At 37.2% G+C, this 280,823-nt stretch overlaps 21 protein-coding genes and 1 long non-coding RNA gene across 32 annotated transcripts in view; 11 read left to right on the forward strand and 11 right to left on the reverse strand.

The window, feature by feature from the left end:
* The window catches only part of LOC148072247 (pre-mRNA-processing factor 39), an 8,558-nt gene extending 1,525 nt beyond the window's left edge, over positions 1-7,033 (forward strand). The window contains exons 2-15 of the mRNA XM_087798803.1: positions 136-407; positions 527-652; positions 1,675-1,793; positions 1,872-2,039; positions 2,112-2,292; positions 2,345-2,449; positions 3,467-3,581; positions 3,645-3,784; positions 3,868-3,994; positions 4,998-5,269; positions 5,333-5,517; positions 5,580-5,654; positions 6,513-6,651; positions 6,726-7,033. Coding sequence (XP_087654929.1) covers positions 136-407; positions 527-652; positions 1,675-1,793; positions 1,872-2,039; positions 2,112-2,292; positions 2,345-2,449; positions 3,467-3,581; positions 3,645-3,784; positions 3,868-3,994; positions 4,998-5,269; positions 5,333-5,517; positions 5,580-5,654; positions 6,513-6,651; positions 6,726-6,803 — 2,102 coding nt within the window. The 3' untranslated portion in view covers positions 6,804-7,033. The remainder of the gene's footprint in view (positions 1-135; positions 408-526; positions 653-1,674; positions 1,794-1,871; positions 2,040-2,111; positions 2,293-2,344; positions 2,450-3,466; positions 3,582-3,644; positions 3,785-3,867; positions 3,995-4,997; positions 5,270-5,332; positions 5,518-5,579; positions 5,655-6,512; positions 6,652-6,725) is intronic.
* Positions 7,034-8,852: 1,819 nt separating this feature from the next.
* ubxn1 (UBX domain protein 1) lies at positions 8,853-12,058 on the reverse strand. Its single transcript, XM_087799511.1, has 9 exons — positions 12,036-12,058; positions 11,575-11,636; positions 11,443-11,496; positions 11,226-11,353; positions 11,075-11,153; positions 9,848-10,091; positions 9,671-9,781; positions 9,411-9,594; positions 8,853-9,336 (listed from the first exon to the last, which is right to left on the reverse strand). The coding sequence occupies exons 2-9, from the start codon at positions 11,631-11,633 to the stop codon at positions 9,296-9,298; spliced, it is 900 nt and encodes a 299-aa protein (XP_087655637.1). The 5' UTR covers positions 11,634-11,636; positions 12,036-12,058; the 3' UTR covers positions 8,853-9,295.
* A 7,996-nt stretch (positions 12,059-20,054) lies between these two features.
* ehd1a (EH-domain containing 1a) lies at positions 20,055-37,111 on the forward strand. The gene is made up of 6 exons (XM_087798518.1): positions 20,055-20,692; positions 26,907-27,004; positions 33,839-34,080; positions 35,241-35,411; positions 36,029-36,193; positions 36,458-37,111. Exons 1-6 carry the CDS (start codon positions 20,304-20,306, stop codon positions 36,992-36,994), a joined length of 1,602 nt encoding a protein of 533 aa, XP_087654644.1. The 5' UTR covers positions 20,055-20,303; the 3' UTR covers positions 36,995-37,111.
* A 3,915-nt stretch (positions 37,112-41,026) lies between these two features.
* map1lc3cl (microtubule-associated protein 1 light chain 3 gamma, like) lies at positions 41,027-41,703 on the reverse strand. Its single transcript, XM_087798657.1, has 4 exons — positions 41,646-41,703; positions 41,528-41,583; positions 41,355-41,461; positions 41,027-41,222 (listed from the first exon to the last, which is right to left on the reverse strand). The coding sequence occupies exons 1-4, from the start codon at positions 41,701-41,703 to the stop codon at positions 41,027-41,029; spliced, it is 417 nt and encodes a 138-aa protein (XP_087654783.1).
* A 4,026-nt stretch (positions 41,704-45,729) lies between these two features.
* On the forward strand, positions 45,730-59,468 carry LOC148072251 (uncharacterized). Its single transcript, XM_087798517.1, has 4 exons — positions 45,730-46,440; positions 54,723-54,900; positions 55,837-56,043; positions 56,131-59,468. The coding sequence occupies exons 1-4, from the start codon at positions 46,231-46,233 to the stop codon at positions 58,566-58,568; spliced, it is 3,033 nt and encodes a 1,010-aa protein (XP_087654643.1). The 5' UTR covers positions 45,730-46,230; the 3' UTR covers positions 58,569-59,468.
* Positions 59,469-59,581: 113 nt separating this feature from the next.
* Positions 59,582-62,566, reverse strand: ttc9c (tetratricopeptide repeat domain 9C). The gene is made up of 4 exons (XM_087799163.1): positions 62,495-62,566; positions 61,710-62,018; positions 60,699-60,881; positions 59,582-59,766 (listed from the first exon to the last, which is right to left on the reverse strand). The coding sequence occupies exons 2-4, from the start codon at positions 62,014-62,016 to the stop codon at positions 59,666-59,668; spliced, it is 591 nt and encodes a 196-aa protein (XP_087655289.1). The 5' UTR covers positions 62,017-62,018; positions 62,495-62,566; the 3' UTR covers positions 59,582-59,665.
* Positions 62,567-64,716: 2,150 nt separating this feature from the next.
* dpf2l (D4, zinc and double PHD fingers family 2, like) lies at positions 64,717-73,116 on the forward strand. Of its 3 annotated transcripts, none has more exons than XM_087798442.1 (11): positions 64,717-64,813; positions 66,161-66,321; positions 67,534-67,641; positions 67,756-67,952; positions 68,038-68,130; positions 69,322-69,406; positions 69,646-69,780; positions 70,064-70,195; positions 70,268-70,380; positions 71,085-71,166; positions 72,154-73,116. In XM_087798442.1, exons 1-11 carry the CDS (start codon positions 64,782-64,784, stop codon positions 72,234-72,236), a joined length of 1,221 nt encoding a protein of 406 aa, XP_087654568.1. In that variant the 5' UTR covers positions 64,717-64,781; the 3' UTR covers positions 72,237-73,116. The 3 variants fall into 3 exon arrangements, with proteins under 3 accessions (XP_087654568.1, XP_087654569.1, XP_087654570.1); XM_087798443.1 differs by having other exon boundaries at positions 67,759-67,952; XM_087798444.1 differs by lacking the exon at positions 69,646-69,780.
* Positions 73,117-78,029: 4,913 nt separating this feature from the next.
* zdhhc24 (zDHHC palmitoyltransferase 24) lies at positions 78,030-81,314 on the forward strand. Its single transcript, XM_087798929.1, has 3 exons — positions 78,030-78,520; positions 78,624-78,901; positions 80,352-81,314. Exons 1-3 carry the CDS (start codon positions 78,216-78,218, stop codon positions 80,642-80,644), a joined length of 876 nt encoding a protein of 291 aa, XP_087655055.1. The 5' UTR covers positions 78,030-78,215; the 3' UTR covers positions 80,645-81,314.
* Positions 81,315-81,513: 199 nt separating this feature from the next.
* Positions 81,514-85,194, forward strand: LOC148072255 (uncharacterized). Of its 2 annotated transcripts, none has more exons than XM_087798447.1 (11): positions 81,514-81,588; positions 82,451-82,609; positions 82,767-82,878; positions 83,067-83,117; positions 83,895-83,972; positions 84,049-84,105; positions 84,178-84,237; positions 84,302-84,366; positions 84,431-84,542; positions 84,611-84,669; positions 84,732-85,194. In XM_087798447.1, the coding sequence occupies exons 1-11, from the start codon at positions 81,584-81,586 to the stop codon at positions 84,919-84,921; spliced, it is 948 nt and encodes a 315-aa protein (XP_087654573.1). In that variant the 5' UTR covers positions 81,514-81,583; the 3' UTR covers positions 84,922-85,194. The 2 variants fall into 2 exon arrangements, with proteins under 2 accessions (XP_087654573.1, XP_087654572.1); XM_087798446.1 differs by lacking the exon at positions 81,514-81,588 and adding an exon at positions 82,293-82,363.
* A 103-nt stretch (positions 85,195-85,297) lies between these two features.
* slc24a6a (solute carrier family 24 member 6a) lies at positions 85,298-98,509 on the forward strand. 2 transcript variants are annotated; one of them, XM_087798439.1, is made up of 17 exons: positions 85,298-86,197; positions 88,287-88,382; positions 89,479-89,555; positions 89,614-89,688; positions 89,775-89,859; positions 91,011-91,114; positions 91,312-91,386; positions 91,537-91,562; positions 92,756-92,809; positions 92,873-93,009; positions 93,076-93,245; positions 95,453-95,681; positions 95,741-95,907; positions 96,463-96,577; positions 96,646-96,758; positions 97,794-97,859; positions 97,977-98,509. In XM_087798439.1, the coding sequence occupies exons 1-17, from the start codon at positions 86,092-86,094 to the stop codon at positions 98,085-98,087; spliced, it is 1,806 nt and encodes a 601-aa protein (XP_087654565.1). In that variant the 5' UTR covers positions 85,298-86,091; the 3' UTR covers positions 98,088-98,509. The 2 variants fall into 2 exon arrangements, with proteins under 2 accessions (XP_087654565.1, XP_087654567.1); XM_087798441.1 differs by having other exon boundaries at positions 93,076-93,164.
* A 3,056-nt stretch (positions 98,510-101,565) lies between these two features.
* LOC148072257 (thiosulfate:glutathione sulfurtransferase-like) lies at positions 101,566-104,231 on the forward strand. The gene is made up of 4 exons (XM_087799103.1): positions 101,566-101,654; positions 102,430-102,558; positions 102,648-102,810; positions 104,108-104,231. Exons 1-4 carry the CDS (start codon positions 101,585-101,587, stop codon positions 104,160-104,162), a joined length of 417 nt encoding a protein of 138 aa, XP_087655229.1. The 5' UTR covers positions 101,566-101,584; the 3' UTR covers positions 104,163-104,231.
* A 783-nt stretch (positions 104,232-105,014) lies between these two features.
* On the forward strand, positions 105,015-109,023 carry LOC148072258 (type 2 DNA topoisomerase 6 subunit B-like). Its single transcript, XM_087799531.1, has 14 exons — positions 105,015-105,067; positions 105,208-105,325; positions 105,631-105,684; positions 105,763-105,884; positions 105,946-106,029; positions 106,095-106,150; positions 106,523-106,585; positions 106,682-106,866; positions 106,947-107,075; positions 107,621-107,779; positions 107,867-108,005; positions 108,074-108,167; positions 108,587-108,685; positions 108,761-109,023. The coding sequence occupies exons 1-14, from the start codon at positions 105,047-105,049 to the stop codon at positions 108,806-108,808; spliced, it is 1,371 nt and encodes a 456-aa protein (XP_087655657.1). The 5' UTR covers positions 105,015-105,046; the 3' UTR covers positions 108,809-109,023.
* Positions 108,769-114,842, forward strand: LOC148072259 (uncharacterized). Of its 3 annotated transcripts, none has more exons than XM_087799530.1 (11): positions 108,769-108,827; positions 111,190-111,225; positions 111,292-111,445; positions 111,573-111,656; positions 112,033-112,105; positions 113,114-113,398; positions 113,472-113,556; positions 113,631-114,188; positions 114,249-114,410; positions 114,476-114,504; positions 114,571-114,842. In XM_087799530.1, the coding sequence occupies exons 3-11, from the start codon at positions 111,410-111,412 to the stop codon at positions 114,645-114,647; spliced, it is 1,389 nt and encodes a 462-aa protein (XP_087655656.1). In that variant the 5' UTR covers positions 108,769-108,827; positions 111,190-111,225; positions 111,292-111,409; the 3' UTR covers positions 114,648-114,842. The 3 variants fall into 3 exon arrangements, with proteins under 3 accessions (XP_087655656.1, XP_087655655.1, XP_087655654.1); XM_087799529.1 differs by having other exon boundaries at positions 108,787-108,841; XM_087799528.1 differs by lacking the exon at positions 108,769-108,827 and adding an exon at positions 110,792-111,126.
* A 332-nt stretch (positions 114,843-115,174) lies between these two features.
* On the reverse strand, positions 115,175-123,052 carry pola2 (polymerase (DNA directed), alpha 2). Its single transcript, XM_087798819.1, has 18 exons — positions 122,789-123,052; positions 122,286-122,410; positions 122,122-122,210; positions 121,958-122,015; positions 121,774-121,883; positions 119,904-120,103; positions 119,178-119,266; positions 118,948-119,100; positions 117,366-117,428; positions 117,232-117,283; positions 117,039-117,157; positions 116,920-116,958; positions 116,771-116,844; positions 116,587-116,695; positions 116,264-116,370; positions 115,758-115,814; positions 115,543-115,669; positions 115,175-115,469 (listed from the first exon to the last, which is right to left on the reverse strand). Exons 1-18 carry the CDS (start codon positions 122,871-122,873, stop codon positions 115,317-115,319), a joined length of 1,809 nt encoding a protein of 602 aa, XP_087654945.1. The 5' UTR covers positions 122,874-123,052; the 3' UTR covers positions 115,175-115,316.
* A 1,387-nt stretch (positions 123,053-124,439) lies between these two features.
* On the reverse strand, positions 124,440-129,738 carry LOC148072261 (type 2 DNA topoisomerase 6 subunit B-like). Its single transcript, XM_087798659.1, has 10 exons — positions 129,669-129,738; positions 129,549-129,604; positions 129,110-129,172; positions 128,775-129,015; positions 128,622-128,742; positions 125,730-125,888; positions 125,504-125,642; positions 125,342-125,435; positions 124,838-124,936; positions 124,440-124,762 (listed from the first exon to the last, which is right to left on the reverse strand). Exons 1-10 carry the CDS (start codon positions 129,690-129,692, stop codon positions 124,715-124,717), a joined length of 1,044 nt encoding a protein of 347 aa, XP_087654785.1. The 5' UTR covers positions 129,693-129,738; the 3' UTR covers positions 124,440-124,714.
* Positions 129,739-129,858: 120 nt separating this feature from the next.
* On the reverse strand, positions 129,859-130,698 carry LOC148072262 (uncharacterized). Its single transcript, XR_015712839.1, has 4 exons — positions 130,639-130,698; positions 130,381-130,498; positions 130,020-130,073; positions 129,859-129,941 (listed from the first exon to the last, which is right to left on the reverse strand). It is a non-coding gene; the product is annotated as an uncharacterized LOC148072262 (long non-coding RNA).
* Positions 130,699-131,530: 832 nt separating this feature from the next.
* On the reverse strand, positions 131,531-134,099 carry LOC148072263 (thiosulfate:glutathione sulfurtransferase-like). Its single transcript, XM_087799448.1, has 4 exons — positions 133,991-134,099; positions 133,089-133,217; positions 132,819-132,981; positions 131,531-131,731 (listed from the first exon to the last, which is right to left on the reverse strand). Exons 1-4 carry the CDS (start codon positions 134,058-134,060, stop codon positions 131,677-131,679), a joined length of 417 nt encoding a protein of 138 aa, XP_087655574.1. The 5' UTR covers positions 134,061-134,099; the 3' UTR covers positions 131,531-131,676.
* A 288-nt stretch (positions 134,100-134,387) lies between these two features.
* On the reverse strand, positions 134,388-137,610 carry LOC148072264 (LRRN4 C-terminal-like protein). The gene is made up of 2 exons (XM_087799447.1): positions 137,517-137,610; positions 134,388-136,216 (listed from the first exon to the last, which is right to left on the reverse strand). Exon 2 carries the CDS (start codon positions 136,212-136,214, stop codon positions 135,459-135,461), a length of 756 nt encoding a protein of 251 aa, XP_087655573.1. The 5' UTR covers positions 136,215-136,216; positions 137,517-137,610; the 3' UTR covers positions 134,388-135,458.
* An 11,784-nt stretch (positions 137,611-149,394) lies between these two features.
* Positions 149,395-181,247, forward strand: slc16a2 (solute carrier family 16 member 2). Its single transcript, XM_087798748.1, has 7 exons — positions 149,395-150,239; positions 163,433-163,577; positions 163,707-164,199; positions 167,688-167,831; positions 172,718-172,946; positions 175,483-175,748; positions 180,829-181,247. The coding sequence occupies exons 1-6, from the start codon at positions 149,840-149,842 to the stop codon at positions 175,716-175,718; spliced, it is 1,647 nt and encodes a 548-aa protein (XP_087654874.1). The 5' UTR covers positions 149,395-149,839; the 3' UTR covers positions 175,719-175,748; positions 180,829-181,247.
* Positions 181,248-189,164: 7,917 nt separating this feature from the next.
* f8 (coagulation factor VIII, procoagulant component) lies at positions 189,165-209,739 on the reverse strand. Its single transcript, XM_087799610.1, has 28 exons — positions 209,649-209,739; positions 207,348-207,648; positions 206,554-206,652; positions 206,349-206,470; positions 204,684-204,896; positions 204,375-204,557; positions 204,177-204,280; positions 203,490-203,610; positions 203,147-203,417; positions 202,097-202,262; positions 201,903-201,990; positions 201,087-201,304; positions 200,864-201,008; positions 200,577-200,786; positions 198,410-199,125; positions 198,200-198,342; positions 197,733-197,898; positions 197,420-197,659; positions 196,422-196,644; positions 196,166-196,348; positions 195,304-195,420; positions 195,162-195,233; positions 193,743-193,828; positions 193,514-193,669; positions 193,311-193,455; positions 191,643-191,791; positions 189,483-189,665; positions 189,165-189,418 (listed from the first exon to the last, which is right to left on the reverse strand). The coding sequence occupies exons 2-28, from the start codon at positions 207,530-207,532 to the stop codon at positions 189,263-189,265; spliced, it is 4,860 nt and encodes a 1,619-aa protein (XP_087655736.1). The 5' UTR covers positions 207,533-207,648; positions 209,649-209,739; the 3' UTR covers positions 189,165-189,262.
* Positions 209,740-209,835: 96 nt separating this feature from the next.
* Positions 209,836-223,005, reverse strand: pmt (phosphoethanolamine methyltransferase). 2 transcript variants are annotated; one of them, XM_087799614.1, is made up of 12 exons: positions 222,594-222,666; positions 221,584-221,755; positions 221,108-221,263; positions 217,614-217,750; positions 217,404-217,552; positions 216,400-216,588; positions 215,118-215,207; positions 214,946-215,035; positions 211,724-211,846; positions 211,532-211,663; positions 211,352-211,468; positions 209,836-209,983 (listed from the first exon to the last, which is right to left on the reverse strand). In XM_087799614.1, exons 1-12 carry the CDS (start codon positions 222,601-222,603, stop codon positions 209,873-209,875), a joined length of 1,476 nt encoding a protein of 491 aa, XP_087655740.1. In that variant the 5' UTR covers positions 222,604-222,666; the 3' UTR covers positions 209,836-209,872. The 2 variants fall into 2 exon arrangements, with proteins under 2 accessions (XP_087655740.1, XP_087655742.1); XM_087799616.1 differs by lacking the exon at positions 222,594-222,666 and adding an exon at positions 222,897-223,005 and having other exon boundaries at positions 209,837-209,983.
* A 33,341-nt stretch (positions 223,006-256,346) lies between these two features.
* mid2 (midline 2) overlaps positions 256,347-280,823 on the reverse strand; it is a 179,594-nt gene continuing 155,117 nt past the window's right edge. For 3 of the 4 annotated variants that reach the window (XM_087799612.1, XM_087799613.1, XM_087799611.1), the window contains 3 exons: positions 278,647-278,808; positions 262,967-263,174; positions 256,347-261,353 (listed from right to left, as the gene is read on the reverse strand). In XM_087799612.1, the coding sequence (XP_087655738.1) occupies positions 260,945-261,353; positions 262,967-263,174; positions 278,647-278,808 (779 nt within the window). In that variant the 3' untranslated portion in view covers positions 256,347-260,944. The remainder of the gene's footprint in view (positions 261,354-262,966; positions 263,175-278,646; positions 278,809-280,823) is intronic. The other variant, XR_015712870.1, reaches the window with a different exon arrangement.

Raw genomic sequence — 280,823 nt, forward strand, 5'->3', positions numbered from 1 at the left:
GTTTTAAGGATCGGAGAAATGTGAGTTCTTCTAGTGGAGCAAGTCGGTCTTTATTTCGATGTGTGAGCAAAATTTCAACAGGATATAAGTTAAATTTCACTACAGACTCTAATCTCTTGTTTTTTTTTTCTATAGCAATGGAGGTTTCAGACTCTCCTGATCCGCCCCCTGCTGAGGTCACCGGAATGTCTGAGGAAAATGGCGGCACCACCACCACCGCCGCCGTCGTCGTCGCTACAGATCCCCCTCCCGCGCCGATTGCCGACACTTCTTCCATCCCTGAACCTCCTGCTGCTGACGAAGAAGGTTCACTGCCAGCTGCCTTTCAGCGCCTGTGGACGGCTGCGCATGACAACAGTCAAGACTTCAACAGCTGGACCAATCTGTTGCAGTACTGCGAGCAAGAGGTGAGTCACAAATGTTTTTCTATTAGTTTATAAAGGTTTTTTGTATTAATTCTTCACTACAAAAGTACATATATTATGTATGATGATTTTAATCATGTTTGTTTTTTTCTAATTCTAAGGGAAACTACACCCTCTCCTCCAAAGCTCTGGCTGCCTTCCTCGATCACTACCCGCTGTGCTATGGCTACTGGAAGAAGTTCACAGATCTGCAGTGTCGGGCCGGTGACAACAAGAAGGCCGAGGAGGTAAAGTTGGAGAAATTATATTAAAAAAAACAACAAAAAAAAAACGGCTGTAATGTGAAAATGTATTGCTGCAAATGTCGTTCCTGTAACTCTAGAAAGGGTCATAAAGGATATTTAGGGTCTGTTTACTTCTGTGCACCTTAAAAGTTCAACTAATGTTATAATTGAAGTGTGTCTTAAATAGATGTGTGACTCTATTGTGTCATCGGTGTCTGTTTGTTGAAATACTGACATTAGAAAATGATCTTAAGCCCCGCCCACTGAAAACTCTTTGCCACATCTGCTGTGATTGGTCAAACATGGAGGTGCGTCACTGCGCGCCATCAATCCAGGAAGTCTCCACCTCCAAGGGACTCATTGTATAAACAAAGCGGGCGTGATTACTCAGCTGGCTGGAGGAGGAGTGAAGCCATTATTATGTCATAATGGGACTCGTAACCTCTCGCTCGCCCAGATTTTAAGACAGATTTTTAGAACAATTAGTGTCTTTTTGCAGTCGTGACCATTTTTGTTGTTAAAAACATTTTAATAGCAACACAATTGAAGTACAAAAAAAATAAAGAAATACAAAGAAGTGTTTAATGTTAAAACTTAAATACATTTAAACTATAATGTATATAAAATATAAAGAAAGCTATGTTGGGTTTTTTTTTTATATTTCTTTTAGTGTTTTCCAATTGTTTTGAGGAAAATAAATGCTCAAAAAGAGGGGAAAAATGGAAAGAAAGAAAAAGGTATTGAATTAAAAAAAAGTGGTTGCTGTATGTTAAAATAATGTAATGAATACAAAATAAAAACGTTAGTTCAGTTCAAAGTTAAACTGATGCTTAAACATTTCTGCAGCCGTCAAACTATATTATTTTGTACATATTATTCACCACTAGTTCAACTTCTCTTTTTTTTATTTTAAAATGTGAGTATTTCTTGTTAACGTTTTATTTAGTTTTGACTAACATTGTTATGCTGGTGGTCATAATATTTGATATGTATTTAATTTAAAAATTGTTGTTTATTTGTTCCAGGTTTGTCTAAAAGGTCTGCAGTCGATCCCTCTCAGCGTGGATTTGTGGATCCACTACATAAATCTGCTCCTGGGCACGTTAGAGATGAGTCTGCCGGAGTCATGCCAGCGAATCCGTAGGTAAAAAAAACAACCAAAAGAAGTTATCGTCTTTATATTGTCACTCGTCTCACCGATTGTTTGAACTGAACCCGCCAGTGTCTTCGAGGAGGCGGTCTCCGCAGCCGGTCTGGACTTCCGATCGGACCGGCTCTGGGATCTGTACGTGGAGTGGGAGAAGGAGCAGGGGAACGCCAGGAGCGCCATAGCTGTCCTTGAGCGAGTCCTTAAAGTGCCGACACACATGTACAACACGCACTACGTCAAGTAAGAGACGTTTGATCTTCTAAGATTACGTAGAAGACGGTTAAGAGAACCTGTTGTGTGTTTGTGTCGTAGGTACAAGACCCACCTGAGCGGCCATGAACCCAGAGAGCTGCTTTCCCCAGAGGAGTACTCCGAGTTGAGGACGTTGTGTCGCCAGAGTCAGCGAGCGGAGAAGGCCGAGCAGATGCAGGAGGCGGACGTGGACCGACCGCCGGGGGAAGAGGAGCCGGCGACGCCCGAGGGGGCCGACACGGTGAGGAACACTAGTCCGAGGGGGAACCAGCTTCTGATCAGAGTGTCTGCAGGAGGAGCTGATCAAGAAGATCAGAGAACAAGTGTTGATCCAAAGAGACAAAGTCTACAAGGAGAACGAAGCAGAAGTTCGTAAGAGATGGAACTTTGAAGAAGCAGTGAGTCGTGATTTCTTTTTAAGCCACGTGGGTTTACTCCGGGCACTCCGGTTTCCTCCCACAGTCCAAAAACATACAGAGGTTGACTGAGAACAACCATGTGAATGGTCTGTCTTTGTGCGCCCTGTGATGGACTGGCGTCCTGTCCAGGGTGTCCCCTGCCTCTCGCCCAATGCCCCGATAAGGGATAAAGCGTTAGAAAATGAATGAATGAATGAATGAATGAATGAATGAATGAATGAATGAATGAACTAACCTGCCCCCTAGTGTCGCTTTGTATAGTTACAAGATGCAACGTGTTGAACCCTTAACAAACTTTATTCATTTCTACGTTCAATTAAAGTGATCGTTCACCCAAAATTCTATCTTCTGTCGATTAATGTAACGACTGGAGCTCAGTTCTGTCTTCAACACTTAAAAACATCCAAATACCTCCATACTGCTGGTCTGTCCATCTTCTATTGAAGCCTTTAACATGAAAAAATGTTCAGAAAAACCTAAATAAATCTGTATATTTTAGGATTGTTTATAGAAAAAGCTCCACGTCTCTCAACACCACTTACAAGTGTATTCTCATTGCAAATGTCTGAACATTTTAAACTGAAACCAAGTTTAAAATATAGATTTATTTAAGTATTTTCTGAACCATTTCTTATGTCTTGGCGTTAATACAAGATGGACGTTACAGACGAGAAGTATGGAGGTATTTGGATTTTTTTAAGTGTCTTTTTGGACGAAGATGAAGACGAATGAGCTCCAGTCGCTACATTAAAATGAACAAACATTTTTATCTATAATTTAAAAAAAAAACAGATTACTGTTTGGTCGACGTACGGGGGAGGGGGGTAAAAAATGAGGGAAATCTTAATTTTAAGTAAACTATTCATTTAAGTAAAAAATAAAATAAACACTTTGATTTGAATATCACCAAAATTTCTTGATTTTTCTCAATGTTAATTAAGATAAAATCCCTTATAATTTGCCTGAAAATCTACTTTTCCTCTCCACGACTTAAAGATCAAGCGTCCGTACTTCCACGTCAAACCACTGGACCGTCCTCAACTCCAGTCGTGGCATTCTTACCTGGACTGGGAGGTGGAGCAGCTGACAGTCGCTCCTCAATCAAACACGGGTACGAACGTCGACGTGTGAATAATACTTTGGCGTGACTTCATGAACCATTTCATCGAAGCAGAAGCTGAAGCCGCAGGAGAGACGCCGGAGCCCGAAGAAGCCAACGGAGAAGCTTCGGCCGCACGCGACGACACGAGAGTCCGGACGCTGTTCGAGAGATGCCTGATCGCCTGCGCGCTGTACGATGAGTTCTGGATCAGAGTAAGATCGAGCTACTGACGGACGTGTCGTCATGTGTTTGTTGTTGTGACGCCTGTTTTTTTTTTTTCTTTCCTACCTCTCAGTACCTGCAGTACCTGGAGCCCCGGGACGAGGACGCGACGCGTGTCGTGTACAGACGAGTGTGTGAGATCCATCTGCCTCGCAAACCCAACCTCCACATCCAGTGGGCGACGTTCGAGGAGAAACACGGTACCGAGACCAGAGCCTCGCGTCGTCACCCTCGTCGCACCCGTGTCTGGTAGAGACCTGGAAGACATTAGGACGAGAAAACATCTTTACGCTTAAATATTGCTATGATTTCTTTTCAAGATACCCTATTACTATTTTATTATTATTATTATTCAACAACACTGAGTCGAAAAATAAATATATATTTCAAATTATATTCAACTTCATTACATTTCAATTTAAATAAGTCTACACTTGCAACATTTAACCTTCAAATATTTGCGGCGTTTTGTTCATTTTGGTGTTGCAATTAAGCCTCTGGCCACTAGATGGCAGCAGACATGGAATCCTCCGCCACTATAGGAACAATGAAATCCGGCGATGACTGAGGACGAGAGGATACACTCGACTCCAGCAGCTTTTAAAGCTGATGTTTTGACATATTTTGGTTTGAAAACAAATGAAAACAGTTACGACTTCATCAAGAGTCATGTGGTCTGAAAATACCACAACACCAGAGTCAAATACTTGACAATACTACAAATATATCCTTGTTCCTACAGTATCACAATATATCGCAATACAACATATTTTTTTTCCCTGTATTGTGATATTGTATCGTTAGATTTTTGAAAATACACACTCCTACTTGGATATACTAAAACATTTCCAATAGAGGTTGAACTAAAAACTGAGGACAAGAGGATGCAGGACTCCAGTAGCTTTTAAAACCGATGTTTGGCAAGAATTGAAATGAAAGCAATTACAACTTCGTCAAGAGTCATGTGGTCTGTAAATTCTGCAACACCAGAGTCAAGTACTGGCAATACTACAAATATATCCTTGTTACTACAGTATCGCAATATATCTCTGTATCTGCACCGTACCCCCATATTCTTATTAATTCACACAAGTTGTTAAGTCTAAACCAAGTCCTTGTCTTCGTTCTGAACCTAAATCTATGAAGTCAAACGTGTTCTCGTGAGGCTGGACCTCCTCAAGGTTTTCTCCTCGTCACGACCAGGCAACTTCACTGAGGCGCGGAGGATCCTGGAGGCGCTGGAGAGACGCGTTCCGGGGTTGGTGGTGGTCCGACTTCGCAGGGCGGCTTTGGAAAGACGGGCGGGTCAGCTGGACCAATCGGAAGCCTTGCTCCTGGAGGCCGTGGGCGAGTCCAAAGAGAAGCCTGCCCTGCATGCCTTCTACTCCATCAAGCTCGCGCGACTTCTACAGAAACTGGGCCGAAACCCGAGCAAGGCTCGGCTGATCCTCCGGGAGGCGCTGGAGATCAGTCCGGTGGGTGCTTAGCTTCATTTCAAAAGTCAAGGTCCAAATCTTCTGACGAGTCTTGTTCTCCAGGACAACGATAAGCTGCACCTGAACCTGCTGGAGCTGGAGTCTGCCGAGGAAAACCAGGTCTCGGCAGAAGCGGTCCAGGAGTGCGTGACGACGGCGCTGGCCGCTTCGCTGACCCCGCGGACCAAGATCCTGCTGTCCCAGAGGGGTCTTCAGTTCGCCGAAGAAAACGGCAGCTCCATTAAGAGGTGCCGTCGTTATCCGTGGAGTCGTCAGGACGGTTTTATATTCTGAGACTTTCTCTTCACAGAGTTCTGAGCATCTACGACCAGCACCAGCAGCTTCTCACTGAACTGAGAGGCAAGAAGAGAGCAGCAGAGAAAGTGTAAGAGGGTTATTGTGTAGTTTTATTTTCTTTAATTCCTACATGATTATTATTATTATTGCTATAAGGTTTTATCATTAAAAACTCAAAGCAGCAAAAAATGTAACATTTAGTTCATCCTAAAATCATATATATTAACTATTAAGTTGTAGAGTTTTAATGAGCCTTGTTTATTTGTGTTTGACAAAGTATTTGATTGGTACAAAAGTTACATTTAAACAAAGTTTTGATTCTGACAAATTAAAATTAAAATATTCCGATGTAATTGGATTTCGCCAAGTTACGAACTCTATACCTCCCTCTGCTGGCCCAAAAAGGTTTATTTTTTAAGGAGATTTCTAGAAAGTATATCAGCGAATGGTTTAATTGGTGAAACATTTATTATTTTTATTATTATTATTGAACTCAATAATTTGTGTATTTAAAGGTTGAATTAGTATTATTTTTCTAGTTACTGAATTAAAGGGTGTAATATTTAAAGAATAAAAAATATTTTTTTACATATGAAAATCAATTTTCTAATTTCAATATGTTTTACATTTAATTTTAAAATGTTTGTATAAAAGTGCTACCCGACAAAACTGTTACTTTTGAATCCACCAATATATATATATATATATATATATATATATATATAGAATTAAGACATTTTGTCTTTCAAAGTTAGTGGAATTAGAATATTCAACTTTGTGAACAAAGGAACAAATTATTTTAATTCAGTTGTTTAAAAAAAAAAAAACGAATTCAATCTTTCAATAAAAAAACATTAAATTAAATTAATTCAAAAGAATACAAAAAAACATTGAAATGAAATAAATTTCAACACTTACAATGTTAAACGTTCTTCTGGTCGTGTAGAGAAGACGACTCTGAGAAAGTGGAAAAGACCGAAGAGGCCTCAGCGGATCCGGCGCCGGACCAGCAGCCCGAAAACACCACGAGTCCCGCGGAGAACACAGACCCGAGCGGCTACTCTGCGTACGGCAGCTGGTACCAGGTACGGACCGCACACCAGAGCTTGTTCTTAAGAGAATTGAGACGTTGAAGTAACGGACGATCTGGTTTCCGCAGCAACCACAGTACGGCGGCTACGGCTACGGCTACCAGAACGCCTGGAACTACAACCAGAGCTACTATCCCCCCCGCTGAAGCCAGCCCTCTGGAAAAAACAACAACTGACTGTCAATCAAAAAGGAGAAATGGACCCCCGGGTCTCTCAGAAGACGGAGCTGTGACATGTGACTGAGCTTGTGGAACGACTTCAGATCAGCGCCGTCTTCCTGTTTTTAAAAACAAAAAGTATTTTTTTATTTGTGTTCTCAAAGCGTCGGGTGATGCTTGCTTTGGTTTTTCTTGTATATAAATATTGTCACGTTGTTGCTTGTGCTTTTTTTTTTTGTCCAAAGATTTGTTTAACAAAACCGTCTGTTACTGTGAGGATGTTTTCCGTCTTAATCCATCACGTTTGTGTTTTTTCTCCCATCAAATTCCTTCATCAACTTGTGGATTATCTCTGTTCCTTATCTGGTATCTTAAGTAGTGATGTGTTGATGAAGCTTCATGAAACAGTGTCATTATCTTCAGAGTCCACTAGATGGTAGTGATGTGTTGATGAAGCTTCATGAAACGGTGTCATTATTTGTAGAGTCCACTAGATGGTAGTGATGTGTTGATGAAGCTTCATGAATCAGTGTCATTATCTTCAGAGTCCACTAGATGGTAGTGATGTGTTGATGAAGCTTCATGAAGCAGTGTCATTATCATCAGAGTCCACTAGATGGTAGTGATGTGTTGATGAAGCTTCATGAAGCAGTGTCATTATTTGCAGAGTCCACTAGATGGTAGTGATGTGTTGATGAAGCTTCATGAAGCAGCGTCATTATTTTCAGAGTCCACTAGATGGTAGTGATGTGTTGATGAAGCTTCGTGAAGCAGTGTCATTATCTTCAGAGTCCACTAGATGGTAGTGATGTGTTGATGAAGCTTCATGAAGCAGTGTCATTATCTTCAGAGTCCACTAGATGGTAGTGATGTGTTGATGAAGCTTCATGAAGCAGCGTCATTATTTTCAGAGTCCACTAGATGGTAGTGATGTGTTGATGAAGCTTCATGAAGCAGTGTCATTATTTGCAGAGTCCACTAGATGGTAGTGATGTGTTGATGAAGGTTCATGAAGCATTGTCATTATTTTCAGAGTCCACTAGATGGTAGTGATGTGTTGATGAAGCTTCTTGAAGCAGTGTCATTATCTTCAGAGTCCACTAGATGGTAGTGATGTGTTGATGAAGCTTCATGAAACAGTGTCATTATTTTCAGAGTCCGCTAGATGTTAGTGATGTGTTGATGAAGCTTCATGAAGCATTGTCATTATTTTCAGAGTCCACTAGATGGTAGTGATGTGTTGATGAAGCTTCATGAAGCAGTGTCATTATCTTCAGAGTCCACTAGATGGTAGTGATGTGTTGATGAAGCTTCATGAAACAGTGTCATTATTTTCAGAGTCCACTAGATGGTAGTGATGTGTTGATGAAGCTTCATGAAACAGTGTCATTATTTTCAGAGTCCACTAGATGGTAGTGATGTGTTGATGAAGCTTCATGAAACTGTCATTATTTTCAGAATCCACTAGATGGTAGTGATCTGTTGATGAAGCTTCATGAAACAGTGTCATTATCTTCAGAGTCCACTAGATGGTAGTGATGTGTTGATGAAGCTTCATGAAGCAGTGTCATTATCTTCAGAGTCCACTAGATGGTAGTGATGTGTTGATGAAGCTTCATGAAACAGTGTCATTATCTTCAGAGTCCACTAGATGGTAGTGATGTGTTGATGAAGCTTCATGAAACAGTGTCATTATCTTCAGAGTCCACTAGATGGTAGTGATGTGTTGATGAAGCTTCATGAAGCAGTGTCATTACCTTCAGAGTCCACTAGATGGCGTCTCTGCACCATTTTCATTTGTTTTGACTGTTCTAATGAGACATCATTTTTAAACTGATGGCGCCACCTACTGACCTCTGAACAACATGACACTGTTTCATGAAGCTTCATCAACAGATCACTAGTTAAAAGGTCAAATTATCAACATGAGTCTACTTTGATTTTAAACCAACCGTCAGGTGAAATTTTGGCCCCGAATTTGACACGTGATAAATCATCAAAAACTTCTATGACCCATGAATATAATCGTAGACGAGACGTTTCTCAGTGTTCTTTATTTGAACCAGTATTTGGCGAACATTTCAATCGTCTTTATACTTAAACTTATAATAAAAAAAAACTGGTAGCAGAACATCCCAGAATTAGGAAGATCGTCGTGGAAATAAGGCCTGTTAAACTTTTTTTTTTCTTCTTTTTAAATCGCGACCGTCTTTAGGAGAGGAAGTAGCATCAGTCAGCAGCCGTGGGGGGGGGGGGAATCCTCGCCAGAACTCAGGTTTGGTTCTGGCTGACGGTCCGCTCATGTCGTGGTGGAAAGTGGGGGGCTGGGGGCAGAAACCAGGGTCTGTGTGAAAGTGGGGCTCGCTGGTTCCTGAATGAGGCTGAAGATGTAGAGCTCCGGGTCGGTCGGTCGCTCTCTTGTGGTGATGCAGTGAGGTAGACTCACAGGAAGAAAAAAAAAAGAAAAATGACTCCTCAGTTCACTTTTTGGCAACTACCAGCACAGCTGACGGTACCAGACCTGCACAGAAGAAACCGTTACACCGGGTCAGACTATCGTTGGTTTGAAAGTACTTTTTTTTTAAAAACACTTACCAAGTTCTTTAAGAGGCTTCTCCATGTCCAGTTCAGTGTAGACGTGACGGGGGTACGGGGACAGCAGCGTGAAGTCCTGACCCTCGGGTGTGTTGCCGTTCACTTGCACGTAGACCCGCACCGCCGCCAGCGGCTCCTGGGCCTTGAAGACGGCGTTGATGGTGGACCCGTCCAGAAGGCGAACCTTTTAAAAAATATATATATATTAAAAAAGGTCTGGATCCAAATGGAAGGAGTGTGATTTCTTTTTTTGTTGCTACCTGTATCCTGGACTCGTCGTACTCCTTCTTACTGGGCGGCGGGCCCTGACTGGTGGGTGACGTGGGACTGGGCTGAGTGGGTTGGGATGTGCTGGAGCATCCGCCGCCAAACTAATCGTAAAAAAAACAACAACAATCGGTTACTATAGCGACGGGTCAACAAGAGGAGTCGCGTACCTTCTGTGCTCGCTCCTCCCGATCCCTGGCGATCTTGTCTTTAACTCTCTGTCTGGCCATTTTGTCCTCCATCTTTTCCTTCCGGCGCAGATCCGCCATCTTTTTCATCTCGTCGTCCTGGAGTTTCTGTTTGATCTGCTGCAGCTCCTGGCCGTGCTTCCTCCGGCTCTTCTCCCGGTCCAGCTCCTCGGCTCGCTCGCGCTCCCTCCTCTCCGCCTGCTTCACCCGCATCAGCTCCTCCAGTCTGAGGAGCACATGTCGGGGGGGAAAGACGACGACAATCGAGCAATTATTAGGGAAACAAAACAAACAACAAAATCTACTTTTCTCTTCAATCAAAGTGGTTTTCTTTTCGCTGACTTTATTTAAATAAAAATGTTTCAGATCAGAACTCGGCTGAATTAGTACCAAGAATTAGGGGTGTGAGAAAATATTGATACACTTAAATATCACAATATTTTCTCTCTATATTCTATGTCAATATTCAACAGCACTGTATTCATTTTAAGAAGGGATTTCAGATCCTATTTAATGTTTTGATCATAGTCTTTTATGGTTTATATTTCAATAAAGTGGGTGTTAAATAAAAAGATTTCTTTATTTTAAATTGAAATGTTATTATTCAGAGCGTTTGTTAATTTTTGTGTTGCACTTTAACTTAACCGGTTCAAAGTAACAACTAAATCCTAGCGATGACTGAGGACGAGAGGATACAGTCGACTCCAGCAGCTTTTAAAGTTGACGTTTGGACATATTTTGGTGTCAAAACAAATGAAACGGTTACGACTTCGTCAAGAGTCAAATATTTGCGGCATTTCTTCATTTTGGTGTTGCAATTAAGCCTCTGGCAACTAGATGGCAGCAGTCATCGAATCCTCTGCCACTAAAGGAACAATGAAATCCGGCGATGACTGAGGACGAGAGGATACAGTCGACTCCAGCGGCTTTTAAAGCTGATATTTGGACATATTTTGTTTTTGAAACAAATGAAAGCAGTTATGACTTTGTCAAGAGTCAGTTTGTCTGTAAATTCTGCAACACCAGAGTCAAGTACTCGACAATACTACACATATGTCCTTGTTACTACAGCATCACAATGTATCGTATATCATTGCCTGTGTATTTTGATACACTTTGTCAAATCCTTGCCCCACACACACACACACACACATCTACCCAGAATCCTTCAATTCTGCTTCAAAACACCAGGTATTGTTGAGTTCTGACCGTTTAACTTGCTCCTGTTTCTCCTCCTCCGTCATCAGCTTCTTTGAGGCGTCGTCGACGTCGCCGTCGGCTTGCAAGTCTGAGCAGGAACATATACATATATATTTAATATACAGTTAATAGTGTCAAGTCCCGATGGTGATCACGCTACCCTCGTCTGCGCCCGGTAGCGTCGGTTCTTGGCCGCCGGGCTGAGAGTCGCCGTGTCCCCCCAAGACGTCGCCCACCGGAGCTACGTAGGGTTCGTCGATGTCGGGGTCGTCCTCGTGCGCGGCTATCCTACAAGGACACGCCGGGCATAATAACACGTTAATAACCAACTGTATTGTATATATGCAGGTTATTGAAGTTATTAAAAAGGTTATTACCAGTCCATTGCTTGTTCTATCCCCTGGTTCCCAGTGTTAGCCACCGCCTTCTCCCTACAAGTATCAACAATGTGCAGTTTTTATTTTATATTATCCAACAACTTGGGTTAAGAAGAATGAAACTGGACTCACGCTCTGTTCCTGCCGAAGCCCATTTCCAGCAGAGTCTCTAGAGTCGTCATCTCTGCCATTTTCTACAGGAAAAAAAGAGAAAGAAAGACATTAATCCAAGATTAAACTGTAACATTACACATTTATAATAGTGTAGGATTAAAACACAGCAGCTATTATGATACAAGACCACCAGATCTACTCAAAATGTACATTTTTTTCCAAGTATTGACTAAAAGCAGTATTTTATTTAACTATAAACTAATCGTCATGTCTAAGCTAAAACTAGCATAAATGTGGCTAACATCCATAAAGCTTGAGCTAGCTTAGCAACAGCGCTGTTTTAAAACATGTGATGCACATATTTATCATCACCACCACACCATGGCTTGTTGTGTCTTAAAAACATAACATATATATCCGTGTTATTGGATTAATTTACTCGGTTTTCGCAGTAATATTCAAACAAACATGCTACTCACTCATCAGCCTCTCTGTGACGCACTCACGCTACGGAAAGTAAAAAGGTTTAAAAAAGGGAAAAGAGAACAAAGTGAATTGAACCAAAATATAAACGCAACACCTTTGTTTTTGCTCCCATTTTTTATGACATAATGATTTATAACATTTTCTACATACACAAAATAACCATTTATAGATAAATAATTAAATATTATTATTATTATAATTATTATTATTATTTATTATTTCTCTCAAATGTTGTTTACAAATCCGTCTTGTGTCGTCAAACCAGGAAGTGATGGTCTATTAGTTAACATACATGTTCTATGTGACAGTTTGATTTGTGTTCACTCATAAAAAAAGTTTTTTTTTAAATACTTTTGCTTTCACGCTGTGTGACATCATCACGTATATGGAACTTACACATCACTACATCTTAATGCCACATGCTAGTTTTGAGGGGGCGTGCAATTGTGTTTCAGAGTATTTGGCAGTACATCCACCAGTTCGTCATCGTAACCGACTTGACTGGGAAAATATTCACATTCTCATTCTGACCTGCTCTAGTAGAAGAACTCACATTTCCCCCGATCCTTAAAACTCTTCACTTTAAAACTTTAAAATTCTGGTTCTTACTTTCAGATCTATTCATGGTCAGACCTTCCATCAGTGATCTCATCCAGACTTACACCCCAGCTCGGGCTCTGAGGTCTGTGGATCAGAATCTACTGATGGTTCCTGAACACACTTCCGGACCAGAGGAGAGAAATCCTTCCAGACTGTTGCTCCTAAGCTTTGGAACCATCTCTGTGTTTGATGATCTACTGACTCCTTCAAGAAACATCTTAAGACGTTCTTATTTGTGCTTTTCCCTGATTTTTTGAGACTCCTGTGTTTTTTCCGGCGGTATCTTGTCCTTTTTTAAGCATATATTTTATCTGGTATTGTTTTAATTGTTTAAGCGCTTTGTGACCCTGGTCTAGAAAAGTGCTTTACAAATATTACTTACTTGTATGCACAGAGATACCATGACGAGACCCTGAAGCCCATTGTTGTGCCATAAATCCGAGGACATCACATCTCAGGTTGCATGATAATGCACGGCCCCATGTTCAAGGATCTGTACACAAGGAGCTGAAAACTATGGCGTTTTATTGGTGCCTATTTGTTGAGCGTGCAGTTCGAAATTTTGAGCACCTGAGAATATGTTTTGCACGCAATTTTTATTCCCTGGTTTGAGCAAACAATAATCTATTTTACATTCAAAATAAATCTCACTTTGCGCACGCTATGCGACTGCTTTACGATCGCTCAACTTCATCTCCCTGCTTTTTACGATCGTCGACTTCTACACTTCATTTGTGCCAATGAGCCAACCAATCACAGAGACCGGGGAGAAAGCTTGTTTCTGATTGGCTGTTTGGTTTCATGAACAACGGGCAGAAGCAACCGTGCAAAACTATTGTTCATTCGACATTTTTTTTAACTTTTTCTTGCTGGCTGAAGTGAGCGGTTTAATGTTCAGAAACACTTGAATGCAACACTTTTCTTCCCGGCACGTTGCTGCTGTTGGAAACCAAACAGCCAATCAGAAATAAGCTTTCTCCCCGGTCTCTGTGATTGGTTGGCTCGTTGGCACAAATGCAGTGCTGTGTAGAAGATGCACAAAGGTAGATTTATTGAACGTAAAAGAGATTTTTGTTTCTTCAAACCACTTTATTTTTTAGTAAAAGTAGAACTGACATGCGTGCGCGCAAAACATATTCTCAGGTGCACAAAATTTCGAACTGCGCCCTCAACAAATAGGCACAAATAAGACGCCATAGAAAACATCCCAGTTCTTGCACAGCCAGCAAACTCACCTGCACATATCAGCCATCGAACACGTTTGGGATGCTCTGGATCGGCGAGTACGACAGTGTGTTCCAGTTCCACGACCAACAACCTGATCAACTCCATGCGAAAGAGGACGTGTTGCACTGAATAAAAATGGTGGTCACATCAAATACTGACTGGTTTTCTGAGTCCCCAGAATAAAACTAAAACTGCACGTTTCAGAGCGACCTTTTATTGTGGTCAGTCAAGGCACACCTGTGCTATAATCCTGCCGTCCAATGTGAGTGGAGGCGGATGTTCTCGGTAAAGGAGAAGTGCTCACTACCACAGGATTTAGACAGAATTGTGAACTATATTTGAGAGAAATGGTTATTTTGTGTATTAAGAAAAGCACCACGAAATAAGCATACAAACAGCTTATGTTAAAATGTAGTGAAATGTTGATGTATTATGGCATATTTTAAAATAATAATAAAAACGATTTTATTTGTATTACTTTTGTTTTATTAGAATGTTTCGTTTTTTTTGTGTGTGAGTCAAACCTGTGCAAAGAGTTTGATCCTCATTGTTGAAGGCAAACCATCCAACAGGTACGACCGGTTGTTGATCATTCATTGTTAAGGAAAATGAAAAAAAAGAAACAGTTTCTCTCTGTTAATGACAATTAAAAAATTAAAGACTTGGACCAATACTTATGTTTTTATACTATCAATGCGGGTTAAATATATACAACTACCATCACTAGTACTACCTATGTATTACTATTGTAGTAGGTATTGCGCAACGTTTCACAACAGCATTTCGAGGGTTGCTGAGTCATCAGATTCCACCACAGCTTCCTCTTCCCATGTCGCTTCACGTTTAGACAAGTGGGCGAGTATTTGTTATGGGCCCTCTATGATTAATACATGGTTAAAATTGCGACAAATATTGAAGTATAACATAAGTTCAAGCGGGAAATACAGGACTGAAAGTATCTGGATGTTCTGTTCTATGTTAGTCTTTGTAACCTTTGTCTTTGTTGTTTTTCTTTGATCTATGTTCTTTATCTTTAGACTTAGATTGTGTAATCTTGTTCTTTCTCTTTATGTTCTTGTTCATATTTTATTTTGATTTATTTTTTATGAAAAATTGCTGTATTTTCTGTGTCTATTGGGGATCAATAAAGTTTTACCTTACCTTACCTTACTATAGGGGGGGGACCATCCTACCTTTGACACCATTTGTGAAGGCGAGTTGCCTCTTTACACTCAACCATTTTGTTCATTTTTATTTTTTCTCGGCTCTAAAATAAACCGTCAAACGTCCCTTGACTCGCGTCAGCAACGGTCTTCGCATCAAAGGTGACCCTACGCTCGTTCCTTATCAGCATTACGAGCTGAGATCAGCTCAATTGAACTTTGACCTCAATTTAACTACCAACCTTTTCACAATCAGATCACAGCTACGTCGCCCGGCTACAGTGAACCGAACAAACCTATGTCCGTCCAACTATCGAGTCAATAAAGTTAATTTATTACTCGCTCTTGAGAGACACACCTCTTGTCTGTGGATGGACCTGCTCTGTTTAAACTTCTCAATTAGATCTTTTCTCCTTATTTTTTAATAACTTTTCAATTTAATTTCATAGTCATGGAGGATTATGGGCTCTGTGTATCAAAATAATCAAATAATTGGATGAATAAATCCCCAGAATTACGCCGGATTCAACACTTGAATCAGTTTTTATTGGATCATCATTATGTCTCGATGGACTATATCTGTCATATACGGAGGATAAATGTTCAAATTCCACTGCTTGTCAGTGTCATTTGATGATTTCGCGACAAGGTTGGGTCGGTTACATATTTACAGTAACTATAATGATTAATTTGGTCGCCCCCCCCCCCCCCACACACACACACACACACGTCTTAAGACGGCTGGGCTCGTCTCACGGTTTCACCATTGAGCAGAAGAAGACGCTTCAACCACCTCTTCACCTCTTCTCTCTGCTGTCGGTTTTTTCTTAACGTCATTTTGATTTTTTTTTTTATTTTTTCTCAGTTTCTCCAAGATAGAACGTTCCATGGGTGAGTATTAAGTGATTTAAGATCATATTTTTTCTTAATTTTTTTATTTTCTGGAACGCACTCATAAATGTATAGATATTCTTTTTAAAATATCTCAGTATTTTATGTTTTAATGACATTTAGTAAATTGAGATTATAGTCAACAACTTGTATTAACTCTTCTTAAAAATAAGTTATTTAAAAAATACTTTTAATCATCTAGTAAATGTTGTGTATATTCATGACATATCTTGCTACTTTTACATACAGTTATAAGCAATTTCGTGTTCAAATCTTTCTTTACAAATGAGTATTTTAAGAGAGTAAAGTTATTTATCAGGATGGGAAACTATCGGAGGAATCCAACGGGAATCAGTTCACTCACTTAAATTGCTTTATGGCGGTGTTGTTTCAAACGAGAGGAGTCAAAGGTCAGCCAAGTTTCATCAAAGGCAGGTAAAAAACAAACAAACGTATCTTCTTACCAGAGTCCTCAACATTTCTTTCAAACATGCCTAGTATCTGAAGAAAGTGTGTGAGATTAAAATAATTATATTAAACAAAATAGTTAAGTAGGTTTGTAGAGATAGTTTTTTTTAACTTAATTAAAGTTTTAAAACTTAGACAATCACTTCGGAAGTACCAGAAGTTGGAATTCCTATCTCAATATTCCGACTGAAATCTCTAGCTCTATGTTGGGGGGCAAAGGTCACTTCGTCAGCACTTATTCCGCTTTTATTGCGGCGACAACAGGGTAAAGAATCACCCGACGATTATTAAGTCAAAAAGTAGGACACCTTCATGAACAACGACAGCCTTTCTTTGAGTCAAATATTCATTGTAAAAGTTATAAAAAAAATTAAAGCGATTCCCTTTGAGGGCGGTTTCAAAGTGACTGACCCTGATTTTTTTTTTTTTTTACTGCAGCCACATCTAATCTGAGAGGTTGTAAAAACCTGTGAGGTGGTTGATACTTTCAAGTGGGTGTTTATGGCTTGTGGGTGGTGGAATCACATGAGGTTCCGCCTGTAAAAGCTCAAATAAAACGAGGTTAAGACAGGAGAGGGCAGCATTGATCGTGTTCTTTCTACAGTCTTCTTCCTTTTACACAAATCTAGGGTGTAAATGTTGTTTGAATGAAGCCACACTTGCTGTTTGCGTGGGTCTCACCAGCTGTAACAGCATCTCCATATGGAAAATCTTGAGGCTTCCAGTGGAGCTGCTGTTATCTGTGGAGGGACGCCTCTTGTCACCGGCCACTCTCTGAACACAAACTGTAACGCTTGTCTAACACCTGGTAATGAACTCCAATAAAGATGAATATTGTTCAAATAAACTGCACATTTTAACATACTGTGTCTGATTTTTGTCTTTAAAAAACGTTTTTTTTGTTGTGATTCTTTGTCTGATTACAATTGAAGAAAATAACTAATATCCAACGTGAACAACACAATCATGTGGCTATGAATTATGGCTGTAGTTTATTAATTTAAAACAGAATTAGAATTGGAAAAATTGTATTGTCTGTGCTGGAAATGCAATACTTTATTTGTTTGTGGTGGCAACATAAAATAAAATAATAAGATGTAAATAATTAAAATAGTAATAATAGATAAATAGATGAAAATAAAAATAAAGCAAAATACGTTTGATTTAATCAAATCAATTTAATGTCTTTTTTATTCAATATTTATTATTCAAAAAAGCGATTTTTTTTTTATGGTTAAACCAGTGGTAGCAAAAAGGAAGTCCTTACTAATTAAAAGTATCTTGTACTAAGAATATTTTCATTTAAGTAACTGTTTCTTACTAGATTATCTATCTATCTATCTATCTATCTATCTATCTATCTATCGATGAATATGATGCCCACACCAATAATATCGAAACAAAAATATAAATTAAAAGATACTTTATGATCCCGAAGGAGAAATTCTTTCAATCGATTGAAAAATATATAACAAGGGTATAATACTACCATGTAATAACTCAGGGGGGGACAAAAGACTGATTCAATCTCAGACCTAGAACTACAACAACACAGATCTATTTCACCTTTAATACACTTTTAGGTTTTCATGTTATCAGCACATTTTTAATGTGTTATAGTGATATAAACTGTAGGTAAGTAAGTGATAGTTATTTGTAAAGCGCCTTTCTAGACAGACAGACAGATAGACAGATAGATAGATAGATAGATAGATAGATAGATAGATAGATAGATAGATAGATAGATAGATAGATAGATAGATAGATAGATAGATAGATAGATAGATAGATAGATAGATAGATGGATAGATGGATAGATGGATAGATGGATAGATGGATAGATGGATAGATGGATAGATGGATAGATGGATAGACGGATAGATAGATAGATAGATAGATAGATAGATAGATAGATAGATAGATAGATAGATAGATAGATAGATAGATAGATAGATAGATAGATAGATAGATAGATAGATAGATAGATAGATAGATAGAGATAGATAGATACATACATAATATGTGAGTTCTTCTACTAGAGCGAGTCAGAATTCTTGCTGCAGAGTTTTGTATTAACTGCAGGCGAGACAGCTCCTTCTTGTTTACCTTTTAGATCTATATCTTCTTTAAGTTGTGTACATAACATAGTTGTCAGCTTTCCATAAACATGAGCATTAATGTTATTTCAAAGTGTCATTAATGTTGGTGACACGTCGCATCATGTCATGTTAACGAAAAAAGTCATACCACAAATGTTCCTGAAGTCACAAAGGTCTGTTTGTATAAAAAGTAATTTATTGCTCTGGAGTTACATCACTTTACACACAGTGTTATGACTTTACCAACAGCATCCTTTGTTACATCCTTTTTGAGTGAAATGCTCAATAAATGTCGGGTTGTGCAAAGGTAGGCTCCATCTTGGAAAACTAATAAAAGGTCCCAAGTCACATTTTACTTTCACGCATAATACATTTAATTTCACTCCTTTTCTACTCGTCTTAATGTCGACTTATGGGAGAGTTTTTTTTTTGTTACAGGGGGTCTATATGTCCATATCACTAACAGGGTTCACTTTTCTTCATCCAAAAAGACACTCAAAATCATCCCAAAATCTCCATACTGCTCATCTGTAACATCCCTCTTGTATTGAAGCCTCAACATTAGAAATTGGTACGAAAAAGACAAAAAAGTTAAATAAATCTATATTTTAGTTTGATTAAAGTGGGAGTTTCTAGTTTTTTCCAAAACAATTTCTCTGGTCAAGGCTTCAATATAAGAGGAATGTTAAAGACTTGGAGTATAAAGGAATTTGGATGTTTTATGTGAGTGTTTTCGGAGACAACTGAGCTCCATTTGTGACCTTCACATGGACTTACATTTATGTCTGTAACTTCAAAAACAAACTGATTTCCCTGAAAATAATCCTAACCCTTAGTCGACATAAGGGCGAGCAGAGAGTGTGAATTTTTCTGTGTTTAATAGTTATTCACCAAATTGACTTTGACTTGTGTTTGACTTACAAGTAAGAGATGTCATGATAATAATTTTTTTAAATGGCTTTATCTTGTATATTTCATTGTCTTCGTTAATAATTGCAAATTGACTTTGAAATTACTTTTTTCTTTCCCTTTGATATTTACGTTTGACTTTAAACTACATGTAGTGATCCACCTTGCGTTTGTTAAGAAATACGGAGTAAGAATTAAGAGTTGAGAACATAATAAGCGATTTTAAATAACGTTTTAAAAAAAAGAAAATGGCTTTATCTTGTATATTTTATTGTCTTCGTTAATAATTGCAAAATTACTTTTTCTTTCCCTTTGATACTTATGTTTGACTTCAAACTACATGTAGTGATCCATCCTCTGTTGAGAAATACAGAAACAATTAAGAGATGTCATGATAATAAGCGATTTTAAATAACTTTTTTTTTTAAATGGCTTTATCTTTTGTATTTCATTGTCTTCGTTAATAATTGCAAATGGTTGACGGTTCAAAAGTAATGGACCCGTCTTTTATTTTGAAGTATATCCGGTTACGCCGCTCAGCTTTCTGGGTTCAGCAGGTCACTGACAGCCGGTTGCTAATGCTAGTTAGCTCACCAGTGTCGAACGTAAAAAAAAATGATAGGTATTTTATGTTAAAAAAAAACACAGTTAATAGAAGCGATATATGAACCGTCTGAGTCGGTGGGTGGTGTAAGGTTTTGAGTCAACTGTGAAGGGAGTCCTTCCCCGGTGTGTGTGGCTAGCTAACCAGAGGAGGGTGGGGACTAAAAAGTTCCGAGACCTCGCCCCAGCCGGAGAGTCATTCTAGCGGGCAGCAGCTACCTCCCCCAGCGGTGTGACACCAGAACCGACGGCCACAGGGAACTTTTTGACACGGTCGTGTCGTCTCACTTAACTCGACAGTATGTTTAGGAAAACCATGAAGAAAGACCCGGAGCTGTTCCAGAACGTGGCGGACGGGCTGCGGCGGTTGTACCGGACCAAGCTGTTCCCCCTGGAGGACGCGTATCGGTTCCACGACTTCCACTCCCCGGCCCTCGAAGATGCCGACTTCGACAACAAGCCCATGGTGCTGCTGGTGGGCCAGTACTCCACCGGCAAGACCACGTTCATTCGCCACCTCATGGAGAAGGACTTCCCCGGTATGCGGATTGGACCCGAGCCCACCACCGACTCGTTCATCGCGGTGATGCACGGCGACCAGGAAGGGGTGATCCCGGGTAATGCCCTGGTGGTGGACCCCAAGAAGCCCTTCCGCAAACTCAACGCCTTCGGCAACGCCTTTCTGAACAGGTAGGTCACTGAAAAAAAACAAGACCCTGGAGGACTCTGGAGTCTCCTCGAGTTTTCATGAAACTACTTTTTTAAGTGTCATTTATTGACCCACACCCGGAACAAGATCAGATGTAGATGGATCTACAAACTCTTGAAACACATTTTCAAACTCTTAAAACACATTTAGAACCTCTTTAAACACATTTAGAATCTCTTAGAACACATTTACAAACTCTTGATACACGTTTTTCAAACTCTTAAAAAACATTTACAAACTCTTGAAACACATTTAGAATCCCATGGAACACATTAACAAACTCTTGATACACGTTTACAAACTCTTGAAACGCATCTAAAGACACTTGAAACGCATCTAAAAACTCTTGAAACGCATCTAAAAACTCTTGAAACACATCTAAAGACTCTTGAAACACATCTAAAAACTCTTGAAACGCATCTAAAGACTCTTGAAACGTATCTAAAAACTCTTGAAACGCATCTAAAAACTCTTGAAACGCATCTAAAAACTCTTGAAACACATCTAAAGACTCTTGAAACACGTATAAAGACTCTTGAAACACATCTGAAAACTATTGAAACACATATAAAGACTCTTAAAACACATTTACAAACTCTTGAAACGCTTCTAAAAACTATTTTAACCTATTTATAGTTCAAGGAAATTGTAATTTGGTTTCAGAATAAGTACATTTTCTTTTTCAATTCCAGGCCACCGTAATACGATAATGATAAAGCCAAAAAATAATGAAATATTATCAACATAAATTCACTTAAATATGCCCATTCATATTTGTAAAATCTATATAATAACTTTTTGAAAATAGGATCTTCGCCAAAACTATTTAAGGGACAAGAAATATTCACAAAAAGGACAAAGAAATTGTCCTTACTCAAGAAAGTTGTAACTTGAGTTCATGCATTAATAAAAAGAAAGGTTAGTTGTCAAGCACTTTCCACTCAGATCTGTTCTACTCTAAAGGGCCACATAACTCAAATAGCTGTGTCTGGCCCCCGGGCTACACTTTACCATGAACCTTCTTCCATCAATACTAGCCGTAGTTTTACCTAATTTCTCTGGAAAGCCAAGTTGATTTGATTCTGTCGCCAACATAGGTGTGTTGAGCACAACTGTCACAACATACCTGCTCATCACTGAAATAACACATGTCACGACACGTGTTATTTAAATCCCTCGCATGCAGTGGAACAAACTCATCGGATGTGTCAGACCCGAGTATGTCTGTCATCATCCTGCGGGAATGCGGGTTTTCAGCGTCAACAAACGGGTGGGAGATCCATTCTTTGTACATGAAAGCCAAAAGGCCGACAGGTACTTCAACTCGTCGACTTCCTTTGGAGACGTTGTGCGTTACCAGGCAACCAAACACGGACCTTGGTCCGACCGCAAGGTCAGAACTTCTGCACCTTCCCGACCGTACAAAAGTGTTGACGCATCGTGAGCGCCAGGCAACCTCCCTCCCTCCCTCAGGTCCTTTGTGCAATCTTTAAATGAGGTTGAAGGTCTGCGTCTATCTCGTATATTATAACATAGTAGTAGCAAGACTGTGTGGCGATCGCCTAGTCAGCGTTCGTCATCCTTCCAGGCGACGTGTCATTCATTTTCGCTCGACTTTTAATCGCTGTGTAATCTTCCGTTGGAACTTGTGAATGAGTTGCTTTGAAATCTCTCCACATGACTATACCGGGCGTGTCCTCCACCAGCTTATGACGTTTCTTTTATTTAACCAAAATTAGGATACACAAAGAAAACAAAATCCGCCTCCACTCTACATTTTTTGTTCCTTTTATTCTCCCGGGACTTTTGAAGTCATTGCACAACTGTCCGTGTCACTTCCTGTATGACAAGTGAAAGCATTTCTCCACGTTTACTTCCACATATAAACTTCAAAAAGCAACAAAATTTACAAACCAGATGTTGTTTATCTGCGCAAATGTTACCCTCACTTTTATGTAGTATCATTTTTTTTTTTTAATATTTGTCTAAGGCTGAGCCAGATGTATCAAGAAGTCTTTCTAAGACCTTTTTTCTAAACGTAATTACTATAATCTTAAACAAAAACCTTCAGACTGGACAATCGCTTCTTTTTTTCTTTTTGTGCAATTCTTGGTATTAATCCAAGACTCTCTACTGATGAACAATATTCTTCAAAACATAGTGGTTAATGCCTTAGAAACTTTTAAATAGTTTCTAGTCTTCTCTCCCTCACTGTCCTTTAAACATCTTTCTAATATATATTTTAAATTTGGATTCATTTGGGCCCAATCCAGCCCGTCTTCCTTCATATAATATTCATCTAAACGCTTCCACAATGTATTTCCCTTTACCCAATGGCTTCGTTTTAATTCTGATGAATGTTCTATTCCTGTAAAAGGAGCGCCCTGGTTCTGATCCGGATAACCCACCTGTCACCTTTATAGAGCTCTGAGCAGCATTTGGAGGAAATGGGATAAGATTGTGAGTCGACAAAGACCATTGTGCGCCGTGCATCGTTCGACAAACTGTTGGATTTAGTCCCATTTTATCACAAGATATAAAGGATTGTTCTTTTCCTGGATGTCCGTAGTACTTCCTGAGAGGCGGTCGGTGAAGTGAATTGAGAAGGATAAATAAGCAGCGAGCACACAATACTTTTTTCTAAATGGCACAATAACTATTTAATTTTGCTCGTTATTTACTGCTTGCAAGTATGTGACCATTGTGTTTGTTGGTTTGTGTTAAAGAGTCCATTGAGTTTTTACAATATACTGTATAAGTAAAAGTTTTTAAGAATCTTCCATTGCTACACATGGCTAATTCCCATTTTCTCCCTAAAATATATTTACACATCTCTAATCTTGAACTTTGATATTACTTTATAGTGAAGTGTATTAGCAAGAAACAGACGATACAACGTGTATAATGATACTGGGGCAATGATATTGTAATATATTGCGATACAGTAGGAACAAGGATATATTTATAATTTTGTCGAGTATTTGACTTGACAAAGTCGTAAATGCTTTCATTTGTTTTGAAACCAAAATATGTCCAAACGTCAGCTTTAAAAACGGCTCGAGTTGACGGTATCCCCTTGTCCTCAGTCATCACCGGGACTGGCTGGACTTCATTGTTCCTTTAGCTGCGGAGGACACAATGACTGCTGCCATCTACTGGATACAAGTTTTATTGCGACACAAAAAACGAAATCCTTGAATATTTACATGTTATTGTATTGTTATATAAACCATAAATAACTATGATAAAAATAAAATATGATTTAATATTAATTGACGTAGTGTTGTTGAATATAGGTATATAGATTTATTTCTTACACCACTACTTTACCTGATGACAAAAGTTGGTTTGAAATGAAAGAAACGTACACATAAGTTAGACCATCAATCTTATTTTCTTGTTTCATTTTACTTCTTCATTCCACTAAAGGTCTTTCAAAAACATAGTTAATATATCGGGGGTCCCAGCCAATGATGAGAAACCACTTCGATGAATCTAACTCACTTATCATCTGCCATGTTTTGCCCGTTGCAAACACAAATTGCGTTTTGTTTTATCTTTCGTTTTTGCAGAGCGGAAAATGATCCAGAACTCTGATTTGTAATCAGTCATTTGGGCGTCGCTTCAATCCCAGCCCGCAGACCTGCGTATAAGTCTCTAACTACCCGTCTCGTATCAGACCCGCTCTCGGCGTAAACAGTTATTTGTGAGAGTTTTTTATCTCCGAACTTGCAAACTCGACAGAAGCCGGTTAGACCGACATTTATTCCAACCAGTCACTGAATCGTTCTCCCTCCAAATAAGGGCTTTTTTTTTTTCCTCTTGAGCAGAAACACCAGTCAGGGGCCCCAGTGTGCTTCGTGTCCCCGCCGTGAGCCATCGCTCGGTGAAATCTGACTCAGCGGAATCTAGTTCCGCACCCGGCCCATCCTGACCGACGCTGTCCTGTCCCGCTGCTGTCCTTTTTTTAATCCAGGAACTGAGTTGAAATCTCCCACATACACAAGAACTGTTGACATAAAACACATTTGTGCTGATGTAGACACTTTCGTGTTGACCCAAAAACGTTAAGCAAAACTCTAACTAATAACTCCATTCAACATTCGCGGCAGTTTCCTCCGCTGGATGTCGAGATAACAATGTGACTTGAGGTCGGAGGTCAAGCGCTAGGACAGGCCTCTTCCAGTCACAGGACCCGAGTGAAAAACTCAAGGATGATTTCACCTTCCTGAGTTGATCCTGGACACGAATCATCTCTTGGTGGTGTCATATTGTTTTCCTGGAATCCAACATCATCCTTTTTTTTCCCCCTTCAAGCTCTCTGTGGAAAATGTGGGACGAGGGAGTTTATTGGAAAACCCTGAGCCAAAATTCCAGCGCTCCGTGCCAGAGGAGGGATGGAAAACTCCTGCGTGTTTCTTATCTCTGCAGCCAGTGTTTTTGAAAATGTAACTTCAGACACCGACGCTTCTCTGTTGTCTTTCACTAGCCTGTCAGATTTTTTTTCCACTTTTCACCCTACATGTGATGCGGCTCCTCCGGTTCAGTTTCCAGTGTGGTTGGGCTAGGAATGTAAAAGCAAGCCGCCCCCCCTAGCCCCCCCAGTCTTATGACTCGCTGCCTCTAAGCCCATGTTGTGAGTATTGGTTCTGACTCGGGGGGGCAGGAATGAGTTCTCAGTGTTTCTGGTCATCTTAACAATCCCTGACTCTGTGTTGTGTTGTTATATGTTAAACTCACTCGTCCCACACGCGACGTTGCGTGTCGTCTTCCACCCGACGTCGACGTTAATAAGAGGCCATTGTGTTGCGGGAGCGAGTCGAGACCACGGTTAATAAATCATTCTGTATTGTTTCACCGTTTCCTTCGAACTCTCCCGTCTTGCCGGGAAATATGGACCGAGTGGATGGAAAGTTGACTATGATTTCATTGTTAAACAAACCGTTGGGGGAAGGAATTTTTCTTTGTTTGTTTTGACAACATGTTCATAAACTCTAGAATGAATGAATGAATGAATGAATTAGAAGTAGAAATTAACTTGTTATTACGTGAGAAAAAATGTCTGTAATTTACTTTGGTAATCTCTATCATAGGAGGCTTAGTTGTCGCTGCCATTGTCGTGTAAATATTGGTTCACTGACTAACTATATGTGTTGTGTACGGCTGTGTGTGTGTGTGTTTGCAAGGTCAGAAAAGGACTTCTGACGAATCCGCCGTGAGTTTCCTCAGATATACTGTAGTTCAATGAGGAACGCTGAATTAATAATCCTGTTCATATTTTTCGTTGCGTAATGATGGTTTGATTTTGAACTCTCATGACTCATGTAGTTGAACTCTTTAGCGGGTATTTTAACAATGAGGTTTTCCACGTGACTCTGCCTGGGCGACCTGCCCGAGAGTATCCACGTGACCACGAAACTACGAACAGTGAGTCATGGACATATTTTCATGTGAAGTACTGACAGACATGTTTCAATTTGCTAGGAGATAAAACAAGAAACCAAATCTACAAGAGCATTTTATCTTATTTTGTGGACAAATGTATATGCACAGAACGAAAGACTTTACAACATTAGAATCTGTACTCCATTCCAACACTAGTGGGAGCTCTAAACACTATTTTAAAACCTACGGATTAGGCCTTTAATGCATGTCCTTGTTCCTTGTCCTAAATCAATTATTTGATTTTAGTTGGTGTCGAATTAGTTTTACGAGTTGAGTTAACTTTTACTTACTTTATCACAGTGGTGCCATTATCAGCCCATAAGGCATGGACCGATAATACTTTTGATAATTACCATTGTATTACCCAATACTATCTGAAAGGTTTTCTTCAATGTGACATTAGTGAACGCGCTTGTTTTGTTTACCCGAAAAATAAGCCACGAGTTGTTTCACTTCTGCTGATACGCGGTCAATGAAAATAAGTGAGTAGGTTCGTTTTTTGTAAAGTGCCCTTCACAGACCAGGGTCTCAAGGCACTTAAAATTCACTGATGTTCACTTCTACAGCTTTTCTACAATGTGTATCCAGACAAAGACACGTATTTGCAATTCAAATTAAATGACAAAGTTTCTGTCCTTCATCTTATGTTTCAAGGACTTTGTATGTACAAGATGTCCCCCGACTGGTTTTGTCATTTAACCTAAATCCACACCCTCATCCTCATCGTCATGTCTCTTGTTTCCCCACCAGGTTCATGTGCGCCCAGATGCCGAACCCCGTCCTGGAGAGCATCAGCATCATCGATACTCCCGGAATCCTTTCAGGAGAGAAACAGAGGATCAGCAGAGGTCGGTACTAAAAACATGCTCTCTTCTGACCACACTGAGCCGCACCCTAAAAGTCCGACACGGACTAACACACTTGGCAGCTTTTTTATGAAGTCATCTGTGAAGATTGAAACATTTAACAGTCTGCCGCGACATCTGTTTCTTTATTTTCCTCTGGTGCACGATTGGTTTTGTTTGTTTTCTCTCAAAGTCCCAACCATATTCAACTTCTCGCTCAAACTCATGTTTGCCTGTCGGAAGCCTCGGGCCCGTCATGCAAATCGGACTGACGTAGCGTCACGTGCCGCCATCTCTTTAACCCTCCTCCGGCTGTATCTTTTAAGATCCTGCCGGTGACTCTGTTAAAAAGCTACCGGCAAGTTTTTTTTTTCTTTCCTCTCACCATCACTTTAATAACCCAAAGGTCACTCTGAATTTGCAACACCCGCAAGTTTTACTTAAAATTGAAGAAGAAAATGAAAACGTGACGGAGCACTACTTCTGCTTTTTGTACCTGGATTTACCCCCCCCCCCCCCCCCCGAGAGGAAGCGCGCACACACACACACACACACACACACACACACACACACACACACACCAGTGTTTTTTGTGTTCTCAAGGGAAAGGAAGTCGAACGAAATGTCAAACATTGCAGAGTTTCCCAAGACTTGTTCCACGCCCGTCCACAACCTCACAAGCCCCCAATCTGTTTTTTATTGAGTTCAGTGTCCCGCCATCTGCCGAGAATGACGTAGCAAGTTTTGAAACCCTGTTCAAGTGATGATTAATTCCATCTGACGACCCGAGTAGACACGTGGAGGTCTGGGTGTGTGACTTGGTCGATCTTGTGCAACAATCTTCAAATTTAAGGCAGTGAATGTGTGAAAAAGGGACTGACTGCACAAAAACTATTTCGCTGTTTGTGTTATAATTTTGAGTTTTGGGAATTTTAAAATGCATCTTGGAGGTCCCTTTCCCCGGTGCCTCTTTCAGGCAAAAGTGTAGAGTTCATCTCGTCCTGGTATTAAAAGTACATCAGTGATTGATAACAGAATATTGAATGGTTGAATTTAACATTTTAGATGTTGACATTTTTTATTTTATATTTAAATGTTGACCTTTAAGCATTAGATTCGTTTTTATTGAGTAATTGAATTCCTTCATGTTTATATTGAAAGGCCGAGTTCTATATATATATATATATATATATTTATATATTATATGTATGTATATGTATAATTTACAGTAATTCAAAAATGGAATATTTTCAAAATATTTTCTTTTTATACAGAGGTTAATGGTTAATTAAAACAATGCTTTTGTGTATTCTATATTATTTCTAATCTAATGAATTTAATTTAATTCTTATCCTTTTAAATTCAATATCCTATTTCATTTGGGTTTTGGAACCAGGAAGAATTACGCCTCTTCATTTTATGAATATTCTTTTACATTAATATTAATTAACCTTTAGCATATGAAAGTGAAAAATAATGCATATTTTTTGGTATTTCAACCTCAACTTGATATTTACATACAAACAAGAATATCAACAACCGTACTACAAATATTTGCCGTTAGACACGAGAGCGTACAATGAACATTTGTTTAATCGTTAGAACAGTGTTGATCACATGTTTTAAACTCAAGGACCCCGGGGCCAAATCGAGTTTGCTCAAAATCAGGGTACATACATTTAAATCGTGACTTGTTTTACAATAAGCTAGATAAAAGATCAGTAGTGCGTGTAAGTACACAGAGACTTCCCGAAGGAGACCTCCTGAGGGATCAATAAAGTTTTACCTTACCTTACCTAATGGTAAAACTGAATGATTTGATGGGAGCAAACCACACAGAGATATTTAGGCCGGATAGAGCATCAAAGAATGAGAAGACAGTACTGTAATCAGACATGTACTTCTTGTAAAAGACAGATAGGTAAACATACATTTTGTTCTGCTAACAACATCTGATTTAAATTCTATCCCAGAAATTGCCATCGTAATACGTGGAGCAGATCATTCTTGGGTTCAGAAAAAATAAATATTGCCTTTTTCACAATAATGTATCGATATTCAACCGCACACCGGCACATTTTTTTGTCCAATTAACATGCAAGTATCAAGATGGTAGTTCATTTTTGTGGTTCCATTAAATACTAAAATACTTTGAGATCCTGGCAACGGCTGGGGACGAGAGGATACAGTCGACTCCAGTAGCCTTTAAAGCTGATTTATTTTGGACATATTTTGGTTTGAAAACAAATGAAAGCAGTTACGACTTCGTCAAGAGTCATGTGGTCTGTCAAGTACTCGACAATACTACACATATATCCGTGTTACTACAGTATCACAATATATCATATCCTTGTCACTGCATCGTGATACGTATTGTATCACCAGATACACACCGGTGACAAATAAATGAATTCATCTGAACTATTTACCGTCACTCAGGAGATGCCGCCCTGACCTTTGTCTTGACATTCGCAGCAGTTATTATCATCAACACTAGAACCTGTAGTTGATCCTGATCCCTCTTGAACCGACGTTCATGATCCGAGACGATGCTCCGTCGTTGCAGCTGTTCGCCTCATTTTTTAAATTCTTCTTTCTCTATCGTACACTTATCTTGAAGATAACGTTGTCATACTTCACGTCAAGATAGCATCTTGTACCTGTAATTTTCCAGAAGGGAGGAAACGTAAGAGTGAAGGTTTCCATACGTTCACCAGACCCCGACTTATCGGCAGGTCTGCTTCTGCATAAACACAGACGCGGTGCGTTATAGTTGTGTCATATTTAAACATGTTCTGTTTTGATAGAGCAGCTGAGGCGTGACAGGCGTGCGTAAGGTGTGTAGATGAAGACAAAAGTCATCAGCACACACATCGGGTCGGGAACGAGGACAGCTTTTGTTTTACTTGGCCCCGTTCATCGCCGCCATCACCGCCGAGTGTCAGATGTCGCGGCTCGGGATCCCAGCGGGTGATTGTTTATCGAAGTTGTTGCTGCTCGGTGCACTCTTGATTTTAGTTTAGTTTATAGGTCGGCTTTGTTGCCAAACAGGATTTTTTTTTCTCCTGAAATTTGATGGTTTCCAACCTTTTCTTGGGACCAGTTTCATGTCAACATATTATATTCATGGACCGACCTTTAAATGAAAAAGGGAAAAATACCTCCAAAAACTTTCCTTAAGTACATGAAAAATAAATCTCACCATAAAGTTGAATAAGCAAAAAAGCTCTGGTCCGTTTTACAACAAGATCATCCCCAAGAGTTCTTGTTTTACTCTTTTTTCTTTCACTAGTTTACAGGCATTTTATTTTTAAAGAAAATTAGTTTCATCCAGTGCTTTTTTTGCATAATAAAACCAAATCTTAAAACCTTCCTGATGATACAAATCAATAGAACAGAAATGATATGAAAGGATTTTTCTTCTCACACCCATATTTGGGAACCACTGACTTAAACACTATAAAGACATTAAGTTGTCGTCTGAGCTGCAGCGATTCAAACAGGATTACTTAACGGATATAGTTAATTTAGTGTAATAATCGTTTATGAAACTACCTTTTTTAAAAGCTTAAATTTCTTATTTGAACTATTTATTTTTTATTTTTTGTAAGATTTTCTTTTTAATGAAGTTATTCCTTTGAATAGTGTAGTTAATTATAAAAAAGTTGTTGTTGTTTATTGACCTGAAAGAAAGAACTAAAACGAATGGTCGTCTCATTCTTACTTGATATCTCTTTCTCTCAAACCAGTAGAGGCCCATGTCATCCGCTTTGTCACCATCTTCCTCTATTCCATATGTCCTGTGTGAAATGATGTGGTACTGACACAAATACAACATTAACAATAAAGTTTTCATCAAAGTATCTATTGAAATGGAAGCAGTAAATCCCTGATTTAATTTCACCACAACAGCCTCGCAATATATATACGAACGATAAACGTAAAATAGAGGTTTGCCATTTGAAATGCAGAGCTTCTCACATCCTGTAAGTGACTCATGTGAAACACTTACAATCACAATTGCATTATGCTTTTATTACACAACTTTTTTTTGTAGTGTCAGCAGTAAAATGCTCTCAGCACTTGGTTGAATGAAAAGGAAAAAAAAAAATCAGCAGATTGTCTTTTCCGGTGAAAAAAAAAAAAAGACACTTTGATGATACATTTATTATGATTATATGTTTAAATGTAAATGCTGGTGATTTTCCCTAATATAATAGTATATAAACAACGATTAGATTGAATCATTGGGATGTTCATTACGTTCATAGATCCGTCACCAAACAAGTCCTGAATAAACGGTTGGTAAATATTTTCTTCAAACTTTGTCTGAACATGTTGGTGACGGTGACGAGCTCATCGACCTGCTGGCTGCATAAGAACCTTCTACGTCACGTTTATGTTATTTATTCACTCAAAATCAAATGTTTTCGTATTCTTGTTGATACGGTGACCTAGAAGGTCAGGTCTTAAGATATGGAACATGGATTATTGGCGTCAAAAATTATACAGAGACTTCCGATAAGGGTAAAAGTGACGTTGAATAAAATGAATATGAAGGGATTGTTTGAGGTAGAGAAACGCATGGCTAACTTAAATACTGTAGAACGAGGGTTGAGTCAGTACTTGGGTGACTTAGGTCAGTCTGTCAAACTGAGCCTGAGAAACCTGGGTGTTGTATTCGACAAAGACATGTCTCTAGTTCAACACTGCGAATAAAACTGACCAAAAACTGTTTCCTTCAACTGAGAAAAGCTCTAAACGTAGGAAAATGATGTCACAACACGATCTGGAGCTTATAATCCATGTGTTTGTGTCTTCTTGTTCAGACTATTGTAACAAATTATTTTGGTGTCTAAACAAGAAGGATCTGTCTCGCCTGCAGTTGATTCAGAACTCTGCAGCGACGATTCTGACCCGCTCTAGTAGAAGAACTTACATTTTCCCGATCCTTAAAACTGCATTGGCTGTCAGTTTCGTTTCATTCATTCATTCATTCATTCATTCATTCATGGTCATGCTCCTTCTTAGATCAATGATCTGATCCAGACTTACACCCGAGCTTTGGCTCTGGTCTAAAAAAAGGCTCTTTACAAATAAGTTACATCTATTACTTACTTACTTACTGTAGATCAATCCTTCCAGAATGAAAATACAATATCCTAATCAGACTTCCTGTTTAAATTATTTATTTATTTTTGACTGCTGAAAGGTTTTGGCCTCTTGGTCTACATCTTACAACCATCTTTCAGCGAATAAACCGTTCATTTATTGGAAAGATAATTATCATCTTGAACATGTAGGTAAAATATTTGATATATTTAATTCCCAAGATGGTCTTTGTTGCCGGCTGTGAGTGACAGCATGTCTGTGCATGTTTGCATGTATGGAGGCGTCATAGCAGTTGTCGGGCTATAAGTGAACTCAAGCAGCTGCTTTCTGACACTTCAATCGACTCAAAGGTCTCTTACCGAGAAATCTGGCTTAAAATATTCTCCGTACATCCCCTTCAGAAAAAACCCCGGATATCGTAATTGTGGGTGCAGTCGCTTCTTTTACTTTCACTTCGTTTTGACATCGCCTTTTCACATGTTTACTCTTCCCCGGGCCTTTTTTTTTTTTTTCCACTCATCACTCTGCCTTCTTTTTCACGCCCACTTTTTAGAGAGCGAGCTCAGTGACATGTCAGGCCTGCCGGAATGTGAGCGTGGCAGATCTGTAGATGATTGTAAAGTTTCTTTTTTTTTCTTCCGACTGCATTCTTCTCCGACCAGATGAGTCACATGCACATTCATAAAAGCACAACTCATCTTCCTCCTGAAGTTTCCCCCTGACATAGAATTCTTTTGTTTCGTTTGAGCTTCCCCCTTTGTTTTGTCAGTAGTTTCGAGAAGTTGTTGTTGCTTTACAATTTCCAAATTTACTTTATTTGTCAACTATACCACAAATAAGTGTTGGTGTCAAACTGCTTTATTTTATAATGAGGTAATGGTTTGTAACCTTAAACTTTTTGGGGTTATGATTTTACACTGACATTAATATAAAATCATTATTGTTTAACCTGTTTAATATAAGTTTAGTTGATTGTTTATTTTATGTCTTGTTGACTGTTTTATTTAATGTTCTTTCTACCTATAGAACTCATTTTCTTTACTGCCTGTTTTTCACCGTGGGACTGAAATTTCATCTGCGCTGTATGTCATGAATATAGTATAGTAAATAGTGTATAGTATATAGTTTGACAAATAAAATCTTGAACTTGATTTAATAAAAAAACAAATAAAAAATAAAAAACCCTTTTTTTTTAATGCAAATTGTTTTATATTACCACAATATTTACCAATATAATGGAATGTTTTCATTTTCATACATGTGTTCCCGGAAATATGTTTATTTTATCTTTGTTTTACTAATAATTAAGTTTTAATTTTCCATTTATGTTGTTGAACAACGTACACATGTTAAGTGGTTGTTCACCTTTATTTAGCTGTTGATCCTGAAAAGGGTTTTCAAACTTTCACACAAGGGCTCAACATCTTTTTAGCGGTTCTTCACGAAAAAACTATACAATTTCTCTCCTTCAACATTAGTTTTAATCTGTTTAATGGTTGACTTGCATAATCTATTCTCCTTATCTTATCTTAAACACTGGTTTCATTGGGTCACGTTATCAAAATGAAAATAATCTACGATCCTGCGGGCCACGTAAAGAGAGTTTGATATCTGGATCCCACGCCTTTTAAGTTTGACACATGTGCTGTAAAACCAGGATTTATAACAAACAAAAATGTTCGCCATTTTGTCGGCGGTTCTCAAGCAGAAATCTTTGATCCGCAGGCTACGACTTCGCGGCGGTGCTGGAGTGGTTCGCCGAGCGCGTGGACCGCATCATCCTCCTGTTCGACGCCCACAAACTGGACATTTCCGACGAGTTCTCCGAGGTGATCCGGGCCCTGAAGAACCACGAGGACAAGATGCGCGTGGTCCTGAACAAGGCCGACCAGATCAGCACTCAGCAGCTGATGAGGGTCTACGGCGCTCTCATGTGGTCTTTGGGCAAAATCATCAACACGCCCGAGGTAAAGTTCCAAAAACCAAACATTTAGTCTCGTGATCTTGGAACATGATTTCTGACTCGGAAGAGGCTGGAATTCTACTTTCTAATAGACGAATAAATGTCATGTGAGCTGCATTTGTCGAGTTAATGTTTGATCCAAGGCTGTATTCATAAACCGAGCAGGAACCTTTGGCTCTTGTAGAAAATTATTAATTGACACCTTGAAAGTCCACTTTTCTTTTCTTGTGATGAGGTTAATCAACGACTAGTCATTTGAGCTTGAAATATTGTTCCGCCGGTTATCCATTGATGGGCGTCGCAGTTTTAGACTCCTGTGACATTACAATGCCAGAGTAGGAATGGGGGGGGGGGGGGCAGAGTAGGCAACAGCAAGACCCTTTTATTAAGACAAGGGTGCTGTAGAAAAAAACACCACCACAACCAAATACTATATTACAGACGGTCGAGTGCGAAGCTTACTTTAACAATAAAAATATATTGTAGTTAATAGAAAATTACTAAATGTTTTAGAAAGTCCAATGACAAATATTAGTATAATTCAAATATATTTTTGAAAACACAAATAAAAAAAAAAAACACTGTTGCACACACTTGGCAGTGAACGGTGTAACATTAGGATCTTTTCTATTTTACATTATAGATCGAAATGACTCGTTCTTTAGAACTCTTATTATTATTTAAAATGTGCTCAACATGAAATAATTTTGTCTGGACGGACAAGAAGGCATGGTTGCTAGTCACATGACCGCCAAACTGCTTATGGCAGTGGGTCAAAGATGGCGATTGCATTTATTGTCAATATGGCTTCAAAGTACTTTTTGAAGTTTTCAGTAAGAGAAAACCAACCCAAGAGTCTTTTTTTCCCACCATTTCCTGAAGCCGAATGCACATGGGAGCAGGAGATGCTTCACAACGGTTTAAACTGTTGCAATGACACTGTTCCAGCAGTAGGGGGAGCCAGAAACGAATGTGTTCAATCTTCAGTCGAATATACTCAATCGAAGCCTTCAATTCTTTTGCATGGCCTGACATACCTTTGACCCAAGCAACACCCGCTGTAAAAAAAACTTCATTCAGGCAGAAACCTGGCGTTAACCAGACTGAACGAGTTGTAACGCAAAAGAAGTTTCATCGTATCTTCCAAACCTTCTCTCTCTCCAGGTGGTCCGGGTCTACATCGGATCCTTCTGGGCTCAACCGCTGCTGGTCCCGGACAACAGGAAATTGTTCGAGGCGGAGGAGCAGGATCTCTTCGCCGACATCCAGTCGTTGCCTCGTAACGCCGCCTTGCGAAAACTCAACGACCTCATCAAGCGCGCTCGCCTCGCCAAGGTCAGCAGTTCAACCCTTTTGAAACACTGTTACCCATTAGTCGGCCATCTTTAGTTCAGAAAACTATGAAAGTACATCGGTGCCATTAGAATATTTTTAACAATTAAATTCAATGATTTAAATATTAAAAGATTTGTTTTTATCGAATAATTAAATTAAAAACACTGGCAAATCAATTCAACATGGCCGACTCTCTGGTGGCCATTTCATTACATTACATTTTTTTATGCTGGCTTTAAGGGTCGAATTAAAATGTATCATTTAGAAAATGTATTTTAAAAATTATTTGAAATAAGAATACCAAACTCTGTGTCGAAAAAATACTTTTGAAATGGTTCATTAATAAAATAATAATAATTTAATCTTTCGTATAGAAATTTGTTATTTTATTTATAGTTCAATAATTTAGAAAATATATCTCAATGCTAAACAAAAGGAATTTTAACCCTTAAGGTAACCCACAATTGATAAAACAAACACATTTGTTTTCGGGCTTCTGGGTCACCTTGACCCTGAGACAACACGAGGGTCAAGTGAAAAGCAAGATGGCCGACAGAGGTGTCGGTCGCACAGTGACTAGTGTGCGAAGCGACTAACGCTAGAGTTCTGTCCGGCAGGTGCAGGCCTACATCATCAGCTCCCTGAAAAAAGAGATGCCATCCGTGTTTGGAAAGGAGTCCAAGAAGAAGGAGCTGATCGCCAACCTCGGGGAGATCTACCTGAGGATCGAGAAGGAGCACCAGATCTCCCCCGGAGACTTCCCCAAGCTGGCCAAAATGCAGGTGAGCTCCACTAGGGGCGTCTGGGGAAGTTCCCGGAGCGAGACGTAGGAGTTGTCGAAGAGTAGAATGACCTTCCGACCTTTTCCACCCTTCACATTCTCGCCCTCGTTCTTCCCGTCAGGATGGGCCCGGACGACGGCGAGATTTATTTTTCCTGGTTCGCCAGGAAATCCTGCTCCTTGTGTGCGCGACTCCCGTTTGGAAGCGGCCCGAAAGAGACTGATCTATTTCCATCGCCGATTCCTGTTTTTTTTCCCCTTCCAGGAGCTGCTCAACGGTCAGGACTTCACCAAGTTCGCGGTGCTGAAGCCCAAGCTGCTGGAGGCGGTGGAGGACATGCTGGCCAACGACATCGCCCGGCTCATGGCGCTGGTGCGGCAGGAGGAGGCGTCCATGCCGAGCCAGAGCGTGAAGGGCGGCGCCTTCGACGGCACCATGAGCGGACCCTTCGGCCACGGCTACGGCGAGGGGGCGAGCGAGGGCATCGACGAGCTGGAGTGGATCGTGGCGCGGGACCTGCCCACCTACAGCGAGATCTTCTACACGCTGTCGCCCATCGACGGTAAAGTATCGGGGGCGTCGGCCAAGAAGGAGATGGTGAAGTCCAAGCTCCCCAACACCGTGCTGGGCAAGATCTGGAAGCTGGCCGACGTGGATAAAGACGGCTACCTGGACGAGGAGGAGTTCGCTCTGGCCAACCATCTCATCAAGGTCAAACTGGAGGGCCACGAGCTGCCCGCCGACCTGCCCTTGCACCTGGTGCCGCCGGCCAAGCGGGACCTGGTGACGAACGGGCAGTAGACGGCACGCCGAAGCTACATGAACTTCCTCCTCTCATGAGCTGCTCAGACACACCACGAGGGGGCGCTACTGTGACCGACTTCACCAGAGAGAGACTGGGGGTTTTTTCGGGGGGGAGAGAGGGGGGAGGAAGATTCAATTTGGGGGGGGCGGGGGGGCGGGGGGGCGTGATTGAATCAACAAATGAAAGGACATCATGAATGATTTGATTGTGTAGCAGATATCTATTAAAAAAAAAAGTTCATATTATCTGTCCATCCAAAGAAGTTCGGAGAGAAGGGGAGTGAAGGAGAGCAACTGTTCATCTATATTTTTCTATTTCTGGACTGTTTCCAAATCCTCCCCTTTTTATTATTTTCCCAGATAAATAAAAATGAACATCTGCCATCAGTTTCCTGCTCAAGTGGTAAAGCTTTTATTTTGAAGGGCACATTCACACACTTGTGGGCTGAACAAACTACATCAAATTTCTCTACTTTCTTTTTTCTTTCTTCTTTAATTTTCAGTTGAAAACAGTTGACATCATATGGATGTCGTTAACAAAACATCAAAACCAAACTTGTCGATAAAGAAACGAAATAAAGAGTGATAAATCACTTTAAAGGTCGTCTTTAATAATCGAATACCTTTTTTTATTTGCAGCTTCCTGTTGGTAATGATATCCTTATGCCCTCAGGAACACGTGACACTCAACTGTTGAGGCCGATGATGAAACGAAATGGCGCCGCCTAGTGTCTTGATATGACGTTGCATTTAAACGGTAAAACGATGGATAAAATTGAATTAAAACGTAAGAAAATTAGTTGCGTCGACTTAATTTTTCAACACTTGTTTTAGTTTAACTATGATGATCTATCGGTGAGCATTTACTGATACCATAGCTGTAGTGTTTGTATTGTAGTTTAAAATAAACTTAATGTACCATATTTAAAAAAAAACTTGAATGAAAAAGGTTGGAATGAATGTAAAATATAATGTATAAAGTAAATTATAAAGTGCAGGAAAACAAACGTTTAATGCACCGTGTTTAGTTGTTCGAGTGTAAAAATAATAATATAAAGTAAATATATATGAATTGTATTGGACTCAAATAAATTAAAACGTTTATATACTATTATGTATTTTTTAGAACGATAAAAACAATACCAAAAACGTTTTGTACCCTTTAAAACATTTTATTTATATGAACATGAGGGATGAAGTAGTTTTTTAAAAAACACATCTAATCATGTACTCGTATACTATATTATTTAAAGAAAATTAAAAAGGCGTGTAAAAAGTACACATGTGAAGGGAACTTAATTATACAAATAATGTTAAGACTTTGCAAATCATTGTGTTTGTCTAGTTAATTGATAAAATTATATAAATGATATCTTAAAACATTGCATTACACTCAAATAACTGAACATTTTATTTATCCGGTGTACTTGGGGAAATAAATAATACCAAAAAGGCTCTCAAATGTAAAAAATAGTTTATTGAAATCAATATGAGGAATAGAGGAGTATTAAAAAAAGCATCTAAACATTTTTATATCTACGCAAATGTGTTAAAAATATAACGTATTATAATGAAATGCTAAATAAAAGAGCAGAAATGATTAACAGCCAATGAACATTTTCACCTACCTATCTGTCCAGGGTGTGTTTTTTTGGTTTGGACCTGTTTTAGTGGTTTAAAATGACCTTTAGTGTAGTTTTATATAACTTATTATGTACGTGCTCCAAATATAATCACACAAAACCAGAAGAAAAATTATAAACTCCAATCTTCGGTGAGAGGTAGGGGTCTAGAGATAATCTAAAGCTTCTGAAAAATAAATAAAAAGTAAGTAAGTAAGTAATTTATATTTATAGAGCGCTTTTCCAGACCAGGGTCACAAAGCGCTTAAAACAATCAAAACAATACTCAATAAAATAAAAACTTAAAAGGTCAAGATAACACTGAGAACAACACAGGAGTTCCAGAAAATGGAAGGAAAAAAGGATAAACCTGAACAAATAAAAAAGTATTGTAGTTTTAGTCACATCCAGTCAATTGTCAATTATAATTGTGTAACAGTTGTTTAGTGTACGTCCTAAAAGTACTGCAGTCAACGAGGTCAGTCCAGATCATATACTGACAGAAAGCTGCTGAAATGTTCACAGCAGTGTGAAGAGACTTTGTGTTCCAGTCGATGTACATTGTGTAGATCAGCTTCCTTTTTCCTGTCTTTCTCTCTGCTACCCCTTCTATTTTTAGTCCTTCTAAAAACTCTTGTTTTTCCACCTGTACTCCTGTCACGCTCTCTTCCACCTGCATGATGGCGTCCCAGAAATAACCCAGGAGGGAGGACGTGTGACACACTGACCTCTGAGGGTAGTTGACTGGGTCAACTTTACGTAACACCGCCGTGATGAGGGAGTGTTGCGTCTCTGAGGAGGGTGAGGAATGGACACCTTTGTGTGTTTGCCATCGATCATCGAAAAAGCATCTCTTGAGTTTAAAATCTCCTCCACGTCTGTTACGGAACATTTGTTTAATTTGTGAAATCTTCACGTTATTGATGGTGTCGTTGTTTTGTAACAGGACGGATGGTGTCTAGAGCAAATAATATCACCCTAAATAAATGTGTAAATATCCCTGATAATTACTACATTAACTAATAGTTTTTCAAATCATTTCTCTCATTTTATATATTGAGGAAAAAAATATTAAACGGATATTTGTTTATTTATTTATTCATTTATTTTTCAGGGACAATGCAGTCAACATAGTTTTTATTTGTTCAGGCTTTTCCTTGATTTTCTGGAACTCCTGTTGTGCTATCAGTTTTATCTTGATCTTTAAAATATATACTTTATTGAATATTGTTTTGATTGTTTAAGCGCTTTGTGACCCTGGTCTAGAAAAGCGCTATACAAATAAAAATGACTTACTTACTTACTTAATACAAGTTCCCAGTTAATGCGAATCATAAAGAATTTATAGCTTGTGCTAATTTTCAACTCCTGTACCTGGTTGAGCATTTTTACAATATACACAATAAAAGTCTATTATACAAAACTATTGTAAAACGTTTATGCTTCATTTATTTGTACGATGACGTGCACATTGGTGGTGAGTTGTTAAAAATACACATCACGGGTTATCAGGATTGAGCTTGTGAATTGAAGCTAAATAATCAATTAAAAATTATTATTAAACTAAATGTGTATTTGATGTCAATAATCTTGAGAAATGGTGTCAATAAAGTTTTGACCAACGTTAGCAGTTAGCAAGGTTAGCGCTTGGCGAGCTTAGCATTTAGCTAAGTTAGCATATGCTTCGAGCATTTTTCCCCTTAACCTTGTTTAACCTTTACCAGCGATAAACAAATATTCTTTAAAAGTATATATTTATGCTGTATATGTACTGTAGCTATGTTTTTGTATTTGATACCTGCATAAAACCACACACCCTTTTTTTGTTATGCTAAAGGTAGCATAGCATCGTTTTTGAAAGAAAAGTTAATATTGTATCTAAAAATGGAACCTATGAAATGTAAGTAATTACCTTTAACAACTTGAGAATATGTCCTGACCAGATTTATATATTTATTCAACGTAAAATAGTCTTTTTTTCAGGTTAATATAGCGTTAGCAACATTAGCTTTGGTCTAGACCAGAAAAAAACAACACATCTTTGAAACGACTCACATTTATTTCTCTTCAACATTCAGTTACACACCAAAAGTGGCAGAACAACGCATTACAAATTCACCCAACGAGTCGTAGAAGTTGTTGACATTTTTTCTTTTTTCCGGAGCGAGGTTTCACATTTATTTTCCGAGGGAAGAACGAGGCGAGGAAGAGGGAGAAAAGACATAAGTGCTACGAAGATCTCAACCATCGGCTCCTGGAGGGGGGCCCCTGCGGCTCCATCGGTGAGTGACATTGACGGATCCATCAGAGTGCAATCACAGCTGATCTTTTAGCTTTGTTTACAGAGACAGTGGAGACTTGGTGAGGTAGGTTCGGAGTGCAGGACTGATCACGTCTTATTGTGTCGTCAGGCTCGGCTCGCGTCCGACGGCGTTTCCGACGTCGCTCCGAACACCTCCTGCGAGGCGTAGGTGAGGTACAGGAAGCCGTCCAGATCCCTGTGCTGGGAATAAACCTCCCCCATGCTGGACGACATGCAGGACATGCTCTTCTCCGCCACCAGCAGGAACAGGGCCTGAGTCGCCTCCAGGGCGATCTTGTATCTTGAGAAGAAAGTCAAGAAGTGAGTCATATTTAACTGTTTTAAATTCCTAAAATACAGTGTCACGTGATGCTTTACGATGGTCATAACTAACAGACGAAATACTATCTGTTCGTGAAATGACGAGTCGTACCTCAGTAGACAAAGGAATTGACCGAGCGTGAGCTCGAAGGGGACGAGGAACTTGGTCTTGTCCAGCAGCGGCAACGACTTCTCTCGGACGTAACGCTCGACGATCACCTAAAGACGAAGTCGAAACGATGAGTCAAAAACTCACAAATGCAAAGAAAACGGGGGGAAACTCACGGGCAACTTGTTGGGGAATTTGGAGCGAATGCTGCACACTTCGTCTTTTCTTGTTTCTGAAAGAAAAGACATTTTTAAAAACGTTAATTGATATTTTTTTTTAATGATAAAGACTCACCCAGACATTTCCTTTGCTTGAAAGGCATCATCTCCATTGATTTCTCAAAAGGTGCCATGTCTGCTTGGGGGTTGGTTTGCGGGTGTCGATGGAGGTCGGTGAAGCTGTTGGTACCGGCGCTGGTCCTAACCCAGGCTGACACTTAAGTCCCCTCGGGTGGAAGGTTTTTTGCAAACTCCGAGTTGCCGCCGGGGGCCACGGGAGCTTTATAGGAGCTCCTGGAAAGGGAGGAGTCGCCGAGCAACAACAGACACAAGTCTCACTTGGGTGATAATGCCCAGACGGTGTGTGTGTGTGTCTTTGTGCGAGTGTTGTGTATCGACTAATCTGGTTCACACTTACTGGTTATCGGTCGGAGCATTCTCACGTCCACGTGTGACACTGATGTCACGAACAGACTCGCAACAGGGGCCCAAAGAGAGTGGACTGATGAGGACCCTGGACTCGTGTGGAGGTAGATTCGTCTCTTTATTATTCAATAAAAAAGATGCTTTAATCAAAAATATATAAATTTAATTTAAATAAAAAAGAAGATTCAATCCATTAAAAAGTGCATTAATCAAAAGAAAGATATTTTTGATTAAAAAAAAGGTTGATTTAATCACAATAAAAAGATTGCGTCAATCAAAAAAAGTTAAATAAAAAAAGATGTTGCTTCAATCAAAAAAATATTCTCAAATAAAATACAAGCTGCTTCAATAAAATAAAAAAATTAAAAGTAAAAATAAGTGATAGTATATATATATATATATATATATATATATATATATACAGTATATATATATATATAGAGTATATTTTCAATAAAGAAATGTCTAAAGAAAATAAATAATAAAAAGGTCAAAATTGAAACTGTTTCTTTTGGTTAAGGTAATTATTATAAATGTATATAAATATATAAATGTTTGAAATATATATATATATATATATGTTTTTCTGTCTCAGCCATATTATGGAAAGGATCTGGGTGGAATTTATCATACGCAAATAATAGATTTATTTTTAATAATAAAGAAACAAATCTGCCGTCTATAAACTTGAGATCATTGTCCTACATTTCACTACAATTAAAAACCTATTTTGAACATTTGGAATGTGATTACATTCAGAGACGCTCAACAGGCCTGCAGGGTCGCTCCACGACCTATTTACACAACACACCAATCCTTCCAAAGATTGATGGATCCAGATGGTAATCTAGAACGCCCGCAAGATTCAATCATCCATCCCTTTTTGCGATCGTACACATCTGAGAAATAAAAAGTTATTTTTAACAGAAATACAGATGATTTGAGGCGATAACAAAAACATAAAGGCGGAGCTAAAAGTTAACCTAGTTATACCTCATCAACTTTCACACTATTTCTTCCTAAGATAAGATAAGATACTGCTTTTTAGGCTCAGTCTGAGTTGTCACAGCAGCAAGAAGTAAAAAGAAAAGTGGTAGAGAAAGAAACAATAAAAAGAACAAATTGTACATACACTACACATATTCTGAAATAATAACACAAATAGTATTTAATATAATAATAATAATAATAAACGATAATTCAAAATGTATAGAACTAGTGCAAAATACAACGTTAAACAGTAGTACAAGTGCAATGCCGTACATAAGTGAGACAAGGGAGGAGTTTAAAAATACAAATGAAAACATAACGTTGTTGTTTTATGTACTGACAGTTGTGCCAAACAAATGCCAACATGATATAATATGCTGTTTTAAATATTCCAACACACTTCCATAAAGAATAATCTATTTATGTCTTGAGTCAAAGGCCTATGTTATGGTACTAATACTGCTGATGTGAGTGTTTTGTTTAAAGATATCGTTGTTGGTGTTAACTTTATACCCAATATTATAGACCTATATGTATTTTATCAATTTTTATTTATCTGTATATATTCAAAACATGTTTGTGCATCTGGAATATTATTGAGCGTACTGAGCTCAATTGGCCAGCAGGTGGCGTCCTGGCACTCCTAGAACACAGAGTTCTTGTAAAGAATACCTATTATAAAGGTAAACTAATGTGTAACCCCAACTCCACTGACTCACATGTTTCAAATGTCTTCCTCTCCAAGAGGCAGTAAGTTCCTCATCGTGACCATGTTTTTAACTTATTACTTTATAAAGTTCGTCTGAAATCTGGGCGAACGAGAGGTTTCGAGAGTCCATTATGACTTAATAATGGCTTCACTTCCCGATTTGTTTATACAACGAGTCCCTTGGAGGTGGAGACTTCCAGGATTGATGACGCACGGTGACAAACATCGATGCTTGACCAATCACAGCAGAGTGGGTGTAGTTATGATAAACAAGCGTTCATCGCCAGAAAAACGTGTTTTCAGTGGGCGGGTTTAAGATAATTTTTCTAATGTCAATATTTCAATGAAAAGAGAGTTTTGTACAAACAGACACTGATGATACAATAGAGTCAACATCTGTTTAAGACACACTTAAATCAACACATTAGTAAATACCTAATAACTTTGATACATATTTAGCAAATCTTTAAGAATCATGGGTCCAGATGGTCATTCAGAATACTTAATTTAACATCATTAACATATTTAATTATTAACAGACAAAACATAAATAAAGAAGTTCGAGCTTTAAACGTCCCATGATTATGACGTGATAAGTAAAATATTTCAATCTAAGAATTGCCTCAGTAAAAAACAAAAGATTTTCAATCACAACATTTTTTCGAGTTTTGTGTTTTTATTCAAGCTTATTTTTATGTAAGCAACTACGTTCGTATTTATTAAATAAAAAATAAACAAATCCACATCTTGACGAGTTCAAAGATCGCGTTCCTTAATGACACGTGACAATGTCTCCATCTGCTGGTAAAACGTCGGTAGTGTTTTTGGTTGTTTTTATTTACTTCCAGCTCTTACACGATCTTGAAAAACAAAAGAGAATTCCATGTTACATAGTGTCTAATTTTAGGGTAACATTGCTGAAATAACAGACCATTTATTTGCATAAAAGTGTTTTACTTCAGGAAACTATTTCCTAATCTCATGGTCGAGTTGGGAAAAGCACACAGTGGAAGGAATGTGTCCAGAGATACGTCAGTGAAGGTCAGTGTTTCGACACAGAGCTGACACATGTTGTTGAAGAACTAATATAAAATAGTGTTTTAGATGCAGGAAGTTTTGTTTCATTATTTTTTAAACAAAAAAAGTTCTTAAATATATTATTATGTATATTATATTATATTAAACATTTTGTTTTGTTAGAAGCAGCTCCTTTTTTGGATTAAAGGCACGTTTTATTTAAAAAAAACATATATTTGTTTGGGTTGAAGAAGCAACTTTTTTATTTCAAAGGACTTTGTTGTTTTATTTAGCTTTTGTTTTTTTCAAAGCAATTTTTTTTTAAATTTAAATTATGATTTGGGATTGAATGAACGCTGTGTTATATTGAAAATGTGTATTTGTTAATAAAGCATTGTTTTTGTATTAAAGGAACTTTGTATTATTTTGATGAAGCAACTTTTTTTATTTAAAATATTATTTGGGATTTAATAATAATCTATTGAAAACGTTTCTTTGTTGTTAACGCATTTTTTTGGATGTGATTTTTTTGTATTAAATGAAATGTATTTTATTGAAAATGTTTTATTTTCTTGAAGCAACTTTTTTTTTTTTTAAATATTATTATTGGTTTAAGGAACTTTGTGTTTTATTGAAAAATGTTTTCTTCTGTTATTGAAGCAACTTTCTTTTTTTTAATTGAGATATTTTTATTGGTTTAAGGAACTTTGTATTTTATTGAAAATGTTTTATTTTCTTGAAGCAACTTTTCTTTTTTTTTTAAATTGAAGCAACTTTTATTTTTGATTGAATAATAAACCAAAAATTACAACAAATGACCTCATATAAATACAAATTTAAATGTATAAATGAAAAGTGTTTGTTGTTGTGGAGTATTTTGAAATTAAAAATTAATAATAATAAAAAAGTTATAACAACCAATAGTTGCAGAAAGACGCGCGAGCCATGAAGATAAAAGCAGGACAACAATAAGTTTGATGAGGTCACTCGTTTGTTCTTCTCCCTGCAGACACACTATCTCCATGGGAACAACACTCCATGGAATGCGATTGTCCTGCAGGCTTTCCAGAAGCTGGACTCATCCGAACCATGTGGCCTGTTCGAAAAAGTTCTCTGACCAATCCCTGGTTCTGGTTTGGCTCCTCCTCGGCGCGGCTGCTCCCACATGGACCTTCCTCCTCCTCCTCCTCCTCCTCCTCCTCCTCCTCCTCCTCTTCCTCCTCCTCCGTCCGTCTGTTGCATTGTCTCACTGGGGACGAGAGGCTCAGTGTTCCCGGCACCATGGTTACCCAGGACCGGGAAGCGCATTAAAAGCCACATAAATAAAAGACCCCCCAAAAAAGAGGAGTTCTAGTTGCTGATCCTGATCCTGATCCTGGTCACCGCGAGGACCCGGATCACCGGCTGGTGGTTCCGACCCGATCACATGGCTCCTCGTTCCATGGACGTGTTTTATTCTACGGATCATCGGTTCCAGTCCTGAAGAGAGACCCCCCCCGCCCCCTGCAGGTTCCGAACCATGGCCGCCAGCCGCAGCGTCAACTCGCTGTGGTCCGGAGCGGAGCGGGTCCGCATCGGGGAGCGACTGAAGGCGACGCTGGCCGGAGTCCTGGAGCTGGAGCTGCTCAGGTGCAAGCAGCTGGAGGTGGTGGACGCTGCCCTGGAGCGCCGGGACACACCTGCGGCGGAGGAGCCCGGGCAGAGCGCAGCGACATCCCGCAGGCAACAGGTCAGTGTCAGACCCCCCTCCTCAACCCTCCTAACCCCCCTGGAGCTCGACATGAGTCGCTCATGAAATATGGATCAGGAGGATCTGGAGGCGCAGACTTCAGATCCTCCATAGTTGTTCTGGTGTCATCGAGGACAGGTGGAGCTGTCAAGGTTATTTGAGATGGACTGATGATGATGATGATGATGATGATGAGGATTTTTCTTTGGGCCAGAACGTCAGCTGGAAAAAGGTCACATTGACTCTGGATCAGTATTCCTGGCAGTCCATCATTTATCCATCACAGTTAGAGTCACATTATCCTGTCAGCTGATGTTCACTGTCATCCAGTGGATGTTCATGAGCGATGAAGGCTCTTTAGTGAAGAAACATTCAGAATACACTGCTTTCTTTTGGTTTAAAAGTACAGCTGCCATGTTAATTAATCCAATATAGACAGAAGAATAATACATTTAATCCAAAATACTTCTTGAATTCGAGAAGATTCAATTTAATGCAAACCTCAAACAAACTGAATCAGCTTTCTTTTATACAAAATAATACATATACAAAAATTAACTAGTTATTTAACTGGTATATTAGGTTAGGTTAGGTTAGGTAGAACTTTATTGATTATATATAAATTCTTTTTTTTCCATATTATCCATAGCAAATACAGCAATTTTTCATAAAAACTAATCAAAATAAAATAAGAACAAGAACAGATAGAAATAAAGAGAAAGAACAAGATGATACAATCTTAGTCTAAAGATAAAGAACATAGATCAAATATTACATAGATAAATAGAACATAATAATAAATAATAATGATAAATAGAATATAGATAAATATTATGAATAATTAAGATTCTCAATGAGAGTTTGCAAGAATACATTCCTGAGCTTTAACTCGCCTCAGTATAGCTTTTAAAATTCATCATATCCAGTCATTTAAATGGATAATTTCATTATATAAATGTATTTATATTCACGTATAAATTCAGGTCATTCAAATATATTAGATCATGATTCTAAAAAATAGCTTTGAAAAGTTGTAGTTTAAAAAACAAGCAAGTTATTATTATTGAGTTACTTTATTTTATCCTAAATAACTGGCCCTGAATCAAGTGTTTAAAGATTTGTTGGAATATTATATTCATAAGAAAATAATACAATTGTTTTCTGTTTAGTCAACTTGAAAAAAAAAAAAATAATTAAGATGTTTTTCAGCATTATTTTAAAAAAGAAAGTTTCATGTTTATTTCCGGCCTGTTTAACATATTTTAGACGTATATAAATTCTGTTTTTAGTTAACAAGACAACTTCAAGCAAATGTTCCCACTGCAGCAGTGACTCATCTCCCTGTGGTGTGCGAGTGTTTCTGTAAAAAAAACTTTCCAAGTGTTCCTTTGTGATCATTTTTGTTCTCAGTGTCACAAAAACAAACCGATCCCAAACCTGTCCTGAAATTGATACGCAGGGTTTTGTGGTGAGAATGTAAGGAATGTGGGCTGAAAGAGAATCACAGACAAACAGGAAGTGAAGTCTCTTTATCCTGCTCTGCGGTCTGATGCCTCTGTTCACACGTCGGATCACAATATCTTTTTTTAAGTATGTTTTTGGCACATGTTGTTAGTATTTGGTAACTTAAAAAACGTAAAACATTGCTTCAGATTCAATAGAAGCTGACTCATTTATATATATATCATGTGTTGGACTTTTTATTCATTATTTATTACTAGTACAATTAATATATTATACTTTTTAAACTTTTCTTTATTTTCTATTGTTTTTGCATTCACAGAAAACTTAAATAAATACTACATAAAATCACATGTGTTTGTTTTTAACCATAATTCTAATTCATTAATGAATCATATTTAAATGAAATTAAATACAACAAAATAACAATTTAAGCAAATTATTATGGTGTAGCGTAATATCACTTTGTAATGTGTTTTTTGGGGTTTTTTCTATTTTGTCTTTTCCCAATTATATCAAAGAAAAATTGTCTTCATCCCTTCTTTTTTGACTGACTAAAGTCACAGTATATAATGATTTTAAGTAAGTTATTTGTATTTATATAGAGCTTTTAATATATAAAGTCTCAAAGGAATGAAAAAGCCAAAGAAAACATCAGAAAATAAATAGAAAGCAGTGTAAAACCAGTCTTTATCTTTCATTTGCTGAAAATGTTTTTGATTTGATTTACTACCCAAATATTATTCAATCTTATCTAAGCAGTTGCAGCAGACGACCAACTGTGAAGGCGGATTAAGAGAAGCGCCTTCTTGGATTATAGGTAAAACTTCTGAGGGGGATTAACCTGATTTAAGTCCCCTTATTTAAATCCTTTAATTTCCTACACTGACATCGAGAAATCTTCTCAGATTCTCAGTCTCACATTAAGTGGAAGAACTAGAGAGAGATATCGAGTACCCAAGAATACACAAGCATTTACTATCTAGGGAGAATTCTCCGGTACTTTCTTCTTCGAATTCTCCTATTAGTCCGACTGTCACTTGCGAACAAAATCCAAGATTCTTGGAGAGATTCTGCTGTCGGCTGATCCGTGGATTCCCCTCCGAAGAGTCTCAGTTGGGGAACCAATGATATATTTACAGGCGACACTAGTCTAATCTAGTTGATTGGTTGCCCAAGGGACAGATGTTGGGTCAACCTGAGGGAAAAACTCACTCAGTATTTGAAGACATCTTGAAAACATTGCAAAAGTCAGTGAAGCATCTTCACCTTTAGAGAAAGTCTACCTGAAAACTAGTGTCTAGATCAAGGGGGTCTCAAACTTGCGTGAGATCATGAGCTTTGATTGTATTTTAAAGATGCTAATGGCACAGATGTATAAAGGAAATTTGATAAAACTGTCCGAAATTCACAGTGAAACTACACAAAAACGCACAAAACGATTAACATCAAAATATAAATCAATTGCGACCCAGTTTTGACCAAAAATGACCTTCTTTGGCTCCACGGCCAGTTGAGTTTGAAACCCTTGGTCGAGATATTCTTCGGAGGAAACTCATTTCTGACGCTAGTTTGTTGTTCCTTTTCTGCTCCTGGTCTATCTCAGTATCTAGTTTGTGAGTGAAGGGACCAGTGTGTCTGGTCTATAATATCTGCTCTCAAATCTAACTTTTACCATAAGAAAAAAAATGGTGTTTTAATGTCGTCTCCGCGCTGGAAGACGTACTAGTATGTGATCGCGTTGTAGAAAAAAAAAACAACGGTCCTCTGTTGAAGGGCATCTTCCTTCCTCGCCCGCCCACCATCGTCTCTGGTGTGACTTCCTGTGGAGCCTGCATCGCTCGTCCTCACCTCTGAAGGTAGCTGGACCTCCTCCAGCAGACGTTTTGCATCGGAGATTTAACTTTTAATGCGACGGAAACAAACTGACATTTTTTTCGTCCCCGTCGGTCCGTGAGCAGCTGGAGCTGAAAATAAATCTCAGGGAAGTTATTTTGACAACACCGAGATGGCGTGACTCAACCATGAGTTTCCACCAGCAGTGAGTTTGCTGGCTCATTGTGGAGATAAATCCAGATCTCACCTCCTCCCTCTCTCTCTCTCTCTCCCTCCGGCAGCAGCAGCGACAGAGGGCAGGAGTGATTACTGAGCAAATCCATATTTGGCAGGTCGGGATTATGTCTGTGCAGAGTCATCTGTGATGGAAAAAAGCAATTTAAAATGAGGCTTCATCTCATTTAGCCGCTCCACCAAAATAGATTTCACTACTGCTGCGGTAACTGACTAATTTCTGTGAGACAAAAGCACCGTTAAATGATGTTTTAACGATGAAAAACTTTAGATTTTTACCTTGTGGCGAAAGGTTCTTTGTTCACGTTGGGAAAATTCAAGACATTTTAAGCGGCTTGAAACAAACAAATTTTCATATCGTGACCTGTAAAGATGTTTAATATGTGTGTGTAACACTGCAAATAAATGTAAAACTCACTTTTTAGTAATGATATTTTAATAGGAGGACGAACAGAGAGGAATTTTGATCCATTAAGCCTCCAAGATTTAAAAAATATCATAATCAGACTCATATAATCAGACAGTTAGGGAAAAACTGACTGTGAAAAGATTGTTGCTGTTTGTATTATTGAGTTTGAGAACCTTGTCTTTGATGTATAAAGATGGATTAAATCCCTCAAAAGTCTAGATTTGCTTTAAAAAAAATCTAGTTGATTGGTTGCCTAAGGGACAGATGTTGGGTCGACCTGAGGGAAAAACTCACTCGGTATTTGAAGACATCTTGAAAACATTGCAAATGTCAGTTTAAGTGAAAGTCTACCTGAAAACTAGTGTCTAGATCAGGGGGGTCTCAGACTTGTGTGAGATCATGAGTTTTGATTTTATGTTTAAGATGTTAATGGAACAGATGTATAAAGGAAATTTGATAAAACTGTCCGAAATTCAAAGTGAAACTACACAAAAACGCACAATACGTTTAACATCAAAATATAAATCAATTGCGACCCAGTTTTGACCAAAAATGACCTTCTTTGGCTCCACGGCCGGTTGAGTTTGAAGCCCTTGGTCTAGATATTCTTCAGAGGAAACTCATTTCTGACGCTAGTTTGTTGTTCCTTTTCTGCTCCTGGTCTATCTCAGTATTTAGTTTGTGAGTGAAGGGACCAGTGAGCACGATGTAAGTCTGGTCTGAGAAATAATAGCTTTTCTTAAGTTGTTTTTCTAAATTGACAGAAAATGAAGCAGCTGCTTCAAATTTCAAGTGAGAATGTTTGTCAAAGAGTTGTTTGCTAAATGATTTTTGTGTATAAATGTGTTATTTAAATGTGTGTTTAAATGTTTGCAGAATTAATGAAAGGATGGCTGAAGTTACTGTGAAATTAAGGAAAGTAATTTTAAATTATAATATATCAGATTAATAATATTTAATAGAATCTATTTTTATGTATTGGCAAGAATCTGTCGATAAGATACGTTTAACGATACTTGGTAAACATGCGATATATATTAAGGTACTGTAGTGACAATTATATATTTGTAGTATTGTCGAATACTTGACTCTGGTGTTGTAGTATTTACAGACAACATGACTCTTGACGAAGTCGTAACTGCTTTCATTTTGTTTTGAAACCAAAATATGTCCAAACATCAGCTTTAAAAGCTGCTGGAGTTGACTGTATCCTCTCGTCCTCAGTCATCCCAGGATTTCATTGTTACTTTAGCTGCGTACTTACTACTACTGACTACTTCGATCTAGCGGCCAGGAGTTTAATCGCAACACAAACACAGTGACTATTTCCGTGTTAATTGTAGGTAAAAACATAATATTATTCAAATTTATACCAACTTTATTGAAATATAAACCATAAAAGAACAGTCATCAAAATAAAGTATGTTTTGAAAGCAGCTGAAAACAGTTCTGTTAATTATTGATGGAATATTTTGAAAAAAAACATGGCCATAAAAGGGTGTTTTGATAGTTTCCTCACATACTTTCTAATACAATTTAGAGGTTTGAACTCAGATTTAAGATAATTCAAAGTAGACAAAAGCCATTTCTTAAGTCAGCGTTCTAACTGGCCTCATATGTATGTTCGGCTGGATTCCTATCTGAGGCGTTAGGAGTCAAAAGATGAGAAACAAAATATCTCTTTGAGCTCATAAAAAAAACACAAAAGAAAGCGGAGGATAATCTCCAAAGCCTGCCAGACCTCACTTACACCAGTGATCCGTGTCCTCCTGCAGGCCTTAAACAAGGTTTGCGAGGCATCGTCTTACACAAGGCCATTAGCCGGACCCTCTGTGAGGACCTGGTCCTGGCCTCTGGATCTCTCAACTCGCTCCGAACTGCGAAAACATCTCATCGGCGTCAACTTTTGAAAAAAAGAGACTCATATAGCGTGGGTTTGTTTTGTCGAAATTAATAATGCATGAAGAATAAATATTGTTCTGCGGAGAGAGAGCGAGGATGAGTTCGGCGTCTCTCAACGGTGTAGTTTGTACGGATGACAAAAAAAAAAGGCTCTTATCGAGCATCCGATCGAAACTCCTCGCCACGGTGTTGCTCAAGGGGGGGCTGCAACCGAGGGGTGTCGAGTTACATATCTCTCAACGGACCCCCGCACACGTCCGGCTATAATGTCATCAGTGCGTTTTTAGTGGACTTTCAGGTTCCTGGAGTGCACCGAGTTGAACGTATTTTTATGAGTCAGAGCGGCTGGAGGTTCAGGATGAGTTTAATATTTGTGTGTAGGAGGGGAAAGCGCTGTAGCTATGGTGAGTGGGGGGCGTCGTGCTAAGAGGATATGGCGGATGAGAGAGTGTGTGTGGGGGGATTATTTGACAAGGGGAGTTAGAGGGCAGTGTAAGCATGGCAGGGGGGCACGGGGTTGGGGGTTGGGGGGGGGGGTCTTTCTGGGATGCCCTTTCTCTCTCGCCCGGCAACTGCTCGACATTCTCCCCGACTCACCCTCTTTCCGGGACCCCCTCCGTGATATTTGCTGGGCCCGTGACTCACTGCGGCAGAAAAAGAAAAAACAGGTGACACAATAATTGGAAGCCGCTAATCTTTTCGTCTCCAACCTTCCAAGCCCCCCCCCCCGTTCTATCCTCACTCTCTGACTGCTCTTTGTTACGTCATCTGTCTCCCCTCATTATCCTCAGAGCCCCCCACCCGCCCCCCGACCCTCCCGTCAGACCCGCAGTGACTCACTACCTTGTATTGTTTCGCTGAGTAACAAGAGGATTGATCAGTGCCACTCACAGAGTCCCTGTTGTCTGGCCTCCATCAGTTAATGCGAGGCTACTTGGCTTGTGTTCTGGAGGGTGAGTCGGGGGGGGAGTAATTGAATGTTGAGGGGTGGTGGTGGTGAGGCTGGGGGGGGGAGTTACTGCATCGAGGCCTCACTCATCTAGGAAATGAAGGCACTTTGCTAACTTGATGAGGTGATTGTTATTCTTGTGTGCGTGTCCACACTGTTTCCATCCTGAAGCTGGCAGAGGTTCAAGTAGTTCTGCTCGGAACACTTGAAATCTTCAGTACAATCTGATGTGTCGATGGTTAACTACAGCCTTGTTTATCGTATAATATGACCTTTGTTTAGCGGCTCTTGCTTCCTCCTCCTGATGTCATAAACATTCCAACTTTTTTTTTGTTTTGAAGGCGAATGTATTATTTATTACTTATTATTAGGTGTATTTATTAGAATCTGGCGGTTTGATACTCATCAAATACAGATACAAATACAAATACTCATCATAATACAGAGGCAACAACAAGATATATTGTGATACTGTAGTTACAAGGATATATTTGTAGTATTGTCCGAGTACTTGACTCTGGTGTTTACAGACCACATGACTCTTGAAAAAGTCGTAACTGCTTTTATGTGTTTTGAAACCAAAGGATGTCCAAACATAAGCTTTAAAAGCTGCTGGAGTCGACTGTATCCTCTCGTCCTCAGTCATCGCTGGGATCCTATTTCATTTTTCTTTTACCTAACAGAGGACGTAATGGTTGCTAGTGAACTAAAAAAATAAGAACTAAAACGCTGAGAATAATATTTTGAATAATATTTGGAAATTAAAAATTAACACACAATTCATTGAAATACAAACCATTAAAAAACTGACGGGAAATGAAAAATTAAATATGAAAAACCTGATACAGTGCCGTTAAATAGTGATCCAGTATCATGAAAAACATATTGCGATATACAAGTGTATCGCTACTGTCATACTCTCCTATAATAAGTCACAATATTACTACTTTTAAAATCGAATGCATTACACTACTTTTATATGATTTAACTTAATTAAATCTTAGTAATTCAGTATTTTGACAGACTTAAAACAACAGTAACAGATGTAGCATGCTAGGCTAACAAGGTTGCTAAACCTCTACAGTGTCTGTCAGTACACTGTAACTCCTTAAAACACTTAACAAAGTTACTTTGTAGTCATTTTCTCGATAGAATGTCCCGAACCTCAGTAGCAACTTTATTTAATGTATGAAAAGTTGACAACTTTTACACCAAGTAAACTTTTGCATGTTTTTTTCCTCCTTAGCTACACTGTATGAAAGAAAAAAAGTAGTGTTTTCACCAAGGGATAAATAAAGTTCTTTATGTCTATCTTTTATTTATATTAAAAACTACTTTTCTTATGCCTTGTACTACTGCGTTACATCGAAAACTAACGTATTACGGTAATACATGTCTTTACATGCTTTCCCAACACTGCTGATAACTGTTTCAAAATCACTTTAATATCAATATTTGGAGTTATTTCTCAAGTTCTCTTTGTCTTTCCAGGCCGTGTGCTCTTCAGAAACCATGGTCTCGACCTGCCAGAGCAGCCCGGACGACAACTGCAGGGGGGGCGACCCGAGGTGGTCCACCCTGTCCTGGGACGCTCAGTCCGACCTGCTGTCTCCGCCGACCCCTGACCCCGGCGGGACCCACCTGGACAGTGATTCCAGACCCAGTTCAGGTGAAGTCCGATTGCGACACCTCCACAGATAACACGTGTTCGTTCTCCTGTCGAACATTAACCAGGACTTGTTGACTCGTGACTGGGATCTGACCTCGTTCTCTTGTTCGACACGTTTGGAAAATGTTACAAATAAATCATGATTCTGATAACAGACATTAGAAAAAAACATATTGAAAAATGTTTTTATAAACCGTTGTTTTGATGAAAAGCTGCTAAGATTGTTTTTGTAGTATAACGCTACTTTTTAAATTAAAAAAATAAAGACAAAACATATATCAGCACTTTAAAATAAATTCAAAATTCAGACTATCATATATTTATTTTACTCTGAAGCGTTAACTAGTAATGAAAAACAAGGTTAGTTTAGCGACACAGTGTTGTCGCTAAGCTAACTAGTGCTACACTAGCAGTAAAAGCATTTATAAACAATGTGGAAATGTTGCGATAAAATAATTAGTATTTTTAAATCAAAAATACATTTGACTTTTGTCTGAAAGCATAAACTAGAGAAGTAGAATTAAAAATAAAAATGTTAGTGTGTATTAACTGTAGAGTTAAAAGACACTATTGTTTTGTTACCAAAGGTTGCGAGGTTAGTTAACTCTCCATCCAATTGTGATTAATTTAAAACATGGGGTTAAAAAAAACAGCTTTATTTATTTTTTAAACTGTTTTTCAGGAAAAATTTGATTAGAATAGACAACTTAAGATGTGCTTTTATTCTTCCTACTTTTGGAAAATGTAGGTTGTTACAGCAGCTCTCAAAATAATGAGTAGTATAGAATATAGTATAATATAGTTACATATTTTTCTTTTCTCTTCGGGTTTTTATCATTTTGGACAATAATTCTTCACAAATTAAACACTTTTTATGTGACACAAATGTCAGTGTCTAAGTTGGTAACTGAGTTTTTAAAAAATATATATTTCCAGGGTTCTACTCCGTGAGTGGGAGTTCTCTGTCAGACTCCTCCTACTCGGTATCCAGTGAAGCTGCTCTGGGGGGTTCTGCTGCCCAAACCAAAGGGCCAAAGGACCACGTGGCCATGTTGGCTGACAACAGTGACATCGTGTGGTCGGACGGTGCAGTGCAAGAGCAGCAGACGACACTCGACGTTGATCATGAGACAACGGTTTCTGGTGAGTGTCGCGAACAAGTCAAAAACACAGAGATTTATTAAAGTCAATAATAATTTATTTGACTAATTCTGCTTCTTTCTTCAACAGTTTCCGCTGACAACGAGGTGACTGGTCTCAGCTTCTTGTCTGAGATTTGTTCAGACTTCAGTCAGGCCTTGATCTCCTCCCTCGTACCGATACTTGACCCCAACGCTCCCACACCCGTTCCTTCCAAAGAAAAACGCCCCCTGCTGGACCCTCGATACTGCAATGACCTGGTGTCCCGCCGAACTAAAGAGGTGTATTCCTACCCCAGCCCGCTGCACGCCGTGGCTCTCCAGAGTCCTCTTTTCACCCCTCAGAGCCAGGAGCAGTCCCAAAGTCCCGAGGAAGCTTCGACCGACGACGGCCGAGACTCCCGTCTCGATCCAGGACCGGAGCCGAAGCAGTCCAAGGTCGCCCCTTCTTCCGCTCAGCTGGAGACGTACATCCATCGATTGGCTCGCCAGCACAAAAAACGGGCGCATTCTTCCAGTTCTGACCTCACTTTAGCGAGCGCGATCACGCAAAGAGGACTTTCAACGCCTGGGAAAAGTCACGGATCGACACAGTCTCTCTCGACCGTCCCCGGCGGGAGCATCACACCCTGCAAATCCCTGATGGGGAACTCTGCTCGAGTGAGCCTCAGCGCCGCTGGGAAAAAGGCCATCAGAAACTCCATCAACCTGGGGAACCTTCCTTCTGCGACCGGAGAGGACGTGAGCATCAACCTGCACCTCAACCTGAATTTGAATCTCGCTCCTGGTCCGAAGTCCGGTCGGGAACTGGCGGACAATCCAAATACCGAAAGCGGTGGAACATTAGGAAGCGACAGCACGTCCATGCCCTCCATCGTACCTGCTCCAGCTCTTCGTACGCGCCCGCGGATCTCCACCTGTCCGTCCAGCCTGAGTCACCGCAGCTCTCTGGAGGTCTCGTCCGGTCACGCAGTCGGTCCGGGATTCGGGTCGACCGGCTTCTGCCGCTCCTTGGACTGGAGCGCCGGGGGGGCGTCGCCGGAGCCCGGACTGTCGGTGTTCGGCGCGAACTGCGGCTCGGCTCCCGGATCCCAGCGTAGCAGTTTGATCCACGAGTCCGGTTTGAGTCCCAGGCTCAGCGAGGACTGCCACATGGTGGGCGAGATCTCCCGACTCTCCGGCCTGTCCCGGGCGGTGGTCGTGGGGCTGATGGAGCAGGGGGTGGAGCTGGACGTCGAATGCTTCCAAGCGGACCCACAAAGTGAGTCGAAGATCCAGAGAAAAAGTCACCCAACGGCTCAGACCGAGTCATCCAATTACGGCAAGCACATGGATCTGAGCCCCCAGAGGCCAATCCAGCTGTCCCTCAGCGTCACCCACAGTCCGCAGTCCCAGACCAGCCTGACCCCTCCACGCTCTCACTCAAATAGCCCCATACATCCCTACCAGTCCATCCAAGTTCAATCTCCCTACTATCCCTCGCACGGTCAGTACCATCAGATCCCTTCCGAGCCTCCATCGTCCACGGCGTCCTCCCCCGCTTCGCGGCCCACCCAGAGGGGGCGCTCTCCACCACGCCCGCTCCAACAGTCCCCGATGAGCGCCACCCCTCTGACCGTTTTCCGAAGAGACGCCCCCTTCCAGTGCTCCTTGCCACGCACGATCACCAGGACCCCGACTCTGGAGCACGGATCCGGCATTCAGCCCAGAGGTGGATCCCTTCGCCAGAGTGTGGGAGGGTGGAGTCGAGCGGAGGGGGAGGGTCTTTACAAGGGCAAGCACGCCTCGCACAAGCTGATCCGAGCCGCGACCGTCAGCAGCTACGCCAAGAGCGACGACTACGGCGAGGGGTGGGCGGCGGACAGACGAGAACAAGCGGCGACGCCGAAAAAGAGCAGCAACAAGTTCTGCAGGGGCTTCGACCGGAACGTTCCGGGCAAAGGGTCGGGAACGGAGAGGCAGGAAGCGGACAGGTTCGAGTGTGGCTATGGCTGGAGGAGGGACAGCGGGAGCTGGGGCAAGGACTACAGGCGAGGGAGGGCGGCGTCCGGCTGTAAGGACAGGAAACCGAAAGCGGAAAATTCTCCCACTTTGGTGAAGACGGGGAGGGAAGAGGGCGAGAGACGGAGCTCCAGCCTGAGACTGTCCAGAAGGGCCCTCTTCAGGAGCGAGTCCCAGGGCCTGCTGGTGCCTCAGAACTACACCGAGGAGCCTAAGAAGAGGCCGCACTGGGTCTCGTCCTTCGACGTGGCCCACGGGGACATGGGTGCCGGTAGAAACGAAAGGGGCCGATTGAGGAGAGCCAAAGAAGAAGAGAAGCGTCTCTCCTCCACCGCCAGTCTTTTCAACCTCTCCCGCTCCCAGAGCCTGGAAGGAAGCAGCCACTCCCTCTCTTCTCCTCTTTCCTCCCCTTCATTATCACCCTCCCCTCCTCCGAGTCTGCCCCTGCAACGCTCCCGGTCCCTGAGGGACCTGGGAAGGAAAGTCTTCGGCTCCATGAGGTCCCTGAGTCTCAAACGCAAGAAGTGACTTTTGTGCACTACTTTCCTTCACTCCGGCTGATTGTGTGGCATTATTTTGCATTGTACAGTGACTTCTCTAAACCTTCGGTAATTTATGTCCGATGCCAGCGTCGGCTGGTGGAAGCGACTACGGAGCAGGATTGAAGTGAAAGACTTGGGGTCAAGTCTACTTGTTTGGTGGCTCAAGGAGGACAGATGGTGGAACCAAATATGAAGTGAAAGTTTAAAAAAAAAAGTCGATACAATTAAAGCTGTCAAACTTCCTGTTACAGAAAGTTGAGTAAATATACATGACTTTCATCGTCAAAATACTTTTGACACCCGTGCTGTAGAGGAGTAAAAGATGAGGAATAATTCAACATCGGAGCAGGAATGAAGCTAAATTAAGAAGGTCCGATTCTAAATGATCTTCAAATGAACGACGTTTGTAAATCACCTGCTGGAACCGCTCTGACTTGGGAATGTCTTAAACCCATGCCATTAAACGAGAAAAGAGACTTTTTCTAAGCTGTACTTGGCCGACATCGGTCGAACATAACGTGCTTCTGACAACCAACGACAAAATATCAATGCATGACTTTTCTCACTGACCAAGATGTTCGGTGGACACTACTGACTGTCGGCAGCTGCTACTTACAAGCTCCACACGGATGTGAATACTCGTCTAATGCATGCTGCTCAGTGTTCGGTGACAAATGTGATCCTTCCATTTTTTTTCGGGCGGTGACGCCTCTGAAGTACAATCATCTTGGCCAGACGATGACCAAAACTTAAGCAGATACTCTTTAACTTGATATTGTGCTCAGGATTTTAAAAATGGTAACGATTTATTATAAAAGTGTTTGAGACGCGTGCGGCTCCTCGTGGCAGATGACGAATAAAAAGATTGTTCTAACTTAAACAAAATGTCTGAAATTCTTTTGTCGATCCAATGTGGGGATTTAAAAGAAACGCGTTTAAAATTAATGAAAACATTATTTTATTTAAAAAAAACAATATAAATCAGTAATTACAGGCAGCTTTATTTTTTTAAGAACTGGAAGGGAAAAAAACCACTTGAAATGTAGAAAGAGTTTGTCGTGATTTAGAGTCTCTTGTTCGGCTTCAGCTGGAAGGAAACATGCTTCTGTACATGGCTTTCTCCTTCTGCAGCTCGCAGTTCAGCTTCTCTTCAGCCCTCTGGAGGTGCTTCAGGACTTTCAGATCTGACACAGAAATGAACACAAGGGCATTCAACCATTTAGTATTCATTTGCTGACATCGTTGGGAGAGAGGGATCGTTAGAATTCCTGTTAAAATAAATGAACGCAGGATCTCTTATTGGCTCGTAAATGCGTTTTTGTAATTAGCATCATGAGAGAATATCATGAAATCATTGTTCTTAACTTCCCACGAAGGATCTCTGCTGCTCGGCCCCCAAACATTTGCTATAATATCTATTTAAAGACGTATTTCCACAAGAAGTTCAGACTTCTTTGTGGGTCTTATTATCTTATATACTGGGAGTGTGTATTGGCAAAAGTCTGATACCATATGCATCAGGATACAGGGGCACATACTGTGCTATTGTGATACTGTAGTAACAATATATTTGTAGTATTGTCGAGTACTTGATTCTGGTGTTGCAGAATTTACAGACTACATGACTCTGCATTCATTTGTTTTGAAACCAAAATATGTCCAAATATCAGCTTTAAAAACTGCTGGAGTCCACTGTATCCTCTCGTCCTCAGTAATTGCCGGGATTTCATTGTTCCTTAAGGATGCAATGACTGCTAGAGGCCAAAGGTTTAATTGCAACACAAAAATAAACGAACGCCGTGAATACTAACATTCATTCATTCATTCATTCATTGTCTACCGCTTTATCCTGGGGTTGTAGGGAGACTGGAGCCTATCCCAGTATCATAGGGCGAGAGGCAGGGGACACCCTGGACAGGACGCCAGTCTGTCGCAGGGCTATAGCATGTTAATAGTAAGTAAAAGTCAAATTATATTACAGACTTTTTGAAATATAAACCATAAAATCCGATTTAAAAAGTCAAACAATAAATATATATATATATACACGTACACATATGTTAGTTTCAAACTTCTAATTGTATCACTATTTGATTGTAAAACGAAGATCACTCACCATTAGGATGCACCATGCTGGCCTGCACCAGGTACTGTTTAGCCGTCTGTGCGTCGCCCACCTCCAGAGTGGCCACTCCTGCTCGGTACAGAGCCTTGACGTCGTCCGGTCTCCTCTGGAGGACCCGTAGACTGTAGTCCTGGACACGAGCGTAGTCTACTTCCTGCTTCTGCAGCAAACAGGCTAGAGGCGACAAAAGTGTGTGTGAGTAGATCCATTAAACTTTTGTTGTCGTCGTCGTCAACGTCAACAATTTCATCCATTTTTCCACTTTAATATGTGTGATATATAGATATTTATTTGCTATATCCAGGTATGTTTTTCAGTTCTCTGTTGCTTAATTTTTTTAAAAGGTCTTATTTCTTCTCTCTTTCATCTTATTTCATCATAATATGCAAACCTGGCCTACGGGGAGAGAAATTAACATGTTCTGTTGGTAACACTATATAATGACTTGTATAGTATGACCCAGAAAGTATCAATGGGAACATTTGTAAAATAAAAATCACAATTTTGCCCCCAAAACAATCAGCCCAACAACTAGGGGTGTGTAAAAAACATTAATTATATATTTATATATTTTTCATGTAAGATTCAATTCCTTTTTTATAATAGTTCTTTTATGATTTATTAAATGTTGTAAAATAAATAAAGTGATTCTATTAAAAATAGAATTTAAAATAACATGCCTTGCATTAATATACTCCACAGCTAAAAGAAAACTAAAATCCTGCGAGATCTCTGCGATGACTGAGGACGAGAGGATACAGTCGACTCCAGCAGCTTTTAATGATGATGTTTGGACATATTTTGGCTTTCAGTTCTATTAACTCAACCAAAAGGGAGTCCAAAAATCAGAAGATGTCAATGGCTTACCGACTTAAATTCAGTTAAACCGAAAATCGTGTATTGAAATAGATCGAATCGGACACAAGCAAAAGTTATATAGTGAAGATCATGGTTTCAATAACAGCAAGAGAATTAAACTAAAAAGACACTTCACACACATACCTGCGAGATTGTTGTAGCAGTCCACTTGAATGTTTCGAAGCAGCGATTCGTGTTCAGGTTCAAGGACCGGCCCGTCAGGTGTGAAACCTTTCACCGCGGCCAAGACGTCTGGATCCATGGACCGGAGAACCAACAGGGCGCGGTGGTAACGGCCGATGGCCAAACGCAAGTCTTTCCCTTTGTAGAAAGTGTTTCCCTCTTTCTTCAGTCGGCTCGCATTTTCCAGTAGAGCCTGGTGAGAGTTGACCGGTGTTCCTGGGGAGGACGGCGACCACTGAGAGTCCAGACTCTCTGCTGCAGACCCCATATCTATAACAAAAACATATTAAGAAACATATGAGCTATGAGAGCACTTGAACATCTCTACTAGTAGAGAAAAGATTAAAGAGTCAGATCTTCTTCAGAACTTTTAAAAAAAACAGGTCAAATAAAGTACAATATTAAAGCTCCAGGTCAAATAAAGTACAATATTAAAGCTGCAGGAAAATGTTAAGTAAATCATTATTGCAGCATAAATTAATGACATTTCAGAATACATGTCAACTAAGAAATAGCTTAACCTTCTTAAGTGTTTAACATTAAAAAAAACCTTGTTATTAAACTCTATTAACAGGTAAATGTCAGTCGGTTTAGGCTAACGTCGCTACTCTTAGATATAACGCTATTAAATTATTGAAATTAAGGTTTAAAAAGAAATGCAGAGCAAATTCGGAATACAGAACGACGTGGAGGCGTGAAGAATTTAAATATAAAAGCAAACTTTAATATTTAAAAAGCTGACTCACTTTATCGCTCAACGTTTGGTTCGCTGCATTCGCTTCTTCACGTGTTCTTCAGCGGCGTTAACATATTGGCGTGATGTCACATTACCGCCACCTTATGGCGGAGGTTAAAATTACAATAACATTAGAGATGTGCAGTATATTCTGTAATTTATTCTGGCAGGTTTTCAGATTGATAGTGGATATCAGAGGCGTCTTTTTTTTTTAATTAAATGTTATATTGTAGTAAAAATCCTACAAGAAACATCTTAAGACCTTTTTGTTTGTGCTTTTTTTCTAATTTTCTGGGACTCCTGTGTTTGTCTCTATGTTGTCTTGGCCATTTAGAGTTTTAAAATGTGTATGTATCGTTAAATTGCTTTTGATTGTTCAAGTGCTTTGTGACCCTGGTCTAGAAAGGCGCTTTACAAATAACTATTTCTTACTACTTACTTACTTACAATGAGGAATTAGGAACTTTACTCTTTCCAAAACTAACTGAAGCAAAGTTGAATCATACAAAAAACGCTGCAGGTTGATATATGCTATATTTATAGGTTTTTAATTAAACACTTATTGACACACTACAGTGTAAAATGCCACTTTATTTTTTTTTAAAGTAAATAGAATTGTCAAAACTCAAAACAAAACTAAAACTAAAGTAATGCTCTAAAAACGGTCTGTAAGGGGGTTTAGAAACGGTCAAAGTATGATTTTAAAACTAACGCAGGGAGGAATAGCTTATGATAAATGTATAAAAGAAATTATATAGATGGATAAACTTTATTGATTGTTTAATGTTATTGCATATGTTAGAACTATGACAACATTAGTCCCAGTCACAAGTATAACAGTCACCGCTAATGAGGTTTTACTACCTGACAGAAAGGTTAGCTATATAAACATAAACATTTACTGTTAAAGACCTGATGTCTTCTGCAACACTGTTTTTTATCATGTGCTCAGTGTCTGCCTCAAGTATTCTCCTCCCCGTTCACATCTTTGCAGTTGCTGGTGGCTGTGGTTCCTTTATAGTTAAGCAGATTTTCAAAATGAGAATCAGGATTTCTTTATTCCCAGTGTTTAAACACAACACTGGAATTTAATGTGGTGGCATTACAGAGAAAAATAGGATAATAATGGTGAAGGCTGCTGAGAGAAGACCAGAGTCTATATACATCAAAGCAGCAGCTAGAGCTCCATTTCCAGTAACTAACATATAGTTTGAATATGAACACTGGCCTGATGTCGCTTGTAAGGAGATGGATAAACGTATGAGATCTTCCAATCCATCGTAAAAAATAGAGACTCAAACATCAACAGCTCGATAAAGACACATACAGTACACTCTAGTGAGAGGGAGAATGAAACAAGAGAGCTGGGTTGTGCCAGTGGCATATGTAGAGCAGAGGTAAGCTCATCCTCAGCCTTCAGGAAATTGCCAAATATTTGATACAGAACCAGAGACGGCTTTATTGGCCAAGTTTATAGCAACACTATACGTGTCTTTTTCTCTTTTTTTATTAGACTGATCTTCTTTAGTGATAAGGAGATAAAATTGGATAAAAAAAAGAACAATACACTATTATATTTACCAAAAACATTAAAAAATAGTGCAAGAAGTCAGTGCAAAACAGTAAGTTGACTATTTATAGTCCATTTTGACGTAATAATTAAATTCAATTTTATTTAAAGTGTCTTATCATAACAAAGTTATCTCAATACACTTTACAGTTGAAGTAAGACTAAAGTGGAGAAAGGAAAAACAGATCCCAGCAATTCAACAATAAGTAAATCACACTGTGGCGTTGGCGAGGAAAAACTTCCTTTTAGAAGGCAGAAACCTCAAGCAGAACCAGACTCATTGTTGTCGGCCTCCTGCTGTGACCGGCTGGGATGAAGGATGGACGGAGAGAAGAATGAGGGAGGATAGAGTGAGAGAAAAATAAATTAATAATAATAATAATTATAATTGCTTCACTCCTCCCGCTTTGTTTATACAATGAGTCACTCGGAGGCGGAGATTTCCTGGATTCCTGGAAGTGCCTATAGAGGTCCAAGATGAATTTAAAACTTAAATCAAAACATTAATTGCAACCGTTTTTCAGATAATCTTTGTCAATAAATGTTTGGAATCCCATTTTGGCAATTGTTGGTAACAACACACCTGTTTTAATCACGTTCTGTCACGGCAAACGTCACGTCAACATGACGTCACTACATTTGCTGCATTGATCGTGGATGGCGGTAAACGGCAGCAAGGCCGCGTGCGCATGCGCCGCCCCACGCCACACAACCGCAGTAAGCAAACATGGCGGCGGCCGTCGACAATGTTGTGAAAGTGTAAGTTTAATTCCGTGATTTCAATCGATAATGCTGGACTCTCGCGTCGCAGTCGGCGTCCGGTGGACTCGGCACATCTTTGCCGTAACATTCCCGACACAACACGCTCCGGAACCGCCGTGTTTTGAACGGAATAGTCCAGAAGAATAACAAGATCCAGAGGAGCTAAGATTAGCTTGTTAGCTCGTTTAATTAGCCAGTGACGGACAGAAGTTCAGTCCAACTTCTGCCTCTCGACGTCACTCACAGTGTGGCTTTAGCTCGACTCGTGAACGGATGGAGTCGAATAGAAAAGGGTTTTTTTGGTCGTTTTCTCGGGACGGTATCTTCGTAATGACGAGCAGTTTCGCTAACAATCATCCTTTTGTTCCGACGTGTAGCCTTTGTTATTCTGTTGGATGAGCCCACGAGTAAGTCCCGGGACAGATGGTGCTCGGAACCAACAACCCACGTCAAAGTTCTTTGAAAAAAAACATTAGCCAAGTAGAAAGTTGATGTTTCAATCCAAGATAAACTCAACATAGAAACTTTTATAAATGACTGACTCTTTTAAATATCATAAACTGTGGAGGAAGTGAGTCATAGTACATTAGAAGCTGCAGATAATAATACGTTTCCTATTAAATGATGATGATTTAGTTTAATGTAATGGTCTGTTAAACTGAGTTTGAATAGGTTTCAGTGTTTGTTTATATACTCGTGATACTATAAACTTCTCATATTCTTATTTCAATCAAAAACAGTGGAAAATTAAACAGCAGTGTTGTCGACACATTGACTCTAATTTAGCGCTTATGGTAATCCTTCAATGTTTTATTACATTTATCTTTAACAACTGATATCAAGTACTTGACCACATGACTCTTGACGAAGTCGTAACTGCTTTCATATGTTTTCAAACCAAAATATGTCCAAACATCAGCTTTAAAAGCTGCTGGAGTCGACTGTATCCTCTCATCCTCAGTCATCAATATCCTTATTTCTTTAGTGGCGGGGACATAATGACTGCTGCCATCTTGGCCGTTAGCCAAATTGCAACACAAAAATGAATATTTTTAAGTTTTAAAGTTTAAAATAACAAATAAATAAAAGAACTACACAGTATCGTTAAACATTTTTTTGGTGTGTTAATATTTTCTCACACCAATGAAAGGGAGTGAAGCTAATAAAGCTAAAGAAATATAATTACAATTAGTTTGCTTCGCCTCTTGTACCACTTGCTTTAAAAGTGTACAATGGCGTCAACCATCAGCCCAGATTCCTCAAAAATCACCTTTTTTAAAAAAAAAATCATGTGAATGGTTTGAAAAAGTGTATTTTTTTTAAATCTCTCCACTTGATCCTCAGGCTCGGGGAGCAGTACTACAAGGATGCCATGGAGCAGTGTCACAGCTACAACGCTCGACTCTGCGCAGAGCGCAGCATCCTCATGCCCTTCCTGGACTCTCAGACAGGCGTGGCTCAGTCCAACTGCTACATCTGGATGGAGAAGAGGGATCGAAGTGCAGGTACACGATTAACACACTCGATGCACACTTGAACAGTGAAGCCAAATATCTCGCTTGGTTTGGAGAAATATTAGTGCGGAAACACTGCTGCCTGAGTGAAATAATTAAAACAATGGAACAAAAGGAAAATGATTGCGAGACGGTCGTGGTCGTGATAAGTCACAAATAAAGTCGTAAAATACTAAAATACACTTGTAAAAGTGAATTCGAAAAATAAGCTCCATTATTTCAAACACAAGTGTCAACATTGAGAAACGGGTCCGTACATGTTATGACGTAATGCCTTTCTTTGGTTTATAACACGCCTCAGGTCAGTGACTGAGTGAGTCGTCAACGGCCTTTTTATTACGAGTGTTTGAATATTAGTAATTAACAAAAATGCAAAATGAGTAGATACTTTGGTTTCCACACTTTCAATGATTTTTCAGTATGGTAACATTTTGACTAAAACCTGTAAAAGACTTTATTATGTCCTAAAAGGGTTAGTAGAATCAATATTTACTTCAGTTATAATCACCTTAATATGACAAATTGAAAAAATGGTACAGGTTTACGCATCGTTTAAAGTATTCACCTGAAAGAAAAATATTTATTTGGGAATTGAAAACTAAAATGTATTGATGAACAAATCACGGTTTTAAATAAAACACAAATAAATGCAAGTGTATGTTTGTTATTTGGGTTTTGGTTTAGAAAACTTTTTTTTGTGTTCTTTATTTTACTTAATGGGTTAGTTTTTGAATATATACATTTTAAATATACATATTAAGATATTTTATTCTAATGCTATTAAGCTATATTTTCTAAAGCAATAAAAATACAGAAGTTTTCCCTTAAAAATGAATCCTTACAATTGCATTCAAGGTTATTAATATCAAATGTTGATCAAAATAATTATAATTTTGTCCACAAAGTAAAAGCAAGTCTGAAAACAAGATTAATTTTGAATTAATGATTTATTGTACAGATATAACCATTCAAGGTGATCGCTTTTTATTTTCTCTCCATTACGGCCAGATTTCTAATGACTTTAAACAGACTTTCATGTTTTTCATAATGTGACCCTTGTTCTCATTTCAATTCCATTTTTTAAAGTGTGAAATAATCTAACTTTCGTCCAAAATGTACTGCAAAGGTTGAATGTTTTTAACGGTTAACATCACGACCCAATATCTCTTAAACTGTCCTGCTCCGCCTCTGTACCTTAAACAGGTGCGGCGCCTGGACAGCTGTACACGTACCCCGCTCGGCGCTGGAGAAAGAAGCGGCGCTCCCACCCGCCCGAGGACCCTCGGTTGGCTTTCCCGCCTCTGAAAACGGGTAAACAATCGCTCTCATGTCACCAGTCATAAATTCTGAGCGAAGACTCCAGTGACTAACGTGGGTTTGGTGTCACTTGCTGTTCTGTGTGTGCTCATGTGCTGGTGTGTGCAGCAGATGTAGACCTGGGGCTGAAGCGTGAGACTCCAGGGGTACCGGACGGCAGCAGCCTGGAGGCTCTGCTGAAGGGAGAACCCCTGGAGAGGAGGAGCGGAGCGGCGGAACTTCGCGCCAACGAGGACGAGCCGGTGACCGTGGAGACCCCCGCCAGCTCGGCCGCGACCCACACCTCCTCTGGACGAGTTCGCAAGGTGAGCTGTGGGAACCGGGCTTGAGGCGGTTTTTAAAATACCCTCTCGAGTCAAGAGTTCACCGACGACCTGATGTTCCCTGCAGAGAATTCTGGATCACGACGACTACTTGGACGACCTAGACGATGAAGACTTTGAGGACGAGACTCCCAGGCGGCGAGGCAAGAACAAGTCCAAGGTGAGTCAAGGTTTTCCTTTACACGTGTAATTAAATATTCTGATCCTTCTTAAGATATTTATCTTTATATCACAATTGCAGTAGTAATTATCAGTCAAATACTCTATTATATATATTCTTGTATATATCCACGTTAGATAGTTACTCGATTATAGCCAATATAACAGCTTCCTAAACCGTATTTTTCAGCTCTTAATATCCTTGATTGTTTTTTTAATCAACCGTGTACCTTGTATAACTTTTATGTATTATTTGTGTTTTACTTACTGACCTCAAAACAATTTTAAGTGGGAAATGGTGTTAAAAAACCTTTCAAAATGTTAAACCCTGAAGCTGCCCCGTCCCCGATTCTCTTTAGTATTACTACGAAGCTGCTACATATTTATTTTGTAGTTTATGAACATTTTAAACACTGTATAAATACAATAAACACTCCTTTATAAATGCAGATTGTCAGTGTTGTTGTCAAGGGTTTTAACAGTCTGTAAAACGTATTACACCGAGTTGCGCTATACAACCACTAGAGGGTTCTGTCTTCATTCAAACTTTTTTTTCCCATTACAGCAAAGCCCTTCCAGTAGTTATCAGACCAAAAAAAAAAACGTTATTCTTTTAAAGCAGCTTCAAATATGTACTGTTACAGCTAACATATCAGATAAATAAATTTGTTGATTTAAGGCGCACCTTTATTCTGTTTAATTGTATAAAAAGTTCACCTTATAAGGCTTAATGTAGAACTTGAATCGAAATTTTGTAGAATATTGCCGCAACCGCAAGTCTTCGTTGTATTACTTCGTGTGACTCCACAGTAACGCTTCAGGTAGTAATGATATGAAGCTGCAATATATTTATTTTGTCATTTAGGAACATTAAACTCTGTATAAGTACAATAAACGCATCATCATTCATAAAATCTCATGAGTTGTCACAGTTAAAGTCTCAAAACTTAATTGAATCTACTACTGTCCCCTGTTCCACATCACATGACCAAAATACACACACCTCATTGGTCAACAGCAGCTCCGAGTCACTTGCAAAGATGCTGTTGAGAAATGAACACGGTGGAGAGAAAAAAAACGTTTTTTTTTTTTATTTCTGAAGGTTTTAGATCTGATATCCGTGTAGACGTCGACAACACTAGTTTGTGCAGTGTTGTCGACATGAGTTGATTTGTCTCGTCCCGTCTATCAGAGCCGCAGTGACAAGAACGGCAAGAAGAAGTCGGAGGCTGCGGCCGCTGCACTGGAGGAGCGAGACAAGCCGTACGCCTGCGACAGTGAGTAGAATGTTTTATTCCTGGAGTCAAACCAGGAGCTCTCGCTCACGCTCGGCTGCCTGAGATAATTCTGCTCAAGAAATCTTGCTTCCTGGCTAACACTCAAGACGACCTGCTCAATAATAGTGTGTGTGTGTGTGTGTCGGGTGTGAGACGATGCTCCTGCTGCTGCTTTTCTGACGTTTTCATTTGTGGAAACGAGATGAGTAACTTGTGAACTTTTAACTTTGTGTATTAAGTTTGTGGGAAGCGCTACAAGAATCGACCAGGCCTGAGTTACCACTATACACACTCTCACCTGGCGGAGGAGGAGGGCGAGGACCGCGAGGAGCTCGAGGCACCACCCACTCCTCGCCAGCCTGAGGGGCCCAAGAGTGAGTCACTCTTGAGAGAGACACACATGTTGTTGTGGGGAGAGGGGTGCATGTAACCTGGCATGCATTTGTGATCGTCTTCAGATAGTTTTGATTATGATATTATCTTTGAAACATCCCACAGGCGTGTCTTTTGATCGATTATATCGATGCATGAATCATTTCACGCCATTAAGTTAAAACATCTGCAGTGGATTGTGATCATGAAAAAAACACATGGTTTTGCGGAGCTCAGTTTTGTTTAAAAAGAAAGAGTTAATTTTCGTCTGGTTCTCTTGCTCAGCAACGAAGAAAGGTCCCAACGGTTTGGCGCTGCCCAACGACTACTGCGACTTCTGCCTCGGAGACTCCACCATGAACCAGAAGACGGGCCAGTCCGAGGGGCTGGTGTCCTGCTCCGACTGCGGCCGATCAGGTACGAAGAACACGCCGACGGTCGTCCCGACGGTTCTGGGTCTGACTCTTTTGAAACGCTTTTCTGTTGCAGGACATCCCACGTGCCTGCAGTTCACGCCCGTCATGATGGCGGCGGTGAAAACATATCGCTGGCAGTGCATCGAGTGCAAGTGCTGCAACGTCTGCGGCACCTCGGAGAACGACGTGAGTCTTTCTTGCCTTTTGCTTTTCAACGAAAGTTACAATTTTGATTCAGATCTTTTGAGTTCCTGATAAACAAGTCATTGTGGAGACATTTGACAGAATCGACGTATAACATTATTTACATTAAAGGATCAAATGAAATACATGGATTTATACATTCAGTGATTTTAATGAAATATACTGATAAAAACGTTAAATAAAGCTTTAAACAACACACCAAGAATGGCAAAAAAATTACACAATTTGTGGTGAAAAAATCCAAATAAAAAATCTCACTCCAGTCAAATTTGTGAAAATGTGGATATCAAGTCATGAATAGGAAAACAAGAACACATTTTTGGCTTCACTAATGAAACATCATCTTTTTTTTTACACTTTTCAATACAAGCAAGGTAGGGAAAAAACGTTTTGAAATGCTACTGATCTCAAGTGAGTTTGACAGCTTCTTCTTCTGTTGGTGAGTGGGAAACATGACTTTTCATGTATACTTTATACTGCCACCTACTGGAGATTTAGCGTAAGCTCTCCTTTTCTTTTTAATCTCGGCCTTAGTGATTTAGGAATTCAATTAAATCGCAATGTGGATTTGAATTCGAAGTCTCGAATATCCTTCAGTTCTTCCTCCTTCTCCCAGGGTTCCGCATGAATGTTCAAATATCGCAAAGAAGTGACTCAAACGTTTTCTTCCCGCCTGTGTTTCTCAGGACCAGCTGCTGTTTTGTGACGACTGCGACCGAGGATACCACATGTACTGTCTGTCGCCGCCCATGACCGAACCACCCGAGGGTGAGTCTGAACACCAGAGTTCATGTCGACCAAAGACGTGTTTGTTTAGGTTTTACAGGGATCTTTGGATCAAAATCAAGTATTTGTGTTGATCCTCAGATGTCAGTGTTTAATATAAGATAAGGGACAGAGATTGTTGATGTCAACAATATAAGTTGGAATTTGTTTGGTGAGGAAGAACAAACACAGAGATACTTAAGATAATTTCACAGAATGAAAAGACAATATGAAAATCTGAAAAAGTGTTTGGTAAATACACATTTTATTTGGTGAATTTTGCCCCTTGAGTTATTTAACACACCAGGCCTGAACTGGACTTTTGGAACTGGAATGTTGCTTGAAGAATTAAAAAAAGTACTTTTTGGGCTGTGTATTGGCAAGACGATACAAAAGACACACTAATATAAATTGCGATACTGTTGGAAAAAGTATATATTTGTAGTATTATCGAGTACTTGACTCTGGTGTTGTAGAATTTACAGACCACATGACTCTTAACAAAGTCGTTTAAAAGCTGCTGGAGTCGACTGTATCCTCTTGTCCTCAGTTACACCGATCTCACACGATTGTCCCTTAAGCTGCAGAGGACGTAGTTACCGTTGCCCTCTAGCGGCTGGATGTTAAATTGCACCACTAAAGGGCTCTGAAGATTTGCTTGTTAATTGTAAAAAGTAATATAATTATTTTAATTAAAACACACGTGATTGAGATGTAAACCAATGAAGTTCTATTGAACTATTGTACAAATAAATATTATTTGAAAGAAAAATAAAATCAGTGCTGCCACATATCGATACTATATGATTTATAAAAGAAAAATGACCGTATCAGGTCTAAAACTTTTTCAAATAAGTTTGTTTTTTGGGGGCAAAATCAATTCCTATAGTTGTACTTGATGCACGTTTCTCGTGAAACATGAAGCCGTTTTCTCTGAAATAAGTGATCAAAACATGACAACGGTTTTTAAACCCTGTGTTGTGTCTACAGGGAGCTGGAGCTGCCACCTGTGCCTGGTCTTGCTCAAGGACAAAGCCTCCATATACCAGCAGAACCAGGGCGGCCCCGAGTGACCTCGCTCCTCGGGCCCCCTCTCGCCACAGGACCCCCCCCTCCGGAGCGAAACCACACAACTCGTGTTCGACCCGACGGCCTCCGGTGCTGATCCCAGATCGGCTTCAAAAAAAAGCAGACCCCGGATCAGTCGGAGGATCCAGCATCACCACTGATATCTTTTGCACACAAGCTCTCCCTCTCTCTCTCTCTCTCTCTCTCCTCGACTGTTACACTCGGATGTTAAGTAACACAGAGCCTGACGTAACCATAGCGACCGCAGTCTCCACGGAAACCCCTCAAACGGAGCAGATTAGCATCACAGTGGACGGTCTGTGCTGCCAAATTATCTATTTTTACAGACCAGCTGAGTTAAGATCCTGAAAACCTGGTTTTCAAAACATCTTTTCTTGTAGTTTTTTTTCCAAACGTCTTTTCACCACATGCTTAGTGTGAAACTGAAAAAACACTATAAATAACGTGTCTTAAGAATTCGTCTTAAATTCAAAGTAAACTAGTTTTGATTTATTTTTTTTGCCTCGTATTCATTTGGTGTACATCTCACTGTGACCTCAAGGGGGCGTCATGGTTTGAAGAGCTGTTGCTGGCAGATTTGCATGATGGTTGCACCTGAACGAATGAACACACATCAGTCTTTCTTTCTTATTCTGGTTTTGGGAGTTTTTTTTTTTTTTTTTTTCTTTGTAGTCCAATTTTGTAAACTATAGCTCCTGTATGTGCTGTATTTCTATTTTTGTTATGACTATGTTATGACTATATATCTGACCTCCATCATGAGTATTTGTAAAATGATGTACTTTGTTGTACTATTTTAATTTTTTTACATTTTTTGTATCGAACTTCAACTAGTCTGAATGAAATAAACGAGTTCCATTTAAAGATGTCGTAAACATTACGAGTCATTGTGTTCACGCACACGTCACAGAACACAACTTTTAATTTCTTGGTGGTTTTCTTTAAGGCGTCACCATGGCGACCGAGGAGGGGTGAGCCATGCTGAGGAGTGAAGGAGCTGCACAAGTGAAGATTAAAATTTGAGGCTACAAATCAATATCCACATAAATAACCAACAGCAGGATCAAGGAATAAACCAAACCTTTGCTGTTGATCTTCCCCTGGAGTCAATAAATACAAATGTTACTGCAGTTCGCGATCTGAACGCAGAGAGGCGCTGCTGCTGCGTAAACTGTCAGAATACGAGTTGACGTCAATTTTGCCAAATGAATCGTTCACTCAAAATTCAAACGTCAGTCATTTACAATATGGACGTTACATACGAGCGGTATTTAGATGTTTTTAAGTGTCTTTTTGGACGAAGATGAGGACGAAGACACCTGAGCTCCAGTCACTACATTAAAATGAACAAACATTTTGTCTATAACTAACTATAAAAAGAACACATTACTCTGAAAATAATTCGACATGAGGGTGAGTGAACTTTACATTTAAAGTGAACTATCTGACCTGAAAGTGATGCTCATGACGACCTCTGGGTTTCCCAGTGTGTCGCTGACGATGGTCACCTGGTCAGGCAGGAAGTTGTTTATGTGGCCCTTCAAACACACCGAAAGGATCTCTTGTCAATCTGTATAAAATGGCATCTCTGACACTGAGTCTTTCCCACTGTTTGAATAACTTCAGAAGACGTAGAATCACAGACAGATCTCTCCATTCCTAGATGTACATTTTTCAGCAATAACGAAAGGGTAACAACTCCCACAATGCAAGAGTCCTCCTGCTGGCCTGACTGTAATTCCTGAACTGAGAGAGCTGGTAGCTACTCGTGACCACCTGATAGTTGTTGAACTTGCATGAGTTAAACAAAGTGCTCTAGATTCCGCGGTTACTTCCCGATCAGAACAAACCTGACCTCGGCGGCATGAAGGGATGATGGTCCATATTTAGGTTAGGTTAAGTTAGGTAGAACTTTATTGAGCCCTCAGGAGGTCTTCTTAGGGAAATAGTTTTTTTTCCAATTAGCCACAGCAATACAGCAATTATTCATAAAAATAAAAATAAGATCAAGAACAAAGAGAAATGAAGAGAAATAATTATAATAATAAGAGAACATTTCTGTAGGTTCTCAATTTTAATCTGACAACTGACTCTGAACACGTCTTGGACAGAATCCTCTGTGACTCCATTAGCCTCTTGTACCAGAACAGAAATATGGTTCACTTAAAAAGTCTCTTCCCGAAGGTTTTTGCGAATGGATCACGGCTCAGTGCGTCTGCAACCACGTTGACCTTACCAGGAAAATGTTTCAACTCAAAGCAGTAATTAAACCTCGCATGCGTCTATTTTAGGCTTTGTTACAAGGAAGGTAATTGGATTATTATCAGTCCATACTGTGAAACTTCTGCCTTTCAGTCAGTGGCTGAACTTCTCACAAACACGTCACTTCAAAACCATAAACTCCAACCTATGAGTTGGATACTTTCTTTGGGACCGACTCAGTGTTTTACTAGCGAACGCTTCAGGTCTGGCTCTGGATTCCCCCTTTCGGCACTTGAGAGAGAACAGCACCTAAGACATCAAGCGATGACAAGATGAAAGGCTCGTCGAAGTCTGGATGGACAAGAACAATACACTCCCAACAACATGACTTTCAGCTTTTCAAACGCTTTTACACACTCAATGGACCAATCTGCAGTAAGTAAGTAAGTAATATTTATTTATATAGCGCTTTTCCAAGACCAGGGTCACAAAGCGCTCAAACAATCAACACAATACTCACTAAAATATATACTTTAAAGGTCAAGATAACACTGAGAACAACACAGGAGTTCCAGAAAATCAAGGAAAAGCCTGAACAAATAAAAATGTCTTAAGATGTTTCATGAAGGATTCAGTAGATCATCAAAGTAGTCAGCTTTTGAAATGTACTCTGTAGTTCACGGTCTTTAACTAACTTTCCTTGTGTCTTATGCTCAGCTGTAAACAATGGTTTTCGCGACGTAAGAACGGTTTGGTATGAAATGTTGGTAATAGAATACCATTCCCAAAAATGACTTCAGCCTCTAAACCGAGGGTGTACATCCATCATCCTCCATCAAATCTCCAACCTTCATCTTCGTGATGACCTCCACCTTTTCCGGGGTTCGACTGAAACACCCTCAGCGTTAATATCAGGGATTGACAAGTGTTAGAATAACAAACAGAGTCAGAATCCAGTTTTTAACACCAGCATGGAGTGGAGAGGCTCTTCTCACAGCTCATCCCAAACCACTGAAGTTCCTCTCTCCTTGCTGTGCTTTTTATTCCATAGCTCAGAGGATGACACACTTGAATACAAACAGTTTGTTCATTTGTTGCTGGACGCAGCCAGCAAAGACCGGGTTTTCTGTATGAGTGAGTGAGCGCAGCGTCATAGCCTGCATGCTGAGTTCAGCTCCCTTATCTTGGTGAGGTCACTGCATTTTAACGCACAAACTGTAATTTCTCCAGAAACAAAACTCTAACCGGGCACATTCCTTCCAGCTCATTGTGAGCCGCAGCAAGCATGACTACATGTTTATTGTGATAAAACTATAAGTAACATAAATTCTTTAACAGTTAACCACATGTCCAAAAAAACCAACTTGTCTTTGCAGGAAGTGACACTTATTTGGTGCAAGTTTCAAGTCATTCTCCCTCAGTCTTTGGAACACCATTTCTAACCCGGCCAAAGCCTCATCTTCTGAAGAAGCAAAGATAGCACAAGATCTTTGTAAAATTAATATCCCCAAAAATTCCAATCATCCTCCTCATGGAGGAAGCTGGGCTGTTACAGAGGCCTTGAGGCGTGCGATGATATTCATACAGCCCAAGCGTGGTTGTGAAAGCTGTGAATTTTTTTGTCTTCTTCATGCATATTGTAAAACCCTGAGGTAAGGTCCATGGTACTGAAAAAGCAGTTACTTCCAAGGGCGGCCAAGCAATCAGACTGGTGTGGTAATGGATGAGCATCTTTTAAAGTTAAGCGATACAATCAACATATGTAAAACGAACCCACACAAAATGAAAAGTAAAGGACAATACAAATAAACTAAAATACAATGGATTTGGTGTAATTTCACCTGGTAATTTAATACCTGGTTATAGAAGCAAGAAGTGAAAGAATGAAACAAACCTTTTGATGCATGTTTTTGCTTGACTTGTTCCTCAGTATTCCTCGGACACATTTTCAAACAGTCCTCCGTCATCTGCCAAGAAAGGTACGAAGTTGTTGAAGCATTTATAAATCTCAAATATCAATAAAGTTAGATAGATAGATTATTGATCCCTCTGGAGATTCTCCTTCGTGAAATTGCTTTTCCAGTTAACACAGAGCAACACAGACGATAAATTCATTCAAGATGACACAATCTAAGTCAAAAGATAAAGAAAAATAACAAAGACAAAGGATACAAAGATACAAAGATAGATCAGTTCAATGTGATATAAAACATGAAAAAAGATTTTGAAATCGTCTTAAAATTTAAGAAAAAACAAATAACTCAGGTTACTAAAATGATGTTATGAATCATTTCATTCTCGGTCACGCATGTTGTCAAACCTTTCTTTGAGCAGTTTCTGTTTTCACTTGGAGTTCCTGCTGCCAGCGAGGATAGTTCTCCTCCATCAAACTGCTGCAGCAGTTGTCGCTTCTGATGTTGACACGACTTCTCTCTGTCTCTGAGCTTCTGAAAAACTCGCTCACTGGAGATTAAAAGAACAGTCAGCATAACATACAATGAATAAATAAATAAAGAGACTAGTACATCTTGCAGTGACCGGTTGAGTTACGACAGTAGATTATAATCCATATTAATTAAAAAATATATATATATTTATAAATATTACCTATTTGATGGTTCTCTTGTGTCACTTGAATGCCCCCAATTCAGCAGCCCTTGGTCTGTCAGTATAGACTCAGATTAACCAGTATTACCAGTGAGTTTAGGGGGACAGGACAGACTTTCACATGCTATTAGACTGTATAATTTGGGCGCAGGAGTGGAGTGAAAAGATGATTCTATTCTGTTATTCTTTGTATCCGTTGTCTTTGACCTAAGTTCTTTATCTTTAGTCTTAGATTGTGTCATTTTGTACTTTCTTTTTATACAAACTTTTTCTTGTTCTTGTTTTTTATGAATCCGTGTTGCTGTGTGCTGACTAGAAAAACAATTTCCCGAAGCGGACCTCCAGAGGGATCAATAAAGTTTTATCAATATATCTAAATCTGTGATGTGTCAACTGGTTGTCTACGACACAAACAGTTTTTATATTGAAATCAATTTAAAAAAAGGATCGGCTGAATTAATACCTCCGAAATAAATAAATGTAAAACAACAATTTGCCTCCTGTAGTAGATTCAGACAAAAATAGCGATAGTAATAATAACAAAATCTTAAATATAATATCAGAAATATTTTTATTATGACGTAATACTACATACACAGACCGTATACTATACGGAAGAGTTCGCCACATTTAAATACTTTAGCGTCAATCATTTTTAAATTAAAGATGGAAGATGGAGCGTTTTATTATTGAATTACAAAAATGTTATTTATACATTCTTTCAGAGAATAATCGAAACTATTTATTTTTAAATGAAAACGATACACGTATATAAAATCAACTAAATGTTCCCAAACGTATATATACATATTTTTTTTATAACTAGGAATATTTTTAATTTAAACTCAATAATATATTAAATGTTAATAAAAAAAACGTTTATCCAGAGAAATATTTTACTCACTTCCGGGGCACGCGATTGTAACCGGATGTGACGTCCTTCTGTTTTGCTTCTGGTTTCCCACAGAATGAAAGAAAGGCAGGTTCGACAGGTTTTTGTAAATACATAGAATTTTTATCTCCTCTGTCATTTTATTTGCTTGTCGATTAAATATAACAAACGTAGTAACAATGAATTTGATCGCCTTATAACTCTGACATCCGGTGGTTTCTACTGAAGAACGAGTAGTTTTTGTTTACCAGTCTTAAGGAAGATGACGAGTTATGCCAGAGACATCTTCTGTAAGGTGGAGGGCTTCTGTGTCCACCTGCCCGTCATCCTCAACACCTTCCTGGTCTTCTCTATCACCGGGGAGGTGAGTTATCTGGTGCTGGTGGAAGCCCCCCTTGACCTGGACCAGAGGAAGGCGGAGTGGTCCAGCAGGTGGAAGACCGGGCACCTGCTCTCCCAGTACTTCATGCTGGCCAACATCTGCTGGAACGCCTTGCTTTTCGTCAGAACCAGTCCCAGCATTAAAGGGGTGTTTCTCGGGGGAGAGGGCATGGGTCAGGGCTGGAGGTAAGAAAATGAATAGTTGGATCATTTTACTGTATAAAAAAACCACATGTCACTCAAATATACGATCCAAAGAAAGTTCTTGTCATTTCTGGCTCTCTCACAGGTACTGTTACACATGCGAGACCCACACGCCTCCTCGCTGCTCGCACTGCTACGACTGCAAAGTGTGCGTTCTACGGCGAGACCACCACTGTGTGTTTTTCGGACAGTGCGTGGGCTTCCGTAACTATCGCTACTTCCTGAGCTGCCTGCTGTTCATGTGGTCCGGGCTCCTCTACGCCACCTTGATGAACGCGGAGGTCTTTATAGTCATTCTGAGTGAAGGCTTGACGGTGCACAGCGTGCTTCTGTTGCTCCTCCCTTGGATCATGTTAGTTTCGGGTACGTTTTTAGCCATTTTTAAACAAAGTTTATTGACAAAATGTCTTTTTTTGTGTAGTGTTTATGGGCAACAATATGATGAGGCAGTACATCATTATACAGGGTTTATGGTCCGATAAACTGTGATCTCTTTGCTCTTGATGGAGTCGACTGAGTCCTTTAAGAAACATCTTAAGACATTTTTATTTGTTCAGGCTTTTTTTTTTATTTTCTTGATTTTGATTTTGTGTTATCAGTTTTATCTTGCCCTTTAAATACTTGATTGAATATTGTTTTGATAATTTAAGCGCTTTGTGACCCTGGTCTAGAAAAGCGCTATATAAATAAAAATTACTTACTTACTTACTTACTTATACTATAAGAACAAGTAAATATTGTAGTGTTTACGAGTATTTGACTCTGGTGTTAAACAATTATAATAATTATTTAATATAAAAAGTAAGTCTAGGGATTTGTATTGGCAAGAATCTGGCCATATGCTTTGTATTAGGATACAGTGGAAACAATGTGATAAATTGCGATACTGTAGTAACAAGGATATATGTGTAGTATTGTCGAGTACTTGACTCTGGTGTTGTAGTATTTACAGACCACATGACTCTTGACGAAGTCGTAACCGCTTTCATTTGTTTTCAAACCAAAATATTTCCAAACATCAGCTTTAAAAGCTGCTGGAGTCACTGTATCCTCTCGTCCTCAGTTGTAACTGCTTTCATTTGTTTTCAAACCAAAATATATCCAAACATCAGCTTTAAAAGCTGCTGGAGTCACTGTATCCTCTTGTCCTCAGTTGTAACTGCTTTCCTTTGTTTTCAAACCAAAATATATCCAAACATCAGCTTTAAAAGCTGCTGGAGTCACTGTATCCTCTCGTCCTCAGTTGTAACTGCTTTCATTTGTTTTCAAACCAAAATATATCCAAACATCAGCTTTAAAAGCTGCTGGAGTCACTGTATCCTCTCGTCCTCAGTTGTAATTGCTTTCATTTGTTTTCAAACCAAAATATATCCAAACATCAGCTTTAAAAGCTGCTGGAGTCACTGTATCCTCTTGTCCTCAGTTGTAACTGCTTTCCTTTGTTTTCAAACCAAAATATATCCAAACATCAGCTTTAAAAGCTGCTGGAGTCACTGTATCCTCTCGTCCTCAGTCAACGCCAAGAGGTTAAATTTAAATTATTTTAATTTACTCACACTTTATTGAAATATAGACTGTAAAATAATTATGGTCAAATATGATTTGAAAGCAAAGCCATTTTTGTAAAGAAAATAATAATAAAGTTTCATCTTTCTATCTATCTATCTATCTAACTGAATATCGATAATATCAACAGCAACAAAAAAAGCTTGTGATATATCGGTTTTCTACTTTTCTTACCTTTAGAGACCACTTACCGACTTTCTAAAGCGATCCTCCTCTAACCAGTGATATTGTCCTTGCTGTGTCCTAGGTCAAGTCTCGGCTCGCGCCTTCACATTTGCCTTCATCGCCGACACTTGCGTCGTCGGGTTCCTTCTCGTCTCCGCCTTCTTTTTCTTCCACCTCTTCCTGCTGTTCCGAGGGCAGACCACCAGGGAGTGGTACTCCACCCGTAGACCCTACAACCTCGGGGTCCTGGGTAACTTGAAGCACACCTTAGGACTGCGTTGGTACATCTGTTGGCTCTGTCCTCTCATACCATCACCTTACCCCGGGGACGGCATCAACTTCACGGTAACAGGATCTCTGGATCCCTCGCAGTAGGTAGTCTCTGTGACTTCGGTGATTAATTGTCATGAAATACTTTATCAATTAAAACAGGGACACTGGGTGTGGTTTTAAGGCTGATGCGAGGTATCTACAAAGGAAAAAAAGTGTGTTTTTACTGCGTGCAATTGCCAAGGTTGGTTATTGTTTGCTCACCAGAATAGTGTTCCTTTTGGGAACACTTGCACTGAAATGTTTATTTAAAGTCAAAAAGAATGTTCTTATGGCCAGCATTCACGTCATTACACTGTGATTGATTTAAACAATACGACAAGAATCTCAAATGCTTTATTGTTGCTTATAAACAAGTCAAGTCGGAGAATTATAAAAGGTGTCATGTTACACTTTTAATTCAATGTTTTGCTTGATTTGTGTAAAGTACCTTATCATGAAAAAGGTTTATATCCCTTGATCACAATTTTCAACTTCTGACGTATACATAGTTTACCATTAAATACGCTCTTAGCTAACATCAAGTCTTGATGTTATGTCCATGGTTTTCTTTCATTTGCCCGATTTAAAAGCACTTTTTGTTGGATGCCCCCTTGATTTCTCTGTGTGCTCTGAAATTATTTTTTTTGCCTTACTTATGTAATTTGCAATCTTTTAATATTGCACAGGGAAAATGTAAAAAAAAAAACTTTTTGGTGAAAAATAAAGTGTTTTCAAAAAAGTCTAGTTACTTGTGTTTTATCTCATTTGTAATTGTGTTAGTATAATATTTTCTGTTTGAAATATTTTAAGTTTGATGATGATGATGATAAAAACATCTTCACTTATTAAAAAAAAAAAAAAAATCTTAACAATTCTGTCTTTGCTTTAATGAAGTTCCATGTGTCTTTAATCTATTTCATTGATCAACATGTATTTTATTGAGGCTACAAATGCAACTGAACCTGACAGCGAAACCGGATCAAAATGTCTTTGTGACAAATAATGCAGTAAGTATGAGCACCATTATTATACTTTCTTGATATATTTTAAATGCACAGTTTAAACACTTCATGTAAGAGGTGGTTTCCATAAGTATGTCATATATTTGCTAGTAGTAGCGATTAGCTTAGCATCTGTATGTAGTGTTTCCTATGCCTAGTGAAATATCTGCGTATTGAGTTTGTTTTGGATTCTTATAAATGTTTACTCCTTGTATTTGTAACCTGAAAATTATATTCAAGTTAAAATTATTTAGTTTAAATCGTTAATTGGTGACAATTTTGAGCCGTTAGCCATGCTAGCTAGCTGCTAGGTTGCTAACTTGCAGTTGGGCAGCAGGTTGCTAACCAAACAAACGTTAGTTTTAGAATTAAAAAGTTGTTTTTATCTCTGCACTTTATTATTTAAACGTTTGGTTCGTTTTAATACAGCTTTATTGGTGTATATGCGGTTGACTGACGCAGATTCAATTGGTAGCTTATGTACTCTGATTATATATATATATATATTTTTAAATAACAATACTGAATGTTTACAAAAAAGCCTGAAGTTCTTTCCTGACAAAATTATAATCAACTTTTGATGTTGTTATTTGTTTTTAGGTCAATATAAAGAAACAAATAAATCAACTTTACCACAAACTAATCCCTATGTTGTGTTGACAACAATGGCAATACAAGTTTCTAATTCTGAAATGTATTTAAAAAACCATTATACTATTTATGTCTGCAGCGGTTCCAGTGTGAAGTAAACCACAAAGATGGAGGCGTCCCTACAACACATGTATGTCAAAAAAAACAACCGCAAAATCGGGATGTTTAATCACATGTGTGGCAAACATTGTTCACCTGCATGTCTGCTTGAACATAGAAGTCCCAAAGAGATGCTGGAAAGGATCGCAGAGCTGGACTTCAGCCACAGTCACCTCAGGGACTCCAACGACCAGATGAGACTCTGGCTGGATTCGGCGGACGAGGAGATGAACGTGTTGCGCTCGGAGAACCTCAGCCTCAGGAAACAAGTGAAAACGTAACATTTTTATTATTATAAATATAATATTTAACTCTAAATGTTTTGCTTAATTATAACAAATGAATAATTATTCCTCATATTTTCTTTAAATATCTCTTGACTGTCATCATGCATGGATGTGATGAGACCGGTGATGATTTTTGTCGACTGATAGCTTGGAGCAGATGATCAGAGATGCGCAGCAGGATGACGCTGAAGCCTGCAGGTCACCAGCGATGGATGACACTGACGTAAATAGACGGCACAAAGAAAGAATACAGAAACTGGTGAGTTTGAATTGAGACTGAAACCTGTGAGTGTTATAACAAAATGTAAGATAACAAAGGAGTTCTGTTTAAAAAGCTTAGTTACAAAATATAGACACATACTCTAAAGTGTTTGTTATTTTGAAACAATTTAGAACTAACGTAGCATTTCCCTCCTACTATCAATATTTCTTTCTTTTTTTTCGTAGAAGAAGGATTTTAATGAGATGAAAGAGGAAAACGAGAAGCTAGCTGAAGAGGTGAGACGTATTTAAGATCAGAAAATGAACAGAGGTAAGTAAGTATTCATTATTTGTAAGTGCCTCTCTCAGACTGGGGTCACAAAACGCTTAATAACCAAAACAATACACGGTTAAAATATATACTTTTAAAAAAAGGCCAAGACAACATAGAGACGAATGCAGGAGTCGCAGAAAATCAGGGAAAAGCACTGGAAGGATTTCTCTCCTCTGGTCCAGAAGCGTCTTAAGGAACCATCAGTAGATTCTGATCCACAGACCTCAGAGCCCGAGCTGGGGTGTAAGTCTGGATCAGATCACTGATGGAAGGTCTGAACATGAATAGATCTGAAAGTAAGAACCAGAATTTTAAAACTGATCCTGAAAGAAACTGGTGAAAGTTTTAAGGATCGGGGAAATGTGAGTTCTTCTACTAGAGCGGCTCAGAATTCTCGCTGCAGAGTTTTGTATTTACTGCAGGCGAGACAGATCCTTCTTGTTTAGACACAAAATTAAATTGTTACAATAAACTAAACGAGAAGACACAAACGCATGGATTATAAACTCCAGATCGTGTTGTGACATATTTTTCTTAAGTTTAGAGATTTTCCTCAGTTAAGGGGAAACAGTTTTTGGCCAGTTCTTGCAGGTGGTGAAGATGCTGAGGTTTTAATATCAAGGGTTACAAATGGAGAGAAGTTTAAAGATGGATGTGCTAAATCAAAAGGTGTGACTCAGAAGGATGAGCAAGATGGAGGGAGATGAAGAAAAGAGTTTGTCGGCTTTGCTTCCATTCAGGTTCGAACTCTGCAGGAGCAGGAGTCGCAGAACAAGATCACGTTGAACCAGTTGACTGTAGCGTTTAACACTGTAGAGGTGAGTTTATTCCACCTCGGTGTTTCGTCTCATGAGATGTCTTTGTGTAAATATCATCCCTTTGTTTCCGGTTCAGCTCGGGAGAGTCGAGAGTCAAGCGGAGGTGCAACACAGAGATGAACTAATAGAACAAGTATTTAATTTTTTTTAAAGAAACGCTTCAAACGGTTGTTTATTACAACATTTTTCCTTTTCACGATTCTAGACCAAGTCACACTTGATGGAAGCAGAGGTGACGGTGACAGAGTGTTTCAACATCATAGAGGTGAAAAGAAAGTAGCTCTGAAAATGTAACGGTGATTAAAACCATATTCTCTGACACGTTGAAGGATCTGAGAGAGAAAAACCAGCAGCTGAGACTTCAACTGGAGGAGAAACAAGAAGAGATTTCCCTGTCAGTGAGACAGTACTTCATCAGATGGCGATGACTCATGTATCGTTGTTACGTTGTTCTACAGCGCTCATTTTAGCGACATCATGAGCGAGTCCGAGGGTCCGAAATCCTCTCCTCTGTCGTTTGCTGAGGAAATCAAGCTCCTCCTTTCTACAACTCCAGGAAATCAAGAAGAGGTTTCACTTTTTTGAGTGTAAAATAATAATATATATTGAATTAATTTTGAATTTATGACCGTGAACAGCTGCAAACTGAACCCATCTTGGAATTTCATCCCGAACCTGTCCCGGAATCTACCGAGAGGTTTGTTTTATATTTAAAGATACATTTTACGCTCCTCTTGATGATTTGTTTTTTTTTCAAAGGTGCAAACCACCGGTTGCCAAGAAAGAAGGACTACATGTGTGGTGGACTTTCTTCCTGGTGGTTTCGGGCATTTTGATTTTACTTCTTGGCCCCGGAATGTCGAGTTCAATGAAGACCCTTTGGAACAGAACGCAGATGCTGCTGCATCCCTACTGTGCTCTTTACCATCACGTCTTACCCCCCATTTAAAGACCTCACCTCATGACATAGTTTTATTTTTGGAATATTTATCAGACTTAATTAGCAGTTAATAATTGGTTGTTCCGTTTAAAAATATACAAATTTAAGAAAAAGCATGAATAACAGGTTGTAATAAACCTGAATATATGAATGTATTATCCTTGGGTGTTTCGCCATATAATAATATAACTTGTTAAGTTAAATTGAGAAACTAATTGTCTTTTTTTTATTGCATATCAGCTTAAAATAGTTTGACCCAAAATAAATCTGATTATTATTGAATTCCAAGTTGCACTTTAGTTAAACTTCTTTAAATGTGTTGCAATATTTTTTAATATTTATTTTATCAATCCGTCTTTTATTATTATTTTAGTTTTATAGTTGATTATAATTATTTTTATATTAATTGTTATTGTCAGAGTCATTTTCTTAGGGCAGAAGGTTTTTGCGTAAGTTTTCTGCCATCCATACGATTATTAATATGAAGATTAAAAACACAAGGTGTGTAAATCCAAGTTTTTTTTAACAGGAATATGAATTTCTGTTTGATTTCCTGCATGTACATGGTTTTGTAAATTGATTTTACAATATATTTCTTTTAAATATCCTTGTGTTTTTAACATGCTTGTGGAAAACTTCAGATCAGTAGTAAAAGGTGGGTGAAATTGATTTTATATTTCTTCTGTTTATTCATTGATGTGTGTTTCAGTTTAAAGGGATTCAAACCTGATGCTTCCCTTGAAAAGGATGGGAAAAAAAACCTCTTCAACTTTGACATGTCTCTGGATCTGTCAGTCCTGGTCGCCCCTCCCAGCCCTGGACTCACACCCTGGTGGTCGTGATCGTCTCCAGCTCCACATCTCAAGTACTTTCGACACCGAATGTTGAAGGTTTTTTTTTCTGGTTTTTTTTTTAAATAAACACAGCAGCGACTGGAATCATCCGTCCTACTTTCCAGTTCCGGTTCTTGGTTCTTTTTTCCCGCAGATGCTGATGGAGACCATCGTGGCCCGATCCACCTCTCGTCCGCCTCCATGATCGCGGATGGATCTATTATATGTCAACACGACGACGACAGCCAGGCCGGGATCTGAGCGACACACGCCGGGGATAAAAAGCATCGACACAAGCGGTGACATGTTCTGAGAGGAGACCCGGCGAGGAGACGCTGCTGGCGGCATGAAGGCGCCGAGGAGACCGAGGCAGACGCTGCTGCTCCCGCGGTTGTTCTGCGGGGTCGGTCTGGTGGCAGTTGTGTGTTTCTTCCACCTCACACACGTTACAGGTGATCACAACCCAACACACTGTTATTACGCAACAATTATTCCTTTTTTGTGTACGTCATGTCCCGTTAACTATATTTCATGTACATGTTTTTCTCCTTGTTTTCTGATGATTCTCCCTTAAAATGATCTTTCATTTAATGACTTCTTTAAATCATCAAGTGTCTCACAAGGGATTCATTCACTTCCCCCTTTTTTTTTTTAACAGAAATTCATCCATATAAATGAAAACCAGATAATATTTTTTAAACTTAAATTAGAAAATGCTGCAGCTCTACTTTGAGTCTCGGTAAAATGATCCACCTCGGGTCCCAGTGCAGGGGTGTCAACCTTAGGTGAGGTTAGGTAGAACTTCATTGATCCCTCAGGAGGTCTCGTTCGGGAAATTATTTAGGGGATTATATGAATCCTTTAAGAAACATCTTAAGACGTTTCTATTTGTTCAGGCTTTTCCTTGATTTTCTGTAACTCCTGTTGTGCTATCAGTTTCATCTTGATCTTTAAAGTATATACTTTATTGAATATTGTTTTGATTGTTTAAGCGCTTTGTGACCCTGGTCTGGAAAAGCGCTATACAAATAAAAATGACTTACTTACTTACTTACTTATAGCCCCTCAGTCTCTCGGGGGGCCATAATCCCTAAACTCTTTTCTTTTCAGGCCAAAAAGAAAAGTATTATATTTTACTAGGACATATGAGCCAGAATGTGATTTTGTCTTTTATTGTCATATAACTTCATGTTTGTCCTGCTTTATCAAACATATCTAGCGAATTCCTTTACTTTAACATCACATTTCTTTTTTTCATCGTACGTCCCTGTATATTTGTTGACATGGATAACCTGCTGTCCTTATCTTATCTTGAGCACTGGCATCTTTATAGTAAGTAAGTTAGTAAGTAATTTGTATTTATATAGCGCTTTTCCAGACCAGGTTCACAAAGCGCTTAAAACAACCAAAACAATACTCACTAAAATATATACTTTAAAGATCAAGATAATACTGAGAACAACACAGGAGTTCCAGAAAATCAAGGACAAGCCTGAACAAATAAAAATGTTTTGAGATGTTGGGGGGGTTTAGCCTATGAGTTTGACACTAAGTGACAGCTAGCAGCCATATGTGAACACAGAAACACAATTGTTGAAAAAAAAATCTCCTCTGCTGCGGATTTCAAAGGTGAATAAGATCTTGTTGTACTTTAAGGTGCCGCTTGTCTTGCTTCACACTTGCATGCTGAATGATTCAGCGAGTGCTAAATGTCACAGGACAATGATAGTTTTATTGATATTCCTTTTATAGTCATTATGGCATTAGAATTTAGTGTAACATACAAAAAGGTTACATTTCCTTTCCAAGTCCTGCATGTTTTCTGCCCCGTTTTTTTTTCCATTGACCAAAACCGAAGGAATTTGTCGGATCAAGAGTCAGTGACCAAATTTATAGTTCGATTGTGGAGTAAATTATTTCTGCGGTTAGAGTAAAAATACAAAAATATATATATATCCTCAAAGTTGAACTCATAATGAACACAAGAGATGATTGTTTTTTTTTCTACAAACAAACATTTGTCTTAAAAATAAATCCTTAAATCTCTCTGATTATTTGTTTACATTTCTTATCTCTGCTTTTTTAAACAATGTACCGTGACTTGAATGGAACTTGTATAGTTGATCTTTTTTAATTTAAATGTCTTTACTGCAGGTAGTGGAGGTTTGCACATGTGACTTCATTGGTTTAACACTAATAATGATGTTCTGAAGTGAAAACATGTTTAATAAAAAGAAAGAGTGATTTTACTTTTGTTTAGGTTTTTAATTCGTCTCATGATTTGCACACAAACTCTTCCTTCTGGTAACAAGCTGCAATCATCCAGAGAAGAACCACCATTATTAATATTGTTGTTTGTTTATGTGTTTCCTTGATCAATGCATCATATTGATGTTTATAAGTAAGAAGAAATTAAATAATCAATATACAATTCCAAAGAAATCCACAAGAAACAACTGAATACGATTAGAAATAAAAAATATAAACTCTGTAAAAATGTAATATTTAATGTCAAATGTTAACGGTATTTTCATTTCAAAGGAGGACCAGGCGATAATCAGCTCTCCTTGTCCAAAAAGGAAGTGACTCCACAGAAAGAAAACAACAACCAGACTGGATCAAGCATCTCCAGAACAGGTCAGATGAGCTTCCTGTGTTCAATTCTTTCTGTCCACAAACATTCCCTCATGTCTTTAACTATCACTTCAGCTTTCATCCTTTCAACCCACACATGTTTGAAACAGATTCCGATCCTATGGTTGCTAGGCAACCCACAGATGTATCTGTGGCCGAGTCCAGTACGTCTGCACTGTAACGACCTGCTGATTAGGATCCTTTCATCAGCAGCTCCATCGTTTCTCTCCTAGCTTAGATCTCGCTTCTCCAAGAGAGCGATGATGGCACCAATCTTCTCCTCCGATACCGTTTGTCCGAGACAATTAAGAGGAAGTAGACCGATGGTAGGAGAGTACCGTGATTATCACTTTTTATCTGCCACTCTTCGAGCACTTTGTCAGATTATTTCATGGCTTTAATCTGCTCTATTTCATGAACGTGCTCTGAAGTTGAAACACACTTGGATGGACTTGTTTTCAGTTCGCTGAAGAATTACGTCGAATCGTCATTTAATCGCGTAGATTTCGCGGGTGACTGGTGAAGAAGATCCACTCGGTTCCATCAGAAGTATCCGGAAAACAGTCTTGTGAGATTTTTACAGATTATCATTTTATTCGCAGAAACAGAATATAATTTATTTATTGTCAAACGTTTACATTGTTGTAACAGTGCCGCACAAATGTACAAAATAAAAAGAAAGTAATTAAATAATTATACTAAATAAATAAATACTTAAATAGTAATTAAATAACAATACAAAAATAAATAAAAAATATAAATAAATGACTACAACCAGTACAGCAATATTATTTGTATAAAGAATTATATGATAGTATTAATTAATTCACAGTGCACATTTTAAGACATCATGTTTGCTCATTTTTGGTGTGAGCTGTAATTGTCTTGTATCTCCTTTCAGAATGGAAATCCATCTTTGTAGAAGCAGTAGTCAATAATAATGGTGTAAACACAACACAGATGTATAAGAAAAACAGAGAAAATGGGAGGAAATTCCACTTTAAAAGAGAGAAATACAACCAAAAGCGCTTGTCTCTTTTTGAGCGTCCCATGATTTCCAGGATAATGATGAGACTTTCTGTCGTCCGACTCTTCGCAGCTGTCAGTGAGTTTCCTGAGGACGTTTTCACGCAGGAGCAGAGGAGACAAGGAGCTGTTCTCCTTCACGTCCTCTGTGTGAGTAGCTGCAGCTTCCCCTCGCACGGTTCTTGCATTAAAACCGCTCGTCTCTCAGGCCGTCTACATGTTCCACGCTCTGGCCATCGTGTGCGACGTGTACTTCGTGCCCTCACTCGAGAAAGTTTCCGAAGTACGACGACAAATTGAATTCTTTACATAAAATATTCTTGGTATCTCAAGTTATTTTTGTTTCAATCCTCTGACTTTGCTCATCAGAACCTGCAGCTGAGCCAGGACGTTGCCGGGGCAACTTTCATGGCGGCGGGCAGCTCCGCCCCCGAGCTCTTCACCTCCTTGATTGGTCAGTTTAATTATTCGCACTCGTGACCGTTGTCACGGCGATTTTGTTCCATCATCGGCTGCCGCCGCGGCCAGATTCGAAGCAGATGTTGGTTCACTTCCAGCGAGTAGACGCTGCTTAATTCTCGAGTCGCCCGCCGAGGGCTTAATGGACGCCGGGGGCAGAGGCGGCGAAAGTCTTGAGGATTGTTAAATACGAGAGATTAGTGAAGAGCTTTGGAGCAACAATCAGCTTTTTTTTTTCAATCACACACTTGTGGAGAGAAATCACTGAGAAGAGACAAGTGTATAAATGCAGCAATTACTATTAAGTCTTTTTTTTAGGCTCTCCAGTCTAAAATGATGCTTCTTAGATCATCTTCCAGACAAAGAAGCAGATCTGAAACAGCCGGGAGGAGCTTCTTAAATAATAATCTTACCTCGGGATTGTTAAACTTAATCACTTAAGGGAAAACAATGTAAGATAAAGTACACGTTTCTGGCTAATGAAAGCTAATTTTAGCCTGAAGCATCCCAGTGATAGATACTTTTTTGATCCATTGTCCATTAACAATAACGCATCCATACACACATCCATAAAAACATGTAAAAGCAATCAAATAAATACATGAATACAACCAAAATAAATCCAATAAATGCATACAAAACATTTAATAAAACATATAAAAAGACAGAAATAAATGTTTGTTTCACAATAATTAAAGTTATTTTCTCTTCTCCCCTCAAAGATAATCTGCTTTCCCATCTTTCTTCACATTCATCGTGGACATATACATCCTCACTTTCTAAAAGACTCAAATAAGATATTTTGTGGGCCACACAAAATAGCTGATGGGACAAAAATTGGGCCCCCAGGCCTTTTTGTTTGACTTGTGTTGTGAGTGAAACAATCTTTATGAGTTTCCTTATTATCGTGATTTATATATGTGTTGCAGCTTCACTTTAAATCGTCCTTTTAGTTTTAAACTTAAAAAAAACCCACATGATTAATCAATATTTGTATTTAAAAAACACCCTAAACAAGTTTTATTGAAAATAAAACAACTATAATTTCCAATCTACTGTAACTCTAGTTAAATACAGCTTTTGTTGTCGTGTCTGGTTTCACAGCATGTTTGAGGTTTGATTCCTCATTTATTGTTCTCGATTCAGGGGTTTTCATCACGAAGGGTGACGTGGGAGTTGGAACTATCGTTGGCTCTGCAGTCTTCAACGTCCTGGTCATCATCGGCTTGTGCGGCATCTTCTCCGGACAGGTACACGCGTCACAAGACCACTTTATCCATCATTTTAACGTGAAATTTAAACTAATCAGTACATTTATATAACTTTTGTGGAAGCACTATGATACAATAAGTGGTTCTAGTGAGCATTAGTTGTACTTTAAGGTTTAAAACGTGTTGTTGAATAGATGTATTTCCAGATCCATCCACATGTTTCTCTCTCTCTCCAGCCGATCTCTCTCAGCTGGTGGCCTCTGTTCCGGGATTCTGTTTTCTACATCCTGTCCGTCATTGTGCTTATTCTGGTGGGACTCGAGTATTTCTGATCAATTATAAATTCTTCTTGTACCCTAAGAGTTGCACATAAAATATAACCAGTAAATATATATATATATATATATATATATATATATATTTTCTTGCTTTTTGTTCCAACTTATTTCTTCTTCTTGCAGGTTATATACGATGAAAAAGTCCTGTGGTAAGAATTTTAACTTTTGGAAGTTTGTGTATTTTTAATTTTATGATAAGATGTATTTCCCTGATTTTATTTCATGATGCTGTGTAGATAACTTTCATCCATGGAACACTAACGCTGGGTGTTAAAAAAAACAAAACTATTAAGATTATTGGTAACTTAACTTAATAACTTCGATACGTTTTGCTCACTAATAGGCAATAATTGCTGACATCAGCAAATATAAAGAAGCGTAAACTGTTTCTCAGCTTATCTTAAACATTTGCGTCTTCATGGGTCACTATATCAACGTAAAAACGTTTGTCCACTAGAGTTTGATGCATTAAAGAAACTCTATGTAACAACATTACATTTTTTCTTTATATTTCCTGCGATTAAATTATTTATTGCTCTTATTTTGACGCTGATGTTTTTCACAACTTGACAAGTGACTGTTATGCAGTAATCACAGCACTAGTGTTATGCATTGGCAATAATCTGACAATGTGATACGTATCGTGATACAGAGACAACAATACGATATTTAGTGATACTGTAGTAACAAGGATATAATTGTAGTATTGTCGAGTACTTGACTCTGGTGTTACAGAATCTACAGACCACATGACTGGTAATGAAGTCGTAACTGATTTCATTTGTTTTCAAACCAAAATATGTCCAAACATCAGCTTTAAAAGCTGCTGGAGTCACTGTATCCTCTCGTCCTCAGTCATCCCCAGAATCAGTTTCATTGTTGCGTAAGATGCAGAGGATGTAACGAATGCTGCCATCTAGGGGAATTACAAAAAAACTCAACAAATGCTGTGAATGTTTGCATGTTAATTGTAAATTATAAACATTGAATTATTTAATTTTATACACACTTGATTAAAATATAAACCATTAAAAAAAACTACGATGACAATAAATAACTATCAGTACAGTATCCTGATATTTTCTTACACTTTTACACGACACTACTTTAATTACATTGCTCTAACAGCAGGTGGCGACAGAAAACGTTTTGTTCAATCTTCGTTCTTCTTCAGACACTGATGTTGTAAGACGAACATCTATCAGTTGAACAAAAAAGATGCAAAACTACCTTCATTGATAAAGTCTTGTTTGTTGTCCCGACTGAGACCGAGTTCCTTTTTTTTAAATGGGATTATATGTAATTATACGTAAAAGTCTCATGTGTGACATTTTCTGTCCAGGTGGGAGACGATCATCCTGATGTCCATGTACGGAATCTACATCATCATAATGAAGTGAGTGTGTCGTGAGTGTGTTGTGAGTCGTTGTAAGACTTTGACTCGTGTGTGTGTTCGAAGGTTCAACAGGTGCCTGAACAGGTTGGCGGAGCGACACTTCAGCCGGGCGGGGCAGCCATGCCTGAGCAGCCTCCGGCGCACGACCGCCGTCGGAACCGTGGCCGACTGCGACAACGACACGGTGCCGCTGAAGCCAGGTGAGCGTCAGTCGTCGGCCACGTTTGATCGACACGTTTGTCTGACGCTCCTCCTCCTCCGGTCAGACTCGTGTGTGGTGGCAGGTCAGGACTCGGGTGTAGTGATGGTGGACGAGCTGATGAACTCGCACCCTCACCAGCTCTCCTTCTCTGAGGCAAGCCTTCGCCTTCTCATCACCCCGCATTTCCCCCCCTACACCCGCCTGCGCATGGCGGGACGCATGATCATCAACGAGGTACACTGCACGCACCCCCCAAACATGGCCCCCTGGTTACTGGCTGCTGCCCGGGTGGGCGACAGATACTTTATAAACAAGTTTCTTCTCATGAAACATGTCGTTAAGCTATCAATAGATAGAGGTTTATTGATGGATGTATCATTATTCTTATAGTATAGTTATAATATAGTTATATATAAGTATTTAAGTAGTCACAGAAGTTCACTGAAGAAAACATACATACAATTTATATTAAGACACATGTTAAAAATTACAATATATAAAATAACCATTAAAACTATGATTCAATTGAAAAAAATGTAATAAAACAAATCAAATAATAATTTATAATAATGATAATAGAATAATAATTAAAAAGCATACAATTAAGACAACAACTACAAAAATAAACAGTAGTACAAGTGCACTACTAAAGTAAAGTAAAGCATTAGGGGAGGTTTGAGTCCTAACTTAAAGTTACTTGGTTGTATTATATTTAATATCAATATATTGCACATCGTATTGTAAGCATCATTTAGCACAGTGCAGCTTCTTGGTATCACCAATGTTACTGACAGATTGTTGAGCGCCGTGTGTCACATATAATCTGATCGAGGTCCGCCAGTACAACCTGAATTAATAAACAAGTCTCACCGGATTATAAAGTGCATTGTTGATTTTTCAGAAAAAGGGATTTTTAAGTACATCTTGTAGGGTAAAGGGTAAACATTGATTAAAGTGCATCAAAATCATAGATTACCGTGTTCAAGCTGTGTAGTTTTAGATGTTTTTTTTAGTGAGTAAAGAACTTGAAGCAGCACTATGTAATATTTTGAACATTTGTTCCATAATTTTTCACTGACAAACTGTTGCTATTATTTTACATCTGCACTCAAATGCATGACTTTCTCTGGACGACTTTCTACGTGTGTTTGAACTGCTTTGTGGCATCAGGTCGAAGATAGCATTAATTCTCATAATAGCTAAAGTACAAAGAGGTTTTTTTAGGTCTAGAAGTACAACAAAATAAACCCAACAATTTTTTTAAATATAATTTTGTAACCAAAACACAGACAGACTGTGGCAACTGAGCTGGAGTCTCACATGTAATTACACTGTTATAACACTGGGGGGCCAAACACAAATCTCTAGTCTTACTTAGTGCTGCTTCAAATGACCACGATTACTCTGCAAAAGTGAAACATTAAAGCAGACGGAGAAGATTAAAAAGAAATATTAGAACCCAGAAGAAAGTAGAGATGGTGTTGAAGATGCCAAAATTAAGAATTCAAGAATTAAAACGTCCATTAATAACGTTTAAAGTCTTTAAAAGCCGTTTGAAATATTTGTCGATCTATAAGCGGCGACTCCACTGGTGACTGACCCAGTTGAGCAGATGAGTCAGTGATGAGTTTGACTGACCCACTGATCATTCCTGCTGCCTTGATTGAACATGCGTCTTCTCCGGCAGAAAACAAGAACGAAAAGATCATCAGAGTTCATTTCATCTTCGATGTGATCACTGCTTCACTGACCCAACATAATCAGAGGAACATTATTGGAGCGGAACATCCAGGATTAGGCAGGATAGGAATAGAGAGATAAAGAAGATATAAAGAAGGTTCTGATACTGTAGTAACATTGATATATATTCGTAGTATTGTCGAGTACTTGACTCTGGTGTTGCAGCATTTTCAGATCCACATGACTCTTGACGAAGTCGTAACTGCTTTCATTTGTTTTGAAAACCAAAATATGTCCAAACATCAGCTTCAAAAGCTGCTGGAGTCGACTGTATCCTCTCGTCCTCAGTCATCTGTCGCAGGATTTCATTGTTTCTCTAGCTGCGGAGGACGTAACAACTGCTGCCATCCAGTGGCTGGAAGTTTTAATTGCAACTTAAAAAAATGAACTAACGCTGTCAATATTCACATGATATTTGTAAATAAAAATGAAGAAAAAAAAACTAAAACACACTTAAAAGAACTATGATTAAAAAAAAATAAAAAAGCAGAGTAGAAAATTACAGAATCGTGAAGACAAATATCAATTTCTTACTGACGCTGCTAACATCCTACATTTTATTTTATTTTACTTTATTTTCTTTGATGTTATTTTAAAGACCCGCTCCTTCAGGCTCTGCTGCCGCATGCGTTGCCGTCCTCTCCTGCTCTGATCCTCCCTTCGTTCCTCACGGAAGCCTCACGACTTGACTCTCCTCACAGAGGCAGAGGCTGATCCAGGCTCGGCTGGGACTGGAGGACGGGAGGCCGGCCGGGGACGAGGCGTCGGCGGGGACGTGGGGCCGGGAGAACGGGACCAGCGACGGTCAGACGTTCGAAGAAGAGAAAGAGACGAGCGCGGAGGATGAAGCTCAGCCGAAGGAGGAGGAGGACGAGGAGCAGGCGGAAGGAGAGGAGGACGACACTCCCTACAAGCCGTTCCTTCTTCCAGGTATTTTTTAGTTTGAGTGGCGGTCGGCGGGCGGACGTCAAGGATCTTGTGACCCTCAGGCGGCTGGTGCTCTCGCGTCAAGTGGCTGCTGTCGTGGCCGCTCAGCTTCCTGCTTCACTGCAGCATCCCCGACTGCAGCTCGCCGCGCTGGGAGAGCTGGTACCTCGTCACCTTCCTGTCCTCCACGCTCTGGATCGCCCTCTTCTCCTACCTCATGGTCTGGATGGTACGAACACATGACATCAAATGCACTCAAATGCATGTCTTTCTCTGGACGACTTTCTACGTGTGTTTGAACTGCTTTGTGGCATCAGGTCGAAGATAGCATTAATTCTCATAATAGCTAAACTATAGAACTCTAGAACTACAACAAAATAAACCCAACATTTTTTTTAAATATAATTTTGTAACCAAAACACAGACAGACTGTGGAAACTGAGCTGGAGTTTCACATGTAATTACACTGTTATTACACTGGGGGGAGCCAAACACAAATCTCTAGTCTTACTTAGTGCTGCTTCAAATGACCACGATTAATCTGCAAAAGTGAAACATTAAAGCAGATGGAGAAGATTAAAACGAAATATTAGAACCCAGAAGAAAGTAGAGATGGTGTTGAAGATGCCAAATTTGAGGGTCAATAAATACTTGAAACTCCTAAAACTAAAACCCTATATTGATATACAGAGACTCTTAATGAATAATACGAGTAAATACAGTCAATTTCCACATGACCTTTGACCTCACGAGGGGCCACATAAACAACTTCCCGTCCGACCAGGTGACCATCATCAGCTACACGCTGGGAATCCCCGAGGTCGTCATGGGCATCACTTTCCTGGCGGCGGGAACCAGCGTCCCCGACTGCATGGCCAGTCTCATCGTGGCTCGACAAGGTTCGTGCGTCACCTTTTCTGTGAGCGTCATGTCCTGTTTGTTGAACGTCTGACGGCGCCCCCTGCAGGCATGGGTGATATGGCGGTGTCCAACTCCATCGGCAGTAACATATTCGACGTCCTGCTGGGTCTGGGCTTCCCCTGGGCGCTCCGGACCATCGTCGTCAGCTACGGCTCAGAGGTCAGATTATTCGCGGGATTTAATCCGACACGACATTAGTGCTGTGTCACAAATCGCATACTTGCGTACTCAAAGTTAGTATTTTTAGTGCATAAGTGCGTCTCAATTCTTAGAATGCGAAATTTAGTGCGCCATGCACACTAAATCAGCGTACTAAAATGCCCACAAAACTGAGTATGGTTTGATAGACACTATCTACCCTAAACGGCCGCCATCTTAGTGACGTTTTAAACGGAAGTTACGTCATATATATATATATATATATATTTATATGCATATACTTACAGGTGCATTTTCCGCAGCAGTAGAAGGATGACACGTCTTCGGTGCTGATACCAGCTTAAATATCTCGCGAATATTTCGATTCTCATAATTTTTCTTTATTTCTTTTTCCAAACTTGCAAAACTTGCTGCCAGCAGGTGGCGATAGCGTTCAAAAAGCTGGTTGCAACCATCGTTAAATAGTAGTAGAAGAAGAAGCTGTCACCTCAATTCCGGTTAGTGCGTAGCAGCAGTGTTTGATTTGAGACATACTATCTGTGGAGAATTTGCGTACTAGTTAGTATGTACACTATCCTGATGCATACTAACTTATAGTATACTAACAGAAGTATGTGATTTGAGACATTCCTGTGTTTGTTTATTTTGAAGAAGAAATTAAGTAAATATTTCTAGATTAAAGTGATAGTTCACTCATGTTCTACTCACCCTCATGTCGATTTATGTTGGATTATTTTCAGAGTAATTTTTTCTTTTTAGAGTTATAGACAAAAAATGTTTGTTCATTTTAATGTAGCGACTGGATCTCAGTTGTCTTCGTCTTCATCTTTGTCCAAAAAGACACTTAAAAACATCTAAATACTGCTCGTCTGTAACGTCCTTATTGTAAATGACTGACATTTGAATTTTGAGTGAACGATCCATTCAGTAAAAAGAAAATTGACGTCAACTCGTATTCTGACAGTTTACGCAGCAGCAGCGCCTCTCTGCGTTCGGATCGTGAACTGTAGTAACATTTGTATTTGTTGACTCCAGGTGAAGATCAACAGCAAAGGTTTGGTTTATTCCGTGGTCCTGCTGTTGGCTTCAGTCACTCTGACGGTGAGGTTTATATTTTACTAACGTTACCATTCTTTTAAATATGAAGCCAAATAGATATTTTGCGCTGGACTGTGGGATTGTGGGTAATCTTGAAACTGTATCACCTCCATGTCCCAGGTCTTGTGCGTGCACCTGAACCGGTGGAAGCTGGACCGTCGGCTGGGACTGTGTCTGCTGCTGCTGTACGTGGTCTTCCTGCTGTGCTCGGTGGGCTTCGAGCGTCTGTAGAGGATCAAGGTTTACAGTGTTTCGACGCACCAACGTCTTATTGACACGTTTGTACACTCGGTTATTTATGTGGATGTTGATTTGTAGCCTCGGATTTTAATCTTCACTTGTGCGTAGCGACTCCTCAGCATGGCTCACCCACTCCTCGGTCGTCATGGTGACGCCTAAAAGAAAATAAAAAAAAAAAAACGCTTCTCCGTCACAGAATCACCGAGAATGTTTTGGAAAGTGTCGTCGTCGAGTGAAATTAAAAGTTCTGTTCTGTGATGTGTGACAATGACTCGTAACGTCACGACATCTTCAAATGGAATTCGTTTATTTCATTTAGACTAGTTGAAGTTCGATACAAATAATTAAATAGTACAACAAAGTATAGCATTTTACAAATACTCAAGATGGAGGTCAGATATATAGTCATAACATAGTCATAACAAAAATAGAAATACAGCACATACAGGAGCTATAGTTTACAAAATTGGACTACAAAGAAAAAAAAACAGAATAAGAAAGAAAGACTGATGTGTGTTCATTCGTTCAGGTGCAACCATCATGCAAATCTCATAAATACACAGTCTTGCATTCTCAACCCCCGCACACATGAACACACACTGCTCTTATTTGCTTTGTCTTGCACAACAACACGTCCAGCATGAGTGTTTAAACATCACTTTTTTAAATTATTTTATTGTGTAAATACCTACAGATTGTAGTGACACAACAACAACAAGCACAAACCTGTAACTTCCCAGAGCTGTAAAGCATCTTAGAATGCTGGGCAGCACACATGGCAGCACTCGTATCTGTGGGACAAGTACACACAACTTCCATGAAAAGAACCGGGATAGCTGGGAGCCCTGTTGAGAAAGATAGGGAAGCAAATGGATAGATAGATAGAAAGATAGAACTTTATTGATCCCTCAGGATGGGTGAGGAAAAACAGGAGTATAGGGGATTGGAAAAGAAAGTGGGTGGGGGCTCTTGGGGGAGGAAAGTGGGGGTGTTGGGAGGAGAGTCTGGAACCAGGACTGCAGACGCTCAGAAGAGAGAAGCCGGAGAAGAAGCAGGACGAGAACCAGCAGAACTTCTTGGCACCATCACTCAGGTACAGTGGCTGTTTAACTACTATCAACTTGAACACTTGTGTTCTTTTTTAAGAAGTAATTTTCAAGTTAGTTACCAAGTTATGTGCACTGGAGTTCCCACACTTACACCGTGGCCGCCTGCCAACCACACAATGGAGGTGTTGATGTGGCCCCTGATAGTGGATCGACCCGCACGCTCCAGCTTTTATTTATCTTTAAACAGTTTACAGATCAGAAACTTCTGCAACTGAAAAAGGTTTTGAGTTTACACAGAGTCGCTTCCCCGACGTAAACAGAACGTTCGTCTGAGTTTCCCCTCATCTGTCAGTCCAAAGATAATATAAGATAAGATAGGCAGTTATTGGTCTGATGGGCGAGAAATTCCAGATAACAGCAAAGTGGACGATTAAGATTAAGAACTGATTTTTCTCAAGAAGAACTTCTTATTTACTTGTATTTTTCATAATAACAAAGCCTTTATGTGATCATTACTTGGGATTATAGCATTAAAATCAGTTAGTTAAACAAAATACATTGTGTTAAATATAAAAAAACAACAATGAGCTAATGGATGGTTTATTTATTTTTGAAATGTATATTCATTTAATTTGTATAAATATATTATTATTATGTTGTTTATTAAATCGGATTAACTTATTTTTCTCTTTTTTTTATTATAACACACCCAAACATGCTGCTTTGAGTTTTTTTCCAAATAGGATTAATTGTTTAAAACAAAATGGACTATGGTGCCAATTATATACATTTTTTAAATAGCATAGATTTTGCTTTGTTTATACAATTAAAAGGTTTTTTAAATGCGCTTTATTCTTACAAAGAATGTATTTACAATTTAAAATCTACTAAAAAGAAAATAGAGATTTAAAAAATATATTTTTTCTGATGTAAACTCACTTTTTCCATTTTACTGTGACTGTTGGTTCAATTCTAATAATATTCCTGGTAATAACTTTGTCACTCATACTTTATTTCCGGTGTTTCTATCCACAGAGATGACGTCACCCTCCAGAAGGTCCGTTGGTGTGCTCCGTCGTCCGTGGTGACAGGATACAGCGTCGCAGTGGACGGTAAAGACGAGAGTTTTCAGTTCCCGGCAGCTTCAAGAAAAGGTGTGGTGGGGAATCTGGAATCAGGAACCAAGGTTTGCGTGATGGCAGTGAATGATGCCGGGCAGAGTGTTGCGTCAAAGTTCTTGTGCAAGCGTTACGACATCCCTGATACTTCAGACCTGCTGCAGTGGTGGAGAAACCAAGCTCCCCCATGTCTTAACATTTCACTAAACTCTACAAGAAAAACATGTAATTACTGGTCCCAATATTACCCCTACCCCTTGATCTTAGCCCTACCACTCCGACAGAGGGGTGTCCCAATTATTTAGTGCGGGGTTTAGGGGTAAGGCAGGGGGTTAGTTTATTCCTCGAAAACAAAGTAGGTCTGAAGCACACTTGAAACTGAGGGGTTTGATGGATAGGACAATTTCTACCCATAGCCCCTGAAACCCTTTTTTAAGGAGTATACGGAATGGCTGAGGGATAGAATTGAGAAATAGTCTAAATGAATACAATTGAATTTTAAGTTGAAAAAAAAGAGATCCATGTCACAAAAAGTATTTTTTATGAAAAACAAGGAATGGATCATAAATAATGGCTTTCCTAGAAAACATTCCCTTTGACCTTGGCACCAGGTACACTGACCCAACAGCTTTAGATGACCTTAACTGTGCATTAACCTACTATTCCAGATGGAAATGTGGACTTCTGGTCTCACTCCCAGAACTAATAGTTACGAGTGAACAGAGATGCTGGAGATTTTAAACCATGAAGTCTTGACTGATGTCATATTACTAGTGAACTTACATGTTGAAAGAAATGTGTATAAATAGACGAAGAGTGAGCTGTGATTAGAAATTACATTTATTTTTTTGCTGTAAAAACTACAGGTTTGTTTGCTGGCAAATTAACTCTAGTAGATTACTTCTGGGTAGTTTTCTGGTAATATATTTTTGTACTATATTCGTAAATAACATTTTTTAATAAAAAATATTTAAAGAACATGAGAATGTAATGTGTTGCTTGTTTTCTCCTGGATTCTTCTATTCTGCCGTATATGTGTGGAGTCAACACTTTAGTACAACTACTTGAAAAGTTAAATTGTTGTTTATCGGTTTAAATCATCTAAATACCTGTTTTCTTATTCAATATGTTCTCAGAAATGTGTTGAAAACGAAGAGTATTCAATCCTCGTGTCGCAAATGATTTTAATTTGAAGGACGTGAAGCGTGTTTGCCAAGAAATAGAGGTTATTGGTCGAATGTTACGTCAATCAAACACTAGTCCCGCCTTACAAATTCATCTTCAGCCAATCGCGTTCATCCTGCGTGTTCCGCCACAGGGGATGTTGGCTCGTATTTTAAGTCCTTCCGCCCGTTTGTTATTTCTTCAAACATCCAGGATGACGTGTACAGGTGAGAGAAGACCATGTTTTTATTACCTTTAATATTAAATATGTCCACTTTTTCTGTAAGCGACGAGTTTAAACACCTTCCTGACTTTTTTCATTATCACGATGACAACTACAGCACAGTCGCATAAAGACCAACTAGTATTTTTTTAAGTGTTTTTATGACACTTTAAACCTTGAAAAGTAACAACTCTTAACGCATAAAAATATAAAAAAAATCTCGGTGTTCTATTTAAAAAAACAGAACCACCGGTGCATTTCTTAGCATGACTCAGCAAATTTGACTGAACGTGTTCTTTCCGGGTTTCTTGTCTTATTATTGACGTGGTTTCTGTCGCCAAATGGTTTCACAATAGAACCTGAAAGGTACAAATATAAGGATAATAACGCTATTTTTCTTTATAAAAACTATATATTTTTTAACCCAAGTGGTTATAACTTCAAAATGAACATGCAAGAGAACTAAATAAAAGGTATATAATAAATAAACCTTATTTTTCCTACAATTTATCAATTTTCTATTCTCACGTTTGTATTTTTCCTCTAAAGTCTAAATAAGTTTATTTACAACATTAAAAGGTCAGAATGAATCCTATGTTTAGGGGATAGATAAACATATGTGATATTTGACTTAAGTTTGTTTATATTTGTGATCCGACATTATTTGTTTATACAATGCAGTTGTTTATTATTACAGTTTATTGCATTAAACGGTGATCGGGACACAATAATTATAACCATGAAGTGAGGCTGTTGTCATGGTGTTGTTCCTTCACCAGGCAACAAAGATGTCTCCTATGAAGACCTGAAAGATCTTCTGGGGAAAAGCAAGGATCTGCTTCTAGTCGATGTCCGCTCAGAGGAGGAGGTTAATAACGGACGTATTCCAGGATCTATTCACATTCCAGGTTCATAAAAAATATATATATATATATATATATATATATATATAATCCTGAGAGTGTTGCGACTTATATTTTTCTACTTTTCTCATCAGTTGCCACAGTGGAGGAAGCGTTTAAACTGACAGGTGAAGAGTTCAAGGCTAAGTTTGGAGTGACCAAGCCAGCGTTGGAAGCTCCAAACCTGGTGTTTCATTGCCACATGGGCAAGAGAGGAGCGACTGCAACCAGCGCCGCCGTCGCCCAGGGATACGCAAAGTAAATGAACCGTCACTCTGCTCTGCTGAACACAAAGAAGACGATTAGCATGAGCTTAAGATTGTGCTGTAAAAAAAAGTACTGAGCAATTTATCAAGAGAGCAAATGTTTCACATTTTAAAGCAGAAATACACCAGATATTTGATTCAATGATATTCAGTTTGGTTTATTCATATTATATAAATTCAGCGTCAGGATTGAACAGCAACTGATCTATGTTGTGTGTGACATTTGCTTGCTAAGTAATTGCTAATATAAAATATACAAAACGTGTTCCTCAATTGCAGGAGCTTAAACTGATTTAAATCTTGTCTACATCATGAAAAATAATAATAATACCTCAATTCTGAAACCAAAGGATACTACAACGACATCAAATGGTGACGAACATTGAGTCATCAATAAACCTTGTGTAGTTGAGTTACATTTCATGTTGCATCTCATAAAAAAAAGACTCAGTCTTCAGAGCTGGGGTGTAAGTCTGGATCAGATCACTGATGGAAGGCCTGACCATGAATAGCTCTGAAAGTAAGAACCAGAATTTTAAAGTTGATCCTGAAAGAAACTGGCAGCCAGTGAAGAGTTTTAAGGATCAGAGAAATGTGAGTTCTTCTACTAGAGCGGCTCAGAATTCTCGCTGCAGAGTTTTGTATTTACTGCAGGCGAGACAGATCCTTCTTGTTTAGACACCAAAATAAATTGTTACAATAGTCTAAACAAGAAGACACAAACGAGTGGCGTATAAGCACCAGACCGTGTTGTGACATCATTTTTTTTATTTTTTTTTTTTTTTTTAGAATCCCTTATTTGTCCCACGAGGGGAAATTCGGTAGTGCTTTTGACAGCCATTCACACGTACTGATGGGAGTAGGCTGCACACCTGCGCCAAGTCTACCATCAGGAGCAATCAGGGTAAAGTGTCTTGCTCAGGGACACAACGACACAAGCTTGTCTGGAGCTGGGATTGAACCAGATTGGATTGAATTTTCTTAAGTTTAGAGATTTTCCTCAGTTATAGGAAACAGTTTTTGGCCAGTTCTTGCAGGTGGTGAAGATGCTGAGGTTTTAATATGCGGGTATATCAAGGGTTACACATGGAGAGAAATGAAAGACACTGGTAACCAGTGAAGAGTTTTAATGATCAGGGAAAGTTTTGTATTAACTGCAGTTGAGTCACACAGTCCAAAGATCACATATGATAATATTACTGTATTTAGAAAAGAAAGGCACATTTTGAACGAGCATGTATTAGTTGTAACATTCGTATTAAACTGTTTTTTCCTGTTTTATTTTTCAGTGCCCGCAACTATGCCGGAGGATACAGAGAGTGGTCAGAGAAAGAAGCAAAATAACATTTGCATGAAGAATTTCTTTTTACACGTCCCTGCTTTTTAAACTCAAATAAAAGTGTATATTACTTATGTCTGAGTGATTTAATTAGATTTTCTTCTGTGTTGATTGTGTGTCGTGTCATTTGTAGTTGCATATATTGACTGTGTTGTGTTTGAATAATCATAGCTAAGTAGGTCCAAAAGGAAGGAGACAACAACTAGAATAACATTGTCTAAATGAAATTCTAAAACAAATACAGCTTCAGGCTGTTTTTAAAACAATATTAGGTTCCACAATGTTGGAAAAAAAGATTATAAAAACAAGGCTAACACGTTATTTAGAGATTGTTTAGTCTGTTGTGTAAGGAAACAAAAACACAAGATTACATAATATTTCTAGAAATAATTATTTTTGACTGACTACAGTTGCCATTTAGTGATATAATCGTTAAATTAAAGAGCTGATGCCTGTAATAAGGCATTCATTTATTGTAACTATTATTGTTTTTAAATAATATGAAAAAACCATACATCTATTGTATTTTCAGTCTTGTAAAAGTAACATAAGTACTTAAAAGGGTTTTAGTTGATGACTAAAAGTATCTTCCATTTATTTTTATCGTAATATATAGATAAAAGAAAGACAAATCAATAAAAGTAAAGAAATTAATTAGGGTATATACAAAAATAAATTTGTGTTGCAGTTTTTAACTAAACAATAACTATGCAATTTTCAATGAAAACTATCTTGTTTTTAAATATCATGATAATACACATTTATTTTTTAAATATTGATATTAAAAATCATTGTAAGCATTAAAACCAATGACTCATTCAGGTTATGTGAGAAAGCAATTGTAGTTTAGTGTGTTCTCTTGTTATCAGTTGTTAAACATCCGTAGAAAATGTGTCAAGAAATACACCAGGTATTTGTATGATGTCTCAACTTTAAAATACTAAAATATTGACGTATCTGACGTTTAAAAAAAATGCTAACAACTAGCTTTCTGATGATACTTACTTCGCTAGCATGCTAAGCTAACGAGTATTTCTTTCAAATGTGAAGGTTCTCCGAGTTTGTATGTTTTTGGTTCGACAACAGCCACGTGTGAAGAATTGTGCAGGACTTCTGGTGGTTATCTGGCCTCAGACCCAAGTTCAGTCCCAGACATTTTACTGTACAGGTGAGTTTCTGGGATAGAATCATGCTAACTATGATAGCATCATGCTAATGTTATGTTAGCATTAGCTTTAGCTTTGTTTGAACTTCCCTTCATGTGTTTCTCTTTGACAACTGAGACGTCTTATGAAGGGATCCGTTAAATGTTATGTTATAAGTACTACTAACAAAAAGATTAAAGTGGAAATGTGTATTAAATGTGGGAAATGGTGGTAATTAATAACATTGTCTATGCTTCTGAATTACTTATCATCCATCTGTACATATACTACAAATTGTAATTTCGAAACTATTTGCAAAACTATTAAGTTGCAGCTGCTGGTCCCAGACATAGGAAGACAAACGAAGAAAATCTACAAGCTGGTACTGACACAAAGCAATAACAAACACTAGTTGTGGTAATAAAATATAATTTTTTTATGATGTACATGTTTGTATAAGTTCTCACAGATGTAGATGAAGGAACACTTCCCCGCCTGCTGTGGTCGATAACACCAGATCCAGAAGAAATCCGCACATTCTGTGATGCTTTTGGCTCTTTGAAGTTAACGCTTACCTTTCAGGTACTTTAATGGTTGTTATTTAAGATATTTTATTGCCTCTGATAACTTCTGCCATCACCAGTTGAAAGATAATAGGTGTGTATCTCCGGCGTGGCAAGCTGGGTTGGAATCTTTCCTGCACATGTTCAGTCTGGCAAATGCAGCAGTAAGTTCTATTTCCTGTTGAGCATTTTTCAATATATTGAGCAGTTTCCACTTCTCTTTTTTCAGATAGCAGTCAGGCTTGTAATAAACCTCAGTCCTCACAGGTTAGAGAGAAATTTCAGGTGTGGTTTCATTCTTATTTTAGCATCTATTAAACTCTGTTGCATCAGTGGTTCGTCTGTTAAGCCCGTTGGTCTAGTTATGAGAATAAAGATTCCACCATCTGCATGTAATTATGTCTCTCCCTTCTCTGTCACCCAACCTCGTCCTTTCTCCCAATATGAACCATGAATCATCTCTTTTCATGCCCTAATCATCTACATTTACAACTATTCTTCTCACTTATAAAGTAACTATTGTCTGGATCACACGAGATAACACTTGACTGATCCTTTTGTGTTGAAATTCAGGTTATAATAACAAACCCAGTCTGTTATTTGAACCTGCAATAAAATGTTAGTGTTTTTTTTTTAACAATGTTTTTACAATTACAGAGCCAAGTTTAGGAGCAAAGCAGCTCAATCGCCTTTTGTTTTGGACGTCACCAGAGTCAGACAGTTAGTGTTTTTAAATTCAAACTATCATATTAATAGTTCATATCATGCTATTTAGGTTTTGGTATATTTTTGGCAATTTTTTTTTTTTTTTTGTAGGCCTCAAGTGAATGTGAGCGGAGTTCGCTGGTGTGACGGGGGTCACGCCGTCCTAGGAACTAAGCTACCGCTCAGCATCCCACCAGAAGTGATGGACCGAGGCCTGTACGGGGACCTGAGCGCTCAGCTGGTCTTCCTCCTGACCCCGTGCATGCATCAGCTCCCAAACCTGCAGACCGACTTGCGTCGGATTCAAATATCCTCTTCCAATCGCACGCAGATGAGAAACGCTAAAAAAAACAACAGAAATGTACCTTGACTTGAGTTCAGGTGATGTTCTACTCCCCCAGTAAACTACCAATCAGAGGACCTTCCAACCTTTTCAAAAGTCTTCCAACTCACCTCGACTGTCAGGATCTGGGTTTGCACAGCATTCAGTGGTCTGGACTTACAGGTAAAACACATCATTTAGATTGTTCTGGATCATCCTATGAACCTGTTACAAATGCTTTTGTATTCTCATAGTAATGTGAGAAATTTTCTTTCTGGGTGAACTTTGTGCTTCAGGAATGATGTGAATCTCTTATGTGAGAACTTGTTCTCAAAGCCTTCTTGTACACAGTTGTCCTCAATCCTGGATTTCATGAACAGAAATCTTGTTCAGTACATTTCTTTGATCTCTTGAGTTGAAGAGTGTCTTGGATCTGCTGCTCCGAGTGTGAATGCAGCAGGTTTTACAATCTCCACACAATCTGCGGATCATGTGTCTCCAGGGAAAGAGTGGAATGCTCTATATGATGCTGAACCACGTGGTTTAGTTTGGGTCTGACCGCACATTCTGCTGTTACCGTTTAGAACCAGAAGGAAAACAATGACCAGTTAGAGGAGATGTCATACACATGTGACCCTTTCTCTGTATTTATGTGAGGTTAAAGTTCATGAGAAACTGAATGACTTGAATCATGTTTTTATCTCGTTCTTCTCATCCTCCCTCTGCAGATCCTTCAACCTGTGACAACATTGTCTTCTCGGTGGAGTCGGATCCTTCCTCCGAGTCCCGGGACCAGCAAAGATGTTCCTCCATAGAACAGAATCTGTCGGTTTTTGTCTTCCTGCAGCACTGTGACCCCTTCACGTCTCATCTCTCTGAAGTCATATGTAAGAGACAGATGTGTGGCTGTAAACAAATGAACGAGGCTTTGAAGATTTGCTCAAATATTGTCTTTGGCTTGAAATCCACTGAAGCTGCAGAGACGCTCCTTGAGCACCACCTGGAGGCGATACTGAGCAACAACAGGCTGGCGGTCACATCGGCCTTTCAGAGCGATCTGAGAAATACAATGAAGTCACAACATGAAAGAAGGAAGGAAAGGAAAACATACATGTTAATGGGTTTTAACCAGAAGATAACGCTTTCATTTGTTTCTTATTTTAGAATCAAAGAAAGTTAAGCACTGCTGTGGAGGTGATTCTCAACTCGACCATGAGTATTGTGAGCTTCAGCAGCAACATGGACTTCAGGAAAGCCTGCTTAACCCACATGAAGGTGTTGTTTTCATGGTTTAATCACAGTTGACGACCTGAATCAAAACAGGATTGAACAACAACACAATGGAATATTTAAGACACAAACAATTAAATTCAATTGTATTTAAAGTGTCTCATAATAACAACAAAGATGTATAAATTAGAGATGAAAATGGATCATTCACCCAAAAAAAGGCTTTCTTTTACACATTATAATAAAAAAAATAGTTGATTTTCTGCTGTTCAATAACTTATTTCCTAACTTATTAGTGATCAGTTTGTTTATTAAATGATCTCATGTTGTTTACCGTAAAAACACTGTTTACCAATTAATGAACATGTCGTGAGTTGTTATATAATTATTTAGCTGCTGTCGCTCTTTATTTGTAAATAACATTCTTTTCTGGTTTCTATTGTGTCCGAACGGTTTTCTTCCAGGTGTCCAACACTCGCGATCTGTCCACCTCCCTCGGTGAATCACTAACAAGAGTGACATCATGGAAATTTGTTCCCAGCAGCAGATGTTTCTCCACTCGGGTCAGTCGTCACAACAACACTTCAACCTCTCAGTGTGCGGTTATAAACCGATGCTACTATATTCTTCCATTACAGGAAGAGGAGGTTCTTGAGCCCAACCATGTCTCCAGACCAGAAATGTGAAGACGTCTGTGGTTTGAAGGTTTGAGTTGAGATGTGAGGAGACGTTTAGGTTTTTGTGTTTGAAATATAATTCATTTTTTTTACTGTTCTACTAAATAAGCAACTATTTGACTTAATGTCAGGAAGTTATGTTTTCCTTATTGATGTTGAATTTACTACAAGATGATATAAACCTTCTTTAGTCTCTGCTCTGAATCTAAACTATTCTAATTTAAATAAAATCAAGTGTGGAAAACAAAGTCTCTCCTCTTAAACAATTCTGAAAACCTCAGATATGATTATATTTTTTGATTGGATTGTGAAAGGAAGACGACTAAAAAAAAGACTCTGACGGACAGAAATAACAGAAAAAGAGAGCAGAGGTTTAACCACAGTTTCCATCAACTTACACTGAGTCGATGGAAGCAGAAAAAAATGGATTTGATCCTTTGATGTGATTTTTCACTTCCTTGAGAAGGAAAATACTTTGAAGCAGGATTTGATTCACATGGTTACATAAGACGGGTGTTTGCCAATGACTGGGATGTCACATAATTACATCCAAGTTGAATTAGATTTGAAGGATGCGAGTGAGATACTAAGACAGATGTCGTGTCACACCTGTGTGTAATTGTGTCTCCGCTTGTGTTGAACACCTTTATTTTCCCCTTCATTTCCTGTATGAGTTGCTACCTTTTTCTTCACCTCTATTTTAATTCCTGCAGAATAGTCTGTAAAGAAGAGAAGCATTTAACCAAAGCTTATGTTAAGAAAGTCAGTCCTCATGGAATTAAAATGAAATCCCCAAAAATGTTACATTTCTTGATATCTGTGCCATATTTGGTTGTTTCATGAGAAATCTTTTTTCTCTCTTTGATTCTCCCCCAGAGAGATCTAAACTTTTTTTTTAAGGCTCTTCTTGTTCCTTCTACTGTTTACAGCTTAAATCACCACTTCCTTTATTTTTCCGTCCCACTCAGCCGTCTCTCATACATGAACTTAATGTCTCCGTATGTCCTCCAAGTACAGGTCACTTCCTGTCTGGATAACTAGAAGTATATAGTGTTTTTTATTTTTATTTAAATGTGTCGCAATATATATATCAAATATAGAGATTTTCTTTCTTTTTCTGTCCTGCAAGCAAACAAGATAATGTCAGTTAGATTTAGAACAGGTTTATTGACAGTTAAGACGGGGATTTTTGTGGAGTTGAAAGTACATAATAGAATTAATGAAAATAACAAATGATCAATCATATATTGAAGTGAGGATATAAAGACATCTTGGCTGGACTGGAAATGTCAACACATGACAATGACACAGAAACAAACACTGTCCAGGTGACATCATGCTGTGAAGGACATCACCTGGTATTTAAAACAACTATAAAACAGACTAAAATTCAAAATGAACCTCGTGTATCATTCAATAACTAATTCTAAATACACTTATTTATCTTAATATCAATCTGTGTAACCACAGCTGCGATCGCAAGGCACTATTAAACCTAGTTCTGGGGTTTAAACACTTCATGTAAGAGGTGTTAACTATTTACAAAAACCTGTCGAACCTCATTCTGTCTTGAACTGCAAGCGAAAGAAGAATGACGTCACATCCTGTTACAAACGCGTGCCCCGGAAGTGAATAAAATAATATCTCTGGATCAACATTTATTTATTAACATTTAATATATTATTGTATTTAAAATACTTCTAGTCATAAATAAAAAAAGAGTTTATATAAATTTGGGAAATTTTACTTGATTTTATATACGTGTATCGTTGACATTTAAATAGTTTCGATTATTGACTTAAAGAATGTATAAATAACATTTTGACTTAAGATATTTTTATAAATTAATCATAAAACGTTCCATCTTTAAATTTAAAAATGATTGACGTATTCAAAGTATTTAAATGTGGCGCACTGTTCCGTGTAGTACACGGTCATTGATACGTCATAGAAAAATATTTCTGATGTTTATATTTAAGATGTTGTTATTGATCAGACGCCACTATTTTATTCTGAATCTAGTACAAGAGGCAAATTGTTATTTTACATTAATTTTTTTCGGAATGTTTTAATTCAGTGGATCATTTTTAAATTGATTTCAAGATAAAATAGATTAGATTGTTTGTGTAGTAAAAGGTAATGGTTGACACATCCCAGATTTACGTGAAAGTCTGGCCCCTCCCCCTAAACTCACTGGTAATCCTGGTTAATCTGAGTCTATAGACTGCAGACATGACTGCACCGGACCAAGGGCTGCTGAATTTGGGGCATTCAATAGAACCATCAAATACTTTTACAATCACAAGAGAAGGAGGTCTAAGATATAGGTAATATTTATGAATATATTGTTTAATTAATATGGATTATAATCTACTGTCGTCACTCAACAGGTCACTGCAGGATGAAGGTACCACGAGGAAATATTTGTGAGTAAACAATATTGACTTTATTTATTTATTTATTATTATGTTGACCGTTCTTTTCACTTCCAGTAAGCAGAGGCGTCTGCGAGAATATCTCCAGGAGCTCGGAGACAGAGAGAAGGCGTCTCAACATCAGAACCGACAACTGCTGCAGCAGTTTGAGAAAGTAGAGAAGACGCTGAGAGTCATGATGACCAGAACCGCAGCCATGAAAACAATCCGGGTCAGCAGCAATAACATCATCTGTAACGTCTCTGGTCAAACTTTGGACTGTTTTTTTCGGATCCATTCACAGATTTGGTTGAACTGAATCCATATGAACCTAAATCTTCTTCCTGAACTCCCTACAGATGGAGTACGAGAGATACCTGGAGGAGAACTATCCTCGCTGGCAGCAGGAACTCCAAGTGAAAACAGAAGCTGCTCAAAGAAAGGTTTGAAAACATGCGTGACTGAGAATGAAATGATTCATAACATCATTTTAGTAACCTGAGTTATTCTTACATTTTAAGACAATTTCTGATCTTTTTTCAGGTTTTATTTCATATTGAACTGATCTATCTTTGTATCTTTGTTATTTTTCTTTGATCTATGCTCTTATCTTTAGACTTAGAATGTATCATCTTGAACTTTCTTTTTATAGAAACTTTGTTCTTGTTATTGTTTTCTTTTACGAATCTATCATCTGTGTTGCTCTGTTTTAACTGGAAAAACGATTTCCAGAAGGAGACTCTCCAGAGCGATCAATAAAGTTTTATCCATCATAACATTTATATAAATGCTTTAACAACTTTGTACCTTTCTTAACAGATGACGGAGGACTGTTTGAAAATGTGTCCGAGGAATACTGAGGAACAAGTCAAACAAAAACAAGCATCAAAAGGTTTGTTTCATTCTTTCACTTCTTGCTTCTATAAACTCAAAAATGCTCAAATGATTTGCCTTCGTAAAGTTTTTTCAATGTCATGAAGCATATTTTTACGTATTGTTTCCTTCCGTGAAACCAGGGGTCGGCAAATTTATCAAAATAAACCTATTAACGCTTCTGAGAGTAAAAACATCATTTCAATCAACTTTTCTTTTCACTTATAGCTTTGCTTTGTTCGACTGAAATATGAAGTTGTGTTTCAGTGTCTCAGTGTCATCAGAAGATTAGTTTAATTTACAATATATTTGTTTAGTTATTTTTGAATAAATACATTCAAAGGTTTGTCCATAGATGTCAAATGTTTTTTTTTACTGAATAATTGAAGACAATCATTTGTATTTTGAAAAGGTTGTATCGTTTTTCTTTTTAATAATTTAATTAAAAATGCCCCCAAAAACATTTAAAATGCATGATTTTATTTTACACAGAGTTCAACAGAAAAACGTTAAACGTTTGCAATTATACCAACAGGTTTATACTGAATTTAAAGTTTACCAATTAAAAGAATAACTTCGCAATTTTTAAAAAATATTATTATTGGAATTAAAATATCAAACCATTTGTCACTTTTTTTTTCATGTTGTCAAATTATAAATGGAATTTAAAAGGCCACATAAAAAAAGCCCATTGAATTTAGAAACATATTAATAATAATATTGTGATAATTGTAATTAGAATATCAAACTCCATGTGTAAGAAAACATATAAAAAAACATTTATGTTGGAAATGATTAATAAGGTAAGGTAAGGTAAAACCTTACCTTATTAATCATTTCCAACATAAATAATATAAAATAATAATATAAAAAAACAAACATTCATCACACAAAAATATAAATTCAACCTTTGAACATAAAAATAATTAAACAAATGATAAAAAAAAAAAACATTTCTATGACTATTTTTCCACAAGTTCCAACATTGAAATGTAAATATTCTGATGACACTTACATGAAACTACAGGTCGGGACATAGATTCCGGGAGCGAACCTGCAGGTGAAACGATCCACAAACCCGAGTCCGACCGGAACCAGGAAGGCGTCTGTCGTCGTCTCTTACCGTCGCACCAACCGACTCGACTCCATCAAGCAGAACTTGGCACCGGCGCAAACGCTCGATACGATCAGGACGGCGTACACTCGTATCAAGCCTTGTTAGCTACGGGTCTGACTCTTGGCTCAACAGCACTGCGGCACCTTCTGACCACGAGAGCTCCTGCAGGGAGTCACGAGCTGGACGTCCAGCCAGGTTGGAACCAAACGATCCACAATTTAAGAGACATATTCATAAAGTTGTCGTCATTTGAATTTTCTCTCGGTAGTTCGGTTGAGCTGGAGCTCTGAGGTCGGAGGAGACGGTTCCAGACGGAGTGAAGAGCAAGAGAGGAAAGCGACTGACTCTCCAGGGTGATTTTTTGTATTATACATTGAACCAAATAATAAGAGCGTAAATGATGCCGAAACCACGTCTCGACCTATAGATCATCGTCGACCTCGGGCGACATCGTCGTCTCGCCGGCCGCTCGCTCAGAGACGGCGGAGAACAGAAGGTTGTCGGGCGTGGAGCAGACGGACAGGAGCTCAGGAGATGATCAGAGTGAAGATGAAGAGCAATCACAGAGAAGCAGCGACGAGTCCGGACCATCGAGCAAGAGGCAAGAAACCAGAGAGACGGAGGAGGAAGAGGAGGAGGAGGAGGAGGAGGAAGATGGAAAGGAAGACGAGGAGGAGGAAGATGGAAAGGAAGACGAGGAGGAGGAAGATGGAAAGGAGGATGAGGACGTGGAGGAGAGTTTGCCGGAGAGCGAGGGGGTTTCGTTAGGAAGACACACGACAGAGGACGAAGACACTGACGAAGAGGAGGACGAGGTGAAGTCAGAGGAGGATGAAGAAAACGGTGAGAAAACGAGACAGAAAGACGAAGGAGAGAGTGAAGACGATGAAGAGGTGGAGGAACGTGACGAAGAAGGGGAAGAAGTCGAGGAACCAAAGAGAGACGAGGACGACTCCGATGACATCATCGTCGCGCCAAAGACCAGGTATTTTTTTGATCATTTTCTGCTCAAATCTTGCACGTCTGTGACGTTCTGACCCTTCAGGTCCAGGAAGCTGCTCGTCATCCCTGAAGTCTCCGAGAACGAAGACAAGAGCGACAAAGAGTCGAGCGACGAGGAGCTCAACGAGTCGAGTGATGATGATGATGATGATGATGATGATGATGAAGATGATATCGAGCGACTCCTCGCACCTGAGCTACAGACGTAAATAAAAAAATGAACGACCTTCACATGACATGGACCTGAACTGACCCTTGATTCTATTCCAGACTCAAAGACAGTGAAGCAAAGGTCAAAGGTAAATGATCAAACACACAAACACCCGACATCAGTGACTGAAGATGTTTTGTGTCGACTTTTCCAGCGACGCACAAGATCTTCCAGGTGGAGCAGAGAGAGTCTCCGGACCCTCAGATCCACTCGGACAGTTTTTACGACTGAAGTACTTTTAACCAAATAAACACTGTATTCTCTCGCACTATTAGACGCACCGGATTATAAGGTGCATAGAATAAAAGATACGGTCAAAAGCAGCAGAAAAGTTGAGCGTGTATGACTGGTTGAGCGCGCAGCAGAGTGATTTTGCGCAAAAAACCACCAAGACACACTCGCTCAAACAGGTGGCAGTAATCTCACTCCATAGCCAACCGCCATGATGTGATGACGCAATGACGTAATCCCACCCACGGCGTGTCGTCTCAGAGTCATGAAAGTCACCAGGTGATGTTCATATATAAAGTCTCCGGATTATAAGGCGCACTGTGACTCATTTAAGAAACATCTTAAGACGATTTTATTTGTTCAGGCTTTTCCTTGATTTTCTGGAACTCCTGTTGTGTTATCAGTTTTACTTGACCTTTAAAGTATATACTTTAGTGAGTATTGTTTTGATTTTTTTGTCATTTTTTGAGAAATTTAAAGGCTTTTAAAAAATTATCTCTAGAAAAATAAACCCAGAGGAATAAAAGTGGTAGAAAAGCAACAGTTTATTTATCATTCATTATTAATATCAAGCAATAATACGTTTTTGCTTCTAATTTGTGTATAAAGTTTCTACATATGTTCACCGACTCGGAGGAAAAACGCGACGAACTCACGTCAACGTTCGTCTTAAATCTTCACCACCTGAGCTGCTAAACACGGACTCGACCTCTTTCCGCCCTCGGCGGGGTCGCTGCGCTGGATCAGGAGCCGGCCGTAGGTCCCGCCCACCTGACCTTTCGTCAGACGTCCAGGATTGACGCAGACGCAGCCAATCACGTCCTGGACAGAAACAAAATGTTCCAGTTAAAACAAAACAAAACAAACATTTATTAAGCGTCTGATTCGACAAGACCTTTATGAAATATCGCAGCTCTGAGGGCACCAGGAGGACGTCGGGCGTCACGGGCATTTGTCCAAAACCCTGGAGCTTTTCAAAGTCCATGTTCACCTCCTCGGCTGGAGGGTAAAGGGGGTAATAACTGGGAACAGGATCACAGGACGTCAGATTAGGTAGAACTTTATACGTCAGGAGCGACGAGAGAAACAAGATGAACAAACGAACGATACCTTCTCTGGATCAACATGTGCTTCAGAATACGAGAGAATCTGTCGGATCCGGAGCCGCTGGAAGAAAAGTCCAGTTATTTACTTCCTGGTCTATTGATTCTTGGTAGAAATACTGCAGGTCACAGAAAGATTAAATATGTATTATATTAGGACTTAAAGAACATATTAATAAATACAAAAATAAAATAAGAACGGTAAAAAAATGAAACCATAACATAAAATGAACACGAATAAAAGAACATTATCGAGAATTAAAAAATAGTATAATTTGTTAAATAAATGCACAGTACAGTACAGAAAGGGGGGGTTGAACAAAAATAATTAAAAACATGAACTGTTCCAATTAAAATTTAATTTTAAATGTATATTAAAATGGAAGTTATTTAAAAACTTTATTTTATAAAAAAAAGATAAAATTAAAAATGTTATAATTGATCATTTTATTTTTAAGCTGCATATAAAAAAGATGACCGTTGAAAAAAAAACAAATGATATTTATTTATTACCAACTGATCTCTTCTGCAGCCATGTGGAATAAGATGTCTGTGGACGTGAGGCCGAGGGTCACACCGTCGATGACAAGAGTGCAGGGGTCCGGGACCAGAGTGACGCGCTGCCAGAAAGAAGGGGGATTATCAGCATCAGCATCAGCATCAGCATTAGCATTAGCATTAGCATTAGCATTAGCATCAGAATCAGCATTAGCATCAGAATTAGCATCAGCATCAGCATCAGCATCAGCATCAGCATCAGCATCAGCATCAGCATTAGCATTAGCATTAGCATTAGCATCAGCATCAGCATCATCAAGTTGTTGTTCTGGTCCCACCTGGCTCTGCTCCTTGCTGAGATTGGGAAGAGAGAACGGAGGCTGAGGGTAGATGAAGTTATGATGGATGTCTCTCTGCGACGGAGCGAACACCAGACGACAGCCGACGCTGCCGAGAAAAACGCATAAAAACGGATTAAAAGCCGCCGACGACGACCAAAGAGGGAGAAGCGAAGAAACTCACCTTTTGGTTCCGTCGACGACGCTTTCCACGCATCGGGTGAAAATGGCCTCGAACGTCTCGGTCACCTGAGCTTTCTGCGGGAGAGACCGGACGGAAAACTTGCATCAACACGTCATCCCTTCATCGTCGAGAGTAAAACTTCTCGTTACCTCGATTTGTTGGTGTTTGGCGTCGACGAAGGGTCCGAGCTGAAGAGGAAGAGAATGTTTAGGATCACGTCAGGTGACTCGTCAGGTGACTCGTCAGGTGAACAGAAGGCGTGAGGTACCAGAATGCACACGTCCGGACGGTCCCGGACGATGCCGTTGATCAGGTCCAGCAGGGGGTCAAAGGTCAGGCTGTCAGAGGGGGTGTAAGGGCCGCAGGCGACGAGAACGTTTAGAGGCTCTGAGGGTCGCGAGGGATCGTTTCAGTCGAGACAAGAGACGAGTTTAACCTTTTCCTGAAAATCTATACGTCACCTTCGTCCATTTCCATTTTGACCTCCGGACAGTAGAAGGGCAGAGGGTCCCCCTGAAGAAACACATTTGTCACTCGGTTACCTCCAGGAAATATAACTTATCGAGTCGATACGAGTTCATTAGATGCAACTGACCTGGTAGAGTTTGGACGCCATTAACTTCTTCCCCGTCGTGTTCATTCCTTCCATCACCACCACCTGAGAGAGAAGGAAGAATCAAATGAAGAATCGTTTTTTTATTTCACCTCGATATTCAAACCACGGAGCAAGTATTCTGGTAGACAGAAGTAGTGATTCAAGATTTAATCTTGTTATAATGTTATGGTTGTATTTACGTTAAACCTTATTTTATTTCAATGATTCATTGTATGAATACATTTGCTTGTATTTCTATATTTTATAAAGATTGTATTTTTGTTATTTGTGTTTAATCAAGATTTTATTTTTGAATTTTAGCAATATTGTATTTTTTATTTGTATTTTTAATAAGATTGTGTTTTTGTTAGATTCTTTAATTAAGATTGTATTTTTGTTATTTATCGAGATTGTATTTTTGTATTATGCATTTTATCGCGATTGTATTTTTGTATTGTGTATCATTTTGAGATTGTATTTTGTGTATTTAATCAGGTTTGTATTTTTGTGATTTGGAAATTTATCAAGATTGTATTATTCATTTTATCGCGATTGTATCATGTATATAATCAAGTCTGTATTTTTGTTTCATGTATTTTATCGAGTTTGTATTTTTTTATCATGTATTTTATCGTGATTTTATTATGTATTTTATCGAGTTTGTATTTTGTATCATGTATTTTATCGTGATTTTATTATGTATTTTATCGAGTTTATATTTTTGTATCATGTATTTTATCGTGATTTGATTATGTATTTTATCGAGTTTATATTTTTGTATCATGTATTTTATCGTGATTTTATTATGTATTTTATCGAGTTTATATTTTTGTATCATGTATTTTATCGTGATTTGATTATGTATTTTATCAAGTTTGTATTTTTGTACTATGTATTTTATTGTGATTTTATTATGTATTTTATCAAGTTTGTATTTTTGTACTATGTATTTTAAATATTTTATTTCTGTAATTTTGTATTTTATCAACATTGTATTTTTGTATCTTATCAACATTATATTTTTGTATTTTATCAAAATTATATTTTGTATCAAGATTGCGTTTTTGTATTTTCCATTTCAACAAGATTGTATTTTTGTATTTTATCAAGATTGTATTTCTGTAATTTTGTATTCTAACAAGATTGTATTTTTGTTAAATGCTTTTTAATAAGATTATAATTTTGTATATTATGAAGATTGTATTTTAATAAGATTAGAACTTTGTATTTTTTAAATGGATGTATTTAGAAACATGAACTTCTTTCTCCAAGATCAATAAAGTATCAAAGACTTTTCAATTAAATGCCAAAAAAAAGGCCAATAAAATATCTCCAAGACATTTCCAGTCAATATAAAAGAGACAATAAAGATATTTGCTACTAATAAAAAAGTACAGAATCATGCAAAAACACTGAAAGATGTCAGAGTTCTCGGTCAGACGCCGGTGGATCCTCAGGACCGGGATCTTTGGCTCTCTCTGTTGCTCTGGGTGGCCATATAACCTGCTGCACACGACTCAGCGCGCAGGCAAATGAAAACCACCGTCAAGTGACTAAACCCTACGGTCGGGTGCGACCTCACCTGACCCGGGAACAGCGAGTACTCCCTGAGCTCGGACAGGTCCACGGCCACGTGTTGACCTCCGTGCTCCGCCCCCTCCTCCAGCAACACCGACTGCGAGTTGAGTTTTCCGTTGCTGTCGCAGCAGACGTGACCCAGAACCGTCACGCTGTCCTGAGATCAGAGGAACGGATCCACACGGTTTTATGTCGACTCGTGAATCAAGACTTTATGTTTTTTGAACCGTGTACCTGAGCAGGCAGTGAAGCCGACGAGAACTCCTCGATGTTGAAGTGAGACCGCAGACCTTCTCCCAGCTCCTCGATCTTCTCCGTCAACACTGTGGAAGACCACGAGTGTTTGTCACAATATTGTTTTCCTACAAGCATTTTAAATCATACATTTATTTATCAATAATGTTAATATATATATAATAGTTAGTTTGCTAGTTAAAACTTTAAATAAAAGCTACTTTAATGGTTTTTTTTACTATGGATTTATGGCAGAAGGATATATGTGTATAAAAAATAATCTTCTCCCACAACAAACAAGTCATTTATATTTATAGAGCTTTTCCAGACCAGGTTCACAAAGCGCTAAAACAATCAAAACAATATTCAATAAAATGTACACCGAGACAAACACAGGAGTCCCAGAAAATCAAGGAAAAGCACAAATAAAAAGGTCTTAAGATGTTTCTTGAAGGAGTCAGTAGATCATCAAACACAAAGATCGTTCCAAAGCTTAGGAGCAACAGTCTGGAAGGATCACTGTCCTCCAAAGAAACTGGCAGCCAGAGAAGAGTTTTAAGGATCGGAGAAATGTGAGTTCTTCTACTAGAGCGGCTCAGAATTTTCGCTGCAGAGTTTTGTATTAACTGCAGGCGAGACACATCCTTCTTGTTTCATCTCTTTACATCATTTACAAACTTTCATCTAAGAGGCTCTAACGATCAACAACAACTGCTCCTTCCTCACCGTTGCGAACATCTCTGAGCCTCTGGAACATGAACTTATAGCTGGAGTGCAGAGAATATTCCGGACCTTCCAGCTGCTCCAGCTGGATTCCGGAACTGGGCGTCTTCCTGCCGACCCATCGGGTTCCCTGCACAGCTCCGAACGTGGCGACGACCTCGCCCTTCGCCCCCCGCTGGCTGTAGTTTTGAGAAGGGGTCACACTGGAAAGAATAAAGAAGGGAATACGCTTGAAATTACTCGGGGATCTTTTTACCGATTCAAATCTGTTGAATGTTTTCTGGATTTCTCTGTGGTTTCAGTGTAAATATGGACCATTTTTGTCATTTTTTATTTTATTTTAAATGATTTTATTTTAAGATAATCAGAGCTATGTCATTATTTTCTATCTATTAACCAGCTCACATTGTAGAAAAATGGAGTCACTTGCTCTGGCTTCTCAAAAACATCACAAGTTCAAGAGGAACTAGATTTAATAGTGCCTTGTGATCGCAGCTGTGGTTATACAGATTCATATTAAGTGTATTTAGAATTTAATATGTGAAAATATGCAATGCAAAGGAGCTTTTACAGCGAGTTTTATGAATTAAAGACCAACAAAAGACTTTAAGTTTGAAAAAAATATATGATTGACTCTCTTTCTATACAGGTACACTGAAGATAAAAGTCCAAAGGGAATTGATTTAAAGAACATTATCTGATTTTTCAAAGCATGAAAACAATACAAAGCAAGAGATTCTAGTCCGACACAGACTTAATGTTTTTTTGGTATATAAATGTGGGGGAAAAAAGGCATAATTATACATTATTGATAGATAACTTATAGAAATACATCAGCAGTAAAATACAATCTGAACAACCAGTTAATAACTGACAGTTATAGTAGAAAGTAAATCTTTCTTAGGTCGTTTCTGGTGCTGGACTTCAATTCAACAATTACTGTTGTAGATCATGAAGGCTTGAGGCTCTAATGTTACAAAGACTTCAGGGGCTGAAACACCTCAATCATTTAATCAGCCATTTAATAATGCTGTGTTGATGAAGCTTCATAATGCAGTATCATGTTGTTTAGAGGTCAGTAGGTGGCGCCATCACTTTAAAAATGACAGTTGTTAAAAACAAAGGAAAATAGTGCAGAAGCCGCCAGCTAGTGGACTCTGAAGATAATGACACTGTTTCATGAAGCTTCATCAGATCATCACTAATATTTACAAATATACAAAAAACTACTAAAGACAGTGTCTTTGCCAAAATCTCCAAATGCTTTGTTCTAAATATCAGTTGACTACTAAATATATAGTTTGATTTTTTTAAACGTTCTAATAGTTATTATGATGTGAAACCAAGTTGTGCGTATCACAGATGATGGCAAGTGACTTAAGATGACATTCAAGTAGATATAAAGTATTAAAAATGGATGCGGTGTGGTCTAGAGACAGTGGCTCTGAGGAAAAGGCAGGAAGTAGAGCTGGAGGTAGCAGAGATGAAGATGACAGGGTTTTTTAGGGAGTGACGAAGATGGATAGGATCAGGAATGAGTCGATCAGAGGAACATGTTAGATGTTTTGGAGATAAGAGCAGAGAGATTAAGATGGTTTGGTCGTGTACAGAGGACAGATAGTGAGTATATCGGGAGAAGGATGCTGGGGTTGGAACTGCCAGGCAGGAGGTCTGGATAAAAAAGAGATTATGAAGACTAAAGAGAAGGTTTGTGGATGTAGTGAAAGAGGACATGAAGTTGGTCGGTGTGAGAGAGAGGGATACAAAGGACAGGTATAGATGGAGGAGGTTGATTCACTGTTGCGACCCCTGAAGGGAGCAGCCCAAAGAAGAAGAAGAAGAAGAAGAAGAAGTACGACTGAGCAGTCATTACCTTGGAGAGAAGCTGGCAGGTGACAGTAGCAAACCTGGACTGGCCAGTAGAGCGATACTTCGCTTTGAGTGAGGGTTTTCTGGAGTAGTTAGTGGTCTCTTCTGAGAAGCCTGCGTCCAGGAAGGAAAACCAGCTGAAAAGCTTATCTTAATTGTGTTGAGAGAAAGTCAAAATAACACGTTACCTTGGCAGGCGTGCAGTACGAGTCCAACAAGTTCTCCTCCTCTTCCTCTGCTTTAATTCTGACAAAATCATACATTAAGGTCCGTCACCAAAAATGTCAATAGCAGCAACTAGTTGTCAAAATTAAACAATGCTATGAATTATGAAACTCCGGGTCAAGGATACAAATCTTGCAAAGAGTGGATGTCTCTGGTTCTGTTGAAAGGTTCTTCTCTTTTGGAGCTTTGTTTAGATTTTATCTTTTTGTTTAGGACCTGCAAAAGTTAACAACACAACATTGTCACATTTCATGAACTGGAAGAGATCATTGTTGTTGGTTTTTTTTTTACCTCATGTTCAAATTGTTCAACGGTTTCCACTGAGAGCTTCAGTCCATTTTTGGTGGTGCTGAAGGCAACCCACTCCAGAACTATCTCATCTGCCGTCATCCTGTTACAAATACACAGCTCCACCACTGAAACACAAAGGAAGATCAGATGAATAAAATGCAATTTACAATTCAAAGTTTATATATTATTATGAATGTATTTAATTAACAATGGAGAGTACGATCATTTATTACAACTCAGTTTGGGTTCATATCTGAATTATTATGCATTTTCTTGTGTATCACAAGGTTAAATACTTAAATAATGACTCAATTACTTATAACAAAACGTTACTAACTTAAAAAAGGCAGTTTGACTGTAGATTTATAAACCTATCACAACAATAACAAGTTTAAATTACCTACATTTTCCATTATAAAAGGTCAGTCGAAAGACCACCTTTGACAAACAGAGGTTATAAACCAAGACTTCAGTGTTGAATCAAAAGATATAGTTGATCTCACGTTTGTCCAGAACGGAATCATCTCCACAGGGAACATCGAAAAGCTCCAGCTCTGATGTCAAGCTTTCTGCTGTCACTGCAGACATTGTTGTTGTTGTTGTTGTTGTCAGAAAATGTTGGGGGAAAAAGCGATTATCTATAAGAATTGGTAAAACCCGGACTTAAACCGAAAGAATACTAGAGTCGATTCACAAATTTGTTCTCCGGACTAAAACATTGCATCTCTTGTTAAACGTCTGCTTCGTTTCATTTTAGCGCGAAAACCCGACTGACAGTCGCTCACTTCCTGATTCGCGGGAATGAATGGCGGTAAAATAATCACATGAAACTAACCAGCGCCCTCTAGCGCATCGGAATACTTGACATTTATCACCGTTTCTCTACGAACTCGAAAACTAAAAATACAATTCAAGTAATATATGAATCAATTAAAACAAATTATCCTAAAAGCACTGATCTATTTTTTTCTGATGTTTTCTTTCACTAGCTACTGATACACGAGTTTCGTTATCAATTTCAGTCTGTTTTATAGTTGGATGGCATTTCAAATCGAGAGTTTTAAATACCAGGTGATGTCCTTCACAGCTAGTGTCACCTCGAGAGTGTTTCTGTGTCATTGTCACGTGGTGACATTTCCAGTCCAGCCAAGATGTCTTGCCCATCATTTAACACAAGCAGAAAGAAGCACATCATGTGTTCAATGTATTTGTTTGATACAATTGTTCATTTTTTATATCCTCACTTTAACATATGAATCACTTATATATATTTTCATTCGTCAACACCACAAAAATCCCCGTCTTAACTGGCAATAAACATGTTCTAAATCTAAATGTATATCACTGACATTATGTTGTTTGCTCACAGGACAGAAAAAGAAAGAAAATCTCTATATTTACTGCATATATATTGCGACACATGTAAATAAAAAAAACAAACACTATATACTTCTAGTTATCCAGACAGGAAGTGACCTGTACTTGGAGGACATACGGAGACATTAAGTTCATGTATGAGAGACGGCTGAGTGGGACGGAAAAATAAAGGAAGTGGTGATTTAAGCTGTAAACAGTAGAAGGAACAAGAAGACCCTTAAAAAAAGTTTAGATCTCTCTGGGGGAGAATCAAAGAGAAAAAAAAGATTTCTCATGAAACAACCAAATATGGCACAGATATCAAGAAATGTAAAAAAAAATTGGATTTAATTTTAATTCCATGAGGACTGACTTTCCTAATATAAGCTTGGGTTAAATGCTTCTCTCCTTTACTGACTATTCTGCAGGAATAAAGGAAGGAAAATAAAGGGGTTCAACACAAACAGAGACACAACTACATACAGGTGTGACACGACATCTGTCCATCACTCAGATCCTTCAAAACTAATTCAACTTGGATGTAATTATGTGACATCCCAGTCATTGGTAAACACCCGTCTTATGTAACCATGTGAATCAAATCCTGCCTCAAAGTATTTTCCTTCTCAAGGAAGTGAAAATTCACATCAAAGGATCGAATCAATTTTTTTCTGCTTCCATCGACTCAGTGTAAGTTGATGGAAAATGTGGTTAAACCTCTGCTCTCTTTTTCTGTTATTTCTGTCCGTCAGAGTCTTCTTTTTAGTCGTCTTCCCTTCACAATCCAATCTAAAAAATATAATCATATCTGATGTTTTGTTTAAGAGGAGAGACTTTGTTTTCCACACTTGATTTTATTTAAATTAGAATAGTTTAGATTCAGAGCAGAGACTAAAGAATGTTTATATCATCTTGTAGTAAATTCAACATCAACAAGGAAAACATAACTTCCTGACTTTGAGTCAAATAGTTGCTTATTTAGTAGAACAGTAAAAAAAATGAATTATATTTCAAACACAAAAACCTAAACGTCTCCTCATATCTCAACTCAAACCTTCAAACCACAGACGTCTTCACATTTCTGGTCTGGAGACATGGTTGGGCTCAGGAACCTCCTCTTCCTGTAATGGAAGAATATAGTAGCATCGGTTTATAACCGCACACTGAGAGGCTGAAGTGTTGTTGTGACGACTGACCCGAGTGGAGAAACATCTGCTGCAGGGAACAAATTTCCATGATGTCACTCTTGTTAGTGATTCACCGAGGGAGGTGGACAGATCGCGAGTGTTGAACACCTGGAAGAAAACCGTTCGGACACAATAGAAACCAGAAAAGAATGTTATTTACAAATAAAGAGCGACAGCAGCTAAATAATTATATAACAACTCACGACATGTTCATTAATTGGTAAACAGTGTTTTTACGGTAAACAACATGAGATCATTTAATAAACAAACTGATCACTAATAAGTTAGGAAATAAGTTAATCAACAATTTTTTTTATTATAATGTGTAAAAGGAAGCCTTTTTTTGAGTGAATGATCCATTTTCATCTCTAATTTATACATCTTTGTTGTTATTATGAGACACTTTAAATAAAATTGAATTTAATTGTTTGTGTCTTAAATATTCCATTGTGTTGTTGTTCAATTCTGTTTTGATTCAGGTCGTCAACTGTGATTAAACCATGAAAACTACACCTTCATGTGGGTTAAGCAGGCTTTCCTGAAGTCCATGTTGCTGCTGAAGCTTACAATACTCATGGTCGAGTTGAGAATCACCTCCACAGCAGTGCTTAACGTTTTTTGATTCTAAAATAAGAAACAAATGAAAGCATTATGTTCTTGTCAAAACCTATTAACATGTTTTTTTTACTTTCCTTCCTTCTTTTATGTTGTGACTTCATTGTATTTCTCAGATCGCTCTGAAAGGCCGATGTAACCGCCAGCCTGTTGTTGCTCAGTATCGCCTCCAGGTGGTGCTCAAGGAGCGTCTCTGCAGCTTCAGTGGATTTGAAGCCAAAGACAATATTTGAGCAAATCTTCAAAGCCTCGTTCATTTGTTTACAGCCACACATCTGTCTCTTACATATGACTTCAGAGAGATGAGACGTGAAGGGGTCACAGTGCTGCAGGAAGACAAAAACCGACAGATTCTGTTCTATGGAGGAACATCTTTGCTGGTCCCGGGACTCGGAGGAAGGATCCGACTCCACCGAGAAGACAATGTTGTCACAGGTTGAAGGATCTGCAGAGGGAGGATGAGAAGAACGAGATAAGAACATGATTCAAGTCTGTTATTTAATATATTATTACCTTTGATGAGACAGATGAGAAGACAACATAGAAGTTCAAGTACGACAATAACATAAATAAAAGTTAATTTATCCAACAACACCATGTATTGATCATTCAAACATAGAGAATTAATCTCTTCACTGAAGACATACAAGTCATGGATGTAGTTGCAACTTCAAGAAAGACCAGTCGAGTCTGACATTTTGTGATGTCATCCTAAACCAGACCTGAAAGCCAACTAACAATTTTATTTTGTATTCATTTTATTAATTCATTTCAACCTACACAACACTGTAACCTGTTTTTTTTCATTTATTACTTTTAAACATCTTTTAATTTGTCCTTTTTTGTGACAATTATATAATTTTGAAGTAAATCTAAGGTAAGAAATGTTTTGAAAAACACATGTAATACCTTTTAAATATAGCTTATTTAGCCTTTCTTTAGGTTTTGTTTGCTTCTTTCTTTTAGCTCGATCCCCCTCTTACAACCTTCACAGCATAAGGTGTGGCCCCTGAGGAAATGTAATTGCTGCTCCTTTCCCTGAACTATAATATCTGATGGAAAAAAGCAGGTTGAGCAGATCTAATCCTGTGCAACATAAGTAAGTACTTAAGTACATCAAGAGGCAAATATATGATCCACTTTATAGTAACAATTAAAACTCAAAACTTTTTTTTACGATCACATTCTCAAGTTAATGAGGATATCAACTTACACGCCCCAGCATGAATGTTTTAGTTGCATTCAAACGTGATTATATTCAAAGTTAAATTTGAACACACAGCGGTGACTCACAAATAGCTTCAGCCAAATGAGGACAAAGTGTACTTTGATTGACATCTTGATTCCTAGCGAACGCAATCAAGACGCTCATAAAAAAAAAAAAACATGCCTCAAAGCGAAAACATTTGGGTTACACCAGCTTGCTCTGGTTCTTGTGGGTCCACGGTAATGCATAGTTGTGTTACTCTGCTTCGAATAAAAATATCTATTAAATACTTTATATGACGCTCGTGGCACAGTCTCTGTGGGAAGATCCGAAGATCTTGCGTCCAGGTGGTCTTGATCAAGACGCCTGACTCAATACAACGGAAGATGTTACAACTTTGTGAGCAAGAGTTTTGTTATTGACGACATAACAAAGATAACTGGGCGTCACTACAGTACAACCCTGCTTGTCCTATTGGTTGAACAAATCAGTGACTATTAAATTAACTTCTTTTCACTTAATTATTACTATTATAAATACCTATTCATATTGGAATCCTAAGTTGGTTTGATATACACTAGTCTTGGCCAGCTGTAAATTATAGTTGGGTTTATACAAGGGGTCAAACTCAATCACACAAAAGGGGCCAAGATTTTTCATCTATCCAAACAACAAATCTATACCCGGGCCAAACAAAATTGAGATTTACCACCAAGAAGTATGAGTCACATTGCAGTAAATCTATCCTAATTTTCTCTGTATTTGTTCTACATCAAACAAAATCAAATTCCTTTCTTTCAACACAACTTTTACCCTAATTTGAAGTCTCTGTATAACTGATGAGATACATAATCTGACCTCTTTATAGGTCACAATAACTGCATGAACATTAGTCTCCTTTGATTTTGAGAGGTTTTAACTCTTTTGTGTCTAATAACATTTTGTCAGGAGCCACATTTCATACAGTTTACTAGTGATGGGTTGTTCAGGCATCATGATACAGCATCAGTTGTTTGAAGCTGTATCATGATGCAGTGTCTTAATTTTTTAACAGAGGGCCACTCTCTGCTTTATAAAATTTGGCTCGGATCTAGTAACTCAGGGTATCATTTTCAAACTGAGAGTGCCATCTAGTGGCCTTTCAAAATGAACACACTGCATCATGATACAGCATCAAACAACTGATGCTGTATCATGATGCTTCATCAACACACCCCTACAGTATACTGTCGTGAGGGGCCATTACGGTAAAATAAAGGAACGAAAAGTATAAAATCTATGAATAAACTCAAGTTTAATAGGACAAAAATATGATTTTATTGTGTTTTATATAACTTATAAAAAAATCCCCTTTACCCAGAATTCTTTTATATGCACTAAATATTTTTTTGGGGCCAAAGACTTCACAAAAATGACAAAAGCTGGGGACAAAAGTCTTATAGCAATATTTAAATACTAGATCAAATTCTAAGTTTCTACATGACCTTTCACCTCACATAAATACAGAGAAAGGGTCACATGTGTATGACATCTCCTCTAACTGGTCATTGTTTTCCTCCTGGTTCTAAACGGTAACAGCAGAATGTGCGGTCAGACCCAAACTAAACCACGTGGTTCAGCATCGTATAGCGCATTCCACTCTTTCCCTGGAGACACATGATCCGCAGATTGTGTGGAGATTGTAAAACCTGCTGCATTCACACTCGGAGCAGCAGATCCAAGACACTCTTCAACTCAAGAGATCAAAGAAATGTACTGAACAAGATTTTTGTTCATGAAATCCAGGATTGAGGACAACTCTGCTGTGTTCAAGAAGGCTTTGATAACAAGTTCTCACATAAGAGATTCCACATCATTCCTTATGCACAGAGTTCACCCAGAAAGAAAATTTCTAACATTACTCTGAGAATACAAAAGCATTTTTAACAGGTTCATAGGATGATCCAGAACAATCTAAATGATGTGTTTTACCTGTAAGTCCAGACCACTGCATGCTGTGCAAACCCAGATCCTGACAGTCGAGGTCAGTCGGAAGACTTTTGAGAAGGTTGGAAGGTCCTATGATTGGAAGTTTACTGGGGGAGTAGAACATCACCTGAACTCAAGTCAAGGTACATTTTTTTTTTTTTTTTTAGCGTTTCTCATCTGCGTGCGATTGGAAGAGGATATTTGAATCCGACGCAAGTCGGTCTGCAGGTTTGGGAGCTGATGCATGCACGGGGTCAGCAGGAAGACCAGCTGAGCGCTCAGTTCCCCGTACAGGCCTCGGTCCATCACTGCTGGTGGGATGCTGAGCGGCAGCTTAGTTCCTAGGACGGCGTGACCCCCGTCACACCAGCGAACTCCGCTCACGTTCACTTGAGGCCTACAAAAAAAAAGAAAAATTGCCTAAATATATCAAAACCTAAATAGCATGATATGAACTATTAATATGATAGTTTGAATTTAAAAACACTAACTGTCTGACTCTGGTGACGTCCAAAACAAAAGGCGATTGAGCTGCTTTGCTCCTAAACTTGGCTCTGTAATTGTAAAAACATTTTTAAAAGAAAAACCTTCTCTAACATTTTATTGCAGGTTCAAATAACAGACTGGGTTTGTTATTATAACCTGAATTTCAACACAAAAGGATCAGTCAAGTGTTATCTCGTGTGATCCAGACAATAGTTACTTTATAAGTGAGAAGAATAGTTGTAAATGTAGATGATTAGGGCATGAAAAGAGATGATTCATGGTTCATATTGGGAGCAAGGACGAGGCTGGGTGACAGAGAAGGGAGAAACATAATTACATGCAGATGGTGGAATCTTTATCGTCATAACTAGACCAACGGGCTTAACAGATGAACAACTGATGCAACAGAGTTTAATAGATGTTAAAATAAGAATGAAACCACACCTGAAATTTCTCTCTAACCTGTGAGGACTGAGGTTTATTACAAGCCTGACTGCTATCTGAAAAAGAGAAGTGGAAACTGCTCAATATATTGACAAATGCTCAACAGAAAACAGAACTTACTGCTGCATTTGCCAGACTGAACATGTGCAGGAAAGATTCAAACCCAGCTTGCCAGGCCGGAGATACACACCTATTATCTTTCAACTGGTGATGGCAGAAGCAGAAGTTATCAGAGGCAATATAATACCTTAAATAACAACCATTAAAATACCTGAAAGGTAAGTGTTAATTTCAAAGAGCCAAAAGCGTCACAGAATGTGCGGATTTCTTCTGGATCTGGTGTTATCGACCACAGCAGGCGGGGAAGTGTTCCTTCATCTACATCTGTGAGAACTTATACAAACATGTACGATCATAAAAATACATCTTTTATTACAACAACTAGTGTTTGTTATTGCTTTGTGTCAGTACCAGCTTGAAGATTTTCTTCGGTTGTCTTCCTATGTCTGGGACCAGCAGCTGCAACTTAATAGTTTTGCAAATAGTTTTGAAATTACAATTTTTCAAGAATTATGTTATGCTATGTATGTAGTATATGTACAGATGGATAAGTAATTTAGAAGCATAGACAATGTTATTCATTACCACCATTTCACACATTCAATACACATTTATACTTCAATCTATTAGTTAGTAGTACTTATAACATAAAACTTAAAGGATTCTTTCATAAGACGTGTCAGTTGTCAAAGAGAAACACATGAAGGGAAGTTCAAACAAAGCTAAAGCTAATGCTAACATAACATTAGCATGATTCTATCCCAAAACTCACCTGTACAGTAAAATGTCTGGGACTGAACTTGGGTCTGAGGCCAGATAACCACCAGAAGTCCTGCACAATTCTTCAGACGTGGCTGTTGTCGAACCAAAAACATACAAACTCGGAGAACCTTCACATTTGAAAGAAATACTCGTTAGCTTAGCATGCTAGCGAAGTAAGTATCATCAGAAAGCTAGTTGTTAGCATTTTTTTAAATGTTAGATACCTCAATATTTTAGAGTTTTTAAAGTTGAGACATCATACAAATACCTGGTGTATTTCTTGAAACATTTTCTACGGATGTTTAACAACTGATAACAAGAACACACTTCACTGCAATAGCTTGCTCACATAACCTGAATGAGTCATTGGTTTTAATGCTTACAATGATTATTAATATCAATATTTAAAAAATAAATGTGTATTATCATGATATTTCATAACAAGATAGTTTTCATTTAAAATTCAAAAGTTATTGTTCAGTTATAAACGGCAACATCATTTAAAATATATATATATATATATATATAATCAATTTCTTTACCTTTATCCATTGTCTTTCTATTATCTATATATAACGATATAAAATAAATGTAAGATACTTTTAGTCATCAACCAAAACCCTTTTGAAGTACTTAACCATTTTGTTATGTTGCTTTTACAAGACTGAAAATACAATACAAGTATGGTTTTTCATATTATTTAAATAAAACAATTAAAGTTACAACTTATAAATGCCTTATTACAGGCATCAGCTCTTTAACGATTTTATCACTAACTGGCAACTGTAGTCAGTCAAAAATAATTATTTCTATTTTTATTAGTTAATCTTGTGTTTTTGTTTCCTTACACAACAGACTAAACAATCTCTAAATAACGTGTTAGCCTTGTTTTTATAATCTTTTTTTCCAACATTGTGGAACCTAATATTGTTTTAAAAACAGCCTGAAGCTGTATTTGTTTTAGAATTTCATTTAGACAATGTTATTCTAGTTGTTGTCTCCTTCCTTTTGGACCTCCTTAGCTGGTTTAATAGAAAAGTCTTTAACAAAACCACAATGTATGATGTTTAGATTATTCAAACACAACACAGTCAATATATTCAACTACAAATTACATGACACACAATCAACACAGAAGATCAAATTAAATCAATCAGACATAATAGTATACACTTTTATTTGAGTTTGAAATGCAGGGAAGTGTAAAAAGACACATAAAACATTACTGCACCAGAGAATCTTATATGATCGCAATTAATCAATAGTTTATTCTAATATAATTATTAGTTTATTCTTCATGCAAATGTTATTTTGCTTCTTTCGCCGACCACTCTCTGTATCCTCCGGCATAGTTGCGTGCACTGAAAAATAATAAAGGAAAACAGTTTATTATGAATTTTATAAGGAACACATGCTGGTTCAAAATGTGCCTTTCTTTTCTAATTACAGTAATATTATCATATGTGATCTTTGGACTGTGGGGCAGAGGATCTGTCTCGTCTGCAGTTAATACAAAACTCTGCAGCCAGAATTCTGAGCCGCTCTAGTAGAAGAACTCACATTTCTCCGATCCTTAAAACTCTTCACTGGCTGCCAGTTTATTTCAGGATCAATTTTAAAATTCTGGTTCTTACTTTCAGATCTATTCATGGTCAGACCTTCCATCAGTGATCTGATCCAGCCTTACACCCCAGCTCGGGCTCTGAGGTCTGTGGATCAGAATCTACTGATGGTTCCTGAACACGGTTCAGGACCAGAGGAGAGAAATCCTTCCAGACTGTTGCTCCTAAGCTTTGGAACGATCTCTGTGTTTGATGATCTACTGACTCCTTCAAGAAACATCTTCAGACCTTCTTATTTGTGCTTTTCCTTGGTTTTCTGGGACTCCTTGGTCTAGAAAGGCACTTTACAAATGACTATTACTTGCAAGTTTAGAACTAAACACGGATCATCAGAACCATGGATTGCAAGTGGTTTGAAGATTGTGTCTTTTTAAGATTACTGTCTTTTTATGAAATGTAACTTAACTACATAAGAATTAATGATAACTCAATGTTCATCACCATTTGATGTCGTTGTAGTATCCTTTGGTTTCATAACTGAGGTATTATTATTATTTTTCATGATGTAGACAAGATTGAAATCAGTTTAAGTTCTCGCAATTCAGGAAAAAGTTTTGTATCTACTTTCATATTAGCAATTACTTAGCAAGCAAATGTCACACACAACACACATATCAGTTGCTGTTCAATCCTGACGCTGAATTTATATAATATGAATAAACCAAACTGAATATTATTGAATCAAATATCTGGTGTATTTCTGCTTTAAAATGTGAAACATTTGCTCTCTTGATAAATTGCTCAGTACTTTTTTTTACAGCACAATCTTAAGCTCATGCAAATCGTCTTCTTTGTGTTTAGCGGAGCAGAGTGACGGTTCATTTACTTTGCGTATCCCTGGGCGACGGCGGCGCTGGTTGCAGTCGCTCCTCTCTTGCCCATGTGGCAATGAAACACCAGGTTGGGAGCTTCCAACGCTGGCTTGGTCACTCCAAACTTAGCCTTGAACTCTTCACCTGTCAGTTTAAACGCTTCCTCCACTGTGGCAACTGATGAGAAAAGTAGAAAAATATAAGTCGCAACACTCTCAGGATTATATATATATATATATATATATATATATATATATATATATATATATTTTTTTTTTATGAACCTGGAATGTGAATAGATCCTGGAATACGTCCATTATTAACCTCCTCCTCTGAGCGGACATCGACTAGAAGCAGATCCTTGCTTTTCCCCAGAAGATCTTTCAAGTCTTCATAGGAGACATCTTTGTTTCCTGGTGAAGGAACAACACCATGACAACAGCCTCACTTCATGGTTATAATTACTGTGTCCCGATCACCGTTTAATGCAGTTCAGGATGAATAACAACTGCATTGTACAAACAAGAGCTGGATCACAAATATAAACAAACTTAAGTCAAATATCATATATGTTTATGCCTCCCCCAAACATAGGATTCATTCTGACCTTTTTAATGTTGTAGTTCAACTTATTTAGTCAAACGTGAGAATCAAAAATTGATAAATTGTAGGCATAATAAGGTTTATTTATTATATAGTATTCGTTTAGTTATCTTGCATGTTAATTTTGAAATTATAACCACTTGATTTAAACAATACACTTTAATAAAGAATAATAGCGTTATTATCCTTATATTTTTACGTTTCAGGTTCTAATGTGAAACCATTTGGCGACAGAAACCACGTCAATAATAAGACAATAAATCCGGAAAGAACACATTTGTTTGTACTGGACCAAGTACTGAGTCAAATTTGCTGAGTCATGCAAGAAATGCACCGGTTGTTTTTTGTTTTTTTTAAATACGACTTCGAGATTTTGTATATTTTTATGCGTTACAAGTTGTTACTTTTAGAGGTTTAAAGTGTCATAAAAACACTTAAAAAAATACGTGTTGGTATTTATGCGACTGTGCTGTAGTTGTCATCGTGATAATGAAAAAAGTCAGGAAGGTGTTTAAATTCGTCGCTTACAGAAAAAGTGAACATATTTAATATTAAAGGTAATAAAAACATGGTCTTCTCTCACCTGTACACGTCATCCTGGATGTTTGAAGAAATAACAAACGGGCGGAAGGACTTAAAATACGAGCCAACATTCCCTGTGGCGGAACACGCAGGATGAACGTGATTGGCTGGTAAGGCGGGACTAGTATTTGATTGACGTGACATTCGACCAATAACCTCTATTTCTTGGCAAACACGCTTCACGTCCTTCAAATTAAAAGCATTTGCGACACGAGGATTGAATACTCTTCGTTTTCAACACATTTCTGAGAACAAATTGAATAAGAAAACAGGTATTTAGATGATTTAAACCGATAAACAACAATTTAACTTTTCAACTAGTTGTACTACTAAAGTGTTGACTCCACACATATACGGCAGAATGGAATAATCCAGGAGAAAACAAGCAACACATTACATTCTCATGTTCTTTAAATATGTTTTTTATTAAAAAATGTTATTTACAAATATAGTACAAAAATATATTACCAGAAAACTACCCAGAAGTAATCTACTAGAGTTAATTTGCCAGCAAACAAACCTGTAGTTTTTACAGCAAAAAAACAAATGTAATTCTAATCACACTCACTCTTCGTCTATTTATACACATTTCTTTCAACATGTAAGTTCACTAGTAATATGACATCAGTCAAGACTTCATGGGTTTATGACCGCACTGTTAGTCAGCGTCCTAAAATGACTTTTCACTTCTGCAGGGTGTGGATTATTTCCTGAAACGTCTCACAAATCTCCAGCATCTCTGTTCGCTCGTAACTATTAGTTCTGGGAGTGAGACCAGAAGTCCACATTTCCATCTGGAATAGTCGGTTACTGCACAGTTAAGGACATCTGGAGCTGTTGGGTCAGCGTACCTGGTGCCAAGGTCAAAGGGAATGTTTTCTAGAAATTACATTATTTATGATCTCTACTTTTTTTTCAACTTAAAATTCAATTGTATCCATTTAGACTATTTCTCAATTCTACCCCTTAGCCATTTCGACTACCCCTTAAAAAAAGGTTTCAAGGGCTAGAAGTTTTCCTATCCATCATACCCCTCAGTTTCAAGTGTGCTTCAGACCTGCCTTGTTTTCGAAGGATAAACTAACCCTCCACCTTACCCCTACCCCTTCACTAAATAATTGGGCAACCCCTCCGCCTCACAGGCACTCACCAAACGGAGTTGTAGGGCTAGGATCAAGGGGTAGGGGTAATATTTGGAACAGCCCTTACATGTTTTTCTTGTAGAGTGTAGTGAAATGTTAAGACATGGGGGGGGGGGGGGGGGCTTGGTTTCTCCACCACTTGCTCATGACCTTGACAATGATTTTGGATGGATCGCTTCATACATCCTGGTCCTTTTAAGAGAAGTATTTCTCCTGTGGTTTGGGAACTATAGTTCTGGAACGTCTCGGAAAGGTGGCTCGGGAATAGACTTGTCAAGTACAGCCGACCGTGCCACGAAAGTACCTTTAAGATGAGTCTAAGGTGGATCACAAGTTTTCCCCCATGCTGTATGAAGGGTTTCCAAGTCCATCAGCCGAGTCTCTCTTGGCCTTTTTGTACATCCGGAACTTCCAGATAACCACAGAGACAACCACGAGCAGGAGTAGAAGTGCAATTCCTCCCCCGATCACTCCCGCCAATAGATTATTGTCCGGAGTATCTGGGATGTCGTAACGCTTGCACGAGAACTTTGACGCAACACTCTGCCCGGCATCGTTCACCGCCATCACGCAAACCTTGGTTCCTGATTCCAGAGTCCCCACCACACCTTTTCTTGAAGCTGCCGGGAACTGAAAACTCTCGTCTTTACCGTCCACCACGACGCTGTATCCTGTCACCACGGACGACGGAGCACACCAACGGACCTCCACGTTTTGACTGCCTTTGCTCACTGTTAGGAGGGAGTGAAGCCGGGCCGAGTGAGGCAGCTCTTTGGGTCCACTCATGCCAGGGCAGAGACACCCGGTGTCTTTAACAAGATCCTGGCAGGGCTTCTGGTCTTCCGAACAAGCGTCGTAGGGACAGGGCCGCATGTCCTGTCGGGTCTTGACCGTTCTCACGGTGACCGCTTTCACCACATCGTCCGAGTTTTCGTTGTAGTCGTTGTACTCGTACGGGTCTGCCATGTGCACGATGGACGGGAAAGACGTGGTCGCGGCATGAGCCGGGAGACGGGAGGTGAAGAAAGACGAGACGCTCAGAAATAGGAGAAGCATGTTGAGTTTTCTGGAGGGTGACATCATCTCTGTGGATAGAAGCACCAGAAATAAAGTATGAGTGACATAGTTATTACCAGGATCGTGACTCATTTCAATGGTAACCAGCTTTACATTTTAGGAAGCACATGTAGAAGTGAAAATAAAAAAACAGAATCAACCTAGAACCTAAAATAAAAAGAGTGAGTTTACATCAGAACAAATATTAAAAAAAAATCTCTAGTTTCTTTTTAGTAGATTTTAAATTGTAAACAAATCCCGGTCAAACTTTATTGATCCCTCAGGAGGTCTCCTTTGGGAAATTGTTTTTTTCCAATAGCCAATACATACAGCAATTCTTTATAAAAAATTTAAAAATAAATCAAAATAAAATAAGAACAAGAACATATAGAGAAAGAACAAGATGACACAATCTAAGTCTAAATAAATGAGTAAAGCGCATTAAAAACAACAACTTTAAATTGTATAAACAAAGCAAAAGCTATGCTATTTAGAAATATATATAATTTGCACCATAGTCCAATTTCTAACCATTAGGTCACTTGTTTGTCATTAACTCAATCAGTTCTGTTCTTGATCTTGTCATAAAAGTAGAAACTATTTATTCAAAAGGCCTTTTTTTAAACAATTAATCCTATTTGGAAAAAACTCAAAGCAGCATGTTTAGGTGTGTTATAATAAAAAAAAGAGAAAAATGAGTTAATACGAGTTAATGAACAACATAATCCAACATATTAATACAAATTAAATTAATATACATTTTTTTTTAAAATAAACCAGTGACTCATTACTGTTTTTTTTTATATTTAACACAATGTATTTTGTTTAAATAACTGATTTTAATGCTATAATCCCAAGTAATGATCACATAAAGGCTTGGTTATTACGAAAAATACGAAGTTTTCAAGAAGTTCTTGAGAAAAGTCACTTCTTAATCTAAATCCGTCCACTTTGCTGTTATCTGGAATTTCTCGCCCATCAGACCAATAACTGCTTATCTTATCTCATATTATCTTTGGACTGACAGATGAGGGGAAACTCAGACGAATGTTCTGTTTACGTCGGGGAAGCGACTCTGTGTAAACTCAAAACCTTTTTCAAGTTGCAGAAGTTTCTGAGCTGTAAACTGTTTAAAGATAAATAAAATCTCGAGCGTGCGGGTCGATCCACTATCAGGGGCCACATCAACACCTCCATTGTGTGGTTGGCAGGCGGCCACGGTGTAAGTGTGGGAACTCCAGTGCACATAACTTGGTAACTAACTTAAAAATTACTTCTTAAAAAAGAACCCAAGTGTTCAAGTTGGTAGTAGTTAAACAGCCACTGTACCTGAGTGATGGTGCCAAGTCGTTCTGCTGGTTCTCGTCCTGCTTCTTCTCCGGCTTCTCTCTTGTGAGCGTCTGCAGTCCTGGTTCCAGACTCTCCTCCCAACACCCCCACTTTCCTCCCCCAAGAGCCCCTCCCTCTCCCACCCCCCTACTTTCTTTTCCATGCCCCTATACTCCTGTCTTTCCTCACCCATCTGCCTCCCTCACTTTCTCAACAGGGCTCCCAGCTATCCCAGTTCTTTTCATGGAATTCCTCCAGATGGGAGGGTGGAGTGCTGCCATGTGTGCTGCCCAGCATACTGAGCTGCTTTACAGCTCTGGGAAGTTACAGGTTTGTGCTTGTTGTTGTTGTGTCACTTCAATCTGTAGGTATTTTACACGGGAAAATAATAAAACAAAAGTGACGTTTATACACTCATGCTGGAGGTGTTGTTGTGCAAGACAAAGCAAATAAGAGCAGTGTGTGTTCATGTGTGCGGGGGTAAAGAATGCAGGACTGTGTATTTACGATAGACCCCCCCCGAACCCCTCCTTCCTTAACGCCTAAACCCCTCGTAGTTTTTGACATAACGATGGTGGCGCGTCAGACCCTTATATGGGTCACGGCTGGCACGGTAGGCGGTTCAGTACCGTCGGTGTGTCTGGTTCGTTTCATGAGGTCTTTTAAAAAAAATGTGTCAAAAATGTATTTGAAAATAACTGTTGTTGAAGTGTCGTGAACAACCAGGTCCAGTGTTATCGTTAGTATACGACTTTTTAATCACTTTAACCAAGAACATGGTCACATTTCTCTTGTCTGGAAATATTTTAAAATGACACCTGGGTCACAATAAATGAATACATTAATATTATAATAGTGTTTTTAAAATAAATTTAACATTACAGGAATTTTTAGGTCAGTTTTACCAAGGACATGAAAAAGTTCCAGAATAATAAATAAATATAATAAATCATTATTATTATTTTTATTTATTTTTTTACTAATAATTGAATAAATGTACTATTTATAAATATTTTCTTAAAAAAGAAACTGATAGAAAAATAACTTTTTCCTCTAAATATAATTTCAATATTTTCTCCATTTATTTTGTTGAGCAAGAAGTTTTCACAAAAGTAACAAAAAAAAATCTGAAACAAAAAACATAAGAAAGTTTTATTTACATTTATAAAATTGCTAGCTGTGTCTATGTTCTAATGAAAAATTTGAGGTGTTTCTAAAATTGTGGTAAAGATGTATTAAATTATTCAGACTTATAAGAAAATGACACTTGGGTCAAAATAAATGAATAATTTAAATAGTATAATAGTTTTTTATTTACAAGTAGATTTTAAGTTAATAGTATTGCAAGAGATAAATAGATAAGTTGTGATAAAAAATAGACATTATATAAGTTAATGCATAGGTAAGTGGTACTACTAGTAAAATATATGCATAAATCTATTGTGGAAAAAAACATTTACATTTTGTAATTGATATTAAATTTAGGATTTTTTCTGGTAAATCCAAATTCAATCGAATGTTGTCTAAATAGCTAATATAAGTTAAAACAAGTAAACTTAAGAAATAAGAGACAAAACAAACTTTCTTTTAATAATCGTATGCACAGGAATGACATCCATCACTAGAGCATGAACATCTTGACATCAGGGCCGTAAACAAACGTCTGAGTGGCGACGGATATTTTTCTTCAGTCTGCGACCCTTTAGTAGGAAACTGCAGCATCTGCTGAAACTTACGACAAACAACTATTTAAGAAAAAAAGCCTGGTCGTGAAAAAAATGTGTATTTTATCGCTTGAGACACTTTTTCACGTGATGTTGCGAGAAAAGACAACGACGAAGCGAAATGGAATCCAAAACATTTGTATTTGTGGTCACTTTACAAAACCACAACCATCAACTCAGGAATTAGACAATATAAGCAGCTGGAGAACGATTGGTACAAACACACAAACAACACATGTGAGTGTTTTCATGAACACAAGAGTGAGTAAGAATTAACTATTAAACATGTTCACTGTTGCAGAACCTGGGCGTGAGAAGGTTGTGAGAACTTATCAAGGCCCTCAAAAAGAAGGAGTGTGGAGGAGGATTGCTGAATGAAGAATAGTACAGTTGTGATGAAATGTGTGTCATATTGTTACTTTGTTTTATTTATATGCACTAAATCTATTGCAGTACAGTTAAGAAAATATGTTTGATCACAAAGTTTATGCTGTTGGACAAGCATAAAGTTAATAAAGAACAGATATTTATCACCATTAAAGTGATATAGACATGATTAGAACCAACAATAGTTAAAAAAAATAAATAATTATATTTATTTCTAAAGAATCTTGGACTGAAACAGGAAGTTAATGACTCATAACAAAAGTTTCCTAGTTAAACAAGATAAACTGAAAGATGTGACTTTAAATAGAAAGTTAAAATGATTCATTAAAAACTTTTTTCATTTCATTAGCTTGAAGAGGCCCAAAAATATTTAGAAAACTATTTTTGAAGAAGAACATTAACATCAAACCAGAAAATATCTCGATCATCGATCAAACTTTAATACAAATATATCTTTATCCACTTGTTTTAAATGCTAAGAACGTCCCAGTAGGTAGAGAAACATCTTTAAAAAAAAAATACATTAATTTTACTTATTTTTCTTCTACTGCAGGCTGTTGATGCTCTTGCCGACAACATCTCCTACCTATCGCGGCTGGAGGTGGAACTTGCTGGTACAGGTTGCAGTGACTTATCAGATTAGTCATGCACTTCATTCCCGAACATAATGCTTTAGTACATTTTTGTCTCCTTTAAAACCGCTCGTGTCGAACCCGAGTCGAAGTTCATGTTGACGTGGTGCAAAGAGACAATTAAATCCTTCAACTGAGAAAAATCTCTAAACTTAGGAAAATGATGTCACAACACGATCTGGAGCTTATAATCCATGTGTTTGTGTCTTCTGGTTTAGACTATTGTAGCAGTTTATTTTGGCTACAACAGAGAGAATTCTGAGCCCCTCTAGTAGAAGAACTCACATTTCCCCGATCCTTCAAACTCGTCACTGGCTGCCAGTTTCTTTCAGGATCAACTTTAAAATTCTGGTTCTAACTTTCAGATCTATTCATGGTCAGACCTTCCATCAGTGATCTGATCCAGACTTACACCCCAGCTCGGGCTCTGAGGTCTGTGGATCAGAATCTACTGATGGTTCCTGAACACGCTTCAGGACCAGAGGAGAGAAATCCTTCCAGACTGTTGCTCCTAAGCTTTGGAACCATCTCTGTGTTTGATGATCTACTGACTCCTTCAAGAAACATCCTAAGACTTTTTTATGGGACTCCTGTGTTTGTCTTATGTGTCTTGATCTTTTAGAGTATTTATGTGTATCGTTTTTGGTTGTTAAAGCCCTTTGTGACCCTAGTCTAGAAAGATCTTTACAAATAACTATTACTTACTTAAACAGAGACTTCCAATGAGAGCCGAACTGACGTCGATGGGAATTTGACCCGTTAAAGACAGTTTGGTAAACATAAGATTTGTTCGGCCCGTAGGAAGATTTTGAGCTTCTTGTCTGATTGAATTTGACACACATGCCCTTCGCTGTTTTACCATCTTGTTTTATGCTTGTGTGTCTATTCCTTTCTTGCTGTTATGTTGGGAAACTTTCGTGAGTTGGACTTAAACTGACCTTCCTTTAACATCTCATTTCTTGCTGAATCACACATGACAAACCCAGTTATCCAATAGACACCACACCCCATGGATTGTCATTTAAAACAACTGAACAAACTCCTCACAAAAGAAAAATCATGATTAATTTTGTTCCGATAAAAACATATTTCTCCATTAATTGAATGAATCAATTATTCAGTGTAGAGAGATATGATGAGGAAATGCCAAGAGCTAAAATATGATAGAAAAACTTTAAAAAAAACAAGCAATTAAGAGTAGTAAAGATAGAAATATCAACATAAAATAAACCTTAAATATGGCAAAACATATTCATAAATCTTTTGTGTAAAAGAAACTGATAGAAAAAAACCTTTTCCTCTAATTATAATGTCAATATTTTTATTTTAAGGGGCAAGAAGTTTTCACAAAAGTTACAAAAAAGTAAAAACAGAAAACATATGAAAGTTTTCTTTAGAGATACTACAATAAAAAACACAAATTAAAATGGTCTATGTTCTACTTTGACCTCTTAAGGGTCACTTTTTTTTTTTAATTGTATGTTTTTCTACAATGTATATATGTTTATTTTCACTATTTATTGTGCATTTCAAATCTTCACATACTTTCTTTTGTGGACCATATGTTTTCCTCAGTGATTTGAGGTAGAAACTATCCAAGAAATGTATATTTTGGCTGTGAATACACTGTTAGAAGACAATTTATTTGACATTTCACCATCTTTATATTCTTCTATTAGGTTGTTGCCAAAAAGTACAATTATTTTAATAATGATATTTAGAAAAAATACAACATTTTTGACAAACAATTCAAAAATATATGTAGTATAGATATAGATCTAGATGACAGGGCTTGAAGTATTGTGGATAGTTAAGGATTTATTAAGATTAATTGGGTTTATTTTTACAGTTTTAAAAGATTGAAAAAGATGACAAAAATAGAACAGTTACTCATCAGAATGAAAGTATTTTCCAAGAGAGTCAGAGATCTGTGGGCTGTTTTTAAATGAATGAAAACCAGATTCCAACCCCTCGACTTGTTGTTTTAACAAAAAAAAAGAAAAAAGAATATGATTTAAATTTAGAGGAAGAAATAAGAAGTAAGAGTTCTTTCTTTCTTTCTCTGGGCTTAAGATGAAACAGTGAATAAACATCCTGGTCTTCAAACAAGGAAACTGGATACGTGAGGAATGTCAGATGTTTACGGGGACTTTCTTTCTCACTTAACCTTCCTCGTGCCGAGAGACACAAACACATGAAGTTCAGTCATCGTTGTGAGTCTTCGCTGTCAGGAATCAACAAGACGGATGTTCACCTAAAGAGTTTAGGTCGAGCAGTTTTTTTGGTTAGTCACCTCTTGAAGGCCTTAGACAACCATCTCCATCCTCGCCTCTGATTCACTTTGTTTTGGCTCCGGATCATTATCCCGTTCACCCATCTAACCATGAGTCAGCAAGTTTTAGCCCGGACGTCTTTCTCATGGAGCTCCATCTCTTAGGAGACACATTTTTATGCGGGTCTTTTTCGTTTCCAGCCGGAGCGCTGATTTCTGAGGGTTGAGGGGCCCCCGGGGAACAAAAGAAGCCGGGAGTGAGTCATGGTACTTTCAGATAAAGAGGCAGCCAGTCTGCACACAGTCACTCCCGCGCATGTGGAGCGTGTTTGTGCACGTTTGATCGACTCCACCGCGGGCGTGTCAAAGTCAACCACAAAATGGCTGATCAAAATCCTTTAAACAATGTATACTTTACTCTACTACTACACTTTAACTGTCTTTGAAAGAAATTATGAGAGTAATTTTGCGGTAATCACCCCGCGTCAGACTGGCCTCCTGTCCAGGGTGTCCCCCGCCTCTCGTCCGGAACCATCAGTAGATTCTGGTCCACGGCCCGAGCTGGGGTTGTAAGGCTGGATCAGATCAGTGATGGAAGGTCTGACCATGAATAGATCTGAAAGTAAGAACTAGGATTTAAAAGTTGATCCTGAAAGAAACTGACAGCCAGTGAAGAGTTTTAAGGATCGGGGGAAATGTGAGTTCTTCTACTAGAGCAGGTCAGAATTCTCGCTGCAGAGTTTTGTATTAACTGCAGTCGAGACAGATCCTTCTTGTTTAGACACCAAAATAAATGATTACAATTAGCTCTAACTCAGTTATCTTTATAGGTCAAAATGTTAACATCTACCGTATTTTCCAGACTATAAGTCGCAGTTTTTTTCATAGTTTGTCCGGGGGTGCGACTTATACTCTGGAGCGACTTATGTGTGAAATTATTAACACATTATTCCCGGTATATCATTTCACATGATATTTTCACACTAAACCGCAAGAGGGCGCTCTAGGCCTGTGTTGATAATTTCGACGTAGAAGTAGAAGCATCCGGAGTTAACAGAGTTGTTTAAAAGTGACACCGAGGATGAAGATTTCATTGGATTTTAGTTATTTGGAGTTACACGGATGGTTTGGTAAACTTCTTAGCATGTTATTTATGCTATAGTTATCTGAATAACTCTTAATATGTTATGTTAACATACCAGGTTCTCAGTTGTGTCATGTAACGTAACATACCGTACAATTATTCAGCCTGTTGTTGCCTCTATTCTATTTTTATTTTAAATTGCCTTTCAAGATGACATGTCTGTTCTTGGTGTTGGATTTTATCAAATACATTTCCCCCAAAAATGCGACTTATACTCCAGTGCGACTTATATATGTTTTTTCCTTCTTTATCATGCATTTCATGGCTGGTGCGACTTGTACTCCGGAGCGACTTATAGTCCGGAAAATACGGTACTTTGATTTCATCCAACGATACGGCAGTCCGTATAAGATCACTCATCAGGCCCACTACCACATTATATTTATGCCAGATAAATAATGCAAATGACCCCTAAATTCCTTCTTTAGGTTATTCAATCTGTTTTCAGGAGGACGACTACATCGGGGGAATGTGGGAATTTCACATCCCACGTCTGTTCACGGGTTCCCACCCCGACTTATACCTCTCTGTGGACTGAAAGTATTCCAATTAAAACAAGCTACTTGCTACGTCCCCGTGACTCCACTTCATTGGTCTGGAATCCAGAAGTCTGTGACATTGTTTTTCAAGGAATGGAGGTCAAGGTCAAAGTGGGACTTTGCTATAGTGCCGTTGCTAATTGGAAGCAGGCATGTGTGTAATGATGCCCTGTTCTTACTCCTGATGGCGAAAACACAACATTCCTGCAGCGCAAAAGTGGCCGACTCACAAATACACGCTGTGATCAGGGGTTGTGTTGTATAAGAGGGGGTTCTGTAAATGTTTCCATCTGGGCACAGACTCGGAGAATAGTCGGCTCCGTAGGTATCGACAGATAAGAGACAGGGTTATGGTTTTTTCACTTTTTGGGAGGGTTTATTGACTTTGAAAAAAGATTATCTGTGTGATTAAAACTTGTATAACTTAAAAAAAATAGGGTGGAGAAAAATGACTAACAGAAACGAGTGTCAATTAATTTAATATTGTTTTTTCCAACAAGAAGTGTTGGAAAAAGTGACCAAATAACATAGCTTTATATGCATTTTGGAATTTAAAACATCACTCAAATTCAAATGATTTTAAATATATACTTTTAAAATCGAATTAATTAAAAATAATAAAAAATACTTTTATTGGTTACCCGTGACATACACAATCTAGCTATAACATACTTTTAAAAATCGAATTAATTACAAATAATAACAAATACTTTTATTGGTTAACCGTGACATACACAATCTAGCTCCAACATACTTTTAAAAATCGAATTAATTAAAAATAATAAAAAATACTTTTATTGGTTAACCGTGACATACACAATCTAGCTCCAACATACTTTTAAAAATCGAATTAATTAAAAATAATAACAAATACTTTTATTGGTTACCCATGACATACACAATCTAGCTCCAACATACTTTTAAAAATCGAATTAATTAAAAATAATAACAAATACTTTTATTGGTTACCCGTGACATACACAATCTAGCTATAACATACTTTTAAAAATCGAATTAATTACAAATAATAACAAATACTTTTATTGGTTAACCGTGACATACGCAATCTAGCTCCAACATACTTTAAAAAATCGAATTAATTAAAAATAATAAAAAATACTTTTATTGGTTAACTGTGACATACACAATCTAGCTCCAACATACTTTTAAAAATCGAATTAATTAAAAATAATAACAAATACTTTTATTGGTTACCCATGACATACACAATCTAGCTACAACATACTTTTAAAAATCGAATTAATTACAAATAATAACAAATACTTTTATTGGTTACCCGTGACATACGCAATCTAGCTACAACATACTTTTAAAAATCGAATTAATTACAAATAATAACAAATACTTTTATTGGTTAACCGTGACATACACAATCTAGCTAAAACAAACTTTCATGTCATGGAAAATAACTTTATCTCTAACCATATATCGCCTGACGGCTCCTCGACAGTAAACTCTGTAACTGTAAATGTTGTTAGTAATTTAATGTGAAAACTTAAATAGACTAAAAAGGACAATATAAAATAAGCTTTCGTCTGAATTTTGATTGCATATAATTTAATTTATATATATTATATTATAATTTAATTTATTTATAATTTAATTAATTCTATTTAGAGATAGTAAAGAAAAACAAACATATTTGATGTATTTTACATTTCAAAATAAAATGCATCAAATGCAAAAAAGATGCAATTTTGTTTAAAAAAGTATTATACAAAAGAACCAATAACCAAAAAATAGGGAACCAATACAATGAATAAAAGGATGAAAAGAGGAGAAAAAGATGAACTAATAATAACTTTGGAAACATTTCTTAACCGTATTCTTATTATTATTTATTTTTATTTTGACATTTGACATTCTTGCCTCAGGACATTTAATTTTCTAATACATATCCAATAATAATTACAGTTTTTCATTTTTTAAAAACAATTTAAACGTTTTTTTATTCTCCATTAACTTGCAATTTTAATTAATTACAAGTTTCATTTATAAAATCTTGGAGTAAACTTTTACTGTCTCTTAGTTCTCTTACATGAACCAGAAAATGACATTTCAGATAAAATTGTAGGGGAAAAAAAGTGATACCTTTGGTATGTTTATTTAATTAGAGATAAAAAGTTATGAATCTGAGTCAAAAGTTAGTGGCAGGATATCATCTTTCCTCGGCCCCCGAGAGTGTCGTTCATCTGCCAGAATGACTGTAAATACAGGTCATAGTCCAGATTTAAACTGTGCACCACTGCATGTGCAGCTGGATCTCGATGGGATGTCATTCAACTTTACACCCACAATAAAAAAAAAACATGACTAGAGAGCAGCTGGATACATCATGAGTCCACAAAAGCAGATAAAAAAAGCACAACATCTGTGATAAATAAGCTGAGAAATGCTACTCAATAATTGACCCACTTTTCTCCACGAACAAATGAGACTTGACAAGGAAAGTTTTGCTACTTGAGAATGGGAAAACAAAAAGGAATGAGTCAATGAATGACGTGAATATTTGTTTTCTGACGCAACAAGCACGTGTTGAAAACAACTCGAGTAAACAATGTGGATAAATTAAACATTTAGAATTTTCTTCAGATGAGTCTCAGCCTGAAGTGGGAAAAAAACACTTGTTTTGATGGGATCTGGGAGACAATAATAATTCAAGATGAGAGAGCTGACTTTGACAATAGAAACCGAATGGAATTCCTGTCCTCGAGTTGTATAGTACATGGTATTAGAGCGCCCTCTAGCCGTGGTTTTAAAACTGAAAACTTTTCCATTTTTAATTTCTCCAATTTTTAAAGCGCATCTAGGAGGATCAATTAAGATCTTTGTCATAATAAATATTTAGTTTTAATATGGTTATTTAAATATCTGAAACTCCCTGTATTCATTTTCTCATTGTGTTCTTTGTTTTTCTTTTTATGTCCCCCCCTCGAATTTAAATGATCTTTGTGTTAAAATTTCCTGAAGTATAATATCTACAGTATTCGTTATCGATACATATTGAAAATGAATGTATTTTAAAGCATTTTTGATAAAAGTAGGCTAATAATAAAATGTAGTTCAATGTGTTAAAGTAAATCATGACAAATTGGAATATTGCATTGACATAAAAAAACTCCCAGAATATAAGATACTAGTTAAAGTTTGTCAGCATCTGTAAAATAAAATTGAGATATTAAAGTGTCAAACTGTAGTGACACTTTTAGTGATGATTGGTTCGCATTTGATCGCATTCATTAAACTTGTAATCTTTTCAAAACTTGTAAATGTGTTGTTGTTTTTTTCCTTTCATATTTTTATTGGGATCTCTTAAGCTCGTAAACGAATGTATTTTTCTTAATGTAACACTGCTTATAAATATAATGACTATAAACATTGATACTAATAAAAAAAACGCAATATACCGTACAAAATGCATAATAAAAAATAAAAAACAATCCATAACATATACATTAAGAAAATCGTGTTATTGCATTGAAGTAGCTTTTTCAAAAATAGCCTCATATTGAGTTAATAATATGACATGAATGATTCGATAAATCATAAATTCCTTTCGTATACAGTCATCAGTTCCCACTGCCATAATAATTTTAACAGGGTCACATGATTTTCGAGTGAATGACTCCATTGAAAGCATTTTTTCACATACTGTACAATGTGGAATAGAATGTATAAATATTAAATTGAGTTTAAAAACTCCTCATCGGACATTCTGGCCTCTATGGAAGACAACTTTGATCTAATAAGTATTTTAATCTATGGTTTATTGTAACAAGTATTTACAGTTTTAATAGTTTGGATCTTTTTGGCACAACAACACACAGAGAACTCAATTTTTCAAGAGGTTATAAAATGGACTGGAAATAACATGTCAATGAAAGCGGTCCCTTTGCTTTCATAAACATATAGTACAGGTTTTAGTACTTTAGTAAGATGAAGTAATTGCTGGTAAACTTAACGTCACCCACTAAAGCCTTTAGACAACAATTAGATGTAATGCTGACCTTTAGCCCGAAATGTTCCTGTCAATAATTTTCTGTATATTACATCAAATCCAAATAAAAACGTAATAATGTTTGCTAAATATTAAGTAAAAAAAACGAATGTAAGTTGTATAAATGATGGTGAAATATGGGATTTAAGTTTAACAGTCATTTATCAATGTACAATGTACTAGAGAGTTAGACTTGATACAAACTGTACGTAAATAATTATATCCAATTTTTTTAATAATTTTTTTATTTAGACAATACAAATACATAAATAAATTAAAATTTAAAAATGGATCTTTACCACATATTCACCATAACCGAAAGTTGCACAACTGGTGTCTCAATATTGGACATACATTATTTATATGATCATTGTATTAGATTTAGTCTTGATTTAGATGTTTAATAAATGTTTAAATTTAGATATGTTTATATCTGTCTGTCTGTCTGTCTGTCTGTCCGTCTATCTGTCTGTCTGTCTGTCTGTGTAAGTAAGTAAGTAAGTAATATTTATTTATATAGCGCTTTTCGAGACCAGGGTCACAAAGCGCTTAGACAATCAAAACAATACTCAAAAAAGTACATACTTTAAAGATCAAGATAATGCTGAGAACAACACAGGAGTTCGAGAAATTCAAGGAAAAGCCTGAACAAATAGAAACGTCTTATCTTATCTGTCTATCTGTCTGTCTGTCTATCTATCTATGTGTCCTATAATTAACATAATATTAATGATTATATATTTTATATACCATAAGATTCTTATCGTACCTTAAAACGTACTTTTCTATTTGTAACTTTTTTTCTACGTTTATTATTACTCATTTTCAACCCCTGCCAATGAAAATAATGACTATAAACAATAACTATAATCCACGATCTATTCAGAAATAATGTGTTTAAAATGTAAGCCATCATGCTGCCACAGTTTAGCTTTTCTAATCATATTTACGTTCCATTCCAAGTACATTATTATTATAATATTTTTTTTAAAACGCTTTCGGCTTTACTCGTGTCACCGAGTTCACGCGAAGTTGAGTTCCCGCCCATATCCCCAGGACTCGCTGCCATTGGCTGCGCTCTGACCAACCACCCTCCGTGACGAGGCGGTGCTTCCCTCCATTGAATGACAACTGCGTTGACAGACACTCCGCGCTCCAGACATCCTCCCAAGCCCTCGCAGGCCTTTTTTACCTGGTCTCCCCCCTCGTGCCGCGCGTGGAAGTCTCTCCAAGAAGTCTGCTCTCCGTGGAGGGGTTTTTACGGAGGGGTTAGGGTCGTGTTCGGGGGGCGCGGAGGACGGAGAGACCGGATCGAGGCGGAGGCGAAGGGCTTTGACTCCGTTTGAAGCGCTGAAGACAGGAAAAGTAAACAGTGTTGATCCAGTTCCTAAAACAAACAACAGGGCGGTGTTTAGGGTCGTGGACGGATCACTGCGACACTTTAAATGCGTGTCAGGGTCCACTCGGAAGTTTATCGCCAGGGTCTGTGAAGCAAGTCTGTTTTGGGGGTTGTTGTTTTTTTCGACCAATCAAACGTCCTCGGATCCACGCGCTTATGTCAGTGACCCACATGTGAGACCCGAGTCGAGACCACAACACCAGACAGCATGGGCACCCACGGCACTGACGGCCAGACGTCCGGGTCAGAAGCCACCGCCGCCGCCACCGGGGGGGTGATGATGGAGGTGATGGATCCGGGTGAGGACGCCCGAGGACCCGCGGATCCGGAGCCGCAGACCGGCGACTGTAAGATCCCGCACGAGGACAGCACGGTGCAGCTGATCTTGGAGGACCAAGGATCCAAGGATTCACCGCCGCTTTCCACACCCCACGACGCCGCCGGGGAATTCGTCCCGCCCGATGGGGGGTTCGGCTGGCTGGTGGTCCTGGCCGCCACCTGGTGCAACGGGTCCATCTTCGGGATCCAGAACTCTTTCGGCATCTTGCACACGATGCTGGTGAACGAACACGCCGACCCCGAAGACAAGTCGTCCCAGTTCAAAGTGGGTGAGTAGACTTTTTGTGAGGGTCCCCCGGTTTGGCTGCAGAAGAGCACAGAGTTTTCTCTTAAGAAAGACAGAAAATAAATATGCAAACGGGAGTTGTAGTCTAAACAGAAGGATGGATGAGGTCAGTGAGGACGTATGGTTTGAGTCATCTTATATATAAATATATGTATATGTATATATATATATATATATATATATATATATATATGATACAACAACTTGTCTTTTTTAGATCAGTAGTTGGCAAATAAATCCCATCAGGGGCCACATTTTACACAGCGATGTGAGGGGCCATCAAGCGAAAATAAAGCGTGTTACACTTGCTATTATGATGATTATTATTTAAATTATACTACTACTGCTTCTACTAATACTTTAAAAAGAATAAGGAACTTTTATTGCCACTTTTGTAAATGCAGTTGTAGGACTTTTGTTGCAGAATAATTAAAAAAAACGAAAAAACAGAACCAAGCATGTTCTAAACCTAATACATAAATTAAAATATTTTGAAGGTAGAATGAATACTTACAATAATAAAAGCTCTATAGTCATATTTAGAGACTAGTTATGATTAATAGAAATAAACAAAAAATACATTTGTTAGTTTGTACAGGAAACTTTCACCTCATGACAGCCACATAAATACAGTCAAGGGGCCACATGTGGCCCCATGGGATCCACGTTTTGCCCTGTTTTAGATGCATGTTTGTTGTGTCGTCTCACAGAAGGGTACACCGGTAAATGTATTTAATGAAGAATCCTGAAGTACTGTCACACAGCTCGACAGATCGTGATGAATATTTCATATGGATTGAAGTGCCATGAATGCAATTTTTACCCACTTAAACTTCATTATTTAGTCTGTTTTCGGTTTTGTGATGTTTGAATGTTCAGTTAAAACCCCCAAAGAGATACATTTAAATAATATGTGAAGGGTTTACTGCCAACATCAAAAGAGACCCCATTAATGTAAATCTAAAAAAAAAAGTTTTTTTCAGTATTCAGACCGAGTGCATTAGCCCAGATAGAAACACTCTTTAATGTTGGGCTTATCAAGTTTCGAGTGTGAAATCAAACAGAACCGATTTAAAAACACAGTGAGTTTGTGGTTGTTTTTTAACACTTTTAGTTGCCATGAATTCAAATTTACATTACAGACCATAGGGGCAGCCGTCGTCCATAGCAAAGCACATGAATTGGAACAAAATATTTTGATCTATTGAAAACTATCGTTAAGTAAAACTGAAAAAAAAATTCTAATTGTTGCTACAAATGTTTTTTTATTTAAGAAACAAAGCCAGTATTAGGCGTCACTGCTCCTTAAATCTATTCATAAGGTATCGATAATTCCTTATTAATCTAAGTAATCCTGTAGGAATCTCTCAGTTTGTTTAAAAGTTAATTTACCTTCGTATCTTAATGCTTTTCCTGTATTTCTCTACCTTTATTTTTCCATTTTTTTCAAGTTTAAACTGTCCTTGCATCTACAATTCCAAACCTTTTATTGAAATTTATATTTCGGCAACTGGTAATTTGATCTATTGATCGAGGGACATCTTAAGATAGTGATCAGCTTCAATTAAATTAGACGATTTGAACAGTTTTCAGTTAATTTATCTGCTCTGCGACCCGTCATTTGAACAAAAAATGAGTTCTTATCATGAAGAAAAGTAACTTTCATTTATCGCTGGATGTAGGTTTGTGTAATAGTATCGCTCCAGATTCTAAAGGAACTTTAATGCGTTTAAACTGTGTGGCGACATTTTTTTTTCTTCCCAGTCTAGATCCGCAAGTCTCAGACCAAAGCTGTGATCTGGGAAGAGATTATGTTAATACCTTTCCCTGGAACGTGTTCAACTTTTCATCCGCCCGCCTGGAAAACACAAGTGGAAATCAATAACCGATATAATCCGCGGAGGTTTATAAAATGTTTGCGTGTAGATTATTTTCTGAACCGTCGCGCGAGAATCAATGTTTGGTCAAAGTTTAACCACTTGTTGTCGTGGATTTAATTCTTGAAAAGTTCAAGGTTCTAGGAACGCTTGAAGATTAAGTCATCGGAGCTCATTCTTGGCATTTTTAAACCCCGGATTGTGGCTAAATCACAAGAAAAACCGAGAGTTGCAACAGTGACTGCACTTGTTCACGGGCTGAGATTTGCTGCGTAATCATTTCTAATTCTATATCATAAGACCATCATACAGAGATCTATATTGTTGGGTATTTATTGGAAACTGTTGAGTAAACAGGGGATTATGGTGTTAAAATAAAGAGCGAGAAAGTGAGATTTTATTCACGTCTGACCTACTTATTTCAGAATTCTGTATTCACATATTTCCTTCTTACTGCTGGGAATGAAGAAAAAAAAGTTTCTCTTCTTGTTTTTTTTTTCCCCTCGGCTGGCAAGTTTAAAAAGCTACTGTCAAAGTTAAAACACCAGGGAAAAGGCAGTGTGCGAATATGTCGTTAATATTTTATGAACCACAAAATTACTTCACCCCTAACAGAGCGGTGTCTGTGTTTAAAAAAAAGAATAGAAAAAGAGGTGGATTCTACTTTCTAACACGGCTTTCTCTAATGATAAAGCGGTGAGCCGGTTTAACTAGTGAAGATTTTAACCAGGTGTTAGTTTTTAAGGAAAAATATAGTTAGAAATGGAACATTTTAAGGTTTTATTGTGTTTTTATTTTAGCTTTAATTTTGTGTTTTATTCAAATTATCTATAATAAATAAATTTCATCAATAAAGTTCTACCTAACCTACCTAACCTAACCTATAATAAGACGGTCAACATACTTATTTTCAGTTTTCCTTTATGGTTTTCTGTTTACCTGACTTGAAAGTTACGTATGCATTCGGCTCAAAAGCTTTATTCAAATCTATGGCTGTTGAATTTGCTTCAGGGCTAAGATGTTAAACTTGGCCTACTTTCACGTTCTGTCACTCGATACGGTGTAACATGGAAGCAGCGAGTGACTAGCCATGGATTCCTTGTTTGCTCTTGGAGAAAAAAACCCACCTTCAAACTCAAGGTTTGGGGGCCAAATCTTGCCTGCGAAGTCGTTAAATGTGGCCCGACGATAGAAGTAGATTAATGTTCATGTTGATATGGGGAATTATAAAGACGCCAACGTTGGAGATCAGATGATTGATGTCAACAATCATACGGTGACGGTTAAATTGATGTTGAACTAAAGGGATTTGAAAGTGTTTGATTGAAGGAAGACAAGATCATGAAGCCTCAATAAATGAAAAAAAAAAAAAACAATATCGTAGACGGTGTCAAAATTTCAAATGACCTAGACTACCAAAAGACTTTGGCCCTAAAGTGAAATTTGCCCTAAATCCATCCCATTGTTTATTTATTTTTTTTTATTTTTTTCGCCTAAGGAAATCTTGTTTTCTTTTGTCAAAAAAAGCCTCAGGTTTTTCTTTTTTTTTCACCGAACCATGTATGTATAACAAAGGAGAGGAACTCTGCCATGCTTGGTCAATCGCATTATGTATCTTTCACACAAGTAGCCCTGATCCAAATTCTTTTGGACTGTCATAGCTGTCATAGTGAGGATAGACATAGTTGTATAATAATCATTTGAATGTCTTTACAACCATTTGTGTTATCCATGTAATTCTTAAAGAGGTTCTGAAATATAACTTGGTGAAATCAAGGGATGTGTTTTGGCAAGAATCTGTTGTTCCCACGATACAGGGTCCACAGATATATTGTGATACTATAGGAACAAGGATATATATGTGTTATTGTCGAGTACTTTACTCTGGTGTTGCAGAATTTACAGACCACATGACTCTTGACGAAGTATTTGTTCAGGCTTTTCCTTGATTTTGTTCTCAGTATTATCTTGATCTTTAAAATATATACTTTTTTGAGTATTGTTTTGATTGTTAAAGCGCTTTGTGACCCTGGTCTGGAAAAGCGCTATATAAATAAATATTACTTACTTACTTAAATTTGTTTTCAAACATCAGCTTTAAATGCTGCTGGAGTTCACTGTATCCTCCTGTCCTCAGTCATCAGTTAGGATTTTAATGTTCCCTTAGCTGCTGAGGAAGTAATGACTGCCGCCATGTTTAATTGCGACACAAAAATGATCAAACGCTGTGAATATTTGAACATTAATAGTAAATAAATTTAAAAAAAAAATGAAATTATAGTATTTTAAACACACTAAATTGAACCATAAAGACAATTACATTTTTTTAAATTTAGAAACCTGTACATTTTCAATTATTGAAAATCGATACAGTGTTGTCATTTAACAATACAGTATCATGAAAATAAATATTGCACGGGCATCGATACTGATGTATGAAAAATGGTAGTGTGTTCAGAAGTTAATTTGCTTTACGGTGCATTGTGTTGATCCGTCGATAAACATGTGACTTTGATAAGCAGGAAGAAAATAATACGACTTGAACATTTGCGGCTAATTGTTGTGAGTTTAATTTAGCATTTGCGTCACTATGGCAGCAACGAGTTAATCGTCGGTACACGAGGGTTTGAAAGTCAACATTCTACATTTTAAACATTGATATTTGTGTCGAACGCTGTATCCATTCTAGATCTGTTTTCACCAAAGTTGTTTTTCTGCTGCTCCGGTCTCACCGGGGAGGCTGGCAGTCCCAGTTTGCAACATCATACATCAGCAAAGGTGTTTTTTTTTCATCTCATAGCAAAACAAATGTTTGAAGCCGTCTCCGTGCTTTTGCAATCTTTTTAGACGAGAAAACTGCTTCACCAGCATGTACAGCACGGATCAGATTTCATCCATAGTCAGATAGACAACCCTTTATTCCATATATGTACCAACAATTTTTGGTTCGTATAATCGTATTCACACCCTAATGCCGTTTCTGAATGATTCAAATAGGGGGAAATATAATCCAATAAACAAACTCATTCTCCATTTCACGCTGTCAATTCTTGGCAATTTCAGCGACACAAAGAATGAATGATGCTTTGTGCGATTCCAACAACAACAAAAAAAAAGCTGTATCTTGTCGTGGGACAAATCTTTACAGCCAAAAATGTGGAGATTTACTGGGCGTGGTTGAGCCTCGATCTCGCTCTGGGACCGTCTTTGTCTTTTGTTGAGCAGGAGTGTGATATGAGACGGAAACACGAGTCTAGTTTTATGGCTTTTTTGTGTTTGTTTTCTTTTCTGTTGCAGTCTGTTCACCTATTAAATAAATGGATAATGATCTTTTGCAAACTATCAGCTTCTTTTTTTTAAATGGAAAGCTTTTGGAATATCATCTTATAGGAAATATTCTTAATTAAAACATGTTATTTTTATCAAATACTTGCTTGTATAATCGATATTAAAGCTTTTAATAGCAGTGTAATCCAAGAAAGACCAAAACAACCTCACACTTTTTTGTTTCCAGTTGCTTCTTAAATATCCTACATCCTTAAGATGATTGATTTATTTTTATTTTTTAACAAAAGCACCTACAGCTTTTGTTTTTTGTTCTCTTCCCCTGATAGTGCCAGGAATAAATACTTTTATAGATGAGATTATCTGAAATGGAAAATAGAGAAAACATACATACAGTATATACATTAGACTCTCAGATATTCACTCTTAGACAAAGTGTATTGTAAAAATAAAAAAGGTATTCATTAATCATAATATGTAATTTACTGTTGTACTTTGTATCCTCACCTTAATACTGCAGAGAAAAGTCTATATATTTTTACATTTAATTTTATATTTGCAGTTAAAGAAAAAAAAGAAGCTTCTTCATGAAGTCAGACAACCCAAATTTCCTTACTGTGGGATGAATATTAGTTTATCTTAATTGTCCCATTTTATCATATTAAGATAACAGTGATTTAATTATTGATCGCTGTATCTGGGAGAGTGTTGCCTGCAATGTACTGTTTCCACCAGCAGGGCCGAATATTGCTGTGTGTCTTTGTCTAGAATAATTAGAAATAAAAAATAAAACTACATAAAGCATTAATAAACAATCCAGCAGAACATTTAATGGCCACTCTATTTTCACCCTGACAACCCAAGCGCAAAAAAAAAAGGAATTAGATTTATTTGTTTTAAGAAATTACTAATTGTTAGTTCATTAATACATCTCATAATTTCAAAAATCATGTTTTGATGTATTTATACTAACTGATAATGTATTAACATGACATGATTCAGAGGAATATTAACATTTATGTACTGTTTATATATATATATATATATAAATATATATATATACATCGTAAATAAAGGTTAATGTTTGTCTGAATCACGTCTTATAAGATAAAAAAAAGTACACTTAAGATAAACTAATATATATTTCCCACAGTAAGGACAATTAGGTGGTCTGACTTCATGAAGACACTTTTTGTCTTTTGATTAACTGCGATATTAAAATTAAATGTAAACATATATAGACTTTTCACAGACAAAGTATATATTAAAAAAAGGGTTCAATCGATCATGATCTTAACTTAATTTTTCACCTTTTATCAAGATGTATCACCTTAATACTGCTAAGAGTTCAAGTTTGTTTTTTAAGTTGAAGTTCGCTGGATTGGGAGTCTTTTATGTATATATATTTTTTCATATATATATAAATTTATTTTGATTCACACAATTAACAATGCAAAGCAAATACAAAGCAGATATATTACCCACAATTATTTCCCATTTCTCACCCCCAACCCATCACAATAATAACTTGCTCCAAGTGTTTTTAATGTTAAATACATGATTTTAGGAAAAATATTTATTTCATGCTTGAGGCTAAATAGCTTGACAGGGTTTTTATTCTCTATTTTCACAACGTTTTGTTAACACCGGGGTCATCCCTAGAGCAACAGAGGGGAAAACCCAAAACAAGGAATAACGAACCGAAACTTGAATGAATAAAACGTGTCATTTCTTGGCACAATAAATGACGCCGCTTTTCTGGAATAAACGCCAGCTCTCGTTGAAGTTTTGTCCACCGAGAGTGTGGACGGGCCCCTATAGACTCCGGTCTCTTGTTGTTGTCAGAATGGATCCATCACGTATACGGGGGGGGGAAGCATGTTCCGCTCAGAGCCTCCAGACGCCGGATCACACTCTCTTCATCTGGTCCTCCGTCTGCCAGCCTCCGCAATTGTCCTCGTTGAATACACTCCACTCAAGCCACTCTGTGTGTCTCCGGAGCGCCGCTGAATGGGAGATTGGATGTTGCGCTCGCAAAGATCAGAGCGAGGGGAAAGTGGGGTGATCAGAGACGGCCCCCAATGTTTTGTACCTTGTGTCGAGTACATCGTGTCCTCGGGTTTATGTACGTAACGACAACAACACGACTCGTGCTTTCACCTCGGCGGAGAGAAAACCATCACCTTTTAGTGCTTTAAACGTCACGTCGGAAAAAGAGTTGAAAATAATAATATTTTAATAATAATAATAAATAATGAGGTTTATGATACAGGTAATCAGGTTTCATTACAGTAAAGGTAAGGTAAAACTTTATTGATCCCTAATCAGGTTTTATGATACAGTTAATCAGGTTTCATGATACAGTTAATCAGGTTTTATGATACAGGTAATGAGGTTTAATTGATACAGTTAATGAGGTTTAATTGATACAGTTAATGAGGTTTCATGATACAGTTAATCAGGTTTTATGATACAGTTAATGAAGTTTCATGATACAGTTAATGAGGTTTCATGATACAGGTAATGAGGTTTTATGATACAGGTAATGAGGTTTCATGATGCAGTTAATCAGGTTTCATGATACAGTTAATGAAGTTTCATGATACAGTTAATGAGGTTTCATGATACAGGTAATGAGGTTTCATGATACAGTTAATCAGGTTTTATGATACAGGTAATGAGGTTTCATGATACAGTTAATGAGGTTTCATGATATAGTTAATCAGGTTTTATGATACAGGTAATCAGGTTTCATGATAAAGTTAATGAGGTTTCATGATAGAGGTAATGAAGTTTCATGATACAGTTGATCAGGTTTTATGGTACAGTTAATCAGTTTTCATGATACAGTTAATAAGGTTTTATGGTACAGGTAATGAAGTTTTATGATACAGTTAATCAGGTTTCATGATACAGTTAATCAGTTTTCATGATACAGTTAATCAGGTTTCATGATAAAGTTAATGAGGTTTTATGATACAGGTAATGAGGTTTCAGGATACAGGTAATGAGGTTTCAGGATACAGTTAATCAGGTTTCATGATACAGTTAATCAGGTTTCATGATAAAGTTAATCAGCTTTCATGATAAAGTTAATGAGGTTTTATGATACAGGTAATGAGGTTTCAGGATACAGTTAATCAGGTTTCATGATACAGTTAATCAGGTTTCATGATACAGTTAATGAGGTTTTATGATACAGGTAATGAGGTTTCATGATACAGGTAATGAGGTTTCATGATACAGTTAATGAGGTTTCAGGATACAGTTAATGAGGTTTCATGATACAGGTAATCAGGTTTCATAATACAGTTAATCAGGTTTTATGATACAGGTAATGAGGTTTCATGATACAGTTAATGAGGTTTCATGATACAGTTAATAAGGTTTTATGATACAGTTAATCAGGTTTCATGATACAGTTAATAAGGTTTCATGATACAGTTAATGAGGTTTATGATACGGGTAGTTAGGTTTCATGATACATAAATATATAATAATAAATCAGAATGTTTTAGTACAGGACGAAACTGCTGGATTGATGTTGCAGTGTGAAATAAAAATAGATAAATATTATGTAATATTATTATAAAAAAGAGTTTTACCTGAGGCACACAATCTTATCTTTTAAGCACTATCAAGCCGAGAAGTTGACCCTTAAGTGGATCGTCGGTTCCGATTAACATAAAATTAACTCGACTAACTCGTCGGGGGCCGACCCCGGTGTGTTTACGAATAAATATCCAACATCAAAGATATGAGGCAAGAAGTTGGTTCTCTTTCATCTTTTTAAATTCCATAATTGGGCTGAAAAACTTGAAGAACAAACAGGATTTTTATGTGAATTTACGGAGCCAGTTTTTTCTGCTCTTGTTCGCTCGACACCTTCATCTTTCATGAACTGATCCTCGTCATCCATTAATGATCATAAGGAGGCTCGATCATGCAAAATATATGATAGAATGTAATATACTAGTACGATAAAACTTTATTTTACCTTACTAGTATATTATATTCTAATATACTAGTAGTAGGAACTCCCAGCAAAATATAATTATCAAAAAAAACATGTTCATTGTATTGGCTTGACCCGATACTGGTACCAAAGGGGTCCTTTTGCCATTGCTTAAAGTTCAAAGAAGGAACATATTTGCAAAAACTTCAATAGTAGTGAATTTTCGACAATTTCGTTTAAATAAAAATATACCTTAAATACATAACACAGTTTTTCTGAGTTGCGTTCTGTCACAATTGTGTGGGTTAATACTGATGCGGATGACCTTCATGACTAAATACAGTTTGTTTGCCTGAAAGACAGAAATCTGTAAAAAAAAATTTAAAAAAAGCAAACATTTACAATATGTAAATGTACTTCTACGTCAGTCTGGTTACTACAGTTCACGGTGCAATTAGATCATGGCTCTCGAACTTAACCATGGAAGGAGTCAAACTATTTTAACAATGTAATGCCATTTTTGTAGGGTTAATCTATCTTTATTATCTTTGTGTTTTCTATCCTCTCTGTTTCGTATCTTTTCGGTAACGCAAAAAAATATTTCTAGGTCACGAGAATATAGGGATCTTATCAATCACGATATACGAATTCACGATAATGTTTCTGTATTCAACAGCAATGTATCGATTTAATTTATTAAAAACCGAATCCCATTTGTTAGCAAAGTGACGATTTACAGTTGAATAAAGTGTGTTTAAAGTAAAGTTATTATTTATTTACAATAAACATGTAAAAATTCACGGCGTTTGTTCATTTTTGTGTTGCAATTAAACTTACGGACGCTAGATGGCGGCAGTCATCGCGTCCTCCGCCAACAAACGAACAATAAAAACCTGCGAGATCCCGGTGGTGACTGAGGACGAGAGGATACAGTCGACTCCAGCAGCTTTTAAAGCTGACGTTTGGACGTATTTTGGTTCTAAAACAAATGAAAGCAGTTACGACTTTGTCAAGAGTCATGTGGTCTGTCAATTCTTGACCAGAGTCAAGTAGTCGACAATACTACAATTATATAATTGTTAGTTCAGTATTGCAATATATTGTATTGTTTTTTTTTAAACTTTATTTTGGCGTCTTTGGCCCGTGGGTCTGGAGTTCGAGACATGTGTTAAAGCTCAAGTGAATTAATTAAATCAATTAAGTGAAATGGCGTATTAGTACTACCTACAATACACATCCGCTCTAAATCACACAATTGTCTGATAACATTATTTTACATTTGTTTATTTTCCAACTGTTAATAGATTTTTCCATCCAGGTATTGTCAAAGAAAAAATGTTTTTTAGACTGAAATACATTATAACATTGAGATAAAAAGCATGTGACGCACGGTGTGAGCGCACTTTTTTCCCCTTTCAAAGAAGCCAAAAATAATGTACAAGTAAGTACCAAGTATGTGCCGGAGCGTGTTATGTAGGTCAACCTCCTCAAAGACTGTATAGTGCAGTTGAGCGTGTTGACATTGGAAGCACAACACATGTCTTTATGTTACAGTGTGACCCCCATGTTTCCATCCCACTGCAGTGTTTATGTCTGAGCGGTTTCATTATTTTTCCCTTTATTGTGTGGCTACAATCGCAGACGTTTAGGGTACATTAAAGCCCCCCCCCGAGGGAGCCACCTTTGTTTGTTTGTACTTGAGGGAACGCATCGTCTCCGACTTGTTATGTTTTGATACGAGCTGAAGATTTCTCTCACACACTAGACTAGAAACTCTCGGAGCTCTTGATCCAGACTTTTGATCTTTTTTAAATCGCCTGAACGGGGCCCTCGGTAGGAAATGAATCGGTACCAAAAATCCTTTAGGTTTCATCAAACTACTTGAAACTAGTCTTGATTACGTTCTGGTGTGAACAGAAGATCTCGACGTGAGATAAAGCCTCATGGTTTCGGCTGCAGAAGATGAACGTGATTAGATTTGGATTCAATTCGCTCCAGTGTGTACGTCGACTATCCTTTGATCTTTCAGATCGTAAAAGTTTGGATGAGAATCTGGGAAAAAAAAGAGTGGTAATGAATATGTCGGTGAACAGTATAGACTCTTGTGTTTCAGATGAATGAAGGCGATTATAGATATCTTTACCTAAGATCTAATGTGATCAGCGTGTTATCCGTCTGCAAAATACCTCAACAATGGACGAAAATATTGAATTAAAATGTTGAAAAATGGACAAAAACACAGACAATAATGGTGGTACTGGATATGCATTAAGGGTGTGATTGGGAAAAATAATGTATATATACATTTTTCACATTTATTTGTCAATATTCAACAGAACTGTATCATTATTTTTTTAATAAATAGATTATACAATCAAAATGTATTGATTGATTTTAAGGGTGTGCTTTCAAATGGTATTATATTTTTTAATGGTAGTATTTTATAGTTTTTTTTTGTTTATTTTAAGGTTTGTTTTTAAACTAAAATACTTCCTTTTTTATTTCATTCTCAAATTAACAAGCTCCCCACAGCGTTTGTTCATTTGTGCGAGTTCAATTAAAGAAAGAAGAGCAGATAAAGAAAAAATAAAAATCTTGGATCTCCTGGTTGCCTGAGGATGAGAGGATACAGTTGTCTCCAGCTGCTTTTAAAGCGGTCGTTTGGATTTTAGTGATACTTTGTAATTGTTAGACTCTCTTTTGGATGAATTAATAGAAATTAAAGCCAAAATATGTCCAGTGTCCCCTAAGTCGTTCGAAAAATCATGCAAGTGTATCAGAATATATTGCATCATATCGTATTGTGAGCTGAATATATTGCCCCAAAATTGATATATAAGCTGAATAGTTTGTACCACAGTGTGAGATTAATGTTTCACTACAACACCGAACAGTATCTTAGAATCTTTTAACAAATTTCTCTCTCTGTTCAGAAGCACGACTCCTTTTCTTCGCTAGTACTGTAGGTGTTAGTGAGATCTGGAAAGACCTGCTTTGCCATTAAGGTCTTTGCTAATAACCGTATTTCAAATGCCTAAAAAAGGTTTCTAATTATATAAATTTACGACAAAGTCGTATACATTTTGCTGGTTGCTTTTGTAGTTTTATGGGAGATGAATAAAATGATATATTTCATTATATTTGTACTTTCATCGAGTTAATGTTATGGATCCCGTTGAGCTGGTTTAAGAATTATACAACATCAAGCCATCAATCATGTCAGTGACTTTTGGTTTCCAGTGTCTGGCTGCGAGCAGAACCACATGGGCAGATCCATGACCAAATATAGAGAGAGAGAGAGAGAGCTTGGACCACCCTAGCTTTCATATCACACATCAAATGGGTTTATTCAATAGTGATTTATTTATTCAAAGCATTTTTGTTAAATGAACAAAATATTCTTACTTTACTTCAGTACATATCAAATTATATTATTTTTTAAATGTTCTAAATTACATTAAGCTGAGAGTAACGACATGTAATAGTAAAAAAAATAAAGCTTAACAACTAGAATAAATGGTTTTAACAAGTAAATCCGTGACTTGTACAGCATTTTGTTTCCCAATAACCATGAGTAAAACCATGAGCAGACCATACAAATAATCTCCATCTTTAGATTTTTAAGGTTTGATAATTGATAGATAGATGGATAGATAGACTTTATTAATCCCTCTTGAGATCTCCTTCGGGAAATTGGGTTTCCAGTTCACAGGAGACAATAGATTCATAAAACCAAGAACAAAGTGAAAATAACCAAGTGCAAGGGATAACAAAGGGCAAATATAAAGAACATATACCAAATTAACTATCACAAAGAAATGGATACAAAGATAAACATGAAATAATTAAGTAAGTAAGTAATTTGTATTTATAATATCATCATTTCCTTATGAGGAATGATCCCAATGACTTAACTCAAATCGTGTTTTGGTGAACGAGTCAATCTAGTTCCAGTGAAAGTAGGTCAAGTCAAATGATGTCTCTGGTTTTCGGGGGTTTCTACTAAAAAAAAAAAAAAAGCTTGTCCTTTAACCGCTTTTTCTCTGGTTCTTCTCGCAGCCTGGGTCGGTGCTCTGGCCATGGGGATGATCTTCTTCTGCTCGCCGGTGGTCAGCATGTTCACGGACCACTTTGGCTGCAGGAAGACGGCGGTCAGCGGAGCAGCGGTAGCATTCATAGGACTCCTCAGTACATCCTTTGCCACGTAAGCTTGGTTTATTAACGTAAAGATCACTGGGAAATACACTAAACAATAGTATAAACTGCTTTAGATGAAGCTTGTTTTTAACATTATTATCCCACTGGACCACAACGGATCTTTTTTCCTCCGCAGCTCTCTGAGTCTCCGCTATTTCACGTATGGTATATTATTTGGCTGCGGATCCTCTTTCGCCTTCCAGCCCTCCCTGGTGATCCTGGGACACTACTTCCGTCGACGACTGGGTCTGGCCAACGGGGTGGTGACCGCCGGCGCCAGCCTGTTTTCCATCGGGCTCCCGATATTGCTCAAAGAGGTGGCGGAACCTCTGGGCCTGGCCAGGGCCTTCCAGATCCTCAGCCTCTTCATGCTGGTTCAGGCCCTGCTGGCCCTGACCTTCAAGCCCCTGCTCCCCGCCGGACAAGGCATGGGTCCTCCGGGCATGTCTCACGGACCGCCCGACTCCCCGGACCGGTCCACTGCTCGGAGCGGGGACGGGTGCGGTCGAGCGCTGGCGGGAGTCAGGAGGTACTTCAACCTGCGAGTGTGTCACATCACTACCTACCGGGTTTGGGCTTTTGGTGTCGCGACCGCAGTCCTGGGTTACTTCGTGCCGTACGTGCATCTGGTAAGAAGATTTAATGCATTTTACAAACTTAATATGTGTTTGATTGTTACAAATATCTTTTGCAATTGTAACCTTTTTGTTTGGAGTTTGTATGTTCGCCCTTGTGTGGCGTGGGTTTACTCCGGGAACTCCGGTTTCCTCCCACAGTCCAAAAACATACAGAGGTTGATTGGGAACTTGGGAAAGTTGACTATAGGTATAAGTGTGTGAATGGTTGTCTGTATGTCTTGGTGTGCCCTGTGACAGACTGGAGTCCTGTCCAGGGTGTCCCCAGCCTCTCGCCCGATGTAGCTGGGATGGACTCCAGCTCCCCTGCGTCCCCGATAAGGGAATAAGTGGAACAGAAAATGAATGAATGAATGAATGAATGAATGAATGAATGTTCTTTCAACCACATCACCAGCTGGTTGATGATAAACACTTGATCATAACCAAAGCAAATTAATGATAACGTAAATAACAAAAAAGAAAAAATGTTTCCACTGATATTTATGCAGTGATTCCATGATGATTATTGTGAGACGTTTTCCCTCAAAAAGAAAGAAGACACAAAGAAAAGTAGCAAGAATTGGAAAAAAAACCCCTAAATTGAAGAGTTCAAAATGTCTTAAAAGATCAATTTGATTTAAATATAAATCACATCAGAAATGATATATTTTAATAACAAAAGTAAATAAAAGAATTAATAAATGGTGGCCTGATGTAAACCAAGTAATAATATTAAACTATATAATAATATTAATAATAGATATTACTGATATATTTATTTTAAGGAATAATAAATATTCATAAATTGGGGGCAAATTAAAGGAACAAAAACGAAAGTCATGAAACAATAACTTGAACAACTTGGAGATACTTTTCAAACAGTTCAAGGGCCACATTGATGCACACAAATGGCTGCATGTGGCCCCTGGACCACACTTTGTTAAGATGTGACGTAGAAAAAGATATTCATCGTTCTTACAGAGAAACATGGAAACCCAGGAGTGAAATACTCGAATGTCAAACGTTTAAGTTCAACTATAAAGACAATGGAGTACATTGAGAAAGCAGTAGCTTAAACCACGTTTACCATCATCCAGCGTGTTTTGCATCCACTTTCAGGGCAATGAGCAGCAGCTTTAGAAATGAACCGTGACTTCCCGCTAGGTTTTCTAAGGGAATACTCAGGCGAAGATTGGCCTTCTCCCAGCTGGACCGGCTCAGGAACACCTCTCTAAGGAAGCATCCGAGGCGCATCCTAACTAGATGTTCGAACGACCTCAGTTGACTTGTCTCCATGTGAAGGAACACCAACTAACGCAGCTCTTGTCCTCCGTCACAAAAGCCCAGAACGCTGACATAATACTAATAAGACACAACTTTCACATCCATTTGTGTCCATGAAAGTCACCTTAGAACAAGCATTAGAACAAAGATGAACAAACGATGAGACTCCCATCATCAGCTTCACAAACATCAGCTGATTATTATTTTTTTATTGTCGCTCAAATCATTTAATTTGATTTCAGGCTTTTACTGTTTGAGATTTTTTTCTCCTCAAGCTATAAAAAATATAAGACAACAGTTTTGGGTTCCCTGTAAACTTGAGACCATGAGATGATATTCTGCCAATAGACTAATAGAATAGTCTTTATTTTAATGAGTAGACGTCAGCGAAGGGACGACAAATCTCTAAAGAAACGCACATTAAATTAGACGGAAGTATTTCCAAATTCACTATGAAACCAAACCAAACTTTAATAAAGTAAGGATCAAAGACAGTAAAGCTAAAGGACGCCGCCAGCATTTTAATTTTAGCGACTGTGGAGCTCAGTTGTCTTAGTCCAAAAAGAAAAAAAACACATTGTCTCTAAAGTCCATCTTGTTTTGAAGCCACAACATGAGATATTGATGTGGAAATAAATGAAAAAAAGTCTATACATTTAAGCTGGTTTTAAGCAGAAGCTGCGAGGCCATCAGTGTAAATCTTGTAAACGAACATTTGCAGTGTATTTGATGAGAGACCTGGAGATCCACTCAAAACTAACTCAAAATATAGATTTATTTAAGTTTTTTTTATGTGTCATAACCTTTCAAGTATATATTTTATTGAATATTGTTTTGACTGCTCAAGCGCTTTGTGACCCTGGTCTGGAAAAGCGCTGTATAAATACAAATGACTTACTTACTTAATACAAGAGGGACGTTACAGACGAGCAGTATATGGACGTATTTGGATGTTTTTAAGTGTCTTTTTGGGCGAAGATGAAGACGACTGAGCTCCAGTTGCTACATTAAAATGAACAAACATTTTTGTCCATAACTATAAAAAAGGAACAGATTAATCTGAAAATTATCCTAAACCTTAGTCGACATGAGTAGAAAATAAGTGAAGTTTGAATGTTGGGTGAAATATCACTTGAAAGTCCACAGATGTACATGTCTTTATATATATTAATGTATAAAAAAGATTCTATAGGTATGTACTAATGCAGCAACACAGAGTTCTTAAGTGAAAGAAAGTGCTGGTTAATACAATTAATAATTAAAAATGTTTATTTTGAATTAAAATAATCTACATAATTATTATTATTATAATTTATATTAGTAAGTAAGTAAGTAAGTAAGTAATATTTATTTATATAGCGCTTTTCGAGACCAGGGTCACAAAGCGCTTAAACAATCAAAACAATACTCAAAAAAAGTACATACTTTAAAGATCAAGATAATACTGAGAACAACACAGGAGTTCGAGAAATTCAAGGAAAAGCCTGAACAAATAGAAACGTCTTAAGATGAGTAGGTTCTGATCCACAGACCTCAGAGTCCGAGCTGGGGTGTAAGGCTGGATCAGATCAGTGATGTAAGGAGGAGCCTGACCATGAATAGATCTGAAAGTAAGAACCAGAATTTTAAAGTTGATCCTGAAAGAAACTGGAAGCCAGTGAAGAGTTTTAAGGACCGGATATTAAAGTACTACTAAACGGTATCCAGAGTGTGATGTAAAGCCGTCGGTAAAAACCGTCCTCGCTCACACAATATGTCACCTTTGGCGAGCGAGGAAGTGAATATTTCCATCCAGATGTCGGATGTTTTAGCTCCGGCCTCCCTCCGTCAGACCTGTTGTTTCAGGCCCAGCCCCAGATGTAAACAAAGCCCCGGTCTTTGTTGTGGTTCTGAAAAAATCGGGAAACGTCGCCCGTATTTAACCCTCCTCCCTCCCTTGTGTACCTTAAACATTCTCAACTTATAGCCACCATCGGACGTCTTCAAAGCAAAGCAAACATTAAACAAGAACATTCAGAAAAAAAGGACCAGGAGAGCTTTTAGGTCAGAGTTGAACCCGAGGACAGCGAGGAGCAGGAGGAGGAGCGTTGACCTATAAGCGTTTCGGGTCGTCCGGTCCCGCTGTGTAAAAAAATATCCAGACAAAGTTTACTTTAAAATTCGCCCTGGACGCCCGTGATCGTATTGAAGAAATATGTGTTGTTGTTTTTTTTCAGGTGAAATTTGTGAGGATGCAGTTCAAAACCAAGGAGAAGGAGTGGATCCTCCTCGTTTGCATTGGGGCGTCGTCTGGAATCGGGCGCCTCACTTTTGGGAAGATTGGGGACATGGTCTCTGGCCCTAATAAAATTTACATGCAGGTAAAAACACACATTTATTTTTCGTGTTGTGCTCATAATGTACAACTGTATTTCAGTGAAATAAGTTGACCTTCACAAGCACTATATTAAGAGTGATGCAGATGTAGAGTAGAGTAGAGTAGAGTATAGTAATACTTCATGAAATAATAACCATAATAAGGAATCTTACTGCCGTGATTAAAGCTTATTGTTTGCAATATTTACTTTTGGAAATGCATCATTTTTTCTTTCTTTAAATCTTAAAGAAGTGTTCTGCTATTGTTTCCCTAGAGTTGCACTTTGTAAAATATATTTATTTACTGAGTACTTCATAGTAAATGTGTTCTACTTTAAAGTTTAAATTCTCACTAAAGGGGTCTTCACATATTGGTTTTTAATAAGTAAAGCAATAATAATACATTGGTTCCACTTGTTATTGCCTGGGTTACGTACAGGGTCAAGGTGACCCGAAGGCCTGAATACAAATGTGTTTGTGGTATTCCTTGTGTTGTCTCTTAGTCAATGTGAAAGCCAGGGGGGGTTTTCACCTTGACCCAGAGACAACACAAGGAATACCACAAACACATTTGTTTTTGGGGCCTTCGGGTCAACTCAACCCAGAGACAACACAAGGGATACCACAAACACGTTTGTTCCCGGGCCACAGGGTCCACTAGACTCTGAATAAACACTGTGTTGAATTACATATTACAACCAAGGAAATCTAATATTTTATTCACTCACAGTTAAACACAATTAATAGTTACTCACGGTAAAAAAACACCTAAGTTTGAAAATTTTACCCTTGTGTTGTCTCAGGGTCAATGTGACCCGGTGGCCCCGAGGACAAATGTGTTTGTGGTATCCCTTGTGTTGTCTTCACCACTGCATGTGTATTTACCGAAGCCAGGTTTCGGGCCTTCGGGTCACTATGACCCTAAGAACACAATTCTCAATAACTCTTTCAGTAAAAAGGTGAAAAGCTCCAGTAAAGCTTTGCCGCCCAGCCAACCCATTACATTCTTGGATCTATTTTGCTATAGCGACATAGAATTTAAAAACGGTATCGTAACGACCAATCCGAGAGCAGTCTGTAAAAAAGGCATCATGGGAGTTTACCATGAGTAAGGTGGGTGTGGTAATTAGTCCCTCCCACACATTGTGTTTGCGCAATATTACCAAATAAATCCCTTTTATCATTATCTGTTGCATCAGGAATCATCTATTTCAAGCGAAAATACTGGATAAGGATTAGTAAGGTTGCCAAAGATCAACTACTGGGAAAAACCCCCCCACAATTAAATCATACAAATGCCCGTCATAAGACGATATACATCAGAGCGTGAAGAATGTTTCACATGATAAGTTAAAAAAAAACGTACTGAAGGATGTCTTTTTTGCATCTTAAAGATTTTCTCATGCGATAAGAGACGCTTCAAAGGGAAAATCTTCCTCTCATCTCGTCAAGACGTTGTTAATCGTTGATGAGATGGACCCAGAGGAGGATCTCTTTTGTTTTATGACAAAAAAAAAAGAATCACGTCGACGAAAGCTAATCCTCCACAGAGGGATGTCTGACATGGTTCCGGTTTTGATCTTCTGATGTTTACCCCGAGGCTGGCTCGCGTCAAAACCCAGACGAGCAAAGTTCGGTGGCCGACGGTAGTTTCAGGTTAACTCTATTTGATCAGATCAAAGTTTGTCTCGTTAAGCCCCGACTTCAACCCGTAGCAACAGGCGCCCAAAAAAAAAAAAAAGGTCTTTGTGTTGCAAGAAAAATTACTCAGCTGGAGAGTGTTTCCACTGAAGCGAGTCCTGAGGGGAGGGAAACGAGGACGGCGGGTCAGGAAAGTTGAGACGCGAGTGAAAATCAGATATGCCACTTCTTCTTCTTCTTCTGGTGAAACTCCGGATGAAACCTCCGAGCTCTCTTTCAAAACCGACCGCAAATCCCTTCACCTTCGCATCGGAGGAGGGAAATGTTATTTCCTGTTCTTCTCTGCCAAAGATCTGACAGTTATTTATTCATTACTTTGATTTTATAATGGGATTCAAATGTATATAGCGATGTGATTTATGGTCAATATTTAGTTTGAGATTAAAGACGTTTAAACTCGACGTACTTTTAAGGGGATTTTTCTATAAGTAAGTAAGTAATTTGTATTTATATAGCGCTTTTCCAGACCAGGGTCACAAAGCTCTTAAACTATCAAAACAATACTCTATAAAATATATACTTTAAAGGTCAAGATAATACTGAGAAAAACACAGGAGTAATAATAACAAAAAATGTCTTCAGATGTTTCTTGAAGGAGTCAGTAGATCATCAAACTGGAAGGATTTCTCTCCTCTGGTCCAGAAGCGTGTTCAGGAACCATCAGTAGATTCTGATCCACAGACCTCAGAGCCCGAGCTGGAGTGTAAGGCTGGATCAGATCACTGATGGAAGGTCTGACCATGAATAGCTCTGAAAGTAAGAACCAGAATTTCAAAGTTGATCCTGAAAGAAACTGGAAGCCAGTGAAGAGTTTTAAGGATCGGAGAAATGTGAGTTCTTCTAGTGGAGCGGCTCAGAATTCTTCAGAGTTTTGTATTAACTGCAGGCGAGACAGATCCTTCTTGTTTAGACACGAAAACAAACCGTAACAATAGTCCAGACGAGAAGACACAAAAGCATGGATTAAAGCTCCAGATCATGTTGTGACAACATTTTCCTAAATTTAGAGATTTTTCTCAGTTGAAGATCTGAAGATTCATTGAACTCAAGCAACCGTTAATAATCACACGACTAATATGATATTAATTATCACTCCAGGCTCTGTTCCTTCTCCACAAAGATTGCATTTCATTTGGAAACATCGCACTGAAGGCCAACTTAAATCACATGTCATTCAACCCGTTTATTAATACAACTATATGAAGGTCGCTGGGTTTAGTCAGAAGTCATGGATTTAATTATCTTTTCTATGAGTGAAACTAGTTTCCTGCCCATTTATAAACAGTTTAAATGGTAAATTATACAATTAGAACTCTAAAATCTGATTTAAAAATCAGATTAAAATTACATATTTTAACTTTTTCACATGTACATTTTGTTTTAGCTTGTGTAGTACTACTTTGGTGACCTGGGACTGGTTCTGTGCTTTCAAAAAACTGTGTTAATTGTGTGTTGGTACAACACTGTCTACGTGACTGGATCACACATTAAAATCAAAGGTTGATTATTGACACATTTCACAGTATTTCACGGGTTAGAACAGTTTGTTCATTGATAGTTTGTTCACATGGAGAAAAAAGGAAAAAAAAGTCCAAAAGTTGGATGAATTAATTTGAGGAAAGTACACAGAGATGACTCATAAATTCAAAACATTGCTGTCACTTTTTGAAAAAATTCTTATTAGTGTATTACCTTGAAATGAATGATGTATTGTTGTGGTCACCAACTACAGTAACACATGGTAAAACTAAGGTGCATTTTGAAAACAATGGGACCCAAATGTGATTGTTTTGGACGGTGATGTCGGATCATGTGTTCTTCAGATGAACAATAAAAGAAAATCCAGTCTTTTTTAGGTGGTAGTTGCAGCAGAATACCAGATAGTGATGGAGCAGTTCAGAGTTGTCTTGATAATGACTTCATTTGAAACTACATACAGACAAAGTCATGGTAGATGTTGAAGGAAAACATCTAGAAATACAAAATTAAACATTTTTCAACTGTAATCTAACAATTTTCAACTGTTATCAACATTTTTAACTATAATCAAACAATCTTAAACTATAATCAAACAATTTTCAACTGTTATCAACATTTTTAACTATAATCAAACAATTTGAACTATAATCAAACAATTTTCAACTATAATCAAACAATTTTCAACTATAATCAAACAATTTGAACTATAATCAAACAATTTGAACTATAATCCAACAATTTTCAACTATAAACAAACAATTTTCAACTGTAATCAAACATTTTTAACTATAATCAAACAATTTTCAACTATAATCAAGCAATTTTCAACTATAATCAAACAATTTGAACTATAATCAAACAATTTGAACTATAATCCAACAATTTTCAACTATAAACAAACAATTTTCAACTGTTATCAAACATTTTTAACTATAATCAAACAATTTTCAACTATAATCAAACAATTTTCAACTATAATCAAACAATTTTCAACTATAATCAAACAATTTGAACTATAATCAAACAATTTGAACTATAACCCAACAATTTTCAACTATAAACAAACAATTTTGAACTATAATCAAGCAATTTTCAACTATAATCAAACAATTTTCAACTATAATCAAACAATTTTCAACTATAACCAAACAATTTTGAACTATAATCAAGCAATTTTCAACTATAATCAAACAATTTTCAACTATAATCAAACAATTTTCAACTATAATCAAGCAATTTTCAACTATAATCAAGCAATTTTCAACTATAATCAAACAATTTTCAACTATAACCAAACAATTTTGAACTATAATCAAGCAATTTTCAACTATAATCAAACCATTTTCAACTATAATCAAACAATTGTCAACTATAATCAAACAATTGTCAACTATAATCAAACCATTTTCAACTATAATCAAACAATTTTCAACTATAATCAAACCATTTTCAACTATAATCAAACAATTGTCAACTATAATCAAACCATTTTCAACTATAATCAAACAATTTTCAACTATAACCAAACAATTTTCAACTATAATCAAACAATTTTCAACTTTAATCAAACAATTTTCAACTATAATTTTTTGGATATAAATCACTGATAAACAATCCACTTCTCAATCATTTTATAGAAAGTATTTTGACAGTAACTAAGAAGGTAACTACGATATCATGATGACTTCCAACCCTTCATGCTTCCTCTCAGGTGGCGTCCTTCATCACTCTGGGCGTGATGTCCATCCTGATCCCCCAGTGCTCGGTGTTCGAGGGTCTGGTGGTGGTCTGTGTGTTCCTGGGCCTCTGCGACGGCTGCTTCCTCACCTTGATGGCGCCCATAGTCTTCGAGCTGGTGGGACCCATGCAGGCGTCGCAGGCCATCGGCTACCTTCTCGGCCTCATCGCCGTTCCCATGACGGCCGGCCCTCCTATAGCTGGTGAGAACATTCCTTGAGAAAAAAAAAAACATGGCTCCTGGCATGAAGCCTGGAAGGTCTTTTCTTCTGTAGGACAGCAGAACGCTGAGAGTACAGTACAGGAAACACACCAGTGAATGGTCGGCTTGTTACTCTGAGGTGTTCGGGATCGAAGCCAACGCCTGGAATGTGACACGGAAATTAATTTAAAGAATAATTACCTTCTGTTTTTTTTATTGCTAAACCTGCTTCCAATTCTATGAATATTATTCCTAACAGAGAACATGTGCCTCGTTCTGCGTCTCATTCAAGGAAGGTTTTGAACGGAATTAGTTTTAAAAGTTACAGAGTTTTAAAAGTCTCAAGTCTTTCAATGTTTTTCGTCTTCTTTCAGTTCTCGGTGGATTCTTCATCATTTTTCATAGTCGGTTGTGATCGACCTGAAAAAGTCCATGTGAGCATATTAATGGAACAATAGAATATTGTATTTAAAATTTTAAATATTTTTGCAGTTTTGTGTCTTTAAATAATCCCCAGAGAACGTTGGGTACTTCAGCTGGTATATATGTATGTATGTATGTATGTATGTATGTATGTATGTATGTATATATATATACCAGCTGAAGTACCCGGCATTCTCTGGGGATTTTTTACATTAAAACTACAACATTAAAATATATATATATTTTTTTACCTTTTCAAAACTACAACATTAAAATATATATATATTGTTTTTACCTTTTCAAAACTACAACATTAAAATATATATATATATATTTTTACCTTTTCAAAACTACAACATTAAAATATATATATTTTTTTTACCTTTTCAAAACTACAACATTAAAATATATATATTTTTTAACTTTTCAAAACTACAACATTAAAATATATATATATTTTTTTTACCTTTTCAAAACTCCAACATTAAAATATATATATATTTTTTTACCTTTTCAAAACTCCAACATTAAAATATATATATATTTTTTTACCTTATCAAAACTCCAACATTAAAATATATATATATTTTTTTACCTTTTCAAAACTACAACATTAAAATATATAAATATTTTTTTACCTTTTCAAAACTACAACATTAAAATATATGTATATATTTTTTACCTTTTCAAAACTCCAACATTAAAATATATATATATATTTTTTTACCTTTTCAAAACTCCAACATTAAAATATATGTATTTTTTAACTTTTCAAAACTCCAACATTAAAATATATATATATATATTTTTTACCTTTTCAAAACTACAACATTAAAATATATATATATTTTTTACCTCTTATATAAATATCTATATATATATTGCAATAGCTTTTTTAACATAATAATAACACAATAACATGATTTATATTAAGATTGATTTAACCCTTATTTTAAAGTAAACAGACACAGTTAAGTATGTCATTTAAATTCCTAGTTTTACCTCCTAAGACAATTAATTTTAGTGACAATAAAGGATTAATTAAAGTATGTCTGCATCCAAGTCAATGATAAAATGATTAAATATTAATGCAAGAAGGCAAAGAAAACCCTGATGTGACTCTTACAACGATGCGGCTAATTTCGTGCCATAATGCGGTAAAAAATATTTAAAAATCGCTTCAATTTAATGAATAATATATAAAAATAAAAAAATGGGTGGTTTATCTACATATGTTAGTTGTGCGTCAGGGACCACAGGCGCCAAAAGTTGGATTTTAAAATAAGAAATTATAATTTGATTTAGTTTTTGAAGGGTATATTTATGGATCATGCACACACACACATTTGTGGAAGAAGGAAATGGAGATGCTGGACATAAAACTGAAACAAAGGACCTGTTTTTTTCCATTTCCATCTTAAACGTGTTCAAATCTCACGTTACAACCTTGAAGGCCTGCAGCCGTGCACAGGTGTGACCTACATTCAAACACGTCGTTGAGGCTCTTGATTTAAATTAATTTCTCCTGTAACCGAAAGCTTTCAAAGGGCCATGAAAACGCACATTTCCTGACCTGTTCCTCAGGTACGCGTCGCGCTCGTCTGGTTTTGATTTGCCTCTGGAAGCGAAACGACACGTGTTACCTAACATGGATTTTCTAGTCGCACAAGTTGGACTTAAAAGTGTCGAAATAGTCGAACCATGTTGCCCTGGAGTTCATAGTTTAACTTCCGACAAACATGTATTTATACTGCGAGCTCGTCCGGGGTTTATAATCCTAGACAAAAAAAAAAAGAAAAAGAAAGGGCTTCACATGGTGTGCAGGAGACAAAAAGATCAACATACGCAGTACAGCGTGTACCCGGCAGGAATGTACAGTATATCCGAGCGCACACACACCCCTTCCTCTTGTGTTCCCGGCCGTGTGGACCAAACATATGGCGCACTTAAACTCCGTGACCTCGCTGTGCTGCTGTAGGTTCACAGGGTTGCATGCTTGCAAACAAATGTAGGTTACAGTCTGTTGAGTGACAGGAGGCGTCACTCTGACCTATATAATCCCGACGGTGTTATCAACATGGAGGGTGTGATCGTTAACAAAACAATCTTTTCAGGTCTCTTGATCGGCTACTGGGACAGCTACACGGTGGCCTTCTCTCTGGCCGGCGTGCCCCCCATGGTGGGCGGGATCGTCCTGTTCTTCGTGCCGCGGATGTACGGGCGACAGCAGCGGGCGTCGGGGGAGACCACCGCACACATGTTGACCCCCGGACCCCCTGCTGGAGAGGGAAAGAGCTGCACCAACGGAGACCTCCTGCCCGGGTACACGGACGTGGAGACGCACATCTAGAGGTCGTGGGGGTCAACGGAGGTCGTGAAGGTGAGATGATGACTCGTGTCACTGTCTGGTTTATCCTCAGTTTATTTGAATGATATCTCAGCTTGTAGGATAATAAACTACATTTTGCTGAGAAAAGGCCTCAACTTGATTAAAAAAAAAAAGATATATATATATATATATTCATGGCTCAGATTTATATACAGAAAAGAAAACTGTATATTGTGATTCATTTTTTAGAACAGAAGTTATAGTCGTTTTCTGTACCTTCTGCTGTGTTTGTAACCTTTAGTTTCTGAATATTGCAGTTTTATTGTGTATAAACACGTTTATTATGATTGTATTTTATTATTCGTACTATTTTTTTTCGCCCTAACTATAATTAACTTAAGTACTGGGTAATGTTGTGGACGTGAAGGGGACCAAGAAAAAAAACAAAGAAAATTGTATGTATTATGTACAAATACATATACAGTATATACATAAACCTATAAAAATTATACCGTATATAATATTATCTGTTTTAATCTTAGTCCCCTCCCATTCCATATATATATATGTATGTGTGTATATATATATATTCATGGCTCAGATTTATATACAGAAAAGAAAACTCTGTATATAGTAATTTATTGTTTAGAACAGAAGTTCTAGTCATTTTCTGTACTTTTTTGTTGTGTTTGTAACCTTTAGTTTCCACCGGCATTGCTGAATATTGCTGTTTTATTGTGTATAAACACGTTTATTATGATTGTATTTTATTATTCGTACTATTTTTTTTCGCCCTAACTTCAATTAACTTAAGTACTGGGTAATGTATTGGACGTGAAGGGGACCAAGAAAAAAAACAAAGAAAATTGTATGTATTATGTACAAATACATATACAGTGTATACATAAACCTATAAAAAATATACTGTGTATAATATTATCTCTTTTAATCTTAGTCACCTACCATTCCATATATATATATCTGTATGTATGTATGTCTATATATATATGTATGTATGTGTGTGTGTGTGTATATATATATATATATATATATATATGTATACATACATCACTTATTAAAAATATATATATAGTTGATCTTATTCCACACACACGGCCATGAAGGATAAATACAAGTCAGCGTGTTTGTGATCCCTTATTAAAGTCAAGAAATATGACAAATATTGTGTTTAAAAAAACGTTTTAATTGCTCCTTGAACCTGGAATGTTTCCAGAGGTGATCTCAAGATTTTTTACATTTTTTTCTCCCTCTGATTTCAGGCGCACCTGCATATTTTCAAACACTCAACACGAGAACTTCTCTAGAAAAAGTTATTTTCAAGCCTCATTAAGCTTTAACCAAATCATCTGATCTTCAGTGAATCAGCTTCAAAACGTTCAAAGCCTGTAGATCTGAGAGCATCAGGTTCTGTTGATTCATCTGTTGATGAGATTCATCCAAAAACAAGCAATTAAAAAAATCACATTCATCCCTGTTTTGATGATCACGACGTGTGAAGGTCATTGAGTGTGTAGTTTGTATGTTCTCCCCGTGTTGAGTGGGTTTACTCCGGACACTCCGGTTTCCTCCCACAGTCCAAACACATACAGAGGTTGATTGGGAACTTTGGGAAATTTTCCGTATGTATGAGTGTGTGTGTGAATGGTTGTCTGTCTTTGTGTGCCCTGCATCAGACTGGTGTCCTGTCCAGGGTGTCCCCTGCCTCTCGCCCAATCAAACTGGGATAGACTCCAGTCTCCCCGCGACCCCCATAAAGGATAAGGCGGTAGTAATGGATGGATGGATGGATACGATGGATGGATGGATGCTAGATGGGTCGATGGATACGATGGATGATGCATATGATGGATGGATGGATGGATGGATGATCGATAGATGAATGGATGAATGGATACGATGGATGATCGATAGATGCTTGGATGAATGGATATGATGGATGGATAGCTGGATGATATGATGGATGGATTAATTGATGGATACAATGGATGGATGGATATGATGGATGGATGAATGGATACGATGGATGGATGATGGATATGATGGATGGATTAATTGATGGATACAATGGATGGATGGATATGATGGATGGATGAATGGATACAATGGATGGATGATGGATATGATGGATGGATTAATTGATGGATACAATGGATGGATGGATATGATGGATGGATGGATTAATTGATGGATACAATGGATGGATGGATATGATGGATGGATGGATTAATTGATGGATACAATGGATGGATGGATACGATGGATGGATGGATTAATTGATAGATACAATGGATGGATTGATGGATAGAAAAATGGATACGATGGATGGATGGATAGGATGGATGGATGGATAGAAAAATGAATACGATGGATGGATGGATGAATGGATACGATGGATGATCGATAGATGGTTGGATGAATGGATACGATGGATGGATAGCTGGATGATATGATGGATGGATGGATGAATGGATACGATGGATGGATGGATGGATATGATGGATGGATTAATTGATGGATACAATGGATGGATGGATGGATAGAAAAATCGATACGATGGATGGATGGATGGATATGATGGATGAATGGATACAATGGATGGATAGCTGGATGATACGATGGATGGATGGATATGATGGATGGATTAATTGATGGATACAATGGATGGATGGATATGATGGATGGATGTATGATAGATAAATGGATAGATACAATGGATGGATAGATACAATGGATGGATAGATAGATAGATGGATGGATGGATACGATGGATGGATGGATATGATGGATAAATGGATGTTTAAATGGATGGATGGATAAATGGATATTATGGATAAATGGATGGATAAATGGATAAGATAGATGGACGGATGGATGGATGGATAAATGGATAAGATAGATGGACGGACGGATGGATGGATGGATATGATGGATAAATGGATGGATAAATGGATAAGATAGATGGACGGATGGATGGATGGATAAATGGATATGATGGATAAATGGATGGATAAATGGATAAGATAGATGGACGGATGGATGGATGGATAAATGGATATGATGGATAAATGGATGGATAAATGGATAAGATAGATGGACGGACGGATGGATGGATGGATATGATGGATAAATGGATGGATAAATGGATAAGATAGATGGACGGATGGATGGATGGATAGCTGGATGATATGATGGATGGATGGATGAATGGATACGATGGATGGATGGATGGATATGATGGATGGATTAATTGATGGATACAATGGATGGATGGATGGATAGAAAAATCGATACGATGGATGGATGGATGGATATGATGGATGAATGGATACAATGGATGGATAGCTGGATGATACGATGGATGGATGGATATGATGGATGGATTAATTGATGGATACAATGGATGGATGGATATGATGGATGGATGTATGATAGATAAATGGATAGATACAATGGATGGATAGATACAATGGATGGATAGATAGATAGATGGATGGATGGATACGATGGATGGATGGATATGATGGATAAATGGATGTTTAAATGGATGGATGGATAAATGGATATTATGGATAAATGGATGGATAAATGGATAAGATAGATGGACGGATGGATGGATGGATAAATGGATAAATGGATATGATGGATAAATGGATGAATAAATGGATAAGATAGATGGACGGACGGATGGATGGATGGATATGATGGATAAATGGATGGATAAATGGATAAGATAGATGGACGGATGGATGGATGGATAAATGGATATGATGGATAAATGGATGGATAAATGGATAAGATAGATGGACGGATGGATGGATGGATAAATGGATAAATGGATATGATGGATAAATGGATGGATAAATGGATAAGATAGATGGACGGACGGATGGATGGATGGATATGATGGATAAATGGATGGATAAATGGATAAGATAGATGGACGGATGGATGGATGGATAAATGGATATGATGGATAAATGGATGGATAAATGGATAAGATAGATGGACGGATGGATGGATGGATGGATGGATAAATGGATATGATGGATAAATGGATGGATAAATGGATACGATAGATGGATAGATGGATGGATGGATGAAATGAGTCCCTGAGTCTACTAGTGTTGCATCATGGGAGGAGCATTCGTGCTCATCTTCTCTCCAAAAGTCTAAAGTTACATTTTCTTCCTGAGGATGAGAATCTTTGACGTTCAGCTGAATATTAAGAAGCTCGTGTTTAACATTATTTTACACGTCTTTACATCTTCAGTGATTCTGTCAACGTAAAGTAAAAGAGGGATGAAAAGAAAAGGAAGTAAAGAAGGTTTGACTGATCTTGTGCAGCAGCTCTTCTTGACTGAACCCCTGACCTTCTGTGACCCCTTATGTCAAGGTCATCACAGTTGTGTGGTTTTACCTCCATTAACATGGTTTTCATCAGTTTTTAATGACTTTACCTTTTATTAAAGATATATTCGATCTTCTTATATATATTTATAACTTAAGACCTTTTTATTTTAGTTGTTTTTCCTGTTTTTTTATTTGTTTTTAATCAATTCAATTCAAAATTAATGTTTTTTTTCTTACAGTAATTTTAAAACTATTTTAATTATAGAAAACAACAGTTTTAAATATATAAATAGTTAAATATTCAATTAAAACAAATTCAACATTTAAATATAAAAAAATGTTGAATTAAAATAATCAATCAAGACAAATTCAATGTTTAAATTTACAAATTGTTGAATTTTATTCAATTCAATTAAAAACTATTTCAACCTTTCAATGTATCAATTATTAATTAAACTATAAAAATAATAATGAGATAAAATACAACAATTAGTTAAAGAATTCCAACATTTATATGTTAAATTTAACAATATGTTGACGACTCTCTTATTCTTCCATAACCTCTGCCAGTGTAAAACACCACAGTTTTATCCCACAATGCACTGCAACAAATTATTTTTTCGGCTCATTTTTTTTAGTCGAGTCTCAAATAATCATCAATTAAAAATATGAAAATTAGAAAAATTGACCAGACAAATACTTTTTAAAAACAATGTTATTTGAGTTTTAACTTTTTTTTAAATGTTTTTTTCTTCTTCAGGGATTCCACCTGCTTGTGACCGGGCCTCCCGACCCCGCTTTAGAAAGTGTTCCAGTTGAAATCACTGTGAAACGAAGGATGAGAAAAAGAAGCACAAGTGGAATCGAAAACCTTCAAAAAAATCTCTCAAATCTCCTCCTTGTCCTCGCAGTGAAACTCCACCAGTGAAGGATCCACTTGTTTTTTTTTTCTTCACACATTGAGGAGTAGCTGATCCTCATCATCACCTCAGATCAAACTGTTGCCACGTGGTCACCATCGGGGTCGGACCGTCCTCGCACCAGCAACCGTCGCCTCTCGCTGCTCAGGGTCCGACTCCAAGTTCACCTCATGCGTCTGTGTCGCCTTAATCTTCTGGACCAATGATGTCATCGCTCTCACCGGAGTGATGTCATCGCTCTCACCGGAGTGATGTCATCGCTCTCACCAGAGTGATATTACCGCTCTCACCGGAGTGATGTCATCGCTCTCACCAGAGTGATATTACCGCTCTCACCGGAGTGATGTCATCGCTCTCACCGGAGTGATGTCATCGCTCTCACCGGAGTGATGTCATCGCTCTCACCGGAGTGATGTCATCGCTCTCACCAGAGTGATATTACCGCTCTCACCGGAGTGATGTCATCGCTCTCACCGGAGTGATGTCATCGCTCTCACTGGAGTGATGTCATCGCTCTCACCGGAGTGATGTCATCGCTCTCACCGGAGTGATGTCATCGCTCTCACCGGAGTGATGTCATCGCTCTCACCGGAGTGATGTCATCGCTCTCACTGGAGTGATGTCATCGCTCTCACCAGAGTGATATTACCGCTCTCACCGGAGTGATGTCATCGCTCTCACCAGAGTGATATTACCGCTCTCACCGGAGTGATGTCATCGCTCTCACCGGAGTGATGTCATCGCTCTCACTGGAGTGATGTCATCGCTCTCACCGGAGTGATGTCATCGCTCTCACCGGAGTGATGTCATCGCTCTCACCGGAGTGATGTCATCGCTCTCACGGGAGTGATGTCATCGCTCTCACCGGAGTGATGTCATCGCTCTCACCGGAGTGATGTCATCGCTCTCACCGGAGTGATGTCACCGCTCTCACCGGAGTGATGTCATCGCTCTCACCGGAGTGATGTCATCGCTCTCACCAGAGTGATATTACCGCTCTCACCGGAGTGATGTCATCGCTCTCACCGCAGTGATGTCATCGCTCTCACCGGAGTGATATTACCGCTCTCACCGGAGTGATGTCATCGCTCTCACCGCAGTGATGTCATCGCTCTCACCAGAGTGATATTACCGCTCTCACCGGAGTGATGTCATCGCTCTCACCGGAGTGATGTCATCGCTCTCACCGGAGTGATGTCATCGATCTCACCGGAGTGATGTCATCGCTCTCACCGGAGTGATGTCATCGATCTCACCGGAGTGATGTCATCGCTCTCACCGGAGTGATGTCATCGCTCTCACCGGAGTGATGTCATCACGCCGCTCTCACCGGAGTGATGTCATCGCTCTCACCGGAGTGATGTCATCGCTCTCACCGGAGTGATGTCATCGCTCTCACCAGAGTGATGTCATCGCTCTCACCGCAGTGATGTCATCGCTCTCACCGGAGTGATGTCATCGCTCTCACCGGAGTGATGTCATCGCTCTCACCGGAGTGATGTCATCGCTCTCACCGGAGTGATGTCATCGCTCTCACCGGAGTGATGTCATCGCTCTCACCGCAGTGATGTCATCGCTCTCACCGCAGTGATGTCAAAAAAACACAAGGTTGTCAAAAGGTCCAAAATGTACAGGATGAGATTTTTATCTTTTTTTTTTTTTCACTGTGACAAAAGTGTCTAAAGTCCAGTTTCTTCTCGGGCTGTGATGGTGCGTTCAGGGGAACTGGACGAGCCAGCTGTAATGACAGTCAAAACTTTTGGGATTGACCAAAAAAATCAACAAAATCTACGTTTTAAAAGAATCTTCGACGTCGGCATTAAATTCACGGATGAATCAGTAAAAATCATTAGTTTACAGGTTTATTTTTGACTCGACTTGACTGAACCGTAATCAAATCAAGTGCTTGATACTAGACGTGTTCATCGAATCTCATGATCACACCATACGATAGATCACGATACTGTAGTAACGGGAATATATGTGTACTATTTTTCTAGTACTTGACTCTGGTGTAGCAGTATTTACAGACCACATGACTCTCGACGAAGTCGTAACTGATTTAGTTTGTTTTCAAAACAAAATATGTCCAAACATCAGCTTTAAAAGCTGCTGGAGTCGACTGTATCCTCTCGTCCTCAGTCATCTTGGGAGGATCTTGCAGGATTTAATTGTTCCTTTAGCTGCTTACTTGCCTAATGACTTCAGAAGTTTAGTTGCAACACAAAAAAATGAACAAACGTTGTGAATATTTGCTTGTTAATCGTAAAAGAAACAAAAATCAAATTATTTTATTTTTGAACAATTGAACAACTTTGAAAAAAACAACCAAGAAGAAAATATGATTTTCAAGCCCCTCCCCTCGCGGTCAAATATCGATACAGAATCCTGGGAAAATATATCACGATATATCGCCGTATTGATATTTTATAACACCGCTACTTGAGACCTTGGCTCCTGCGAGGGTTTGAGTGAAATCTGAAACATCAGTAGAAGCCACATCATTCCAAAAATAGAATACGTTATAGATTTGAATAGAATTCTCTTCAACGATGACTTTCGATGGTGTTTATGCAAACAAAATGGAGTCTGAGACGGACGACCTTTATGACCTTGGATTTCTTTTCTTTTTTTTTTACCTCATTTTCTTCTGATGCCGTGTTGCCAACATTTTCACAAAAGATTCTTCGGTTTCAAAGTTGACTTTTACCATAAGGGATTCCTTTTCCTTCAGCTTTACTTGCCTATTGAGAGGGCCGGCTCTGGTCGCTCTCATTTTTAAAAGTCTTGATGCGAACGACCTTCAGAGAGAGTCAAGTTTCAGTGAAGGTCAACATGCTGCCTTTCCTTCTCTCCTTCTTTGTCGTCTTTCCTTCTCTGTCGTCTTTCCTTCTCTCTTTCTTTGTTGTCTTTCCTTCTCTCTTTCTTTGTTGTCTTTCCTTCTCTCCGGAAGCTTCTGTCACAAACATTACCTCAGTCGCCGACACAATCCTCATCAAGTTCTCGTTGTTCTAGTGAAGAACCCAAACCTCATTGTTGGTACCACTCGAGCGAGAGACTCGCTGACATTCTCGCCCTTCATTCCTGAATCCTGGTGACGTGTCGACAAAGCTTCATGAAGCAGTGTTATTATCTTCAGAGTCCACTAGATGGCGTCTTTTAAACTATTTTCCCTTTGTTTTAAACAACTTTTCTCATTAAACATGTTTTTTTTAAACTGATGGCGCCACCTACTGACCTCTAAACAACATGACACTGTTTCATGAAGCTTCATGAAACGGTGTCATTATCTTCAGAGTCCACTAGATGGTGTCTCTGCACTGCTTTTATTTGTTTTGAACAACTGTTATCGTGTAACATCAGTTTTTAAACTGGTGGCGCCACCTACTGACCACTGAACAACATGACACTTCATGAAACAGTGTAATTATCGTCAGAGTCCACTAGATGGCGTCTCTACACTTTGTTTTGAAAAATTGTTCTAAAGGAAAATCACATCATTTTTAAACTGGTGGTGCCACCTACCGACCTCTGAACAACATGACACTGTTTCATGAAGCTTCATGAAACGCTGTAATTATCGTCAGAGTCCACTAGATGGCGTCTCTACACTTTGTTTTGAAAAATTGTTCTAAAGGAAAATCACATCATTTTTAAACTGGTGGCGCCACCTACTGACCTCTGAACAACATGACACTGTTTCATGAAGCTTCATGAAACGCTGTCATTATCGTCAGAGTCCACTAGATGGCGTCTCTACACTTTGTTTTGAACAATTGTTCTAAAGGAAAATCACATCATTTTTAAACTGGTGGCGCAACCTACTGACCTCTGAACAACATGACACTGTTTCATGAAGCTTCATGAAACAGTGTAATTATCTTCAGAGTCCACAAGATGGCATCTCTGTACTACTTTCATTTCTTTTGAACGACTGTTCTCATGAAAAATCATTTTTAAACTGGTGGCGTCACCTACTGACCTCTGAACAACATGACACTGTTTCATGAAGCTTCATCGACACATCACTACTGATCTCACTGCGTGTCCCTGAAGCAGACGTTGTGTGCGTCACCGTCACTGTGAAATGTATTATTGAATAGATTTTTTAAAAAACAAACAAAAAAAACTCTCGCTCGTCTTCTTCAGAAGTGGACGAAGATTAAAAACTTTGAAAAAGTGAGTTTTTCTTCCACGCGATCTATTACTATCTGTGTAACAGGTATTTGGCTTCAAGTGTGTGAAACACACTCCTGTGTTGTAAACAGGACGACGGATGTTCTGCGTGAAAACGGAACATTTAAAAAAAACAAAAAACAATGTATCTTCAAAGGTCACTTAAAGGTTGTTGTTGCCTTCATCTTTATATCAAATTTAATGTAGTTTAGTTACAAACTAACTATTTTATTCGTGTATATAAAGTCAATAAATCGACACTTAACTTCAAATCTCTTCAACCTGCTGTAAACTCGACTGTAATCAAAAGTACTTTTGTTTTTCGACTCTTGTTAAAGTTGTGTAGCTGATTGTGTTAACCTCCTGTGGCTTGTTCGCTGCAGTGCAACGGTGTGTGTGTGTGTGTGTGTGTGTGTGTGTGTGTGTGCGTCTGGAGTGAAGGCGGCTGCAGACGTGTGTCTCTGTGACTCAACGGCGCCCCCTGTCGGTGTGCAGATGGATCGACGCTTTTTGAACTGTTGCCGAACTAACGATGAAATTGTTACTGACACGCGCTTCTACTAACAGATTATTTTGCTGATATTTTTAATAAATGATTAAAAAAAGATACTCTTTTTTTTTTTGTCGTCCATCTTCAAAAGTAAAAGCTGATTAATACAAAATGGCGTCTCAAATTGTTTTGCTGTTGAAGTAAATGTAACTAGAAATATCTATAAATATAAAATTAGAAAATGTTTGTTAATAATAAGTGATTATTTTGAAAGCTTTTTTTTTAATAAAAGCATTTTTAGTCTTTTGCTTTTCATAATAAACCCACGCAAGTTAACAAAAGTTTATCTTCTTTATTTTCTTTTAATATTTTATTCCACTTAAGTTTTGATTCTAAACTATCAAGTGTTCAATTTATATTTAGTGTAAGAAACTCAAATACACTTTTTTTTCTCGGAATGTTCGTTTATTTTGTGTCTTTTTTACTAGAACTGGTGATAATATGACGTTATCTTTACTAATATTCAGTAACATTTTTAAGTTGTTTTTGACATGCGTTACTGCCAAATGTCCACTAGGCGTCGCGCTGCGTTTATAAATCCACACACTGGCGCGTTTTATGATTGAATAATTTTAATTTCCATTCAAAATAATTGTTTATTGAAAACAAACGTTTATCAGTAAATTTTTATAAATCAGCAAAATGTCAAATAAAACTAAATGTTGGTTTTGATTAATAATGAAACGTAAAAATAAAAAGTTATGGATTACAATGTAAAAATGATAATAATGAATAATAATAAAACGATCTAGTTTAATGACTAGTTTAAGGACTAGTTTAATGAAGGTGTTCAACTAGAGATTTAAATAAAGGTAAAACAGATCAACCATGAAGATAAAGTTGGTCCAGAATCTGTTTTACTCTCCAGTGAAGATTGTAAATATCAGGAAGTGTAAAAAAAAAAGGATGGAACAAAGGACACAAAGGATTTGGGAGGAAACCAGAGTGTTGAAGGACAATCATTGACCCTTCAATTAAAATAGATTTTTAACTTATATTTAGGACAAACCTGGACAAGTATTCTGTTGTCGATGAAGGACAAAGGCGGACCAAGGACGGACCCTTGAGAGACGCCACAGCGTTACTTCCGCCGTGGATCTGTGTGTTCCTGTGTGTTCCTGTGTGTTCCTGTGTGTTCTTGTGTGTTCTTGTGTGTTCTTAGTGTGTTCCTGTGTGTTCCTGTGTGTTCTTGTGTGTTCTTGTGTGTTCTTAGTGTGTTCCTGTGTGTTCCTGTGTGTTCTTGTGTGTTCTTAGTGTGTTCCTGTGTGTTCTCGTGTGTTCACTTGTGTTCACTTGTTCCTAGTGTTCCTCGTGTTCCGAGGCTGTTATTGTTTTCCCAGATAAGCTCCACACATAAGGTCTCTGCCAGCGTCCTGTGGTTCTTCCTCTGTCCTCCAACAATTCCCTGCACCAGCTCGGAAACTTCCGCAGCTGATAATGAGTTGATAACATGACAATCGTGTTTTTGACGCTGGAGCTGGAAACTCTCTGCTGCTGCCAGTGAATGAATCGAGGCTTGAGTTTGTGTTTGAGAGGCTGGAGACGAGAAAACACCTCCAGACTTTTAACACTTTTACCTGATGACTTTTGTATCCAAGTACTTTTGTAATCTAGTACTTTTACTTCATGACTTTTGTATCCAAGTACTTTTGTAATCTAGTACTTTTACTTCATGACTTTTGTATCCAAGTACTTTTGTAATCTAGTACTTTTACTTCATGACTTTTGTATCCAAGTACTTTTGTAATCTAGTACTTTTACTTCATGACTTTTCTATCCAAGTACTTTTGTAATCTAGTACTTTTACTTCATGACTTTTGTATGCAAGTACTTTTGTAATCCAGTACTTTTACTTCATGACTTTTGTATGCAAGTACTTTTGTAATCTAGTACTTTTACTTCATGACTTTTGTATCCAAGTACTTTTGTAATCTAGTACTTTTACTTCATGACTTTTGTATCCAAGTACTTTTGTAATCTAGTACTTTTACTTCATGACTTTTCTATCCAAGTACTTTTGTAATCTAGTACTTTTACTTCATGACTTTTGTATCCAAGTACTTTTGTAATCTAGTACTTTTACTTCATGACTTTTGTATCCAAGTACTTTTGTAATCTAGTACTTTTACTTCATGACTTTTGTATCCAAGTACTTTTGTAATCTAGTACTTTTACTTCATGACTTTTGTATCCAAGTACTTTTGTAATCTAGTACTTTTACTTCATGACTTTTGTATCCAAGTACTTTTGTAATCTAGTACTTTTACTTCATGACTTTTGTATCCAAGTACTTTTGTAATCTAGTACTTTTACTTCATGACTTTTCTATCCGAGTACTCTTTGTAATCTAGTACATTTACTTCATGACTTTTGTATCCGAGTACTCTTTGTAATCTAGTACTTTTACTTGATGACTTTTGTATCCAAGTACTTTTGTAATCTAGTACCTTTACTTCATGACTTTTCTATCCAAGTACTTTTGTAATCTAGTACCTTTACTTCATGACTTTTCTATCCAAGTACTCTTTGTAATCTAGTACTTTTACTTCATGACTTATGTATGCAAGTACTCTTTGTAATCTAGTACTTTTACTTCATGACTTATGTATGCAAGTACTCTTTGTAATCTAGTACTTTTACTTCATGACTTTTGTATCCGAGTACTCTTTGTAATCTAGTACTTTTACGCCATGACTTTTATATCCAATTACTCTTTGTAATCTAATACGTTTACCTGATGACTTTTGTATCCAAGTACTCTTTGTGATCTAGTACTTTTACTTCATGACTTTTGTATCCAAGAACTTTTTTCTAATCTTCATGACTTGGATTTGAGTACTTTTTGTAATCGGGTATGAAATAGAAAAATAGTCAAGTAACAAAACTACATTACAAAAATAAGTTGGGTACAATAATTATCGAGTAAGAATACTTGAGTGAAAATGGTAGGTCACAAAAGTACTTTGATACAAAAGTCATCAAGAAAGAGTACTCAAGTCATAACAAAACATTTACAAAACATACTCAGGTATAGAGTAAAAATACTTGATTGCAGAAAGTACCCGGACACAAATGCTTGATTACAAAAATAGAAAAAGAACTCAAGTAAAAATACTTAATAAGTAACAGGATCTAAAAGTCTTTGAATAAAGATACTCAATAACAAAAAGTTTTACAATAAAAATCCTCAATTACAAATAGTACTTGAATACCAACTCAATAGTATTAAAATACTTCAGTAAAATACTTGAATACAAAAAGTCATTGTTTAGAAATACTGGAAATAAAATGTACTCGTATACAAACGCAATCTAGTGAAAAAAAAAAAATCACGTAAAAAAAAATACTCTGATATGAAAGTAGTCGAGTAAAAATACTTGATGACCAAAGGTTGACGAGGATGAGACGAGGAATCATCTCGACTAATAAAGACATGTTTGTCGTTGATCCTTGAATACTTGATGGTATTTTTATTATCCAAACACGTTCAATATTAAAGTAATATATATATATTAAAGTTCATATTCATCCCCTCGACACGTGTGTTGTTAGTAGGATGGTTGTGTGTCGCAGCCCAGCACCTCCAGACGCAGAGCGATGTCGTTGATCCATCCTCGCGGGTGAACCCGGATGAAGCGTCCGAACAGAGGCGGATCCATCACGTTGTAGACCTCCTCGTCCGGGTCGCTGTTGCCGGGGAACACCTGTGGAGACGCAGTTCGAAGGTCAGACGCCACGAGCGACCAGCGGGTAGGATGACGGGTCAACCTTCTGCCTCTGAGAGCCGACCTCCAGCGCCGACCTCCACGACTCCCTGTCGTCGCTGACCGTCACGGAGAACTCTGTGACCATCATGTGGGTCAGCAGGGACTTGGCGCCCTGGGTCACGACCCCTGTGATGCGCTTCACCGACCCCAGGTCGACCTCCAGCCACTCACCCGGGTTGTTGTACTGGAGACACGGAGGTGAAGGTCAAATACTTGTACATCTCTACAACACTGCAGCACAGGGAAGGGATGAGGATCAGCAACGCTAATATTTTAAAACTAATGAATATTTACAAATGAACTTTCAAGTTCTTGGACTGGAAAGAAAATATAAATAAATAAACTCAAGGACAGAAAGTACTTTAAAACATAGAAATACCAAGAATACCAATGTAATTACTGGAGTACTCAAGTACTTACTTTTTGTATTTTTAACCGACTCCTTTTGTATCTGACTACTTTTTTAAACTAAAATATTCTTATATTTGTATAGTATTTGATTTAATGTTAATTCATATTTTTTTAACATAATTATTGTTTTATAACTGAATTTCTTTATTTTAAAAATATTGTTATTTTTGTACTTGAGTATTTTTACTGGATAACTGTTGTATCCAAGTACTTTTTTGTCATTAAGTCATGTTAGTTATTTATTCTTTTATTTATCTCATGTTTTTATACACACACAAGTTATCAAGTAAGAACTTGTATATCGAAGTCATCGAGGAAAAATACTTCATTACAAAAAGTTCACAGATACAAAAGTAATGAGTTAAAGTACTCGGATCCAAAATTACTCTGATACAATAGTACCCAGATATACACATAAGTAACCGAGTCAGTACTTGTACATAGAAGTAATCGAGGAAAAATAATCAGGTACAAGTGTAATTAGGTAGAAATACTCTCGTAAAATACTTTGTTACAAATAGTACTCAGATAAAAAAGTCCTCTAGTAAAACAACCTGAAAAGGTGCTCGGATGAAAAGGTAATTAAGTAAAAATACATGGTAACAAAAAGTTCTAGGACAAGTATTTGAGTAAAGGACTTATGCAATAAATTAATGGAGTAATAAACAGAATAAAAACATAATTTAACGTGATACAAATACATCAAATCCCAGTGGATACAAAAGTATTTGAGTAAAGTACTCATATGATAAATGAATGTAGTAATAAACATAATAAAAACATAATTTAACGTGATACAAATACATCAAACCACAGTAGTACTAAAGTATTTGAGTAAAGTACTCATATGATAAATGAATGTAGTAATAAACAGAATAAAAACATGATTTAACGTGATACAAATACATCAAACCACAGTAGTACTAAAGTATTTGAGTAAAGTACTCATATGATAAATGGATGTAGTAATAAACAGAATAAAAACATGATTTAACGTGATACAAATACATCAAACCACAGTAGTACTAAAGTATTTGAGTAAAGTACTCATATGATAAATGAATGTAGTAATAAACATAATAAAAACATAATTTAACGTGATACAAATACATCAAACCACAGTAGTACTAAAGTATTTGAGTAAAGTACTCATATGATAAATGAATGTAGTAATAAACAGAATAAAAACATGATTTAACGTGATACAAATACATCAAACCACAGTAGTACTAAAGTATTTGAGTAAAGTACTCATATGATAAATGAATGTAGTAATAAACAGAATAAAAACATGATTTAACGTGATACAAATACATCAAACCACAGTAGTACTAAAGTATTTGAGTGAAGTACTCATATGATAAATGAATGTAGTAATAAACATAATAAAAACATAATTTAACGTGATACAAATACATCAAATCCCAGTGGATACAAAAGTATTTGAATGAATTACTCATATGATAAATGAATGTAGTAATAAAAATAATAAAAACATAATTTAACGTGATACAAATACATCAAATCCCAGTGGATACAAAAGTATTTGAGTAAAGTACTCATATGATAAATGAATGTAGTAATAAACATAATAAAAACATGATTTAACGTGATACAACCACATTAAACCACAGTAGTACTAAAGTATTTGAGTAAAGTACTCATATGATAAATGAATGTAGTAATAAACATAATAAAAACATGATTTAACGTGATACAAATACATGAAACCACAGTAGTACAGCAGTACCTTGGGCCTCCATGCGTTGACGCTGCCCTCCTGGTGCAGGCGGGCGAGCTGAGGGCCCCAGTGACGCATGAAGGAGGAATAATTGGACGAGGAACGGAAGTTTGTGTCGGGAATCAACCACTTCTGGAGGCCGAGCGGAAGAGAACAGCCTGGAGCGAGACATGAAGAACACGAGTGGAACAAGTGGACAATCGTTTGTACTTTGAAGCAATATTTACGTCGGTGACTGGAGGGTTTGATTGACACTTAAGGATGCAGATAAACCAACAGACAGGTCTGGAATAATAAGATCTTCAATCTGAGCTGATAAACTGAAGGTGTCTGGACCGAAGGATCAACAGATCCAAGCAGTGCTCGAGGGTCGAGGCAGGACTCGCTGCGGAGATTATATCTGTGTTCTAAGGTACAAAAGTAATGGAGTAAAAGTACTTGAAAACAAAAGTAACCAAATAAGAAAACCTCTTTCCAAAAAACACTAAGTAAAATTACTAAAGTACTCAAAGCATTCAGAAACCAAACAAATCTACTTAAAGTACTTGATTATTAAGTTATTGTTATTCATCTGTAATTTAGTAAAAAAAAAAACTTGAATACAAAAAGTACTTGGAAACAAAAATTAAAAATACTTAATTTCGATGATACACATATAAAAGTAATCAAATAGAAAAATTACTTGGATACAAAAGAAACCAATACTACCAAGTACTCAATAAATAAGTCAAGTAAAAATACTTGATTACCAAAAGTAGGATGGTACAAAAGAAATCAAGTAAAACTACTCATTTGCAAAAAGTATTTTGAAATAAAAGTAATCAAGTAAAACTACTCATTTACAAAAAAGTAATTTGATACAAAAGTAATCAAGGAGAAGTACTTGGATGAAAAGTAATCCAGTAAAACTACTCATTGACAAAAAGTACTTTGATACAAAAGTAATCAAGGAGAAGTAATTGGATGAAAAGTAATCCAGTAAAACTACTCATTGACAAAAAGTACTTTGATACAAAAGTAATCTAGGAGAAGTAATTGGATGAAAAGTAATCCAGTAAAACTACTCATTGACAAAAAGTACTTTGATACAAAAGTAATCAAGGAGAAGTACTCGGATAAACAGTGATCCAGTAAAACTACTCATTGACAAAAAGTGCTTTGATATAAAGGTAATCAAGGAGAAGTACTCGGATAAACAGTCATCCAGTAAAACTACTCATTGACCAAAAGTACTTTGATACAAAAGTAATCAAGGAGAAGTACTCGGATAAACAGTGATCCAGTAAAACTACTAATTTACAAAAAGTACTTTGATACAAAAGTAATCAAGGAGAAGTACTCTGATAAAAAGTAATCCAGTAAAACTACTCATTTACAAAAAGTACTTTGATACAAAAGTAATCAAGGAGAAGTACTCGGATAAAAAGTAATCCAGTAAAACTACTCATTTACAAAAAGTACTTTGATACAAAAGTAATCAAGGAGAAGTACTCAGATAAAAAGTAATCCAGTAAAACTACTCATTGACAAAAAGTACTTTGATACAAAAGTAAAAAAGCCACATAAGCAGGAAGAACACGTTAACTCAGGCCTGAATCAACCTCTTTTCTTGTGAGTCTGTGTCTCGGGTTCAAGTTTATGATTTTGAAAGTGAAGTGAGTTGAGGCACAGACTCACTGTTGAGGTCACATCCCAGCAGTTCCAGCCTCAGAGCAGGTTTCAAGGCAAAGTTGCGAGGATGAATCCTGACGTAACGCGCCACGAAGGGTTGTCTGAAGAGGTTCTGCTTCACCGTGGAACTGTCCAAGCTCCCGAAGAAAATCTTGAAGCGAAACAAAGAATGAAACGAACCTCTCGTGGTTTTCATGGTCGTCACGAACCTTGGACTCTCCGCTGGTGTTCCCCCGGTAGGAGGTCCAGGTCTTCTGGTCCAGGCTGTAGGAGACGTTGAAGTGCGAGACATAGTGATCTCTCAGTCTGGACCGGACCCCCTGAGTCTGGACCCCGTGGAGCAGCGTTGGCTTGAGGAGGTCGACCTGTTCGATATAGATGGAAATAAAACTTTTAAGATTCTTTATACGAATCATTTTTTCTTTAAACGTCTCAAACCTCGATCCACGACTTCTTACTGCTGCCCATCCAAGCGTTGATGTAACCGGACTGATGCAGTCTCGCCAGACGAGGCTCCCAGGGCCCTGAACACATCCAGGGTCAAGTAATACTAGAGTAATGCAGTTAAAAATACTTATTACAAAAAGTAGTCAGATTCAAGTTGTACAAAGTACAACATTATCGTATAAAAACAGTACAATTGTTAAAGTTAAACACTTACTTCCATAATGTATAAGAAATTGTGTACAAATACTCATGAAAAAAAAGTATTCGGATACAAAAATCATTAAGTAAAAATATTCAAGTAGAAAAAACCTTCATTAGAAAAAATAATCGCCAGAAGGTACTCCGTTATATAATGCTTGAATACGAAGGTAAACAAGTACAATTAAAATTACTTACAAAAGTAATGAAGTAAAGGTACTGGGATACAAAAGTTATTCAGATACCAAAGTTATTGAGTAAAAATACTCAAGTAGAAAAAGCATTCCCGAAAAAGCCTGAAAGTACTCGATTATATAACGCTTGAATACTAAGGTTCACAAGTATAAATACTTGCTATAGAAAGAAAGTACTTAAATACAAACGTAATCATGTAGACGTACTTTGATACAAAAGTAAATGAGTAAAAGCACTCGGATACAAAAGTCATCAAGTAAAGGTACTGGGATACAAAAAGTATCCAGATACAAAATTAATCGAGTCAAAGTTCTCAGATGCAAAAGAAATAAAGAAAACGTTTTAACCACAAAAAGTACTCAGATACAAAAGTAATCGAGTCAAAGTAAGGAGATGCAAAAGTAATCAAGAAAAATGTACAACCAAAAAAAGTAATCAGATACAAAAGTAATTGAGTTAAAGCCCTCGGATACAATAGTTATCAAGTAAAGTTACTGAGATACAAAAAGTATTCAGATACAAAAGTAATCGAGTCAAAGTAACAAGATGCAAAAGTAATCAAGAAAAATGTTGAACCACTAAAAGTACTCAGATACAATTGCATCGAGTTAAATTGCTTGGATACATAAGTAGTCGAATAAATACTTGATTCCCCAAAGTACTCGGATAGAATTGAGTAAAACACCTAAGTAGAAAAAGCATGAATTGACAAAACATACTCGATTATAAAATGCTTACCTACAAATAGAATCAATCAAAATTACTTGTTTCCAAAAAGCAGTTGGATAAAACAGTAATTGAGTAAAAATACCCGGTTACAAACAGTACTGGGACACACAAGTTAAAATACTTCAGTAAAATACTTTAAATATTCAAAAAGTAACTGGACACAAAAAAAACCATTAAGAGATCTCAAATGCAAATGTAATTGAGTAAAAATACTGAGATGCAAAAGGAATCAAGTCAAAATTACAGGAGTAAAAAAATACTATAACAATAGTCAAAGGTGATTCTTACCGATGTGGTCTGAGGCGCTGATCTGTGAGTCACTGATCCTCCCGGACCTCATTCCCAGCGGCAGCACACATCCTGAGACAACCAGTCATTCAAGTGCAACACAAACTAGTTGAAGGATCATTTTGAGGAAACGGTAACGTACGTGTATCGTAAACAAGAAGTTTAGCTCTCATGCCGGCTGACTTATAGTCTCCTACGCTGCACTCCAGCAGCCACAAGCCCACCGTCGACGCTCTCATTTCCACCGTTCCAAACACACCTGCAACAAAAACACACAGTTGATGAGAAAGAAAATCAAAAAGTATGTTTCCGTACAAGTCCTGGTTTCCTCAGAAACTCCCTAACAGATTACGCTTGAGTAAGAATACTTGATAACAGAAAGTGTTCAAATACAAAGTTAATTCAGTAAAATAACTTCATTAAAAAACACAGAACACAAATGTGATGGAGTAAAAATACTTGAGTACAAAAAGTACTCAGATACAAAAGCAATTGAGTAAAACTCATTAATAACGAAAAGTACTCAGATACAAAAAAATTAGCAAGAAATTCAAGTTAAAATATTAGATTACAATAAGTAGTCGGATACAAAATTGTTTAAGTAAAAAAAAGGACTCGATACAATAATACCCAGATACAAAAGTAATCAAGGTAAACTACTCAAGTAAAAAAAGCATTCAGAAACAAAAGTAATTCATTAAAATGACTTCATTATAAAGTGCTTGAATACATAAGAATCATGTAAACTTCTTCGATTCCAAATTGTACTTGGCTACAAAAGAAATTGAGTAAAAATACTCCATAAAAAAAATTATCAAGTGAAAATAATCAATTATAAAAAGAATTTGACTAAAAGTACTTGATTATAAGGGGTTTGAATACAAACGTGATCGAGTAAAATTACAGAAAGATTCTCGAAAACACACAGAACACCATCGTCAGCATACAATTGAATCTGTGACTCATAAGCATCTTCTTGTGTGTTTCTTAAGGTGAGTGTGTACCAGGGAAGAGGTTGAAGACACCCATGCGATGCTCCTTCTCAGTGTGAACCGTGAAAGGTAAGCCATGGAACTGGACGGCGTGATATTCTCCGTCACCTCCAACATTAAGGAGATGCCAGCGGAGCAGCTGGTGCTGAGCGACCAGCAGACCTGGAAGAGTCTCAGCCACGAAGCCGTTAATGGCTGAGATCAGCAACAGTGTTAGATTCACATCCTTTTGAACTCAAACATCTCCAGTATTATCCCAAACTCATACCTGCAAATGTGTTACTGGTGTGATACCAAGGGTCCTCAGGATTAGCAAAACAGGGGGGGACACAGTGTCGCTTCAGGTTCTCCTCAAAGTACCAGCTTTTGGTTTCATCGAAAGAGTGGAAGAGAAGGGAAAACTCCTGGACCGGTGCGTCCAAGCGTGTGCGCAGTGTTCCAGGTTTACAAACCAGCAGAGGCCCGATCAGACCCGAGTGCAGGTCACGCTCCTGGAGCAAGAAGTACCAGGAAAACATTTAATTAAGCGATACATTTACTGGGGAATGTTTACAACTGCAGTCAATCCAACCCTAAAAAAAATGGTTGGTTTACAAAAAACAGTGACAAGTCAAGTATTACAAGTATTATCTTAAGTTTACTCAAAAGATTAAAAAAAAGAAGTGAAAATGGGTAAAACAATCAGTAAAATACAAAAAATACTTGGATAGTATTTGAGTAAAAAAATGTCTCGGATACAAGGACACAGATACAAATAATTGAGTACAAATACATGATCACATGAAGAACCCGAATCGTAATACAATAAAAAGGCTTGAGTCAAAATACTTGATTAAAAGAAGTATTCAAATACATGATCACATCAATTACAAGGATACAAAGGTAATAGGGTAAAAAGATTCAAGTCAAAATACCCGAGTAAATACAAAAGTAATCATATGAATAAACTTGATTATAAAAAAAAAGTACTTGGATGTAAATGTAAGTGAGTAAAAATACTCGATTAGAAATAGTACTGAGGTGCAAAAGTAATTGAGTAAACATTCTGGTTTAGAAATAATATTCGGATAATTGATGCCCTAAAAATACTTGATTACATAAAGAACTTGGATACAAAAGTTGTGGAAAAACACCAAAATTAAACAAAAACGTTTTTGTCTTTAAACTGAATAGTGAAATGAAAGAATAGTTTAAATATTAAATGTAATTAAGGACAAATGTACGAAGAAGAGAAGATTGAAAAATGTTTCACTATTTCATACCAACCTTGTCCACGGTGGAGTAGTACGCTCCAGGTTTGCAGTCAAATTCTGATTCAGACGGTCCTTGTTTTTCAGAAACCTTCCAGATGTAAGTGCGAGCTTCTCCCGGAGGAACAGGATCACCAGGAACACCAGCAGGAGCAGACGAAGCAACACTTTGAGCGAGACCAGCCCCCTGCGTGCGGTCGTACACTCCTTGTAGGTGAAATGAAAAGGGTCTTGATGCCTTGTTCTTGAATATCACCTTCAGTAAAAGAAACCCAAAGTTACTTTAGCATCAACAGTGTGACATTGTTTTGTTTAGAGTTTCATCTTACAAAAAGTAGATCATTGATCTCCGTTCTGATTAAAGGTCCCATGAGTCCCAGATGCTCCTCAAGCTCTCCTCGGTTTAAAGGATCCTTGAAGTCTTTATCCCGATAGGCTCGGAACACCACCTTCTTGTAATCTGGAAGGAACTTCCTCATCCCACGTCGCATCTCTCTAAAAGTGATCAAGAGTTCTCAATATATCCTTAATATCTTTTGCAACATTAGGTTTCATTTGGAAATTTCGTGTAGTATTTTTGCTTTGAAAGTACTGAGCGTATTCAGATTCTGACCTAAAAAGATCTTTCTGTGTTGGTCTCTGTGTTGTCTTGACCTTTTAAGTTCTATTTATTGGGTATTGTTTTGATTGTTTAAGCGCTTTGTGACCCTGGTCTGGAAAAGCTCTACAAATATAAATTACTTACTTACTTTATCTTACAGTTGCAATACCACTGCAGACAGAAGGTCGATCCTACCTTAGTGTGACGAGCTGATGTGGTTTCCTGATGCCGTAGTCCCAGGTGATCTCCTCCGCGGCCACGTAGTAATGTCGATATTTAGTCCCGCCAGATCTCATATCAATATTCTCGTTGCCTGGTCCATCCAATGTGCTGTTCGTCTGTAGTAGAAGCAACATTTTTAAATTCGATGATAAGTAAAAAGTACACAGGTCCAGGCAGCATTACCTCGTCTGTGTAGTCGTCATACTCTAACGCCAGATTGACTTGTGTGGCGTTGTAGTCCATGAAGGTGTAATTGTAGTCCTCACCAAGCAGGGGATCCATTGGGTACTCGGGGGAATACTGTACGTGATTTGAAGGAACAGAACCAAGATCGATGTCTTCAAATTCTTCGGAGAGTGCTTCTCTCTTGGGTGCTGTGGTTCCCTCCAGTACGATCTCATTATTCTCCTCGAAAATGTTGTCGTCATTATTTTCATTCAAAGCATCACTTCCGGATTCACCGTCCGTACTATTGTCCGCATGAATCTCGAGTCCATTTTCTCCTTCTGTCACATTGCTTCCTAATTCTCTCTTCTGTCTGCCAAGACCTCCTACTTTAGTTACATTGAGTGAATCCGTCTTCTGCTCCTTCTCTAGGTCCTCCAAGACATCCAAAGGAATCCCTTCTTCTGAAGTGCCTCCTGTAACATTTGGGATTCCTGCTGTAGCGTTGTGGAGACTGAAAACTTTTTTACACAGTTGCATCATCATCTTTAATTTCCGAGGTTTGGAACCTCTTGGCTGAAGGTCAATCAGGTCCATATACTCGGATATATCGTCTTCAATTTCATTCAGGTCCACCATGGGAAATTCTTTGTTTTCACATGGTCTGACTGTGTAGTAAATGCTCATCCCTTTGTTCCTGAGGCCACCATCGAAGGCACTGATCTCCCACTCACCTGCGAGGGTTTTGAAAGACATAAAGTCTAACTGTAAAGTCACAAAGATCATACAAATATCACAGCAACAGAGTGTCCAAGACTATTTAAAATCCTATTATTTTAAGTATTAACTCTGGTTTTACTTACAGATCTCAAACTGATATAACTTCACAAGGCCCATAGTACTACTCTGCCAGGTATTGTGGTATAACTTTGTGAGGCTCTGTAGTATAAAGCTGCGAGACGTTACTCTGTGAGTCATTGTGGTTTTACTCTGCAAGGCTCCATGGTATTACTACAAGAGGCTTTAAGGAATTTCTAAGAGAGGCTCTGTAGTAATACACCCTGAGGTGCGGTGGTATAACTCCATGAGGCACTGTGAAATTACCGCCGTTGTAATACTCAATGGGGCGCCCTAGTAATACTCCATAAGGCGCTCTAGTAATAATCCACAAGCTGCTGTAGTATTACTCCGCAAAGCACTATGGGTAATCTCCACAAGGCACTGTTGTATTACTCTGCAAGGACGCTGTAGAGTTACTCTATGAGGCTCCATGTTATTACTCCCTGAGTCTCTGTGAAATTACTACGAAAAGCACCCTGGTATTACTCCGGCATAATAGTATAACTCAACAAAGCTGTGTGGTATTACTTCTCGAGGTGCTGTGGTACTACTTTGTGAAGCGTCATAGTAATACTCCGCAGGGCACCTTACTATTACTCCATGAAACACTAAATGTGCCTCATATTCTGGTGCACCTTATAGTGTGGATCAAGGATCTCCTCCACAACAATGTCAACGGACCCAGAGTTCTCTCCATGACCCTCTCTGGACTTTACTGCTCTATACTCTCCTCTTTTTTCTTACTCACTCTTCCATCTGCTCCCCCCCCCCATCATCACTCCCAGTCAGTCACAGCAGGAGGCAGTGAAAAATTAGTCTGGTTCTGCTCGAGGTTTCCGCCTCGGCACAGCCACACTGTGATTCACTCATTGTCGATTTAGTCAAAAGTCATTACTTTTGTCAGTTTTTATTTTCCCCACTAAAGTGTGACTTAAAGTGTTAAGTGTTTGAGGTAACTTTGTTAGGATATGACACTGTAAATAAAATTGAATTGATAAGCATGGTACTATAACTAAGCAAGATTGGGAGATGTTATCATGAATGAAGTTAAGAAAACATAACCTAGTTATTGTCCACTCCCACATAATACTTTAAGATAACGTGTCAAATTACTTTCCTTCAATATCACTTTTACACTCTTTGGAAGTCTCTGCATAATTGTTGACATCCATAATCTCTGTTCTTATCTCATCTTATCTTGTTAGGTCACCACATCGCCATGGTTTTGAGTTAACCACCCAGCAGGCCACAATACATGACACATGACCTTGAGCTTTACACATATGTAGTACAACACAAACTGAAGTATAAAATAAAAGTCTTGTTTTCGCGTGAACAAACTTACCTGCCAGCTCCATCTCCATGGTGATGGTCATGCCAGTCATCGGGAAAAGAGTGAGCACAGAGTGATAGAGGCCATGGTTTAAGAAGAGGTTTCCCGTGAAGTAGACCGAAAGGAAGTCACTTTGAGTGCCCACACTGGCCACGTGCCAGAACGTGACATCAGTCGAACACATGACGAACCTGCGTCCACCGAACATAAGGCCGTTTATACCTGGAAGTGAGAACATAAGTAACATAAACATGTTCGTTTGGTTGAAGTCATTTTACTTTAACTGAAGGAAAACTCACTGTATATGACATTTGAGTTGTAAAACTCCTCCTCTGTGAGGCCGGACGAGTTTTTAGCCGATTCCGGAATGTTTTCTTCGCTGAACCAACTTCTGTTCTCATCAAAGACGGAGAATATCAGAGTCCAATCGTTATCTGGGCCGAGCTACAGCCAACAGAAGGGTTTTTTTTCCATTTAGTTTTAGATTTTCAACATTCTGTTTGTGATGTTTTGAAAAAATACCAGGCGTCCGTTCGTGTCGATGGCGTCGTATTTGCAGATCAGCAGGAGTCCGACCAGCCCGGACGCCAAGTCTTTCTCCGGGGACGCTGTGCTCTGGTACAACCGGGTCAGGCACTCGGGGTCGCTCTCCAAGGGTCCGTCGTCATGTGTCAGCCTCCAAATGTATCCGAACGTCTCGTTAGGTTGAATTCCCGTTGAGTACAAATCGTTCTTCGCAACTGTTAAAGTAAAACAATTTAGATTAAAGTTGTGTACAGATTAAACATAGCAGTTTATGAATGAATAAAACACAAATATTATCTGTTAACCTGGGAATCTTTTCTAAATGTTCTTTTATTTAATAACATTTCTCTAAACTAAGGAGTAAAAAACACAATATTTTTTATTTTTTTTAACTAAAATAAATCAATATTTAGATATTTGAATGAAGCAAAAACACATTAGTAACAGAAACTGTGGGTAAAAGACTCTGAGTCATTGTTTATTTACTCATTCTGACTCACCATCAGCCTGTGGCAGGGAAGCAGAAACTTTTAAAGTCCTCGTAAACTGTACGACCACAGGATTGAATCGACTTCACTTCATTTATTTACAGTACTCGTATGTTGTTCCTCTCATGTTTCATGTATCTCAAAGCTAATGAAAACTACTAATTCCACTTCCGTTTACGATTTCTTTGACTCATCTGTCGTCATCAAAGCTGGTTTAAATATAATTTGAGTCAGTTATATTTGTCTTTTGTTCAGGAATATTCTAATCCATACTAGCATTGCTAATATTGGGTGAAAGATACAGTAGAAAAGTTCAGGAGCGTACCGTTCACGGATCCATACATGGGATAGATGTGGGTGAGGCTGTTCGGGTAGATGTTATAAGGACGACTGGCCAGATTTTTGAAGGTTATCTGTAGAAAATTGGAACATCAATAATGGTCACATAGATAAATAAATAGAATCTAAACCACAGGAAATACTGACTAATTTAAGTACAAGTTTGAAATTCTATCTTACATGAAACTTGTCGTTGACTTTGCCTTTCAAAAGTGGACCCAGAAGAGTATTCGCTGGATTCTTCTTCCGAGTGAAAGATCCATCCGTGTATTCTACAAATGCTACCTTTTTGTAGCGGTAGCCGTTGTGATGAGGATTGGAAGGAAGGTGTCTTGACTGCAGCTCACTGAGTAACAAGTGTAAAACAAGAACAACATCATTGGATCGGAGACTTATATTTGAACACAGAAGAAACATTGCAGAATTAAAATGACAAGTCATGTGTCGCTGGTTTATCTTGACACTTTCTGTTTGTTAGTCTAGTCCGCTGCGCCTGTTGCTGTACCTTGAGGCTGCTCAACTAACTATCTCATCAACCGTGGTCCTTGAAGCTACATATTCTTTAGCAACAGGCACCAGATTGTTTCCTTTAATGTAAGCAAGCTCACGCCAGAGTTCTTCTCCTGTCCTTTTTTTTTTGATAAATGCCTGCCTTTTGTTGCGTGGAATCAGCGTATGTGTTGACATGACCACCTCTCTCTTTATCATTCAGTCTTTCTTAGTTAGTTCTCTAACCGTGGTGCGCTTCGCGTTGACTTTTTAGACTGTGATACGGACTCTCCAGTCTTGGTCGCTTCTTCGTTGAATTTGTATTTAATTGTGAATTTTTAAACTTTGAATTAACCTTTTTTTTTATTCTGCACTAGTTTATTATGTTGTTCTATATTGTCAAGGACACTGGTTTCATCCACTAGCTTAGCATCTCAAAATGTCAGAAATGTAAGAAATAATAAGACAAAATTTCAAAAATAGACGGCAAAAATAAATAAATAGTCTGTGAAAAACCTTGTGTGACTAGTGTATCACAATTAAACAGTTCACACACAGTACAGGGACGTCATATATCATGAAAATCATACAAAATCAGCAAAAAAGTATTTTTCATGATAGAAAATGATGTTAGGTTATTCTGTCACGGTGAGCATAATGCCAAAGCCAGGGAAAAGCTAAACAAACAAAGTTTTTGTTTATGTTTTGTCTTTTGTGTCAAAACAATCAAATGTCCCCTACCTGTCAGACGGGGAAAGATGAGGAGCATAATCCCAAATGATTTCCTCTGCAGCGATAAAATGCTCCCAATTCTTGGAACCCCTGTTGGACCGGGCCTGAAGTGGTAAAGTCATGTCCACGAAGTTAAAGCTGTTCGACAAATCGTCAGTATAAAAGTCTTCTTCTCCTCCTCCTTCTTCTTTCTCAGAATGTTGTGCATTACGTCGATCCGGCCCTGGTTGGGGAGCTGGTTCCTGGCACTTCTCCACGGTGAATTTTGCCTTCATCCCGTCTGGGAACGGTTAAGGAAAATTAACAACGCCAAAGATGCTAGTAGATGATCTCAAGTAAAGAAATGTGTTACCCAAGCGGTGAGCGTGGATCTGACAGCTGATGAGGAAGTGACCTATGCTGGTGGGTTTCATCTCCGCCGTGATGAAGCTCATCGACGTCATCTCCAGGTTGACTTTGCGGTGTTTTAGTACCTGAACAAAAAAAAAAGGTGTTTAGAAAAGTGACTTCAAATGGAACCAACGGATGAAGTAGACGCTGATCTTAATTTGCGACACAAAATAATAGAGGTGTGTGTTGTCAAGAATCTGCTTATACGATCAATATCACGATACATGGACAACGATAAAATGTCTTTTAGGAACAAGTATATATTTGTAGTATTGTCGAGTACTAGACCACATGACTCTTGACGAAGTCGTAACTGCTTTCATATGTTTTCTAACCAAAATATGTCCAAACATCAGCTTTGAAAGCTGCTGGAGTCGACTGTATCCTCTCATCCTCAGTCATCAATATCCTTATTTATTTAGCGGCGGGGACATAATGACTGCTGCCATCTTGGCCGTTAGCCAAATTGCAACACAAAAATGAATATTTTGAGGTTTTAAAGTTTAAAATTACAAATAAACAAATAGAAGAACTAGACCGTATTGTTAAACATTTTTTTGGTGTATGAATATTTTCTCACATCAATGAAAGGGAGTGAAGCTAATGAAGCTAAAGGAATATAATTACAATTAACGGTGATCTCAAATACCTGCAGAGCGTGATCCTGGAACTGAATGGAGTGAATTCTGGGAGCTGATCCTAATCCAATTAGATGCCAAAACACATGATTTCTTCCTTGGCACAAAGTCAAGCCTTCACACAGGCGGGTCGGCGCACATGGAACAAAAAACAAAATGACTCAGTTCATGTCTCTCTGGACATTAAAAACTCGTCGAGTCTTTTTTACCGGGCAGAGTGGAGTTGACATATCCGTTGATGGTGTGATACTCATCCCTGCTCTTGCTCCGCTGATATCTTTCTCTGCTGGTCTTTTTCCCGACCTTACCGTACCAGCTCTTGTTCTCGTCGAACACAGCGAACAGCAGGACGAAGGCCGGGTTCTTCCTCTCGCCTCTTACGTCCAAAGCTCCTGGACGGTCGGATTATATTGAAACACAGTGAGTTTATTATTTAGGGTGTCATTAAAGGTCATTAAAGGTATGAAAAGGTATGATTTGTTAGCATCCTAAACTTAAAAAAAACAAAAAACACTCACCAGACTTGCAGATGAGCAGCGCTCCGATTAGACCCGTGTTGAAATCCCTCACAGGATCCACCTGGGACGAGTAGGAGTAGGTGAGGCACTCGGGGTCGCTCGTTGTCGGACCGTCGTTAGGGTTGATGTCCCAAACATACTCGTAGTATCCCCCCGGGGCCACGGCGTCATCTTCCTTTTCCTGGCCTGCTGTGGAGTCATCGTAGCCGACCCCTGCAGAGAAAGTACACGACATGACAGATTGGTTAATGACTCACCGTTTAAAAAAAAAAAAAGAAGAAGTTGGTCATGATTTAATAGTTTTGCAAACGTGAGTCAGGGAAAAATGTTCCAAATATAACTGTGGCAGCAGAAATGAATTCATTCTGGTAAGTAAAAATAAAAGCTTTCAGTTTCCTTTTTTTAAATTTACTACACAAAACCGAGTTTATTTAAGTTATTTTGCAACATTTCAATTTGGGTCTAGAACAGGGGTGTCAAAAGGGAACAATATTTTTTAGACCAGACCTCCGGGGGGCCACATTTGACTGTATTTCTGCGGCCCTCGTAATGTCAAAGTATGATCATGTATAAATGGTTGTAATGCATTAACAAATGTTTTTTGTATTTATTATTCATTTACATTTCAACATAACACTTATTTACTTTTTGTGTGTAATTTTTCGAGTATATATTAACCCCTAAAATTATTTTTTCAAGTTAGTTGAAGAGATCTTATGAAAAAAACTCATCTATACAAGAATAAAATTGCAGCTTATTTAGCTTAATAAATGTCACGGCCTAATGATGGATCTCCTTTTTTTTTTAGGGATTTTCTCATCTTTCTTTTTGCTTGAAGGCCCCTAACAACATTCACAGAATTTAATGTGGCCCTTGAATTATAATTTCCCACCCCTGTTTTAGACTTTGGGGTCGTCTGCGATTATTTTATAGATTATTTCATAGATTATTTCATTTCATTATTAGATGTATTATTCATATTTATTGTGTTCATTCAGAACGGCTGCCTTTCTTGCTTGGTTCCGTTTTTCTATTTCTTATTTTGTGCATTATCTTATTTCATTCTTTTATTCTGTACTGACACCATAAAAAAAATTATATGTTGGGCTAATAAAAGTTTCTTTGAACGGAATTCAACGTAAAATATTAGGGTGAAAATTCAGAAAATAATTAAACAAAGTAATGAAACACGAGGCCCACCGGAGGAAACTATTTTTAAGTATAATAAATGTGACACGTTTTTATTTGTTCAGGCTTTTCCTTGATTTTCTGGAACTCCTGTTGTGTTATCAGTTTTATCTTGATCTTTAAAGTATATACTTTATTGAATATTGTTTTGATTGTTTTAGCGCTTTGTGACCATGGTCTGGAAAAGCGCTATATTAATAAAAATTACTTACTTATGTCAGTAACGACGTGTTTAACTGACTCATAAACCTGTGAATTAAAGAATTAAAGTTTTCACCTAAAGGAATTTTACTTTCTCCTGAAGATGTTTTAACATTTAAAATGCTACTCAAACAGCTTTCTTTTTTCCGTCGTAACATTAATTCTCACTGATCCCAATAAAAAAAATAGCTGAGTAATTATCAGCTTAAGTATCAACGAAAGAATGCGAGTGACTCATAATGAAGTGGAAGTTTGTGTTCACTGTGTTCACTCCACCTTCGGACTGTTTCCAGTAGGTGACTCCGACGGGGCTGACGCTGTACGGCTGCGAAGCCAAGTTCTTGAAGTGAACCACCACGTGGTCCAGCGCCTGCGCGTAAATGATCGGACCTTGAATACCTAAAGCACAGAAATAAAACATTTAAATTCAAACATATTTTGACAACCAGTTGTATATTTTCATTAAAATTCATAATACTTTCCTGCCCAGGTGGGTCTCGGTTTTGGGACACTGTAGGTGGAATCCGTGTATTCTCTGTAAACTGCCTTGATGTATTTGTTGGTGTAGTCTTTGTTGGTTCTGGAAATTAATTAAAAAACAAAATAAGTTAAATTCGAGCTGAAATATGCGACAATATGTTGTGCTAATGCACTAGCATTTGCTAGCTACGATTAGCATCAAGCTAACCAAACACGCTTGATATAAATAGTTAAGATAAGTAATAGGTTAGTTTTCTATATTATATTGAAATAAAAAAACATTGAAAAACATATATTAGAGTGCAATTCAAGTTTTCTTCTTAAGCTATAGTTAGCAATGTAGCAATATTCAGAAAGACACTTACCCTTTAGCTTCATAAAGCTAATGCAAGCTAATGCTGTTTGTTTCAAAATCACCTTCATCGATTTATTATTATTATTATTATTTTATATATTTTTATATTTATGTAAGTGTGTACTTTGCGACATATCAAGGTAAAAAAAAAAACTTACTGAAGAGAAAAATGGGTAATGGTTGAATCTTGGTCATTGCGTCAAAATCATGACGTCATTTGAAGACAACTTTTGCTTTTACGAAATGTTTTTTTTAACAAATGTACATTTAAGGGAATTATTTTTTATTTTTTAATAGAGTAGAAACAAAAAACAGTATTATTTGTTTCGTTAAAATAAACACTAAAAAATTTCAATAAAAAAAAAATCACAATAGCAGTTTTTTTCTTTTTTTTAAATTAAGAAACAAATGTTTAATTGTTTAATAAAAAGTTGAATTACCTTTGTTCAGATTTGATGTCCGCCTCGTCCAAGTGGATATAATCCCATCCGATCTCTACTGCTGCGATGTAGTATTTCCTGACGGTCACGGAGGGTTGCGGAGGTACTGCGGCGGCGCAGACGAGCGGCAGCAGAATCATCATCAACATCATCTTCATCTTCATCATCTTCATCATCTTCATCATCCAAGAGAGACCACCTGCAGGGAGGACCGGGTCACAGCCTGGCCGCCTCTGGAGCTCCTCGTGCGGGGCTGGTGTATTTAAGACCGGGGTGGAGTTGGGCTGTTCGGTGGGTGTTGCTGGAGGAATAGTGCAAAAAAAAGAGAAAAAAAAAGTTAAATCTAATTCAATATCTTCTTAAGCAGGTGGATTTATTAAGAGTTAACCTGACAGGTGTGTTGTTGAAATAAATAAAACAATTTTAACCTAATAAAATAAAAAAATAAAGCGCATTTACGTCACTTGTAAAAAATGTATTACGACAGTCTAGAAAAACCAGAGGAAGCAACATGTGCAAGAGGATGATTACAAAAGAACGAAGGTGACAAATGTTACTTTTACTTGAGGATGTTCAGAGAAGTTTTGAGCATCTTTTACATTCATTTTAACAAACATTTTATTACAATTTTGGATGCAAAAGTGTCATCTAAATGCTGCCCCCTCCTGGATGAATACTGCAATAGACACATCATTATTTATTGTCAAACTAAATTTGCAAAAACGTAAAGAATAAAGAAATTAAATATAAATATGCGTCATTCGTGATTTTATCGTATTTGATATAACTTCTGATATGAAAGCAATTTTTTTTTTCGTAAATCTTTATTATATTCATTTAAATCTTTTTGATTGGGAAATAAATACTCAAAAAAATGACAAAAGCGGATGAACCAAGAACTCAAAAGTAATTATTTTAGTATTTAATATAATTTTATTTATACTTTTTAATTTTGTGAAAGCACCTTTTTCAAAATATATTTTTTCATATTCTTTTACATGTATTTAGGGTTAATAAATACTCACAAAAAGATCAGATTGGGGAACAAAAGTGCAATAATTGATTTTAGTTTTGTTTTAATGAATTTCATATAACAATTATATACATAAAAAACCTGATATAAAAACACCTTTTCCCTAATATCCTTTTATATTCAATAAATACTCACAAATAGGACAAATCAGAGGACAAAACTCCTAAAAAATGTCATATTATTGTATTTCACAACTTGTATATGATATAAAAGCACCTATTTCTCCAAATATATTTGTATATTCACTTTTAATGGACAATAAACCCTCGCAAAAATGGAAATAAGTCTTAAAATGATCATTTTATTGCATTGAAATAACCATGACATCTTTTTATATTCACTTAACCCAGAGACAACACAAGGGATACCACAAACCCATTTGTTTTCAGACCTTTGGGTCACCTTTGCGATAACACAAGGGTTAAACACTTAAAAAAACAATAATTACTTTGAACAAATACTATTTTATTGTATTTCATTTATTAAATATTTTTAAAAGTCTGATAAAAAAAATCAAATTTTCTCCAAATATCGATTCACTCTCATGACAAAAACAACAACCATTTAGTCATATTTAGAGACTAAAGTAATGAATAATAGAACTAAATACAAATGTAATATTTATCTTTAATCTCACCAGAGCCACATAAACACTTTGCCCAGGTCTGTTTTATTACTTTTATTAACTTAAGCCTAGTTTTCAACATATATACAAACATTATTTTTAAATAGTTTTCTCTAAAAAAAAAAGGATATTTTCACATTTTTTTCGAGATACTAGAAACAATTCTGAGGTAAAATTCTAACAACTATAACAAACTTGTAACCGCAATGATTGTGAGTTTTAGTGGGAATTTAACAAATGATATGGGTGTGACATATTCTGCAAATATAAGATAACATTCCCTGGAACACAATCATTTATGATCACAACTGACCTTGAGGCCATTTATCTAGTCTTTTGTGGCGTTTTTTTTTTTTTTTTAAATAAAAATGCAATACATTCTGTGAAGGATCAATAGAAATTTAATATACTTTAAATTGACAGTTCTATATGCGACAGATACAATAAAGAAACATAAGCTTTATTTAAAATATATATATTGTTAATAAATAGATTTAATTGACACAAATAAAATGTGTCCCCTGAGTTATTGGCTTCATAACATCTACGATCGGTTAGTGGGCGGCGCCCCAAAGAAGTAGAAACGCCCTTACATAGGAAATATGTGGTTTTTATTAAACAACAGGAAGTGTTGCGTTCTTACTTTCAAGATGTCTCAAAATCCTTCCAGTTAAGACTTGTTGTTCCCGGATTTCCTGGTTTCATCTTTCCACCAGACGAGGGCGCTGTGTCACTGTGTTGAAGAAGGGAAGAGAGGCGAAGGAAGAACCTGATGTTGCCACTGAAGTCAGAAGTAAAAATGATTGACAGGACACACGGTCAAGAAATAAAAAGGCAGAAACACAGTTTTTTTCTTCAAAATGTATTTCAATCTCTGGTTGCATAAAATAGTCCCCAGCGTTGTTCTCCGCTGTTGGAACGTTGAAGTTTTTTCCTCCATCCGTCCACGATGGCAGAATAATCCTCGTGTGAGAACTCCTGCAGAAACATGTTCACACATCGTTTACATGTAGTTTGTGTAGAAAGAGAGAAAAAATAAACTTTTATGCTCTTGTCAAGACAATAACTTCACTATTTAACGATGACTTTTTAAATATTACATTTTTATAAAAAATATAAATTATTTATTATCATTAGGTTTTATGTATATAGGGTTATATTATTTATCTTTTTTTTTTATTGTTTTATACGTTTGCAATTCACTTGTTTATTGATAGTCATCATGTCTTTCATATCTTTAGTTGAATTTTTTAAAATTATAGTTGAAAATGGTTTGATTATAGTTGAAAATACTTAATAAAGTTGAAAATTGATTAATTATAGTTGAATTTTTTTATTATAGTTGAAAATTGTTTAATTATAGTTAAAATGGTGTAATGACAGTTAAAAATGGTTTGATTAAAGTTTAAAATAGTTTGATTATAGTTAAAATGGTTTAATTATAGTTGAAAATAGTTTGATTACAGTTGAAAATGGTTTGATTATAGTTGAAAATAGTTTGATTATAGTTGAAAATAGTTTGATTATAGTTGAAAATAGTTTGATTATAGTTGAAAATAGTTTGATTACAGGTTAAATGGTTTGATTACCGTTACATTTGTTAAAATTATAGTTTAAATAGTTTGATTCTAGTTCAAAATTGTTTGATTCTAGTTCAAAATTGTTTGATTATAGTTGAAAATGTTTTCATTACAGTTGAAAAAAGTTTGATTATTGTTGAAAAAAGTTTATATAGTTAAAAATAGTTATTATAGTTGAAAATAGTTATTATAGTGGAAAATAGTTAATATAGTTGAAAATAGTTATTATAGTTGAAAATATTTAATATAGTTGAAAATAGTTATTATAGTTGAAAATAGTTAATATAGTGGAAAATAGTTATTATAGTTGAAAATAGTTAATATAGTTGAAAATAGTTATTATAGATGAAAATAGTTATTATAGTTGAAAATAGTTATTATAGTGGAAAATAGTTAATATAGTTGAAAATAGTTATTATAGTTGAAAATATTTAATATAGTTGAAAATAGTTATTATAGTTGAAAATAGTTAATATAGTGGAAAATAGTTATTATAGTTGAAAATAGTTAATATAGTTGAAAATAGTTATTATAGATGAAAATAGTTATTATAGTTGAAAATAGTTATTATAGTGGAAAATAGTTAATATAGTTGAAAATAGTTATTATAGTTGAAAATAGTTATTATAGTTGAAAAGAGCCTGTTATTGTTTAAATGGTTTGATCATAGTTGAAATTGTTTAAGTACAATTGTAAATATATTGGTTTCAGTTAAAAATAGTCTGCTTTAGGTTCAGAATAATTTGACAGTGGTTGGTGACGTCACCTCAACGAACTCCTCCTTGATGGTCTCTGCTCGCTGGAGCTCCGTCTGGATCATGCGGATGAACTGCTTGGTCCGATCTTCAGCCAGAACGTTCTTGAAACCTGCCTGCTCCAGGAACTGCAGGAGAAGATCCAACTGTGAGTGGAGATCCTTCATGAGACCCACATCCACAACCATCACCTTCCCGTACTGCGCCGGCGTGTACAGGATGTAGCCTCGCTGCTGCACGTACGCCTGGAACTGAGCCGACCAGGGTTTCTCACCGCAGCAGTAGTCGCTGATGAGGACTCGACCTCCGGGCTTCAACCAGCTCTGGACACACAGAACCGTCAGTGGATCCTACGAGTCGCTCACGGGCTTTGAAGAACTCACATGGAAGAGTTTGAAGAGGGCGAGCTTGTCGTCGATGTGCAGGATGGTGTCTCTGCTGTAGATGACGTCGAACGAGCCTGCAGGAAACTTTCTCTTGGTGGCGTCAGCGACTTCGAACTCCACCTGAAATACATGTTAGCTTTGATTATAGTGGAAAATTGTTTGTTTATAGTTGAAAATGGTTTGATTAAAGTTGAAAATTGTTTGATTATAGTTGAAAATGGTTTGATTATAGTTGACAATTGTTTGATTATAGTTGAAAATGGTTTGATTATAGTTGAAAATTGTTTGATTATAGTTGAAAATTGTTTGATTATAGTTGAAAATTGTTTGATTATAGTTGAAAATTGTTTGATTACAGTTGAAAATAGTTTGATTATAGTTGAAAATGGTTTGATTATAGTTGAAAATAGTTTGATTATAGTTGAAAATAGTTTGATTATAGTTGAAAATTGTTTGATTAGAGTTGAAAATTGTTTGATTATAGTTGAAAATTGTTTGATTACAGTTGAAAATGGTTTGATTATAGTTGAAAATGGTTTGATTATAGTTGAAAATAGTTTGATTATAGTTGAAAATGGTTTGATTATAGTTGAAAATAGTTTGATTACAGTTGAAAATGGTTTGATTATAGTTGAAAATAGTTTGATTATAGTTGAAAATAGTTTGATTACAGTTGAAAATGGTTTGATTATAGTTGAAAATAGTTTGATTATAGTTGAAAATGGTTTGATTATAGTTGAAAATGGTTTGATTATAGTTGAAAATTGTTTATTTAAGTTGAAAATGGTTTGATTATAGTTGAAAATTGTTTGATTATAGTTGAAAATTGTTTGATTATAGTTGAAAATAGTTTGATTACAGTTGAAAATGGTTTGATTATAGTTGAAAATTGTTTGATTATAGTTGAAAATAGTTTGATTATAGTTGAAAATGGTTTGATTCTAGTTGAAAATTGTTTGATTATAGTTGAAAATTGTTTGATTATAGTTGAAAATGGTTTGATTATAGTTGAAAATGGTTTGATTATAGTTGAAAATGGTTTGATTTTAGTTGAAAATAGTTTGATTATAGTTGAAAATAGTTTGATTATAGTTGAAAATGGTTTGATTATAGTTGAAAATAGTTTGATTATAGTTGAAAATGGTTTGATTATAGTTGAAAATGGTTTGATTTTAGTTGAAAATAGTTTGATTATAGTTGAAAATAGTTTGATTATAGTTGAAAATTGTTTGATTATAGTGGAAAATGGTTTGATTATAGATGAAAATTGTTTGATTATAGTTGAAAATGGTTTGATTATAGTTGAAAATTGTTTGATTATAGTTGAAAATTGTTTGATTATAGTTGAAAATTGTTTGTTTATAGTTGAAAATTGTTTGATTATAGTTGAAAATAGTTTTATTATAGTTGAAAATTGTTTGATTATAGTTGAAAATTGTTTATTTAAGTTGAAAATTGTTTGATTATAGTTGAAAATTGTTTGGTTATAGTTGAAAATGGTTTGATTATAGTTGAAAATTGTTTGATTATAGTTGAAAATTGTTTGATTATAGTTGAAAATTGTTTATTTAAGTTGAAAATTGTTTGATTATAGTTGAAAATTGTTTGGTTATAGTTGAAAATTGTTTGGTTATAGTTGAAAATTGTTTATTTAAGTTGAAAATTGTTTGATTATAGTTGAAAATTGTTTGGTTATAGTTGAAAATTGTTTGGTTATAGTTGAAAATTGTTTATTTAAGTTGAAAATTGTTTGATTATAGTTGAAAATTGTTTGATTATAGTTGAAAATTGTTTGTTTATAGTTGAAAATTGTTTGATTATAGTGGAAAATGGTTTGATTATAGATGAAAATTGTTTGATTATAGTTGAAAATGGTTTGATTATAGTTGAAAATTGTTTGTTTATAGTTGAAAATTGTTTGATTATAGTGGAAAATGGTTTGATTATAGATTAAAATTGTTTGATTATATTTGAAAATTGTTTGTTTATAGTTGAAAATTGTTTGATTATAGTTGAAAATTGTTTGATTATAGTTGAAAATTGTTTGATTATAGTTGAAAATGGTTTGATTATAGTTGAAAATTGTTTGATTATAGTTGAAAATTGTTTGATTATAGTTGAAAATGGTTTGATTATAGTTGAAAATTGTTTGATTACATTTGAAAATTGATTGTTTATAGTTGAAAATCTTTGGATTACAATCGAACATTTTTGAAAACAGATAAAAAACTAAAAAATGCTAATATTGTATAAAAACTGTTTTAAACTATATATTTAAACTAATAAATCTACTGTGAACCGATGTTTAGGGACAAGATGATATGAAAATAAAAACTAAGAACCGAGAGATTTACAAATATACGTCATATTATTATGTAAAGACATAGTTAGCGAACGTTTAGCTCGTAGCTCTTGAATGTAAATAAGTACCGTATTTTCCGGACTATAAGTCGCAATTTTTTTCATAGTTTGTCCGGGGGTGCGACTTATACTCTGGAGCGACTTATGTGTGAAATTATTAACACATTATTACCAGTATATCATTTCACATGTTATTTTCACATAAACCGCAAGAGGGCGCTCTAGGCCTGTGTTGATCATTTCGACGTAGAAGAGGAAGCGCCGCATCTTCTACCTCCGGAGTTAGAGTTGTTTAAAAGTGACACAGAGGATGAAGATTTCATTGGATTTCAGTTATTTTGAGTTACATGGATGGTTTGGTAAACGTCTTAGTTATTTATGCTATAGTTATATGAATAACTCTTAATATGTTATGTTAACATACCAGGTTCTCAGTTGTGTCATGTAACGTAACATACCGTACAATTATTCAGCCTGTTGTTGCCTCTATTCTATTTTTATTTTAAATTGTCTTTCAAGATGACATGTCTGTTCTTGGTGTTGGATTTTATCAAATACATTTCACCAAAAAATGCTACTTATATATGTATTTTCCTTCTTTATTATGCATTTTATGGCTGGTGCGTCTTGTACTCCGGAGCGACTTATAGTCCGGAAAATACGGTAAGTAAGTAATTTATATTTATAGAACGCTTTTCCAGACCAGGGTCACAAAGCGCTTAAACAATCCAAACAATAACCAATAAAATATATACTTAAAAGATCAAGATAACACCGAGAACAACACAGTGATTCACTTCTAATCAAGGGATTTATAAATCAAGTGTAAATATATACATCATGAACAGTTGAACCTACAGATGAGAGTCCCTGATCGGCAGCTCTCTCGATGGCGATCTCCACCATGTTCTCCGACAGGTCCAGACCCAGGACTTCCACCCCGAATGTCTGGAACACATCAAAAGAATCTTCTTCACTTTGAAGAGGGTGATTTTATACAAAATGTGTTTTTCGGATGCAGGTTTCCGACCTTGGCCATGTAGAAGTCTCCTCCCCCGATCCCACAGCCCACGTCCAGAACACTCTGACCCGGTTTCAGGTCCAGCATGTCAACAAACTCCTGTCAGGGGCAAAGTCGGGATTTCAACCTTTTACCGAGAAGCAGCTCGACGGAGCCGTGTTACTGTTTTACTGTTGAACGAGGAGAAATGATGTGGATTTTTGTTTGATTCAAGTTAAGAAACCGTTTGGTTAAAGTTGAAAAGTGTTTCTATTATCGTTAAAATTGTTCAATTACAGATAAAAATGGCTAAAAAGCGGAAATTCGTTTTTCTATTCTTTATTTATTCTGTTATTTTAGTTCATTCTTTTGTTAAGTATTGACAACACCAAACAAAAAAAATCACATGTTGAGTTAACAACACTGGCAATAAAAGTTTTAAATTCTTATCACAAAATGATAAAAAAAAAGAAAAAAGAAAATGGTTTGCTTCAACTTTAAATTTGATGAAACCCGTTTGATTATAGTTGAAAATTGTTTGATTATAGTTGAAAATTGTTTGATTATAGTTGAAAATTGTTTGATTATAGTTGAAAATTGTTTGATTATAGTTGAAAATTGTTTGATTATAGTTGAAAATGGTTTGATTATAGTTGAAAATAGTTTGATTATAGTTGAAAATGGTTTGATTATAGTTGAAAATTGTTTTATTTCAGTTTAAATAGTTTGATTATAGTTGAAAATTGTTTGATTATAGTTGAAAACTGTTGGATTTCAGTTAAATTGTTTGATTATAGTTGAAAATTGTTCGATTATAGTTAAAAATGGTTTGATTATAGTTGAAAATTGTTTGATTATAGTTGAAAATGGTTTGATTATAGTTGAAAATTGTTTGATTATAGTTGAAAATTGTCCGATTATAGTTAAAAATGGTTTGATTATAGTTGAAAATTGTTTGATTATAGTTAAAAATGGTTTGATTATAGTTGAAAATTGTTTGATTATAGTTGAAAATTGTTTGATTATAGATGAAAATTGTTTGATTATAGTTGAAAATTGTTTGATTAAGTCAACAGAGAAGTAATAAAGTACAAAGCAGGAGATAATGACCACATAAAAAAATCTTTATGCTCAAAAATGATAGTTTTTGGTGGATTTTCTAACACAAAGTATGTTTATTATGAGTGAAGGTTTTGATAGTGAACTGTTGCAGTGCATTATGGTGGTGGAAACACGTTATATCCACGATTCTTTCACAGTACTCACAAGAGTTTGTGTAATAAAAGAGTTACAAACCATGGGTGTGCGGTACCTTGGTGGTGCTGGGTCCTCCGGTGCTGACGTAGCCGGAGCCGAACATCTTCTCGTAGCGCAGGATGCCTCTGCTGGTGTACTGATGGTTGTCCAGGAACTGCTGGAAGGAGCTGAAGCCGCTCGGAGAGTCTGAGGCTCGAGGAACTTTCTCCAGGAGCCAACACACCTGGTTGGGATTGTTCTTCATCTGGAACATCAGTCGATGATGAAGTCACACTTTGATTTTGTTGAATATAATCTTTTCATTTGAAACCTCTAACAGTGACATCAATCCAGTGGTTACTTGAAAAGATTAATGAGAAATAAATTAAATACTCATTGTTTTACACTTTATACATCAAAAAAAACCCTGCTGTATACATGTAAATATGTGTGTGTTTGTTAAATACTTTAAATACATTTATTAATTCCAGGTACTTTGATTAAAATTGAAAATTGTTTGAATAGTTTAAAAACAGTTGAAAATTGATTGTTTGGATCTAAAAAATACTTTGAAAATGGTTAAAACAAATATTTAAATACAGATAAAGAATAGTTCAAAAACACCTGAAATTTGTTTGATTACAATTAAAAATTGTTGGATTACATCTGAAAGTTGTTGAATTAAAGTTGAAAATAGTTTGATTATAGTTGAAAATAGTTTGATTATAGTTGAATTTATTTTTATTTTAGTTTAAAATTGTTTGATTATTGTTGAAAATAGTTTGATTATAGTTGAATTTATTTTTATTTTAGTTTAAAATTGTTTGATTATAGTTAAAAATAGTTTGATTATAGTTAAAAATTGTTTGATTATAGTTAAAAATTGTTTGATTATAGTTAAAGATTGTTTGATAACTGTTGAAAATGGTTTGATTAAAACTGTTGAACTAAAATCTATGGTTTGCAGTGATGTTAATTCTGGAATTAAATACGTTTTGTTTTTATCTGATGATTTTTGTGCAGGCTCATTGTAAACAAGCCTCCTTGGCAGAGGTATGTTCTTCTAGTCTGATGATTTACCTCAATATAAGTCTTAACTTTCTTCTTCATGACCACATCGAAGCCGAATTTTTCCTCCGGCGTTTCCTCCGCTCGCGCCGACAATATCAGGAGGTTGTACTGGGCCTCGGTGCGGTACTGTGTGGGGTCGAAGTCCCTCTTGGTGTCGCCTGGAGTGAACGTGAGCAGATGATCTACAGTCGGCTCCAGAATCACGGCCTCGGTTCTTACCGGAGCGGTGGTTGCACGACTCCCTGAAGAACAGACGTCCGCCCGGTCGTAGCCAAGTCAGCATCTTGACCAGGAACTGATGCAGCTCCTCGTCACTCACGTACATGAGCAGCCAGTTGGAGAAGATGAAGTCCACGCTGGAGACAAGAAGACAGAGACGACATTAAAGTACAGAATTAGAATTAGTCAATGTTTTAATAGTGAACTGTCAACCTGTAGCAACATATAATATCCAGAATCTCACAGAGTTTATTTCTTTTTTTACTTTAAACTTTTTAAAATGAGTCCAAACATCAGCTTTAAAAGCTGCTGGACTCTGGTGTTTCCTTTCTTTTTCACTCAACGCTGCCATATCGCCGGTTTTGTGGTTACTTTTTAGCCACGGAGGGAATGACGAATGTCGCCAACTAGTGGCCGGAGGTTTAATTACACCACACACGTGAATAAACGCCATGAATATTTGAGTGTTGATTGTAAAGTAAAACATCAAAGATTGTCTTTCATACACACTAATAAAATAAAAACCCTAAAATAACTTTGAATTAAAATAAAATGTTATTCCAAAAGGGTAACAAATAAAAAATAAAATATCTATACAGTGCAAGTAAGTAAGTAATTCTTATTTATATAGCGCTTTTCTAGACCAGGGTCACAAAGCGCTTAAACAATCAAAACAATATTCAATAAAGTATAAACTTTAAAGATCAAGATAAAACTGACAGTATCGGGAAAATATTGCGATATATTGTTATATCGATATTTTCTCACACCCCTATAAGACCCATAAAACACACAGTAAAACATATGCCAAAACATACAATATCTATCCGTCCATCCATCCATCTATCTCTCGTATCTATGCCTCCTATCTACAGTATCGTGTCTATCTATCGACAGTATCGTATCTATCTATTTATCTATAATAATATTTGGTTTTGGTTTTACTTCTCTCAGCTCTCTGTAAATATTAATATTATAATATTATGTCTTCACGACGTTGTTTGAATATCTCTTTTGTTTTTCTGCATATGCTGCTTGTCAATCATCCCTTTATGTCATCTGAGTCTTGGCAGTTGCTCAAAACAAAGTCAACATTTAATGCCAAAGGGGAAACTATCTCTCTATCTATCTATCTATCTATCTATCTATCTATCTATCTATCTATCTATCTATCTATCTATCTATCTATCTAATCTATCGTATCGTATCGTATCTATCCTATTGTATCGTATCGTATCGTATCTATCCTATTGTATCGTATCGTATCGTATCTATCCTATTGTATCGTATCATATCGTATCTATCCTATTGTATCGTATCGTATCTATCCTATTGTATCCTATCTTACCATATCTATCGTATCAATCTATCGTATCTATCCTATTGTATCTATCGTATATATTGTATCGTATCTATCGTATCGTATCTATCCTATTGTATCGTATCGTACCGTATCTATCGTATCGTATCTATCGTATCGTATCTATCCTATTGTATCGTATCATATCTATCGTATCGTATCTATCGTATCAATCGATCGTATCTATCCTATTGTATCGTACTGTATCTATCGTATCTATCGTATCAATCGATCGTATCTATCCTATAGTATCGTATCTATCGTATCAATCGATCGTATCTATCCTATTGTATCGTATCATACCGTATCTATCGTATCGTATCTATCCTATTGTATCTATCGTATCGTATACAGTATATCCTATTGTATATATCGTATCTATCCTATCGTATATATCGTATCTATCGTATCGTATATATCCTATTGTATCGTATCGTATTTATCGTATCGTATATATCCTATCGTATCTATCGTATCGTATATATCCTATTGTATCTATCGTATCTATCCTATTGTATCCTATCGTACCATATCTATCGTATCTATCGTATCAATCTATCGTATCTATCCTATTCTATCTATCGTATCTATCCTGTTGTATCTATCGTATCTATTGTATCATATCTATCGTATCGTATCTATCCTATTGTATCGTATCGTACCGTATCTACCGTATCTATCGTATCGTATCTATCGTATCTATCCTACTGTATCGTATCGTACCGTATCTATCGAATCGTATCTATCCTATTGTATTGTATCATATCTATCGTATTGTATCTATCGTATCAATCGATCGTATCTATCCTATTGTATCGTACTGTATCTATCGTATCTATCGTATCAATCGATCGTATCTATCCTATTGTATCGTATCGTACTGTATCTATCGTATCAATCGATCGTACCTATCGTATCTATCGTATCGTACCGTATCTATCCTATTGTATCTATCGTATCTATCCTATCGTATATATCGTATCGTATCGTATTTATCGTATTGTATATATCCTATCGTATCGTATATATCGTATCGTATATATCCTATTGTATCGTATCGTATATATCCTATTGTATCTATCGTATCTATCCTATCGTATATATCGTATCTATCGTATCGTATATATATCCTATTGTATCTATCGTATCTATCCTATCGTATCTATCATATCTATACTATTGTATCTATCGTATCTATCCTATTGTATCATATCTATCGTATCTATACTATTGTATCTATCGTATCTATCCTATTGTATCATATCTGTCGTATCGTATCTATCGTAGCTTTCTATCGTATCTATCCTATTGTATCATATCTGTCGTATCGTATCTATCGTAGCTTTCTATCGTATCTATCCTATTGCATCATATCTGTCGTATCGTATCTATCGTATCCATCGTATCTATCCTATTGTATCGTATCTATCTATCGTATCTATCGTATCCATCTACCAATCGTATCTATCTATCATATCTACAATAATATTTGGTTTGGGTTTTACTTCTCTCAGCTCTCTGTAAATATTGTGTTGAAAATCTTCACCACGTTGTTTGAATATCTCTTTTGTTTTTCTGCTTATGCTGCTTGTCAATCGTCCCTTTATGTCGTCTTGGCAGTTGCTCAAAACAAAGTCAACATTTAATGCCAAAGGGGAAACTAGGTGTATCTATCTATCTATCTATCTATCTATCTATCTATCTATCTATCTATCTATCTATCTATCTATCTATCTATCTATCTATCTATCTATCTATCTATCTATCTATCTATCTATCTATCTATCTATCTATTCTATTTTATCTATCTAATCTATCGTATCTATCGTATCTATCGTATCTATCGTATCTATCGTATCTATCGTATCTATCGTATCGTATCCATCCAACTATCTATCTATCAATCTTTCTTATCTATCGTATCTATCGTATCGTATCGTATCTATCGTATCTATCGTATCTATCGTATCTATCTATCCATCTATCCATCGTATCTATCTATAATAATATTTGGTTGGACATTTAATGCCAAAGGTGAAACTTGGTGAATCTATTTATCTATCGTATCTATAATAATATTTGGTTTGACATTCAATGCCAAAGGTGAAGCGAGTCAAACAACTCTCTGACCCACCTGCTCCGAGGTAGTTCCAGCTTTGTGACATCGGCTTGTAAAAAGGTGGCGTTGCTGTGGTGACCATTGTTCTGTCGGTTCTTCTCCACAAAACTCTCCATGAAGTCCACAGCGGTCACGTGCGCGGCCTTGGTCAGCAAATGCCTGGTGAATCGACTGTAAACACAGGGCGTCAGTGTCACGCGGGGCTGGTACTGACCCCCGTCACGTAAACAAACCCGTCAACCAAAGTGATTCGCTCGGTTGTTCTGTTCATCTTTGACACGTGTAGCGTTTTCAGGAAGTTGTTCATATTACTGGAGATAGAATCGAACGCTCTACATGGATGAACTGATTTTTGTTCAAGAATTTCTAAAAGATTCTCTCATTTTTAATTCATAAAACCCCAAATATATCCAATCACATCCCATAAATGTTATAATATACCAGATTAAATGTTCATAAATGCAAAATAAAAAAGACTTCTCGTGGCTCACCCGATGCCGGCTCCAAGCTCCAGGACTTTGAGTCCGGTCAGGTCGGGCAGCACGGACAGGATTTCAGGCATCTCGTGCTGAGTCAGCTCCTTGGCCCGGGAGTCCAGCATCATCTCCTCCACTGTGGCCTCTTTGGAGTGTTCTTTCCAGAACTCTGTCATGTCGCTACGAACTTCAGGGAGAAACGTAGTAGTTAGTAGTAGTAGTAAAAGTAGTAAACACGTTTTTTGACATTTGTTAACGCATAAGCAACTTGAATTTTTTTTTAATTTTGCACAAACCCCAACAGTAAATATTTTAGTTTGTAAGAAAACACTGATAAATAAATAGATATAAGACAAAGAGATGAAAGATATTGATGATAAACACTTTCACAATCAAATATTACAACAATTTAATAAGATTAACTACAATTTCTCCTTCACTCAGTAATTTAAAAATATTAGAAAACACTGTTTAATATTTTATTTCATACAGGTCTTATTTATTCAGAAAAAAAAATCTGAATAATAAACTTATTAATTAATTATTATTTTATCTTTTTGAGTTGTCATTATTTTATGAATAAAGCAAAAATTAAAATAAATAATTTAAAAATATAAATATACACAAAAAGTTTTTTTTTACTTTAAACTTTGTGGAATGATTCATCAATCAAGTAAATAAAAAATATTCATATCAAATATTTTTGTGCTTATTATTATTATCATATATTAAAAATTAAAATATAACCGTCAACAAATGTATATATTTTTTTTATCTTTTAAACAGTTTGGTAAACTTTTGTTCTGATGTATTAAAAACAAGCAAAAAACATTTGAATCAAATGGAAAATAAACCCCAGACAAAAAACACCCACAAAGAAAAACACCCTGGAGCAAACACTAGATGGTTTGACAACATTCCGGCAAGTACTGCAGCTGAAATACGAAAACAAAACGTCTAATCTAAAAAGTAAATAAAACATATTTTACTGTCATACGGGATATTTTTTTCAAGCAGCCTCGTACCTTTATCCATGTTGCTGGACTGAATCAGTTTATTAAAAACATAAAATAGTTCCTACGCTCCCGACCTGGACCTGGACAAAAAGTGACATCACCCCCAATTTTGCTGCCAATAAATATCTGGAGCGTGAAAGAGGAGGTCGCAGGTGGGAACCTGACCATCAGCAAGTGTCCAATCTGGGCACGATGAAGGTGGCAGGGGGGCTGAGTTCTATCAGGGGGGGTCAAAAGTCCCCTTTGTTTTCTAGGTCACTGATAATTTTTCAGTTCTCTGGTGTCACCGTGAGGTTAGAGAAGTCTACTTACGTCAGTTGAAACAGCAGCAGCAGTCGTGTGTCTCTCTCTCTGCAGCCGAGTCGCTCTGACCTGCAGCGCGAGTGCTTCTGTATTTGTTGTTGCGCAACGTTGCGTCATGTGACCGAAAACCTGTTAAGGTGGAGAACATCAAACACATTCAGGTTAGTGAGGTATTTCCTACGACAGGCGACGTTCATAGAAGTAAGTAATATTTGTAGAGAGCTTTTATAGACCAGGGTCACAAAGCGCTTTAACAAACAATACAATACGCAATTAAATATATGCTTAAAAGGTCATGACACAACCGAGACAGACGCAGGAAAATCAGGGAAAAGCACAAATAAAAAGGTCCTAAGATGTTTCTTGAAGGAGTCAGTAGATCATTAAACACAGAGATCGTTCCAAAGCTTAGGAGCAACAGTGTGGAAGGATTTCTCTCTGGTGTCTAAACAAGAAGGATCTGTCTCGTCTGCAGTTAATACAAAACTCTACAGAGAGAATTCTGAGCCGCTCTAGTAGAAGAACTCACATTTCCCCGATCCTTAAATCTCTTCACTGGCTGCCAGTTTCTTTCAGGATCAATTTTAAAATTCTGGTTCTTACTTTCAGATCTATTCATGGTCAGACCTTCCATCAGTGATCTGATCCAGCCTTACACCCCAGCTCAGGCTCTGAGGTCTGTGGATCAGAATCTACTGATGGTTCCTGAACACGGTTCAGGACCAGAGGAGAGAAATCCTTCCAGACTGTTGCTCCTAAGCTTTGGAACGATCTCTGTGTTTGATGATCTACTGACTCCTTCAAGAAACATCTGTGTTTGATGATCTACTGACTCCTTCAAGAAACATCTGTGTTTGATGATCTACTGACTCCTTCAAGAAACATGTGTTTGATGATCTACTGACTCCTTCAAGAAACATTTGTGTTTGATGATCTATTGACTCCTTCAAGAAACATCTGTGTTTGATGATCTACTGACTCCTTCAAGAAACATCTGTGTTTGATGATCTACTGACTCCTTCAAGAGACATCTGTGTTTGATGATCTACTGACTCCTTCAAGAAACATCTGTGTTTGATGATCTACTGACTCCTTCAAGAAACATTTGTGTTTGATGATCTACTGACTCCTTCAAGAAACATCTGTGTTTGATGATCTACTGACTCCTTCAAGAAACATCTGTGTTTGATGATCTACTGACTCCTTCAAGAAACATATGTGTTTGATGATCTACTGACTCCTTCAAGAAACATCTGTGTTTGATGATCTACTGACTCCTTCAAGAAACATCTGTGTTTGATGATCTACTGACTCCTTCAAGAAACATCTGTGTTTGATGATCTACTGACTCCTTCAAGAAACATCTGTGTATGATGATCTACTGACTCCTTCAAGAAACATCTGTGTTTGATGATCTACTGACTCCTTCAAGAAACATATGTGTTTGATGATCTATTGACTCCTTCAAGAAACATCTGTGTTTGATGATCTACTGACTCCTTCAAGAAACATCTGTGTTTGATGATCTACTGACTCGTTCAAGAAACATCTGTGTTTGATGATCTACTGACTCCTTCAAGAAACATCTGTGTTTGATGATCTACTGACTCCTTCAAGAAACATCTGTTTGATGATCTACTGACTCGTTCAAGAAACATCTGTGTTTGATGATCTACTGACTCCTTCAAGAAACATCTGTGTTTGATGATCTACTGACTCGTTCAAGAAACATCTGTGTTTGATGATCTACTGACTCGTTCAAGAAACATCTGTGTTTGATGATCTACTGACTCCTTCAAGAAACATATGTGTTTGATGATCTACTGACTCCTTCAAGAAACATCTGTGTTTGATGATCTACTGACTCCTTCAAGAAACATCTGTGTTTGATGATCTACTGACTCCTTCAAGAAACATCTGAAGACTTTCTTATTCTTGCTTTTCCCTGATTTTCTGGGACTCCTACTTTTGTCGTATGTGTCTTGACCTTTTAAAGTATATATATATATTTTTTTTATTTTGACTGTATATTGAAAGGCGCTTTACAACTAACCTTTACTTATTTAATCCCTATACACACAGGATAAGTATTACCTAGGGACCTCAGTGTCCTCTGTGTTATAAGCGACACCTGTGAAATAGTCTGTTTTACTGACATTATTAAAGGCGTCCATGCGAGGGAGTCGTACTGTAATTAATAAGACCACTTGTCAAAGTTTCCACCGCAGCCTCCATTCTTCTATAACCAGTAGCATTGAGATACTGAAAGACGATCACAAACACAGACATGCGGATTCACACGGGACTAGTATTATCACCACCGACGTCTGTGTTCGGACGAATCGGTGGAATTATTACATAACAAATCACAGACGTGGCGCATTCACACGGGATTGAAACTCAGACATTCTCAGGCAATACTTATCCTGTAGGAATCGGACTTGACTTGCTCGCTCTGACAGCAGCTGCAGCTCATCTTGCAATCACCACCTGCAGCAACAGGCGCCGGATTTAATCGTCACTCCCTCTCTCCTCGTGTTCTTTCTCCCTTCTCACTTGAGAATTTTTTATTTATTTTTATGAAATATTGTTATTAATAATTGTTTGGACTCTTTCCGTTTTTGACTGTTGTGTGTCTGTTGTAAGTGAAAACCACACAACTTCATGGGTTGAATTTTGGGTCACATGTTTGAAAAAGTGGTTGGTGATTAGAAGGGGGGTAAATGGATAAAAGATTAAGAGATTTAAAAGAGAGAACAATTTTTGGGGGAGACAATAAAACTTTTCCAATTATTATTTTTTAATTAAGGATCATTTTTTTGGGGCAACACAATGAAAACATGTTTAGTAAAGGATTTGTATTTGAAGTTCACAAAATATAACACAAGCGCCAAATGAAAAACTGCGACCCTTTGTCACTGTCATCAAGTTCTGAAGTGACTAATCATTTTTTTGGAAGAAAAAAGGACATAACGAAGAGTAAAAAGTGGAAAACACATTTTTTTTCACACCTCCCTTGACGCTCCTCCTTTCTTCTCTTCTTTCCTTTCTTCCATCCCTCCATGTTTTGTCTCAGCAAACACTATCGTACAAGAAGAAATGAGGAGAAAAGACTGAAGTATAAATGGCTAATAAATTCAGCTCAGCACAACAATACATGCCGTTAACTGCACAAGCACCGGAGAAGAGTTGAAAGTGGTACAAGAAACTGTTTCTCTCTACAAAGTTGGGACAATAAAAGACAACAATAACCTTTACATTTGTTCACTTCTTGAACATTAAATCTTGCAACTGTACTTTCTAAAGATCAGACATGCGGAGATTATACGTGTTGACCCGGGTTGAGGGTTTGTGTTTATCTTTCCGACTATCGGTCACAGAGGCTAGACTCTAGAGGAAGATTTATAACACGTGTCTGTGTGCAGACTGAAAACTGACTCTGGGTCAGTAAATAATCTACTTGATACAAGTTATATGTTTACCATCTAAAAAAAAAGACTTTTATGATGCAAAACGACATTTAGTTATTCTGTATGGATAATTCTAGGAAACCATTTCTGTCGAGCAAAGTTCATGTCATGATCTCCCGTAAATACATTTTTAAAAAGTGAATCAATTTTTTAAGTAAATAAGTGAAAGCGTTTTTTTTCCCAAAGACATGGACACATTTCCCTCATAGAATAACACATATTTGTTGGAAATAAAATTAACAAAAATTCAAAAACAACATTTTCATGATAAAAAATGTATTATTAAAATACTTCTCTTGATACAATACTTAAGTAATATAAATAAAAGTCAATTTTATATAAACATTTATTGTGAACGAGCTCTGACTGACTAAAAGACATCTGACATGACAAAAACTCGATGGCTGAAACCATTGCAGGAGCCAAGGTCTTAATGAGGCAAGTTCCTTCAAAATTTTGGGCAATTTTCACTTAAAAAATAAATAAATATGAAATCGTAACACATAATAGATACAAAATATCCGTTTATTCTGCTTTTATTAAATATATCATATATATACTCATATATAGAGTCATATTATTAAAATATTAAGGTAATAACAATAAAATCTACAATAAAATCATCATATTTATATCGTTATATGTGTCTAAAATAATGCGGATGTCGCCAAAATGGATACAAGACGCAAAGTAGTTATTAAAATATCTTAGTAATGATGAAGCTGTCGGTTAAAATCCCGTGTAATGCAGAGTCCCGCCACTAGATGTCAGTGAAAAAGCATCACAAATGCTCGAGTGACCCACTTCAGCTGAACTGATGCATTAATGATGGAGGGAAAGAAAATAAATCCTTCAGAGGTCTGTTCGAGCAGAGAAACACAATTCATAATCATGTATTTCTATACAAAGGTGTATGAATATTGTTCAAATAGTTAGAGCCTGTTTTTCAAAAAATATAAAAACACATCGTTGAGTGACGAAAACCAGTGGCGCCTGGCCCATAGAGGGCGCTGTTGTTCTTTTATTTATTATTTTTTAGTTTGAAAATAATCATTAACATCGATTATTTTGTGTGTTTTTAAGAAGTCTTCGCACTGATAAACTAAATTTTCATTCATAAACGTTCTGATTATTATCTTGGTTTGTGTCGTCATTCGTCATATCCGGTCTATCTAGGGGTCCGGTCTATCTAGTCCGTCAGTGACGTCACGTTTCTGTAGCTCCTACACACGGCAAACGAACTACACACTTGTGTACCTTTGAGTACGTGAAGGGTCACTTGAGTTTTAATTTTCTTTCCAAACATTTTTTTTCTTTTTAGTGTATTTGTGATAATTTGGTAGAAAATATCTCTAATAATTTGGTTTATTCTGTTTTATGTATGCCAGAGTATAATTACAATATATTGTATTAATTATATATATTGTACCTAAACGAGGAGCATAATAAACATTATTATTTCTACATGTAGTAATACACACAATAGGCAGGAAAATGTACTGGAAAAAGATCCATGTTTTTTTCACCGGCAGTGCTGCTGAAAAAACAATTTTGGCCAATTTTGTGTGACGTTGTCATCAGTAGCTTGGCTGACAAGTTGAGAGACAAGATGTCATTTGGACCAGTTCAGACTCTGACACCATTGTTTCGTGTAACAATCATAAATGAATAAATACAAAAACTGGAGCAGATACTTGTTCGTTTATACTTCTTTTCCAGACTCATAAAAACACTGAAGATATGATTCGTTGACGTTTCCATAGGTGGTTGCATGTAAGTAAAAATCCATATTTAAAAAGGAATACACGTTTTTCCGTAGTTATACCATTTACTGTTCCATAAAAATAAACACATATTCAACACATACGTACCCACTCAAGTACCTGCATATACATTTATGTTTATATATATATATATATATATATATATATATATATATAAAGCATGTACTATGTGTTATATTAAAATTGTATAACATTTTTAGCTTTGGAGAAAATGCCTATATTTGTAGTCAGTAAAAAAAACAACAGTACTTTGTATTTATAAATATCTATCTTTTGTTTCTATCCATCCATCCATCTTTTGTATCTATCTATCTATCTATCTGATAATTATAATACGATGAAGATATAACAGTGAACCAACAGCTCCATGCTTCAGAAAGGATCTTTCCTATCTATCTATCTATCTATCTATCTATCTATCTATCTATCTATCTATCTATCTATCTATCTATCTATCTATCTATCTATCTATCTATCTATCTATCTATCTATCTATCTATCTATCGTTTCTATCTATCTATCCATCTTTCGTATCTATCCATCCATCCATCCATCCATCCATCGTATCTGTACTTGTCTTCGGTGGACAACCTTCTGAGTAAGATAACTATAATACGATGAAGATATAACAGCGAACTAACAGCTCAGTGCTTCAGAAAGGATTCAGACACACATGTAAACTCTGTGTTCTTACTCACTTGCAAGTATAACGTGTGACTTTAAACCAGATCTGATTTCTATCCTGCGTTTAAGTAAAAGCGTTTAGTCGGATTCCTAACATGACCATTACTGTATTTTCAAGATTAAACATGTTTTCAAAACCGCGGACCAATAACATACAAGTGACATCACAGATACTGTTTTCATGTATTGAATAAAAGTAATGGCTTAGGTTGTACACACATCTGCTAAAGTCATTTTCAAGGAAGTGTTTTAAACAAAAATGTACTTAAAGAGTTCTTTAAATATAGTGAATACAAATGTTTTTTGTTTCATAAGATGAACGTTCTAATAAATGGTTCTGTTGTGATCTCGCTCAATTAATATTCATGTGTTTTTGTTTTTTTTTAGATGTTTTCCTGGCTGTGCTCCAGAATTAGGAACTTCCCGTGGGAACAAAGTGTCCTTTCGCAAAACAGGTTTACCTCACGACGAATCTCTCGTTCAGGAAAAACACGATGATGCGTTTCATAGTCGAGTGTTCGCCGGTCCAGAGGAACTTCACTTGAACTAAAGTGCAGATGATTCTCCACCGGAGGGAAGAGAAAACAAAATCATCAAATATTCATCATTAAACTCAGAAATCATTCCCGAGAGGGTCTCGGGAAGAAAAAAGCGTCTAAATACATTTATTTATTGATCTTTGCTGGCGAAGATTCATTTCTCATTTATAAATTTACTCCACGTTGATCACGTGTTCATCCGTCCGTGCTACAGGAGCGTCACGCACACATCGATTCACCTCCGAAATAATATCCTTTTCAAAACTCCCGAATAGGAACGAATGGTGGCGAAGTGAAGCCGTCGATATTCTCTGGTGCTTCAAGCCTCGTCTCCTCCTGATGATCTGACTTCAATACTTAAATCTCTGCGACCGGTCGTTCGTTTTCTTGCCAACAAAATCAATAGAGCGGAGAAGCTACTTTAGGGTCGTTACCGTTTTGCTGCTTCATTCACAGAGAGAAGAAGAAAAGACATGAAGGTTGGTTCATCTGATCTCTTTCTAAAAACTGCACAAAACGAAAAAAGTGGAAAAATTGGATCAAAAAATGGCAAAGAAGAAAGATAAAACTATTTAAACACATACATTAATGAGAATAATGTCAGTAAACAAGGGATAGAAATAAAACAACTTCATTAGAGAAAAGAGAAAAATGGAAGAAATGGAAGAAAATGGGATCAAAAGTTAAAAATTGCTAAAGAAAATAAAAAAAAGGTTGTTTGAACAATTTAAAAACATAATTTACCGGAAATTATTTCAGTAAAATTTCTTATAAGTAAACAAAGACTAAAAATGATATTAACTTAATCAGACAAAAAGAGAAAAACTGAAAAAATTTGGATAAAAAAAGGCAAAAATAAACAAACAAAAAAGCTTAGTTTGAAAAACAGAAATTACTGGTCATAATAATGATGCATTTTTTAAATAAGTAAAATAAGAAATTTAAAAAAAAAATAGAAAAAAAGGAAAAAATATGACAAATTAGATAAAATGTCAATAATTTCAAAAAAACAAAAAAGCTTGGTTGAACATTTCCAAAACAGAAATTACTGGTAATAAAGATGGTGCTTTTTTTTTAAACAAGTAAGAGAAGAAATTTGGAAAAAAAAAGGAAAATTAAAAAAATATGATAAAAATAAGATAAAACGTCAATAATTGAAAAAAAAAAACACAGAACAGAAACAGAAATTACTGGAATTAATAATGGTGCATTTTTTAATAAGTAAAATAAGACATTTGGAAAAAAAAGAAAGATTAAAAAAAATTGTTAAAAATGAGATAAAACATCAATAAATGCAAAAAAAAACAACCAAAAAGCTTGGTTGAACAATTAAAAAACTGGTAATAATTATAAATATAAAAAATGGAAATTAGGAATAAGAGAGAAATGGAAAATGAAAAGAAAACAGAACTTCTATGCCTCAAAATCATTATAACTTTTAACTTAGTAAAGTTTTTTTTTCTTCCACATATCCCACTAGTCATAATCTTTCCCTCCTGATAAGTAAGTGCAGTGAAATGGTGGAAAGAAAAGAATATTTGACGAGTCTGATGAGAATTGTTTCTGCGTTTCTGACCCAAATACAAACTTTGAATATGGTTCCTCTCAAGTTCCGCCACACATTCGAGAAACTCTTCCTCTGCATGTACATCGGAAGCTCAATGTCACAGTTGAAACATGGTTTATAAAGTTAGTGGAAGTTGACAATCGGGTCGGATAGAAACACGAGACTGCAGGAAGGAAAAAAAAAAACTAATCTCGGTGCAATGATCGTCTCCGCGTCTGACTTTGACTCGTAATCTTCATCCGACGAGGAATCACCGCGACATGTCGACCCTTCGAACCTTCCGTCTGAGGCCGACGTGAGAGATTACACTCGTGGAATCAGTTAATAATTACCTGTCGTGACGTGACTCGTTCAGATTAAACTGCCTTGACTTGTCGACGCGAGACATTACTGGGACATGAGTCCGTGTCTTTGACGATGAAGTCAAATCTAAATCTTGCAAAGGAAAAGTTGAATGCTGTAAGAATTCAATATGTGAACAAATAATACCCATTTAATTTATATTAATTAATGTATTAAAGTGTGTAATCAGATCCTGTTACATTTTTTTGGAATTACCAAATATTTTTAAAGTTTTTATTCATTTATTTTTACGTGAAATAAATAAATAAGAATTATTTTGTGAAGATTCAAAACATTTAAATGTCTTAGTTTTTTCTTTCTCTCCAATTTTCTATGAATTGATACATTTTATTTTGAACATGTACAAGTTATTATTTTTTGCATAGCAATGAAACAAATACAAAAAAAGCCAAATTACAATAGAAAACATAAGTAAACACCCTGGTTTGAAATAGGAGTACAGATTATTATAAAAATGTATATTTGCTTAAATTTTATTTTTTACTTTAGTTTGATCAGCTAGCAAAATATTTCTAAACATATATCAGTATAAATGTATAAGTACTCATAGCAAAACATTAAATATACATTTAAGTCAATCACATTTTTCTTTCAATTTAGTTTTACACAAATGTAAAAAATATGTAATTATTTGAAGGTACACATTTAACAAGTACAAGTACAAGTTAGTAACACATCACCAAATATTTCTACACATATATCTGTATAAACACACTATATCTAATTAAGCGTAGCAATTTATAATATATACATACTTTGGTCTATTTTATTTAATTAAGTTTATTTTTTCTACCTGCAATGTTTCTGGCAATACAAATTATTTAGTGAAGATTCAAACAGAACTACTTGTTATTTTAGCTAAAAAAAATACAATTAAGTGACAATATTTCTCTTCTCACCAATATCGAAGGAATTAATGGATGTATTTTGAACATGTATGAAATATTATCTGTAAGTAAAACATAAATAAATAAAAATAAAGCCAAATAAAAAGAAAACACTGTAGTTTGAAACAGGAAATACTCAAATGTACAATTTCTACCCGTTTTTATCTATTCTGTAGTTTGTATCAAATTACTAAATATTTCTTAACTTACATCCGTATAAAAATACAACATATAAGCATTTATTAGCTTTATTCAAGATTCAAACAGACATACACTATATTTAAGTTAATTAAATGATTAAAAGTTTCAATATTTTTGTGTTTATGTGTGTTTTCAAAATTAAATTAATTTTATTTAAACATGTATAAAAATAATGTAATAGTTTGGACATATAAAAAAAAAAAAAGATCGTCAAAAATAAGCCAAATAATAAGAAAACATTACATTAGAGTGAAAATAAAAATACTTCTTTAGCCCTTTTTATTTATTCTGCAATATGTAGAAAATTTCTAAATATTTCTACACATATATCCGTTTAGAAACACAATATACAAGCAAGCATAGCAATACACAATTAATGAACAAATATACTCAATTATATTTCTGTAAATATATAACATATACTAATTTAATTGCAATAAAATCACTACTATTCTTTGTCTAGATTCATCCATCATCAGTCATCACACTTTCTTTTCTATATACTTGCATTGTTTACTTTTACAATAGATTTTATGTGTACGTCGGTCAAACCGATTTAGCGTTTTATTTTGAAACAACGCGTCAAAGGTTTATTTAAAGTAAATGAATTAAAAGCATTGTTAAGATCCTTGTTGTGCGACGCTTATGTTTCATTTTCAAATGTTTTCATCCACTTAATTAAGCACTTTAATTACCGTCGGCGTCTCTTCCACGCTGCTGTACCCGGAAGTTAGCGCCGCTGGCAGAGCGAGCCTGAGGGACGATAAAACAGTTTGACTCCATCTGCTGACTAATTGCACGTGTTATTTATCGCCTCTGATAAATGATTTTCCATCTGCGAACCATCTGTTACAGGAAACGTCGTTTGTCTTCTCGCTTTGGTTTTCGTTCTTTTCCCCCTTTTTGATGAATCGCACTTTTTTACGTTTCTGACTGAAGTTCATTTATTTGATTCAGAAGTATTTTTTTAGTAGATTAAAGATGTTTACAGCCTTAGTCACAATATTTTAAAGTGTAAAATCCCTTCATTAATCTTTGAGAACAAGATACATTCATTCACTAATAGTTCAACACTAGCAATATGTCTGTTTTTTTTAGAAACTTTAACGGGTACATTTGAAGGCTTTTTATGGATCTTATTTTGGTGGGACTTTTTATAAAAACATAAACTGTATTATTTTAAATCAATAACCATTTAAAACCCATTTAAACTACTATATAAAACATGTATTTTTATTAATATTATCTATCAAAACATTGAATTCTGATATTCCTAAAGCTTTGGACTTTAATTATATATTTTAATTATAATTATTTTTTGTTGTTCATGAAACAAATTCAAGTATTTGAACCTGTTCATTACAGGGCGACTTATTTGATCTAAATAACAATCAGATACTCAGAAAACTTTATCTAAAATATTCAACCTGTTAAACAATTTTGATTTTTTTCTGTCCTTGATAAAAACGCTCAACCATTCCTTGTACAACAAGAAACGCACAAAGAAAGCAAATACCACCTCCAAGGAGCTCATTCCGCATGTAACCAAAAATCAAAATCATGTTTCATCAATCCTACTATATATCATTTCAGAATCCTTCCACTAAGCTCTACTAGGTTTCCTGCATTCCCAATATTTTTCCAAGTACTATGTCGTCTTATGTAGTAAACATAAAACAATCCACATAGCACATTTTGTCACTACAATCAGAAATTATATTATTTTACTTATTATATTCCATGCTGTATTATATCAAATTATTTTTATTTTTTTTGCAGTTAAAACCTATTAAAATCCTTCAAAATATTCTTGAATCCAGATGGAAATATAAACACTTAGGAATTGTTCAAGAAATGTTGGATATGAGGAACAAGTAGTTACATTTTAATTTTTGTTATTTAGCTAAAACAGACGGTAAAGTAAGCAGAACATAATTTATATCATGACAAAAATGTAAAAGTAAGTAAGTAAGTGATGTAACTGATGGAAGGTCTGACCATGAATAGATCTCAAAGTAAGAACCAGAATTTTAAAATTGATCCTGAAAGAAACTGGCAGCCAGTGAAGAGTTTTAAGGATCGGAGAAATGTGAGTTCTTCTACTAGAGCGGCTAAGAATTCTCACTGCAGAGTTTTTATTAGACAGACAGTTTTGTGAGACAGCTCCTTGTTATTTAGACACTAAAATAAACTGTTACAATAATCTAAACAAGAAGACACAAACACATGGATTATAAGCTCCAGATCAACATTTTCCCAAATTTAGAGATTTTTTTTCAGTTGAAGGAAACAGTTTCTGGTCAGTAAAAGCGACAGTATTTCTATTTTTTCAGTCCAATATCGAAGGAATTCATGAATTTATTCATATATAAAATACTATTTGTGCATAAAACATGACTAAAGAAAGCAAAAGAAAAAGAAAAGACGACAAAACACCGTAGTATGAAACAGGAAATACTAAAAAAAACTTCTGTTTACATCATAAAATATATATATATTTCTGTCACCGGGTGTGCGGTTGGTAATAAAAGCCGTTATTAAAATGTGTATTTCTTGTACGATAAAGTGCTGCTACGGGAGAATTGTTGCGGGCTGCAGACGGGCGGGCAAAAGTAATTACACAATCTGTTTAGGTGCCGACGGCACATCATTTTAGTGGTCGCTCAAACATGAAGGAGACCTTGAAGTGTGTGTGTGTGTGTGTGTGTGTGTGAGGGTTAAGGTCTGGGGAGCGGCTGTCAAGGTGCGGAAATCCAACAACTAATAAGACGTGCTCCTCTAACTGATATTGATTTCTGATGTCCTTGCGCGCGATCGGAGGCAACAAGGACCTGATTGCCGGCGGAGAGAGACTGATGGAGCGGCAGATTAAAGATGGCAGATTACTGAAGCCTGAGCACTGGATTAAAGGGGGATCTTCTCACAAAGTAAAGTGTGAATCGAAGAATCGGTCAATTACAATCAACTCACTTAGAAAAGTAGCCTGTGCTTGTTTTTAACAAAAACAGTGACATGACAAGAAGTTAAAAAAAAGAACATAAATACAGATTTTTTTTGAGGTTTATAATAAATATGAGATTGTGTTTTGACAGCAAGAAGGTTCCTGGTTGTGTAAGTTTACTCCGGGAACTCTGGTTTCCTCCCACAGTCCAAAAACATACAGAGGTTGATTGAGAACTTTGGGGAAATTGTCTGTAGGTATGAGTGTGTGTGTGAATGGTTGTCTGTCTTTGGCGTCCTGTCCAGGGTGTCCCCTGCCTCTCGCCCAATGACACTGGGATAGACTCCATAAGGCATAAAGCGGTAGAAAATGAATAAATAAATGTGTCTTGACTTTTCGTCAGGTCGAAATTAAAGGCAAGTTTGGTTTGATCTTTTTTTTCATTCTCACCACCAGAAAAACAAGATCGAATAATTCTCTTAACTTCTAAACTCCATTTATCAAAATTCTTTTACACTGAAAATTCACCAAACTTTGACTGACCCTGAGGAAAAAAAAAAAAACCTAGTAGTTTTAACTACAAACCACACATTTCTAAATCTTTTTAGCCTTGAGATTTAAGCCTTTGAACCAAAAAAAAAAGCAACTTAAAAACCTTGTGTTTGATTTATAAATGTAGTGTGAATGACAGGGCCGTGGCTTATCACTGATCTCACGATAAGATTTGATATAGTTTATCAGTTAAGATGACACTGAATTTTACTGACATTCTGACTGTTAAAATGATGGAACTTGAAGAGGAAACATGTCCGAACATCAGCTCTAAAAGCTGCTGTGATCGGCTGTATCCTCTCGTCCTCAGTCTTCCCCCCCGGGATCTCACAGGGTTATTTGTTCTCGTTATCTGCGGAGGACTCGCATGATTGCCGCCATCTATTGGCCGGAAGTTTAATTGAAAAACTAAAAAAATAAACCTGCGGACCCGGAGTCCAGCAGAACGACTCAGAACCTGAAGGCAGCGCTCGCTGACACATCGATCAGGAAATAAAAACCCAGAGTAATTATTTTTCATTTCCTGTTTCCTGGGTGTCCTTGAGGTGAGTCTCCGCCCTGATCACCTCCAACCTTTACTGACCTCCATCATCCTTCAGGAGTGACGGATGAAACATTAATGTACTCACCAGCGTAAACACCCGAGGTCAGCAGAAATAACGCTGTGATGGTAGCAACGGAAAATGTAATAATTTACTTTGTGCGTCAAATTAAAGATGAAAAAAAGTAATAGTGACTCAAACCCATGTTTGCTTTCTTTGTGACTTAACCTCTTTTGTACATTAAAAAATAATGATAAGAAGGGGTGTGTTTTGGCGAGAATATGCTGATAAAATAGGTGTCACGTAACAGGGACACCAATACAATACATTTGGATATATTGAGACTATATTTGTATATTTTTTATATTTGTATTGTCGAGTACTTGACTGGTGTTGTAGTATTTACAGACCACATGAATCTTGACAAAGTCGTAACTGCTTTTGTTTGTTTTAAAACAAAAATATGTCCAACTGTATCCTCTCGTCCTCAATTGTCGCCGGGTAATTTACAGGATTTCATTTTTCCTTTAGCTGCGGAGGACTTGTGGCTGCTGCCATCTAGTGGCCAGGAGTTTATTTGCAACATAAGAATGAACAAATGCGGTGAATATTTGCATGTTATTTGTAAATCAAAAGTTGTATACCATAAAATATCCATGGTAAAAAAGAAAAGAATGTGCTGTCTGATATCAATAAAGTATTGTGAAAATTATATTTGATAATTTCTAACACAATCTAATGACAACTTTTTATCTGTGATTTGTCTTTTGGTCATTTTCATGTCTTATGTAAGTGGATTAAATATAAACTATGCAAGTCTTGCTCTAAGGGATGAAATTAAACCAATAAGAGAGCAGCCTCAGGTCACATGCTTGCGTGACAGTCTCAGAAACCTCCTACTTAAACCAGATACTTGTAGAAACAACTTAAATAGAAACTATGTACTTTATTTAATTATTTAATTGTATATGCCAATCTGATTTAATGTTTATTTTTTACATTTGAAATATTTTAAATACGTATAAAATAAATAAAAACGAATGAACAAAACAATGGGTTGGAGTGATTTTTCCTACAAAACCACATTTAATTATGTGTTTTTTTATTTTATTTTCATATTTAATTGATTTTTATTAGTTCATTGTATTATATACTGTCATCACCACAAAAACACCCTGTGTTGCAGCAATAAAAAAAAATCGATTATTGAATACAAAAACCGAGATTTCAGTAACCGGCTTATGTCTGATACTTTACCTTTTGGCTCAGCTCTTCTCAACCACTCTGACACTTTTTCCCAGTTGTACGAGGGGCAGGAATATCAGGAGTACCATCCTTGGAAAAGAGAATACCAGGTACATCCGTTAAAAATCCTATTTTTCCAAAAATCCTAAATTATAAATCAAGTCATATAGAAGGTCACAGGGTCGCCCAGTTCTCGCCCTAAGCAGCTAGAAATGACTCCAGCACTACCAAGACCCTGATGAGGGAGTTAGAGGTAGAAAGTAAATGACTTTCAATAACATAATATGATTTTATAATCTTTATTTAAAAAGCAGAATAAATGTATTTGATGATATCGTCCAAATGTAAGAAATACTTGTCAACCTACTTTTTCATTGCGTGCACTAAAGAAAAAGTTGAGGTCATTTATAAGAAGAAGAAGAAGAATGACCAGTCGTCGGTCCAATATTTCTCCGGGCTCAAGACAACATGGTGTGGCAGCAATTAGAGACTGACATTCGCCCGCTGACACATGTTAGTCACGGACTCCGAGGTTCACAAACCAGCCCGCGGCAGAAAACACTCGCTGTTCCACTCCTGATATTTGACTCAATTGACTCATGAACTTGCCTTTGAGCGAGTCCACGCTTCATTGAACACGAATTTGAGAAGATTAAAAAAACAGAAACGTATTAATTACATAATTGTTTAAACCGAGAAATGACTTACGACTAAAACTGAATAAAAAAAAATGACAGTTTTCTGTCTATATTTAAAAAAATAAACCGTTTTGTTGCATCAATTCAACTTTCAAAAGCAGCTTTTCCCGGAAACAAGCAGTTATCCTGGATTTGACCTCTCGACCTCTGCCTCCAGACGTCCACCCCCGCACGTCTGTTTTAATCCCCGTTACTTCCGAGGTGGAGGCTCTTCCTCCGTCTGCTCCAGAACGTGACAACTACTGCTCACACGAGCCATTTACTCTGTTCTTCAAAGCCCTTTACTTGTGCAAGGAGCTCATTTTCACACGTTCTTTTGGAGCTGGAGGTCATTTTCCAGGTCAGATGGCGTGATTGGATGAAGTTCCGCGTCAACGCTTCCAGAAGCACATGATGAAATAAATGTTTATGGTTTGAGAACTTCACCTCTACAAGCACAGTTATTTTTAAGTACGGAGAGGAACGTTTGCATCCCTGAAACTAGATTAACATTTTTTATGTAAATATATCAAATTTCTCTGTCAACTGCGTTTCAATTACCTTCTCCGTTTAATCCTGACTTGAAAATATTACAAACTTTCTATCGTCCTCTTGTTGAGTTTTATACCGAAGTAATGGAAAACACAATTAAAGAGCTTAATTAAGAATTAATATTTAAGTCTGCTGGGAAAAAAAAAATCAAAGAAAATAGAACATTTGAATAACACAAAAACTTAAAAATGGCAATAAAATGTTTATAAAATAAATACATTTGATTGAATAATAATTATAATCATTGAATTTAAAACAAATAAATGAAAATAATAACAAATAAACAAAATTAAAATCCAAAGATTGAAGTTACAATCTTTTTCTTTCTTTCAGATGAAAAATTTGACACTGATTTAACTCCATACACACTAAAATATGAACGAATGAAAAAATATCTAATAACGTTTTAACTATAACATTTTTTTTAATCCATTAAGAACAAACAAAAAGAGAATCCAAAATACATTATTTAATTTACGTTCCAAACCTGATGTACACTTATATTTACACTTAAATATTATTTTAAGTTTTTAATAAACACTTAAAAAATTAAAAATAAAATTAAAAAATAAAATTAAAAATTAAAATACCCCCAAAATAATTGAATGTATGAAAAAACAACAAACGAAAATAAGAAAAATAGAATTCCTTTTTTTTTCCAGATTAAAACTTTCGACCATGATTTTTTTTAACTGAAAAAATAACAACAAAAAACCCTAAACTGAAATGTTTGACTACCCCACAAATTATTGAATACAGAACAAAAATATCCTTTGAGGATTCCAGACTTTCGACCCTGATTTAGCTCCATACTTTAGTAAGAAAAGTTCAAAGCTCTACATGGATACAAAAGCATTTACTTAAGGATGTCTCTTGAGCATTCTTGTCTCTTAGTGTTAGCCTCTTATAAAGTGTAAGATTAAAAAAACAACTGAAAAATACAGCAAACTTTTGTTCCCCGCCATGTTGACATAATTCCCAAAGAAGTATTAGACACTGGAATGATGGTAGATTGAACTAAGGTTGCTCTGCTGAAAGTGCACAGTCATAGCAAAAGTTATGGAGGACGCTGGGGAACTCAGTGGACTCAGCAACAGCATCAGCGTGACTGTGAGGCAATAATGAATCCTAAAAAAAAAAAGAAAGTCGTTCATAGTGCCCTGAATAGTAATTGATCTCTTTCACTGCATTAGCTAGAATTCAACACTCTCGTAGGCGTGTTGAACAAACTAACCTGATGTTTAATTCATCAAACACAGGTGGAGTTGAAGGTGGAAATGTTTCTTTAGTCGAGCAGAGAACAGACAACTCTTCTGCCAGTGGAGGAGAAGTAATTTTACCTCGGACTGAAGCCGTCCAGGGAATACAAAACTCAAGCCAGAGAAGCGGCGGTTTGGATGCAGGGAACCGGACGATTGCCTGCTGGCATTAAATCCTCCACTTCTTCCACACTCGGCCGAGTCGGAATGGAAGAAAGGTGTTCTTGTGAGCTTCGGCTGCCGACTTTGAATTCAAACATTGTTACTAAAACATTTTATCTCCGACCCTGGGAGTGAAGGAAAACACAAATAAAGCGATGGATGGATCTATAGATAAATCTATAGAAATGTGGAATGGTGGAACGAACGGTAGAACGAACGGTAGAACGAACGGTAGAACGAACGGTAGAACGAACGGTAGAATGAACGGTAGAACGAATGGTAGAACGAACGGTAGAATGAACGGTAGAACGAATGGTAGAACGAACGGTAGAACGAACGGTAAATGAACGGTAGAACGAACGGTAGACAGAAAGGTAGAACGAACGGTAAATGAACATTAGTACGAACGGTAGAACGAACGGTAGAACGAACGGTAGAACGAATGGTAGAACGAACGGTAGAACGAACGGTAAATGAACGGTAGAACGAACGGTAGACAGAACGGTAAACGAACATTAGAACGAACGGTAGAACGAACGGTAGAACGAACGGTAAAACGAACGGTAAAACGAACGGTAGAACGAACGGTAGAATGAACATTAGAACAAACGGTAGAACGAACGGTAGAACGAACAGTAGAACGAACAGTAGAACGAACAGTAGAACGAACGGTAGAACGAACGAACAATAGAAGGAACAGTAGAATGGGAGGTAGAACAAAGGATCGATCGAACGTTAAAATGAACTGAACGATAGAACAAACAATGCCAAAACCAGTAGAACCAATTGTAGAACAATATAACAACCAACGGTACAACAATAGAACGAATGGTAGAACAAACCATAGGATGATAGAACAATTGAGAGAACGAACGTCAGAACTGGAAAATGAACTGAACGTTTGAAACAAACCATACAAAAAACAGTAGAACAAAGAATAGAGCGAACAATAGAACGGACGGTAAAACAATGAAGACCGAAGAGTTGTAGAACCAATGATAAAACAAACGGTACAACAATCCAACGAACCGTTGAAGGATCAATCAATAGGACAAACAGTAAAACGAGAGGTAGAACGAACAGAAGTTAGTTCGTCAGGTTTTTATAGAGAGTATGGAAAGACAGAAGGGCCATAATTAGGAAGAATATAACATGTGGAAAATGAATAGAAATAAATGGTACATTAAGAAAGATATGAGAAAATAAATGTATGTAAAAATGAATAATTAAATAATGATATATTTATAAAGACTTGATGAGTGAACCTTAACCTGCTCATGCATATATAAATATACTCATGTCATGCATGTTGTTAAGATGTACTTGTGTGCAGATCCTTATGAATATTTCAAATGAACGACATCAAGCCTTTGAATCTATATCTCTCTGTTAAACAAACTCTAACACTGGAGTTTTCTCTTGTCGAGTCTTGACATAAACCCTCCTGGTTCATTAATGAAATTGATTTTTATCCTTCCAGAAGTACTTTATTAATCCATCGCTGTGATGTTAATTTAAACTCCAGCTGCTGCGTCTAATCAGCTCAGAAAAGCTCCGACAATCCAAATCAACCATCTGCAAATCATGAGAAAAGAGGAGGTGATGTACGTTTCCATTACATTCGCCCCGACGGTCGTGAGGAGGTTAATTACAGCCATAGGAAGAGATGAAGTGATGAAGTGATAATCATGACACGTGAAGCTCTGAGTGTGTGAGTCACGTTAACTATCATCAGTAGTATTCATTGTATTACTCCGTGAGGATCCATAGTGATACTCCACAAGGCTACATAGTATTACTCCGCGAGGCTCCATAGTGATACTCCACAAGGCTACATAGTATTACTCCACAAGGCTGCATAGTATTAATCCGCAAGGCTCAATAGTGATACTCAGCTAAACTGCAAAGTATTACTCCGCGAGGCAACATAGTATTACTCCGCGAGGCTCCATAGTGATACTCAGCTAAACTTCAAAGTATTACTCCGCGAGGCAACATAGTGATACTCCGCGAGGCTCCATAGTGATACTCAGCTAAACTTCAAAGTATTACTCTGCGAGGCAACATAGTGATACTACGCAAGGCTCCATAGTGATACTCAGCTAAACTGCAAAGTATTACTCCGCGAGGCTCCATAGTGATACTCCACAAGGCTACATAGTATTACTCCGGGAGGCTCCATAGTGATACTCCACAAGGCTGCATAGTATTACTCCGCGAGGCATCGTAGTAATACTCCACAAGGCTACATAGTATTACTCCGTAAGGCTCCATAGTGATACTATACAAGGCTACATAGTATTACTCTGCGAGGCTCCATAGTGATACTCCACAAGGCTACATAGTATTACCCCGCGAGGCTCCATAGTGATACTCCACAAGGCTACATAGTATTACTCCGCAAGGCTCAATAGTGATACTCCACAAGGCTGCATAGTATTACTCCGCAAGGCTCAATAGTGATACTCCACAAGGCTACATAGTATTACTCCGCAAGGCTCAATAGTGACACTCCACAAGGCTGCATAGTATTACTCCGCGGGGCTCAATAGTGATACTCTGCGAGGCTGCATAGTATTACTCCGCGAGGCTCAATAGTGATACTCTGTGAGGCTGCATAGTATTACTCTGTGAGGCTGCATAGTATTACTCCATTAGGCTGCATAGTATTACTCTGTGAAGCTGCATAGTATTACTCCGTGAGGCTGCATAGTATTACTCTGTGAAGCTGCATAGTATTACTCCGCGAGGCTACATAGTTTTACTACATGAGGCTGCATAGTATTACTCCATGAGGCTGCATAATAATACTCTGTGAGGCTGCATAGTATTACTCCGCGAGGCTCCATAGTGATACTCTACAAGGCTACATAGTATTACCCCTCGAGGCTCCATAGTGATACTCCACAAGGCTACATAGTATTACTCCGCAAGGTTCAATAGTGATACTCCACGAGGCTGCATAGTATTACTCCGCGGGGCTCAATAGTGATACTCTGCGAGGCTGCATAGTATTACTCCGCGAGGCTCAATAGTGATACTCTGTGAGGCTGCATAGTATTACTCTGTGAGGCTGCATAGTATTACTCCATTAGGCTGCATAGTATTACTCTGTGAAGCTGCATAGTATTACTCTGTGAGGCTGCATAGTATTACTCTGTGAAGCTGCATAGTATTACTCCGCGAGGCTACATAGTATTACTACATGAGGCTGCATAGTATTACTCCATGAGGCTGCATAATAATACTCTGTGAGGCTGCATAGTATTACTCCGCGAGGCTCCATAGTGATACTCTACAAGGCTACATAGTATTACCCCTCGAGGCTCCATAGTGATACTCCACAAGGCTACATAGTATTACTCCGCAAGGTTCAATAGTGATACTCCACAAGGCTGCATAGTATTACTCCGCGGGGCTCAATAGTGATACTCTGCGAGGCTGCATAGTATTACTCCGCGAGGCTCAATAGTGATACTCTGTGAGGCTGCATAGTATTACTCTGTGAGGCTGCATAGTATTACTCCATTAGGCTGCATAGTATTACTCCGCGAGGCTACATAGTATTACTACATGAGGCTGCATAGTATTACTCCATGAGGCTGCATAATAATACTCTGTGAGGCTGCATAGTATTACTCCGCGAGGCTCCATAGTGATACTCTACAAGGCTACATAGTATTACCCCTCGAGGCTCCATAGTGATACTCCACAAGGCTACATAGTATTACTCCGCAAGGTTCAATAGTGATACTCCACAAGGCTGCATAGTATTACTCCGCGGGGCTCAATAGTGATACTCTGCGAGGCTGCATAGTATTACTCCGCGAGGCTCAATAGTGATACTCTGTGAGGCTGCATAGTATTACTCTGTGAGGCTGCATAGTATTACTCCATTAGGCTGCATAGTATTACTCTGTGAAGCTGCAAAGTATTACTCCGTGAGGCTGCATAGTATTACTCTGTGAAGCTGCATAGTATTACTCCGCGAGGCTACATAGTATTACTACATGAGGCTGCATAGTATTACTCCATGAGGCTGCATAATAATACTCTGTGAGGCTGCATAGTATTACTCCGCGAGGCTCCCTAGTGATACTCCACAAGGCTGACTACTTGTTCTGCACCAGCTGACACCATAAACAATTGTTAGGTGACAATCGATGAAAGAGTTACATGCATAAAAACATGAGATCAAATAAAATAAATGTCATTTTTGAAATGTCAATCAGCGACTAACGTATAACGACTAACATGTAACATCCATTAAACGATCCACATCAAGGCAGGACAGTTCAAAGCAGAGCAACATGAGTCACATGACACAAACATCCGTCTCAAATCATTACCAGCATTGAAAGTTTCAGACGACTGAAGGTGACCTGCTGACCTTCATCCACAGCGTCCGTCACTCTCAGCTATGATGTCAGGCTGCTGTGATTCACCAGAGACACGACGACTCACACATGCACGAGCACGAATGTTTGAATCGACCACAGAAAGTTGTCGGCAAGAATCTGCAGCAGGTTCATTATGATCTGAATGAGGAGCAGCTTCTATTTTTAGGACATCAAAGGTAGACTGAGGGTGATGAGATGCTGTGGAGGCTCAGCAGCCTGAGGAGGAACATCTTCACATCCTCACGTCTGAGAACAGAAGGAGGCATGCAAGGATATAAAAACACTTTTCTTTAATTCAACATTATTTAGTTGTACATCTGCCCTGGGAGACAACTGACTGAATAGTTTGAGATCTTTTAAGAAGTTTATCTTGCTCTCAAAGAAAATAGTAAGAACTCCAGAGAATGAAATCAAATGTTGTATTACAATGTTTACAATGACGGCTGAAGAGTAAACAAATGTAGTATATGGAAGTATTTCAGTGGTAACAGAATATTGAATGGTTGGAGTTGATTTTTTGATTAAAATGTTGTTGTATTAAAAGCATTTAGTCATTATTTTTCCAATATTGGATATTAAAATGATTAATATTATTTATCAAATAAATTATTGATAAAACTATTATTTTCTCACATAGTTTGATATTATACTTCAGATCATTTAAAAATAACTTTTTTAAATTCAATATTTTTTTGTAGTCTTTTAAATTCAGAGGTTTCTTGGTATTACTCCAGGAGGCTGCGTAGAATTACCTTGCTAGGTAACGTAGTATTACTCCAGGAGGCTGCATAGTATTACATCGCTAGGTAATTTAGTATTACTTCGGGAGGACGAGTAGTATTACATTGCGAGGTAGCTTAGATTTACTTCGGGAGGATGCATAATATTACGCTGTAAGGTAACTTAGTATTACTTTGGGAGGCTGCTTAGTATTACATCGCGAGGTAACTTAGTATTACTTATGGGGGCTGCTTAGTATTACGCCGAAAGGGAACTTAGTATTACTTTTGGAGGCTGCATAGTATTACGCCGCGAGGTAAGTTACTACTACTTCGGGAGGACGCGTAGTATTACGTTGCGAGAGTACTTAGTATTAGACCAGGAGAATGCGTATCATTACGCCGCTTGGCTACTTAGTATCACTTCAGGAGGATGTGTTGTATTAGGCCAAGAGGTAACACAGTATAACTCCACACGGCTCACTAGTATTACTCCGTAAGGCTTTGTAGTATTAATCTGTGATGCTAAAATGAATAAAGATACTAATGAACCAAAATGATTTTTTTTATTAATGTTTCAGTACAAAAACTATTGAATAAATAAAAAGTTTCAAGAATTAAAAACCCATCCATTCATAATTTTATTGCACTGATTTACTATCATAGTATTCAGCTTGTTATTGGTTATTGAACATTACTCTTTTAGATCAAGGTTAATCACTGAGTTGACAAAAGTTGACACCCATATACACACATATATACACATAAAGCTGACAAACACAACTTCACTAACATTCTTGTCGAGAGTCTGTAATTTCCAATTTGCTTAGATCACGACTCTTGAATCCACGTGTGCGGCTTAAACGTTAATTATCGGCCTCGTCATCTTAATTATGTTTCCCTCGTATGTTTAAACAGCAATATATCAGGTAACAAGAGTCCTGCGAGGATTCTAAACCCATTAACCTGCCAGGAAAGTCAGGAGAAATTATTAAAAAGAGCGAGTCTCCCCGGAGAGGCTTCTTATCTCACTTAGCCAAAACCTCTGTGGAATCGATTGCGTCAAAGTGAGGAACTCAATCTGCAGCTCTGGCTCAAGTGAGCCGGTGCCGTGAGGTCGAGTCCGGGTCAAATATCCAGTCCTGTGGCGCTAAAATTGATGGATCTAGGTATGACATCATTACTTTCTCCCTCTCCTGAAAATCACTAGCCAATAGGAATAACCGTAAAGGTGACAAAAGGAAAAATCCCAAAATAGATGTGGGAGAAATTCAGTGAAATGTGTGACTTTTTTTGAGTTCATTGCAAGTTTAAAAGTAGTCGTTTGAAAAAAGTCCCACGTTTGAGTTTCTTTTTCCTGGTTCTATATCATAGACATTCAAATGATCTTACTAAGGAGACAACAATGTATTGTGATGCTGTAGGAACAAGGATATATTTGTAGTATTGTCGAGTACTTGACTCTGGTGTTGCAGAATCTACAGACCACATGACTCTTGACGAAGTCGTAACTGCTTTCATTTGTTTTCAAACCAAAATATGAACAAACGTCCTCTTTAACAGCTTCTGAAGTTGACTGTATCCTCTTGTCCTCAGTCATCCCCAGGATCCAACTGGATTTAATTGTTACTAAAGCAAGTGGGGGATCTAATAACTGATGCCATCTAGCGTCCAAGGTTAATTTAAATACTAGATGTTAAATAAATTAAAAAAAAATCGATTATTATACTAAATAGACATTTAAAAAAAAAAGTTTATTGAAAAATAATTGTCTTTTATAAGCAACTAATGAGTTGATTTAAGTGTTGAACTCTATTGAATCATCAGTGTCTGTTTGTACAAAACCCCCTTATCACTGAAATATTGACATAAGAAAATTATCTTAAACCCCGCCCACTGGAAACACTTGTTATTCTGGAGATTAAATCTTGTTTACCCTAACCACGCCCACTCTGCTGTGATTGGTCAAAAACCGACGATTGTCACTGTGCGCCGGAAGTCTCCACCTACGAGGGACTCGTTGTGTAAACAAAGCGGGGCAGCTGGATGGAGGAGGAGTGAAGCCATTATTACGTCATAATGGACTCTCGTAACCTCTCATTCGCCCATACACTTCAGAGTATAATTTCAAAACATGGTCATGATGAGGGACTTACTGCATGTTGGAGAGGAAGACTTCAACATTTGAAACATGAGAGAGGAGAGTTGGAGTTTCACATTAGTTGACCGTCAACAAACAAGAGTAGCAGGTGAATAAAGTTTTAAGCGTCCCAACAGTAACTGTGAGGATCCTTCCCTCCGCCCTGAATCCTTGGTGTGTCAGCTGCAGAGACACTCGAGCGCCTTCATCCCCTCAGAGGGAGATTGACAGGTAGAGATTGACAGCTAGAGATTGACAGCTAGAGATTGACAGCTAGAGATGTCAGTCCGACATCACTAACACACTCAGATTGTTCTACTTCCTGAGATCCACCCCAGAGGTACTCGTGATCGATTCCATCGCCTGAGATGAATAGAGATCTAGATGACAGTCGGACTTTAAATGTTGGCAACATCACTGCATGTTGATCTATAAACTGCATGGATTCTATTTTCCAGAGTTGATTGTTCTGATCTATCAACTCTCAGGCAGGAAGTGTTGAGAGTCGTATCCCTTAACACAGTTCCTGAGGAACACAACAAGTTGTGTTTGGGTTTGGCGGGATGGCAAAAATTGTATACAAAGTTGTTTTTTTTCATTTGAATTATACATGTTTTAAGGCATTTCACTTTTTATTCATCCAAGACACATTTTCTTCAAATCATAATCATAATTACTACAGTTGTTTTACAACACAATGGGGGTAAAAGAACGAAGAATAATTATGATAATGTTCAATCAAAATATTTATTGAACCTATTAATCATGTAAAATAATACACAACAATCAGATATATTTAATTAAACAAGAATTATTCATGGGAGACTTTTATTATTCAGAAGTTACCGTTTTAAAATGGGGATCAAATCCTAGACTAGTTTGAATGTGATGGTGTTTGTTGTAAACCGTATACAAAGGTTTAGAGTTATATGAAACATTCAAATCATAATGTAAATAAATACTGGTATTATACTAATTCTAACACGCAGCCCTACTCGCAATAAAAATGATACTTACATGACCGGGAATCGAACTACAGCTGCAGTGAAAAGGTGCCTCGTCTTAACCACTAGACCACCAGGAGGTTTTCTGTGTAGCAATACATTCATAACCATTTTGAAGATTTTTTTTCCCCTCCTGTATATATATATATATATATATATCTTTTTTTTTATATAAATGTTTCTTTTTTTAAGTAGTATACAATGAAGTACTATTTTCCAGAAAACTTTTTCTTTTTTTCAATCGGTTTGTCTGAAATCTTAGCAAATGAAAGGTTACGAGAGCGGACTACATTATGGCGTTATAATGGCTAATCAGGCCCCGCTTTGTTTATACAACGAGTACCTTGGAGGTGGAGACTTCCGGGATTGATGACTTTTGATGATTGTATTTATTAACTCTTGTAAAGTACTTTGGTTCACTGACAGGATTGTTGTAAATGGCTGTATAAATAAAGTACATGTACATTTATTGATGCAGTGACAAATCTTGATGTTTGACCACAGAGTGGGTGTGTGGTTTTGTTGAACAAGATTTAATCTACAGAATAACAAGCGTTTTTAGTGGGAGGAGCTTAAGATCATTTTCTAAGGTCAATATTTCAATGAAAAGAGAGTTTTGTACAAACACACACTGATGATAAAATAGAGTCACACATCTATTTAAATCAACACATTAGTAGAAATTCAAGTGTAATCTTTCCTTATACTTCTTTTCTCACTGAATGTTTCTGAACTTGTGTTTTCAGGATTGTGTGTTGGAAGGAAAATAAAAGTAAGTAAGTAAGTAGGTAATTTTTATTTATATAGCGCTTTTCCAGACCAGGGTCACAAAGCGCTTAAACAATCAAAACAATATTCAATAAAGTATATACTTTAAAGATCAAGATAATACTGAGAACAACACAGGAGTTCCAGAAAATCAAGGAAAAGCCTGAACAAATAAAAACGTCTTAAGATGTTTCTTAAAGAAGTCAGTAGAGGTTACATGACATCTGAAATCATCCTGAATGAAAAACCTCCTTGAGAAAGTTTCTCGACCGTCATCAAATACTCGTTTCACCGACTGACAGAATCTCCCGGCGGGACCGAGATCAACGTCTAACTCAGATAGATTTAATTTGTGCGTCCGTCATCAGAGGCAACTCTTCCGAGGTCTCACTCCGGGCAGGTGTAGGTGGAGTTGACAACACCTGACACGGATTTCGTTGTTTTAATTCATCTCACTCCGAGCACGAGTCACTTTGACGGACGAGAACTGATATTAACGTCGTCTGATAATCACACGGTAACATCGACGACTGAAGATAACACTAGTGTTTGTTTTTGTTTTTCTTAAATGCAGGAATATCACAAGTCACAACGGATCAGGTCCTCGACTTCATAAAAGTCAGTTTAAAGGGTAGAGGGAAAAAAAAGAGCATCGGCGTTTGGGAAGATGCAGGAACTCAATGTGAGACGAAGAAGCGAAGATATCGATCGTGGTTAGCAGAGGGAGGAGACGAAGGGTTCGGAGGTCGATGCAGTCACTGGAAAGAAACCAAACATTTCCCAAGAAAACTTCTGGTGACGATACTTAAGTGATGAGTTGAAGAAAGTTGTATCGGCCTCGTAAGAATAAAACGGCTGAAAAAAACACCTTAATATTCTCACCAGGGTTGACACTAGGTCTTGTTAGATTAAAAATGATAAAACACTATACATATACGCAATATTTAAATTAACGCTAAAAGATAATCAAAGTATAAAGTATAAATTACTCGCTTCATCTAAGAGCTTAAACGTTTGAATACACATTCACAATCAACATTCCACTCAGACTGATTCACTGTCTCAAGACAAGCTTGGAACAGAATGAGAGACATGACACCGGTTATTTTAAACGTCTGTTTGTCTGCCCTTTCACACCTTGGGTCGTGGATTAAAGAACGAAGCGGGACATATCCGGACTAGGCGAGAACATTTGATTGATTAGAAAAGGAAAACAAATTAGGAAGTAATCTCCACAGGTGATCGTGGCACAGGAAGCTTGAAGGAACCAATATAGCGATAGGGGGAGGACCTCTCGGCCCGGAAATTCGCCTTAAATATAGCGATGTTTCTACAGTTCGAGATCTTTTCTCCCGGGGCTCTTGACCTGTAAAGTCGCCGTGAGAAAGTGCGTCCGATCGAACATAAAGCTTGTATTTTGTTTGACTTGAAGCGGCTCATAAACGACCCGTGACACTCTGCATTTGACCATTTATCTCCACAAAGCGAAGTATTAAGACCCGGTGACAGGAAGTAACGGCGTGTTAGAGCGACCGGAACAGGACTCCTGTTTGTCCGTTTTAGTCTGAACGATATTATAAATTAATTGCGATTATTTCCCGAAATATTGCGATTATTTTTTCAATGTCCTCTTTTTATGCGTTTTTTTTTAAATCTAATACAATAAATCATTATCTCTACATTATTGTTATTATTATTTATCTTTGATTCTCAAGATGAAGTCATTTTTATGTTAAGGAAAATTAATCATACCTTAAAATAAAGGGAGAAGGTTTATTTGGTTCCTTTAAAACAAAACATATTCACTGCAAATACTAAAAACTACTGTAAAAAAACGTGCTAAAAGTGTGGTGTAGACAATTATATATTTAGGAGTCAATAATAAATCAAAGAAAACTTCAGTGCAGAGTAAAGAAAAGTGAAAACACTAGTCGGTCATTCTTCTTTTTCTTACTGCATATTTCCGATGTCAGGTAGTAAAGTTGTTGAAAACAGTGTAGTTTGTTTCTTATGCTGCTCTTTGGCTTCTCTAGACGTCACTGATCAACAGTTTAAAGCTTCTCTCTCCGCTCAAAAATTAAATGAACATTAAACAAAATCGCAACCTGTGCGATTTAATAATCGCATTTTTGAACATCGCGATTATAATGCAAATGCCATTAATCGTTCAGCCCTAGTAGCCACAGTCGGTCTCCTCAAACTTAACATTTAACTTTACTAAACCTGATTGTTTTCAACTACAATGACTAAGTATGTGTGTATTTGTCACTTCCTGAATATAGACTCACGTTTGATCGTGTAATCTGAACATCTGCCAGGCCGCTGGATTCACCGCACAACTGCGATTGCGTTGTTTGTCGTCACCACAATAAACAGATAACGATGGCAACCCCCCGGACATTTGTTACCTGGAAGAAAAATGTTCTATTTATTATCAATGCCTTAAAAGGTGTTTCATCTAGAACAAGATAAGTGATTTTCTCTGAGATAACATTAGCGTTTGACCTTTGACTTGTGAAAATGAGTAAAACACAAACTCGCGAAAAGCTTGGAGACGCACACATACAGAACATCATCGTCGTCATACAATCAAACATACATGGATGGAAATACACAAACATGTTTTTGTAACACGTCCAGAGCTCCAGTGGTGTTTTTTTAGTAGCTTTTTAGCAGGTTAAACTATTGTATTTTTCCTTTCCATCTTTAACGTCGATCCATGAATACAATCCTCACATTTAACCGGTCGGTTATCAAGGACATTTTCGTATTGATCGAGAACGAGCGCAAAAAATCCATGACAACATTTTCAAAGTCATACATGTATCTTGGAGTGTGATCGATTCATACACTGATTTTTTTCTTTTACTGGAATTTTCCTTCACTTCCAACGCTAACGCTTTACATTTCCATGACTGTATATTTAGAAGAACTTATGGCGTGTTTGTTCAACCTGGGCTATTCATTTGTTTTTTACATGCATCATTTTAGAGTTTTCTTATTTAATGATGATTAAAAATGATTAAAATTATTATTACATAATAAAACATCTAATTTCTGTTGATAGCCAGCATTACAGTAATATTTTTTTATAATGTGGTAAATATTAAGCATTTAATGACATTTCTATAGTCTTGTATTACAATAAACAACATTATATTGACTTAGTATTAAAGAAGTTGACCAGAAATTAGACCTGGTTTTAATAATCCACAATTTTCTTAATATTTATAAAAGGAAAACTATACGTGTATCACTTGAACGGTCTTTAAATGATCTGTCTGTTATTATTTGATATAAATCAACTTATCTTTAAAATTCTAAACACACCTACAGTGTTTTCTTTCGCTCATGCTAGCAGAAAACAACAACAATGACTCTGAACTGTTAGCTAGCTTGAGTCCATTGAATATCATTTCTAGAATCTGACCAAAATACCTCAAATTACATTTTTTTATTTACTATACACAAGTTTTTAAGATACAATTTTGCACAAGAAATAATTCTTAAATGAAAATAAAACGCGTTTCGCCACCTATTGGTCAACAGATGAAGTTACGTATTTCGTGTTTTATGTAGTTGAAATCTCTACTATTAAATTCTGTATCGTTTATTTAGGTTAAAAACGAACTAATAAACAAGCTAAATAATATTGAAACAACTTAACACTCACGTCAACGATCACATACGTCATCAGCAGAGCGCGCCACAGCTCGGTCATCAACGGCAACTCCGGAGGGACAAAACAAACAACGCCATAAAAGTGAATAAACTAAAATTATATTTTTACAGGATCTTCGTTGGAAAATGTAAATATTAAAACGATATATAACAAAACGTTTAAGCGAGTATTTATTATGTTGAATACATTTTAAACTACACAACAATACAAATATCAAGAGAAACAAAAAAGTTAAATAATTTTAACTCCCACTTATTTTATTCGTAAAAAAAAAGGACTTTGATTATCAATAATATTGTTTTTCTTTTTGTTAAATATTTAACCTTTACATCTGCTATAGAGGGCAGTACCTAATATATTTTTTATTATATTTAATTCATTTTTAACTTTGCCAAATACAAACAAACAAATATGAAGGACCACAAATAAAGTAAATTAATATATAATTCTAAAACTTGGAAAAATTATTTCAAACTAACAAAAAACAATTACAATAATACACACTTCAATGTTTGACCTTTAAATATGCTGCATGCAGAATGCAGTAAATATTTGAATTTTCTAAATGTATTTTTCCTTATCTTTGGTTTTAAAGTTGCTTATCAGTCTTTTTAACCGTCATTAAAGGACCTTCTCAGTACATTTAAAAGAGTAAAAACGCATCAATTTAAGAACAATTGAATAGATTTTTATATTGTATATTTACATTTTTAAATATAAAGGACCACAAATAAAGTCAAATAACATATAATTCTAAAACTAAACCCCATGATTCTGATTTATATTCTTATTTCTTTCTTTTTATTCAATGTTGAACCTTTAAATCTGCTATAGTACACATTTTTTTAAGGTATATTTTTCCTAATCTTTTGTCTTTTCACCGTCATTAAAGGACCTTCTTGGAAAAACGTAACGAGTCAAAATTGAAGCGTGTTATTTATAACATTAAATTTAAAAAATACAAACTAACAAACATCAACAAATGAAGTCAATTAATACATAAAACTTTTATTATAATTTATATTATTGATGTTAAATGTAAGTAAGTAAGTAAGTATTTTGTATTTATATAGCGCTTTTCTAGACCAGGGTCACAAAGCGCTTAAACAATTAAAACAATACTCAATAAAATATATACTTTAAAAGTCAATATAATACTGAGAACGACACAATGTCAAATTTGCTCCAGTATTCATACGTTTTTAAACATGTATTTTTCTGGATCATTGAGATTCTTGGATGTAAACTGATCACAGTTTATTCAACAAAAAAAGTGAAATAAAAAAAGGCACCATATGGTGTCGCGCCGTCATCCGCGTCCATGGTTTCGACTCCATGATGATGAAGTTGTCTTGGGTTCCCGAGAACAAATGACATAATGAGCTGCACAGGGAGGCTTCATTATTCCTCAATTAGAAACGTAATTATCTCAGGCCCGGAACTCTGACTTCCATCCGTGTGAGGCGAGATAAAGCGTCGCCGCTAATCTGTCTCCAGCGGGGAGACCCATGGACCCGACACATGGACCAGACACATGGACCAGACACATGGACCAGACACATGGACCAGACACATGGACCAGACACATGGACCAGACACATGGACCAGACACATGGACCAGGCCAGGCCAGCAGCTCACACACTGGACCAGGACAAAGTTAAAATGTGTTTTTTTTAATTCTGGCTAATGGAGCTGGTCAGGCGACCGTGACCATCGGTCTGGCAGGAGGTCCGGGGTGTTGTGAGGACTAAGTCCTGCTGGCAGGGTTGGATCCTGAGGCACACGGTGAATGGGATTAGTGACGATGAAATCAGCTTAGAATCCACGAGTCTAAGTGGATCGAATCTTCACCAAAAACACAGCGATTGAACCGACGAGCCCCCTGAGGGGTTTGCCAGAGGGACGGGGTGAGCTTTGTCTCTGGACCATGAGGAGGCGAGGATGGATCGGGACGATGACGGGAAAAAAGGAGAAACAAACTTAGATTGTAGACGGTTGAACGAGGGCGAGAAGACGCCCGGACTGGATCGAGGGGGCAGCACAAACAAAGAAGTTTTTCCAGGACACCGTGTCTCGGGTCAGCTCCAGAGATTCTCAAAGCTTGTGACCACAGCTGAGGGTTCCATGGGTCGAACGCAAGATCACAGGATAGTTGAATCGCCACCTTTAAAACTGCAAATAACACATTTTAAAGCCGCAACTTTTTGACCCTTTTCTTTCCTTTAGATTTTCTATGACGATCGGTTGATTTTTGAGTAATCATGACTCAAAAATCATGTAGAAACTAACAATTTTATCTAGTATTATTTATTACTAGTCTCATTTAGACTATTGTAAGTTTATTTTGGTGTCTAAACAAGAAGGATCTGTCTCGCCTGCAGTTAATACAAAACTCTGCAGCGAGAATTCTGAGCCGCTCTAGTAGAAGAACTCACATTTCTCCGATCCTTAAAACTCTTTACTGGCTGCCAGGTTTCTTTCAGGATCAACTTTAAAATTCTGGTTCTTACTTTCAGAGACTATAGGGTTTTTGTTTTAGGACTTTTGTAATTTTTGTGAGTATTTATTGCCCCTCAAAAACATTTAAGCAAATATAAAAAAAAATATTGGGAAAATTGCTTTTATATTAGATTAAATAATTGGGTTAGATAAAAGTAATTTTAAGAATCAAATAAAATATATATAAATCGATTCTCTTTTTAATTTTTTTTATTAAAATAATAATTATTATTATAATTATATAATTAAAAATCCACATTTTCAGTATTTTAAGGGAAAATACCGACCCATAAACAGAAGCGAAAAAACCCCCAAAACAACAACTCTTTTATAGAGTTAAACTACTCGATAATAATAGTAATAATACGTAGTAAAAAATATAATTTTCTAACTTTAAATGACCTTCACACTTGGTCTAGATCACCTTAAAATAATGTTTTTTTTCTCACGTCTATGATCCAAATTTAATTTATAGATACTATGTATATATATATAGAAATATATATATATATTTAAATTGATTTGTTGATTTCTTGTGGTTTCACTGTGAATTTTGAAGTCTTTGTGTGATTTTAAGATATTTTTTTATTTATAAATCTGTTCCATCTTAACTATAAAAATCTATAAAATAAAATCTATATAAAAGTATTTGACTATTTATTAGTATTTTCTTCTCATCCACGTCCCCAGAAGTTGTTCCCAGTCTCGTCCGGATCAGGGTGAAGAGGCGACTGACCTACTGACCTACTGACCTACTGACCTCCAGACGACCTTCGTCCGGAGCTTCGACCAAAGATGAAAAAACACGACGTAAAAACATGTTTTTGGGATCAGACTTTTAATTCAATTCACATAAATAACATGAGTCCATATATATATATCTTGTATATTATACAACTGTATATAATATAGAAGCCCCTCCAGACGTACGTTCCTCTCGGGGGTCTCTGGAGACTCGCGGCTTCTTCCGTTTATCAAACGGCAGAATCTCTCTTTAGTCGTAGAAAATTATTTCCCAAGTTACACAAACCGAAAAGAACGCGGGAGAGTCTCGGCGTCTCCGGGGACACGACCAGGACTTGCTAAAGAAACTCATCCACTGTATGTTTATATATATATTCAACTGCGTCGACAGAGAAAACACTGCAAAGAAAAACTTTACATGGAAGTCCAGAGTGTTTTTGTTCGGACGCGTTTTTTTTTGTTGTTGTTTTTTTTACAAACGGATTGAAAAGAACATCTGGATCAGTGTGAGACGGAAACTCTTGGTTCTGAACCCGGAGCCGAGTCACGTCGTCGTGCGACGACCCGAGGAAAACCTCGCACAGGTGAGTTGAGATTGTCAGTCCCGATCACGCATCAACACGTGGTTGCCGTGGAGACGGTCGATGACATTACGACGCGAGTTACACAAATACTTTCTAAAGTTTCACTTCAGGTCAGACGGAAAACTGGGCGAACACTGAAGAGTTTGTGATTTTAACAGAGTTTAGAATCTCAGTCTGAGACGCAATATAAAATAAATAATAATAAAAACTTAAAAGTCTGATTGTATTAAATTGGTTTTGGTTCAGGTAAATATAATAAGTATATATCAGTTAAGAACATTTTCTGCGACTTCAATTGAATAATAAATCATAAAAGTGTAGAAAACATTAACTTTATGATTCTAAATGTAAATTGTAATAGTTATAAAAAATTGTGATAAAAATGTAATTATTTTAATTGAAAATATTCAACCAAACAACTCGTTTTTTTTTTTTGCTTTTTGTGGTATTTTAAAGTTCTGTTCAGCAAAACAAATAAATTAAAAATTTTAGTTTAGAATACAGGTCCCATTAAAAGAAAAAGAATAGGAAAAAAAAAGAAAGTATTATACTAATATTAAAAACGAAATCCGAATTTCTTTTTAAATGTTTTATTTATTTACTGTCAATTTTCCAGGTGCCATTCAGCATGAACAATAATTAAATAAAATATTAATAAATAGATAAATAAAACGAAAAAATAAATACAAAAATAAAAGAAGAAGAAACAATCATAATAATCTAAAAAATATTTTTTAATGATTTACTTTTTTAGGAAGATGTAACAAATTTAAAGATTTAAAGAACTAAAAGAAAAATATAAAATTGATAAAAAATGGTCTCTAGATCTTTTATTATTTACATAAATTATAATTTTTCATTGTAATTGATTTATTTTCCAGATTAAATACTTTTTGTTTCGTTGAAATTTCAGTGTTCGTCCAATTTCAACGCGACCACGATTTATCTTCACACAAATGGAAAAAAACAATTGTTTCCTTTTAACCGTCTGTCGTCTGTCAAACTGAAAAAAGTCTTTAATAAAAGATTAAAAACACATTTAAGCTCCTTAAAATAAAGTTTCTCCATCATAAACTTTTCTACCTTCTCTTTGATTGTCTGATTCTGAACAAAACCAAAGATGTTTTTTAACTTAAATTAAACTGATCCTTTGTTTTTGTTTTTTCAATCGCGACACGTGTCACAAATAAATAATCATCCATGAAATAAGGAAGTGTTGATGTTCTATCATGTCTCATGCATTTATTACCATGAGATCCAAAACAAAACAAGGCGAGTGTGTGTGTGTGTGTGTGTGTGTGTGTGTGTGTGAGTCAAGTTATCACGAAGCAAACACAATCATGCCATGACATGAAATCGAAACAAACACCGAGTTAAAATATTCCTCCTTCCCTGAATAGTCAAGAACAAGTATTATTATTATTTTTTTTAAAACAGCCACAACAACTGTGATAAAATCACGTAACAAAATAATCTTTTTTCCCTTTTCGGTAGTATTCGCTGGATACTAGGAAAGTAAAAAGGGGGGGCACTCACAGTGAACAGAACGTTTTGGCTTGACAGCAGGTTCCAGTACTTCCTGTGACGGCTTCATCCTCACTACTGACAAATAATATGAAAAATACTTTTTAAAAGAGCGTTTATTAAGTATATTAAACGAGTGTCGACCGTAGTGGAAGAAGATTTACGGGGAAGTTTTGTGTCACAAAACAAAAAAACAACCCAAAACTTGTATTTGTAAGTTTTTCCATTTATAAACATTTATTTTTAATTGTTTATTAAATATACATCTTGAGTTATAAAAGAAAAATAAGGAAACTTACTTGTGAAATATTTGGTTTTGCCAAAAAACATTTGTTTCTCAGTGGGATACTATTGAGAATTTATTTTATTTTTTTGTCTATATTTGGTTGTAATATTATTTGCCGCATTTATGATAAAAGAATAAAAAAAGTGTCGCCTTAAGTCACTTTGTTAAAAAAAATAAGACAAAAAATAATAATTAAAAAAAAGGTTTTCAATTTTTTGCTTTTTATTTATTTTTATTCTTAAATGATGTCCTTGAACTAATGACTCAAACTGAAGGAGTGACGATAAATAAAAAATACATCTTTTTCATTTTTTTTGCTGCTACATTAATGTAATTTTAAAAAAATGTATTTGTATAATATTCTGAAAAGAAAATACGTTGCTTTACATTAAAGCTGCAACACGTAAAATAAATATTATTGTGTCTGGCTCCCCCCAGTGTCGGAAAAGTGTAACTGAATTACAGAATAAAAATAATAATAATAATAAAATGTTACTAATTAAAAATGAAAGGTTACCTACTTTAACTTAATTTAAGTTTTAAATTCTCTGATAAGTCAATGCAAAGTTGTATTGCTGTTGTCTTTTCTTCCAATTTGATAAAGTGACCAAAAACTACAGTTTGTTGCGAAATAATAATAATTAAAAAAAGGAAAAGTTGTACAACTGTAAACAAATGGCAAAACTTTTTGGACAAAGATGCAGTAGTGAGGTTTCAGCCGGCGTCACACACGGACACTAGTGATGGTCTGATGAAGCTTCATGAAACAGTGTCATTATCTTCAGAGTCCACTAGATGGCGTCTCTGCACTATTTCTCTTTGTTTTGAACTGTTCTAATGAAACATAATTTCTAAACTGACGGCGCCACCTACTGACCTCTGAACAACATGACACTGTTTCATGAAGCTTCATGAAGCAGTGTCATTATCTTCAGAGTCCACTAGATGGCGTCTCTGCACTATTTTCCTTTGTTTTGAACAACTGTTCTAATAAAAACATCATTTATTAACTGACGGCGCCACCTACTGACCTCTGAACAACACGACGCTTCACGAAGCTTCATCAGTGACGGACACTCGTCACACAGATCATCGACAGATGGTTCGTGAAACACCCAGAGAGGTAACAAGTGCTACTCTTCGCTCTCCACAGCCCTCGCTGGAGGGAAGTCACTCAAATAAAAGTGCATCGATAATATAAGATCTATTGCCTTAAATAATACTTTTGTCTTTTCAATAAAACCTCTTATTGTACATGTTGAGTAGTCACGTGACGAAGAAAATATCTGGAAGCAAGTCTTGAACTTACAAACCATGTTTTTTTTATTAACTTATACTAGTGATGGTTTGATGAAGCTTCATGAAACAGTGTCATTATCTTCAGTGTCCACTAGATGGCGTCTCTGCACTATTTTCATTTGTTTTGAACAACTGTTCTAATGAAACATCATTTTTAAACTGATGGCGCCACCTACTGACCTCTGAACAACATGACACTGTTTCGTGAAGCTTCACCAACACATCACTAGCTTTTATCGTAGCTTCGTAGGGAATGTCTTAATCCGTCCTCTCGTTACTGAAAAGTCGGAATAAATTATAAAAATAAAACTCAATCAAGTGACTGCTCTTCCCGAGTTGCTTCAGATATGAAATAAAAATCGACTTCTCACGACAAGTGCGACTAAATTAAGAATCTCTTGCAAAATAGCGGAAAACTTTCAACCAACTTTTTCGGAATTCTTTCGTCAGAACTTCCAGCTTCGAGAGTTTAAATCGGATTATTTTCATTTTTTCCAAAAAACACAGGAAGTACAATTGGTTCTGAAATATCTTTCACGTGATTGTATTTAATTCGGCTAAAAAGTTACACTCAAGTTCCACCTTTGATTCTAACAAACCGAAAAGTATTCTCAAATATTCCGACGTCGATCGTTTTTTACTTCCGCGTTTCTTTTTCCCCCGAGTCAAACTTTCAGGTTCAAAACTCTGGTAATAATTGATTTTTTTTCAGTAGAATTCATCGGAACCAACGGTCCAGTGTCGAACTATCTTCCGGGTCTCATGCAGGTCTTGTGACGGTGAACACAGTGTCGGTGACATGCGTCTCAAAAATGAATTTAGGTGAGTCGGCATCATTTCAACGCCGACCGTAATTTTGTGCAAACATGAGGACTTTTCCAAAAAAAAAAAAAAAGATTTTTGAAGACCGGATGAAAAGAACCAAGTCTTCCCGGTCGACGCCATCGCGACCTTTTTTTTTCCGGAAACGACCTTCCCCCCCTCAGTGGCAGCTCTTCATCCCAGTCAAGTACGGCGACTCCTGCCGACACATCTGCTGCTCCTGCTGGTCCAGGGACATGCCGTCCACGAAGTCGGGCACCGGCAGGCCCGAGAGGATCATGACCGACTTGTTCCAGATCATGAAGGTGGGCACCACGGGCAGCAGGAAGGAAACCTCGAAGGTGTGGATGTGCTGGGAGTTCATGGCGTCGTAGAAGGACAGCGAGTTGTTGTCGTAGTCCAGCAGGACGCCGAGGCGCCGCAGCTGCAGACTGGCCTCCACCAGCATCTCCTTGCCGTCGTGGCGAACCATGAAGTTGTTGTTGCAGCGCGAGAAGACCCAGGAGGACGAGTTCTTGCCGCTCCACTCGTTTTTGGGGGCCGACTTGTAGGCGACGCCGATGGCGTACCTGCGGAAGATTCAAGGGGATGGTGTTAGCGACCCAGATTTACCTCCAGGACACCCCCTGGATCTGAGGACACAACAGGGGGGAGACACGGCAGCCCTTTGGGGTTCTTTCCCGGAACGTAGCGGTTTCGACTTCAGAGGCAATTAGAGGGAATTTAATTATAGTGAGAGTAAACAACCTAGATTCAAACTCTACTGAACTCACCAAAGATAACCAGAGAGACTTATGTAATAATTTCCCTAATTTCCCAAATCTCCAGAGAGATTAATAAAGTCCATCTAATCTAATCTAATCTAATCTAATCTAATCTAATCTAATCTAATCTCATGAACTCACATACGTGTCTGTAATTATCTCCAATAGAGGTGTAAGAAAATATGGCTTGTTTGTTCCATGATACTGTATCGATATTACACAAGATTGTATCTTTTATTTACAATTTAAATCATATTTTTATTCTTTATTAAGTTTATAGTTTATGTTTCAAAAAAGTGTTTTACTAAACTAAAATAATTACTTTTTTTTTTTACAATTAACCTGAAAATATTCACTTTATTTATTTTTGTGATGTATCTAAACCGGTCGTAATGCCCTCCGCAGCCAAAGAAACGATGAAATCCCAGTGATGACTGAGGACGAGAGGATACAGTGACTCCAGCAGCTTTTAAAGATGATGTTTGGACATATTTTGGTTTGAAAACAAATGAAAGCAGTTACGACTTCGTCAAGAGTAATGTGGTCTGTAAATACTACAACACCAGAGTCAAGTACTCGACAATACTACAAATATAATCTTGTTACTATATATATAACAATTGGTCTAAAATGACCCCAATATGGGACAAATAATGACTAAAGGTGCAATCAATGGTTGTCGGTGTCTACGAGTGTTAACGTATACACAGATAGAAAATACTATTTAGAAAACTTGATAATACAATTCTTATCTTTCTTCTTCCTGTTGTGGTCATGTGATGTTGGACTCACACGGGAGACTGCGGTGTTCGGAAAGTTTCAAGCTATACAAATTACAAAATAAATATAGTGCGGCTTCATGTTCTTACAATTACATCCGTGAGGCGTATAACTGTTTTCATACTGTGTGTAGTAATACTGTTCGTAGTAGTAGTACTAGAAGTGGGGCGTATTACTATGGACCCTCGCCAAGTATTACTATATAGCCTCAAGGAGTAATACTACGGTTGAAGCCATGAATCACATAAAATTGGTTCGACGTAAATAAGTATATCCAGAAATAATACAAAAAGGATTAAAAGGTGCACTTTTAATCCTTTTTGTGAGGAAAAATTAAGCATTTTACGTTGGCCTTATAGTTCGGAAAATACAGTAAATAGAGTTTGAGTGATTAATCTGTTCATTTTATTCTGATTTAAGTGAGTTTACAAGAATAACTTGTTTTGGTTACTACTTGAAGGGCTTTGTTATAATGGGATTAGCTTAAAAAAAGAAAATAAATCATCATATTTGAAATAAAAAACAAACAGTACACATGTAGAATAAACATTTATACAACTATTTTGAATATATGGTATCGTGGCCTCTGTATCGTGATCCTCATCAAATCCCCAGACTCTGGTCATGTGACCACTCACCACGTGGACGCTCCGAGCAGAACCTCCCAGTAGTGGCAGCCGCTGTCGATGAAGGTGTTTCCGGCGGCGCCGTAGGATCCGGTGCCGCTGAAGCGCTCCGGGGTGTGGCTCTTCTTCAGCGAGCTCTCGTCCTTCTCCATGGTCAGGCAGTCGTTGGACAGGCGCAGCTTCTTGTGGGCGGTCTTGGGGTCCAGCTTGAAGGGTTGGCCTGGAGACACAAGAGACTCATCGGTCACTGGTTGACGGACCCAAGAGTGGAAAGACTTTCAGAAACACGATCGATAAATAGAATAGAATAGAATAGAAAATGTTTATTCATCCCCAGAGGGGAAACACACTTTTACAACAGCACAGTTGAAAAAAATAAAGTGCAAGGAAAAGAGAAATAATAAAAGAGATAATAAAAAAAAACAAAAAACAAAAAAAAAAAACTGATCTTAAAGATATACAAATTATTTACAATATTAGAAATGTAACACTATTAACAAAATTATAAAATAAATATAGTGCGGCTTCATGTTCTTACAATTACATCCGTGAGGCGTGTAAGTGTTTTTATACTGTGTGTAGTAATACTGTTTGTAGTAGTAGTACTAGAAGTGGGGCGTATTACTATGGACCCTCGCCAAGTATTACTATATAGCCTCAAGGAGTAATACTACGGTTGAATACGTGAATCAACAAGAACAAATCCATCCATTTACTTCCATTGACAGAAAGATGGGTTTAGGGGGACTTTTCTAGGGAATACTGAGGTAAAAACAAGATTTCAGAAAAAAAGTTGGGGAAGAGAAAAAAGAAGAACACTATATAAAGTACTATCATGAGTCTTCCAAAGACATATTCAAGGAATTTTGACCCAAATATTTTGCAGTGTTGGCTGAAAAAAAAGTGCAAAATTTTGTTTTAATCTGGAATGAAACGCAGTTCAAACGTGAACACATGTCTCCTGTTCTGAGAAGCTTCTCCGTCAAAATGATGTGTTTGGGCTTTTGCCATTTTTCTGCCTTTTCGTATAAAAGTGCAAAACTGTGGAACTCACTTCTCGCTGAATTCAAGACCATACCGGAGTTTAAAATGTTCACCACAAGCTTAAAGAGCTGGTTGAAAACAAATCAAATATGCACCCATTTGTAAGTAGCACTGTATATATAAATGATCTTTGATTGTACTGTAGTTTAGTTTTCGTTTTGTACGATTAACTTTTATTGTGTAATTTTAAATATTGTGTATTTTTAAATATTGTAAAAAGGCCCAACCGGGGACAGGAATTGAAAACTAGCACAAGCTATACATTAACTCAAACTTGTATTGTGATTATGTTGACTGCATCGTCCCTGACAAATAAATAAATAAATACATAAATAAATACATTTAAAATCCACCAAATTACAAAATGTATACAAAGTGCAACATTAAGAAAGAACAACATGACACAATCTAAGTCTAAAGATAAAGAACATAGATCAAAGAAAAAGGATACAAAGATTAACATAGAATAGAATCATCTTTTTGCCTAAACTCAGAATTAAACAGTACTAATAGAACTGGAGTAACATCCAGGTTACTTATATGTCTAATAGTATGTGAAAGGAATTAGTCCCTGAGTCTATTAGTGTTGCATCATGGAAGGCGCATTCGTGCTCCATCTGCTTCAATGATGACAGTGTTTACAGGATGATGGACAGTCGTTTTGAACCTCTGCTACAGAGCCTCAAGGGTTAATACTACAGGCTCTAGTAGTACTAGTACTAGGATTTTCTGTTTGCAGTATTTATACCCATTAGTCATTTTTAATCCAGATAGCAGGAAGAAAAAAGACAAGTTTGGGTCTCAAGCGGTCAAAATAATTTAGATGTTGTTGGAGCCAAAACAGAAAACTGGACTGAATAAATCAAAACTAATAACGACAGAAAGTCATCATCGAAATAGAAAATTCTACTTAAACTGTTTATCGACTGAAGCGAGACCATGAAAGTCCAGGACATGAAAAGGCAGACCCCCCCCCCCAAAAAAAAAAAAAAGATTTCAAATGAGTCGAAACATCAACAGAAAGTGGGTTAGACTCTCTTGTAGTGAATCTGGGGAAAGACAGAAGAGAATGTGCTTGAAACATCGGGACAAGACTTTCCACTTCAAAGCCGCTCGCAGCCTTTGGTGGAGAAAACATTCCGGCGCAGGAAGCCACCCGGCATTCTTCTGCCATCACACGGACTCGGGAATTAGCAGAAGGAAAAACCGGCAGCGAGGACAAGTCCGAGGCAGGAAAGTCTTCTCGAGATTCGATTTGAGAGTCGAGTTAATTTACAATTAACGAGGAAACAATCGCAACATTTCTTCATTCTTGTGTTGCGATTAAACTCCCGGCCTCTGGATGGCAGCACTGATTACAGCAAAAGGTGTATATAAAATTAAATGTTTTTTTTTCATTCTTGTGTTTCATTTAAACTACCTTCTGAAAATGGTGAACAAACTATTAGTGTAAGAAAATCATGATACACTGATAAATGTGCAAAAGAAACTGTTCTCTCGATACTGTATGAATATTCAACAGCAGTATATAATTTTTCTTTAAGTTTTCAAATAGAATTTTTTTTAATCATAGTGTTTTTTAATGGTTCATATTTCAACAAAGTCAGTATATAATTAAAATAGTTTTTTTATTTAAACATTTACATTTGTAAATATTTGCGGCATTTCTTTATTTGTGTGTTGCAATTTAACTCCTTACCACTAGATGGCAGCATTCATAACATCCACCGCAGAAAAATGTGTATTAAAAAATAAAATAATTAGAATTTTTAAATGTATAATTAAAAAGCTAATATTAATGACGTTTGTTGATTTTTGTGTTTCAAACAAACCCCCGGCTGATAGATGGCGGCAGTCGTTACGTCCTCCGCAGCTAACGGAACAATGAAGTCCTGTGGGATCACAGCATTGACTGAGGACGAGAGGATACGGTCGACTCCGGCAGCTTTTAAAGCTGATGTTTGGACATATTTTGGTTTTGAAAACAAATAAAAGCAGTTACTACTTCGTCAAGAGTCATGTGGTCTGTAAATTCTGCGTCAACAGAGTCAAGTACTCGACAATACTACAAATACCTTGTTGCTACAGTATCACAATATATCGTATCATTGCCCCTGTGTCATGATATGTATCGTTAGAATTAACAACAAACATGGAATGCGTTTGTTGAAATTTGTGTCGCAAATTTTTTTTTTTTTACTTCCACTGAAGCTAAAGATACATTCTCACAAGATCCCAGCGGTGACTGAGGACGAGAGGATACAGTGACTCCAGCAGCTTTTAAAGGTGATGTTTGGATATAATGGTTTCAAAACAAATGAAAGCAGTTACGACTTCGCCAAGAGTCATGTGGTCTGTAGATTCTGCAACACCAGAGTCAAGTACTCGACAATACTACAAATATATTCATGTTCCTACAGTATTGCAATATAACGTAACGTTGCCCCTGTGTCGTGATACGTATCGTATCAACAGATTCTTGACAATCTGTTCAAACGACGTGTTTGTTGCGGTGATATTTTTCCACCCATCTTTGTAAAAAAACTGCTGCCACCTAGTGACCGGAAGTTGAATCGCAGCTGAATCCCCAGCAGTAGCGTCAACTCGGGGTCATCGTGGAGAGCGAGGAAGATAAATCTCGGGGTGAGGACGACCACGACTCCTGCTGAAGGTCCTGCATGTGTGACGGAGCTTCTATCCCGACACCTTCTCATGTCTCGCGGCTTAATGAGCCACACAATGGCGACCCCGTCTATCGGCCCCTTTCCCTTCATCCCTCGCCCCCCCATCGACTCGCGCCCCTCGTCCTCAATCCTCCCTCCCAATAATCCGCCTGGTGAGTGTGTGTCACTGCATGTGGATATGAGACGACGAGGCCAATGTGCTGCTGGCAGCCAATTACATTAATGCGCTCTCTTCTTTGAACTGCTTATCGCTGCCAGCGCAGCCATTTTCCCAAACACTGTGGCTCTGTCATGCCTTTCCAAGGGGACGACTCCTGAGCGCCGGGGCCCGGCCCCCGTCGGTCGGGAAATGAAAGACACGCATGACCGTGGAGGACAAAAAAAAAAAAAAAACGACTGGTGTCAACTCGGGCCGACAAGTAAACAGCGAGCGTTTGAACGCATGCCAAGAAGAAAACACCTCACGTCACGATCCGTGAACTTGAAACACCTTCGTTCCACTGAAGTCTCCAGGGACTGAACCAGTTTCCTCAGATGAACTGTTGCCATTAACTCTGGGCTGTTAATGAACTGGTCTTTAAGATACCTCTGCTCAACCTACTTGCATTTGAAGGTCATCTAATTTGTTGATTTAAATGGTCTTAAATAGATGTTGACTCTATTGTATCGTCAGTGTCTCTTTGTACTAAACTCTCTTTTCATTGAAATATTGACATTATGAAATGATCGTAAGCCCCGCCCACTGATGACAATTTGTTTCTCTGGAGATGAAATCTTGTTTACCATAACCATCTGCTGTGATTGGTCAAACATGGAGGTTTGTCACCGCGCGTCATCAATCCCGTAAGTCTCCTCCTCCAAGGGACTCGTTGTATAAACAAAGTGGGGCGTGATTTTATATCTGACTGGAGGAGTGAAGCCATTATAACGTCATAATGGACTCTCGTAACCTCTCGTTCGCCTAGATTGCAGATGAACTTTATAAATTAATCTATTTTCTTTTAGCTTTCAAATACTATTTTATGTTTTTTCTATGGTTCCTTTTTTTAAAAAGTGAGTATAAAATAAAAATAAAATTATTATTTAGAATATTTACAGGATTTCTTTATTATTGTGTTGCAATTAAACTGACCGCTAGACGGCAGAATTCATTACATCCTCCACAGCTGAAGCTACAGTTAATTCCAGCAACATATCGGTGATGACTGAGGACGAGAGGATACAGTGACTCCAGCAGCTTTTAAAGCTGACGTTTAGACATAATTTGGTTTCAAAACAAATGGAAGCACTTACGTCTTAGTAAGAGTCATGTGGTCTGTAAATACTACAACACCAGAGTCAAGTACTCGACAATACTACAAATGTATCCTGGTTACTACAGTATCACTATATACCGTATCTTAGCCCTTGTATCTTGATCACGAGATTTTTGACAATACACTAATCAATAGATGTTTGTTCTTGTGATACTTTTTCATCCATCTCTGTAAAACAATGAGAGAAGAACTGGAAGAAAAACTGCGAGTAACATTTACCTACAGTATTTCTCAGCAGCTTCTGACCCAGTAAGTGGAAACGTTTTTGACTTCCTGCCAGAGACAGAAGTGCCTCCGAGCGTCTTATTCTTACAAAGCGTGAGCTCAATTCGAAACTTGTGCGTCAAACTAAAAATATTTGAGAGACAAAGAGGAAATTGGGGTCAACGCTGGGTTAGTATTTGCATAGAAAATGTCAGGATAGTTGGATACAGTAGATGTTTCAAGCACTGTGTGAGCTTGTAGTTCAAATCTGAAATGTATTCTATACTCGAGGTGAACCTCATCAAGAACCTCATGATACACATCACGATTTACATTTTTTAACCCACTGTCATTCTTCCTGATTGACGTTTAGAGATTAAATACCCATCGTAAGTACCTCAATAAATACCTTATTGATGAACTATACTAGCCTTTAAATGACAGGAAAACAAACAACACATTAATTTACATTTGTGTAACTTTGAGATTCTAAAAATGTTTCATTGTATTGAAATATTTCGTGCCTCGGTCAGATTTTGGCCAAAAAGCCACTGAATATTAGTCGTGCAGTAAAATATATTTCCAAGAAATAACCAATAATGGCAAGAAATGTGGATGAAAACCATTGTTTGAATGAAATAAATAACACAGAAGTGGGTTAAAGATGAACGTGTACAGATAAAAAAGCTCAAATTATATTAATAACATCATGTTGTAGAATTCGAAGGTTGTATCAAAAGAGTAAAATTGAGTAACTTTATTTATTTTTCACTTCATGAAATGTATTGAACAACTAATAATAAACCTCGCTCAGTTTTCTCTTCTACAGTAAACCATTATTTCCAGTTTCCCTTCTTTTGCGCCGTCATCTTTTTCCCAGGGCTCCTCTCTTGCTGTGCGCTAGCTTGAGGCCTGTCATCAGGAATGCATGCTGGGTAAATATTATCACAGGTCTTTTAAGAAGAGGTAGAAAAGCTGCCTGTGCCCCTGGGATACCTTGACTTGTGATATTTTCAGCCTGTGCCTACTCGACGTGGAGACTAGAAGAAGAGGTTCACAGTCAAAACACAAACCTTCTCCTCCTACACAAACATGACAAACGCATTTAAACAACACAATAGTGTCGAGTTTCTGACGTGGCCTGGTACCAGTGTGTGAGGCACTCGGTACCAGGACTGAATCACTTATATACAGGGGTGATACGGAATGTATCACGATACAAAGGCAACAAAACGGTGTATATTGTGATACTGTAGTAACAAGTATATACAGTATGTGTAGTATTTTCGAGTACTTGACTCTGGTGTTGCAGAATTTCCAGACCACATGACTCTTGACGAAGTCGTAACTTATTTAATTTGTTTTCAAACCAAAATATGAACAAACATCAGCTTTAAAAGCTGCTGAAATGGAATGTATCCTCTCGTCCTCAGTCATCACCGGGATTTCAGTGTTTCTTTAGCTGTGGAAGGTGTAATGACTTCTGCCATCTGGCGGAAGTTTATTTGCATCACAAAAATTAGGAAATGCTGGAAATATTATAATATATGTTGAGTGTTAAAAAAACAAACTAAAATATAACTTATCCCTTGGTGACTCAGAGATAACACAAGGGATACCACAAGAACATTTATTTTCGGGCCTTTGGGTCACCTTTACCCTGAGATAACATAAGGGTTAATTGAAATGTTATCCATGAAAGAACTATGATGAAAAATGCAAATTAATTTAAAAGCAAAATAAAAAATTGATACAGTGCTGGAGTTGACTGTATCCTCTTGTCCTCAGTCAACGCCTCAGAGATCTCGCGGGATTTCACTTTTCCTTAAAAGGAAGTCATGACAGAAGTTTAATTACAAGTCGAAACGCTGCTAATATTATCATTTTAATAAAAATCGATTTATTTAACTTTATGCTCACTTTATTGAAATACAAACCATAAAATGAATATGATGAAAATAAAGTATGTTAAGTATAAAATGACTAAATAAATACAATTTTTCAGGGATATTAAATATCTACATGGTATTGTGAAAAAACATTGCGACACGTAAGAGTATCAATGTTTTTTTATACAGTTTTGGTTTATTATCACAGAATGAAATCTTATTCAAAACTTGTTTTAAAGGCGTTTTATTTCATTCTGGCTGTATTTTTCTGCCAGTCTGTGAAAAGAATCCACTACATCACTACGATACTTCGTGTCACCGGTGGAAAACGCTTCAACGTATTTGTTGAAAAATGTATAAAATCTTAAAAGAGCGATAAAGATTTCAAAGGAGCTAAAACACCGGAATCCGTCGCTACTTTGTCCCGCGAGTGAGTACGAGCGGCACCGGGAGCGTATTAAAGGTTAAAGGCGTATATCGAGGGCACTCGTGTCGGCAGACACTCAACCTCGCAAAGAGCTATTCTGTGTCTCCGGCTCACTCAACACTCCCGACTCCTCAATCCCTTCTTTTCACTCCTGCTCCGGTCGGCAGGAAAAAAAAAAAACCAGGTCACGGTTTAAGGTAAATGCACAAGTGCGGTCGCAGCAGAAGAAGGTCACAAACCGTCTACTTAACCACCTTCTTTTCTTCATTCCTAATTCATACGTGGCCCCGCAAGAAGCCGCGACACACTCTTGAGGCGATCCCCGGGTTTTTCTATATTTATAGGTTTCCTTTATGGTTCTGAAGTGGTTCCACCGGAGCGGAGTGGTCTAAAAAGCCGGTGAAAGCCTTCGGAACTCACGACACGGTATTAACTGTTGTTTCGATCGAGAGGCGAGTGTTCTGCACGAGGATGTGTGACAACATTATCTACTCCACCGTCTGGAGGGAAGACTTTCTTTACACGTCAAGGTCAAGATTTGTTTTCTGTTTTTTCCCCCAAAACTTTAAACACTGATGCTTTAAAGCAGCACTATGTAAGATTTTGACCTTTTTTTTTACTCATTTCTTTTATATTTTCTTTTATTATTTACTTTTACTTTTGATCATCCATGACTCGTACTGTACAACTCTCCAGCTCAGACCAGGGTCCAGTGCCACCTGGGGGCCCTTGGACTATTTAAGTGGCCCTAAAGAGGTCAAAGTGTGAATGCATCCAAAAGCTGACTAAAATTTTGTTTAGTAATTTTTTTTTATTCATTTCAACATATAACAATTTTTAACCCGTTTCATTTTGTGTTAAGACTTTTCACCCCTTTTTTTAACCATTATCTCAGGGTCAAAGTGACCCGAAAACCCCGAAAACAAATGTGTTCGTGGTATCCCTTGTGTTGCCTCTGGGTCACCTTGACCCTGAGATAACACAAGGGTTAAATGTTTTCCCTTTTGCAAGTTTTTTGTTTTGCTCCTCAAAATAATGATGAAGTGAATAAAGGATAAATATTAAAAAGAAAACTTGGCTTCATCGTATTTTATTTTATATAAATTAAACAAAATTGTATTTACAAACCAAATGTCAATAATAAATGACATTTTTTCTTTCTTATTTTTTCTGATATTGCTTTGCCGCCCAGTCAACCAATCAGGGCTGTCGATCACTTTTAACGTAACAAAAAAAGACGTTTATTTAAGTGCAGTATCGTAGCGACCAATCAGCCATCACTTAATAGAGCAGTGCATCATGGGAGTTCACTGAATTCAAGCATTTATTTGGACTTTGTTGTACGGATACGATGTTAGCAAAGTGATGTAATTAAACATGTATAACGTAGCATCGTTAAGCTTCATATAAACAGAATTTTTGGAACTCTTTTTTCCTTGACGACCTCCGTGAATCCAACAAATGCTTAATAGTTCCATAAAAAGCCGCAGAAAAGCCTTCCTGGGGCTTTTATTTTGTACAATCCTTTCCTGTGTTTCCTGGGTTTTGTTGCTCTCTTGACAGTCCGTGAGTGCGATGCTCGGCGAGATCCATGGCTGTCGACTATCAGGACGTTCATATAAATCAGAATTTTTGGAACTTTGTTTCCTTGACGACCTCCGTGAATCCAGAACAAAACTGATCTAAAAAAACTGTGTGTTCTGTGATGTGACAAAGTCTTAATAGTTCCATAAAAAAGCCTCAGAAAAGCCTCCAATTTTTCACTGACAGAGCAGCATTTTTTTTCTCTCTTCATTCCATCTTCTTTTTTTTTTCTGCTTCGACAGTAACACCAACAAACGTGTTTACAAACTCGACGCTCGCCGTCTTCTCCGTGGGATTAACTGCCGGTTCCGTCTGTCAGAGCGAGTCGTCGCCACGAGTCACGACGTCTCCAGATGAAAAGCTTCACCTCGTGGGATGGATTGACAGATGGCACCAATGGAGGGAAGAATGGATGGAGTGAAAGGACGGAGCGACGGAGGAGAGCGAGGCAAGGATGGGGTCGTGGAGGGACACGGAGAGCCGAGAATTTTTAGCCGATTTATCCCAAAAAAACTATTTAAACCTGATGACACGTTTTTTTATGGAAAGATGTTACGCAAACCTTTCCTGAACTTGCAGAAGTGATTACCGGGAAGATTTATCGTAACAGAAGGTGACGGAGAAGCAAGGGATGAGTTTCAGGAGCAGAAATTGACTTCATACGATACCAGGAATAATGTTCGTCCAACTCTCTGCTCTTATCTTTTTTATATTGAAATACTTTCCTGCGTTAAATTAGTTCCACAAAAACTTTGTTTAAAAAAATGGAAAGATTGGGTTTTGGGCCTGATTGTGATGTTTCAGTTCTTGTCGTCACTTTAATAAATAAATAAATAAAAAAATATGTAACAGCAGCAAACGTTTGCTCTTATAAAGAACAAGAAAATCTCATTGTCATTGTAACACGAGGCATTTTTCGATAGAAAGAACAAAAGTTTCCCAATTTTTTAAATTTTGTTAGACATGACTTAGAATAGAGAAAAGGAAAATGATATTAATTAGTGAGAAATATTCATTCAATAAAGACAAATCCCCAAAAATAAGCTAAAAATAATCACCATATCCCAATAAAAAGAAAAAACAGAAAATTTTGCTTTGATAAACTCTGATTTAAGACTAAAACAAGAATATTCAATTAAAATATAGGAAGGAAATATCAAAAAATTAAATTTTTGTAAGAGAAATATTGTAAATAGATCACATTGAGTCTGGTTCTGCATAAGGTTTCTGCCTCCGCTACATTCACTCTTTTTGTAAAAGCAAGTTTCAGGGCAGCAATTTAATTCAAATTAGTTCCGTGCAGGCTTTTTATTTTTTATTTTTTAAAGATTGGGTTTTGATCGTGATGTTTCATTTCTTGTCACCACTTTGTAATCTTCTGTTTAGGATAATTGTAAAAAGTAAAAAATAAATAAAAATTGTGTAATAGCCACAAACGGGTCTGTTATAAAGACCAAGAATATCTTAGTTTTTTTTATGTTTTAATTGTAACACGAGTCATTTTTCAATAGAAAGAACAAAAGTGTCACAATATTTTTGCAATATGTTGAAACGGACTAAGAATAGAGGATAAGAAAATGATATTAATTAGTGAGAATAATTCATTAAATATCAACAAATCCCCAAAATAAGCTAAACATATTCACCATGTCCAAATGAAAAGCAAAAACTAAAAAAAATGTGCTTTGTTAATGCTGATTTAAGACATAAATATGATTTAAAAAAGAAAAATGTAATTAAAAAAATAGGTTGGAAATTTAAAAAGTTTCATTTTATTTTGTACAGTCCTTTCCAGGGTTTCCTGCGTTTTGTTGCTCTCTTGACAGTCGGTGAGAGCGATGCTTGGCGAGATCCACTGCTGTCCACTATCAGGAAAATTAGTGATGATGCATAAAGAATCTACTCCTGGCCTGGATCGTTGTCAGCACTTTTTTTCTGGACCATCGGTAAACCTCTCAGTTGTTCGCCTAGTGAACCAACTTCTTAGACGATAACCCCCCGACTGATTTTTTCATGTCAGCGTTTTGTGTTTCCTTTGTTGAGTTCTGGATCACATTTTTTTCCGTTTTGTGTACTGTAGTGGATCTCGCGCCTTGCAGCCACCCTTGCCTTATTTTTTGGAACTTCTTGTTTTTAATTTGGACTCGTAAAGATCTGGACTCTGAACTTTTGACGCCATCTTGTGGACGTTTTGTGTATTAAATCGTGTTTTGTGTGTCTTTTGTGAACCTCCCGCCTGGTTACATATTATCCCCCCGCTCATGGGTCATCTTGCTAACTAACCCGATTAACAACATTTTTTTGTAAGAAGAATTTGTAAATAGATCAGATTGAGTCTGGTTCTGCTTGAGGTTTCTGCCTGATAAAAGGACGGTTTTCTTCTCCCATGTGGCTCATTTTGTAGAAGCAACAGCTCCAGGGCTGCAATTTACTTCGGACGATCCAGAAAAATAATGGCCGGTCCAAAGCTTTTATCATTTTTATTTTTATATTAAAATACCGCATACAAATGAGTTCTTTTGTTTGGCGACGTTCGGGTCTTGATCAGACGCTCGTGACATTTGATGTCTTCCAGCATCTCAGCTGCTCGTCACCACTTTACGATCTTCTGCCTGACAAATGACGACCAGCGAAGAAGCTCGGATCCTCCGGAGCGTCTGGAAAACCATGACAGCTTCGCCCTCCGATCCCGCCACGGGCGAGAAGAAGTTCAAGCGCTCGCAGAAGGACGTGTGTTCGCGGCTCAAAGCCGCCGATACAACGAGCGAGAGAAAGACCTAATAAGCCCGTCAGAGAGAGACACTTGTGATCAGCGTCGTGACCCATTTTAATCCCAAAACATCACATATTTTTTTGCGAGTCTGCCGAGTCTTAATCTCCGCTGAGGAACACGAAGCGTGTTGCTGCAGTTTAGCGGCGACGATGACACGCGTGACACGTGCGACGCTCCAACCAAACTTAGAAGCGATTAAAAAAAAAGAAACACGGACATCAAGAAGTTCCTAAAGAAGGAGGACTTTTGTCGCGGTGATGGTTCCGGCTGCCGTGGAGATGACAGCGAGTGGGAAGAAGCTTTACATTTGTTTGCAGGACTGAGGGAAGAACGGTTGACATCATCGTGACTTATAATTAACGCTGCCAAGGAGGTCACGTGGTCGTCCTGCGGGCCTCGGTATGAAAGGATGCATTTCAAGGAAACATGATTTAATTCGACTGGTTTTCCGGATTAGTGTCCGGATCAGACCCTTAGACTGTCTTCTTGTGGAGGTCTGCACTCTCTGAGTGCTTTTCTGTTAGTGGTGTTGTCCCAATTCAACACTGAGTCGAAGAGAGATGTTACATTTCCTTTAGGACACGAGATTTATCATGACCTTTGTAATAACCCTCAAGCAAAAAAAATATCTTAAGATATAAATAAAAAACAGTATAAAATATGATGAAATTGTTAATTTTGCTAATTTTTTTTAGAGGGACAAGGACTTTGTCAATTTTATTTGAAGATACAAAAAAAGAGAATCTTTTGTAAATACAATGCAAAAAATAAACAAATGTTTTTTTATTTTTTATTTTATATATCATGACAAAAAAAGCTTAATTATCTAATCATTTTGTAATTAACCACTTCACTTAATTGATCTATTATTATACTTTATCCTTAAAAATTGATTTTATTTTTATTTGAATTATTAAAAATATAAATGTAAAACTGTATAAATTAGCGTGAAATTGTTTAAAGATAAATTAAAACAAAAAACGACAAAGAAATCCAAAACAAAAAATGTATATTTTTAAAAATTATTTTATATGACATGAGATTTCAAATAAAGCAAAAATAATCGTATTATTTTGTAATAAATTACTTCAATTAATTTATCATAATTATGATTATATTATATTCCATTATTATATAATTTTTTGAAATTAAAATGTCCCTTTTGAAGATTTATTTCAAATAACTAAAAAACAAAGAAAAAAAAGTAAAAATGTTAATATGAGTAATTTAATTTAGAACTCAACTATTTATTAAAATATTATTCTCTATTCTCATCATCGAATAAGTCTCTGAACTAAAATAAATTTAAGAAAATTCAATATTTAATCCAAACTAAAAATTATAATATATTCATTCATTCCTCGGGCTATTAGATTGTATAATTCGGTAGCTCGGGGCAGGAGTGGAGTCAAAGTATCATGATCTGTTCTATGTTAATCTTTGTATCATTTGTCTTTGTTATATATTCTTTATTTTTTGACTTATATTGTATCATCTTGTTCTTTCTCTTTAGTTCTCTTTGTTCTTGTTCTTATTTTATTTAGATTTTTATGAATAATCGTCTGTATTATGTGTCTACTTGGAAAAGAACAATTTCCCGAAGGAGACCTCCTGAGGGGCCAATAAAGTTCTACCTAACCTAACATAACGATTATGTTTAATTGAGACAGAACGACATGGAACAACATGGTTCCTCGACATGTTCTCCGTCCTCTTGAGAATAAATCTTCTCATTGTGAGTCTGAGCTTCATAAAGTTTAAACTCTGTCAGAGTCGAGTCACCTGTCGTCAGTTCATGCTCCAGATATAGAGAGATGACAGCTGAGAGAGAGAGGGAGAGGGAGAGGGAGAGGGAGAGGGGGAGGGAGAGGGAGAGAGGGAGAGAGAGAGAGAGAGGGAGAGGGAGAGGGGGAGAGGGAGAGGGAGAGAGAGAGAGGGAGAGGGAGAGGGAGAGGGAGAGGGAGAGAGAGAGAGAGAGAGAGGGAGAGGGAGAGGGAGAGAGGGAGAGGGAGAGAGAGAGGGAGAGAGAGAGAGAGAGAGAGGGAGAGAGGGAGAGGGAGAGGGAGAGGGAGAGAGGGAGAGGGAGAGGGAGAGAGAGAGAGAGAGAGAGGGAGAGAGAGGGAGAGGGAGAAAGAGAGAGAGGGAGAGGGAGAGAAAGAGGGAGAGGGAGAGAGAGAGATAGAGAGGGAGAGGGAGAAAGAGAGAGAGAGGGAGAAAGAGGGAGAAAGAGAGAGAGAGGGAGAGGGAGAGAGAGAGAAAGAGGGAGAGGGAGAGGGAGAGGGAGAGAGAGAGAGAGAGAGAAAGAGAGAAAAGGAGAGAGAAAGAAAGAGAGCGAGAGAGAGAGAGAGAGAGAGAGAGAGAGAGAGAGATGCAGCTTCATAACAAATACGTTTATATCCAGATTACCGTTAATCCAGTCTCTCGCTCCTGACAGTCGCTCGGAGGCGAATCAAGCTTCAAACCAGCGTCGTCGGCTGATTTCACTTCGTCTCACTTTCACGTTTTTTTTTTTTTGCAAAATTGAGTTTTTTCTTTTGACTTCCATGTGGATATTGAAAATAAAAGGTTTTTGCTCAAAGTGACTTTTTTTTTTACACCCAGATTAAGATTTGATGATGAATCATCGTTTAAAGTCGTTGTTTCACAGCCTGGGATTAAAATAATTCTGTCCAGGATCAGATGTCGGACAAACTGTCCTGATGTTACCTCGACTACTCTACCTTAGTTTGTAATACTCATGCTTAAAGTAGTCACACTTATAACTACTGAATATTTTTCACTCTTATTCTGTTACTATCAAATTGAAGAGACATCGTCCCAGCTACACAGGGCGAGAGACAGGAGATCATTCAATAGTTTGCTAGTTAAATCTAGGGAACATTTTGATAAACTCACACATACAGTTGTTTTTGGACAGTTAGTTAGTATAAAGTAAGAAAAAGTACTGGTTTTAGAAAATATCAACGTAGCGATATACTGCGATGTTTTTTTCTTTCCACGATTCTATATTGATCTTCAACTGTATCGCTTGCAAACAATATTTTATGAGTTATCATCGTTTTTTTTTGGTTTATAGTCCAATAAGAAGTGTTTTGAAAATAAATCATTCTACCTTTTAACAAACAAATATTTACGCCGTTTGTTCATTTTTGTGTTGCAATTAAACTTCGGCAGCAACCTGGTAATAACTGAGGACGAGAGGATCACTAAACAGTTCAGTGTCCCCTAAAATCGTTTAGAAAACTAAATCCCCCAAATATAAGCTTAAAATATTCACCATGTCCTAATGAAAAGCAAAAACTGAATTAAGATTGAAATATGATGAAAACAAGAAATTCCAAACAAAGAAATAGGGAGAAAATATAAAAAAAATCTGACCTTTTTTTGTAAGAAAAATCTATAAATAGATCACATTGAGTCTGGTTCTTCTCAAGGTTTCTGCCAGTTTAAACGACAGTATTCTCATCACTGTCGCTCCATTTGATTGGATTTAAAATAAATTGAATTAATGTAAAAACTCTATACAAACTTTTAAAAATACGATGAAGAATTTCATATTTCTGCTGAAAATTCAACAAAGAAGAAGCTCCTTGACGTTTCCAGTCATACATATGTACGATAGCGCCCCCTGTGGCAGGTCGTCTCTACCATATAGAAGTAAGAAATGTTGGATTTATATAGAACACAATAATGTGTGTAACTACAGATCCTGATCAAAACAGTGTCGCAGCAGCAGCGTTAAAAAAAAAGAAGTAACATTCTTGTTCTTACTGTTGGTCTTGAGTCGGGCCGGCTCACTGTTGCGACTTCCTGCCTGGTTGATGGCCTTGACGAAGAAGATGTAGCGAGTGCCGCTCTGCAGGCCGTGCACCGTGTAGTGGTTCTGCTTGATGTTGGGCACGATCATCCAGCTGTCGGCCGAGTTGTACAGACCTGGAGGAGCGAGAGAACCAAGACGATGAGAAGGATGACGAATGGAATGAATCCGTTCGGACCGACATTTTTTTTTTTCTGAGCCATCGATTCGGATCAAACCTCCTCGAGATTCGCTCATTACGTCGAATCAATACTGAACTCGCACTGACTCGCTCCGACAGGGAGGTCTTTGTAAAGCAGGCCGGGGTTGTCACGTCCGCTCATGTTAGCATGTATAGAAATGCATCAATTTTTTACTCCATATTGCAGCAGCGACGCACAACACACTGGTGTCGGTCGCACACAAAAAGAAAGTGAATATATATCATCATTATGACTGAATAACGAGCGTCGTAAAAAAAAAAAAAAAAGGCGGCTTTAAAAATGTATTACAGTTGCATTTAGCTTGAGGCGCGTTCTGGGTTGAAACTGGGTCCTTCTGTTTGGGGGATTGTGTGGCACTCCGGTTTCCTCCCACAGACAGAAACAATCGTGCAGGAGTTATGTGACGACGACCAGAGTTTTCAACCGTCGGAATGTGCTTTTAAAGTGAGAATGTTGAGGAGATTTGTGCGTGGAAGAGTTGATTCAAACTGCAGCTGGATGAACATTTACATCCATCCATCTATCATTTATCTATCATCTATCTATCCATCCATCCATTATCTATCCATCCATCTATCCATCCATCCATCCATCCATCTATCATTTATCTATCATCTATCTATCCATCCAACTATCCATCATCTATCCATCCATCCATCATCTACCCATCATCCATCCATCCATCATCTATCCATCCATCCATCCATCCATCCATCCATCATCTATCCATCATCTATCTATCCATCCATCCATTATCTATCCATCCAACTATCCATCATCTATCCATCCATCCATCATCTACCCATCATCCATCCATCCATCATCCATCCATCCATCCATCCATCCATCCATCCATCCATCCATCATCTATCCATCATCTATCTATCCATCCATCCATTATCTATCCATCCATCCATCCATCATCTATCCATCCATCCATCCATCATCTATCCATCATCTATGCATCCATCCATCATCTATCCATCATCCATCATCTATGCATCCATCCATCATCTATCCATCATCCATCATCTATCCATCCATCATCTATCCATCATCTATCTATCCATCCATCCATTATCTATCCATCCATCCATCATCTATCCATCATCTATCCATCCATCTGTCATCTATCCATCATCCAGCCATCCATCCATCCATCATCTATCCATCATCTATCCATCCACCCATCCATCATCTATCCATCCATCATCTATCCATCCATCCATTATCCATCCATCCATCCATTATCTATCTATCATCTATCCATCTATAATCTTGATTTATATACATTTATTTCAAGATATTGTAAATATATTTGAACATATTTGTATATTTATTTAGTGTTCTGTGTAAAACATTGTCAAATAAACCTCTTCAATTACGAGTCACCTGTTAAATTAATAAACTAAATGTAAACAATCAATATCAATATTCATCGAAGTAAATTTTAATAAAAGTGTTATTATTAACTGCTGCCATAGTCAGTGTCTACTAGGCCACGTGTGGCCCCCGAACCTCTTTTTACCTTTTTGTATATTAAGTAAGTAAGTCATTTGTATTTATTTATAGTGCGTTTCCAGACCAGGTTCACAAACAATCAAAACAATACTCAATAGAATATAAACTTAAAAGGTCAAGATAAGACTGAGAACATATTAGTTTCTAAGATTCATCTACGAACCAAGAGAGTTAAGTTAAGTTAAGTTAACTTCTCTCCCACAACCATTCATCACAAAGACTTCTCTTGACACACAGAACGTATTTTCAGAAACAGACGTAGCTTCTAATTATGAGGCGTCGCTGACGATCACTGAGCTCGACACGCATGAAGTAATACGTGATATAAATACTTCTGAGGAGGAAAATAAGCCGGAGTTAAAAGTGTCGCGATCCTAAAGAATGGATGAGAAAAAACTCAAAGTGCT

The sequence above is a fragment of the Callionymus lyra genome, chromosome 9 (genome assembly GCF_982586985.1).
Source record: "Callionymus lyra chromosome 9, fCalLyr1.hap1.1, whole genome shotgun sequence".
In the NCBI taxonomy this organism is placed as follows: Eukaryota; Metazoa; Chordata; class Actinopteri; order Syngnathiformes; family Callionymidae; genus Callionymus; species Callionymus lyra.

Coding starts and splice junctions, on each gene's coding strand:
- f8 (XM_087799610.1), bottom strand. CDS start 207,532: ATGATGAAGATGATGAAGATGATGAAGATGAAGATGATGTTGATGATG. Junction 204,281..204,374: donor TGTCAACTCCACTCTGCCCG/GTAAAAAAGACT, acceptor GCCTGTGTGAAG/GCTTGACTTTGTGCCAAGGA. Junction 196,349..196,421: donor CACCAGTAACACATTTGCAG/GTATGAGTTTGG, acceptor TGCTGATCTCAG/CCATTAACGGCTTCGTGGCT.
- LOC148072259 (XM_087799528.1), top strand. CDS start 111,032: ATGACTGCACCGGACCAAGGGCTGCTGAATTTGGGGCATTCAATAGAA. Junction 111,127..111,189: donor GAAGGAGGTCTAAGATATAG/GTAATATTTATG, acceptor GTCACTCAACAG/GTCACTGCAGGATGAAGGTA. Junction 112,106..113,113: donor ACAAAAACAAGCATCAAAAG/GTTTGTTTCATT, acceptor ATGAAACTACAG/GTCGGGACATAGATTCCGGG.
- LOC148072261 (XM_087798659.1), bottom strand. CDS start 129,692: ATGTTCAGTCTGGCAAATGCAGCA. Junction 129,605..129,668: donor TCAGTCTGGCAAATGCAGCA/GTAAGTTCTGTT, acceptor TCTCTTTTTCAG/ATAGCAGTCAGGCTTGTAAT. Junction 129,016..129,109: donor GACGTCACCAGAGTCAGACA/GTTAGTGTTTTT, acceptor TTTTTTTTGTAG/GCCTCAAGTGAACGTGAGCG.
- ehd1a (XM_087798518.1), top strand. CDS start 20,304: ATGTTTAGGAAAACCATGAAGAAAGACCCGGAGCTGTTCCAGAACGTG. Junction 20,693..26,906: donor GGCAACGCCTTTCTGAACAG/GTAGGTCACTGA, acceptor TTTCCCCACCAG/GTTCATGTGCGCCCAGATGC. Junction 34,081..35,240: donor AAATCATCAACACGCCCGAG/GTAAAGTTCCAA, acceptor CTCTCTCTCCAG/GTGGTCCGGGTCTACATCGG.
- zdhhc24 (XM_087798929.1), top strand. CDS start 78,216: ATGACGAGTTATGCCAGAGACATCTTCTGTAAGGTGGAGGGCTTCTGT. Junction 78,521..78,623: donor GGCATGGGTCAGGGCTGGAG/GTAAGAAAATGA, acceptor GCTCTCTCACAG/GTACTGTTACACATGCGAGA. Junction 78,902..80,351: donor TTGGATCATGTTAGTTTCGG/GTACGTTTTTAG, acceptor GCTGTGTCCTAG/GTCAAGTCTCGGCTCGCGCC.
- pmt (XM_087799614.1), bottom strand. Junction 217,751..221,107: donor CTGGAACTACCTCGGAGCAG/GTGGGTCAGAGA, acceptor TCTTGTCTCCAG/CGTGGACTTCATCTTCTCCA. Junction 209,984..211,351: donor TCAAGGAGGAGTTCGTTGAG/GTGACGTCACCA, acceptor ATGTTTCTGCAG/GAGTTCTCACACGAGGATTA.
- pola2 (XM_087798819.1), bottom strand. CDS start 122,873: ATGTCTGCAGTGACAGCAGAAAGCTTGACATCAGAGCTGGAGCTTTTC. Junction 116,696..116,770: donor GTCGTCGACGGAACCAAAAG/GTGAGTTTCTTC, acceptor TTTTCTCGGCAG/CGTCGGCTGTCGTCTGGTGT. Junction 116,371..116,586: donor TCAGCAAGGAGCAGAGCCAG/GTGGGACCAGAA, acceptor TCTTTCTGGCAG/CGCGTCACTCTGGTCCCGGA.
- LOC148072251 (XM_087798517.1), top strand. CDS start 46,231: ATGGCCGCCAGCCGCAGCGTCAACTCGCTGTGGTCCGGAGCGGAGCGG. Junction 46,441..54,722: donor CGACATCCCGCAGGCAACAG/GTCAGTGTCAGA, acceptor TTGTCTTTCCAG/GCCGTGTGCTCTTCAGAAAC. Junction 56,044..56,130: donor TCATGAGACAACGGTTTCTG/GTGAGTGTCGCG, acceptor TTTCTTCAACAG/TTTCCGCTGACAACGAGGTG.
- map1lc3cl (XM_087798657.1), bottom strand. CDS start 41,703: ATGGCACCTTTTGAGAAATCAATGGAGATGATGCCTTTCAAGCAAAGG. Junction 41,462..41,527: donor AATTCCCCAACAAGTTGCCC/GTGAGTTTCCCC, acceptor CTTCGTCTTTAG/GTGATCGTCGAGCGTTACGT. Junction 41,223..41,354: donor CAATTCCTTTGTCTACTGAG/GTACGACTCGTC, acceptor TTTCTTCTCAAG/ATACAAGATCGCCCTGGAGG.
- LOC148072257 (XM_087799103.1), top strand. CDS start 101,585: ATGTTGGCTCGTATTTTAAGTCCTTCCGCCCGTTTGTTATTTCTTCAA. Junction 102,559..102,647: donor AGGATCTATTCACATTCCAG/GTTCATAAAAAA, acceptor TTTTCTCATCAG/TTGCCACAGTGGAGGAAGCG. Junction 102,811..104,107: donor GTCGCCCAGGGATACGCAAA/GTAAATGAACCG, acceptor TTTATTTTTCAG/TGCCCGCAACTATGCCGGAG.
- slc24a6a (XM_087798439.1), top strand. CDS start 86,092: ATGAAGGCGCCGAGGAGACCGAGGCAGACGCTGCTGCTCCCGCGGTTG. Junction 89,860..91,010: donor GCTCTTCACCTCCTTGATTG/GTCAGTTTAATT, acceptor TTCTCGATTCAG/GGGTTTTCATCACGAAGGGT. Junction 92,810..92,872: donor ATCTACATCATCATAATGAA/GTGAGTGTGTCG, acceptor GTGTGTTCGAAG/GTTCAACAGGTGCCTGAACA.
- ttc9c (XM_087799163.1), bottom strand. CDS start 62,016: ATGGGGTCTGCAGCAGAGAGTCTGGACTCTCAGTGGTCGCCGTCCTCC. Junction 60,882..61,709: donor CTGCTACAACAATCTCGCAG/GTATGTGTGTGA, acceptor TGTCGCCTCTAG/CCTGTTTGCTGCAGAAGCAG. Junction 59,767..60,698: donor CAGCATGGTGCATCCTAATG/GTGAGTGATCTT, acceptor TTTCTGTGTCAG/ATCTGAAAGTCCTGAAGCAC.
- LOC148072264 (XM_087799447.1), bottom strand. CDS start 136,214: ATGATGTCACCCTCCAGAAAACTCAACATGCTTCTCCTATTTCTGAGC.
- LOC148072255 (XM_087798446.1), top strand. CDS start 82,341: ATGGAGGCGTCCCTACAACACAT. Junction 84,367..84,430: donor AAACAAGAAGAGATTTCCCT/GTCAGTGAGACA, acceptor GTTGTTCTACAG/CGCTCATTTTAGCGACATCA. Junction 84,670..84,731: donor GTCCCGGAATCTACCGAGAG/GTTTGTTTTATA, acceptor TTTTTTTCAAAG/GTGCAAACCACCGGTTGCCA.
- slc16a2 (XM_087798748.1), top strand. CDS start 149,840: ATGGGCACCCACGGCACTGACGGCCAGACGTCCGGGTCAGAAGCCACC. Junction 150,240..163,432: donor GTCGTCCCAGTTCAAAGTGG/GTGAGTAGACTT, acceptor TTCTTCTCGCAG/CCTGGGTCGGTGCTCTGGCC. Junction 164,200..167,687: donor TCGTGCCGTACGTGCATCTG/GTAAGAAGATTT, acceptor GTTTTTTTTCAG/GTGAAATTTGTGAGGATGCA.
- ubxn1 (XM_087799511.1), bottom strand. CDS start 11,633: ATGGCAGAGATGACGACTCTAGAGACTCTGCTGGAAATGGGCTTCGGC. Junction 11,354..11,442: donor ATAGAACAAGCAATGGACTG/GTAATAACCTTT, acceptor GTGTCCTTGTAG/GATAGCCGCGCACGAGGACG. Junction 10,092..11,074: donor AAACAGGAGCAAGTTAAACG/GTCAGAACTCAA, acceptor TGTGCTCCTCAG/ACTGGAGGAGCTGATGCGGG.
- LOC148072258 (XM_087799531.1), top strand. CDS start 105,047: ATGTGTCAAGAAATACACCAG. Junction 107,780..107,866: donor TCATCTCTCTGAAGTCATAT/GTAAGAGACAGA, acceptor AATCCACTGAAG/CTGCAGAGACGCTCCTTGAG. Junction 108,168..108,586: donor CCTGCTTAACCCACATGAAG/GTGTTGTTTTCA, acceptor GTTTTCTTCCAG/GTGTCCAACACTCGCGATCT.
- LOC148072263 (XM_087799448.1), bottom strand. CDS start 134,060: ATGTTGGCTCGTATTTTAAGTCCTTCCGCCCGTTTGTTATTTCTTCAA. Junction 133,218..133,990: donor ATCCAGGATGACGTGTACAG/GTGAGAGAAGAC, acceptor TTCCTTCACCAG/GAAACAAAGATGTCTCCTAT. Junction 132,982..133,088: donor AGGATCTATTCACATTCCAG/GTTCATAAAAAA, acceptor TTTTCTCATCAG/TTGCCACAGTGGAGGAAGCG.
- dpf2l (XM_087798442.1), top strand. CDS start 64,782: ATGGCGGCGGCCGTCGACAATGTTGTGAAAGT. Junction 64,814..66,160: donor GTCGACAATGTTGTGAAAGT/GTAAGTTTAATT, acceptor CTTGATCCTCAG/GCTCGGGGAGCAGTACTACA. Junction 67,953..68,037: donor CCTCTGGACGAGTTCGCAAG/GTGAGCTGTGGG, acceptor TGTTCCCTGCAG/AGAATTCTGGATCACGACGA.